At 41.8% G+C, this 288,358-nt stretch overlaps 1 protein-coding gene across 1 annotated transcript; it reads right to left on the bottom strand.

Annotated features, from left to right (window-relative positions):
- Positions 1-65,195: 65,195 nt before the first annotated feature.
- FUT9 (fucosyltransferase 9) lies at positions 65,196-253,355 on the bottom strand. The gene is made up of 3 exons (XM_088470849.1): positions 253,223-253,355; positions 121,864-122,009; positions 65,196-70,135 (listed from the first exon to the last, which is right to left on the bottom strand). The coding sequence occupies exon 3, from the start codon at positions 70,125-70,127 to the stop codon at positions 69,048-69,050; it is 1,080 nt and encodes a 359-aa protein (XP_088326975.1). The 5' UTR covers positions 70,128-70,135; positions 121,864-122,009; positions 253,223-253,355; the 3' UTR covers positions 65,196-69,047.
- Between the last annotated feature and the right edge of the window lie 35,003 nt (positions 253,356-288,358).

Genomic DNA, 288,358 nt, shown 5'->3' with positions numbered 1-288,358 from the left:
TCCCGGGGAGACTTAGGCTTAGGCACCCCCCTCGGTAGGGTTAGGTTTAGGCTAGAGAAAGGGGGGGTTAGGGTTAGGCACCCCCCAGGGGACTTAGGTTTAGGCAGCGGGGAAGGGGGGGTTAGGTTTAGGCACTTAGAGGGGGGATTAGGGTTAGGCACTTGGGGGAGGTTAGGGTTAGGCACCCCTAAGGGAGGGTTAGGGTTAGGGGGTAGAATTAGGTTAGCAATACTTACCTTAGGAACGATCGGGATCTTCACCCTTGCCGGGCTGCCGCTGTCGGCAGTAATACCTACTACACCCACTGTACGTCACAGTGTGAGCATTTTTACATTTTTCAGTGGATACATTTTTTAATAAACCTACATACAGTCAGGATAAATTGTGAATTTTAAATCTCCAAATCTATGTACATCCTGTATTTTGCCTTCATGTCATTGTAATTCCCATATTATGGAATTTATGGATAGGTTGCAGTGTGGTTGACTGCGCCGGCGGAATCCTCATGAATGTGTCCCAGTATTTTACTTTTTAAATATAGTAACCCTATGTATGTTCTATGCCCCATGAATCAGATATTTGAATCAAATATTTTGATTTTGGCACACTATGAATGACAACTCCACATAGCGAGAAACGTCTTGATCTTCCAAACTGCTCCATTCAAAGATGCAATTAGTCACATCCCAAATTACACCATATTGGCATGCAAACCACTGTGTTTCCTACATAAACAGATATATTTGTGACCATGAGGTCACAAATTGGCATATTGGTGAATACTGGTGAATTTTTGAATTTTGGAGTTTAGCCTAACTGTCTTATATTTGTAATTTCACTGTCAATATGTGGGTTCTTTATATCTTTAACTTTAAATTGAGGCTTTCATATTATATTAAAAGAAACAGATGTCTATAGTGTTAGGTCATTAAAATATTTAAATTTATTCTAATAATGCATTCCAAACATTCTAATTTATTCTGATGACCTAACTTCACATAGATCTGTGATTTATCTCTGTCTGATCAGTACAGATGTCTCAATTTGGAGGTGAGAATAGAACTGACACATTTTCTTTTTAATCAGCTTTTGATGCTATGAAGCTACAAACATGTACAGACTTAAATGTGTCTTTTGTAAGCACCATCAGAATAATAGAAGACAAAATTGATATAGAAACACTTGCAGTAGATGAAAAAAATGTAGCGTTAGAATTAGAATAAGCATTAAACAGCAACATGTATTATTTTTTAAGTCAAACAAGTCATGCATTATTATTCAAGACCACTGTAAAATAAATCCCCACGTCACTGGTTAACAATATAACCTCAATATACAATTATAGGTATTGTAATAGCTTAGGGTTAATTAGCTTGGTAGACTGGGGTCAGTGGTGCAGTGAGTAGGTGCAGAATTAGAGTCCACACGTAGCATTCCAGTTAAATAAACGTAAATGGTGCTTTACTTCCAGCATGTGAAATCAGGAAACAGAAAAAAAAAAAACAACCTAGCCCTTGTTTAGGGCACTAGCTCACTTCTTGAACCCTCACTATTAAAGTGCAGCTAGTCTGCAAATAAAAGTCCAAAGTCAGCTTAGCCCTGCTCTCTGCAGGTTAACACAGGCTCCGGCCTGGTCTTTAGCTGGCTGGCTGCCACGGCCTCACAGTCTAGCCTGCTTCCTTGCAGGTACCATAACTCAGTCCCAGAGTTTGATGGCCTTCACTGTATCTCACAGGTCTAGGCTCAGGCCTCCTGGCCCCCAATGGCTTCCTGGCACAATGAGCTCTGTTTGACTGTTCTGCCTCAGTCCTCCCTGGACTGAATCCACTGGGCAGCCCTTGCACAATCTCACAGAATCCTTTTCTTCTCTGTGTGGGCGGATCTCTCCTGCCCCACACAGAATCTGCTGCTCACCAGTTCCATCTCTGGTGATACTGCCACAGTATGTTGATCAATACTTAACCTGGAACTAGGTGTGTCTCTGCCCTCCTGAAATTAAAATTAGAAGAGAAAATAAAGACACAAAGTTGTATTAAAATTTTGTAATGTTAGTCAATCATCTGCCTGTAGTGAACTAAAACACCTATATGATAATCATTGAAAAATAAAAGGAGAGAAGAGAGCATCTATGCAAACTAGTTGTTACATAAATTTGTGTGTTAGATTCTATAAAATACTCATTGAAGATTGAACCCAATGCAGCAAAACCATCTCTAAACTTAAATATTCCTTTTTTTTTTTAACTTTATCAGCTACTATACTGTATCTCAGGGATTACGATAGAGTAAGTAATGATGTACCTGGACAAACCATGTTGCAATGAAAGGAGTGCAAATACATAAATTTTTTTGCCATGCATGTTAAATACTAGCTGTTTTTTGCCATGCATGTTAAATGTAGGCCACAAATGCTGGACAGCTTTATTTTTACACTGCAATTTAGATTTCAGTTTGTACAACTCCCTCCCAAATCTAAACTCTCTGCACATTTCAAATCTGCCCCACCTGTGTGCAGCTTGGTTTTACCAATTTCAGTTACTTGCTATATCTTACTCTATTCCCAAAGCTGAATCAGGCCTTCAATAACCCCTGTCTTATCCCAGGGCACTGGAACCCCTAGTGTTCTTAAAAGAGTTGGCGCTGTGTTATTGTGTATGTGTGTAAGTGTGTGTTTATACTGTATGTAATATTGTGTATATATGTCAATGTATGTGTTAATATTTATGTACTGTATGTGTTAGTGTGTGTTAAATATTGACCTTTTGACTGTCATCCATTTAACCCTGTCTACCACATGTCTACAGAATGATAGTCGACCTAATGACCATGTCAACTTTATTAATGTTGACATTTAGAACCAGTCAACCTTCTGACTGTCGACCTTTTATTCCACACCCAGTGGAAGTATATACCAGTCGCTCCTGGGCAGCTTGGTCATCAAAGTGCCACCTCTCTCACAAAAATACTCTACAAATATTGGGACCCCTCTTGAAGGCGGTATCCTCAACCTACACCATATAGCACATGTTTCTCTATTTTTGGTAACAATTACCATTATGGGAGCAAATGCTTATGAAGACATAGAAGATTTGGAACAGGAGAAGACCCATCGGTTTTCTGTAGAGGGTGACTGTATTTTACTCCAGGTTATTCCTTGGGCTAATATATCCACTCTATTTCCATCTCTGTTCAAGGGTGTTAAGTTTGGATTTTAGCTTTCTGCACCATAATATCCTTTTTTGGTGAGTTTCTTTTTATGACATTTGGGGTTTCCACTTTTTTCCATGGAAGGAGACCATATTCACACATTTTAAGGATTATTGAACTATGAACTGAACTTGTATGACTATTTCTATAGGTAGTCAGAAAATACTTTTTATGAACTTCCACTCTGTTTTTGCGGCATTGTCAACTCCTTGGGGTGGTATAGCTAAGATACAAATATACTTTCACATGTACTCAATTAAGGCTTTTGCTCAAAGGACCACCTTTTGCCATGCTTTACTGCCATTGCAATGTTCCCAATCAGAACTGCAGCCAGCCACCAGAACAAACTAATTCTAACAAGCACTAACTATACAAACCCAAAAGAGCTTCATCTTACCCCTCTAAACTGTTTTTCTTTAAAAAAAACTAAGCACCCCACCATTATGGTGTACTCCATCATGCATGTAAAGGTGAGAATACTGTACAAATACAAAAAAGTTGCAGCTTCACCAATCCTCCTAGGGGTGCGGTACAAATAATTAGATATTCAGAATATTGATATGCACTATGTTGAAATGGTCAAAATGTCAACATGAGCAACAGTCTGCATGTCAACATAGCACTTTTACAGTATTTACAGTATTTAAGACATAATCCTACCCTGACCCTAACTGCAGCCTAATTCTAATCTAGACAAGCTTGGGGTGGACATTTTTAATGTTGACTCATGTACCCCTCCTGGGCCTAGATACAGCAACCAACAGAAGCATTAACTTCAACAGAAGCATTAATTTAAGACCTAACTCTACCCTGACCCTAACCACAGCCTAACCCTAATTCTTATCCGAAACCTAGCATTGACATGTACAGTCACAATGTGGAATTTTTTTTACTGTCACCATATTGACCATGTCGACATTCAGTCCAATTTGTGATCTCCGATGAACAGATAACCCAGGTTCAATTCTCACACGGAGTATCTGAAACCACCAAAATGTACTGCTTATATGCATCAGACTTCCCCCAACCTAAAGCTTTAAATAGATGTTCTTGACCTAATTCAATCATATACCCCCCTCCCCCAACAATTTCTGAATGGTATTTGGAAAAAATATCAGTCAGTTAACTGGTTAATGAGTCCCTGCTTCTTATTCCATTTCTATGGTATATAAAAACATTTTCCTCTTGTTTGTGTACAATATTACTAACAATGTTTCCTCATCATGTAGTCCCATGTTTACTACTGTAGCTCACAAACATTTCAAGGAGGATACCTTTTACTTTATATATTGAAAGAGTGTTTGGGAAATAAATACTTCATGTTCCAATGTTCTCCTTCTCTATAAGGAAATGTTTTGAAAGATAAAACATAGAGAAAGAAATAATATTTCCCAGAGAACTCATAGCTGCATGTGTCGATGGGCAATGTTGAGAAAATAGCCACTCTCACCTGTTGCTGGTTGAGAGGAAGTGGTTCCCGCATGTGAGGAAGGTGTGCCAACATAGGAAGTAGGGGGCATGTATTGCAACAATAGGCAGCACGGTGCCACCCTGTATGCCCCTGAGTCACAAGACCTCTTATCCACCTTATCTAGCACTGGAGCTGGATGCAGGGGAGGTGAACCTTGGTGACAGGCCCCCTGAAAATCTGGACCCAATACCAACAGAACCCTCTGCACTATAGTAACACCCCTGCTCTTAATAATTGGAACTTTTCTTGAAATAGTTAAATGCATTGCTTGTATCACTTCAACATACTACTGTAACTCAGATTTTGTGACTTTGACAATAAGAAACATAACTGCAACTAAAAGATTGTCATCAATTCATTTATGGTCCCAAGCAAATATAAAATGCTACTTAGTTGCACAAAAGCATTCATAGCAGAATAAAACTAGCACAGCAAGATTTTTAGACACATGGCCCCCATTTACTAACGAGTTTTATCACCAAAACTAGTGATACATTTCACTGTGTATGATAAATAGTGCTCCAGCCAATCAGCTCCCAACTGTCATTTTTCTAACAGTTGACAGTTGGGAGCTGATTGGCTGGAGCACCATTTATCATACATAGTGAAATTTATCACTCAGTTTAGTAAATGAGGCCCCAATATGATGTCTTAAAAAGAAAGCAACAGCTTCTGTGTAGTTATTAAGCATTGTAAATGTTAATGAATAAATTAAGTCTAGAGAGTGTGATTAACTAGTATCTTTGCAAAAGATGACATTTAACTTATGTTTTGTAATGAAAAATCCTTAAGTTTGCTGGCTAGCTGCAGATTTCTATTGGTGGACATAATGTCTAAGATCCAAGCAGCACTGGAGATTGCAAACATCTTGGGACTTGTGCACAGACATTAATTCCAATTATTTTATTCTTGTGTAGGGTACACAGCGATCTTCCAAAGGCAGACCATGGAGCAGGGAACCGATAAAGTAGAGCATGTCCTACTTTTCCCCATCTCTGCTCCATCTTAGCTGTGTATCTTCTTTCCATGTGGATGAATGATTATGTGAGCTGTTCACCTGACAAAAGTAGAATATATGAGAGTTAGAATTAATGAATATTGAGATGCACATAGCTTTGCTCTACACATCTGGGGAGCTTTGTGTAGCAGTGATGCCATTGGTTATTCGGTTATTCCACACTATCTACAGAATGCAAAATATGCAACACCAAATGATTTATTTGCATTACATTATGTTACTATATTAGACCAAATCAGTTTTTTTTATAGCCTTGAGATAGAAGAAAAAAGAAAGTGTTAAGTGCTTCTTCAGAGACACTCTAAACATTAATTTTACTTCTGGGAGATGTCTGGAATGTTTACAATAAATGCATTGTTTTGCTTATCTCTGATGTGCAGTCCCTCTGATTGGACGGAACTACACCATTATGTTTGCATGATTAAGAAAGAGAAAACAGTTCTCAGTGCCCATCACCTGTGTATTCTCCATTTAATGCAGTCAGGGTGTCACTGCTCACAATGACAACATTCATAATGTCAACAGCAGAATTATTAGGGTTACTGTTTGGGTCAGGGTTAGCGTTAGGGTTACTGTTAAGGTTAGCGTTAGTGTTACCATTCGGATCAGGGTTAGCGTAAAGGTTACGGTTAGGTTTAGTGTTAGAGATAGGGATACAGTAGCATTAGGGTTACTGTTAGGGACAAAGTTACAAGGAAAACAGTATGTTGACATTTCAACAAGGTTGACATAACATCCCTGCCAATATGCTGAACATCTATATAATGTTTGCATTTTAATAAATATACTTTTTTAAATATACAGTTTTATCAGATGCAGCTGACTGCTGTTGGGGGTGGAGCTCAGTGCTCCTTATCATTAGCCAATGCTAGTTTGCAGCATAATACCGCAAATAGTGGCCTATGATGGTGACGTGGCCAAAATAACGTGATTTGCATATAATCTTGCCATATTGGCCCTGCCCCATCCACATAGACCTGCAAATCATGGCATTACACTGCCTGTCCCACTTATTTCACTAGAAAATGGGCAGGATGCCGGAAGGCCACCTAATCTTCGTGAGGCACTCTGATGTTCCAGGAGAGTAGGTAACTATGCCTTTGAATCTGTTATGAAATATTTGCTAATACATCTCTAGCCCGTAAGGCCTAAATATTTTTGTTCTAATAAATGTTACAGATTCTAAGATGACTCTATTGATAAGAGGTTGCTTGCAACATTTTCAATAAAATATTGCTTTGGGTTATCATTAAGAAATAAGATTCTGGATCAACAGCTACTACTAAAAACAATAATAAAAATAATTATTTTGTTTTGGTTGCTATACTAAATTCTAAGTTAACACGATGGCCAAGCGATTATGCTAGCAGCAAATAACTATGAGGAAGCACATGAGCTCAGCCACGAGTGACCATAATTAGGTAGCAGATGGCATGCTGTTATTTTGTACTCTGAAGAATTATTTAATACCTTCCTCATTTTACCCAGAAAGACAAGCCTTGCTCTAGACTGCACAGCAGCAAATCATTTGGAAATAAATGACACTTTAAAGAGGCCATTTACTTGTATACTCATTTGCAGAACTAGGTCAACATTTAGAGCACAGGCACTGAAACCAATTCATAAATAGCGATGGACTGTATATTGTATATAGAGATAAGTATATTGAGACATGTGCTCATGTGAACTTGCATTCAGAAGAAATAATTAAATGATTTAAATGTACAATAAGTGTCAACTTTTCTTAGGTAAATTAGCCCAATTTGTCCAGAGACTAAAATAATTTCAAGTTTGTAATCTTGTATAATTTATTGGTCAATCTGGGAGCTAGTGAAATGCTTATAAGCTAAAATATCATTATTTTACAGAGAGAGGCTTACTGAAATAAACTTTCATTGGAAGTTATTGAATTATACACTGGTTGGAGAAGAGCTAAATTTCTCTTTTTCATGCTTTGTCATGTGTTGGGGATTTAATTCACATAGGTACTTTGCAGTCACCAGGGCCAATATCAACATATTGGGGGAGGCCGGGTAATGAATATCAATTTACTGTAGCAGAAGCATTTGCTATGCATTGAGCACTTGCGGTGTGTGGTGCATACAGTACATACTGGCTATTCAAGAAAATGTTTCAGCAACTGATCTCTGTTACTTTTTCTTTAGATCTAAAAAACTCACATTAGTCTGCAGCTTTCCCAAAATGACAGATCTTTATGGGAACAGGCCATTAGCTGTAGTATATTTCCATTCTGTACTGTAGAAAACTCATCACGAAGCCACTCCTCCAGTCGTATTCAAGCCACATCTAACCAGGTACGTGAAGGGAAGGGAGCTGCAGCTACTGTACAAACTGCTGAATGCTTCAGCCTATGAATAGGTTGCAAAATATGATACTTTTTTCAGGTGCATTTTGTGATTCCATTTGTATCCAATTTGAAATACAGCCCTTAATAACTTTATTGTAAAGTGCACTGTTGTTGTTTTTATAAAAACAATGCCTGCTTGGAGTTGCTAATCGACAGAGTAAAGCTGGGTACACACAAGACATTTATTGGTCCATTCTGGAAATTATCGGGATATCAGCTTAATTTTTCTATATTGAGTATGTGAGATGGTTTTGCCAAAAATGCAGATACAATGGCACAGAAACACTTGGTTCAATTATCCGATCATTCATAATTTGTAAAAGATGTTGGCCAAAATGTCCTGATATTGTGTAGTGTGTTGGCCATTCATGATTATCAGACTATGGCCCTGATTCAGAGCTGCTTGCGAGGACTGTGCGCTCGCAAGCGGCCCAATGTTTGTGCCCTGCGCATGCACCGCGTCCGGTGTGGGCATAAGCGAGCCCCGCTGAGCGACTGAAGTTCAGTCGCTACGGGGCTCGCAACAAGACAGGGCGGCTGTCAATGGTGAGTTACAGCTCGCCCCGTTTTGTGGGCGGGTAGGGGTGTGGCCGGACAAATGCAGGCGTTCCCTTAGGAACGCTTGGCGTTTGTTGGGAGGCCTTACTGACATGACTACTGATGTCAGTAGGGTACTTCCTGCTCTATTAGACCGATGGTCATGATTATCGTGATGGTCTCCTGGCCGCAAGCACAAGCTGTGGGTGGTCTCCCACAGCTTTGCGCGTGGCCGGAGACCAAAAAGAAAAACGCCCACAGACCCAGTGAGCAGCCAGCGGCTGCGAGCGGTTCTGAATCAGGGCCCAAATTTCCTCCAATTTTTGTTTTGCTTATCTCATCCTACTGGTGGGCGGGCATTTGCAAATTCTGTGTGAGCAATGCTGGTTGCCTGTGTATTGAACATTGCACAGTACTGGAACTATTTAGGATGTCTGTTTAAATCCTCAATGTATGTTGTATTGTCCTTGAAATACAGATCAACAAGACACTTGTATGTGAATGGGAGCTGCTTATACAGAATGAATGTTCATTAAAAATGAAAGCAGCAATGGTCAATGGCTGGCAAAACAATTTTTAATTTCTGTGCTATATTTATAATCTAAAACTTTGCATTGTGCAAAGCACCCAGATGACACAATGGGTCTGATTCAGAGTTGTATGCTATGCCGATGTTATCATAGTTGATCGATTATCAACCATCTGTGCATGTGTCTGAGTCACTGTGCGCATGTGACATACATTATCGTAGTCGCACACACCAACTTTTTACTTGCAGTGTGATTGACCAGCAGAGAGCGTTTTGGGGGAGGTAACAGGGAGTGGCAGCAAAGAACGCTGGCATGTCGCACCCGGTCCAGGGTTGTGTCACGCCTTGTGTCTGCAATCCCATACACAAGATATATAGCTCTGGTGTCTCAGTTCCTGCAGCCATTCTGCAAGACTATAGGCTTAGGGCCTGATTCACAGCCGCTCGTAAGCGGCCTCTCTTTCGCTCCGAGCGATGTTTGCCCAACTGCGCATGCGTACGGATCGTTATACGCATGCGCGAACCAGTCAGTGTGGCCGAAATTCATGTGCTCGCAAAATAGCGAATGCCTGACAATTTGAGTGACAGAAAGAGGCGTATGTGGATGGTAACGGGGGAAGGTGCTTGAAAACGGGGAGTGGAGATCAGAACGCAGGCGTGCTTAAAGGTCAAAACGGGCGTTTTATGGGTGTGCATAATTAATACAGCAGCGTCATTCACCACGTCACTGGGTTATTTTATAGCCAGAACTGCTCGCAAGATTGTGGCAGCAAAAACCAACCACAAGAATAGCGAGCAGTTCATACGCTGGTCGATGTACTCAATGAATCTAATAAATAGCGGACATGACGTAGGATGCGAGCGGCCAGGGGGCGTATTTTTCCAAAAAACGACCGCAAGTTTTGTTTGCTCGTTCAGACCTAGATGCGTGAACAGACCGCAAAGAGCGAACGGTTCATTTGAATAGCCACCCCTATTTTCTTGACGAGCGAGCGCTAATTGCGTCCGGCTCTGAATCAGGCCCTTACTCAGGACTGCAATAATCTAATGACCTGCGACCGATGCTACATCTATGTACGCAGATGCTTGGATTTGCAAAACCTCCGGTGTGCGCAGGGTCGTACTGGCCCAGCGGGGAGTCGGGGAAATCCCCGGTGGGTCCCGGTGTTTCTAGCCAAGCCCAGTATTGCAGGAGGGCGGAGCCTATCTTAGGTAACCGACAAAGTCCTATACAAGCAAGCAGCAGGTGATTCCGTATGAAGTGGCCGGTCACAGTGGGAAGGGACTACAACTCCCAACAGCCCCTGCTGCTGGATGATGCAAAGGTTGCCGCCGGGTGTTGTCACGGCAGGAGCAGGGACCAGCAGCATACTGGGGCAGCATAGACAGGAGTACACTGCTCCTCCCATCTGGCCTCCTCCATCCCCTGCACACAGAGGGCCTAATTCAGACCCGCTTGCGAGCGCTGAGCGCTCGCAAGCGGGTCGATGGTGCCCTAACGCGCATGCGCACGACAGAGGGAGCTCCGTCGTGCGCATGCGCGAGACCCGCATAGCAACAGCAAAGCTGTCGCTATGGGTCTCGCACCAAAGGGGGCATGCTGTCGATGGTGACTGACAGCACGCCCCCTTTGGTGGGCGTGCCGGTGGTGTGACTGCCAGATGGAGGCGTTCCCATGGGAACGCCTACCGTCTGGGTCCGGCCCCACTGACATCACTAGTGATGTCAGTGGGAGTGATTTTGGCTCTGATAGAGCCAAAATCACTCCAGGGCTTGCGGTCACCGAGACCCTACCACAGGGTCTCGTCACAAGTCCAGTGGTCATCGCTTGACCATCGCGACCATCATCATGGACACTCGCATAAGCTGTGGGTGGTAACCCACAGCTATGCGAGCGTCCAAGAGGCCGCTCCAAGTTTAGGTAGGAGGGCCCTGATTCAGAGCGAGCGCTCTGGTCAGAGCGTCCGGCTCTGAATCAGGCCCAGACATCGCTGGAAGAAGAGCTGTAGCTGGACAGACTACAATAATTGCCAAGTAAGAGTGGCTTCAAACTGCTCAGGCTAAACAGCTTGCTGTTCCGTGCATGCTGCCCTCCACACAAAGATACTGGCTGGCCCATTGCTATCTTCCTTCTTTATAGTCATGTGTGTGTATGAAGGTGTTGAGGCTTTATATGTGCTTAGACTGCATGTGTGTCTCTATATACCGTATATATATATACTGTCTGTGTGCTGAGACTGCATGTGTGTATATCTATGTGTGTGCTGAGACAGCATGTGTGTATATCTATGTGTGTGCTGAGACTGCATGTGTGTGCTGAGACAGCATGTGTGTATATCTATGTGTGTGCTGAGACTGCATGTGTGTTCTATGTATGTGTGGTGAGACTGCATGTGTGTATATCTGTGTGCTGAGACTGTATGCTGTATGCATGTGTGTTCTATGCATGTGTGCTGATACTGCATGTGCATACCTCCCAACTTTTCAGAACGGGAAGGAGGGACAGGGCGCGCGTGCCCCAAAAAGGGGCACGGCTTGCGAAAAGAGGCGGAGCCAACTGAAAATGGGGCAGGGCCTCGCGGCTTCCCCCCGTTTTCGTCACTATAGGGGGCGTGCCCAGCACTCTCCGAGATGCTGGACAGCCCCCCAGGCTCTCCCTACACTAGTGAACAGATGCTGTGCAATGCGCATGGCATCTGTTCACCTTCTGCACACCCGCTGCTCTGCTAGGCAGAGCAGCGGGTGTGCTCTCCCCAACTTCCCCCCCACCGCGGGACACTGTGGCCCGCGGGCGGGACAGCAGGACAGTCCCAGAAAAACGGAAGGGGGACAGTTGGGAGGTATGCATGTGTGTTGTATGCATGTGTGCTGAGACTGCATGTGTGTTCTATGTATGTGTGGTGAGACTGCATGTGTGCTCTATGTATGTGTGGTGAGACTGCATGTGTGTTCTATGTATGTGTGGTGAGACTATGCTGTATGTATGTGTGCTGAGACTGCTTGTGTATTCTATGTATGTGTGCTGAGACTGCATGTGTGTATATCTACTGTATGTGTGCTGAGAGTGTATGCATGTGTGCTGAGACTGCATGTGTGTTGTATGCATGTGTGCTGAGACTGCATGTGTGTTCTATGTATGTGTGCTGAGGCTGCATGTGTGTTCTATGTATGTGTGCTGAGACTATGCTGTATGCATGTGTGCTGAGACTGCATATGTGTTCTATGTATGTGTGCTGAGACTGCATGTGTGTATATCTACTGTATGTGTACTGAGAGTGTATGCATGTGTGTTGTATGCATGTGTGCTGAGACTGCATGTGTGTTCTATGTATGTGTACTGAGACTGCATGTGTGTTCTATGTATGTGTGCTGAAACTACATGATGTTTGCTGAAACTCTGGGCCTGATTCAGACCCGCTCGCGAGCGCTGAGCGCTCGCAAGCGGGTCGATGGTGCCCAAGTACGCATGCACATGACAGAGGCGACTCCGTTGTGCGCATGCGTGAGACCTGAATAACGACTGCCAAGCCGTCGTTATGGGTCTCGCACCAAAGGGGGCGTGCTGTCGATGGTGACTGACAGCACGCCCCCTTTGGTGGGCGGCCCGGGGGCGTGTCTGCCCAGACGGAGGCGTTCCCATGGGAACGCCTACCGTCTGGGGCCGGCCCCACTGACATCACTAGTGATGTCAGTGGGAGTGCTTTTGGCTCTGATAGAGCCAAAAGCACTCCTGGGCTTGCGGCAGCGAGACCCTACCGCACGGTCTCATCGCAAGCCCACAGCTATACGAGCGGCCAGGAGGCCATTCCAAAAAGGAGGAGGGACGGCCCTGATTCAGAGCGTGCGCTCTGTCAGAGCGTCCGGCTCTGAATCAGGGCCTCTGTGTGCCTCTGTTTGGGACTCTGCGTATGTTCTGAGATTCTGTATGCGCATGTGTGCTGGGATTACATGGTTGTGTGTATGCCAGTGTGCTGAGGTTACATGTGTGTGTGTGTGCTGTGACAGCCCTCATTCATTAAGACTGTGCCCATTTGCTGGAGCAGTCATTCCATCCACGCCACAACCTGGTATAAAAGAAATTGGAAACACAAAATAATAATAATGACGGCCCATCTCCACGCTTTTAAAGAAATTTGTATATTGTTGTAATGCAAATTACTGGTTGCCTGTATTAGATGGAGAGAGAGCTTTCACCATTTACATCCTTTATACCTTGATTCTCAGGGGTAAATTTACTAAAGTGAGAGTTATTAGAAGTGAGTTTTAAAAGTGATGTTGCCCATAGCAACCAATCAGATTCTACTTAACTAGCACCTTCTAGAAGATAATAGCTAGAATCTGATTGGTTGCTATGGGCAACATCACTTTTAAAACTCACTTCTAAAAACTCACTTTAGTAAATTTACTCCTCAGACTAGAATGGAGAGGTGGCTCTGTCGCTCTGGGTTTATCAGCTTCCTGTACAGTAGTGCATTGTGTTTACTTGTGCAGTGTGCTCATGCAAATGTGGGCATGAGGTTACCTGTGCCTCGTCTATGGACATAGGCTTTCCTGTGCCACTATCTGTATGGGCATCGGTTTTGCTTTGCCACTATCTGTATGGGTATTGGTTTTCCAGTGCCACTATCTGTATGGGCATCGGTTTTGCTGTGCCACTATCTGTATGGGTATTGGTTTTCCAGTGCCACTATCTGTACAGGCATGGGTTTTCCTGTGCCACTATCTGTATGGGCATGGGTTTTCCTGTGCCACTATCTGTATGGGCATGAGTTTTCCTGTGCCACTATCTGTATGGGTATGGGTTTTCCAGTGCCACTATCTGTATGGGCATGGGTTTTCCAGTGCCACTATCTGTACAGGCATGGGCTTGCCTGTGCCTCTGTCTGTGCGCTGGTGAGGTTACCTGAGTGGGCATGTGGTTACTTGTGTCTGTGAGCAGTCACTGAGCCGGGTTTCATTCCGGAACACACACATGGAATCAGCAATGAAGTCATGCTCCAGTAGTGAGGTCCGGGGAGGTAGACAACAAGTAGGATCCAAGGAGCCTCAGCCGTACCCAGCAGACTGAAGGGCATAGAAAACGCCTTCAATTAAGCCAATGTTAGTAGTTGTTGTTGTTGTTGGGGGATCAGCACTCAGTATGAAATGCCTAAGTTCAATTTACGTGGTTGGTAAGAAAAAATATAGTCCGTTTCCCTTCACATGAAGATGCCTTAGATTACACTGTGGAATTCTTTCTGACACAAACTATTGGATTTAATTGCAGTTTTGGTAATACAGGTTGAGTATCCCATATCCATATATTCCGAAATACGGAATATTCTGAAATACAGAATATTTTTAGCATGACTGAGATAGTGAAAACTTTGATTTTTGATGGTTTGATGAACACAAACTTTGTTTAAGGCACAAAATTATTAAAAATAAAGTATAAATTGACCTATAGGCTGTGTATAAGGTCTATATGACACATAAATAAATTTCATGTATGTACACAAACTTTGTTTGAGCCACAAAATTATTAAAAATATTGTATAAAATTACCTTCAGGCTGTGTGTATAAGGTGTATATAAATCATAAGTGCATTCAGTGTTTAGATTTGGGCCCTATACCTAAAATATTAAAATATATGGTATGCATTTATTCCAAAATACGGAATATTCCGATATCCAAAATACCCCTGCTCCCAAGCATTTTGGATATGGGAGACTCAACCTGTACTATCTATTATATTTTGGGGACATACACTGTTGGTAGAAATATATTAGGGATGCCAGTAAGAGAACATTGCTCCCTCTACACCTTCCCTTCTCTTCCAACCTACATATTTTCCACTCACCTCTACCTTAATCCATTCCGGTACTCTATTTCTTATGATACATTCTGCCACCCTTCACCATCCTACTTATGCCATAATACACCCCATACCCATACATTTTCCACCGACACACTTGCCACGGCCTCCAAGGATTGTGGCATAGGCACTACTCTGCCGGGAAAAGGTGCTCTGATTGCTCTACAGGGACACCTCCCCTCTAGATCCACCACAACGCCTACTAATCCTTCTCCTGGTTGCCAGTAATCTGGCCACATCTCCTCCCTTCCCTCTCCCTTATTGTTGTACACATTCTGTAATGTTAGATCTGTGAAACAAACTGGCATCCATTCCTTTTTTTTCATGTTTAATTTCCTAAAGATATCAGGCCACACTACTCCAGTTGATGATCACACCTACGAAATGGCTTGCCACTCCCTTCTAGTGGGCCCCTTCCGTTGCATTTACCTGGTGGGCCCTTCATGCCCCAGTCCGACACTGGGTGTGCGTCTCACAACATCTCCCGAATATTTTCAGATAGCAGCTGCATACACAGACACAGCGGCGGCGGCGGCGGCATTAGTGTACAGCTCCAATCAGGCCCAGTGTCAGCCAGCAGGAATTGTGCAGACTGCATGTGCACTTACACTGGAAACACCTCTATCTCACTATGTTTGCATGCAGCATATTTACAGACTGCATGTGGACAGTAAATTTATATAGATCTATACACCTGTGTATCACTTTATCTACAATACTATTTATAATCTTCATACTGATAACCAAAAACAGAAAGAAGAATCAAAGATCACAGTAATCCGTGCATTGCTTTTACAAGTTTACACCAAATAAATATGATGGAGATGGTATAAGACATAGGGGTCTAGTTACTAAGCAGTGTTAGGAGACAGAGTGAAAAGTGATGTCTGTGATAAGGTGCCAGCCAATCAGCTCCCAACTGTCATCTTACAGGCTGTGTTTGAAAAATGACAGTTGGGAGCTGATTGGCTGGCACCTTATCACAGACTTATCACTTTTCACTCTGTCTCCTAACACTGCTTAGTAACTAGACCCCATAATTTTTTAGGAAAAGTGTGGAAGTAAGAAACTTATGGTCAACACAAGTATAGTAAAAGGAATAATATAACTCACAATAAACATCCTTCCTAACCTGCATTAATGATCTTAATTATTCCAACTTCGACAACAACTAGGTGCACTCAGTGTACATGTATTTAATAGCACAAAACCACATCTGCACAATCTTGTTAATAAATATTACACCCATCATACTCTTGTCTTGGTATAATGCTCTGGTGCAAAGCATTTCTGGGAAGTTTTTGTATAAGGTTGAATTTAAATTCAATTACATGTGTGATTTATAATGCTTATTGCAGACTTACATTCATTGACTAAAATGGCAATCTCTTCCGCTGTATTACCTCTGAGAATAGTATATGACCACAAAGTCCTCATTATCCTTCATCATATCTATTGGCATTTCACCTCCTGTGCTTCCATCTGATATCACAATAAATGAGCATAGGGTTGTATAAGCACAAAGCTATATAAGAGGCCTAATTTTTGGTAATTGGTTAGAGGTTCTTTTGTTTGTTTATATTGATTGGTCAAAAGATTTAGCCTATGGGTATGGTTTGGGGCGTATACCTTTTTAAAGGGGCTATTTAAGGATATATTAAAATATGGTCTAGCCTATTTTCAGTTTGGAAGTCAGGCTGAGTTGTCTCTGTGTCACATTCACATCAGTGTTACCTCTGGGTAAATTTTTTTTTCCTTTTCTGTCACACATTCTCTCATTCTTTATTCCTTTCACTTTTGGATCACCTTCCCCCTTTTCCCTGTTTATACCTTTTTTTTCCCCATGGCACCCTGGACGTCGTGGGACCTGCGGCGTGGGGGAGGGGGCGCCGCTTGCCTTGGAGGTGCAGACCGCAGTGAGTGTGGTCGCACTACACATTTACACACACATCGCCACTGGCGCTGACAGTGATGTGTGCATTTCAGCAGCCAATGAGAGTCAGACAGACTCTCATCGGCTGCTGCGCCAGCCGCCAGAGCTGAGCTGGAGTTCACTCATGAGCTCCGCCTTCCGGCTCTTGCAGTTGGTGAGGGAGACACGTCATGATGTCAACACTCCCCCTATTTCAGCCATTAGCCAAATGCCATATTGGCAGCCCCTTTTTTTCACCTGCCCAGCAGCTTCCGGCCCCATGTGGCTACCCTTGGCAACCTGGTTATTCATCGCCGGGCCCCTAGGTGCCGGTTTTCAATACTTCAGTCAGCATGCCTTATTTAGCCCCCTCCTGCAACCACTCCTTTTCCATTATATCTACCCTAGCTCTTCCTCCATTACCTCTGGTTCCCCAGCCAGAGTTGAGGCCCCCACTCTTCCCTTCACACCTACATCTGACACATTTACAACCACCTCGCTAATGTCTAATGTTTCTAACCCCGAGGTGTTAACTAGTGGTTCGACTATGCAGGCGGTTCCTGTGGAAGTAGTTTGGAAGTTTGGAAGTAGAAGCAGACTGAGCAGCAGCAAGCAGCAGTGGCAGACGACTCTTCAAGTCTGGCAGCAGCAGCTAACATTGATGCATCAGAGATTCCTGATCCATCTGGATCTGGTGAGCATGCAGTTTCCCATTTATCATCTGTTAGTTCTTCCTCTGATTCTTCTACCAGCAGTGAATCTTCAGATTCTCCCAAGTGCCTGCAAAAATTAGCCAAGTTAATCGCACAGCGTTTAGATAAGAAAGCAATGAAGTGCAAGGATTCGAGTGCAGCAGGACTTCGTGCAGAGCCCACACTTTTTCAGAAAATGGTGCATTGTGCTAATACAGCAGTGACTAGGGGACTTAGGAAAAGAATGAAGGAAAAGATTAAAAAGGGGAAGTACATAGATATGTTCACGCTCACTGATAAAATGAGACAGGGTTTTGATAAGGCTAAAAAGTTGGCAGGTATGGGTGAAAGCACTTTTCGTAGTTTTCATCACTGGTTAAAGGGTTTTTCAGTCTTTTTGGCATTATATTTGGAAACCAGGCCCAATGAACATCCCAAAAAATATGTATTCCTAGTTCACGAGATGTTCATGAAATTGAGGGGTTACGTATGGAGAGAATACAATGGAAAATGTCGTCGTAAACAGGATGGGAATGTAACCATGCTTTTAGGTTTCAAATCCGTGGAGGTTTGGTTGGAGATTACACAACAGGGGAAAAGTTTGCTTGAGGGTCAGGATAAAAGAACCACCCCTTCCCCAAAGGTAGGCCCTGGATATGTTGCGAAGGGAAAATGTTTTGTGTAAAATGATTCCAAATGTAACAGGGGCACGAGTTGTCATTTTCGACACCCATGCAGGATTTGCGGGTCAGGTCACCCAGGTAGAGTGTGCAAGTTGTCAACAGGCGGTAGCCAGTCAGATCCGGTCATAGGCAGAGGGGATAATAAGTAAGGCATCGTCCCCAGTGGTGTTGTCAGAATTGATCAAAAGTTTGGCAAGGTACCCCAAGAGGGAGGATGCTCAGTTTTTGTTGGAGGGATTTAGTTCTGGTTTTAGCTTGCCCATTCTTGATTTGGTTCAGGTTTTTGCTCACAGGAATTTAAGGTCAGCGAGGGAGTTACCTCATGTGGTTAGACAGAAAATGGATACTAAAATCAAGTTAGGACTTATGTGCTCTCCTTTTAGCTTCGAACCTTTGCCTGGCTTGTCTGCTTCCCCATTAGGGGTGGTGCCCAAGAAAGTTTCGGGTAAGTTCTGCTTAATCCAACATCTGTCTTACCCTCATGGGAGCTTTGTTAATGATGCAAATTCTGATGAGTTTTGTAGAGTTCATTACAGTTGTACGAGGAGGCCCTTGAATTAATACGATGTTTCCTCGCTGGGGCGCTTATGGCGAAATTGGACATTGAGGGCCTGATTCAGGCCCGCTCGCTAGGAAGCATTTGCTCATAGCAGCCGATGGTTGGCATTATGCGCATGCATACGCATCGCAGTGTGCGTGCACGAACCGCAGCGAGAGATCGGGAAGCGTTTGTTCGCTGCGCATAAACAGCCCACCAGAAAGGGTGACAGGAGAAGCCATTTGTGGGTGATGACAGGGGCTGGCTGCTAGAAACAGGGGAGTGGAGATGCGAACGCAGGCATGCCTGAGCGTCTCAACTCTGTTTTAGAGGCATGCATAAATTATAGGCAGCGTCATTGTACACGTCACCTGGCTTGTTTTTACACTGAAGTGCTCACAGTGCTTGCAGTAGGGTATGGTCAGCCTCAAGTGGTGCGATCGCATCCGATGGTTCCTGATGTACCGATGGTTGCATACACTTCCTGGGAATGACGTGTGCAAGTGGGCATCTTAAGACAGGCTGGGGGGCGTCTGCATACACTGAGCGATCACATGCCAAGACATAGTGGCAGTGCTAATGCCTTGCTGTGCGATTGCCTGCCTTCCCATATTTGCATACGCTAGGTGCGAGCGTACGAATCTAGCGAGCGGGTCGGAATCAGGTCCTGAGTCCGCTTTTCATCTCCTTTATCCTAATTCACTGAGGTTCATGGGTTTTAAGTTAGACAGCCTTTTTTTACTTAGATAAGTGTTTGCCCATGGGCTGTTCTGTCTCTTGTGCCTATTTCGAGAAATGCAGTACTTTTCTGCATTGGTGCATCCAAGCAGGCAGAGGCCACAGCAGAGTGGCTCATCACTTAGATGATTTTCTCTTTATAGGCCCAAGAGATGGTAATGTTTGTCAGGATATTCTGTTTTCGGCCTGTGCATTGTTTAAAGTTCTGGGGGTCCCAATTGCGCATGACAAGACAGAGGGCCCGACGTGTTGCCTTTCGTATCTTGGTATTGAAGTACACACGGAAGCGGGTTACTGTCGCATTTCGGAGGACAAGGTCCAAAAACTGTTGGCACAGATTGCAAAGTGTGTGAGCTAGGATAGGGTGAGATTTCGCCAGGACAAGTCTCTTCTTGATTCCTTCAATTTTGCATGTAGGGTGATTCCAATGGGGAGGGTTTTTTTGGCGGAATCTGGAAGGGGAAATTTGGGAGTGGCTAACCCGCATCATACTATACGCTTATCCAGGGAGATAAAGGATGATTTATGTGTGTAGTCAACCTCAAATTCATACCTTCGGCTATTTACTGATGCAGCCGTCTCTTCTGGTTTCAGGGCGTTTTTCCAAGGGGAAAGGTGTGCTGCTCCCTGGCCTTCATTTTGGTTTTCGCACGTTTTAACAGCCTTGTTGAAGCTGTTTCCATTATTTATGGCTGTTGAACTGTGGGCCAGAAAATTGTCAAATCAGAGCATTGTCTTTAGGTGCGACAATTTGGGAGTTGTTCACGCGGTTAACAACCAGCTTTCCTCTTCACCTCAGGCTCTTCAGCTTTTAAGGTACCTCGTTTTGAAGTGTTTACAGTTTAATATCAATTTTGCTGCGAAGCACATGCCGGTGGTTGATAACGGGATAGCAGATGCGTTGTCAAGGTTCAACTTTAATAAGTTTCACTTTTTGGTACCAGAAGCTGAACCCTCTGGATTAATGTGTCCTCCTTATGTCTGGCAAATTATCGATCAGGCATAGCGGAATTGGCACGGAAATCCTTGGCACCATCAACACTTTGAACATATACACCAGCTTGGCATGAGTGGGAAGCATATCGTATTAGGTACCAACAGGAAGGTAAGTCAGCTGAACAATGTTTGCTGGCACTTGTATGGGGCCACTATAGTCAGGGTAGGTCCAAGGCTTCCATGGCTTCCGCTTTAGATGGGATTTCATTGTTTGCTAGAATTAATCAAGTTAATGATCCTAAGTCATTTGTTTTGTCCAAGGCTCTTAAGGGGTGGGTTAGGGAAAAGCCATCTCTGGCTGATTCTCATAGGCCCATTGATTTGGGATTATTACAAGGCCTTTTGGTAGTCCTAAAATCGGTAGCAGATTCAGAATTCGAAGCAGTACTTTTCCAACTGCCTTTTTCCTTTCTTTGGGGCTTTTAGATTCAGTGAATTAGTGGCTTCAAATAAGCATTCAGGGGATACCGGTTTACTGTTAACAAATGTTTTGTTGAAGGGAGAGGCAGTTCTGTGTAAAACCCCCCCCTGAAATATTGATCAAATGGGAAGGGAGTGATGGTTGTCGCTAAAAAGTAATATAGTTGCTGAGATTTGCCCATTGCACTTAACTAAGCGTTATTTACATTTGCAGCCAGTAGAAGGTGGTCTATTTTTCTTGCACGTGGATTCCCTACCCCTTACGTAATTTCAGTTTGCAGTGGTGTTCAATCGTTGTCTGGTTAAGTTGGGCCTGAGGAGTGAGGACTCTTTGCATTGGAGCGGCTACTTGTGCTGCGGCCAGTGCTTTTCCAGCTTCAGCCATACAGGAGATGGGCCATTGGATGTGGCTGTGATAAGGTTCGATGTTGTGCTACTTTCGCTAACCCAAAAACTTTGTGTACCCATCAGTTTTTGAATGAATGACCAGCATTCAAAAAGTGGGGATGTGAAGGGATTTTTAATTTTCCTCCAAGGGGGCCTAATTACAATTTGCTAAATATCAAGGTCCATGGGAGGTTTTTAAGTTTTCTCCTTCGCTTGGGTTTTTTGTCACTAAAACAGTTTCTGGTTAATTTGTTCAGTTACTTGGTTTTATGTGTGAGGATACTGACATTTAGAGATCTTTCTTTTACAGCATCCCATATGTCAACAGAGCAAGTGTGATTTGTGGGTCATTCCTACATATTTTGGGCAGAGCAGCATCCATTAGCTAGGAAGGCTTCGTTGATGTTGCGGAGCAAAGGGTAGTTAGATGGTAAGGGGTTCGAGGTTTAGGGTGGGCAGCCCTTTTGGATTAGATTTTTAGGAAAGAACAGCTACTGTATGGGGGCATCCTGATTGGTTGGTGGTGCACCTTGGGGGCAATGATGTAGGGCAGGTTAAAGGAATTGACCATATTCTGAAAGTGAAGGCTGATTTGGCAGAGGTGGTCTCATGCTAGCCTGATATTCATGTGGTATGGTCGGAGATGATACCTAGGTTTGTTTGGATTGGTTTCAGGGATCTGGTGGCTGTGGAAAAATCTAGGAAAGATCAATGAGGCTATTTTAAGGTCTGTAGCTTCTTCTGGGGGCGTAGTGGTTAGACACCCATTGTTGATTTTACAGAGTCCTCAGTATTTAGGTCAGATCTGAGTCAGGTTTGGGAGTGTTCCTTAAGGGTATTTTCTCTTTCCTTGATTGAGTAGGGGCTAGGTCCAGTTGGGGATAGGTGTTAATTGAGGGTCGCAGGCTGTAGTTTTTAGAAACTAGCAGTGGCGGGATGGCGCTACTAGCCGGAGGCCACATATGGCATAAGTGGTCATTGTTGGGCATATGCCCTTTTGAAGGATGGCGAGTGTGTCCTATACCTGTAGGAGGACAGAGAGCCCTTCCCTATGGAGCGTCCGTACTGAGCTATAATAAAGGGTGGTGAGTCCTTCACAGTGTGGGTTATGCCTTTATAGAGGTAGGGGCCTTTTAGTCATCCCCCAATTTTTAAGAGAGTCAATTGGCTAGTGCTGGTTTGTGGTAGTGTCCTTCTATGCCACCCTTATTGAATTAAAATTTGGTGATTACAATTAATAAATAATGTTGATCTTTAATCCAATGCAGTGGTGTCATTGTCGTTATATTTAGTGTTAAGTTAGCTTAATGGTTTATATCCAAGAGTTAATTGCAATAAATTAATGGATGCCTTAAATGAGCTGAGGGCTATATAAGCACAAAGCTATATAAGAGGCCTAATTTTTTGTAATTGGTTAGAAGTTAGGAACCTGTTGCTAGGTAGATACTTTTGTTCATTTATATTGATTGGTCAAAAGATTTAGAAATTTAGCCTATGGGTATGATTTGGGGAGTATACCTTTAAAGGGGCTATTTAAGGAGAGATTTGAATATGGTACAGCCTCTTTTCAGTTTGGAAGTCCCACCCACCCGCCAAAAGCTTTTGATTTTATCTGTTTGTTTGTCTTACTAACCTTTTAGTAAAAGTTAAGCAGAGTCAGAAGGCAGGAAGGCGCTTCTAGCCAGCAGCCACATGTGGCATAAGTGGTCATTGTGGGGCACTTGCCCTTTTGAAGGATGGCGGGTGTGTCCTACCTCTGCGGGAGGACAGAGGGTGCGTCTGTACTGTGCCATAGTAAAGGGTGGTGAGTCCTTCACAGCGAAGGTTATGCATTTATGGAGAGGGTGTGTTTTAGTCGTCCCCAAATGTTTTAAGAGAGTCATTTGGCTAGAGCTGGTTCTTGGGAACGTCCTTCTTTGCCACCCTTATTGAATTAAAATTTGGTAATTACAATTAATAAATAACATTGATCTTAATCCAATGCAGTGGTGTCATTGTCATTATTTTTAGTGTTAAGTTAGCGTAATGGTTTGTATCCAAGGGTTAATTGCAATAACTTAATGGATGCCTTAATAGATTTTAGATAAAATCTGTTTCAATATTTTTAATAAGTCCGTTCTTTTCATTGTAAGCAATTACCCAATGAATTACAATAAATCCAACTGTACCTTTTGCAGTATTGGATATCTGTTCAATCTGATGCTAACTGTTTATATCAGTGGGTGAGACACTTGCAATGTTTGTCAGCCCTGCGCCCTCTGTCATTGTGCAAAAAATGGTATCTGTCATATTAATTACAACACAATGGTGTACAATGGGGTACACACTTTAACAACATAATGTATGTACCTGTTCATTCTTCCACCTGGACTCTGCCATTGCAGATATCCTCAGTGCCCTGGCCATCCTGTGTTAGTAGTGAGCTTCCTTTTGGCCCTGTTCCCTAGCCATTTTTTGCCCCTTTAAAAGAAAATGTGAGAACAGTAAGCAAACATAATGGTGACTCAACTTATTGTGTCGGACTACTAATATTGGACCTGATTTAGCAAGGAATGCAGTTGCTAATACGCAAGCAATCGGGCGATTGTTTTGTTCTGCACATACGTATGCACCGCAGTGCGCGTGCGTTAACTGGCCGCTGCGATCGGGACTTCGATCACAGTGACTACACAGACCCATCGCAGAGTGATTGACAGGAAGTTGCGTTTGTGGGAGGTGACGAAGGGGTGGTCTGCGAAACGCAGGTGTCCCAGTGCATTCAGACACCGTAGCAGGGGCATGCATAAATTAGTCACTGCGATGCTGTATGCAGTCTGAGGACTCATAGCGTGCAATGAAGTTATCAATTTCTGAGTAAGGTCAGAGCTTGTGCAAGTGTGTGTGTGTGTGAGGCTGCGATGGTACTCGATTGTAGCGATGGTATTGCAGTCATGCTAAACATTACGGATGTGTGCTAAGTAAAGTGGGTGTCCTTGTGTAGTGCTGCGACGGGATAGCAAATGCAAAATATTAGTATACTATCACAGTTAAACTGTGTGTGTAATCGCTATCGCATACGCAGTTGCGATCCATAGTAAATCAGGCCCATTATTAAGAGATCATGTACTCACTTGTTATATTTTGACAAATCTTTCTCTTTTCTTTAGGTTTGAAATCAGACCACCTTTTCTGAATTTGGTCCTTTCTTCAAAATGTTCTCTGGCAGCTTGTCTAGACATGTCATTCAGGTTAGCCATGATTTCTGCACCTGCGGAGGCCATTTCACACTAAATACTCATCGGAGTTATGCTAAAGGCCGAGGTTCTCTCTTAAAATGTTGTTCATGTATGTGTAATGGTGTGCTGGACTTTGGGAGTTTATTAAGGAGGAATTTTGTGAATTAATTCTGGAGGAACTTCAATATACTATTCTGGAGGAACTTTCTGAGATTATTATGGAGGAACTTTGTGATATTTCTCTGCTGACCTTCAGACTTTTCACCATTTTCACCTTGTTTAATCTAGTAAAGCACATTTGTTACATCCTATTGTGTCTCTCCATGGGGGTCTATGTAGTAATAATCGCAGTACTGCTGGGAATATTTTCACCGGGAATATTTTCATTTTTAATAAAATTATCCCGGCTATGTACTACCGGGAACTCGCAGGGACAGTGGTTGCAGTACTCGCAGGGACAGCGGTTGCGGTAATCGCTGTCCCTGCAAGTTATAGCCCTGGCATTTCGGAGAAGTCTTTCACAGAAGTAAAAGACTTCCCCGGATGAAGCTGACATTGCATATGCGCACAGCGTTAGCTTTCAGGACTGGCCATGGGCTGTGGGGGAGAGATTGAAAGATCTCTCTCCTGCCCCTGGAGACCCCATAGACAAATGGTAGTTTACACCATCTGGAGATGGCATAAACTACCCTGGCTAAACTTAAAAAAGCTTTGCTTTTTGGAGTTTAGCACATAGGGGTCAGATTATAGTCCCCATTGATAATAATGGGGACTGCAATCTGCAGCATTAATCAGCACTTTGCTGTAGTTTAATTTTTTTCCTATCACATATTTTTAGTGGTCTCCACCCCATAGCTTGCGAGCTACTGGTAGCTTGCAGTATTAATTTTGGTAGCTCGCCTATCTGCAGTGCTGCGTGTCAAGTAGGAGTCCAGTAGTTGGAAGTGACCACTGATGCCTGCTCCCATGTGGCATCGATGCCATGGGTGGAGCCACAGGAATGCGAGTCAAGTGATTGCCATAGCTGCTACGATCGCATGACATGCTTCTCCGTGGTTCCACCCACGGCTTCTACGCCACGGTGGAGTGGCACAATACATGATAACCACTACAAGTGACTCCTGCCCAGCCCTCTTGGAAAATCTCACAGCAGCCCTGCCTACATCTTTTGCTCCTCTACTACATTTACCGCCATGGACCTGGTAATGAACAGTGAATTGTGCCTGTTCTTAAACTTTATTTGTAAATTGCAATAATATCACTGTATTTATTAAATTCATTGTTGTTTTCTATGAAACATTTTTTTATTTTCATTAAATGACCTTCAATTGTTTAGATTTTTTTTTCAGCTATCCAGGAGGTATAAATTGTCTCGAGTACTGTAGCTCACACCCCAATTAAGGTTGGCGATAACTGTTGTACACTTTATACCATTTCAGCCTTTTGCTCGATGTAATTTTCAGAGTATTATGTTATGTGTTTGCGTACAATTGTTGGTGGTATATCGTGGCATTGGCATACATTAAGTGAGTGATTGTGTGTTTTTATATTCTCCTACATGACCCATTCTTCCACATTACAAATGCTTTGCTTCTGAAATTCCCAATTAAATTTTGATTGCACTCACATGTGTTTAGTTAGTTAGCTAGTTAATTGTTAAGAATGCATATTGAACCGAGGTGCATATTTTTTAAAATTAATTACAAAGTTCTGTACCAGAGCATTTTGCACCTGGTGGATGTGGTCATGTGTAAGTGTATGTGTGTGTGCCTTGCATTTATTTACCCTTAATTTTCTCAACAGAACACCAACAACAATGGCTTCAGAGAATAATAAGGAATTCCTCAGATAATTTATTGAGATATATCACTGTTTGTGGCAAACCAAGTACGTTGATTATATGAACAGGCAGAAAAGGGCTGTTGGAATTTAAGCCCATGGACAACTGCAAGCCTTATCACCTGCATGCCAAAGCAAGATTTGTGAAATGCAAAATTGCTATGCACACTATTTATAAGAAGAAACTTAATGAGGTGCAGGAGTCCAAACGGTCCGGAGCAGGTACAGACCAAGGGCCTGATTCAGAGTTGGAAAAAGAGTAAGAAATAGAAAGTAATACCCCTTTTCCATCAAAAATCTGGGCCCAAACTGGGTTTTTGAACATGATTCCAACCCAGGTCAGACCCCTTTTACACTGCACCTTCGATCTGGGTTATTCCAAGGCCAGCTCCATTCACACTGAACCCGGGTCTGCCCTGCTAAACTTGTGAGGTCATAAAAAGTGGGAGGGGACTGCTCCACAACCACTAATCAGATAATTTTAGGCATGGCCCAGGTTAGATAACCCGGGTCATGCTAGTACACTGCACCATTACCTGGGTCTGACTCTGGTAGGTACCTGGGTTGGACTCCCTGATTAATTTTCCAGGACCCTTTTCCACTGATCCACGACCCGGGTAGACCCAGCAATATGCTGGGTTATTGTAGCAGTGGAAAAGGGGTATTACTGTGTACCTGGACAAACCATGTAGCATTGCAAGGGCTGCAAATACATACATTTTTTTTGCATGCAGGGTAAATATTGGCTGTTTTTTTATGTAGCTCACAAATGCTGGACATCTTTATTTTTACGCTGCAATTTAGATTTCAGTTTGGATACACAACTCCCAAATTAAATCTCTCTGCACATTTTACATCTGCCCCACATGCAGTGCAGCATGGTTTTACCAAGATACACAGTTACTTGCTCTATCTTACTCCATTCCCAAATATGAATAAGGCCCCAGGTGTACAACCCACATCTTTAGTATTATGACATGGTGAGCTTTACTGTGGACAAGGAGCTTACCAGTACATCTATATCCAACCTGGATGACAGTGCAGATATAACAGAGGGACAGCTATTTGATGGTAAGTGTCACAACCGGTCACTAGAGACACCTCTTTTGAGGCCAAGAACCGGGGGGTTAAGGTGGTAGAGCAGTAACTGACAGAGGTGACAGTGAATTATCTTCCTGTTGTGGCCAAACCCAGGTTTGGCTAGACATGCCCAGAGGTGCGGAGTCTAACCCACTTGGTGGTCTTCACCAGTGATTTGGGATTTGGGTTTCACCTCCTATTGGGATTTGGGTTTCACCACACCAAGTGGGCAGGTCGCGGCCCTCTGGACAGGTACCTGGGAGTGGCAGAAGACAGGAATATAATACTAGAAAATAGCACTGAGAAATATTGAAAATGTTATAACACTGGGAGTTACTAAAAGCTGTTGTAACACTGCAGATTACTAGCAATGAAACAAACTGGGATGTAGTAAAAATGGGATGGTACCGGGAAACACTGGAAATGAAGTGGTACTGGAAATGCTGCAAATGAACCAGACACAGGCTTGCTCTGGGAGACACAGGAGATCCTGAGACTGATTTGCTGTATTGAAACAGAGATGTGGACACAGGCATGTACTGAGAATTGCTAGAGATCCAGAAGCTGACTTGCTCTGAGAAACACAGGAAAAGAGCTGGACATGTAACACAAGAACATCAGCAGAGATGGGAAACTCAGAATACTGGTAATCAGCTTAACAGCTGAAACATGTAACAAAGGGAGAGAGCTGGACAGCACACCTGAATTCAGCATGAGAGCAAATACATTTAATACAGGAATTCAGCAAGAAAATCTGAACTGCACACTGGAGAATCACTGGAATTCACTGGAAGTTGAAAACAGGGAGCCTGGAGTGAAGTAAAAGTACTCAGTCACTGGAACACTAAAGACTTGAAGTAAATGAGGAAATTAAGTTGATCAGGCAACTTCCTGTTCCTGGAGTAAGACCTAAATGCCCCTAGGCAGTTGGTATTGGATCAGGAGATCAGCTGATTGACCGCAGGACTACCATTGGGAGAGACTAGTCAGGTGATATGTACCAACATGGCTGTGCCCATGCCTGCCACCATGGGAACCATAATGCATGCACAGAGCCCTAGCAGACCTCAGGGAGAATACTCAGTCACCACACCCCTCTACTGCCAGTGACTGAACACCTAAGCCCAAGGACGCCGGCACAGAGGTGAGTAGCAGCTGATCCAAGGCCGCATTCTGACAGTAAATTGAAGTCAAAGTACACATCACATTTCACTTTATGTTAAATTCAGTTTATTAAACATTTGTAATTACTAATGATACATATTTAATGTAGGGGTGTGCACCGGCCACTTTTCGTGTTTTGTGTTTTGGTTTTGGATCTGGATCTTTCTTCGTGTTTTGGATCTGGATTGGTTTTGCCAAAACCACCCTTCCGTGTTTTGGGTTCTGGGTTTTGTGTTTTGGATCTGTATTTTTTTTTAAAAAAGCATAAAAACAGCTAAAATCACAGAATTTGTGTGTTTTTCTGTTCCTATGCTATTATCAACCTCAATAACGTTAATTTCCACTCATTTCCAGTCTATTCTGAACACCTCACACCTCACAATAGTGTTTTTATATCCAAAAGGTTGCATCGAGGTAGCTGGATGACTATGCTAAGAGATACGAGTGGGCGGCACAAACACGTGGTCCATCTAGGAGTGACACTGCAGTGGCAGACAGGATGGCAGTTTGAAAAACTAGGCCCCAAATAGTACATAATTCAAAGAAAAAAAGAGGTGCAAGATGGAATTGTCCTTGGGCCCTCCCACCCACCCTTATGTTGTATAAACAGGACATGCACACTTTAACAAACCAAACATTTCAGCGCCAGGGTCTGCCACACGACTGTGGCTGAAATGATTGGTTCGTTTGGGCCCCCACAAAACAAGCTGGCAATTAATCTGTCCCTGTACAAACTGGCTCTACGGAGGCGAGATGTCGTCCTCATCCTTCTCATCCACCGATTCCTCACCCTCTTCAGTGTTGTGTACATCCTCATCCTCACAGAGTATTAATTCGTCCCCGCTGGAATCCACAACCACAGGTCCCTCTGTACGTTCTGGAGGCTGGTCTCCCTGGAAGAGTTGATAATTAATTTTATGAACATCATCTTCTCCACATTTTGTGGAAGCAACCTCCTACGCCTTTCGCTGACAAGGTTCCCGGCTGCACTAAACACTCTTTCGGAGTACACACTGGAGGGGGGGCAACTCAGGTAAAATAGAGCCAGTTTGTACAGGGACCTCCAAATTGCTTCTTTTTCCTGCCAGTACAGGTACAGACTGTCTGACATGCCTACTTGGAAGCTGTCACCGATGTAATCCTTTAACAGACAGATGCATGCTTGTCGCTGCTGCTTTAAGGATGCAGGTGCGGCTACAGCCAACACATTTCACAAAGACAGAAAAAAAAAGAAGAATTTTTTTATTGTTTGTGGAGCGCACTTTGAGGGTTACACCACCCTTTAACAGACAGACGCAAGCTTGTCGCTGCTGCTTTAAGGATGCAGGTGCGGCTACAGCCAACACATTTCACAAAGACAGAAAAAAAAAGAAGAATTTTTTTATTGTTTGTGGAGCGCACTTTGAGGGTTACACCACCCTTTAACAGACAGACGCATGCTTGTCGCTGCTGCTTTAAGGATGCAGGTGCGGCTACAGCCCACACATTTCACAAAGAGAAAAAAAAGAAGAATTTTTGTATTGTTTGTGGAGCGCACTTTGAGGGTTACACCATCCTTTAACAGACAGACGCACGCTTGTCGCTGCTGCTTTAAGGATGCAGGTGCGGCTACAGCCCACACATTTCACAAAGAGAAAAAAAAAGAAGAATTTTTGTATTGTTTGTGGAGCGCACTTTGAGGGTTACACCACCCTTTAACAGACAGACGCACGCTTGTCGCTGCTGCTTTAAGGATGCAGGTGCGGCTACAGCCCACACATTTCACAAAGAGAAAAAAAAAGAAGAATTTTTTTATTGTTTGTGGAGCGCACTTTGAGGGTTACACCACCCTTTAACAGACAGATGCACGCTTGTCGCTGCTGCTTTAAGGATGCAGGTGCGGCTACAGCCCACACATTTCACAAAGAGAAAAAAAAGAAGAATTTTTTTATTGTTTGTGGAGCGCACTTTGAGGGTTACACCACCCTTTAACAGACAGACGCACGCTTGTCGCTGCTGCTTTGAGGATGCAGGTGGAATCTAGACGGGATTTGGAACCGGGGACACACTACCTCCATCAATTGTCTAAATCCCACTGCACTAATGGCGGATACCGGACGCACGTCTAACACCAACATAGCAATCAAGGCCTCAGTTATACGTTTTGCTTCAGGATGACTGCTGTCGTATTTCATCCTCATCGCTAGGGACTGTTGGAGGGTCAATTGTTTAGTAAAAGTAGTGGTGTTCCTACTTCCTCTCTGGGATGATGAACAACTCCCAGCAGCAGCAACAGCACTAGGAGGAAGTGGTTCTTCATCTTTCCCTATTTTATTTTAATCGGAGAAAGTTTGGTCCTCCATTTATGTTATATTGATATATACGTGCGGCTAAGGCGCACACAAACACAGAAAATATTTTTTTATTTTTGCTGGAGAGTAGTGCACTTTGTGGGTTACACCACCCTTTAAGAAATGAGCCAGCCGGCTCTTTACTTATGGGACACAGGAGCACGCTTGGCGCTGCTCCTTTGTTGATGCACGTGCAGCCACAGTGCACACAATTCACAAACACAGAAAATATTTTTTTATTTGGTTTGGAGTGTACTTTGGGGGTTACAGCACCCTTTAACGGTCAAGCCAGCCGGCCCTTTACTTATGACACAGGCGCACGCTTGGCACTACTTTGTTGATGCACGTGCGGCTACTGCGCACACAATTCACAAACACAGAAAATATTTTTTTATTTGGTTTGGAGTGTACTTTGGGGGTTACAGCACCCTTTAACGGTCAAGCCAGCCGGCCCTTTACTTATGACACAGGCGCACGCTAGGCACTACTTTGTTGATGCACATGCGGCTACTGCACACACAATTCACAAACACAGAAAATATTTTTTTATTTGGTTTGGAGTGTACTTTGGGGGTTACAGCACCCTTTAACGGTCAAGCCAGCCGGCCCTTTACTTATGACACAGGCGCACGCTTGGCACTACTTTGTTGATGCACGTGCGGCTACTGCGCACACAATTCACAAACACAGAAAAAAATATATATTTTTTTTAGCACTTGTGGGGGAGCACCCCTGATGGACAGAGCACCTCCTGGACAACACTACAGCACCCCTTTAGGACTGGGACACTGTACAGGACTTTGGAGTGGACACAGCCCCTATGGACAACTGACTGCACAACACAGTCCAGCCAGCCCCTATGGACTTTGAAGTAGTGGACACAGCCCCTATGGACAACAGCAGCACAGCACAACACAGCCATCCCCTATGGACTTTGAAGTAGTGGACACAGCCCCTATGGACAACAGCACCACAGCGCAGCACAACACTACTCTGCACTACACTACACTGCACTACACAGCCCAGCCAGCCCTAACTCCCACCCTCCCTCTGCACTGTCCACAGCCGAGTGAGAAAATGGCGCCGACGCAGGTACCTTATATAGGATCCAAAACCCGCGAGACCCGGAAGGCGGGATGATGACGTTTTGCCTCGATATCAGATCTGAGTCAGGCGGGAAAAGTCGAGCCTGTCTCGGATCGGCCTCGGATCGGGAGGCTCGGGGGGGTTTGGATTTCAGAAATCCGAACCCGCTCACCCCTAATTTAATGTGCCTATATAATGAACAAAATAGTGAGCAATCATACTAGGTTTATACAACAAACCCATCAGCACTGGGTCCTAATGGTGTCTATCTCTCTATTGTTGAGATATTGCAATAGACTGAGACTAAAGCTGCATACACACTTAACGATATGCTCTATGAGCGATATTGTTAAGTGTTTCCCCTGCACTGCCGGGCTCAATGTCATTAACAATATATTTCATTGATGGCACCCTCCCTCATCCCTGTACTTGCAGAACCTGATAATATTTTCAGGTTGCCCTGCAAGTACGGGCGATGAAAGACATTGTTAACGATCTGCTGGAGCACGCATCGTTAACAATGTCTTGCATACACAGTGGACGATATTGAGATGTAAAGAAATAATAATATCGTTATTGATCATATCGTCAAACTTATCGTCTACTGTGTTTGCGGCATTAAAGTGTTTTAATGATTACACTGGAGGGGCAGCAGGTGGCGCTGTATAAAAGCAATAGTCACAAGAATAACAATCCCAAAACAAAATGAGATCAGATCATTGAGACCACTTAATCACATCTGGAACATTCCTGTAAACAACAGAATACATTTCTATATACAGAGTGACAACACACTAACACATTATGTAACAGCACGACCTGCTGTACCTCCAGTATAATCAGTCAAACACTTTATGTCTCAGGGGCCTAAGGATCAAGCCGTTTTTTTACATAAAATTATAAAGAAACTGCAGTTTCTGCATAATTTTATGTAGTGTACCTATGTACTAAAAGCACAATGCTGGAGATTTCACAGAAATGTTCGGCAAAGTGCTAATTAGCGCTGCAGATCGTAGTCCCCATTATTATCAATGGGTCTACGATCTGACCCCCTATGTCCTGAAAGAGTTTAGCCACAGTAGTTAACACCATCTTTAGATGGTGTAAACTACTGTTTGCCTATGGGGTCTCCAGGGACAGGAGAGAGATCTTTTGATCTCTCCCCCAGCAATCCCAGCCAGTTCCGGAAGCTGACACTGTGCGCATGTGCAGTTACAGCTTCCCCCGGGGAAGTCTTTCACTTCTGTGTAAGACTTCCACACTTTGCTGGGGTATAACTCGCAGGACAGCGGTTACCGCATCCGCTGTCCCCTTGTTACATAGTGGGGATATTTTCACTAAAAATGAAAATATTCCTTGCGAGTTGGACCCCTAAGTCTTGATCATACAGTATCAGACTATACAACAACCATAAGTTGTGAATGCTGCATAAAAGCAAAAGCCACAGGTGTAACAATCCCCCAAAAAATGAGAACAGAGCATTGAGACCACTTGATCTCATACACGCCGATGTGTGTGGCCCAATGAAAGTTTGCACACCAGGTGGTAATAGATATATAGGGGCATATTCAATTTGGAGCAAAAAGTCAGTTGCCGGACTTTTCTCCATCATCTGAGGTTTTGGCAGCAATAAAGTATCGCGCTTGTCCTACGCGAGTCCCCGTATTCAATTTCAAATCGCCGAAAACGGGACCCGGCGAAAAGGAAATCGCTGAAAAGTCCTGTAATTTTTGGGAAAATCAGCCTGACACCCCACAAAAGATGCTCTGACAAGGGGGTTCACTATGGGTACCCCCGATTAGCCCTGCTAAAGGTATGTGGGGTCCTTAAATGGTCTCAATAGGTGGTGTTTGCATTTTTTAGAAGGTGGTGAACAATAGCATTTAGGAAGTTTTTTTAGGCAAAATAAGTAGTTCCATCAAATTTGAGGTACATGAAAATGGGTGCAAGCATATTTTATAGTTGCTAATATGAAGTTTTGAACATGAAAAATCCACCTGCCGGAATTACCTGCAATAAAAAAACATCTGGGGCATACTTGGGGACTCCCCAGAGTCTATTTCGCTAGTGTAGAAGTTTGACCCCCAACTTTGTTTTTTTTTCCCCCAAAATGAAAGTCCTTTTTTGGGGTGTCATAAGGTACTTTTATATTTTTTTTTACACAGATTACCTTTAGGGGCCTGTCCAAGGGGTGCAGGGAGGTTTTTGGAAGTCTGCACCCCAAAACCCCAATTCTGCACTTTTTCTCGCCACCTATTCATAGGTGAAACTTTTTCACCGGGTCTGATTCATTGACTTTTCGCACCTGCAACTTCTCCACTGGCACAAGTCTCCAGTCTTTTCACTGTTTCATGAATAGACCCCAAAGCCTTGGATAGAGATAACGTGAATGGAGATAAAGTACCAGCCAATCAGCTCATAACTGCCATGTTACATGCTGTGTTTGAAAAATGATAGTTAGGAGCTGATTGGCTGGGACTTTACCTCCGTTCACTTTATCTCCATCCATAGGTTAGTAAATAGACCTCACAGTCACTTACCTAATTCAAAGCAAAGATGAAGTACTGGATAAGATACAGGATTATGTAACAATACTAGAAATACATTTCAAAGAAATCCACTAGCATTCGATAGTAAAAATGGAGGTGAAGTCACAGAATACAAAGTAGAACACTTCCTAACACAACTGGGCATAGAGCACCACAAGACAGTACCCTACACTGTAGAAAAAGAAGAGTTTGGTTGTAAAGCAACCAAACAAAAGTACTCTATAATGGTGCACTCATATGTATAATCTGGGGAAGATAATAAAACGTAACTTTTAATATGTCAAAAACAATAAAAGGTAAATAACAGACATATACAGAAAAATTGGACACAAAAATACACGGCATGTAGTGTGAAGCCGTATATAGTGAATACGCTATTAATACAAAATTCTTGAGGTTATATTCACCTTAGATTAAGTCAGACAAAAGTACTTATTAAACATCACTCACAATAACAACATAAAACATGTAAAATGTACCAGGTAATATAGGTGCTATAGTATAATAAGGCATATGACATTGCAAAAAGATTTTTTCTTATCCAAGAGAAATAAGTAAATGTCGGGAGTGGTGAAAAGTTACTGACAGACTCTGCTTCTTACTCTCTTACTAATTGTAGAGGAGAGAAAGTGAGAGATCTGACATAGCATGCATCCCTAGAAACAACAGTCAACTGGGGTTCCCTTCATAAGCCCTAATCTCTACTGTTATTTGTCTTGCTCCATGGTATTGGACAAAATAATGAGAGGATAAATAGGCTGGTATGAAAACCTCAGGGAGAGTATAGAACAATAGAGAAAACAGTAATACTAAAGCTAGAATGTAGCTTCAGAAAATTTAGATATACAGTGAAAGTCGGAGGTGGTAATAGTTGCTGGCAGACTCTGCTTCTTATTCTCTTACTAGTTGTAGAGGAGAAAAAGTGAGAGATCTGGCCAAGCACTCATCCCTTGAAACAACTGACAAATGTGGTTCCCTTCATAAGCCCTAACCTCTACTGCCTTTTGTCTTGCCTATTAGCATCGGACAAAATGGAGAGAAAATTAATAGGCTGGTATGAAAACCACATGGAGAGTATAGATCAAGTAAATAAAAGAAAAATAACCTGGATGAATTATTGAATTCACAATAATAACGACAACCTAGTAGTAAAGTGTACAGCCAGAAAATCGGTGTATTTGTAATGACATAGTCCAAGGAAAAAACAAAATCGTGACACAATCTCTAAGATCAGAGACAAATGCAAATATCATAAGGTTCACCTAACGAAAGTATATAGGACTATTGTGTCCTGAGAGCAGCACCTAGTTCACATGTAATGAATATGTAATAACTAAAAGTAGCAAACTGCAGAAAAGAAAAAAACAAAGTTACAAAAAGGTTCACCTAATGAAAGTATATAGGACTATTGTGTCCTGTGAGCAGCACCTAGTTCACATGTAATGAATATATAATAACTAAAAGTAGCAAACTGCAGAAAAGAAAAAAACAAAGTTACAAAACAGTCTCCAGATCAGGGATAAATGCAACGTTAGTAGTATATTAGATCAAACATAAATGGGACTATAGTGTCCTGTAAAAAACACCTATGAAACAGGTAATACCGTGACTGCACATCATTATGCCAGATGTCAGGATCTAGTACAACCGCGCCTTAGTGCAGAGCGGCTAATCGGTAAATAGTGTCCTAGGCATGTGCCTCCGTACAGACGGCACTGGTAAGTAACTAAGTCACGGAACCTGGTGTTGGGGTGTCCCGCTATGCGCAATCGCGGGGCACCCAGGAATCCGACGCACGTTTCACCTGGCTTGCTTGTTCCAGAATTACAGAATACAAAGTAGAACACTTCCTTACACAACTGGGAATAGAGCACCACAAGACAGTACCCTACACACCAGAACAGAATGGGATTGCTGAAAGAAAGAACAGAACTTTGACTGAAATGATCAGCTGCAAACACATGCTGAAGATACACAGCAGGGCACGGCAGATGAAATAAGGCGTTCAACCATAGAAAACAAAGGTAAAGCACCTGTGCACCTCTTATATAAGCTAACATAGTTGAGATGTGTGAACCCACGTCCTGGGAGGTGGTATCTGACTTGCCAGAAGGGAAGGCCGGCAGATGGATAGAGGCAGCAAGGGAAGGAATGAGGTCTATGCATGCCAACCGGACATGAACAATGGCTGGGCTGCAAGCAGGAAGAGAAACCATAGGCTGGAGAGAGACATCAGAGACTATCTAGAAGGATGGCTTTTGTGGATTAAGGGCCTGATTCATTACCGATTGCAACTACGATTCCGCATGCAATCAGGCGATTGTTGCATTCTACGCATGTGTATGCATCGCAGTGCACAATCCAGCCGCTGTGACCGGGACTGCGATCGCAGAGGCTGCGCAGACCCATTGACAGGAAGTGCAGTTTGTGGGAGGTGACAGGGGTGGTTGGCGAAACGCAGCCATGTGAGTGCATTTGAATGCTGTTGCAAGGGTGTGCATAAATTATCCACTGCGATGCTGTACACAGCTTCAGTACTCATACTGTGTGATGAAGGTAGCAATTCCTGAGTAAGGTCAGAGCTTGTACAAGTGTGCGTGAGGCTGCGATGGTACTCGATTGTACCGATGGTTTTGCAGTCTTGCTAAATATTAAGGATGTGTGTAAGGTAAAGAGGGCGTCCTTATGTTGTGCTGCGATGGCTTAGTGATCGCAATGGATTAGTATTCTATCGCAGTGATACTGCGTGCGTAATCGCTATTGGAATCACAGTTGTGATCTGCATCAGGCCCTCAGCCCCATCTTTTGAGAAGGGGTGTTGAGATGTTGCAACAGATTTTAGGACATATTCATCAAACCAAAAGTTTCTAATTTAAGCTATGTGTTTCCATAATTATGTATCAGTAGTATTCATGAAAACACTTGAAAATTTCTATTAGTCATATCTCCTGCGTTAAGTCCGACTCCGTTAATTTCCACACTCCCCAGATATTAATATGGGGCTGTCGAAATTACTGTATTCATCAAATTTTTATGATGATGTAAATGTACTCCATCTCTAGAAGGTGTATAGCCCCCCGAAAGCATTAACAAGCTTCCACTTAAACTGCAGCTTGTGTAGTAGATCTACCTGCAGCAGCTGCTGCTGTGCGCTCCAGTCCCTTTGTATCCTGCAGCGGCCGCCCTCTCCTCCGCTCGTCACTCCCTCCACTGCCTGCTGGTATTGTGCTCTCTTGTCTGATGGCACCCGCTCCCTCCTCTTGTGTCTCCATCAGCACAGTCCGGTCCCATGGCTCCATGTCCAGACCAGTCCCGCAGCTCCATGTACAGTTCGGTCCCGCAGCTCCATGTCCGGTCCCAAGGCTTCATGTTCAGCCAGGTCCCTCCGGCTGCCTCCTCCCTTTCTAGGCTCCGGCTGCACTGTGTTCACCCTGGTGCTGCATGCTACTGCTGCCGGGAAGCTTCTCCCCTTTATTCCCTGGTGGCACTTGTAAGTAAGCTTAATAATTAACTGTTTATTTACTAAAAACAGTTAAATGAAGAAGCACTTGCAAGTGCCTATGGGGACAGACAGAGGGGAGATGCTGCCGGGCAGCAGCAGCATACAGCGCCGGTGAAAACATAGATAAGTTTCTTTATAAAAATAAAATTAAATATATATTAAATTCAATTACTGCAGCTGTAATCAATGCTGCGCATGCACCGCTTCTGTGAATGGAAGCGGCTCATACACAGAACTGATTACAGCTGCGGTAAGGTAGGAGAAGCAGGGAAAAGTATCTATTTTCCTAAAAGCTTTCATGGCAAAAATGACAGCTTTTTGGAATAGATAAGTATGAAGAGGAGCAATGATGAATTCCTCCGGTAATTAGTAGGGGTGTGCACCGGCCACTTTTCGTGTTTTGTGTTTTGGTTTTGGATCTGGATCTTTCTTCATGTTTTGGATCTGGATTGGTTTTGCCAAAACCACCCTTCGGTGTTTTGGGTTCTGGGTTTTGTGTTTTGGATCTGTATTTTTTTTAAAAAAAGCATAAAAACAGCTAAAATCACAGAATTTGTGGGTTTTTCTGCTCCTATGCTATTATTAACCTCAATAACCTTAATTTCCACTCATTTCCAGTCTATTCTGAACACCTCACACCTCACAATAGTGTTTTTATGTCCTAAAGGTTGCACCAAGGTAGCTGGATGACTATGCTAAGCGACACGAGTGGGCGGCACAAACACGTGGTCCATCTAGGAGTGACACTGCAGTGGCAGACAGGATGGCAGTTTGAAAAACTAGGCCCCAAACAGTACATAATGCAAAGAAAAAAAAGAGGTGCAAGATGGAATTGTCCTTGGGCCCTCCCACCCACCCTTATGTTGTATAAACAGGACATGCACACTTTAACAAACCAAACATTTCAGCGCCAGGGTCTGCCACACGACTGTGGCTGAAATGATTGGTTCGTTTGGGCCCCCACAAAACAAGCTGGCAATTAATCTGTCCCTGCACAAACTGGCTCTACGGAGGCAAGATGTCGTCCTCATCCTCCTCATCCACCGATTCCTCACCCTCTTCAGTGTTGTGTACATCCTCATCCTCACAGAGTATTAATTCGTCCCCGCTGGAATCCACAACCACAGGTCCCTCTGTACGTTCTGGAGGCTGGTCTCCCTGGAAGAGTTGATAATTAATTTTATGAACATCATCTTCTCCACATTTTGTGGAAGCAACCTCCTACGCCTTTCGCTGACAAGGTTCCCGGCTGCACTAAACACTCTTTCGGAGTACACACTGGAGGGGGGGCAACTCAGGTAAAATAGAGCCAGTTTGTACAGGGACCTCCAAATTGCTTCTTTTTCCTGCCAGTACAGGTATGGACTGTCTGACATGCCTACTTGGATGCTGTCGCCGATGTAATCCTTTAACAGACAGAGGCACGCTTGTCGCTGCTGCTTTGAGGATGCAAGTGCGGCTACAGCCCACACAATTCACAAAGACAGAAAAAAAAAGAAGAATTTTTTTATTGTTTGTGGAGCGCACTTTGAGGGTTACACCACCCTTTAACAGACAGACGCACACTTGTCGCTGCTGCTTTAAGGATGCAGGTGCGGCTACAGCCCACACATTTCACAAAGAGAAAAAAAAAGAAGAATTTTTTTATTGTTTGTGGAGCGCACTTTGAGGGTTACACAACCCTTTAACAGACAGACGCACGCTTGTCGCTGTTGCTTTGAGGATGCATGTGGAATCTGCATCCGGGATTTGGAACCAGGGACACACTACCTCCATCAATTGTCTAAATCCCACTGCACTAATGGCGGATACCGGACGCACATCTAACACCAACATAGCAGTCAAGGCCTCAGTTATACGTTTTGCTTCGGGATGACTGCTGTCGTACTTCATCCTCCTCGCTAGGGACTGTTGGAGGGTCAATTGTTTAGTAAAAGAAGTGGTGTTTCTACTTCCTCTCTGGGATGATGAACAACTCCCAGCAGCAGCAACAGCACTAGGAGGAAGTGGTTCTTGATCTTTCCCTATTTTATTTTTATCGGAGAAAGTTTGGTCCTCCATTTATGTTATATTGATATATACGTGCGGCTAAGGCGCACACAAACACAGAAAATATATTTTTATTTTTGCTGGAGAGTAGTGCACTTTGTGGGTTACACCACCCTTTAAGAAATGAGCCAGCCGGCTCTTTACTTATGGGACACAGGCGCACGCTTGGCGCTGCTCCTTTGTTGATGCACGTGCAGCCACAGTGCACACAATTCACAAACACAGAAAATATTTTTTTATTTGGATTGGAGTGTACTTTGGGGGTTACAGCACCCTTTAACGGTCAAGCCAGCCGGCCCTTTACTTATGACACAGGCGCACGCTTGGCACTACTTTGTTGATGCACGTGCGGCTACTGCGCACACAATTCACAAACACAGAAATTTTTTTTTTATTTTGTTTGGACTGGAGTGTACTTTGGGGGTTACAGCACCCTTTAACGGTCAAGCCAGCTGGCCCTTTACTTATGACACAGGCGCACGCTTGGCACTACTTTGTTGATGCACATGCGGCTACTGCGCACACAATTCACAAACACAGAAAATATTTTTTTATTTGGTTTGGAGTGTACTTTGGGGGTTACAGCACCCTTTAACGGTCAAGCCAGCCGGCCCTTTTACTTATGACACAGGCGCACGCTTGGCACTACTTTGTATGTGCGGCTACTGCGCACACAATTCACAAACACAGAAAATATTTTTTTATTTGGTTTGGAGTGTACTGTGGGGGTTACAGCACCCTTTAATGGTCAAGCCAGCCGGCCCTTTACTTATGACACAGGCGCACGCTTGGCACTACTTTGTTGATGCACGTGCGGCTACTGCGCACACAATTCACAAACACAGAAAATATTTTTTTATTTGGTTTGGTTTGGAGTGTACTTTGGGGGTTACAGCACCCTTTAACGGTCAAGCCAGCTGGCCCTTTACTTATGACACAGGCGCACGCTTGGCACTACTTTGTTGATGCACGTGCGGCTACTGCGCACACAATTCACAAACACAGAAAATATTTTTTTATTTGGTTTGGTTTGGAGTGTACTTTGGTGGTTACAGCACCCTGTAACGGTCAAGCCAGCCGGCCCTTTACTTATGACACAGGCGCACGCTTGGCACTACTTTGTTGATGCACGTGCGGCTACTGCGCACACAATTCACAAACACAGAAAAAAAATTATTTTTTTTTAGCACTTGGGGGGAGCACCCCTGACGGACAGAGCACCCCCTGGACAACACTACAGCACCCCTTTAGGACAGGGACACTGCACAGGACTTTGGAGTGGACTCAGCCCCTATTAACAACAGCAGCACAGCACAACACAGCCAGCCCCTATGGACTTTGATGGAGTGGACACAGCCCCTATGGACAACAGCAGCACAGCGCAGCACTGCACAGCACAACACTACTCTACACTACACTACACCAGGGTTGCCTACCTTTAATATTCTCTTCCCGGGAGAAGCCCGGGTAAGAGAAGCAGCAGGGGGCTGACGGGGGCGGGGCTTGATGATTCACGTCATTAAGCCCCACCCCCTCGCGGTAAAATTGCCACGATTGGGCACAATTTACATAGGGGGTGGGGCCAAATGCTGTGATTCATGCAGAAGCACAGCTTAAGCCCCGCCCCCTTCACGGAGACCCGCGATTGCCGTGGGTATTCTCCTAATTCTGCCCACTTCACTAGGAAATGGGCAGAATGCGGGACAAATGCCTACCCTTCTGGGGGTGCGGGGGGTTACCTGAAAAATCGGGAGCCTCCCGCGAAAACCGGGAGGGTAGGCATGTCTGCACTACACAGCCCAGCCAGCCCTAACTCCCACCCTCCCTCTTCACTGTCCACAGCCGAGTAAGAAAATGGCGCCGACGCGGGTACCTTATCTAGGATCCAAAACCCGCGAGACCCGAAAGGCGGGATGATGACGTTTTGCCTCGATTTCAGATCCGAGTCAGGCGGGAAAAGTCGAGCCTGACTCGGATCGGCCTTGGATCGGGGGGGTTCGGATTTCAGAAATCCGAACCCGCTCACCCCTAGTAATTAGGTAGAGCACCATACGAGTTCTAAACCTTATTATCTCCATTGATTTTTTTTAGTAATGATGAATAGGCCCGAGACTTAAAGTGTTTGAGTGATTACACTGGAGAGACAGCAGGTGCCTACCCTCCGACATGACCCATTCCATTAGGTACAAAACACTCTGCTCCTGGACTTCCCACCTAATGTATGATTGCAGTCACCTGTGTTGAACTGGGTAATAGATGAGACAGGTGTTCCAGCACAGGTGGCTGCAATCATAAATTAAGAGGGAAGTCCAGGAGCAGAGCATTGTGTACCTAATGGAACGGGTCATGTTGGAGGGTCTGCAGGTGGTGCTGTTACAAAATGTGTTAGCGTGTTGTCACTGTATTTTGTAAAGTCTGTTGTTACAGGAATGTTCCAGAAGATGCTGAAGTAGATGTGATGTAATGTCTGTTATTCATGATAACCTGTCATAATTGTATGCTGTTGTTAACCAAAACCAGTTTATTATATAAATAGTTTTACCACAAACAGTTGCCCAGTCTGTTTCTATGGACAATGTATAAGAAAGAAGAGATTTGGAGGTATAATTACTAAAGTGGAGGTTTTTAGAAATGGAGATGCCCATAGCAACCATTCAGATTCTAGCTATTATCTTCTAGAAGGTGCTAGATAAATGTTAAGTAAAATCTGATTGATTGTTGTGGGTAACATCTCCTGTTTCTAAAAACCCGCAGTTTAAATATACCCCTTGACCTGAGAAATACTAACACCTCTGTTAACAGTTTTCTCCTCTACTAATTCATTATGATCTGGCAGATCTGTGGTACCTAAACTTTCTTTGCTTTTCTTTGAAGATAATTATGAAGAACAGAGCAAGCCAAAACAAGTTGACTTATTCTATCCAGGCATAAATTTAAATTAAATTTACATTTATATGGAAAATTCTAAATTTGTTACTCATTATGCCAAAGGCATTTTCCACCACACAGCCAATTACTAGCGTGCACTGCAAATATAAGGCCCTTAGCCCACACTTTGTTGCAGATGGAGATGGTAACTGTAATGTGCCACATTTCAGGTGATCATGCAATTTTGTTTGGTCCAAAGCACCACCATCTGATACACATCTATTTTTGCCAATGTCCACAAAAAAAAAATTCATAGTTTGACATTTGCAGTAGCCGTGCTTACAATGCTGAAAAAGCCTGTTTGCTGGCTGCATAATGCAAACATTCTTCCCATCAATAGCTCCACCACAATTGTAAAAATCCACTTCTGCTCAAACTCAGCTGCAATTTGTTGCCATTTTGCTGAAATTGAAGGGAACTGTTGAGACATAAAGCAAAAAAACAAATAAAAGTAAAATGAATAAACTCAAAGATATACAACAATGCCAAATATGTTTCATCCTTAGCTGCCAGTTTTCAGCGATGAGCCAACAGCCACACTCCATGAACTGCACCATTCTGGAATTTGCAGAAGTTTCAAACCAATGTATGCATTTTATGCCCGTGGTGTGAGTGTTGCTGCACAAATGAGAGAATTAAATTAAAAAATATAGTCTGGATGCCGAAATATTAATATATGAAATATTATATAAAGCCAGTAAAGGGGAGATTGATGGCAACAGTACCCTGACTTCATCTGCCCTCCCATGCATCCACACATGTACCAGCCCATTGCCACCAAACAGAGGCGCCGAGAGGGGGAGGAGCGGGTACTAATTACCTGGGCCGGGCTTGCGCCACTCCCCCCCCCTCCCTTTTATCTCACAGCACATTTATTTCAGATTAAAAAGTGTATAATGTTAATAACCAATGACAACGAAAATTATGCATGATGTTTTGTTTAAAAGATTACCTTGAAATATTCTGTTTTCAGTGCAGCAAATACAGCATCACAAATTTCAGGAATTATGAGGCCCAAAGTTTGAGGAGATATAGCACTACTAAATTTAAGCTGTTACAGGGACCTCCCAGTCAATGTAGAGAATAGTCTTTGTTCAGCAGTGATGGCTGTCCTTAGATTTAGTGTCTTAATTTTGTAAGTATGGAATCACAAGTTCCAACAACTCCAGAAAATAGTTGTCATCCATCCTGAGGAAATTCCAAAAGTCATCTGGATATTGTCACGAATTTCCTGCAACAAAGGCATATGTGACAAGGAATCTTTTATTAACAACCATTCCTTGATCCAGCAGCGCCTTCTCCTAATTCTTCTGGGTTGGGTACAGGATACCGGTGGTTGGGATGCCAGTGATCAAAACACTGACAGCAGCATCCCGACAATCAGAATCCCAACGCCTACTGGTAAGTACCCCTCCCCTAACCCCTCCCCCAAATCCTAACCCTCCCCAACACAGCATAACCCTAACTCTCCCTCCCCACAGCCTTAGCCTAACCCTCTCCCTAGTGCTTAACACTAACTCCTAACCCCCATCCTAACCCTAACCCCCATCCTAATACTTACTGCCTGGATTGTGGAGCCTGGATCCCGACTGCCGGGACCCCGACTGCTGGGATTCCAACTCATCCCCTTCTTCTCATACACATACCATGCAAAATGGTCACAATAGCAACAGCATAAACAGCACTCCCTTGCATTTGCATGTAACCATTTTGTAAACAATAACACAAATGCATACAGTAGCCTACAACATAAACATAAAATGATGTATGTGAACTTTTTCAGTTTGTCTGAAATACTCATGCCTTCTTTTCCACTCCTGCCTTTTAATTAAAATTTAAGTAATCATCGTTGACAACAGATGGCAAAATCATGCAGTGTTTGGGTAGGCTTTTTTTTTATTTTATCGATCCGTGCACCAGAAAATCCACAGGTTTTTTTTGTGTATATCAGGAACTTTCACTGGCAGATAAATCTAGCTGTTTATCTGAGCGATAGGAAAATCGTTCTAGTCTGTAGCCAGCATAAGGCAGTTTGTATCATTAGAGCCTTTGAGGAACCCAGGAGACTTGGGGCCTGATTCAGAGCCGCTTGCTCGCACTGTGTGTTTGCAAGCGGCCCGATGTTCTGTGTACGCGCATGCGCACTCTTCGTTCTGCGCATGCGCGAACTACACACTGCAATCGCAACCCAGTCGCTCGCCCAGCAAAGGCAGCCCAGGGTAATGAGTGACAGGAGAGGCCATTTATGGGTGGCAACAGGGGCAGAACACTAATAACGTGGGGTTGGAGATGCGAGCGCAGGCGTGCCTGAGTGTTTCAATGCCGTTTTAGAGGCGTGCATAATTAACAGTCAGCATCATAGTACACGTCACTTGCCTTTTTTTTATACTGATTTCCTCTCAATGCTTGCGGTAGGGTAAAGCTACTCAAGCACTGCGTTCACATCCGATGGTGCTCGATGTACCAATGTTTTAATACACTTCCTGGAGATGACGTGTTGCTGGTGGGCGGCTCTGCCTGTGCGATTGGGCGTACGCATACACAAAGTGGCCGCTCGCTAAGACTGGGCGTGCTTATGCCTTGGTGAGCGATCGCTTCCCGTGGCGTCACTTTGACAAATTTGCATATGCATCCAGCGAGCGTACGCAGATAGCGAGCGGGTCTGAATCAGGCCCTTGGTTCACAGTATCTGTATGACTTTTGTTTTTTATTTGACCTCCTTTCTTATCCGCTCAAAATTAAAATGTAGTTGTAAGTGGAGTTATCCTTTATTATAATTTATTATACTTACTTATCTGAATGCTAGCTGCATATAAAATGTACAGCTGTGACACTTAAAATAAGGATTGCTTTGTCACACAGAAGTTTAGGAGAAACTAAGGAAAAGTTTAAATAAATTAACAGACAATCTAAATGTGAATATTGCAAGAGACACTTTAAGATTTGCTGAGTCTTAGGGGCTTTATATATTAATAATCCAGGTACTGCCGCGATTATTAACGTTCCAACTCGCCGGAAATATTTATATTTTAAATGAAAATATCCCGGCTATGTACTACCGGGAACTTGAAGGGACAGTGGTTGTAGTAACCGCTGTCCCCAAGAGTTATATCCCTGGCATTTTGGAAGACTTCACTGGGGCAAACTGACATTGCGCATGCGCACAGTGTCAACTTCTGGAACTGGCCGTGGGCTGCTGGGGAGAGATGGAAAGATCTCTCCCTTGCACCTGGAGCCCCCATAGGCTTACAGTAGTTTACACCATCTGAAGATGGTGTAAACTAATGGTGCTAAACTCCCAAAAGCTTTGCTTTTTGGAGTTTAGAACATAGGGGTCAGATTGTAGTTCACATTGATAATAATGGGGCCTGCAATCTGAAGTGCTAATTAGCACTTTGCAGGAGATTTCTGTGAAATCTCCTGCAATGTGCCAATAGTACATAGGTTCGATACATAAAATTATGCAGAAACTGACTTGATACATATGCACCTTAGTCTCAGACCCAAATGATACAAATAGCAGCAGAATGAGATTGTACTCCATCTGGTTTTGCAGAAAAATAGAAGTATTAGCTCAAAATAAAGTACTGTACACTCTGCCTCTATATTTTTCTGAATTGTAAATTATCCACAAAACATTTAATTTAATTTAGGATAAAGCAGGAATACTGTATTATGGTTTGAGATGTAGTTTCTCATGAAGCAGCATACAGATCTATATGATTAATCCTGGGACCTCTGAAGCCAATATGACAGATGTTGGACGTTGTTACAATTACAACAGTGCAGCTTACTTATATTATTTAATATGAGATGAAAAAGTGAATAGGGACATTAAATTTTGCCTTTCACATACTGTAAATATAAAAATTCTCCAGACTCTTGGAAGAAGTTATAAAGATAATTTCCCAGGAGCTGCAGCACTATGCGCCCTCATACTGTACCATAGAAATCTCCTGCTGTAGATATCACCACCCATAATGATTCAGGCATAGATTCCAGGGAGACTGACTAGGGCTGAGGAGTCCTGTGCCAGAGAGATATTTTGTCACAGTTCAGTTACTTATATAATATCTTGGTGGGTAATGAATATTTATCTGGCAGTTTAAGGGTGGTCTTTCCTGAAAGTATTGTTATATTGCAGGTACAGGCTTGAAGTGTGATTTACTGCTTTTGTGACTCCTTTTCAGGCCAGTACATATAAACGGGGATCACCTACTAAAGGTTAATTTGTAGAAATCCTGATATAAAAAAAAATAAAAATGTTTTTTTGTGATCTACAGGTCAATTTGCTGATACCAGGGGTATATTTACTAAAGTGAGAGTTTTTAGAAGTGGAGATGTTACCCATAGCAATCAATCAGATTCTACTTAACATTTTAACTAGCACCTTCTAGAAGATAATAGTTAGTTGGTTTCTAAGGGTTCTAATTGGTTTCTAAGGGCAATATTTCCATTTCTAAAAACTCTCACTTTAGTAAACTTACCCCTTCTGTTAAAGGCAAATTGGCCTCCAGATTAGTCCTAAATTATTATTCAATACTCCATATTGCCAGGGCCAGCTTTACCATTAGGCAGCTCTAGGCAGCTGTATATGGCACCAGGATCTGGGGGGCGCCACTGAATCTGCCCATAACATAATTAAGGATGTCTCTGAGAGAGACATACTTATTGTGCTCAATTCAGGCAGGCGGCAGGGGAACTTATAAGAATCCGTCTCCGCACTTTCACCTTACCGACTGGTAAGTGGGTATAAGTGATGGTGGGGGGCAGTAGGCTGAAGTTTTGCCTAGGGTGCCCAGAAACCTTGCACCGGCCCTGCATATGGCGCAAGACATGCGGCTCAACTAAGTCTCTCAGAGAGGTGCAGTGTACTGTCTTTTCCTTTAAGTTTTGCATCTTATTCGCATTGGAGACACAACGAAACACAACTCAAAGTGTACCAGAGATGCTGGTCTGCTACTTTAACTGAACAGGAATTAGATTTAAACATGTACAAAGCCACAGAAGAAACACAACAGAACTTGGCATAAGAAAAAGCTGCCGTTGTTGTATCGTTGCACTTTGTATACAGATTCAGACTTATTCGCACATCCAGTAGATGTACAAATATTGCACCTCAATTTGATCAGTGTAATCTAGCACTGTCATTCTTAAGCAAGAAAGATACTTGGAGCAGCCAAGTTGCCTGGGATCAGGTGCACTGAGAGGGGCTGTTTGGCTCCACTGAAGCCACAGTGTATGAGGACACATCTGTATATATCTCCCGTTTTCAAATTCCTCTGTATTGACATACAGTATTTGTTAGTAATAATTATTGAAGAGGTGTCTCAATGAAAGATGAGTTTTCATTGGTCTCAGACACTCAATAACTCAAAACCAGTAATGTGACCAAAAAAATCTAAACATTTAAGTGCAAACATTTAAATGAACAATCACATTCATTTCAATGTTGTTTACATAACTAGCCAAATTAACTAGACATAGAATAGTCTAATAGAGCCTATCCATTTAACGACATGAAAGTCTGAACGTCCAGCGTTCAGACTGTAATGTCTCTGAGGTGCGGGCACCGCATTGAAAGACGTTCACTGAACGTCTTCAGTGCAGGAGCCCAACCTCCCTATCTATTAACATGCCGAACCTGATGACCATCGTCAGGTTGAACGGCATGTTAGATAGTCGGGTTCGGCGAGGACCCAGCGTGCACACACATCGCTGGTCCTTGCTGGCTATCCACTTGCAGACTTTCTGCACGTTCCGACCAAAACCTCCAGGTTTTGGTCACATCGTGCAGAAGTCGGCAAATGGATAGGCCCCTTAACTTTAAGACACCCTTCTAGATTTGTCAAGTGAATTTCAGATGATCCACAATTTTTTGTATCCCCACAATCCCAAGCAGTTGTTTTTTTTCCTACACATCAATTTCAAAGTCTATAGTTAAATCATTTGTTCGCACTTTCTTTCTGCTCAATATTGAATGCTCACTAATATTGCATTAATGTAATTGCAGTGTGCACTTTCAGTACTTAATATAATCACAGTATAGCAAATTAATTAAACACTGAAGTAAGGACTTGTGCATCTCTAATGATGTGATAAAGGACATTGGATGTTGCTGTGGATTCCAGATCGTAAATGCCAATAAAAAGGATTTTTAAACTTTGCTGGTAAATTTATTTTCTTTTTTTTTAAAAATAGAAATGCTGAGGATCTCTGCTTGATAGGTTAGACGGGTTACTTGAGACAAATAAGTAAATTTTTTACATAAGTGATTTCCACTGATTTTGAGCTATGAAAAAGGTTGGGAAATGGATTTTAAGTAAATGTTGTCTCTTCCCTTATAGGTTCTATAATGGTGCGTACACACTGGGCGATTAAAGTGGACGACTGAACGATAACGATATCGTTATCGTTCAGTCGTCCACTTTATCGTCCATTTTTAACACAAAAAAGATGACCGATGACGACGACGCGCGTTCCCGCGGGTCGTTCGTCATCCTCGTTCATCGGGCTGACATGCAGGCCAACCTGACGACCTCGTCAGGTTGCTGCATGTCAGGGAATGGGTGAGAGAGCCCGGCGCTGAACGATATCGCTAATGATATCGTTCAGCGGCTGTGCTCAATGTCATGAACGACATTGAGCACAGCCTGCCGGGGACACACTAGACGATATCGCTCAGGGAGCATATCGTCTAGTGTGTATGCACCTTGAAGCAATAAAACAAAGCAGCTGCCCCACTCCACCCAATCTCTGGTCTTTCTGCCTGATTGGATAAATGTGCTGAAAGAACAGCAAACTGTTTATTCTTTTCTCCTCGTGCCTGGTAGTGCTGAACAGCCTGTTATTGTATGGACATCAGGTACAGAGCAATAAACAATTTCCGGCAATTTAATTCCGTAGGGAGAGAGGTCAGAGGTGCTGTGATATGGAGTAAGCTTGGTTATTTTCCTCATAGAGCCTGCTTATCTCTCATCATGTGCTGACCTTTGAGAAATCGCATAAGCTCTGAGGAGACATCCTTTGATTCTGGAACTGTAGCTGTACATTAAAATGGGGAGAAGTGGAGTTTCAAATACTGGCCAGTTACATAAAAATAAATCATTAGCTATTATATATTTATATACAGTTTTTATTTAAATATATAATCACCTTCTGATTGCTCCTCTCCTATCAGGGAGTGGGCAGTCCACCATTAGGGAAACTGGGCACTAAATGTGATTTGAAAATGTGGGAGTCACCTCACCCTACACTTACCCATTTGGGGCCTGAGTTAGATGCAAGTCTAAAAGTGAACAGATAATGCGATTATCACAAACTGTGCATTCACTGCACATAACTGCACACAGTGCATGCAATGCACCATGCATACACACCATGCACACACACCATCCACACACACCATGCACACACACCATGCACACACACCATCCACACACACCATCCACACACACCATGCATACACATCATGCACACACATCATGCACACACGCCATGCACACACACCATGCATACACACCATGCACACACATCATGCACACACATCATGCACACACACCATGCATACACACCATGCACACACACCATGCATACGCACCATGCACACGCACAGAGCCGGATTTAGACCTCATGGGGCCCTAGGCAAGATACCGATTTGGGGCACACCACCCTCAAACAATCCTGTGCATACAGTACGTTTCGCTGGAGCAAGACAAACACATCAAATTATATACTATACACACATTATCGTTTTTTACACATATATATACATACCAAATCCAAATGACTGGCACTCAGAACAAAAGAAACAGCTTGTTCCGGTGCCAGTCCCACGATGTGTATACAATTCAAATTAATGGACGGTACTCCAAGTCTGGGCAACCCCAACAATAATGTAGGTCAATAAGACTGTCTCTATTTATTATTGTTGGGGTTGCCCAGACTCGGAGTGCCGTCCATTAATGTGCATTGTATATATACATACATACATATACATATGTTTAACTTGCTCCATTGACATTACTGTACCATATGCAGTTCTTACAGTAGATGTAATCAAATACACACTGGAAACACTAATTTAAAAAACATGTGAGCAAGGCAAAACATCAAATATGACATATATTAATACTACTAATGGTGCATACACACAGGACGATCGTCAGTGATAATGATATAGCTGAACAATCTCCCTGCACCTTCCCGGTGTGCTGGATGATCGCTATCGATTATCCAGCACACCACCAACCCACCAACGACGGGCCAGCAACCCGTGGGTCCCTATAGTAACCTGGTCGATATCGTGTTCTGCGGGGCATAAACAGAGATAGACGGGAGTAAAGGAGGACAAACAGAGGTAGACGGGTGTAAAGGGGGACAAACAGGGAGAAGGGAGGAAAGAGGAAGAACATGGAGAAGGAAAGGGGTATGAACAGAGGTAGACTCAGCGAATATATATATATATATATATATATATATATATACACAGTGTGTGTATGTATGTATATATACAGTGTATATATATATATATATATATATATATATACATACATACACACATACTGTGATATCCAGTTGGGTGAGATGTTCGATCGTTTTCTTGCTAGAGGCTACAAGCGGAGCACTATTGAGGGATGCCTCACCAGAGCACATCAGAAAGTGGCCACTAAAGCTAATAAAGCTAGTGAACGCATGATTTTTGTTACCCAATACGATGGGGTTTCCTCAAAAGTAGCTCATTCAATTAAGAAACATTGGCCAATTATAGCCAGTGATCAGAGCTTGAGCCTTGGATGTAGAGATCCACCGATGATGGCTTATAGACGCGGCAGGAATTTGAAACAATTATTAATGCATCCCAGGAGATCTCCAACTCCAGGGGACCACACTTGGCTTATGACACAGAAACCAGGGTGCATTAAGTGCACGGGATGTACTACCTGTCGCTCCATGATTCCAGGGTGCAGTTTTCCACATCCACAAAATGGAAGTCCTATTCAAATATGATATAAGCTTCATTGTCAGTTGGATCATCTGGTATATTTATTGACGTGTCCTTGTGGACTGTCCTACATGGGCATGACAACCTGTACATTTCCAGAGAGAATGGCCAATCATTGGACATCAATACGGCAGGCCCTCTCGAATGGGACTACAGATAAGCCAGTGGCCCACCATTTTTTATTGCTGGGGCATCAGCTCACCTCCTTAAGATGTCGCATCATTGATTGGATACCACCTCTAAAACGGGGTGGGGATCGTGCCCTTATACTAAAAAAGCTTGAAGCAAGATGGATTTTTCGTCTTGGTACTGTATCACCAAATGGCCTCAATGAGGGTAATCCATTGAATATTTTTTTGCGCTAGTTTTCTTGCGCAGCGCTGTCGTTGGAATATATTGGTGCTATTTGGCTTAATTTTAATTATATGATTTTTGATCAATACACTCCCACTTTATTTTGAGTATGTTGTTATTATTATTTTGTTTATATAATTTTTTGTCTAGGGTAGTATATGTAATTTAATGTATGTATATTTATATATGGTAATAATTTTGTATTTGTGACCTATGGTATAGGTCTCTGGATAACCCCATTGATGAGCGCAGTATGGCTCTATGTACCTTCATTGTTTGTTATATCTATGGGCTGCTTTGCAGTGGAGTGCCCTCTAAGATATATGCAGTATATGTAAGCTTATTGTATTTATATGTGCTTACATGTTTAAGTCTACAATCACGGGTTGCCATGGCAACGAGTATGGGTGTAACTGTGATTGGACAGCATTTGGTATGCCCAGTGGGCGTGGCCACCGACGCTGGAGGTCTTGGGCAGTTGTATGCTGCTGATTTTTAATACATGCGTTGTGCCGGCGGAAGTGACGCGTGCGGTCCACGGGGTGGAAGCCGCGTCACCATATCCACGCTGGTCCTGACATGCGGCTCATACACAGGAAGTGCTGGTGTATGGATGCTGCCTTATACACGTGTGGACAGCACGGGTAAGCGTCGCTTGTTAGCGTTACTTGTGTCTGGTGTGTGAGACACGTTTGTATGCGATTTGACTGATTGATGGGGGTATTTAGGGACCTAGTAGGAGATGCACAGTTTAACTTGGGATCCATAAGGATTTGGTGGATACTGTTGTGGAAGCTGCACTGATGTGTCTCTTGATAATGGTCTGGATGGGACCGAAACGTTGAGGAGTATTATTCGCCTATGGATTATGTGAGAAAAAAATGTTGCTTTTTATATGTGCAATACTGGTGAGTGCCCCTCATTTTTTTCTCTATTTTTTTCTATATTTTGGATTCCCCATGTGGAAGCCATGGGTGACACCCCAGGACATTCTTAAGTAATACTGGTGATGTGAGTGCGGCCGTGCCTTACAAATATATATATATATAGACAGTGTGTGTATATATATATACTGTGTGTGTGATATATATATATATATATATATATATACATACATACATATACATACACACATACTATATATATATATATATAAACACTATAAAAAAATTGTTCCACTTACCCAGTGTCGTCTCTGTGTCATCATGTTGCTGCACCTGGCAGAACTCCTGTGGTAGGAGCCGGGGGATGTTGCTCTTTTGGGGGGGGGCAGATGCTTAGAGCCGGAGGAGGATGCTTGCCATACTGCAGAGGGGGGAGGGGGGGAAGGCAAATGGACGGAGCTGGAGTAGGACTGTGGGGGAGGTGGTCGAATGCAGAGGAGGAGGCTGCTTGCCATACTACGGAGGGGGGTTGGGCAAGAGGATGGAGCTGGAGTACAGTGCTTGCTTAACTGAGAGTGAAGTGGGGGAGGTGGTCTGATGCGCGGAACCGGAGGAGGCTGCTATCCATACAGTGCAGAGGGGGGGTAATGGAGGAAGATGGTTGCACTCAGCGTGTGACAGACTGTGACTGCGGAAGGGGGTGGCTGGCTTATGGGGATTGGTTGGAAGGGGCAGGGACGCTGGCTATGCTACATGGGGGGGTGCAGGGAGGAGACTGCAGAGGAGAGAGGTGTGAATACATTTCACCAGTTCACACTGACTGACTTTAGGAGCTGGGCTGGCTCTTCCTCCCCCCGCACAGTAGGGGCAGGGCCCCATTCCGTGCTGCTGCTGTGTGAGTCCCCTCTCCGGCCCGGTGCAAGAAGCAGCAGTTCACTTCAGGGCCGGATTTCGAGAGGTGGGGGCCCTGCCAAGGGCCCCTTGGAACCTGACGGGCCCTAGGCGGGCGCCTAGGTTAACCTCATGTTAAATCCGGCCCTGCACACGCACTTTGCACACGCACCATGCACACGCATCATGCACACACACCATGCACACACACCATGCATATGCACACGCATCATGCACACACACCATGCATACGCACCATGCATACACACCATGCATACACACCATGCACATACACCATGCACATACACCATGCACACACACCATTGGAGGATACTATGAGTCTCGTGAGAGTGTCATAGGAGTGTTGTGGGTGTGTACAGTCACACTTCGTGCCAGTTTTGGGAATGTGTAAGATGACAGATCATTTCCACACAGCATGGGGCTGTTGTAAGTGCCACTACTAACAATGACAGCTGTGCATGGAAAAACAGTGGGAGATGCGACTGTACGCATCAAGCCATAAGAATACTCGCAGTAGCAAAAGGTAGTAAATCTGCTGCATCGTCTGCACTTGAAGGCCCAGAATCAGGTGTTTAGTGCAGAGTGCTTGTTCTGGGTCCTTGATGTTACTATAACAAAGTAGATTATTTTTGATCTGAGAAATCATTAGTATGCAGGAGTTTGACACTGACACTATTAGATCCAGTGTTGCCTTGAATTAGGAGCAACCTACATGTAAGTGCTAGGTAACACTACAGCTAATGCTAGTAGTCTACAGGAGATTCATCAGATCCTTCCCTACACTCTAAAGAGTTTTCCAAATTCATAAACAGTGAGAAAATTTGTTAAAAAGTAAAAATAAATAAAAGTAATTTCATTCCCAGTATTTTACATATTACCCAAGGTTCATAAAAATCTAGAAAACCCTCCGGGTCGCCCGATAGTTGCTGGGACAGAGGGGATTACATCCAACTTGTCCCACTTTATTGACTATCTTTTACAACCAGAGGTTGGGAAATTGAAGTCCTATATCAAGGATACTAGTGACGTTTTAAATAAATTAAGAGACATTTATTGGGAGGATGATATCATTTTGGTCACTGCAGACATGACCAGTCTGTATACCATTATTGAACATTCCCAAGGGTTAGATGCAACAAAGCACTTTTTGAATATGGGGGACCTGGGGAATGAGAAGGTGGATTTTTTAATTGAAGGTATACATTTTATACTTAATAATTATTTTTTCTGGCATGGCGGGAAATTTTATGAACAATGTAAAGGTACTGCCATGGGCACTCAGTTTGCCCCATCTTATGTGAATCTTTTCATGGGGTACTGGGAGAACCAGAAAATTTGGAATAATAATAGTTCTGCCCCCAATATTGTGAGATGGTATCATTATATAGACGATATTTTATTTATATGGAGAGGTAGTGAGTCAGAATTGGAGGTCTTTTTTAACTATCTTAATGATAATACTTTTAATATTGTTCTCACTTTTAACAGTAGTGTCTTGAGTGTTAATTTTTTAGATTTAGTCTTATATGTAGAAGAAAAAGTCCTTAAAACGAAAACTTTTAATAAACCAACGGATATCAATTCCTATATTGACTGGAGTAGCAATCATCACCTGTTATGGTTGAAGAATATTCCGAAAGGACAAATAAGAAGGGTCCGTCGGAATTGCACAGATTTGCAAGTTTTTAAAGAACAATCGGAAACCTTAAAAAATAAATTTCTCTCTAAAGGTTACAAAAGTGCCGATATAGAAGGCCCTATCAAGGAGATGATAGAGGTTAATAGAGAAGAATTATTACCGATTAGGGGAGGAGAGAAAAAGTTGGGAAATAACAGTGATTTGCCATTTATTACCACATTCAGTAGTCAATATAAGGAAGTGGAGAAAATAATTAAGAGACATTGGCACCTTTTGGGGAAAGATGTCTTGTTAAAATACATTATGTCAGAGAAGCCAAAGTTCGTGTATAGAAGGGCACCCAATATAACAAATAAGCTGGTTAAGAGTGCGGTGCCACCCAAGAGAGAGGGCAGAATTAAAACGATAGGGTTCCACAGATGTGGACTGTGTCTGATGTGCAAAAACCATAGGGTACAATCAAGTAAAGTTGAAACCTTTATTTCTAATGTGACCAAGGTCAGGTATAAGATCAAAGATTTTATTACTTGTAACAGCAAGAACTGTATATACCTTTTGGAGTGCCAGTGCGGACTCCAATATGTTGGTTGCACTTCAAGACCATTAAGGGAATGTTGGGCAGAAAATCTAAGAAATATACAAAAAGGGTTTGAGAAGCATTCGGTCTCTAACCACTTTAAAGAATTGCATGAATGTTCCGCTAAAAGTCTTAAATTGGTTATGGGCATCAGTCAGGTCACTAATCATTGGCAAAAGAAAAATATAGGTGATAATTTGGCCAAGGTTGAAATGAAATGGATTTATGACCTATGTACCTTGTCCCCTAATGGATTGAATACTGACTTTGAGCTTAAGTGGTTCCTTTAATTTTTATGTATCGTTTATGGACTTTTTAATCTTTTAATATTTTTTAACTTTTGATTATAGGGATTGTATAAGTATATATTTATTTATGTATTTTACTATTTATTACTTATTCTGTGCTGCACATTGAGGCTACCTATTTGGTTATGTTTACGTGTCCCCTATAGGATTGAAATTTATTTTAGCCGAAGCAGCTTCTTATGGATTGTACTTTTAGCTAGGTCCAATTATACAACTATTTATTTTGCGATTTGCACGTTAATGTTGACCATAAGTATATTGATCCTGTTACCTACTCCGTATGTGGAACGCAATCTCCTGTGTTTGCGTTCCAAGGAAGTTGGTAAGAGGTCAACAGCAAGTACATCCGGGATGCTGGATGTGACGTATTTCTGTCACGTGGAGGGCGCGACTAGCGTCATGCGGAAGGCGCGACTAGCACTATCGGATGTCCATCCCCGATAGCTACAGTAGGAGGTAAGGACCATGGAGGTATGGCGGCGTCATAATGTTGATGCTGTCACTATGGTCACTTTAAATTGATAGCAGGATATGGAATTATATGCCCTCCGGACCGGATGTCAATGGATGATGGGGAATCAGGAAATAGGAAGTACTATGCATTCCGGCTGTGGAACGCAATTAAGTATATTTGTGGATTACATATTTAATGTTTGGTTATACTATATACAAATGACTATATACAGGTTAACTGATAAAGAATCTAGCAGATTAAGGATAAGGATTGACTTGACAGATTAGGATTAGGAAAGAATTGAAATGTTATTGTCCTACCCAATGAGAAGCCAGTAAGGGGGATATAAGTGAGTGGCATACAGTACACACATACCCTGAGGAAGACTCTTATTATTGGTGAGTCGAAACGCGTTGGTGTGTGACTGGTACCGTGGGGGGACATCTCCAAGACTGAAGCAAGTCCACGAGTCATTCCCGGGAGACGTAGTGGATTTTTACCATCTTATGCTTGCTTGGGTGTTAGGAGACTACACCCCTAAAATACGGTACACGGCTAATTTTTACCCTATCCTGTGGATTGTGTTTTTATATGTTGATGTGGGAATAAAGTTTGTTTGAACGTACTTCACCATACAGAAATTTTATTTTCTTCTCGTTCACATGATCTTTGGAATATTCATTAAAGTGTTATCCTGGGCCATAAGAAGATTTGAGACAGTAAAATTGTACAAAAAACATTGGTGACTGACATCATCGGATCTATTCCCTATATTTTACAGAGGAATACTTGGTGACTTTATCTAGTGGCGCAAGAATTATATCTCTATATATTTGTGTCATTTCATTCCCAGTCACTGTAACAATCATTCATTCTACAGCGTCAAGAACTCATTCAAAAATGTGTAAATGTCCCACTGAATAAAGGCAAATACACAACTTCCCAAATGGTGCCAGCCTTCTAACATCTGTCCCAAATTTACATTGTACCTATGTGCAGTGACAGTATAGCATGATGGTAAGATAATGAAAACTCAAATGTATAAATAACTCTGGGGTCCAAGTACTAAGTAATACTCCATTTACCGTGGAGAAAAAGCTGCTGCTGCGTCATGTGTTATCGATACGAGGCAGGAGGTGGCTACTGTGATGTGCACTAAAAATATCTCTGCTAAGGAGAGTGGATGTTAAGTCACCCAACAAGCGGCAATAGCAGGGACATATTCCGACTAGAGCTGAGCGGTTCAGTTTTGCTGAAAACCGAACACACCCGAACTTTGGGGTTCCGAGTCAAACCGAGTTCTGACTCGGGTCTTGTCACCAAGTTTAGATCTCAGATCTCAAAAACAGATCTTGTGTTTTTTAGATTGCATGTTAAGTCCCTCCCTTGTGATTTTAGGAGACATTTCACACAGGAAAGTGTATGAAGACAGTGTGGACTGATAATCATGCTGCAATACTACATGCAAAAGACTGCAGGCACCTTTGTTACTGTGAATGTTTGTGTGTCAGACACTAGCAAGCACCTGTAATCCAATGCAAACAGGCTCTTATGTATTGGCCTAATTCAGTATTGCTGAGCACAGATTCCCGATGTTTGGGAATCTGCACAGGTGCCAGACCCATTCTGCGCATGTGCAGAACGGATCTGAGCCCCCGCACGTAAACTGTCAGCAGACTGTCAGCGATTGACAGTCTGCTGCCGTTTGTGGGCGGGGAGGGGGCAGCAATGCCCTCCGTACCCCGAAACGGAGGCGTGTTGCCCCCATTGGGGGGAGGAAAGAAGCCAGAATCTCTGTCAGCTGACGGATATTTCCTTGCTTCTTCATCTCAACTGCGGTGGCCAGCTGTGTGACCCCGGGGGTCACCTCAGCCGGCCGATGTCCCGCTAAGTATCCGATGCTGTGTAGGACAACGCAGCTCGGATACGTAATGCAGCAGGTGGTGTGATACCTCCTGTGCATTACTATATCAGCACAGACGAAATAGCTAAGATGCTAGCGAGCAGCTTAGCTATTCCGTCTAAAGCTGACTCAGGCCCTATGTTTGTTAGAAGTTGAAAAACTTGAAGTGAGCTGCACTTACTTACAATTGTTTATACAGAAGTGCTATATTTTTTTAAACTGCCATGTGTTTGTTTCACTGCTCTGTTGCTTAATATAACTCTCTGTACCCTTTGGCTAATATTGGTGAAAACAATATTGTGAGCTGTGAGGTAGTCAAAATTTAATAGGAATGACTGGAAATTAATGTTATTGATGGTAATAATTAGGGGTGTGCACCAGCCACTTTTCGTGTTTTGTGTTTTGGTTTTGGATCTGGATCTTTCTTCGTGTTTTGGATCTGGATTGGTTTTGCCAAAACCACCCTTCCGTGTTTTGGGTTCTAGGTTTGGTGTTATGGATCTGTATTTTTTTTTTAAAAAGCATAAAAACAGGTAAAATCACAGAATTTGTGTGTTTTTCTGCTCCTATGCTATTATTAACCTCAATAACCTTAATTTCCACTCTTTTCCAGTCTATTCCGAACACCTCACACCTCACAATAGTGTTTTTATATCCAAAAGGTTGCACCGAGGTAGCTGGATGACTATGCTAAGAGATACGAGTGGGTGGCACAAACACGTGGTCCATCTAGGAGTGACACTGCAGTGGCAGACAGGATGGCAGTTTGAAAAACTAGGCCCCAAATAGTACATAATTCAAAGAAAAAAAAGAGGTGCAAGATGGAATTGTCCTTGGGCCCTCCCACCCACCCTTATGTTGTATAAACAGGACATGCACACTTTAACAAACCAAACATTTCAGCGCCAGGGTCTGCCACACGACTGTGGCTGAAATGATTGGTTTGTTTGGGCCCCCACAAAACAAGCTGGCAATTAATCTGTCCCTGCACAAACTGGCTCTACGGAGGCAAGATGTCGTCCTCATCCTCCTCATCCACCGATTCCTCACCCTCTTCAGTGTTGTGTACATCCTCATCCTCACAGAGTATTAATTCGTCCCCGCTGGAATCCACAACCACAGGTCCCTCTGTACGTTCTGGAGGCTGGTCTCCCTGGAACAGTTGATAATTCATTTTATGAACATCATCTTCTCCACATTTTGTGGAAGCAACCTCCTACGCCTTTCGCTGACAAGGTTCCCGGCTGCACTAAACTCTCTTTCGGAGTACACACTGGAGGGGGGGCAACTCAGGTAAAATAGAGCCAGTTTGTACAGGGACCTCCAAATTGCTTCTTTTTCCTGCCAGTACAGGTACGGACTGTCTGACATGCCTACTTGGATGCTGTCACCGATGTAATCCTTTAACAGACAGACACATGCTTGTCGCTGCTGCTTTAAGGATGCAGGTGTGGCTACAGCCCACACATTTCACAAACACAGAAAAAAAAAGAAGAATTTTTTATTGTTTGTGGAGTGCACTTTGAGGGTTACACCACCCTTTGACAGACAGATGCACGCTTGTCGCTGCTGCTTTAAGGATGCAGGTGCGGCTACAGCCCACACATTTCACAAAGAGAAAAAAAAAGAAGAATTTTTTTATTGTTTGTGGAGCGCACTTTGAGGGTTACACCACCCTTTAACAGACAGACGCACGCTTGTCGCTGCTGCTTTGAGGATGCAGGTGGAATCTAGACGGGATTTGGAACCGGGGACACACTACCTCCATCAATTGTCTAAATCCCACTGCACTAATGGCGGATACCGGATGCACGTCTAACACCAACATAGCAGTCAAGGCCTCAGTTATACGTTTTGCTTCAGGATGACAGCTGTCGTACTTCATCCTCCTCGCTAGGGACTGTTGGAGGGTCAATTGTTTAGTAAAAGTAGTGGTGTTCCTACTTCCTCTCTGGGATGATGAACAACTCCCAGCAGCAGCAACAGCACTAGGAGGAAGTGGTTCTTGATCTTTCCCTATTTTATTTTTATCGCAGAAAGTTTAGTCCTCCATTTATGTTATATTGATATATACGTGCAGCTAAGGCGCACACAAACACAGAAAATATTTTTTCATTTTTTCTGGAGAGTAGTGCACTTTGTGGGTTACACCACCCTTTAAGAAATGAGCCAGCCGGCTCTTTATTTATGGGACACAGGCGCACGCTTGGCGCTGCTCCTTTGTTGATGCACGTGCAGCCACAGTGCACACAATTCACAAACACAGAAAATATTTTTTTATTTGGTTTGGAGTGTACTTTGGGGGTTACAGCACCCTTTAACGGTCAAGCCAGCCGGCCCTTTACTTATGACACAGGCGCACGCTTGGCACTACTTTGTTGATGCACGTGCGGCCACTGCGCACATAATTCACAAACACAGAAAATATTTTTTTATTTGGTTTGGAGTGTACTTTGGGGGTTACAGCACCCTTTAACGGTCAAGCCAGCCGGCCCTTTACTTATGACACAGGCGCACGCTTGGCACTACTTTGTTGATGCACGTGCGGCTACTGCGCACACAATTCACAAACACAGAAAATATTTTTTTATTTGGTTTGGAGTGTACTTTGGGGGTTACAGCACCCTTTAACGGTCAAGCCAGCCAGCCCTTTACTTATGACACAGGTGCACGCTTGGCACTACTTTGTTGATACACGTGCGGCTACTGCGCACACAATTCACAAACACAGAAAATATTTTTTTATTTGGTTTGGAGTGTACTTTGGGGGTTACAGCACCCTTTAACGGTCAAGCCAGCCAGCCCTTTACTTATAGCACAGGTGCACACTTGGCACTACTTTGTTGATACACGTGCGGCTACTGCGCACACAATTCACAAACACAGAAAATATTTTTTTATTTGGTTTGGAGTGTACTTTGGGGGTTACAGCACCCTTTAATGGTCAAGCCAGCCGGCCCTTTACTTATGACACAGGCGCACGCTTGGCACTACTTTGTTGATGCACGTGCGGCTACTGCGCACACAATTCACAAACACAGAAAATATTTTTTTATTTGGTTTGGAGTGTACTTTGGGGGTTACAGCACCCTTTAATGGTCAAGCCAGCCGGCCCATTACTTATGACACAGGCGCACGCTTGGCACTACTTTGTTGATGCACGTGCGGCTACTGCGCACACAATTCACAAACACAGAAAAAATATATATTTTTTTGCATTTGGGGGGAGCACCCCTGACGGACAGAGCACCCCCTGGACAACACTACAGCACCCCTTTAGGACTGGTACACTGCACAGGACTTTGGAGCGGACATAGCCCCTATGGACATCTGACTGCACAACACAGTCTAGCCAGCCCCTATGGACTTTGAAGTAGTGGACACAGCCCCTATGGACAACAGCAGCACAGCACAACACAGCCAGCCCCTATGGACTTTTAAGTAGTCGACACAGCCCCTATGGACAACAGCAGCACAGCACAGCACAGCACAACACTACTCTGCACTACACTACACTACACTACACAGCCCAGCCAGCCCTAACTCCCACCCTCCCTCTTCACTGTCCACAGCCGAGTGAGAAAATGGCACCGACGCAGGTACCTTATATTGGATCCAAAACCCGCGAGACTCGGAAGGCGGGATGATGACGTTTTGCCTCGATTTCAGATCCGAGTCAGGCGGGAAAAGTCGAGCCTGACTCGGATCGGCCTCACATCATGGGGGCTCGGGGGGGTTCAGATTTCAGAAATCCGAACCCGCTCACCCCTAGTAATAATACTATAGGAACAAAAACAGGTTCAAATTACATGTTTATATCTGTTTTTATCACATTTTAAAGAAATTCAAATCCAAAACCAAAACACTTGAGGATGGTTTTAGCAAAACCAAAACACTACAATGATTTAGAACCAAAACACGAGGGTCTGGGCACATCTCTAATTCAGACTGCTCCTGACTGCACTGTGTGGTCTCACTCAACTCTCTCACTGGGTGCAGCTGCAGTAGTGAGCTTTTTTTGCCAAAACTTTATTGACAAGAGGTCAAAATGATAAAGAGCACTCTTCCTGCTTCTCCAGCGAGAAGAGGCTGATAACGGCAGCTAAAGGTGAAATAGCCTGTGCTGGAGAAGACAGCTAACAGCAAGTGACATTTTCTGTAGTAACAGCTGGGTCACTTAGCGCTACCATAGGCCTATTGTACTGCAATATTCTAGCCTGCTCTTAGACCTAGCAGGCTTAAGGCAGAGAAATCCCTTTAGTACATATCAAGAAGCAATATGTACAGGGATTTTCTCTGCCTTTGTCATTTAGCTCCCTTATCTGTACTTAGCACTGTATATGGCCCCCTTTGGGCCGTATTCAATTAAGCAGCGAAAAGTCAGAATCGGTGATAATTTATCGCTGATGACGCTATTTTCGCATGTTTTAATTATGCCCGTATTTCATGGCGAAAAAAAGTGCAGAATTGGGGTTTAGGGGTGCAGGCTTAAAAAAATAGCCTGCACCCCTGGGAATGTCATTTAAAAATAAACTGGGTCAAAAAAAGTTTTTAAAAAAATCAGGAACCCCCCCAAAAAAATAACTTTAATTTTGGGGGTTAAAAAATAAAAATAGGGAACACACTTCTAAAATAGTCAAATTAAATTCAGAGGGGTTCCCAAGTATGCGGCAGGTGTTTTCTTCATTGCGGGAGTAGCGGCAGGTGCATTTTTGCAGAATTTTTAGAAATCATTTTAGGGACTTAAAAAAATGCTTAACCCCATTTTCATGTACCCCAAATTTGATAGGAATAGTTATTTTTACAAAAAAAAAATCTAAGCGCTATTCTTCACCCCTTCTTCATAGCCGCAAATATGCACCTGCCGCAGCTATTAGAAACTCAGACTTCCTTCATCAGGTAAAATTGGGGGTACCCATAGTGATCCCCCATGTCTATACATCTTTAGGGGAGTCCATGGAATGTTTCCCATTTTTTGGCGATACCTTTCCGCCGGCTCCCGTTTTCGTTGATTTCTAATTGAATACGGGGTTAAAGCGGGCATGCGCGTGATACATTACCCCCAGAAAACCTGCGATGTGGAGCGAAAATTTCAGCACAGACTTTTCGCTCCTATATTGAATACCCCCCTTTGTCTTCAAGCCCTGTGACAGCATGAAACCTTCTATATTGTATATACAATAATGTACATTCAATGTTAAATATCAGCAGTCTTGGTAATATCAGAAAAGCAAAACAAAAAGATAAATATCTTTACATCTTATGTTAAAAAAGAAGCTTTTTCGGTAATTCTATTTATACTTAGAAGTAAAAAAGTTATTCATTGTTTTTGGGCACATTGTGAAAATGTGAAAAGTGGTCTGGTTACATTCAGGGAAAAAAACTATCAATCGCAAAGTCATTAAGTTACAAACAGTATACTAGATTTGTTAGAAGGCAGGGAAAATGTTTTTTGAATAAGGCCTAAGGTACATTTTAGGTACATAAAAAGTATTTGTGCAAATATATAATATTTAATTATTAATTATTTAATTCTCACTCATGTAAATGTGTGTGCTCAAATTTTTTAATGGAATTTGGTTATCTGATTACAGAAGGATAAAAAAAAACTGAAAAAACAAAAACAAACTTAAAGACACAAAGAGGCAGATTCATTTAATACTACTCAGGTTATCAAGGCAGCAAAACATTGGCTGTTTTTGTTGGCATCCCATAGAGGTGTGAGCATAAGCAAGGAAGGATTTCCTCCCGTAATAACCTGATATATGTGTAGCTGCACATTGCATGAGGTTCTGATGGTACTTTGGGATCTGCTAAAGCTTGATGAGAGATAAAATTGTGAGATAAAAAGTATTAACCAATCTGCTCCTGTCATTTTTCAAATACAGCTTGTAAAATGAAATTTACAAGCTCTCTCCAGTCTTTGATAAATACCCCCCTTTGTGCTTAATTTTATCTGCATCCCTAAAAATAATTGAATTTGCATCATATTCCATCATTCAGAGATATTGCAGTATTTGTTTACTCAGGTAAACATATTATATATTTTTTCTTTTATAGATGTAATATTGTTTTTAAAGATTTATTGGGTGTCATATTATGTAACAGATCGTAGCAAAACACTCCTTAGTCATGATACAGCATATGTAAATGAAAACAGAAACCAAGTCCATTACCAACAAATACAAATCACAGACAAAAATTATTTTCACATTATGTTTTAGCAGTATTTTTAACATGTACCTGATACATCGAAATGGGGTCATATAAATATTAACCTAATGCTTTCACATTAAAGTGCATTACAAATTAAATTACACATTTTCCATTGCTGTTCACAATATCAATCTTGCAGTCAGTAATAACACACATGAATTGTGCCATATTTTCTAAAGTTGTTAAAAGAAACAGGTTAGTGTCCTATAAGCAGCAAACACATATGTGACAAACTGACAGGTGCACAAGGGGCAAAAGTTGTGGTAGAATTGTGTTACTGAATACACATTGTGTGAACATTATCCTATATATTTGCTGCATCTATAAACCTTTCCTACTTTGTCTTAAGTATTTCTGTGTAATACCAAGACAAAAAGAAATATTTAAGAAGAAATAATCAAGGAAAATGACATATTGGACCACAGATATCCTACGTAACATGAAAGCAGTTACAGTAGTTAGGATATACAGACTATCCCAGGAACTAAGGACGTTGTAGACAAATATTATAGAGGTCTAGGATATTTAGTTTCACTATAATGTAGTTTTATAGTGTAATAATTGTGGACCCATATAAACAAATAAAACTCATTTCAATGCAAAGCAGCATATTGGAAAGTATTTTTCTAATAGCTTTTGTATTAAATTTAATGTATTGTAACCCTACTAACTACATTTTCCCATATGAAATTGGACAGTCTTCGACAGCATATTCTGAGTGCAGTGAAATACAACAAATGTGCTGAATATAAATGTAGAAAAATTGGCCCTTTAAACTGTAGACTAACAGGCTAATTTTATTTTTACTAACAAAACAGAATACAAGTTAAAGCTCCACCTAATGCTTTGTATACTTTATAGTGGGCCTGATTCAGAGTTGTACGCATTGCACACAGCATCTGTGTCATTGGATGGACCTGCTTTGTGCATATATGCTAATGCTGCAGGATGTGTCTGAGGACAAAAACGCCTCCAGCCAGCATTACAGATCTGAGTGATGCATCCGAAGGCACATCATTGGATCCAATGGTTGCAGCATAGGTTATCTATCATTGGCCGCCTCATCTGCACTGAAGACAGCTGGTAACGCAGACACTGACCTTGGCACTCCCAGAAAACAGGGGTGACACACCCCCCACTTTCTGTAATGCTGGTCAGCACCGCCCACTCCCCAACCCCAAAGGAGAGCAGTCTGTCAATCAGGATGCGACTTTGGGGCACTGCGTAAAATAATGCTGAACCAATTCTGCACATATGCTGTCAACCCACCATCGGACATGTGTGCAAACCATCGGGTTTGTGTGCAAGTCTGAATCAGGCCCTGTGTTCCTGTGGAGATAAACTTGCATAGTGTAGCTGCAACAAGGATGGTTTTACTAAGGAAATACAGTTTATTTCATGGTAAGGCCACTTGAAATAGACCTTTGGCCATGATTTCATTTTTTCTATATCAAGATTTTCTATAAAAAGACATCCTGCTTATTAAGAAAGTGGCTCGATGTAAAGGAAAATAAAGAAATATTCATCATGCACTCTGAAAGTCAAAAAATTGGACCGTTCCATTGCAAGACAGTAGACAATGCATCCAACTGCAGATTTCTCTTACTTCCAGTAAGTGTGTCTTGATAACTGTCACCATAATGTAGCCATCAGCAGCACTTATCTCCTTATAGTTTTGTCAGTTATGTGAATAAAATCTTAGCTGCCTGTCAGCTTCAGCAAATTCCAACACTAAAAGCAAAACATTAACACAGTAAGCAGTAAGGCTCAAATTATATGGGAATCTGGGAAACTTCATAAGGTTCTTTTACAGAACCCCATAAAAGGCTGACCCACACTGCTCCTTTATATGCACGTGTTGTTAAATGTCATTACAGTATGTGCATTTCAAACTGCCCTTGTAAATTGGAAATGTTAGTGTTGCAGGTGTACAGATCCACCTGAAAGTACAGTAAAAAAAAAATGTCAAAATCCCACCTACTAAAACTCTACTAACACCCTTCAAGTATTTTGTTCTTCTTCTTAAACACCGCTCAGTTTAGCTTAATGGGTGAGGAAACATTGTACCATCTTTATTACATTTGTGACATTTGTGTTTGAATATTTTAAAATAATAAATATAATAATGTGCTTTTCAATCTCTGCTCATCATATACCTGCACCCTACATAAAGTGACTCATTGGCTCTCATATTTAAGCACTTACACATAGAAATGGATACATTGTGCAAAAGAAAGTGTGTGCTTTAACAAAACAGCATTTGCACTGTGCTTTTGCATGTTCAGAAATTAGCTTAGACTAGACTAGAAAAATCCTTTAATTTTATATCAAGGTGGCTTATTCCCATCTCTATATTTTGTGACATAGTCTTTCATATAGATGCAACCTGTTGGCAATTGTCAGTTCTACTGTACAGTTTTCTCCAGTACAAAAATTAATAATTAGTTCATTTTTTATACAATCAATTACTTAAGTCTTTAAAGATGGTATGTTAGAGACAGCACCGAAGCAGGGCTCTGTGCCCATTTGGGCAGGCTCCTCCCCCTAACATCATGATGTCACGCTCAGAACTGGGAAGTTGAGCACTCTGGGCACTGTTCCAGGTATCCTACAAGCCAAATGCAATCTACGGCAACGCTTGCACAACCCTAGTTACAGCTATGATTAGAAAACACAGGATATGTGCAAGAATCTGTATTGCTTGCTTATTATAGTACATAATATTCTTTTTCAGACAACTGCAACTATTGTAGATCAGAAAATAACTCTGCTTGCAAAAATAGCAGTGTCGTCTATAAGTAGTCATTTTATTCCAGTGTACCTCTTGTCGTGTAGTCAGTCACTTGTTAGCATTTATACAAACCTGCATTTGTTCAATGACAGCCAACCACCACCTACCCAAAAGATTGAAAAATAGATTTTCTTTTTAACCCCACAAATAATATACAGACTGATGGTGGTATAATTATAGGAAAATAAACATCACTCCTTGTTTCTTTAAAAAAATATTGAAAAAAAACCATGTAAGTCAAAAATAAACAAATGTGCTGTAGCATAACTTTAGATCAATATGATCGTAAAAGTGAAACTTCTAAATATGGAACCACATTGTGAGATTGTTTATAGGGTGAGAAAATGGCTTAAAAGTGTTACTTGCAGCCTTGGTTGACGCTAGGTGAATATGACATATCACGCGTAAACTGCGCTTGATTGAAATGGAAAACCTAACAAATAAGAATGTTCTATGTTTTTTTATTTCTCACCCTTTAAATGTTCTGATCTTACTCTTTTGCAGTTGACATATATAATAAAATGTCTAACTCCTTGTGATATTTGGCATTATAAATTGCAGCTTGATTTATACTGCATAAAGATAATCACATGGAGAAGAAGATGATTCCAGATTCCAGACTGCTACATAACACGGAAACTTTGTAAGAACTCTAAAAATAAGATGCGTAAAAAAACGGATTAAAGTTCACGGTAGATAAATCTCTCTGTGTGCACAAACTGCTGCTACATGTGGAGTGTCAGGGAATGTGGATTCTAAAGCTGATAGATGTTTCCATGTTTCACAAAGTTTATGCTTAAATTATGCATTTACGAGAGCAGTAAACAATGAGACAAAGCACTAAACGTTTATCTTGGTGCAAGTAACCATTGTAATGTCTTTCTAGAAAGTGCTTAAACATGAAAGAGGCGGCTTAGTTCCAAAACCACTTCTCCAAATTATAGACAGATTTATATTCCCGGTGTCTTTTAACATGGTCACATGCAAGGCAAGCATGAGATTCCCAGAAGTGGGACAAGTTCACGGTGTAGTGCCTCTTCCAGTTAAAGTATGACAGGTATCGTTCAGTGTCCTTATCTAGTACTAACAGATAATCCGCCAGCTCTCTAGGAGAGAGAAAATCTTCCACGTGAATAAAAGAATCCGCTGGTATGTAGTTCTCATAGTTTTCTCTTGGTGGCCCCAGGACTATTGGCACAGATCCAGCCAGTAGCGCATTGTAAAGTTTTTCAGTGATATAATCTTTGTGGATAGAGTTTTCAAAGGACAAGTAAAATTTACAAGTAGAGATGGTTGGGATCAAACTTTTATCATTCAAGTATTCACCAAATGCCTGGCCGTAGGTTAGAATTTCAATGTATTTGTTGAGTTCATTATAATACTTTACTCTAACATGATCTGGATTCCAATTGCTGACAACCCAACAGACCAGTTTGTCTTTGCTTGGCACTTCAAATTCAAAAGGCTTTGTGCTTACGACCATAAAGCCATAAGGCACCTGAATGTCTGAGTCACGTCTGTAGGTCAATGTGAGATTAAATAAATGTTCAATGCCACTTTTTTGTGGTGTGTGAGTTGGAGATTCCAGGTTCATCCAAATCCATTTCTGGAATGGTGGCCTCATCTGCACTGGCAGGTTAGTTAGGTCCCAGCTGATGTCCCTGTGATGTATTAGTACGGCATGTGATTTATTGTACAGTGTGCGGTCAGTAGTTAAATGGCAACCATGGATATTAAAAAGAGACTGGCAGGATTTAAGTTCAAATGTCTGTCCAAAAGGCCACACCCAAATAAGAATGATGGTTTCGTTATAATAATCCCTTTTAGTAGAGAAAAAATTCTTCATTTTAAGCACTGAATTAGCTGATTCGATGGGGCTGGAGATCCAGTTGTTTGTTGGTTTCACATATATTAATAAACATATCATGAAGCAAATCAACACGATGCAGATTACTAGAAATGGTCGGAAGAAGCCTTTAGATGTTGATGTCATAATTTGCCCTGAAAAACAAAACACATCAAGTTTTTGTAATGCAACATATAAGTCTGTTTTACATAGGCATGGCATCTGGGGCAAACAAGGGATTTTTATAGGGGGGTGTACACACACACACACACACACACACACACACACATATACATACATAAACACACATAGATATGCAAACACATACACACATACACATACATATGTCACCCATACATTAAACACACATACATATATACATTACACACACACCCTTACTTTGCAGACCTGGCAGGCTGGCACCATCTCATTACTCCACTCCCTCTAGCATGAAACTGCCATGATTTGTGGGTCAATTGGGAGGGGACAGAGCCAAATGACGTGGTTCTAATGGAACTGCGTCATATTGGCTCCGCCTCCTCCCGATTGACTTGCGAATCATTGCATTTTGCCATGAGGGGACGGGGCTTAAGAGCATGATGCCTGCTCTGGAGTCTGTCAGGGGGTGTTTCTGGGTACTCAGAAACCGACCCCTGCATGAACTACTGGGCATGAAGGCATGTAATGCAAATAAAAATGCTTATCACATATCAGTGAACATTAACTTGTGGATTCTAATATTATTTTAAGAATACCTGCACTCCAACGTGGATGGAAACTTATTGAATTACAATGATTTTGTAAATGTAAAATTAATTTTACTAAACTGGAAATAAAAGAGGCTTGCATTCTGTAGAATATCATTCAATTGACAACAATTTTAAATGTATCTCACAGAACCTGGATGTATTGATGGCTGTCATAGGTAAGTAGAGCCCAACATGGGAGCCGTTTCTTCACTGGTGTTGGTCAGTCAATGAAGATGACTGACCTTCATTCAGGCTTGGGATCCATAAAACTATTCTTTCTTGAAAGTCCCCAGGGTTCTTTGCATAAATCTGATAAAAAAAGTTGTTTTGTCCAATGACAAACGGCAGTGTTGCTATTTCGTAGTAACTACTGGGATTGCTAGAAGTTTTGCTAGTGGCTGCCTTTAAGATCCTTTATTATTAGTCCCAAATTAGAGAGATAGAGGGAGACAGAGAGAGAGAGAGAGAGAGAGAGAGAGAGAGAGAGAGAGAGAGAAATCTGACAAACATACCTACAGCACACAAAGATTAAAACCTGCAAGGCCTAACTTCTTCCAGAAGCTGGCATCCTGAGAACGTTCCTGTGGTTATGTGAACATGATTTTATTACATGTTTGCACTACTGTACATATATACAGCGGGTTGGGTAAGAAATCCTGGGTGTCAGGATGCCGCTGGTCAGAATGCAGACAGAGGTATTCCAACAGCCAAAATCGAGACACCCATAGGAATGAACGGTAAGTGTTTTCCTAACCCCTACCCTAACCCTTACCCTAACCCTCCCTCCTTGGTGTCTAACCCTAACCTATCCCCCCAGTACCTAAGCCTAACCTCCCCCTCCCTGCACCCTAAACATAAGACTCCCTCCCCTGTGCCTAAACCTAACCTCCCCCCTAGTGCCTAAACCTAACCTCCTTCTCCACGCACCCTAATCCTAAAACTCATTCCCCAGTGCCTAACCCCCCCCCCTAGTGCCTAACCCTAACCCCACACCCTAACCTCCCCCTAACACCCTGATACCTTCGGGATGCCGACGATCGGGATACTGGTGCCGAGATCCCGATGGAATTTAGGCCGTTGGCATCCAGCACGCCAGGATGCAGACTACATCCCTATACGATACACATTAATTTGTCAGTATAATGTGGTGGTCTTGGTTGTGTGTTTGTTTCTGCATTACTGTGTGGATTATACATAATATGAACCTTGTAATAGTATGAGGTGAGCTTCATATCTAAGGGCCTATTCACTGGTATTTATGTATCCCATCATGGCAAACTTTTCCAATAAGTCAGATCACATGAGTGCATGGGGCCAGTATCACAAGTACAAATGCACAATATCAAATGAGTGTAAAATACACCAAAACAGTTTGGCTAATTAAACAAATTTTACCCTATATACAAGGAAAATGCAGCAAGCACATATTTATAAATTAAACCTGAGTGCATTTTGACTAGTATCATTCATGAACATTTATTCAATAAGTCCATTAAAACAATTGAATATGGAGAGAGAACAGTAAAACACAATACTGTTTGGATAATACATTAGATAGATTCTTTCTTTAAAAAAATGCAGGTTTAATAACAAAGCCAGGTGTAGAAGCTCTTTGTCTACATTGTGATGAGAGAAAATGCACCTTTTTTGTAAATGTAGGTAGTCATCATAAAAGCTGCAAAAAAGTACAATACTAGAAACTGAAAGCAAATGTCACAGGAAAATACATTATTAATGTTTATTCATATAGTCCAAACATATTAGCTTTACAGAAAATGTTTGCTGTTTCACATTAGTCCATGAACCAGTCCTTAAAATATCTACCACACTAAGTATGGACACAAGTACACTTGAGGCATTTTGATTGCACCTGCCATTATGACAAAAGAGGCAGAATTGCGCTGTAACAGGGCAGTCTCATGAAGGCAAAGTTTAGTGAGGGTGTGTCAACACAACTGCTGGCTATACAGGGTTGAACATTTGAGAAATACTCCTATTCAGAGGACCATTTAGTTTACTTGCAGGGTAGGTGGAAGTGCACACTGGTGATATTGATGATTAGTAGCAAACCAGGCATACACCTAGGGGTGGTCACATCTCAAGATGTGTATAATGAATATACACAGTTGTTCCATACTGTACGTGCTTCTTTGGAGCAACACATGTCCAATTTACATCCAACTCTGCATAAGGCCTTAGTCTGCAACTTTCTTTCAAATGGCCTACTCACCAGAAACGTATTCTTGTATATTTTGTTTGCTACAGGTGGTGCACTACAGGTTCTAACATTCCACAAAAGCCAGCTTCACCAAACAGTTAAGGCATGCTGGGGCTTGCTGGAACCTATAGTGCAGCAGAGCAAAATACTAATTTAACTACTTAGACTTTATTATCCCGTAGACACTGCCCCATGGATTTTGGAAAGAGCCAGAGTGTTTTCTTCTAGGGCAGGAGGATCACATTTCTTCTTTACTAACACTTATTGGAGGTTATTTACAAAGCAGAAAACAGGCACAGCATAGTACAATATTAGGTTGGGACATGCAATGCACCATGACGTGACAAGTGTGCCTATGTTTTCATAGGTTTGCAGAACAAGATGGCAGCTTTTCAATGGGACATTCCTTTCAGCAGGATTTCCACAATGTCTAGTGCAGTGATTCCCATACTGGGTAAGTTGACACACTGGGTTGCCATGGGTTGGTGGTCCAAGAACCAAATCAAATTATTTATGGTCAATGTGAAAGGTAAAAACCAATGCTGGTGGCAGCCAATAATAAATATGTGGGCAAATAGCAGCGCAATACTGTCTACCACCACATAACAGAACCTAAGGATGACAGGTCAACAAAATTAACATAATCATTTTTGCTCAATTTCTGAATAAGAAACTTTTGGCCTAGGGATGCAAAAATGCTGATACCCTACGATGCCGTGATTCAAGGAAGTTTGGGAACCACTGGTCTAGTGCTTTTAATATGGAGGTTACAAGTACAAGTTATTCCATATTCAGTAGAGATCAGGACTGGATTTAGGGCTATATGGGCCTGGGATTGAAAATGATCAAAGGCCTATAGCAAGTAGCAGTCACCAGTGCTGAGTGGGTGTGACCAGTGCTGAGTGGGTGTGGCCAGTGCCATGTGGGCATGTACACCACCTATGCTATCAGCCCCAATGTCTCCCTAAATATGTAAAAGTATTTTGTGAGGAAAATAGAAATACAATTTTAATACTTATGACTTATGGCCGACCATGTGGCCAGCTAGTGGCTGGTCACCATCATGCTGTTTTAATGATTGGCCTATTTTTATGTGGAGGCCTGGAGCTGTTGCTCCATCTCTATTGTAAGTCTAGCCTTGGGGGAGATCATGGGAAACATGTGCACCCAATATTCAAATGTAAAGAGTGTGAGACCCAGGCTGCATTCTACTACTATACTATACTTGCGCCCATAACCTGTCTTCTGACATCACAGCTCCACTGCCTCATGGCAGCAGCCCATTATAGGAGTATATTGCAGAGTATTGACTGACTATTACAATGAACCAAACACTTGCATAAATGGCACACATTTCTTGCTATGGCTCTCCTGAGTGGAAGGATCATAGAAAAGTTTTTTTTTTGTACACTTTACATTTGATAGCTACAATCAGTGTGGCAGGTTCTCTTGCTCTGTCAGTATGCAGCTCTGCAACATCTCAATGTCCTCAACAGGACCCTGCAGTTAGTGTTGTAATCTCTGTCAGCTGCAGGGGTGTACAGAACACATTAGTCATTTTATGTTGTTGTCTCTGCTCATCTCTCAGTGTCACTGTGCTGAAGTACTATGAGGAAAGAGGCACAACAAAATCACCAGTTTTATTTGGGAAGGCTGCATAATTGCTGCAATACTGTCATACCAGGATAAAGAAAGATTATAAAATAACATCTGAAATGTTAAGTTAATGTTTCAAACATTTATAGGTTCCCTGTACAGTTGCCAATGCGAAATACTCTTACTGCTGCTATATATTATCCATGATGCTAATGGAGATTAGATGTGTTAATGTCCCTTTCAGGCTCTGTAGATGAAATATTAACTTCAATCTTTAAGGTAGGTGCAGTCATCATGTTTTACTAATCATGTTCTCTTGTACTGGTCACAGATGGTCCTGGGTTTAAATGAACTTATTTTAACACTACAGATTGACGGGATGGGACCAGAGGGCTCAGATGAACTTACTTTGTATAACAGATAGCATCTCTTGATATTCATCTATTCTACTGTAAATCTGCTACAATAAGTCACAGCGAGGAGGACAAACATTCACAATAATAGTCTTATTCTTTGTTTCTCTAATTTGTAATAAGGTACATAGGCATCTTGTTTACCTAATACATTAAACGCTTCAGTTGTTTTACCAGTAATAATTTTTAAAAGAATATTGGTTGGATTTATGTGTTATATTCCGCTAGGTAAATTGAATTTTAGCTAAGCTTCGGAAAATGATATGTTTTAGTTAAACACTGGTTTTTCACATCCTGACATATTTCATGTTGAGTTCTGGCTAGTGTTATAATTACATGATCACATTTTAAGGTAGTGCTTTCACTGTCTGTTTGCACTATGTTGGTAGCATAGGAAAACGCAGGGGGTTTATTAGTGTCCAGAATTGTCACCTGCCTCCAATAGATGAGACTCTAATTGGAAATATTAATAAGCATTACACAAGCACTTGCATTGACTCATTTATGCGGGACATATAAATAATGCTGGCTACATAAACTGGGGCTGATGCTGAGTTATGTCCTTTTATGTTGTGTAAAAGCTGCAACTCTGTGCTGCACATTCCCACAAAACAAGTCGCATGCATAATATGTACATGTGCTCATATGTGACACTTGTGCCTCCCTATGACTGGAAAGGTGGTAGTGGTGAGGGAAGTGATGATATAACATAGACCAAGTCAGTAAGGGCATGTCCATGTGATTGCGAACCGATACTGACCCCCAGAGATGAAGCAATCGTTAGTACCTGATGGTATGTGCAAATACACCACGATGATGATGACGATGTAGCCAGCACTAGTTAGCCACTTGTTATTGGTTGATTTCCAATTAAACTCTGAAGGTGATAGGTGCTTTTTCACTGACCATGTGAACCTATTTTAGTTTTTACTTTTTACATTTTGTAGATAATAGCTTTAACTGCTGTATTCAAGAGGTTTTTTTCAAACAAGATTTTTTAGGATTACTGGTTTATGGGCCTTATTCAGCAGTGCACATATGTTCACAAAGGTTGGGAATCTGCGCAGGCGCCGGACTCGTACTGCACATGTGCAATACGGGTCCTGTGTGATCGTCCGCAGAGCAGCAGCAGACTGTCAGTGAATAACAGTCTGTGATTGACAGTCAGCTGCTGTTTGAGGGTGGGATGGGGTGGCGACGTGCCACCGCTATTGGGGGGGGGAGGGAAGAGGTCAGGATCTCTGTTTTCCTAGCCTTAGTCTTGCATCTGCGGCAGCCGACTTGCATGACTCCATGGGTCACTTAGTCAACCGATGTTATTCCAGATTATCTGATGCTGAGTCCTTGGATGCAGCTCGAATAAGTAATGCATGCAGAAGGGTTAGGTTAAGGTGCAGGGGGGGTTTAGGTTTAGGCACCCCCTGGGGAGGACTAATAGTTAGGCACTACCCTGGGAGTTTTAAGGTTAGGCACCCCTAAGGGAAGGTTAGGGTTAGGGGGGGGGTATGGTTAGGGTACTTAAACGCTCCATCGGGATTCTCCTCTGTCGGGCTTCCAATGTCAGCATTTCATCCCGACGGCTACTGAGCCGCCGGGATTTCATACCCAACCCGTAACTTGGACTAATCCCATATTACATATGTAAACACTAGACAAAAAGTTATGCTGTAGTAATTTTCTATCTCCCTTTCATTCAGGGCCTTATTTCCTATTCCAGATTTAGTTAGTAGCAAAAACTCAACATATATAAAACTTTAATATAACTTAAAAGTATGTCCCACAAAGTTCTCTCTCTGGGTCTGATTCAGAAGTGGATGCAATGATGATGTTTGCGGAGTTGAGCGATTATTTTTGTACTGCGCATGCGTCTACACTGCTCATGTGTCTCAATGGATTATGAATGCTGGTCAAAGTGAGGATTTGCATGCAAAGTGATCGACAGTTAGTTAGTGTTTGTTGGAGGTAACGGGGATGGTGAGTCAAACCTGGTGTATCGCAACTGTTTCGGGACATGTCTCAGCCTGTGCTTAAATCTGTGTACACAGTTACAATTGCTCCAGCTGTTGTCTTCTGGCGGCCATTCACAGCATCCACAGAGTTGCACAGAGCATTCATGATGTGAGAGGGGGTCTGACTGGGGAGGAAGAGGTGGGGGTCCTGTGCTGGTACTAGGTGTCCGTTGGGCTGGTGGTGGACTCCATTTTGTCTGGCATGGTGTGTCACGAGGCACTAGTGTAGACAAAATTGCATCCAGGATACAAGCTCATCCAATGAAATTGGGGGGACTTTGACGTTGACCTGCAAACCGCAGCTAATCAGTCACCCGCAGTGAGCTGCGTCATGTCTCCACCTCCTCGCATCATCTTACATTAGACATCACAGAGCAGGGCGAGTCAGTCAGATGGCAAAGAGCAAGCAAAGAGGTTCGGCTGGAAGAAAGAATAGCTCCAGTGGCATGTGTAGATGCCGCAATCAACAGGAGAAGTCAGCGAAGCGGCAGCTGAGCCTTGAGGATGACGGCAGTCGGAACTTCGGCTGAGGACCAGAGAGGACTGCAGTGGCGGGATGCAAAAGAGTTTAACGAAGCACCCCATTGCAGCCTCTTCCAGCGATATGGGTAGGCGGGTCTGGGCAACCACCACCTTTTTGCAATTCCCCCAAGACCACCAGGGTAGGCACTAGGGAATTAGGCAGTCTCTGTAGAGGGCACTAGGCTCTGTAAATCAATAGTGCCCCAGTTTGGTGTGGGTGACCTGTGTGCTAGTCCCAGGGCACTAAGTGTGACAATGTTAGGCGAGCACTAGGCCCGTGGCCACAGTCAGGCCTCAGGCCTGTGGACAGAGAGGTGGGCACTAGGCCCAATTGACATTACCTAGGATTAGCTCAATCTGCTGGTATACACGGGAGACAAAGAGACTGCTGGTGCAGTATACCCCGGCTCAGGTTGCCGACAAAGTGATCTCGGAGACCAGATCCATCCAGCGTGGTAATTATTTGGGATATTACAGGAGACATCTGTCCATTTGCACCTCTTGGCACACTTACCAATTGGGACAATATAGACTGTGTTTTTTTGTACAAACCATTGCACACAGATCCCGACACCCATAGGAAGTAATAGTAAGTATTTTTCTAACCCCTACCCAAGCCTCTACCCTAACCCACCCTCCCCGGTGTCTAACCATAAACTCCCCCCTTGTGCCTAAACCTAACCTCCCTCTCCCCAGACCCTAAACCTAACAACCCCTCCCCAGTGCCTAAACCTAACCTCCCCCTAGTGCCTAAACCTAACCTCTCTCTCCTCGCACCGTAATCCTAACACTCCCTACCCAATGCCTAACCCTCCCCCTAATGCCTAAACCTGCTAGCTAAACCTTACCTCCCCCTAACACCCCAATACTTACCTTTGGGATGCCAATGGTCAGGATACTGGTGCGGTCTTATCTGGTTAATTGTATTTGGTTTCATTTATTGGGTGTTCACAAACCCTACATTATGGATTTGCAGCTGGTAAATCATTTTAAAAATCAATAATTTATAAAACAATGCTATAAATACATAGATAAATTGTTTATTTGTACACATAATAGATATATCAGCACTAAGGTCATTGGTTTGTGTTTATTGTATTATTGTGCCATGCAGGGTAAAATTATTTAGCACTGGTGCCATTTGTTGAATCTAGGTTTTGTTACACCACACATACAATTTGCCTGGCTCGTGAGTTAGGGCCATTGTTAGTGTATACTTTTTTTAGTGCAATAGTGGGACACACTGTTGGATTAGGATAGTGCCCTACAAAGCATTATTGTTATCTTCCTATATTAACCTAAGTGGGATCAAGCGGGACGAAGCCCAAGAGTGCCACTGGTGAGAACCTCTGTGTCTGTCTGGTCCTTTCTGTCCATCTTCCTTCAGGGCGTACAGTGCAAGGTCGAGTCTTCACCTGTTATGTGCGAGGTCGAGTCTTCACCTATTACGTGAGTACCTATAGGTGAAACTCGGGATCTGAGACCAAAAGTGCCAGTGATGATCTTCACTTAAACCCAAATTCCTCTTCTCGTCGGGGCGGTTCTAGGCTTGGCAGGGAGTGTTGGTCAGTTTGAGGAGGATAGTTCTCACCTCCTTTCCTTCCTCCTAGACCTCCTCCTTCGTGTTTGTGACTGGACAGCATACAAGGACTGTCTGTCACCTAAAAGACTGAAAGTGAGAGGGTGCAGCATAAGTTAAGCCACTGGGTTACATCTGCACGGCAGCAGGCAACAACTCATACCACACCCCGCTTACATTGGCACGACCAATGTGTGACTGATGGTGCATCTTTGCATTTAAGTGGCAGATCAGAGATGACGCTGATGGGAGTATCTGTACAAATCCCGGTTGCTGCATCATTTTCATATTTTCGCAGAACCACTGTGTGCGTCATCACAGTCGCGACCAGATTTGCGTCCACCTCTGAATCATGTCCTCTGTGTACGCCCTACTTATACAACACTTTTATTTGGTGGAGTGTAGTAGAAATACAGAGAACTATAGGAAAATAAAATGTAGGTAAGTTATGCTTTCATTATTTTCAGTTTTTGCTACTTGCCAACCGTGGAATGGGATATAGGGACATGAATATATTGTGCTAACTGCAGTATTGTGTCATGTAGAACTTGCTCCAGAGTTGAATACAATTTTGGAGCTTTAAGCAATCCAATAAAACAAGTCATTGCACGGTAGCTCAGGTTTATTTCTGCTCTGTCACATTCGTCTGCATTGCTGGCATGCTTCTTACACACAAAAGCAAGGTCAAGCTGTTACTTTTCTAAATTATAAAGGACGCAGTTAAGAAAGCAGGAATCAATGGACTTTGGAGTTAAACATTATAGTTACTTGATTTAATGTCCTTTGCCTTCGAGAAGAAGAGCAGTGACAGCTTGATTAGAGGATTTCTACTACATAGCAAGACATCATCATGCCACTCAATGAAAAGTATTGTAGCAAAAGATCACTGTACATATGCTTGCTAGAACTGTTGCCAATTTCCCCAGTCTTTATTGAACTTTCAGCCGTGACAACCACAGCTTGCTGTCTGGCAGGGTTTATTCTCAGGATAGTCAAATTGTTCCCTCTCAATGCCCAACAAAAGAAATGAGTTCACTAAATAATGAGATATGAAATCAATGGGACCATTACATATTTGTCCCTGCTATTGTACCTGAAATTATACATCACCGGGGAGTATCTTGAATACTGAGGACATGGGATTTTTGCAACATTGTGCAAATGGTAGCAATATTCCCTCTAATTTACCTTCTTAAATATCTAATCAATAAACATAACTTGTGTTTAGAAATGCTGAGCAGCAGTAAATGACAACTGTTTAGACTATATGCCCTTATCATTACTTAGGTTTAGCCAAGTACCTTAGACTCTGCATATTTCTCAGCCAGACTAGATGGGCCAAGTTGTTCTTTTCTACCATTAAATTGTTGTTTAAAATGGTTTATGTCAGAAGTTCCCAACTCCAGCCCTCAAGTACCCCCAGCAGCTCATGTTTTGTGGATCTCTTTAATCATGAATAGGTGAGTTAATCTATTTTGCCTGATCAATATTTACCCCACATGCTTCCACATACAGAAATCCTTAAAAAAAGCCTTTTGGGGACAGTGGCATCCCTACATGTCGCCGGCTAATAAGGAGGTGTGGCCTCGTGGGTGGGGTGTGGCTTCATGAGTGGGCGTGGCCTCACGGCCCAAACACCCTTTTTTTTTTTCACACCGGCATTGCAGGAGATGCAGGCTGGCCTCGGGCACCAGCCTGTGTGAAGTGCCGGCTCCCCCACTGTGCTAGGAACCGAGTGCTGCACATAATGCAGCACCCGGCTCCTGTCACTGCGGGGGAGCCAGCACTTTGGTGTCACCCCTTGGCTGGTGACACCCGGGTGCGGCTCGCACATCCCGCACCCCCCTTGTGATGCCAGTTTTTGGAGTTTCTGGGCAGCAACCATGTGACTACCATGCGATAGCCCGTAACTGATCCATTTTGTGGGAGTGTCATGGGTGTGTAGACACAATTACGTGCTTGTTTGTGATGTGCCAATGGAGATGGGCCTGTTTCAGGTGGATTTCTTGCATCCAGCATGGGGTGAATGTATGTCCCGATACTAATGATGACAGCTGTGGAGGTAAAAACAGAGGGTGGCCCTGCCTTCCACATGAAGAGGGATGGATATTTGGCATTGGTGAGTGGATACTCACATTAGCAGAGGTAGTAAGCAGGCTGCAGTGGTCATATGGAAAGCGGCTACCGATGCGTTCGACTCCTTACATTAATTCTATTACCTCGGTGCACCACCATATCATGTCCAAAATAATTGGAACTTGAAATAAACAAAGGCACTCACAGGACTTAATATAATTATCAAAATATTGGACTAAGCAGCAGCATTTCGGAGATTACCAACTCCTTTCTCAAGCTACATTACAGTCCCAACATTCTCTTTTTATATACTGTATTTGTAAATACACCTAAAAAACGATAAGAAACCAATAGAAAGAATCTGCAACATTGGCTATCACAGTAATGAAAAAAATCAACCTCTATCAAATTTGTAGATACATACAAAAATAACAGTCAGCTCACCTTAATATGTAATCAACAATACAACAAATACTGTCTGTGATTGTAAAGATACACATGGACTTGACTATAGTAGAACACATCTGGTAACTACAGAATGTCAACACCTCGTGTGTCAGTAGGATCTGGAACTTTTGTATCTGAACAGGCACATCACGTTGCTAAGCAACAGTATTGTAAACAAAAACAGTTTTCCACCTGGTGCACTGTGATGTTCAGGGATACTTGATAAATGTTCTTTAATGGCAGGGTGGAGTGTAACATTGAGGTGATAATTAAACGTATAAGAAAAAAGTGTCCTACTGTAGTTAACTATAGCCCCATGCATCACAGTAGGACCCTGATAACAAAATTTAAAAGTCTATCCCTGTAAAAAAAAACATGTGTAGTTGTACTGTCAATGTACATTTTTTGTTATAAATTGTGATATGGTTATTGGATGATCCCTCTATATTACTTAATTATTAATGGCTGAACTCTATATATTATTTATTTTATACCATCTGTTGATTTATTTGGATTTCTCATGTAGTTCCTCTGATGCCCAGACTCTTCCTCTTTTTAGTTATAGGGCATCATTAGATTTCCAACGCATTTATAATCAGTAGTGGGGATCATTTATGTGACTGTGTTTTTACTGATAATAAATGATGGGTGGAACTGGAGAGTCATTGGGGTCTATGTATTAGGTACTGCCGTGATTATTAACGGACCAACTCGCGGGGAATATTTTCATTTTTAATGAAAATTTCCTGGCTATGTACTACCGGGAACTTGGAGGGACATCTGAAGATGGTGTAAACTACTGGTGCTGAACTCCGAAAAGCTTTGCTTTTTGGAGTTTAGTACATAGGGGTCAGATCGTAGTCCCCATTGATAATAATGGGTATGCTAATTAGCACTTTGCAGGATCTGTGTGAAATCTCCTGCAATGTGCCATTAGTACATAGGATCGATACTTAAAATGATGCAGAAACTGCAGTTTCTGCATAATTTTATGTAAAAAATTGACGCTTAGTAATAGCCTATCAAGGAATAGTTTACTATCTATACAAACACTCTACTGTTTTTATTTTATGTAGTGTAAACAAGATGTATTAGGTAAATTTACTAAAATGGGAGTTCTATTAAGAAGTGATGTTGCCCATAGCAACCAATCAGATTCTACTTCTCATTTATCTAGCACCTTCTAGAAGATAATACCTGGAATCTGATTGGTTGCTATGGGCAACATCACTTTTTAATAGTGCTCCCATCCCTTGTTTACATTATACTGGCATGTGAATGTTTGATTTTCCTTTATGTATTTCGATCTTGATGTGATGTAGTGCTTCAATAAACAAACATTTAAAAAAAAATTGATTATGAAAACTATATACTGTATATACAATTAAATCTACAGTATATTTTTTTTTACAATTTTGTTTATAGCACATTAGCTTAAAGTGTCATATATGTAATTATGCAAATATGTTAAAAAAACAATTAAATGATAATTGCTCGTTAAGGAAATTGGGGACCAATGGCCTTAATGAGCAATTATAATTTTATTAACATATTTCTGGTATGCAATGTAACCTATATTTGCATTGATTTAAGTCATTGAAGGTCCTTATACCAGGTCAGGGCCATAATTAGGGTGGTGCGACATGTGTCAACACACAGGGCACCACAGGGCAGGGGGCGCTGTTCAGGCCTGTCAGTTTCTCGCTTCTCATTCTCCCTGGCCGACTCCCCCTCCATCTGGCAACCCCCAAGCCCCTCCAGTCACATCTTCTTTTATTTAACAAACACATTTCAAAATACTGTCATACCTGGGATTCAAAACTATCACTTCTAACATGGCAGTCAGACGCCTTACACATAGAGAGGGAGATGTACGAAGAGTCGAAGCGGCATCAGCGCCTGACCGTTCTGCCCACTGCTGTTGTCGCTATCGACAAGTACAGCTCTATCCCCACAGCAGGGACAGCACTGTCCCTGCTGCGGTGGCTGCCAACTCCAGGGCTGCACGCGGGATCTCGCAATACTTGCGAGATCCCACGCATGCTCAGTGGAGGCGGCCGGGACTGAGACACAGGGCATCAGCACTGGGCTGATGCGCTGTGTACTCAGGCAGGGATCGACAGAGGGGGGAGTTAACACTCCTCCGCTTTGGCCAAGGAGATGTTCATAGTTCTCATCGCTAGTGCTAGTGCTTCCTTCCTTCTTTACCGAGGTGAAGCAGGAAGTGATATAGCGGCACTTAAAGTGCTGCTATAATACATCTCCCCCATAATTTCTGATGGCAGACCTGAACACAGCCACCGAATCCTGGCCCAAGTGTTACCAGCACACCTAGAGTACCCTTGCCAGCGGGTTCAGGTGCTGGCACAGGATACATTCACTGATCTCCCTGCCGCTGATATTTGCTGCATGTACACTAAAAACAGCACTTTTTCTATACCTTCAGTGGGTGAACTACACTGCCGTCTCCAGGTTTCTGCACGGCTGTTCTGATGGACAAATCCTGCTGCAGGAGCAGCTTCACCAGCACCCTCCTACAGAGCTGGTGAGTTATACTGCAGAATACTTTTGTGTCATCAATGCAGCCATTGGATTACCACCTGGATAACAGTAGTAAAATGGGATCGGTACCCCTTTATCATCATACAAGACAAATCAGATTTGTAATGGCCCTTCCTCATGAGATGCAACCATGCCCCTTTTTCGGGCAAATCTCATGTCTCCATTTGAAAAATTGGGGGGCGGCGGGGGGTGGGGGGGGCTAATGCTCTTTCTGGCACAGGGCACCAAAAAGTCTAGTTGCGGCTCAGTACCAGGTCATATGAAGTCTAGAACCCCTCTTACATAGCACTTTGACACTTGCCAGTTCTGACCATGGCCTATCTCTAATAAGTTTTTCTGCTTGCCTGTTTATTAATAGCAGTCTCCTGATAAGACATGTTTGTGATCTCTGGTCCTCCAACAGCAGAGTGTAGTGCTCCCTTGTAAGGTTCTTTGTTAAGAGCCAGGGAGACAATACTATTCACCAAAGACATGAAGGATCAATTTTCTTACATAGATCCTTATAGTATATACTATATATGCCACAATCATTTTGACAAAAACTTTCATACAAGCCACATTATAAATATAAAGCAAGTTTTGTAGACAGAAGATAGATTTGTGTGTTTATCAGTTGTTTCGACAATCCTGCTGTGTGCAATTAACCATTTCACCCTCCCTGCACATATAGTTTTGTATTAAAACACTGAAAATGCCCAATATTTGTCAGTATGGCCAGATTAGGAAACATCAGTGACTTTAATGAGGGGTGGATGTTGGGCATGTTTGGCAGGTGCTATCATTATAAACTTTGAAAGCATTTTATAAGGAGGGTGATGTTGGCATAGAAAGGTACAGAATATAAATATCCAGCTTAGGGCAACAGTGGATGTAGCTGCATTTTCCTTCACTGGTATGTCTATGCATTGCTTTAAAATACATTGTAAAGCATTTTTGAAACAATTGTCTGGAAATGTAAAGCTCAGGCATAAGCAGAGTACATTCTGTCATGAATAGCAATACTAAGCTAAATATTAAGATTTTGGTAGTTGTTTGGACTTTGATAAAGATTAAGTGAGGTGGGTATTTTGGAATCTTTAATAATAATTCAGTTGCTCTGTATCTGCTGTAATTCTTTATAACATGTATATAATCAAACATATTGCCTTAAATAGAAACAAAAACATTTACATTATTTGGTGTCTTTTTATATACAGAAATTATACAGTTATAAAAGAAACAAAAATAAATGTTTATCAAACTACACCTTAAAAAAGTTGTAAAATCTTAAGTATTTAGGTGATAATAAAAATAAAAAAAATGCTTGCCTATTCTTGGAGGAGTTTTTCTTTGACACAGGAAATGTTCCATTATAATTTTTAAAGAAAAGCTGCTTCTTCTAATTGCTGTAGTTATATTCAATATTTTTTTTAAATCATTTGCAATATTGACTCTGATATTGTGCAAAGTCAAAGTCATATCCCAGAGACTAAAGCATTTCTGATTTTCGAACCTCCAGTCATAAAAAAGAAGCACACATTTAGAGTTTTGAGACGCTGCACGCTCTGTCTGCATTGTATCTCTTGAGAGAATTCAGTCTATGGTACGTATGACTGCCTCTTCATGTTACTTACAGTTTAGTGAGCCAGCTCTGAAAGAAGATCACACACCTCCTGATGCTCTGATACAATCACAGTGAAACAAGCTGTTTTGTGGACCAGACCATGCAAGTACTAGTCAACCAGATGAACAGTGGCCCACAAACACAATAAACACAAATGCAGTTTTTGAAAGAACACTATTGATACACATCATTATTAGAATTGTAAATTTGCTGTATATTAACAAAATGCATGCTGATGAATTGTCTTAATGTACTGTATACATGAGATCACTGGACAGCATTAGAACAGTAATGGAGGATGTTCTAACAATTTCACCTTCTCATAGTTTTATATAGAAAAACAGGTGAAGAAAAGGCTGAGCAGAACAAAGTTATGTCAAAGTTGTGAGTGTATGGTCCTCATTATTTAGCTTTATTATTAATATATTTTATATTAGGATTGAGACAATTTATACTATTGGTAACTGAACGGGGCATCAGAAGTGAGTACAAACAGAATGCCAAATTATTGAACTTGGTACGTAGCCATTAGTGTAAATTTACTAAATGGCGGCTTTTCAAAGGATTTACAATGTAAATAATAATAAATGAAAAACACACCTGTTTTTGCATATAATTTTATAGCTGTTTAAAATCCTGTGTCCAGGTCTGCCAATAGTCATCATTTTAGATAGGCCACTTAGTATATATACCGTGTTGTGTCCATGTATTACAGATTGAGTCTCCCATATCCAAATATTCCGAAATACGGAATAATTTTGGCATGACTGAGATAATGAAACCTTTGATAGTTCAATGTACACAAACTTTGTCTAAGGCACAAATTATAAAAAATATGGTATAAAATTACATTCAGACTTTGTGTATAAAGTGTATATGAATCATAAATGAATTTCATTTCTGTACACAAACTTTTACTTGAGCCACAAAATTATTGAAAATGTTGTATAAAATTACCTGCAGGCTGTGTGTATAAGGTGTATATAACACATAAATGCTCTCTGTGTATATATTGGTGTCCCATTCCCAAGATATTTCATTATGATATGCAAATATTCCAAAATACGGAATATTCCGTTATCCAAAATACCCCTGGTCCCAAGCATTTTGGATATGGGAGACTCAACCTGTACTACCGTTTTGCAGTTTTCTCCAGTTGGTTTCCTTTTATTTAACACTTCCTATTAAAATCTCTTATATATCAAAGAGCATTTCTGTTACATTCTTGTTTTATCAATCAAAAGATGATGCCACAGAGCATAGATTCTCAAACTCGGTCCTCAGGACCACTAACAGTTCATGTTTCCAGGTCTCCTCACAGAATCACAAGTGGAATAATAAACTCCACTTGTGGACCTTTTAAATGTGTAATGATACACATGTGCACCTGCTAAGTGACCTGGAAAACGTGAACTGTTAGGGGTCCTGTGGACTGAGTTTCAGAACCTATGCCATAGAGCAGTGGTTCCCAAACGTTTTTGAATCACGGCACCCTAGTGTATCAGCATTGTTTTCACGGCACCACTAAGTTTAAGTTTGTTATTGAGAAATTCAGAAAAAATCTAATAGAATAGTAAAGTGAAGTAAATTGTGCTTACCTGTCATCCTTAGGTTCAGTTATGTGGTGGTGGACTGGTTTGCGCTACTGTTTGTTCACATATTTACATTACATTGACCATAAATAATTTTATTTGGTGCTGGACCACCAACCTGAGGCACCCCTGCAAGTGTCCCAAGGCACCCCATGGTGCCACGGCACACAGTTTGGGAACCACTGCCATAGAGTATCACTTATAAACTTTGCCATATGCTACTGCCATTTTAAACTTGATTAGCAAGAGAAGTTAGTACATGAGTAGGGATGTAATTTTTAAGAGGGTGGTATTGATATGTTCCTGCTGATAATTTTAGTTTTATCTTCTTTGTTTGTGATTAGTTTTTTCCATATGGAATTTATCAACTGCCTTTTTTTCCAGTAAAATAACTGAAGATGAGTTCTTGGACAGAGGGACATGTTTTGACAATGTTACAAAATGGCTATCATAACTACAGTAAATAATTGAATTCATTATGATATGTATACATTGCTGAAAGGCATTCTTTTCAAATTTTCAATAGCCAAAATAAGGTACCTGTGTTTCAATGCAAAAGCAAACAATTAGATTTGATTTAGTGAGGCAAAATATTCCAATGATTTATATGTGGTGTCAATGAAATGATTAAGAGGCAATCCCAGTTTAAAGGAGCATGGAACAGTTTAAAATTGGCACAATTTTGTAACACCCTGAAGGTGTTGGTAAATGGAACCTAGTACATTTAATGTAATGTCTTTTACTTAGCGGTCTATGTATTAATAATTGCGGTCCTGCCGCGATTATTAATGGTCCAACTCGCCGGGGATATTTTAATTTTTTATTAAAATATCTCGGTTATGTACTACAGGGAACTCGCAGGGACAGCGGTTGCGGTAACCACTGTCCCCGCGAGTTATATCCCCGGCATTTAGGAGAAGTCTTTCACAGAAGTGAGAGACTTTCTTGGGGAATTGCAAAGAAAAAGGTGGCGCTATTCCTTGGGGGAAGCTGAGACTACGCATGCGCACAGCGTCAGCTTCCGGGTCTAGGCGGGGGCTCTGGGGGAGAAATCGAAAGATCTCTTTCCTTCCCCTGGAGACCCCATAGGCAAACAGTAGTTTATGCCATCTGAAGATGGTGTACACTACCAGTGCTAAACTCCGAAAAGCTTAGCTTTTTGGAGTTTAGTACATTGGGGTCAGATCGTAGTCCCCATTGATAATAATGGGGACTGCGATCTGCAATGCTAATTAGCACTTTTACGGATATTTCTGTGAAATCTCCTGCATTGTGCTATTAGTACATAGGTACTTATCAATAATTAAAATTATGCAGAAACTGCAGTTTATGCATCATTTTATGTAAAAATCAGCTAGATACATACAGTATGCCCCTAAATCTTTAAACATTTTAAACATGAAACCTTTTATTAGGTGCACATAGGGGGTCATTCAGACCCGTTCGCGAGCAAAGGACGCTCGCAAACGGGTCGATGTTCCCCCACTGCGCATGCGCACGACGGAGGGAGCTCCGTCGTGCGCATGCGCGAGACCCGGACTGCGACAGCCAAGCTGTCGCTCCGGGTCTCGCAGCAAAGGGGGGCGTGCTGTCGATATTGATTGACAGCACGCCCCCTTTGGTGGGCGTGCCGGGGGCGTGCCTGCCAGATGGAGGCGTTCCCATGGGAACGCCTACCGTCTGGAGCCGGCCCCACTGACATCACTAGTGATGTCAGTGGGAGTGATTTTGGCTCTGATAGAGCCAAAATCACTCCAGGGCTTGCGGCAGCGAGACCCTACCGCAGGGTCTCGTCGCAAGCCCGATGGTCGCGATGGTCAAGACCATCGCGACCATCATCATGGACGCTCGCATATGCTGTGGGTGGTCACCCACAGCTATGCGAGCGTCCAAGAGGACGCTCCATTTTCAGGGAGGAGGGCCCTGATTCAGAGCGAGCGCTCTGGTCTGAGCGTTCAGCTCTGAATCAGGTCCATAATCCAATGTAATTAAAATAAGGAAATAAAAGCATTGTCTAGAGAAGAACACACAAAAGGTGGCGTGTCTAGATTTTTATAACAGATGAAATTTAATTAGGGGCCCATTTATTAAGGTCCGCCTAAACGCCTAGAAAGTAAACATTTGTTATTCCCACTATTCACAACATTAATAGATGTATTAACCAGACTATTTGCCACTAAAGCCATGCCAAAACAGTGCAACCAATAGGAGGTTGTTATGGTGATGACATTGGTCCATTAAAAGCTCCTTCATTGCTTGCTTATCACAACAATGATGGTGGTGACTGTGTTGTCCATGCATGATGGGGAGGGAATCGATGTACCCTCACTCAAATAAGTTCCCTCTCTGGCAGTATTGTGGCACATAGGCTATATTGGATAAATCCATCTGAAGATGACATCACCTATAATTGGTCAAATTACAAAAAGCTCTCTGTAGCTTGATAAATTGGTGCAGATTGCAGTCTCCATTGAGAATTATGCTGTATTCTGCATTACTTAGCTAAACACAGAGGATCGCTCTCACATCTCCTACTGTGTATTCAGCTTTTGTTAAATTGTCTTTATCTATATCCCTTAGTTATGTGGAATTAGCCATTAGCACATGGTTTATTACTTAATAAATAGGGCCCTATATACTTGTTATGGGAAGAACCTCCTCAAGTAGAATGCAAATGTATATGCACAGTGCGGTAAAACAGGCACAAATGCATGATACCAATTGTATTGTGGACCTTTTTGTATGTTTGTTTTGTCATGACCTTCCCATATTGCCACCTTTCATAGAACAATGCAATTGGATTTCCTTGTACCTGACACTTACACCAAAGCAAGTGTTTAGCAGATGCAATTGCTGATTTATAGTCACACTCATGTCAGTGGCAGGTACAGTCATATTGTGTACTTGGAAATAAATGCAGACCTTTACCTTAGACGTCATCAGTAACTGTGCACTTGCTCTAACCTTAGTACAGCTCTCTGCGAATGCACATCTATGCATAGAACACAACTCTGTCTACATGTCCATGACACACCCTCACTCAAATAACCCTATGTGCAAATGCCCTATTGCTATCTACTTATGCCAATTTAGCCGCAAATTAGATGTGAATGAAATGCATATAACTCATAATCCATCAGATGTATGCTGTCAGCCCCAATGCATGCACAAGTGCTAAAAATGGAGAGATATATACTTGTTTGCAACTCTGAATTAACATTACAGTCTTCATGTCTCCTTGGCGGAGCCACTAAATCGGTAATAAATAATATATATCTATGAATGAAGAAAATACATTAGATACAAACAGATTGCAATGTTACTAGGAGTGAATAAAAATAACTGCTCTGTTGTGTTTCTAGTAAATGGAGATATATGACAGATTCCTGAAGGGAAGCACCAGACTGGATAGACATTTGGTAGCTGTTCTCAACAAAACTTGTCTGTTTTGTAAGTAGTAATTTCTATGTGTAATGGTTCTAAGTGCATATAAAAATATTTTGCACATCTGGTTTCTTGACAGAAAAATATCTGTAAAAAATGTACCTGAGCTACTCTGCAATGGGATATTACTACCAAACCTTTAAAACCACTACAGTTGATGTATAGGATCCAGCCCGTTTACTATTGCGGCCCTAAAGATTAGTAAGTTCAAACTCCTGATTTTGTATAAATGCACACCAGTATGTACGGGAAGGCAAAGGATTTATGGGCAAAATGGCAGCAGCTTTGGGTGCGCACCCTGCAGTGCGTATAGCCACCAGGAGTGTCAGGGAGCCTTGCTCTGGTGCTGAAGGTAAATGTACTTTAATGGGAAAGATTGACTAACATTCAGATAGAGCTGCTGATGTTTAAGGCAAATGGTGTGAGCCTGAGCATATTGAGATGCACCACAGTGGTGTTAAGCCATCTCAGTGCATCCTTAGACGCATCATTGGTCCACCATCAAGCATTCACGCGGCATCCATTCACTGATGGGAGAGGGCTGGGGGAAGCTTTACCCCAGCCTGATGTTATTTGAAGGCGTGCCATGCGGGCACGCCTCCTAATAATATCACGTAGGGGGGCATGGCATATGGTAATGAGGCCACACCCCCAATTTTATCGCGCACGGCGACAGGAGCTCATCCTAATGGGCCGGCACAGGGTGCTCAGACCCCTGGAGCCGGCCCTGAGTATTGTTTTCAGAACTTGTGAGTGATGCTGCACGCCATCCTGAGATGATGTACAACCCTCAATGTAGCACTTTTTTAAGGAGGGGGGACAGTAGCGGTGGTGGAGGGCTGCAGATCTAAGGGGGGTTTACAGCAGCAGGTACAGTCTGTGTACATTCTCAGGTGGTGGGAGGCTGCAGCTCTGAGGAGGAGGGGGGGTACACTCTGTGTTTTCCCTGCCTGTGTATCACCACCTTTGCTCCTGTCCGTCCTCCCCTTCAGGCTCCTCAGCTGTAGGGGGGAAAGTATAACAAATCCAAAAAGCTGACTCTGCAAAAGAGCAGCTTTTTGGAAGTGATACTTTAGGCAAAGAGACATGATGAATGCCTCTGAAAGGTTGTTTAAACTAGCAGCACATTTAAAACATAATTATCACTAGTGATAATTATGTAATGATGAATAGACCCCCATGAGAGAGGAAGGGGACCGCATGGAGCACACAACAGTATTTAATTTACAGCAGGAGATTCTAGATTCTAGGTTCTGTCATTAAATGCTGTACATTTATGGCAGCCAGGAAGGTTGGTTGTGTGCTTTCGGTGCATATGGCATGCCAGGCTGTTATTTTTCAGCTCAGAACTTCAGAGAGACTACAAGGAACCATAAGTAACACTACAACAGCATATGCATCAAACATCATTTAGTTGCTGGAACCCTAGTGATCACAAGATACTGGATTGTAAAATACAGCAAATTTTGGTGGAGGAGCGGAGTCACAAATGCCGAGTATGACACATATTCTACATTTAAATAGAAATTGGAGAACACATTTAAGAATATACTGTGTTTCTGGGGGTGCCCTCAGTATGTAAAAATAATCAGGAGAATAACCATCAAAACCCTATCTTTCATTTAAAGAACAAAACATTCACTGATACCTAAACAAAAATACAAAATGTGTGATTCAGCAACCCACAAAGTGTCGTATAGCTATATATATATATATATATATATATATATATATATATATAACAAAATCAACACCACAGAATGCTATAGTTTAAATACCCAAGATCTCACATTCAACTTCAGAAACCAAATTCATACTGTAGGTTCTAACATGAATAGGCATGCTCTTACCTGAGCAACAACAACCTGTTACATTCCTTTTCGGCTTGTACCTTCTCTGTACTTGATCCCACAAAGATGACCAATGGTCTGATGCAGAATAGAACGCACACCTGTAAGCGGAGGATAACTTGCTTGATTTTGCAGTGCATGTGCTCCAGAACAAAGTGTATGCAAATACAAGCGATGCAGAGCTGTATGCAATTCAGTTGCATCTCCACTTGTGACTGAATGGATGTAACTGGGCTGTAATGTTGGGTTCTTATGTAGACAAAGTTCAGAGAGGTTATGTGGATGAAATTGCTGGCTATGCAGCAGTGGCGTAACTACCGCCCCCACAGACCCCATGGTGGCTTGGGGGCGCGGAGGCTTGTGTGGCGCAGTGGCTGCAGATTCCATGCGTACTAGCCGTCCATATGAAATCTGCTGAAAATGGCCCTCCCAAAATGGCCGCCGCCTAGGAGGAGACATATGCTAGAGTTTCTACTGGACCTCTGGCATCTGTTAGTCACCCAGGCAGGGCGGTAGCGTGGACTGCACATAAGTGCAGTCCGCACTACACTACTAGTATAACAAACACACAACCGCCGACGCCGGCAGCTGTGTGTTTGTTTTAGCAGCCAATGAGAGTCAGATAGACTCTCATCGGCTGCTTACCTTGCACCCACTACCAGAGCCGGGCTCTTCCGGCTTCCACAGTGGGTGATGGGAGAGACGTCATGATGTCTCTCCCATCAGGCAGAGCAGGCTGGCCCGGGAGGACACTGGACAGAGGAGCAGATGCCGGAGCGGGGATCAAGGTAAGTGTTTTTTTGTTTTGTGTGTCTGTCTGGCTGGGGGGGGCGTGATGACTACTACTGGGGGCACTGCTGGGTGGGACTGCTACTGGGGGCACTGCTGGGGGGGCACTACTAATGGGGGGCATTGCTGGGTGGGACTGCTACTTGGGACACTGCTGGGGGGGTATTGCTGAGGGATGATGACTACTACTGGGGGCACTGCTGGGTGTGACTGCTACTGGGGGCACTGCTGGGAGGACTACTACTGGGGGAACTGTTGGGGGGGACTACTACTGGGGGCACTGCTGGGGGGGACTACTACTGGGAGCACTGCTGGGGGGGACTATTACTGGGGGGCACTACTACTGGAGACACTGCTGGGGGGGACTACCACTGAGGGCAATGCTGGGGGGGACTACTACTGGGGGCATTGCTAGGGGGGACTACTACTGGAGGCAATGCTGGGGGGTGACTACTACAGGAGGCACTGCACTGGTGGGACCACGACTGAGGGCACTGCAGTGGTGGGACCACAACTGAGGGCACTGCATAGGTGGGGATTACTGCTGGGGGCTCTGCATAGGTGGGGATTACTTCTGGGGGCACTGCATAGGTGGGGATTACTGCTGGGAGCACTGCATAGGTGGGGGACTACAGCTGGGGCACTGCATAGGTTGGGGCATTGCTGGAGGAGGACTACTACTGGGGGCACTGCTGGGGGGCTGGTACTGGGGGCACTATATAAGGGGGCTACTACTGGGGGCATTATATAAGGGGCACTGCATAGGGGGTCCACTACCTGGGGCACTATATAAGGGGCACTGCATAGTGGGACCACTACTGGGGGCACTGTATAAGGGGCACTACTGGGGGCACTGTATAAGACCCCTGATAATGAGCAGGTAATGTAAAAGTAATTAGAAGCCTTACTGTCGGGCATAAAATGGTGTCAGGGGGCAAATATGTAAGTGGCACTTTGGTAACAAGCATTACAGTGTGTGGCATAATGTGTAATGGGCATTATGGTGAGTGTAATAATGTGTAAGGGGCATTATGGTGTGTGGAATAATGTTTAAGGGGCATTACGGTGTGTGGAATAATGTGTAAGGGGCATTACGGTGTGTGGTATAATGTGTAAGGGGCATTACTACAAGGAGTAAAAATACTGTAAACTGTCTAGGGGGAATGGGAGCACATTTAACTTTTGCACTGGGAGCCAAATTGCATATAAATGGCCCTGTAATTATTTTACTAAAATGCCGTGGGGTGGGGAGGGTCAGAATTTTTTTTGGCATGGGGGAGCCCTATGGTCCCAACAGTTATCAAAACCCCACTTATCTGAAATAATGACACAAGAGACATGAATGGTGGGGAAAAGGGACACACAATTTGAGAGTTTTTTTGTCAAAGAATATATGGGCAGAACACAGTCTGCAATCACAAACCAACAGCTGAAGGCCGACTTCCAGCCCATCACCAACAGCTCAAGTACTCTAAACTCCCTTTCCAATGACACAAAACAGCCCACCTGAAAAGGGGGTGCCATAGACCCCAACAGGATGGAATCAGCCTAAGCCATGTATTGCCAAGGAAAGCGCTTCAAAAACTAGGCAGACAGCCACTGCTGCTATTTTCTGGAGCATCCAACACATAGAACCAAAATGAAACCAGGATAGGAGGGAGGGGGAAAGAGTCGAGGAACTTATCAAAAAAGCTACAAAATACTGCAACCTCACTCATAACTCCATCCCTAAACTTACAGCCACTAACTTATCTGTCTAGCAAACCAGAACACCCTTTAACTTCCAATTACTGGGACCTATATAATAACTCATACTGGGGGTTTCTTGTGGTTTAAACCTCTCCAGTCCTGTAAAATGCCTTCTGTAATTCTTATTTCTATGCATACAATGTAGGAAACTTTACAGCCAACTTGCATTTAATTTTGGATGAGGCGCTAAGTGTCAACTCTTCTTGTCTCTTTCAATTCTACTAACTGTGCCCTTGACCCAATATACTTTTACGCATGCATTTATTTCAATTCCCTTCATACTGTTCTTCCCTTAACCAGATCTTCACCCATACAATATATTTTGAATAAAGTGGCTAGATTCTTCTACAGCTGCTCTGCTCTGTCACTTCCAACATTGGTCCCTGTATTTTACAGAAACCAATATAAAATATGTCTACTAAAATAAAGGGCTATTGGAAAAATTGTACAAGGAAGGTAGGAAGGTTGGCACAGATCTATATTGTACATATTTTAAAAAGTTTTTCATGCCTGCAAATATAGTTTTCAGATGAAAGCCACAAATATACTTCTATCAACACAGCAGCCCTAGATTGAACAGATACAGATTCAGAGGCAGGATTAAATCAGTCAAGTTACAATTAATCTCCTTGAACCTCTGCTGAAATCTCACTCTGCTGGAAAAGCTGCTGCCTATGGTGTTTAATCAAGGACTAGATATGAATCACATCCCTTCAGCAATGTGGTTGAGTTCAGAAGCTTTCTCGCAGTTCCATTAATCTGATTCAGATATAGAACGCCTGACCCCACCAGAAGCTAAATCAATACAATTATGTTTTAATTTGTATGATATAACATAATGCTCATTTATTTAGTAACCATAGCAATACTTCAAAGCAAATCCCCCAAAAATCATGTTTTTTTTTACCGTACATTTGCAACTTTTCAATAGAAGTTGCTACATCAGTTTAATGTTGGCAAGCATATTTTTGTATAATCTGCTTCATTTTAACAATAACAATACTAACAACAATGCAATTATTACAGCAATGTGAGTCCACTACAACCCTCAACTGACTAGCAGGGAAGGGGTAAGGACAGCCTGGTTGAAAAAAAGAATTGTTTTATTGTATCAAAAACCATGATACAGTGTAACTGCCCGATATCCATTTCATTGACTTCCTGGTGATTTTCCTCAAAGGACTTTATCATTCACCATCTACAGACCCTGGATCCACTGCAGTACCCCGACTGGCAAGTAACAGCAGCTGCAAGCAAAGCCCCATGACTACAAGCATATAAGTAGGTTCACTAGGTGAATGACTCATGTTAGCAGTGTATTCACATACTTTTTGACAATAACCAAATCATTCATAACTTGCAAAAACTTCATCAAGCTTCAAACATTAATATAATATACTGGGTTGACCATTGTGTGCATAGCTTGGCACATGTGTGTGGCATGGCATGTGTTTGCATATTTGTTTGACAAGCACATACTGAGACTGTGCTTGGAAAAATGGGTGTGCAGAGGATGGTAGAGGTAAGAGATAAGTGGAAGAGTTGGCAGCTTAATTATGAGAAATGTGTACAAGCCAGTACGATTTTTATAGAAGCTATTTCCCCAAATCTGTCATGCCGGGTGCATTAAGAATCTGAATCTTAGGTACATTAGAATTTCAAATGAAAGATTCCTAGCATTAACAACCAGGACAGTTCTATATGTACATAAAAAGGGTGCTACTATGTCATTTACTATCCATTAGGAATATAGTTTGTTCTCTACAATAAGCACAAAATAAATAAACTATTGAAGTAGGTAGTCATTTTGCTTTGTTTGTACAGTAATTTATTATCTTACAAAACTACATCAGTGCTGAGATTGTGCTTATTAATAACAGTATTGATTAGTGAGGTATTCATTTTATTCTACTGAGATTTCACAAAGGTCAGCAAAAGGCCAAGGCTTGGACCAGTGAAAATAGCTGTATTCTTTATTATTTTTAATATTATTTTTATTATAGGATTATAGATTACCTATAGCATTTACGGTTATTCCATTAATATAGGACTTTTCTATCTATGAAATGTAAAAATATAATGTCACCCAAAACTGGAAAAATTAGTTTTGATCTGTTTGATGATGGTCCTGGGTAAGGTTACACTGGAACCTCAGTTAATTAACAAAAAAGGTCCACAGATCCTTACAGACTGCATATACAGATAACGTGCAAACAAATATGTTCTAACGTGCATAACATTAAAATACAAGACAGCTATATAATTAACAAACAATAGTGCCTATGTAGTCCGCTCTAAAACATGTACCTTATTTGAATGGTGCAGCAGACAGGTTCAGGGCAGTGTAAGTAAAGTGGGATAAAATGGCAAAAAGTGAGGAGAGGAATAGAGAGAGGAAAAGTAATGAGGCAAGAGGGGGGCAGATAAGGGTGTCACAGAGAGGTAGCTCAGTGTGCTAGGATGGAAAGAGGTGGCTTAGAATAAATGAAATCTCATAGTCTTTGGTAAAGAAATAGGTTGTGAGAGCCCATGTAAAGCTTTGCAGAGAGGTGGAAAGTCTAATAAGGGAGATGGAGTGAACTCCACAGGTGGGGAGCAAAATCCTGAAGGTGGGAGCGTGAGGAGTATATCATTTAGGAAGAGAGGCAGTGGCAGAGAGAAGTGAATGGGCAGGAGCGTGGAGAAAATTAGGTCAGATATGTAGGGGGGAAAGGATTAGGTGATGGCTTTAAATGAGAGAGGGCGGGATGTACAGTACTAACACTAAAATGTGGTCAAACCTATCATTTTTGGAGGTTTGACCACATTTCAGCATATGCATAAAGCTCTGGAGAGCAAAACTTTCTGAAGCTTGCACCAAAGATGCAACACCATCTATAGGCAGGAGCGCCCCAGGGCGCCGGCGCCCCCCGCCTATAGATGGTGTTGCCTCTTTGTGTGCTGGGCCGCACTGGGAGACTGCTCATGGCTGCTAAGCAGCAGCTGCAGCAATCTTCTATGCCTGTGGGGGGAGCGATTACACTGATCGTGCCCCCCACTGGCTATGCTTCGGGCTGAGGATCTCACAGCTTTTTTATTTCACCTAAGGGGGCATGGCCACGTCTCCCGTGATTAGGTCACGCTCCCTTCACACCAGCGCGTCTGTTGGTGCGCCTGTCTATAGGTGGTAATGCATAATAGAAGTCTGTGGGCTTCTTTTTAGATAATTTCCCAAGAAGGAGCCAATAGGATCCCTCCCACTGTCACTGTGGCTCACACATCCACTGATCAACAGCCACGTAAGCACAGAAGGAGTCCCTGTTTATAAACCCAAGAGTCCACACACCGGTTTTAAACACAAATCTCCAACTGTCACATTGAAAAGATCCACAGCAAAGATCCACAGGTGACCTGAAAAACATCGCTAACGTGATTACAGCTGCGTTTTTGTATGAAACGCAGCTGAGAAAATATGCTTATGTATGCAAAGACCACCCGAGCATAATGACACCCACTGCTGCCTTCTTACCTGTGTGCAATGACATATATACCTGCGCAAATATCGGTAATATCGATGCACATCCAGTGGCCATCTTTCCTTTGCTGCAGGTCTGACCTGCACCAGCCTTGGCAGCTCTCCTGACACGCAGAGCTGCTTAGAAGCTCGCAAGGGTTAATTTATGCACGCCCAGTTAACGCGTTAAGACGGGCTGACATGCCTGCGTTTTTCTGACCACCCCTTTACCACCCCCAAATGCTGACAGCCTGTCACTCACTTTGTAATGGATTCCTCTGTGCGTGTATAATCGCAGTGCGATCGCTGTGCACGTACAGTGCAGCTTGTACACCTGTGCAATGGAAAACATTTGCTCGATTTGCATGCATAGTCGCCATTGGGTTCATCTCTGAATCAGGCCCAGTGTGTGGGAATCACTGTTCTGAGCGAAGTGGAGCCTATGTTATGTCTGGCAGAGAGGTGAGCTAGCGAGACTGAAGTGAAAGCTGTGCAGTAGCATTAAGATTGGATTGGAGTGGAGATACTGTAGGTAGGAGGCAGTAAGGCCAGATAAATGGAAGTTGCAATAGTGAAGTATAGATATGAGCAGTGAGTGGATGCGGGTCTCCATTGCCTCCAGTTGAAGTAAGGGTCTTATCCTAGGGGATATTACTAATGTGGAAGCCACAAGAATGGGAGAGGGCCTAAATGTGGGATTTAAAGGAGAGTGCAGTGTCAAGGACAACTCCTAGGCAGCAAATTTGTTGGACCTTCATTAAAGATCCATTTTAATGGAATGAAACAATAATATATTGGCATTATTATATTTATTATTATTGTTATTATTATTATTATTATACACTTAATAATTTAAGTGCTGGTGCTCATTTTCAAAATCAGTCATCTAAAATGTTTATTTTCTATCTTCTTGTCACAATCTATTTCCCTTTTATTCTTGCCTTACCTTCATCCCTTAACGATATTTATTTTCCTTGTGTGCTGTGTGAGTCAGTGGTCAGACTGCTGATGAAATGATATTACAGTCTCTTAATCCATTTGCATAGTTGGGGGTCTTTGTAATCAAACTGATTCTGGGAAGTTTCATATATTAAAGCTTTCAATAGCAATTCTGTGTTCTTTGTGAGAGAAAAAAAGACATTATTTCCTTGAAATGAGTGGTACTGATGTCATCATGAGAAAAAACATTTACGCACAGATGAAATAAACAAGTAATTCTTTGGAGGCTTAGAAGTATGAAACCACAGCAGTCAGCCATTGTAATTTACAGGGAAGAGCAGTGTGGATTAGTGCATTTAATTTAGCACTATTGGGCATGTGATTGTGTGCAGTGCATATTTAGCTTCATGTCACAGGCTTATGGGGGGAGATGCATGAAGGGGCGGTAGGGTGCAGTTACTGCTTCCCTGTATGTAGTAATACAGGGAAGCAAGCACAGTGACAGGGGCACTACAGCACACCAATATGCTAGGCAAAGAATACTTACAATCTGGGCCTGATTTAGAGAAGGACGGATTTACACATCTGCACACAAGCGGGTGTGCAAATCCGCCATCTCAGATGCAAATGCAGAAGGAGATGTCAGTCACCTCCTTCTCTGATTTGCGATCCCAGCACTGCGACCGACGGATGAACGTACATCTCTGAATCAGGTCCTCTGTTCATAATGTGATTTTCAGGCACACAGGTAGATGTGAGCGGAACCACAATGAATGAGCAAAAGAAACAATCTATAGTACATATCACTTTGTACTAATTTTGTGACACCTTTCCAAGTTACATTTTTAGGTTTTCAGATCTTTAAAATGATTATATAGTTATGATTATTTATACTTTACAAGATAGTCATCAATTCATTTTAGTTGTTTGCTAAAATGTTACTATCTAACTTGAATACTTTGTAACATATCAAAGCTAAAAAATTACATATACGGGTATGCTGTGTGGCTGTGTCTTTCCATATAATCTACAGGAACAGCTATTCTAATGACAGTAAAACTAATAAAAGCTTTGCTTCAAAGTCTGTTTCTTAGGACCCACACTAGAGCTATTGTCTGACTGGGAACTTGCTACCTCTAATAAGCTAAATAGTACAGATAGGTTTCAGACCTACAGCATAGGACTAGTCTGTATATTGTGGGCAATTCAATTATGTCATTCATATCACAGGCATAGTAAATGGCTATGCACTGTCAGAGATATGATGGAAACCTGGGTAGGTAAGACTGGGCAGTACAGGTGGCAGAGTTTAGTAAGTTTAGGGAGGATAAGAGAGACAGAAACATTTGTGGGGGCTTTCTCTCTCTCGGTGTGGGGGTCTCTCTCTCTCTCTGGGGGATTATGAAGGATTTGAACTACTATAAAATATTTAAAATATGAAATGACTACATTTCTCAGAAGGAGAACAGGACATGGTGAAGCACTATTAGACTAGGTGTTATCTAATAGAATGGAGGTTGTATTTAGGTATAGTTATCAAAAAATGGTAGCATGTGACTTTTAGAAAGGCTAAATGTAAACATCTAAGAGAAGCATTAAAGTTGATAGACTGGAATAGTCTTCTGTCAAACAAAAGCAATGAAGACAAATGGGAAATCTATTTTCATAATTTATTAAACAATTCTCTTGGGAAAAATGTTCCAGAAATAGAAAAAATAAACTTGTGTGGCTAAACAAATTAGTATACAGTAAGTAATAAGGGATAAAAGATGAATTAAGTAAAAACAAGGAAAATAAAATCTTATAAAAAAAAGAAACAAGGATACAAAGATAGGAACTGATAAAACACATATCTTGAAAGTAAATTTAATCTTATATAAAATTCAAGTGCATACAGTAAAAAGAAACATTAAAATTTATAGTATTTGTCCTCCAAAATACAGAAAGAGGAGATTCATTTATGGAAGTAAAGGTAATGCTGACCTCTGGAAGATATTATTATTTCCAGCAGGGGGCCTGATTCAGAGCCGGACGCTCTTTCAGAGCGCTCGCTCTGAATCAGGGCGGTATTTTTTTTTGAGCAGGCCTCCTGGCCGCTCGCTAAGCTGTGGATGACCACCCACAGCTTTTGCGAGTGGCCAGGTGATGGTTGCGACCATCATGACCATCGGGCTAGCGACGACATCCTTGTCGTAGGGTCTCATCCATCGCAAGCCCCAGTGAGCTTCCGGCTCTAATAGAGCCGGAAGATAACTACTGAGGGTGCCCCCAATTGGCCAGCCACCCCCCTGCCCGCCTCCAAAACGGGACGAGCTGTCAATCACAATCGATAGTCGCCCCGTTTTGACACGAGATCCGTAGCGACGGAGCACCCGTCGCTGGACGGGTCTCGCGCATGTGCACAGCGGAACCGGCTTCAGCGTGCACATGCGCAGTGGGGGACCATCGAGCGGGTCTAAATCAGGCCCAATGTTCACAAAGCAGTATAAATGCTGCAGAGAAATTACCCATATGGATTACTACAAATGACTTGTCTGTATCGGGAGTTAGTGGAGATAGGCAAATCAACCTGACCTAGATATAAGCCACTAACCTATTCTACAGCAGCTAAGCTCAGTAATACAGTAGATAGACCACTATTTCATGTTCATGGACTTTACCATGACATATGACTGTAGTATAGAAGATTGTCTAAAGGAATTCATATATTTCTACTGACCTTGCCTCAATACCTATCATCTCATTGTAAAGTAAATACATTTTAAATTATTATTAACAATTTACTCATGTTGCCATGGTGCACTTACTTACTGTACATATCTAAAAGGAGCTACTCCTTTGAAGGATATTTGTGTTAATATATGTCTTATATACGTTCAGAATGTTTGGAAATCTGTCCACAGGTTGCCATGGTAAAAATGAGGAAAATGTAAATAGTGCATGAAAAACATGTTATTCCTAAACCTAAAATATATTGAATGTATTATAAACTCTGGTACTTGTGTACTTTACGGACTCACTGCAGAGAGAACCCGATTAATGTTTTAAATGGTACTTGTGTACTTTACTTACACAAGTACCGAATGTTGTCCCCACCTAAAGAAGAAAGTTGTCCCCTCGTGGGCTCGATGCACTCATCATGCTTCGGGCTCGGTGGTTCGCTTTACTCGCCACAAGGTTATATTCCCCTTCTATGCCCACTTGGATGGTAGGGAATGACGCTGGACACTGGGAATGACGCTGGACATTGGCTGATGATGTCAGGGTCCTCTCCATGAAGGGGATTTAGACATTACCATGATTAATAATAATAATGAGTGTAGGACACTTGGGTTCTCTCTGCAATGAGTCTGTAAAGTACACAAGTATCTAATTTCTTAATAACCATTAATAACATATCAACCAGGTATATGCTGTTTTTATTTTACATACAGTGCCATACATAACTATTGTCTTATTGATGGTGATAAAATAGCCTGATTAGAAATGTAACCAGGAAAATAGTGCCATGGATATGTATTTCCAGGAGAACAAAGTCAGAATGCTGTTAATGTCTGTTGAAGGAAGGATGATAACAGTATTGATTTTTAGACTTACACAAAGACCTAACAGAGTTTTCCTATTAGAAATCCAGATGAGATGTTATTGGATTTCACATGAAACATGGTCAAAACCGACAGATCTTTAATTTTCAATTTAAATTGGAAAACTGAAACTCTATAACATTTATCCGATAGTCCACATCAGGCTTTTGAATTCTCAAATAGCAAATGTAACAGATTAATACAAATCAAATGCAATATGTTCCAAATAAGAATAATGCAATCTACTAGATCCCAAAAATATCAATACTAACATTATGAGGGTGGCAATGTTATAATTACTGTACTTGTTTAAAAAATATATGGTAAATTAGCTGATGTACCCAGTTTCACCTGGGTAGCCTTTAGCTGAGTGCCATACATGAGATAGGAGAGGGACTGAAACAGGAAGGCTCTGTCTCCTGTGATGGGGACAATGGTGTGAGGCACCATCTTCCCATTAACATTGAATCACTCCATTGCCATGTTTGAAATCCAAATCACAAATCAAGTAAAGTACCATATTACAAACCAAATTAAAGTATGTTTTCAATATCCAAATTAAATCAAGTGAATTTTCTAATAAGAAAAAAACCTAGTCAAAGTGTTAAGTCCTTAGTAGTGGTGGATGTAGTGTAGACCAATATTCAAATAGAAGAGCCACACCAATTATCACCCCAAATGCTGCAAAACATCACTGGTAGTTGGTGTGGCTCTCCAATTTGAATATTAGATTGTGCTGCAGCCCCACTTCTGAAGCCACCACATGTCCCAGACAATGAACCTACAGTCCCACAGCACTTGGGCCATGTTGCTTTGTCACCCAATCAACTTGGTCAAGATTAAACATTTTACTATTTACACCCCCTTAGCAGTTAAATTTTGAAAATCCCTTCTTAGAGGGTGCTTAGGTCATGGAAGGAATATACTAGGGGTGAGCGGGTTCGGATTTCTGAAATCCGAACCCCCCCGAGCCCCCCCGATCCGAGTCTGATCCGAGTCAGGCTCGACTTTTCCCGCCTGACTCGGATCTGAAATCGAGGCAAAACGTCATCATCCCGCCTTCCGAGTCTCGCGGGTTTTGGATCCTATATAAGGTACCCGCGTCGGCGCCATTTTCTCACTCGGCTGTGGACAGTGAAGAGGGAGGGTGGGAGTTAGGGCTGTGTAGTGTAGTGTAGTGTAGTGCTGATGTTGTCCACTACTTCAAAGTCCATAGGGGCTGGCTGTGTTGTGCTGTGCTGCTGTTGTTAATAGGGGCTGTGTCCACTACTTCAAAGTCCATAGGGGCTGGCTGGACTGTGTTGTGCAGTCAGTTCTCCATAGGGGCTGTGTCCACTCCAAAGTCCTGTGCAGTGTCCCAGTCCTAAAGGAGTGCTGTAGTGTTGTCCAGGGGGTGCTCTGTCCATCAGGGGTGCTCCCCCCAAGTGCTAAAAAAATAATATATTTTCTGTGTTTGTGAATTGTGTGCGCAGTAGCCGCACGTGCATCAACAAAGTAGTGCCAAGCGTGCGCCTGTGTCATAAGTAAAGGGCCGGCTGGCTTGACCGTTAAAGGGTGCTGTAACCCCCGAAAGTACACTCCAGTCCAAACCAAAAAAAAAATAATTTTCTGTGTTTGTGAATTGTGTGCGCAGTAGCCGCACGTGCATCAACAAAGTAGTGCCAAGCGTGCGCCTGTGTCATAAGTAAAGGGCCGGCTGGCTTGACCGTTAAGGGTGCTGTAACCCCCGAAAGTACACTCCAGTCCAAACCAAAAAAAAAATTATTTTCTGTGTTTGTGAATTGTGTGCGCAGTAGCCGCACGTGCATCAACAAAGTAGTGCCAAGCGTGCGCCTGTGTCATAAGTAAAGGGCCGGCTGGCTTGACCGTTAAGGGTGCTGTAACCACCGAAAGTACACTCCAGTCCAAACCAAAAAAAAATTATTTTCTGTGTTTGTGAATTGTGTGCGCAGTAGCCGCACGTGCATCAACAAAGTAGTGCCAAGCGTGCGCCTGTGTCATAAGTAAAGGGCCGGCTGGCTTGACCGTTAAGGGTGCTGTAACCCCCGAAAGTACACTCCAGTCCAAACCAAAAAAAAAATTATTTTCTGTGTTTGTGAATTGTGTGCGCAGTAGCCGCACGTGCATCAAAAAAGTAGTGCCAAGCGTGCGCCTGTGTCATAAGTAAAGGGCCGGCTGGCTTGACCGTTAAGGGTGCTGTAACCACCGAAAGTACACTCCAGTCCAAACCAAAAAAAAAATTATTTTCTGTGTTTGTGAATTGTGTGCGCAGTAGCCGCACGTGCATCAACAAAGTAGTGCCAAGCGTGCGCCTGTGTCATAAGTAAAGGGCCGGCTGGCTTGACCGTTAAGGGTGCTGTAACCCCCGAAAGTACACTCCAGTCCAAACCAAAAAAAAAAATTATTTTCTGTGTTTGTGAATTGTGTGCGCAGTAGCCGCACGTGCATCAACAAAGTAGTGCCAAGCGTGCGCCTGTGTCATAAGTAAAGGGCCGGCTGGCTTGACCGTTAAGGGTGCTGTAACCCCCGAAAGTACACTCCAGTCCAAACCAAAAAAAAAATTATTTTCTGTGTTTGTGAATTGTGTGCGCAGTAGCCGCACGTGCATTAACAAAGTAGTGCCAAGCGTGCGCCTGTGTCATAAGTAAAGGGCCGGCTGGCTTGACCGTTAAAGGGTGCTGTAACCCCCAAAGTACACTCCAGTCCAAACCAAAAAAAAAATTATTTTCTGTGTTTGTGAATTGTGTGCGCAGTAGCCGCACGTGCATCAACAAAGTAGTGCCAAGCGTGCGCCTGTGTCATAAGTAAAGGGCCGGCTGGCTTGACCGTTAAGGGTGCTGTAACCCCCGAAAGTACACTCCAGTCCAAACCAAAAAAAAAATAATTTTCTGTGTTTGTGAATTGTGTGCGCAGTAGCCGCACGTGCATCAACAAAGTAGTGCCAAGCGTGCGCCTGTGTCATAAGTAAAGGGCCGGCTGGCTTGACCGTTAAGGGTGCTGTAACCCCCGAAAGTACACTCCAGTCCAAACCAAAAAAAAAATTATTTTCTGTGTTTGTGAATTGTGTGCGCAGTAGCCGCACGTGCATCAACAAAGTAGTGCCAAGCGTGCGCCTGTGTCATAAGTAAAGGGCCGGCTGGCTTGACCGTTAAAGGGTGCTGTAACCCCCGAAAGTACACTCCAGTCCAAACCAAAAAAAAAATTATTTTCTGTGTTTGTGAATTGTGTGTGCAGTAGCCGCACGTGCATCAACAAAGTAGTGCCAAGCGTGCGCCTGTGTCATAAGTAAAGGGCCGGCTGGCTTGACCGTTAAGGGTGCTGTAACCCCCGAGAGTACACTCCAGTCCAAACCAAAAAAAAAATTATTTTCGGTGTTTGTGAATTGTGTGCGCAGTAGCCGCACGTGCATCAACAAAGTAGTGCCAAGCGTGCGCCTGTGTCATAAGTAAAGGGCCGGCTGGCTTGAACGTTAAGGGTGCTGTAACCCCCGAAAGTACACTCCAGTCCAAACCAAAAAAAAAATTATTTTCTGTGTTTGTGAATTGTGTGCGCAGTAGCCGCACGTGCATCAACAAAGTAGTGCCAAGAGTGCGCCTGTGTCATAAGTAAAGGGCCGGCTGGCTTGACCGTTAAAGGGTGCTGTAACTCCTGTCCAAACCAAAAAAAAAATTATTTTCTGTGTTTAGCCGCACGTATATATCAAATCGATATAACATAAATGGAGGACCAAACTTTCTCCGATAAAAATAAAATAGAGAAAGATCAAGAACCACTTCCTCCTAGTGCTGAAGCTGCTGCCACTAGTCATGACATAGACGATAACATGCCATCAACGTCGTCTGCCAAGGCCGATGCCCAATGTCATAGTAGAGGGCACATACAATCCCAAATGGCAAAGTTCAGGAAAATGACCTTGAAAAAGACATTTAAATCAGCTGAAGAGAAACGTAAACTTGCCAATATGCCATTTACGACACGGAGTGGCAAGGAACGGCTAAGGTCGATCCCTAGTATGTTCATGACTAGTGGTTCAGCTTCACATGACGATGGAAGCCCTCCTCCCACTAAAAAAATCAAAAGAGTTAAGCTGGCAAAAGCACAGCGAAGAACTGTGCTTTCTAAGAAGATATCACAAATCCCCAAGGAGAGTCCAAGTGTGGTGGTGGTTGCGATGCCTGACCTTCCCAGCACTGGACGGGAAGAGGTGGCTCTTTCCACCATTTGCACGCCCCCTGCAAGTGCTGAAAGGAGCACCCACAGTCCACTTGCTGATATGCAAATTGAAGATGTCACTGTTGAAGTACAACAGGATGAGGATACTGGTGTAGCTGGCGCTGAGGAGGAAGTTGGCGAGGAGGATTCTGATGGTGATGTGGTTTGTTTAAATCAGGCTCCGGGGGAGACAGTTGTTGTCCGTGGGATGAAAAAGCCCATCACGGTCATGCCTGGGCAGAAGACCAAACATTCCACCTCTTTGGTCTGGCAATATTTCTATCCAAATCCGGACAACAACTGTCTTGCCATATGTACCATATGTAAAGGTGAAATAAGTAGGGGTAGGGACGTCAACCACCTAGGAACATCCTCCCTTATACGGCACCTGCAGCGCGTTCATAAAAAGTTACTGTCAAGTTCAGAAACTTTGGCTAAGACCGTAAGCAGTCCAGGGACACCTAAATCCCGTTGTCCTGTTGTATCCAAGCGCCTGCAAACCACACCGTCAACTCCCTCCTCGTCAATTTCCTCCTTAGTCAGGATCGGAAGTAGTCCTGCAGGCCATGTCACTGGCATGACTGACTCTCCTATCCGGGATTCCTCTGGAGGATCCTGCATTGCTACGCCTACTGCTGCCGCTGCTGCTGTTGCTGCTGCTGGGAGTCGTTCATCATCCCAGAGAGGAAGTAGGAACACCACTACTTTTACTAAACAATTGACCCTCCAACAGTCCTTAGCGAGGAGGATGAAGTACGACAGCAGTCATCCTGAAGCAAAACGTATAACTGAGGCCTTGACTGCTATGTTGGTGTTAGACGTGCATCCGGTATCCGCCATTAGTGCAGTGGGATATAGACAATTGATGGAGGTAGTGTGTCCCCGGTTCCAAATCCCGTCTAGATTCCACTTCACTAGGCAGGCGATACCGAGAACGTACAGAAACGTCAGAAAAAGTGTCCTCAGTGTCCTGAAAAATGCAGTTGTACACAATGTCCACTTAACCACGGACATGTGGACAAGTGGAACAGGGCAGACTAAGGACTATATGACTGTGACAGCCCACTGGGTAGATGTATCACCTTACGCAGCAACAGCAGCAGCGTCACCAGTAGCAGCATCTCAGAAACGCCAGCTCGTTACAAGGCAGGCTACGCTGTGTATCACCGGTTTCAGTAAGAGGCACACCGCCGACAACCTCTTAGAGAAACTGAGGGAAATCATCGCCCAGTGGCTTACCCCACTTAGACTCTCCTGGGGATTTGTGATATCTGACAACGCCACCAATATTGTGCGGGCATTACATCTGGGCAAATTCCAGCACGTCCCATGTTTTGCTCACACAATAAACTTGGTGGTGCAGAATTTTCTGAAAAGCGACAGGGGCGTGCAGGAGACGCTTTGGGTGGCCCGAAAAATTTCTGGCCACTTTCGCCATTCAGCGACTGCGTGCCGAAGACTGGAGCGCCAGCAAACACTCTTGAACCTGCCCCGCCATCACCTGAAGCAAGAGGTTGTGACGCGGTGGAACTCAACCCTCTATATGCTTCAGAGGATGGAGGAGCAGCAAAAGGCCATACAAGCCTATACATCCACCTATGACATAGGCAAAGGAGGGGGTATGCACCTGACTCAAGCGCAGTGGAGAATGATTTCCGTGTTGTGCAAGGTTCTCCAGCCCTTCGAACTTGCCACACGTGAAGTCAGTTCAGACACAACCAGCTTGAGTCAGGTCATTCCCCTCATCAGGCTTTTGCAGAAGCAGCGGGAGAAAGTGAAGGAGGAGCTAAGACGGAGCGATTCCGCTCGGCATGTGGGACTTGTGGATGAAGCCCTTCATTCGCTTTGCCAGGATTCCAGGGTGGTCAATCTGTTGAAATCAGACCACTACATTTTGGCCACCGTGCTTGATCCTAGGTTTAAAGCCTATGTGGTGTCTCTCTTTCCGGCCGACACAAGCCTGCAGAGGTGCAAAGACCTGCTGGTGAACACACTGTCAGCTGAAGCGGAACGTGACACGTCAACGGCTCCTTCTTCATTTTCTCCCGCAACTGGAGCTGCCAGGAAAAAACTTAGGTATCCTAAGCAACCCGCTGGCGGTGATGCAGGGCAGGCAGGACCAAGTTTGGACATCTGGTCCGGACTGAAGGACCTGGCAACAATTTCTGACATGTCTACTGTCACTGCATATGATACTGTCACCATTGACAGAATGGTGGAGGATTACATCGGTGACAGCATCCAAGTAGGCATGTCAGACAGTCCATACCTGTACTGGCAGGAAAAAGAGGCAATTTGGAGGCCCCTGTACAAGCTGGCTCTATTTTACCTGAGTTGCCCCCCCTCCAGTGTGTACTCCGAAAGAGTGTTTAGTGCAGCCGGGAACCTTGTCAGCGAAAGGCGTAGGAGGTTGCTTCCACAGAATGTGGAGAAGATGATGTTCATCAAAATGAATTATAAGCCCTTCCAGGGAGACCAGCCTCCAGAAGGTACAGAGGGACCTGTGGTGGTGGATTCAAGTGGGGACGAGTTAATACTTTGTGAGGATGAGGATGTACACACTGAAGAGGGTGAGGAATCGGTGGATGAGGAGGATGAGGATGACATCTTGCCTCCGTAGAGCCAGTTTGTGCAGGGACACATTAATTGCCAGCTTGTTTTGTGGGGGCCCAAACGAACCAATCATTTCAGACACAGTTGTGTGGCAGACCCTGGCGCTGAAATGATTGATTTGTTAAAGTGTGCATGTCCTGTTTATACAACATAAGGGTGGGTGGGAGGGCCCAGGGACAATTCCATCTTGCACTTCTTTTTTTTCTTTGCATTATGTACAGTTTGGGGCCTAGTTTTTCTAACTGCCATCCTGTCTGCCACTGCAGTGTCACTCCTAGATGGGTCACGTGTTTGTGCCGCCCACTCGTGTCGCTTAGCATAGTCATCCAGCTACCTCGGTGCAACCTTTTGGACATGAAAACACTATTGTGAGGTGTTCAGAATAGACTGGAAATGAGTGGAAATGAAGGTTATTGAGGTTAATAATAGCATAGGAGCAGAGAAACCAACAAATTCTGTGATTTTAGCTGTTTTTATGCTTTTTTAAAAAAAAATACAGATCCAAAACACAAAACCCAGAACCCAAAACACGGAAGGGTGGTTTTGGCAAAACCAATCCAGATCCAAAACACGAAGAAAGATCCAGATCCAAAACCAAAACACAAAACACGAAAAGTGGCCGGTGCACACCCCTAGAATATACTCCCCAATTTTCATGTTTCTAAGTCCAGGGGTTTAGGCTGGGTGTTGATGAGACAGTCAGGTAGGACATTGCACAGGGGAGGAAACATTTTACCCATTTTCAACCCCTTAGGAGTAGAAATTTGAAAATATCCTGCTTAGTGGGTGCTTACATCATACAATAAAGAACAAAATTCTTAAAATACGTGCACAGTTAAAAAAGAGGGTGCTGCTAGGACTGCATTAAAAGGTGTTCACCTCATACACCTATAAATAAAACAAGGTAAATACTGTATATACAATACTTCAGCACTCCCCCTGTTTAAACAGGTTTACTGATACACCCACTATATAGTGAAGAAGGAAATGAAATGCCGACGGAGGACACGCCGGCTGTCAGTACAGTGACAGTGGCATCCCGATGGTTGGTATCCCAACAGGGGAACAGTGAGTACTGTTCCCCTGTCCTATTTACCCGCTAACCCTCCTTTTTTGTAGCCTAATACTAACCCTCCCTGCCCCGCACCCTAACCGTCCCAGTATGTGCCTAAACCTAACTGTCCCCCTTAGTGCCTAACCCTAACCCTCCCCACTTAGTGCCTAACCCTAACCTCTCCCTGGTGGTGCCTGAACTTAACCCCCTCTGTCTGGAGCCTAACCCTAACCTCTCCCTGTCACACTCTGCTCAAATTGTGTGACTTACCTTGCCATTTGCTGCAGGTCAGGACGCAGCCAAGCCCATACCCTCTTGCAAAGGTCCCTGGTGAACACTGCCAGCACATTAGACTCCGCGCCTCAGAAATAGGTCACGCCAATCCCCAAATACGGGTTGCGTCCATTTGCCCTCCAAGAGTTGTGAAACCCCCCGTCCCGCAGCCTAACCCTAAGTCCCCCTGGGGTGCCTAAACCTAACCCTCCCCCCCACAGCTGATACTTACCTTGCCCCGGTCTCTTTACGATCGGGATGCTGGCTGCCGGGATTTTTGACGTCGGCATCCCCAGTCATGTTGGGATTCCGACGCCGGTGTTCTGTCAGTGATCGGTATTCATGCGCCGGGATTTCAGCAGTCAGCATCCCACTTGTAGGGATATTATCCGCATCCCGTGAAGAATACTGAGGCACAAAGTGCAATTTCCAACACCAATATAACAGAGCAATAATCATCCTTTACAATGTCCTTATAATAAAAGGGGAAGTCCCATATGAGTGATTCTTTTATATATTGACCTCACATTGCATTCATATCAATTGGAAAAGATGATATATAATGTCGAGCTTCCTCTTCTTATTTCCTTACACAATATATGTATCCTCCCATGTGCAAGCAACATGGTTATGAAAGACACAATAATACAGACAGACTGTAGTGCAGAGACCTTTAAGCAATTGGAATATTTTAATAATGTAATGCACTTACAAATGTAGACATATATAAGCATGAAATCAATCCTCAAGGGCAAAACAGGAACATACAGGTCATCTTTCAGTGTCCCAAAAGCAGATATATTCCTGAAACATTACATGTATCCTCCTCCAATGTGTAAAAAACATATGTAAGAAGGACACAAGAATACAAACTGACAGTAGTGCAGAGACCTTTTTGGTAATAACATTTTTTTTAATAATATAATGCACTCACAAATGTAGACGTATATAAAAGCATGATATCACTCCTCAATGGCAAAGCAGGAACATACAGGGCAACATTCAGTGTCCCAGTCCAGATGGTTAATAAGGGGCAGCTAGATATCAGTTCCGGTTCCGGCATCCGCCTCACCGAATGCCCACCGATCTCCAGCAATCACCAACATGTTAGCAGCTGTGATAGCACTATTCTGGTAATGTAGAATGGTAATTTAGCATGCCTCCTGCATACATTACTGTTTTAAGCTGCATCTGCAGCATCAGATTATCTGCATGATCCTTGGCTGGCAAAGTGACCAAGGTGTCACTCTCACCGACTGCCACAGATGAGTAAAAGAGGCCAGGAAATCTCCATCAGCCGACGGAGATCTTGACCTCTTTCCTCCCCACCAATGGCAGCGTCAAGCCTCTGTTTTGTAAAACGGAGGCCGTTGCTGCCCCCTCCCCGCCCAAAAATGGCAAAAGACTGTCAATCACTGACAGTCTGCTGCCGTTCTGCATGTGGTATCGCAGACCCATACTTCCCATGCGCAGTATAGATCATGCGCTAGTGCAGAGTAGGCACAATCAGAGATGTGCGCTAACCATCAGGTTAGCGCATGTCTCTGAATCAGCCCCTATGTGCACAACTTACAAGAGAACATCACGCTTAATTCAATCACCCCTTTTCGATGCAGCACTTGCCAGCTGCCACAATAGAGGTTAGTCACACAAAATAAACAGCTGTAAATTGGTAGTGCCACAGAACAGTAGGCAACTTTTCTATCATAGCCTTTATTGCATTATAATTATTAATTCAACTATGTGATAGTGTACAATTAAAAGTGTTTTTAGAAGGCAATACTTATTGTGTTATATTTGTCCTTATCTTTGTGTTAATTATATTGGACACGGAAAGTAAATTAGGTAGGTATTTGAATTTGTTCAGCATACAAGTAATTGTACAATGTGACACACTTATGTTATTTTATGTCCCGAGAAATTGACAAAGGTAATTTACATTAACCAATGATATGAGTTTTGCTTTTGTTAATGATAAACATTACTTGCCCTTCTCAAACACCAATGAAAATTAAATTGATGTTCTGTAACTTACGGTACATATACTGTATAGTCTTATTGTTAATTGATCATTAAAGGGCATTTTATTCTGCTCTAATGATAAATTATCCATGTAAAACAAGTATGCAATTATACTGTCAAATATATGATAGTCCCAGTAACCTAATATTTTTTATCTTAGGCTTTATATAAAATATGGCTCATGTGGCTGGATTTTTCTTCAACTTATTTAGTGTTCAATTTATTATAAAAAGAATAATTTCAATACTGTAGCATAATATGGAGTTGATCAGAATTGGTAGTAGATTGTATCTTTGGTACAAGTAAATGGTTATTTATGAAGATAACTGTGATAGATACTGTATGCTAATCCCAAGAAGGTCAGCAGGAGATGTGCATCTAAGAAGAACATCAAGCTAAGATAAATTGAATACAAGAGATAGCTCCTTCTTGAAAATGTATTCAGAGCTCTTTCTTCATCTCTGCTGCAAGATTATGTAAATAGTACTGAAGCTCATAACACGGTTGGCAGCAACAAATTAGATAAAAATCATATTTTTCATATTCAACTCAACCAGCATTTAAGTACACTGAAGAAAAAGCTAGGTTTGAGACGACTGACATACTAATGCAATTACAGATACATATCTGCAATGTGCGCACACACAATGTTACACTTTCCCCATTCAGGTGGACTACACAGAGTGTAATATTTCTAACAGTTGACAGTTGGGAGCTGATTGGCTGGAGCACCATTTATCATACACAGTGAAATTTAACACTCGTTTTGGTGAAAAAACTCATTAGTAAATGAACCCCAAGCTCTGTAAAATGACAGTTAGAAGTAGATTAGTTAGTTAGTAATTTATCTCTCTCTTCTTTATATCTCTCCAAGGTTTGATAAATCTTCCTCCCACAGACATGGTAACATGTACTGCAGGTACTTACACATATATAAAATAGATAAAGCCATATTGTATTTGATTATTCAATATATCATGATTAATACACTATCTTATAGGTTCAAGTGTTTTGCTGTAGCTCATTTTTAAGTTAAACTCCCCCCCCCCCTCCCTGCCACATTAAAACATCAGGCAGACTCGTCAGAAACTAGCAGATGCCTGCAAGGCGCAGGCTATTACATTTCCCCCAAGTCTTGTCCTATACTTTGAACAGGATTCATTTTGTACATTCTAGTTACACTTTTAAGCAACTGGAAGGTATGCCAGTATAATGAATGCTGGTGCACCAATATAATAAACACTCTAACACACTAAAATTTAATCATGTGATAAACAGACCTGATTTACCCTTACTTCTAGCCCAGGCCTGTTAGATGGGCCCTGCAGAGGCCCAGAGATGGTGCAGAGAAGGACAAATATCTCCTTTGCAGCATCTGTATGAATTGTTGTCTGTAACTGACGGCTGTTGGCAGTACTGCAAGAGGCAGCCCTACACCACAACCTTCCTGCTCTTCTCTGGCTAGAGAGGAAGTGTGTTTAATTTGGGATCCTGCATGAGGCTGAGCCGCCGGACAGAGCGTGGCGCAGCAGCAGGACCCAGCTTGGGACACAGCAAAGATGTAGGAGGCAGAGGTGTGTGACAGCCCCTTCTCCTGTACCCATCATGTGTGACAGCCCCTTCTCCTGTACCCATCCTGTGTGACAGCCCCTTCTCCTGTACCCAGCCCTGTGTAACAGCTCATTTCCCATGTACCCATCCTGTGTGACAGCCCCTTCTCCTGTACCCATCCTGTGTGACAGCCCCTTCTCCTGTACCAAGCCCTGTGTAACAGCTCATTTTTCCTGTACCCATCCTGTGTGACAGCCCCTTCTCCTGTACCCATCCTGTGTGACAGCCCCTTCTCCTGTACCCATCCTGTGTAACAGCTCATTTCTCCTATACCCAGCCCTGTGTGACATCCCCTTCTCCTGTACCCATCCTGTGTGACAGCCCCTTCTCCTGTACCCAGCCCTGTGTAACAGCTCATTTCTCCTGTACCCAGCCCTGTGTGACAGCCCCTTCTCCTGTACCCATCCCTGTGTGACAGCCCCTTCTCCTGTACACATCCTGTGTGACAGCCCCTTCTCCTGTACCCAGCTCTGTGTAACAACTCATATCTACTGTACCCAGCCCTGTGTGATAGCCCCTTTCTCCTGTACCCAGCTCTGTGTGACGGCCCCTTCTCCTGTACCCATCCTGTGTGACAGCCCCTTCTCCTGTACCCAGCCCTGTGTAACAGCTCATATCTCCTGTACCCAGCCCTGTGTGACAGCCCCTTTTCCTGTACCCAGCCCTGTGTGACAGCCCCTTCTCCTGTACCCAGCCCTGTGTGACAGCCCCATCTCCTGTACCCAGCCCTGTGTAACAGCTCATATCTCCTGTACCCAGACCTGTGTGATAGCCCCTTTCTCCTGTACCCAGCCTTGTGTGATAGCCCCTTTCTCCTGTACCCAGCTCTGTGTGACAGCCCCTTCTCCTGTACCCAGCCCTGTGTGACAGCCACTTCTCCTGTACCCATCCCTGTGTTACAGCCCCTTATCCTGTACCCATCCTGTGTGACAGCCCCTTCTCCTGTACCCAGCCCTGTGTAACAGCTCATTTCTCCTGCACCCATCCTGTGTGACAGCCCCTTCTCCTGTACCCATCCTGTGTGACAGCCCCTTCTCCTGTACCAAGCCCTGTGTAACAGCTCATTTCTCCTGTACCCATCCTGTGTGACAGCCCCTTCTCCTGTACCCATCCTGTGTGACAGCCCCTTCTCCTGTACCCATCCTGTGTAACAGCTCATTTCTCCTATACCCAGCCCTGTGTGACATCCCCTTCTCCTGTACCCATCCTGTGTGACAGCCCCTTCTCCTGTACCCAGCCCTGTGTAACAGCTCATTTCTCCTGTACCCAGCCCTGTGTGACAGCCCCTTCTCCTGTACCCATCCCTGTGTGACAGCCCCTTCTCCTGTACACATCCTGTGTGACAGCCCCTTCTCCTGTACCCAGCTCTGTGTAACAACTCATATCTACTGCACCCATCCCTGTGTGATAGCCCCTTTCTCCTGTACCCAGCTCTGTGTGACAGCCCCTTCTCCTGTACCCATCCTGTGTGACAGCCCCTTCTCCTGTACCCAGCCCTGTGCAACAGCTCATATCTCCTGTACCCAGCCCTGTGTGACAGCCCCTTTCTCCTGTACCCAGCTCTGTGTGACAACCCCTTCTCCTATACCCATCCCTGTGTGACAGCCCCTTCTCCTGTACACAGCCCTGTGTAACAGCTCATTTCTCCTGTACCCAGCCCTGTGTAACAGCTCATTTCTCCTGTACCCAGCCCTGTGTGACAGCCCCTTCTCCTGTACCCATCCTGTGTGACAGCCCCTTCTCCTGTACCCATCCCTGTGTGACAGCCCCTTCTCCTGTACCCATCCTGTGTGACAGCCCCTTCTCCTGTACCCAGCCCTGTGTAACAGCTCATATCTCCTGTACCCAGCCCTGTGTGATAGCCCCTTTCTCCTGTACCCAGCCCTGTGTAATAGCCCCTTTCTCCTGTACCCAGCTCTGTGTGACAGCCCCTTTTCCTGTACCCAGCCCTGTGTGACAGCCCCTTCTCCTGTACCCATCCCTGTGTGACAGCCCCTTCTCCTGTACCCAGCCCTGTGTAACAGCTCATATCTCCTGTACCCAGCCCTGTGTGATAGCCCCTTTCTCCTGTACCCAGCCCTGTGTGATAGCCCCTTTCTCCTGTACCCAGCTCTGTGTGACAGTACATGATGTAATTACCTTCGTGAAATCTGATAAAGGGACAGGAGTGGGTGTTATCTCAGTGTGTAAAATTTACTCCATGGGGGGGTGGTGGTGGGGTGACATTTGTGATATTTGGGGAGTGAGTTTAGTCTGTCTGTGGTTATGAGTTGTGTGTCTATTTGCTGGAGGTTTTAGGGTCTGTGTTCAGTCTCGGTGGGTGTGGGGTTGTGTGTGTTATTTGGAATGTGGAGGTTTGGGGTCTATCACAGCAGCTTAAAGGTCTAGTGTTGGGGCCACTAGACTACCAAGCATATTGATACCAACAGCTTCTACACAGGTGTAGTGATGTACTAATCCTGCCTACTTTATTGTTGGTTCCGCCTACAGGTGATTTGGTGCTGCCCATGTGAGACCACTTGTAGAAATTTTTCCTGAGCACTTTTAGTTCCCAATCCGCCCCTGCTTATAGTACACTCAAATAGAAAACAGAAATTGTTTTTGAAGTGCTTTATTAGTTATGTAAACTAGTAACAAAATGTACAATGTAATATCTACCAGCATTTTCTCTAAATATTAGAAATTGCACTGAACTGTAAAATGAAGGGATGCAGTGCCCACGTTTTACAGTTGATTATGGGCAAATTATTTTTTAACATTTCAGTATTTTTATAATACAAACGCACACACGCACACACATACTACTATTATTACGACATATTTTGAAGAACAAATACACAAGTGGTGATAATATATGTATAAATATTAAAGTATTATACTCTTTATATGAGGTGCTTATATTATAATTTCTATTTGGAAGCTCTATATGTCATTTCTGTTATATAACTCACTGGAAATGTGTTCTATGAGGGAATGCATCACTGTCGGTGAAGGTCATTTACAAAGTGCAGTCATGGACTCATTAAGAGGCTAAGTAGTAGGTGAAAGTATTTGCTTTCTGAAAGTTAGAAGGAACCGATTTTTGTAAAGAAAAGTTGTGTTCAGATAAAAACTTAAACATTTACACCAGAGAGAATTAAATACAAACATCTGTTTTCCTTTTTAAAAATCAGATAGGAATTGTCTTTCCTGCAGTAGTCCAATCAGAAATTTCTAATACGTGATTCAAATTAGGTAATTGTGACTTAATATAATGTAGTTGCAACACTTGGTGGAACTAGCGAGTGATTGGCCCAGGGGCAAAAATATGCTCTACTCAATCAAAATCCATTTTATTATTTTATGTCATGCCAATGTCATTCATAGATATTAAAGTTTAAGTATCTATCCTTGACAGTGGCATTGTATGAAAAGAATAACATGGATTTTGAAATATGCTATTTATTATATCTACTAGCTGATGTACTCGGTTTCACCTTACAAATTTAATGTTTCCAAATCCATCTAACAACTCCAGTTAGATATTAATCCTTCATCTCTATAGTAATGCATACCCTCCCTCACTGCTTTAGTAAGGCATCACCCTCCCTCATCTGTGTACAAACACATTCCACTCCCTCACCTGTGTAGTAATTTCCCTCCCACTCATAAGCCACGTCAGGATCATACGGCTAGTGGTGGCTCCACATGTGGGGCTGCAAAACAGTCCAAAATTCAAATAGGAGAGCAACACCAACTGCCAGTGATATTGAAGTGTGCTACAGCCACGATGAGTCTGTCAGTCAGGACATTGCAGAGGGGGAGGAAACAATTTAGCCCTTTTCACCCCCTTAGGAGTGAAATTTCAAAAATATCCCTGCTAAGTGGGTACCTACGTCATGGAAGGCATAGATTTTCATGTATCTAGGTCCAGGGATTTGGGCTGGGCATTGATCAGTCAGTCAGTCAGTCAGTCAGTCAAGACATTTGATTTTATATATAATAGATTAATATTTTAGATTTATTAATTTTCTGAGGTTACCATCGCTCACTGTAGGCTGGCACTGGCAGGGCAGCAGCTCCTTACCTCTTCTTTGCGGGTGGGACAAATAATGTGACTATTTGTTCCCCAGCAAAAACAGAAGAAGAGGAGGTTATCCAATCCAGTAGCTGGACCCACAACCCCACTACTCACTCTTGCAAGTTGTCGGCACAGTTGTCAGCAGTAGTATACTAATGAGACTCATAGGGGTAAATTTACTAAGATGGGAGTTCTATTAAGAAGTGATGTTGCCCATAGCAACCAATCAGATTCCAGGTATTATCTTTTAGAAGGTGCTAGATAAATGAGAAGTAGAATCTAATTGGCTGCTATGGGCAACATCACTTCTTAGTAAATTTACCCCATAGTATGAATGACTTACGCTATGGGGGGAATTAAATTGTTTTGGGTGCCCCCGGTTTCTATACAATTTGGTGCTCGATGGGCAATTCAATTGTAGCTCCGTTAGGGTGCCTAAAGCTGTGGAGGGACACCTTTTTTCTCACAGCTTCCTGAGGTGTGAGAATAAATGTGTGCAAAGTCGATTGTTTTGGGCACCCTAACGGTGGTTTGGGCAGCCAAAGAGCCATTTGTACGCCCTAACCACTTCTTTAGACAGGTATAGTCACTTTGCGCAGTTAAACCTGGTGCTTTCATGGGTGATAAATACTAATGGGTGCCCGAATAGAGAACCAACTGATTTGCTTCATTGGGTGCCTATCCGTATAGACTTCCAGTGAGGGGCACCCAAAACAATCAAATCACCACCTGTGAGTCTAAGTAGTATACTACTGACAGCTGTGCTGGCAGCTTGCAGCGATTAAAGGGTTGGCAGCCGGATGGCCATGTACTCGCAGTGAGTCCATGGCCACCCAACAGTGGGTCCCTTCATCACCGCCGGCTCCAGTGGTAGTTCAAAGCCTGGCAACACTAATGCATTGAGGTTGCAAAACTCGAGCAACCAATCAGGAGCAGATAGATAGATAGTGTTGCTGATTGCCATAATTAGCATTGGGCATTATTGCACCAGCACTTCAGCACCCACAAAAATATGCCTCCTAAAAGGTGTATCTGTGGTTATGTTCTAATTAGGTGAAAATTTCCTTACTGTATTTACTGTATTAAGGGCAAATTCAGAGAAGGACTGCTGCTCCCCGTGCACCCAGTCAAGCACACAAAGTGGGCCGGTCTACTCAGGGCCACTGAGGGGGTCCGGGTGGCAGCAGTGCACTGGGGGAGGCGAGAAGCTGCTGGAGGGATATGGGGTGGTGAGTTTCTGGAGAGGGCATAATGTGTAAGGGGCACTAATATGTGGCATAATGTTATAAGGGGCATCACTGTGTGGCATAATGTTATAAAGTGCATTACTGTATGGCATAATGTATAAGGGGCACTAAAATTGTGAGGAATATTGTGTTTATATGGGGCACTACTACTATGTGGCATAATCTGTAAAGGGCATTACTGTGTGGCATAATGTATAAGGGGCACTACTACTATGTGGCAAAATGTGTATAAGGGGTACTACTGTGTGGCATAACCTGAATGGGCTCTGTGTCACATAACATTTTCAAGATCTTGCTATGTGGCCCCAAAAGTTCTAGTTACGTCCTTGAATGCAAACTAATATATATGGTCAATTTAAAAAGAATTAACTCTAGATTAAATATGAACTTGTAAGAGTCAAAAAGTTTGACACTTCCTCAGACTGTGAGGTTACATTTGTAGCTTGCTCACAGGTTTTTGGCGGACTGCCAATTTCTACTTGAGCCAGCCCCAAAACCTGTGTAATTTAAGAGAGTTCCCATTTTTAGGGATTGTGTGACAGTGTGTGGCCCTGAAGAAGTTCAAACCCAGGCAAAAACCTAATCCTGGTCAAACTACACTACCCTTCCAAATTTGGTGGAGATAGGTCCAAAACTCTGGCTGTGGCTAAAGGACAAACAGACAGACACGCTTTCTCACTTATTATATAGATTAAATTAATTGAAATTAACAATAATTATCTTTAGCAATGGCACTTTGCTCTGTCACTGGTACACACAGAAAATATTAATTAATATAATGTGGAATGGTTTTCTATTTACTGTAGCAATGAATAATATAATCTTTGATAATAATTTAATTAGTAGTAGTCTTCATCAGTTACTGTAACAGCTATTTTTTGTTCTCTGATGCATTTTCTCAGAGTATCACATATTGTTTTAGATAGTACTTTGTTTGACTAATGTTTTGCTTTTACATTGGCTAACTAAAAGAGTGAAAGACACCAGCATAATAAACAGTCACCATTGTCTGAAGTAAAGTTAGAAGTATAGAAGTATAGTTAGCTTTAGTAATGGTAAGTACCTTTATAGCATCAATTTTCATTATACAGTAGAAGCAGTTCTTTCTTCAAAACCTTCCCTGGGTGAAAGAAGGATTGAGCTCTCTAATAAATAACTTCCCGCTTCCAGTCAATAGGGATGTGATTCCCATTACATTAATTTTATTAATATTTTTACATTAATAGTATTATATTTAAGTCATTTTCAAAGCATTGTCAAACTGCTGTCCAGTCTCCAGGCTCCTGACTACCTTACACTCAACTCGATGTAAAATCAATGACATCACAAAGAGAGTTTATTTATGTAATGTATTTATGTAATGTTGCATAGTCCAAAGCTCTCGATATTACAATGTCACAGGGAAATTACATTTTGCTTCACATTCTAATCAGAGCTCAGAGGGAACTTATGAATCAATTAAAGTTCCGATACAAATTTGTAAAATTTGGAACTGCAGGATTCTTCAGAATACAAGTCTAAGATTATTTATTAGTACATAATACATAAATAACAGTGCCCTTGTTAAGATGAATTACCTTCACTTTTTTTTCCCTTATTTCTGAGTCATCTGTGTTTAATGAAGCTCAATTGCACAATGAAGATTTCAGGTTGTTTGGTCTCCAAAGCTTGCAGAGCAGGTTGACATTTCCATTGATAAGACGGAGTCAAGACTCATTTGTGACTAAAAAAACAAACAAAAAAACATTAATTGAAATACAGTACTAAAAACCTTTGTAAAAATGAGTATCATAATTCATGCTTTAAGAAATGTATTCTGTGTCCTCAGATGTCCATAAAAAATGTAGCAGCAGGGAAATATCATGCTATAAAAGGTAAAGCAATATTTCCCGTTGGTACCTATCCAATTGATATTTTTTTTTATAGCTGCAGTTTGTCACAGCAATGCTAGTCTGGCAGCAGTAAGGCTGAACTTAGCTATAGCAGTGATGAGGCAAATGCACATGCATGACCCAGCTTGTCAGTGGACTGGAAGCCTGTCTTAAACTAAATAAAACCCAAATAGAAAACTAAAAAACTAAAATAACATCAATAAATAAATAAAAGATAAAAAAATAATTGTTACAAAAAGATGCAGCAACCTGAAATTAGTTTAGAAAAAAAGTTAGAATATAAAGTTACAGCATATGGCATTGTGCAGAGCAAGTACAGTAAATAATGTTAATTCTTTGTTTCTTTCATTATATTAAAAGCTGACACTTTTGAATGAAGTGCACATTCCTTTTCGTAAAAAAAAGTTTACCATTATTTACACACTACAATACACTGCAATACAGTCAAATTATTTTCCAAAGCACAAAACATCAGAAGCACAGTACATTTATTTTACAGTGCCATTCACCCCTATGCACTTAGTGGGTGTACTGCAGGAGCATTGTTAGATGAGTTGTGGAGTGGTGCACAGTCATTTCCAAAAGGTCTGGATTTTACACCAGCTCAGGACTGGCAAAGATTCAGCAGTACTTTGACAGATAAGCTCATTTCTAGGGAACGTCGGTCCCATGTAAAACAAGTCTTCAAGCATAGAAAAGTGCCACATATAATATAGATGGTACTGATGTCCTCTCACTCTCTTTATTCATTTAGGTCATGCATTAAGATACATTCAGTGGTTAGAAGAAAAATAGAAATGTTTCATTTAATGAAAGGGTTGGTGGGATAGTGGCTGGAGGTTGGACATATGAATTGGTTTTATGACTTTTGCACAATGCACCACTTGAAATGTTTCCTTCTCTCTACAGTCCTAGGTTCATTTTTTATTTATGAAAGTGCATGGTTACAAAACTAAAGGCCCCCATACATCAGCAATCGATTGTGGCAATTCTGCAATTTGCAATTGATTGTGTATAAAAATCTGCAATGTATGGGCTTCATAGATCGCAGATTGCAACCAAAAAGTGATTGGAATTGTTAAATCAGATTGTTCAACGTGTTGAATTTCACAGATCGATTGGGCCTGTAAACTGCTAGTGTATGGACATGATCAGCAGATTTGCAGACCGTTACTAGTAAAATGATGGGCCTTTCAAGATTGGCAGATCTGTGTTTGCTGCCATCGATCTGCAAATCACTGAAAAAGATCTGTAATGTATGGGATCAGATTGCTAGATTGGGAAATCCTAAAATCGGGCAATAAATCTACAAATTGTTCAATTGTGATTTTCATATTGCTGATGTATGGGGGCCTTAAGGCTCTTTGCACAGCACACTGAGACCCGTTCCCGAGTCAGACGCAGCTGCGATGTCGGACTCAGTGGAGCGATGTTTTTCATCTGTGTATGCATCTGAGTAGCTTCGTAGATGTGTCCAGATTTTGTATACGGAGTTGTAGTACAGATTTGGATGAACAGTAGAGTAAGTGTATTGGTAATGTATGGGGCTTTCTTGAGAGGTAAAAGAGGGTGGCTAATCAGATGCACGGAGATCTTGTGTCTTATGAGACTGTTGCGGATGTGTCACTGATAGTGGTTGAGTTCAGACTGAGGGGCCTATTCATTAAACCTAAAAATTTGATGGAGATAATTAGGTTTAGAACTCGCATGGAGTTCTACCTAATTATAGGTGGAATTCATCATTCCACCTCTCCATAAGTATCTATTCCAAAAAGCTGTTATTTTTGCGATGACAGCTTTTCGGGAAATAGATACTTTTCCCTGCCTACACTACCTTATCGCATCTGGAAACAGTGCTGCGCATGCGCTGTTACATCTGTAAAACCAGCGCATGCGCAGCACTGCCTACAGATGCGGTAAGTTTGTGTACCCCCCCCCCCCTAATGTATGGGGAGTGTGGGAATTAACGCAGGGGAACTTAGCAAGGAGATATCTGTGATATCTCCTGTGCTAAGTCTGTTCATGAATACCAAAATAACGTTATTTAAGGAAAATGTCCTTAAAAACGTTATTTTAGTGTTGATGAATAGGCCCCTGAGACACAAAATCGTTCACCTAAGAGGCCATATTCAGAGGGATAATCTGCACCTGCCATAGGACTGGTGTAAGTTTTGATGGTGCGACTGATGATGGCGTCTAAAGACCTAGGACGTTGACAGTGGACATTTCAGTCCTTGCACATTTGGAGGCACGGATTAATGCCAGGGAAGGGCTTTGTAGCAGCATTGCCATAAAGTCGCAGATGTGACTGTGGCTGGGTCTGACTCAGAAACAGGCTCTGTGTGTGCTTTGCAAATGACCTCAACCACATTCTGTTAATGAGTTGTGAACAATTACACAGGTTTAGAAAAAATGATCTAGTGTTATTCAGGAATTTGGAGCTTCCTGTGTTTCCTCATCAAGGAATTCATGGTTGTGTTCCAGTGTAATGTGCTGTGTAACCTTGAAGAAGCCATTATACATTATACTGCTGGAGACTAAGGCATTAATATCATATTGTAAAATCACTGAGCTATTGATTCGTCACACACACTGTCAGCCGTACATCAAACGAATTCCAGCTCTAGAATTCCTTTCATTATAAAGATGCTACTTAATGTTTAAGAATAATAAAACAAATTTCAAACTATAGCATTGTTGGAACAAACATTTAAACATAATTATCAAAAATTTATAGTATAAATATATTCATTGTTCTAGCAATACTGACAGATATGTTATAGGGTAGCAGTGGGCATAGCTGGGTACGCACTAGTCGATATATCGTTTGATTGTCGAACAATATTACAAGTGCATTGACGGGTGTGTACACCCCGTGACGTCGTTCACAGACATATCAGGTCGGCTCTGCAGCACAGCCTATGCTGATATATCTGAAGGATATATCGGTGCATCTGCATGTGTGTAAGGCCGACCCGTACACTGGCATCACAACTGGATGGGCAAATTTCAATGCCTGCCCAGTTGTGATGTCAAGCCAGACACATCGAGCGCCAATTGGTAAGTGTGTATCAGTGACGTGCGGAGAGGTCAACGGTTGGGTAGGCAAACATGGGAGTGGATCTGAGTGCCGGGAGGATGTCTCACTCCCTACTTACTGTAACGCTCCCCTTACTACACAAAGTTTCAGTGTCTATTGATATAAATATCTTCTTTGTATTAGTCTAATCATTTTTATATCAAAACTCTGGAGCATGACAGGGAGTATGATAGGGGATGGAGTACATAAAGGGAGGCTCTGCCTTCTCTGACTACCCTGACTGCACGTCCCTGGTGTGTATAGCTTACCAATTGGTCGCACAGGTGGCGGACCAGTCTGCACACTGATCTGTCATCAAAGTGTGCACCCAGCATAACCTTCAGATGTTTCCAGTTGCCAAAGAGTTACATCTTCGATTGGGCTCAGTTTGTAAAACAGTAATGTAGAAGAACTGAAATGCTAAAGTACAGTCTTTTATTTAACATTTATTTATACAATTTGACTGTATGTTGGGCATAATATGTATATACTGAAGGATTAAAAAACTGTAAACTGTTAAAAATGACTAAACTGGGACTTAAACCAGAACCTTACATTTATGTTGGATATTGTCTACATGGTTTATTGCTTGTTTATAATTTCCTGGATTTGATGTACTTTCCAAAGCTTACCTGTAACTATTCTGAGCAACATTCTGCTAAGTTAAGCACTGTGATATTTCTACTCCCCAAAGCACAGAAATAGTAAAAAAAATATTCACTGTTTAATGGGAAAAGTAGCTTAAAATGGTTAGGGGCTCTATCACTCACTGTTTTTAGAATCATAGTAGTTTTTTTAAGGGTAAACAAGCACAGACAAAATCAGAATTTGAACACGGAACATTCCTAATTATTACTGTTGTGTTTTAAATCCAAGCACTCTTTAGTAGAGGAACAGAATAAGAGATTAGAGATTACATTTAGGCATAGTTTGGTTAGCATCAGCAATTAGAACAGTAATGTTCAATATGTTAACGTTAGCAGAGTTCTAGTATAACAAGTGAAAGAAGAGAAGAGCCTGAAGGGAACCAGGACCAGCAGCGGAGTGCAGCATCTTCATGAAGAAATGTGACAGCAAACGACATCCCTTACTTGTTACCATATTAGCATGCAAACGCTGCATATTTCTACATGTACTGCAGAGTGAGTGACGAGAGGTCAGCGTTTGGGGGTGGTGATTGGGGAGTGGTTGTAGAAACACAGGCGTGACTGTCCGCTTCAACTCAGTTACTCCGTTCATAAATTAGCTACTACGACAGCATACTCACTGCGTGCAACGAGGTTAGCAATTTCTGAGTAAGGTCAGACCTGCTGTAGTTGTGCCTGGGGGGCCGATGTTACTCGATGTTCCCAATGTATATGCAGCACTGAAAGGTATTATGGATGTGAGATAGTGGTAGTAGGCGTCTCTATGCTGACTGTGCTACAGCTTTGCAATTGCATTAATTTGCATATTTTCACAGCAGAACTGTGTGTGTAATCGCAGCTGCAATCGCAATAGTGATCCATGGTGAATCAGGCCTATTGTGCCCGTTCAAAATATGCAGTCATTTGCCAACATGATTTTAGAGATGTCTGAGCAGACCAATGCATAGCAGTTTATATTAGCTAGTTATACAAATTCCCAGTACTAATGATAAAATGTTTTAGGAGCTTGTTTTAATTGCGTATTTATGTGTTGCAGAAAACTAGAACCTCCACTTTGGTACTGACTACTGTGAACAATGTAAAGCGCTGTTTGACATCTATATAGATAAGGATACATATGTTAAATAATAATAACTACCTTTCCAACAGGAATTTAGTTTATTGGACATTGTGATCTATTATACAATAACCACCAAACAATCAACTCATTATGGTATACTAAGCCACCAGGGGATGTGTTCTATGTACCACTAACGTATATTATAGACTGTACTCTAGTAACCAACAAATAGGAAAATCTGTTTACACTATCCATTAGTTAATCTGTTTTGTATTCTAGTGATCTAAAATTGGGAAAAGTAGCCCTAAAGGAATGGGCTTTGTATTATACATACTGTAGTTATCAGGCAATAGCCTGATTAGTGTATACTAGCCAAAATACAATTGTTTCTGTGGTGTATAAAGGGCTTTGTACTATGTGTTATTTACTAGTTACCAGGCTATGTGCTCTGTATAAAACAAGTCCAAAGGGGACCCTCAAAATCTGGTGATACCAGTGGAGTTGAACGGGTTCTGTTCTAGGAATGTATCAACCTCCTGAAAATTGGTCAACATAAAAGGTATCCAGTCAGAATATCTACTCCAAAATGTCTACATGTTCATATAGAGATGTCGACATGTTCATTATGTCGACATTGTGCATGTCAACAGTAACAATGTCAACAGTACATTTTCATGCCACATTTAGGTTTAGGGTTAGGATTAGGTTTAGGGTTACCGTTAGGTTTAGGGTTAAGTTTAGGGTTAAGGCTAGGTTTAGGGTTGGGTTTAGGCTAAAATAGTTAAAAAATGCTATGTCGATATTCTGGCTTTCAACATGACCAATGTTGATATAACGAACATCTCGACATATTACGTATCGCCATAACAACTGCGTCGACTTTCTGACTGTACAAATTCTAAATATCCACACCCAAACTAAAAAGGTGGTTATCATCATTCGGATCTATACATCTAGTTTGCATAATGATAGGCATAAAAGTAACATTTTAATGTTGCACAATACATAAAACATTACATAATAGATCTAAAAATCAAACTGAGATGATAAAAGAATGCTAAAACCATGTTCATTGATAATGGTGTACGGGGTAGTTATTGGATACACTGGGGGGGGGGTTAAATTTACTAAAGTGAGAGTTTTTAGAAGTGGAGATGTTACTCATAGCAACCTTTAGATTCTAGCTATTATCTTCTAGAAGGTGCTAGTGAAATGTTAAGTACAATCTGATTGGTTGCTATGGGCAACATCTCCACTTCTAAAAACTCTCACTTTAGTAAATATACCCCTAAGAGTTAGTGTGTTGGTGGATATATCTCCAGTGGACCTGCCGCTTAATTTTCAAAGTTCTTCATGGTAGATCATGCCCACAAAGAGAAAGTTAATATTACCATCCAGTGGAATGTCCAGCTATAAACAGAAGATTGTGTCAATATACGAGGGTTGTCCAAAAAGTAATGCCTAAATGCTCATAACTCTGAAATAATATGCAACATTTATTTGAAACTTTGTCAGTTTGTAGTTTAATATGTGTGCAAACTTTATATGTATTTTTGTTTAGGTAGTCTAAGAAATACCATGGAATCCAAGATGAAACAAAGAGCCATCATTGAATTTCTGGAAAAAGAAGACTGCAGTGCTACAGAAATCCACAGAAGACTGAAAAAAGTGTATGGTGAGCGTACAATTGACTATAGCAAAGTCAGAAGGTGGATGAAGCATTTTCAATTGGGAGAATCGTCCGTGTGCGACAAACCATCAACTGCAGTGACAGCAGAGAACTGGCACAAAGTCGATGCCATGATTCAGAAAGACTGTCGTGTGACCATCAGAGATATCAGTGATGAACTTGAATGTAGCCATGGCACTGTAGAAACCCTAATCAATGATTTAGGATATCGTAAAGTGTGTGCTAAATGGGTTTCAAAGCAATTAACCAGGGATCATAAGGCCCAGAGGGTGCTAGTATGCAATGACCTTTTGACCAACTTTGAAGCCAACCCTGAGATGTTTTTGGAAAATGTTGTTACAGGAGATGAGACCTAGGTATTCCTTTATGACCCAGAAACAAAGGCCCAATCAAAGCAATGGAAACACCCAAGTTTACCTAGGCCAAAAAAGTTTAAATCACAGCAATTCCGTAAACAAAGTCATGACCACATTCTTCTGGGATTGCCGAAGTGTTATTCTCATCGATTACTTGGAACCAAACCAATCAATCAACAGTGATCGATACATTATTAAACTTAAGAAGCTGAAAGAAGCCATCCGCAAAAAAAGGTCAACAATTCCACTGTCAAATGTCATCTTACACCTCGACAATGCCAGACATCACACTTTGATGCCAACATCTGCTGCCATTGCCAAAATGGGGTGGGCAATAATTCCACATCTACCATACAGTCCTGATTTGGCCCCTTCTGACTTTCATCTGTTTGGCCCTCTCAAATACTGTCTCCGTGGTCAACATTTTGAAGACAAATAGGGAGTTAAAAATGCCATACGTTCCTGGGTCAACCACTGGAATTTTTCCAAAGTGGCTTCACAGCTTGGGTTGAGAGGTGAAGAAAATGTTTGAGGGCAGATGCTGAATTTTTTGAGTAGAATCATTCTGTTACTAAGACTTCATTGATGACAAGAAAATAGTGCTAGACATGTACCCCAGCTCAATTTCTGAGTGCACACACTAATAAAATGTGCTGCACATGGCAATAATCCCACTGCTAGTGCAATGTGTGATTAAATTGATGCGTTTTGTGCATAATAAGATAATGTGTTGACAATATTATGCTCATGACAGTACCGCTGGTATGGAAACGTGTTGAGCACTAGCTGTTCTGCTACCCTGACTGCAGATTTATTTGGATATCCAACTTGGACAGATCAGAGCACATTACAAAGGATTTTACCATCTATATTTGTGGTTCCTTATCTACGCTATGGAACAACTGGCCTCTTCTACTGCTGGATGGCCGACCTATCCATCCTGCAGCCTTGCTCTGCTTACAACTATGGCCATGGTGTGAGAGTGGACCGTCTGTGTTACAGGTCATTACAGCACGTACACCCGCTGAGAATTTCCCTGACTATCATTAGCTGAGACAAGTTTCCATACATTAGCCTGGCAGCATGTAAGTGAATTCATATGACAGGGAGCCACTGACTGGCCGCAATTCCAAGGAGTTGGCTTTTCTCCTCAGCAGGGACCCTTACCAACAGCAATGATTAGACTGTATACCAGCTTGGTACTCATGCTGAATACACCCATGACTAAAGAGCTCTCATGATCAGGATGTTATACACAGGGCCAGTGCTACCGTGCTCGGTGCCTCCCTGCAAACTATAAATTTGTACCCTCTTGACATGTCTCTTTGCAGTGTTAAAACTAGATGACTAACCCGCTCACCTCCTCCAGGGATAGGCATCTGTCAGTCTATCTCTCTGTCTCACTGTTTGGGTCCCCTTACTGGCATTGTGGTTCACAGCTTCTCCGTAGTTGTTCTTTTTGGGCATGCCACACACAGAGAGAGTATGTGCGTGCACAGTGCGATGTCACCACATACGTTGTATGTGTACACTGCCGGTTTACTTTACTATTAAATTAACTAGCTCCTCCTGCTCAGGGGCAGGCAATGCAGGCCAAGTAAATCAGTTCCTGACTGGTTGGCCCCGGACATAAATTACATTTAAATTCAGGTGGATCGACGATCTAGCTAATAGGTGGCCTGGTCCATCCCCAGACCACCTCTTAGTATCGCCTATGCCTGCCAGGCCCACTCATGGCACTGCAGTGATTGCAGGCAAACGATAAAGTCACTCAGAAAGCAAGCAGCAGGCAAGGCGTCTCTCCAGCCCGGCGCCCCCCTGCAATTCTTACCTTGCAGACTGCATCACGCCGGCCCCGATTGTACACTACGAGCTCCAACAATTCTTTTGGAATACCCAGCACATATAAGGCTTTAGTTGGGATACCTTACATCAAGTGAGTTTTTACCCATTAAGGTACTGTATTATAGCCATATATACCAATAATTAAAGGGGCCCTATTATTTACTTTCTATCATTATTCTCACTGACATATATTTAACTGCAGTTACCTAATCTTTCAATAAATAGATTGTGTACATAGACTCATTGGTTATTGTATCCTTGTGGTTTCTTTTCCTTTAACTTGTAAATTGTAAGCGATTTTATGACTTTTTAAAAATGTATATAATAAATGTTATGAACAATTTAGACATATAAATTGATTTCTCAGGGAGAAACTTGCACAATCAAAACTTTTTCTGTTCAATAACAATAGGGGTAATGGTAAATTAGGATTATTTGCTAATGGGAATGGGAGGTTGAGTGTATTTTCTCTTGAGTGCCAGAAAGCGTGTACAACAAATTCAAGGATTGTGATGTATAATAGGATCACTACATTGTAAGGATTATTTATTAACTACAGAATATGCAGGCATGTAGGTTACACAATAATGGGCATATATTGTAAGTATATTTCTTTACTTGTGACTACCTTTCACAAAAGTCATTAGCACTATTAGCGCGACTGGACGAGTCGCACTTTGATGACGCGTCTACCAGATCGAAACCCAGGGCGGAAGTGCGTACCTATACAGCACTGTAAGCACGACGCAATGAGTCGCGTGTTTGGTGATGACGGGATCACGAGACTGAGCATCAGGGTGGAAGTGGCCGGACTTCCAAGACAAAACTGGCCGGACTTTTGGGCGGAAGTGATGACAGCCCGCAGTTTGTTATTCAATTTATATTTTAAAAAACTACTAAATTACATGCTTTTAGGACTGATGGACATAACGTGACTACAGAATATATAGATTCACTGTAATATATCAGTAATAAGGAAGATTTAAAAAAAAAAAAATAATTACTGACAGGAAGTGATGTCATAATGAGTGTCAATTGTCCCTATTAGTGGGGTTTATAAGCCGGAGGGCATTAACAGCTAGGTATCCCCTTGATGTAGTCATAGATTGACGAAACGCGTTGGGAGGCTGATCATACATCCATGAACTCTTCAATTTCTTTTTTATCTAAAAGATAAGCTTTTTTCAGTTTATTCCTCCTTTTTATACTATGTATATAATTTATTGCTATGTTTTTATGTACTTTTCATGATTGTAGGTGTCATATTTATGAATTAAATAATTTTTTTAATATTTAGATATATTCCTATTATTTTAAACACGTATTTATTCACTTGCATATATTATTTATTGAGGTTAAATTATTCACTTGGCACTTTATGTGTTTATTTCTGCACTTTGTTTTAAAACACTACATATGAATTACTAAACGTTTTTCACAGATTTACTGAATTATTTAAATAGTTAGAGTGTACTAAGCACTTTTGTCGCTCACATTTCAACCTTTGTGTACTATATATATATATATATATATATATATATACCGATAGATATCGCAGAGCCTCTGATTAGGGATGGCAACTGACCATCGTTGATTTGCAAACCATCGATGGTCTGACTGAAAACAAGTGGTTTGCCATTGCTGGTGGCCATCAATGTTGCACCATCGATGGCAACCCTCAATCAATGTTTAGGAAACATCGGCAGTTGTGGTCCACTCAGATCTCGACCAATCGCTAAACATTTGATAGCTTCTAACGATGGTTGAACCATCAATGGTACAGCTGTCAATGGCTATCACTACAGTATAACATAAAAATTGCTATTTTTATGGTATAGTGTGCTTTAAAAAAAAAAAAATTTCAAATACAATAGTGATAGATAAGTTTTAAAATTTCAATCATAAAAGCAATTGACAATTTTGGAGCTGTTTTTGGAAAAATAATTTGTCAGTTAAGTGGTTAAAATACATTATCCATACTGGCCATTGGTGATGAAGTTGCTGTGAAGGGAAGTCTCTGGTACGTTCAGTTTTGATAACATCATTTAAGACTAATTATAGATTTTCTGGATATCTATTGATGTGCAGACATAACAATCAATGCTGTTGGGAGCAGGTTCTCAATTAATTTCAATTTAAATTAGTACTCTAAATTCACAATATATTTTCTAAATAGACCAAAAATATGTATAATTAAATAGAATTACACCACTACAGTAAGAATATATGCATTTATATGCATAATTAAATTATACAGAAACCAAATGAGAAGGCAAATATGAGTAAAATATATTTACTTTGAATTGCAGTACAGTTTGAGTCTCCCATATCCAAAATGCTTGGGACCAGGGGTATTTTGGATAAAGGAATATTCCGTATTTTGGAATAATTGCATACCATAATGAAATATCTTGGGAATAGGACCCAAATATACACACAGAATGCATTCATGTGTTATATATACCTTATACACACAGCCTACAGGTAATTTTATACAATAATTTTGTGGCTCAAACAAAGTTTGTGTACAGAAATTAAATTAATTCATGTTTCATATACACCTTATACACACAGCCTGAAGTTAATTTATACAAGATTTTTAATAACTTGTGCCTTAGACAAAGTTTGTGTACATTGTGCAATCAAAAATCAAAGGTTTCACTATCTCAGTCATGCCAAAATAATTCCGTATTTCGGAATATTCCGTGTTTTGGAATATTTGGATATGGGAGACCTGTATCACTATGTTACCCATAACTGGGTGTCAGAAGGAGCAATACTGAAGAATGTATTATTTTCATTATTAATTATTGCTACAAATTCCCTTGTATTTTATAATACCAGAACAACTACTAACGTTACTAACTTTAAGCAAATGTATAAAATGCACTATTACATATCATATTGATGCTCTAACTAATTATTTAACTCTGTACTTTAAGGTGCCTTGTCATTGTAGAATACTGTAGGCATCATTTAAAGTTCAGTTATACATATCTAGCAACCTTACATCTAGCTTCTAGGTGTGCACAGAGCAAATATATTGAGAGCTGCATCTTTCTTGTGTAGGTGCAGTATTTACATTTGGTAACGTGTGTACTTCAATAATATTTGTAATCCAAAATAAGATGCATCTCAAATGGACATGCAATGTCTTGCTAGTAAAAGCACTAGCCATGTCTTGCTAATAAAAGCACTGCCCTTTTAAATATCGGACATAAACACGAACAGAAATGTCGAGTTTTACAACCCAACACTTCATAAATAAACCCCTTAAAATACTCCTCCCACATCAACCTCTCTGACCACCATCACTGAACAAGATTTTAATTCTTGCTACAAGAACAAAGTGGACAAGATCTGACATTAAACGGTATCTTCTTCCAAGAGCAATACATTGCTTAGTTCCTGCTTAATTACATTTTATTAATTTGATCCCACAAATGAAGTGGAAAAATCTACTCTCCTTTTCTCCACAAACTCTACTATCTCTCTACTTGATCCTACCCCCTGCCAAATCAGTTAATTGCTCTGTGTTATCCTCGCCTCAACCAATCTGTAATCTATCTCTCTCCACTGGTAACTTTCAATCATTATTGAAGCAGATTATATTCTCCTATATGTCTTCAATCTTTTTGGCTCACTTCCTTTCCCATCTACATATATTGGAACCTCTTCACACAGGCTTTCTTTCAGACTTCACCAAAACTGTGCCGAATAAGGTGGTTAAAGATCTTCTTAATCTAAAGCACACTAATCACTTAATATTGTCCTATCCTGGTTCGCATCATACTAATCAAATAACTTTATATGTATTTATTTCTCTGCATCCACCTCCACCTCCTGCATCCACTTCCTCTAGTGTTCCACTATCAGTTGGAGCATCACAATACTCAGTTCTAGGCTCCCTCCTCTTCTCTACCTATTCCAATTTCCTAATAAACTTAGCTCATATTTTGATGAAAACATTTAAGCTTGCAATCCAGCATCAACATCCTCATTCTGCAAGTACTGTATACATTAGCAAATATGCCTCAAACATTACTAAAATGCAATTCACATTAAATGCTCTCACCTTTCAAATATTTAGGATGACATGTAACAATGGGATGGCTTTTAAACTACACCTACACCCAAATAGTATTAAAGTTAACACATTAGGAGATGTAGTCGGCATCCCGATGGTCAGGATGCCGGGGGTCAGATTCCCAATGCCTGAATCCCGAAAGCAGTCCGAATCCTGGCTCTAGAATACCGACCACTGACATACTAAAGGTATTAGGGTTAGGTTTAGAGTGAGGGTTAGGCACTAGGGGGAGAGTTATAGTTAGGCTGCAGAGGGGAGGGATAGAGTTAGACTGCAGGAGGGGAGGGTTAGGGTTAGGCTGCGGGGGGGGGCTAGAGTTAGACTGCAGGAGGGGAGGGTTAGGGTTAGGCTGCAGGAAAGGTGAGTTAGGGTGAGGGAAAGGGTTGCTTACCAAATTCTGTCAGGATTCTGACTGTTGGGATGCTGTTGTCAGTATTCTGACTGTCAGCATCCTGAACACCGGGATCCCATACCCAACCCCATATTAGACAGTGTTTGGAAACAAAATACGTAAAAAATAAGCCTACACTAGGTTTCATCCTTTTGCCCTGACGTCTTAGATGTCCCCTTGCCATCTCAATTTTTCAAAAATAACAAAAATAATAATATTGTTCTCACAAGTCATTTGAAGCTACAAATTTGACATCTACATTTCTATTGACAACACAACAATAAATCTTCAAGCGTGTCTATGAGTTGTTATAGAAAAGAATGTTTTTCACACAAAATACTGCAAACACTAATTTAATTTATGCACTCATTAATTCTGTTCCCTTCTTTTTTTCCTCAAACCATTATTTATTTTTCTCACAAAGTATTTTGATTGCAGCAGCTAGACTAATTTTTCTCGCTAAATATTCTTGTACTGCTCATTCTCTATGTCATTCACTATATTGGTTGCCTGTATTTTACTGATTACATTATAAAATAATATATACTTCTTTTGGAGATCTGTATTTTATAGTGGCCTCCATAACAGGATTGGCATTGGAAGTGGTTACAGGAAGTCTCTGTGTTGTATAGAGGTCACTAGAGTATTCTGCCAATTGATCTTTAACCTCCTCGCTGCACTGCAGGGGATCAAATGGGGAGAACCAGACCTGAAACTCTCCCCTCTCTTATAGTTACCAAACCTGGGAGATGGTGGGCTTGATAATGTCATAAAGCAGGGAACTCAATTAATGACATCATTAATCCCTGCCCCTTCTAGGTACAACATAAGCCAGGAAATAAGGGAAGAGAAGATTGAAAGTATCTCTTCTATCCTGGTATTCACAGATTCATGGATACATCAGAAATCATTAAGAAATCACATCCTGGCTTCAATAAACTCAAGGGTTCACTTAATTGATAGAGGCCCTCTTTCAAATGATGTGGCCCTTTAGTAGTTATTGTCTGGTGATCACCTGTGGTCACCAGACAATATCAACTGCACTATAGAAATGCTAGTAGAGTCTGAAGATGGGTAGGGCACTTAACATGCATGATCTCTCACACCATGATACCTACACACTTGAGGGTACCCTCATTTGAAAGGGGCAACTCCAATCTTTCAAACAATATACACCTTTAGCAGTTACTGTCTGGTGATGACCAGACAATAACAACCTGTGCTACAAAAAATCATTATGAAGTAAACAGATGGGTGGTTCTAATGCCCAGATCTCTCTTCCTGGCATCAATAAACACAGGGTGCCCTTATTTGATGTAGTATACCTTGTTAGATTATTATGTGTTTCATTAAAAAAAAAGAAAAAATACATTATCATAAGTGCAGATTTTATTATGAAAACCTATTTTTAGAATATGGCTCTTTTCTTTTATGGAAAGGTGGATTACGCTGAAGCATCAAGTATTTCTTATGGTGCATACACACGGTCAGATTTGTCAGATGAACGATGGAACGATTGAACAATTTGAACGATTTTACCAACGATTTGAACGATTTTAAACTGTATTCAAATTAATGGAATCGTCCAAATCTGACTGCAATCACATCAGATGTCAGATATCGTTATCTGACAAGTGGGAACGCGCATCGTTCATTGTTGCAGGCTCACATGTCAGATTTTCTTTCAGATATGAACGATTTTTAAAATCGTTATCGTTCAGATCTGACAGAAAATCTGACCGTGTGTATGCACCATAAGTGGTAGTTAGAAAAAAATAGACATATTTGCTTTTAGTTCACTTTCACTTTCTTGCAATTTCAATAGAAAAAACAACAACACTTTTTTAGTCATATCCAGAAAATTGTATTTGCTATGTGAGGAAAAATAACTAAACTAAAGGCCATTTATAAAAAAAAAAACAACAACAACAATGTACAATTTGTGTGGGTACAGCATAAATAATTATTGATATTGATGTTGGAATGTGACCAAGCCAAAAAAACGCAAAGGGGTTAAGACGCCCTGTGTATTGCAGAAATGCCCCCAGAAAGCTCTTTGTATTACATAGAGGTCACTTGCACACTCTAGGCCTGATTCAGCAGAGGATGCAGTTGAATGAATCACACAGATACCAGATGTTCAGGAATCTGTGCATGCGTCATACCCATACTGCACATATGCAGTCCGGGTCTGCAGTCTCGTACGCAGTTTGGCAGCAGACTGTCAATTATTGACAGTCTGCTGCCGTTTCTGGGTGGGGAGGGGGTGGCAAAGGCCTCAGTTTCTCAAAACAGAGACGTGTTGCCACTGTTGGGGGGGGGGAATGACGAGGCCAGATTCTCTGTCGGCTGATGGAGATTTCCTGGCCGTCTGCATCTGCGGTGACCGGCTTGCATGACCCCATCGCATATGATCCGATGTTGCATTCTAGAACGCATCTCAGATCAGTAATGCATGCAGTAGGCCTCCTGTGCATTACCAAGTTAGTGTTATCGCAGCTACTACCATATTAATAGCTGCAATAGTAATGTGTCCTCTGCTGTATCAGGCCCTCTGACCGTATTTTACAACTGTTAATAGAATGCTCTCTGTATTGTGATGGTGTCACTAAAATGATTTTTGGATTGTTCATAGCAAGGTATTGACCATGTTATAGAATATTGCTAAAGCTAACCCATGTTTCCAACACTGCCAGATTTGTTCTTCTTTTACTGTCTGTCTGTATCTCTCCCTCTCCCCATCCCTCCCCCCCCACAGTCTCTCATCAATGATGAATTGTACTGATGGCTCGCACCATCCTCTTCCTCCATTCTCACTAAAACATCCTTAGGAGGAAGAACTGTGTGTGAGTGGTGGAGATGGGGTGATGAGTCTACTGTGTATATCGAGAGCAACCACAGTAAAACTATGATCTTCTTGTTAGCTGCAGTTTTTATTGCTGACTCTATTGAGTGCTTTTAACTTTGAACAGAGATGTTTCTTGCACTTTAAGGGATAGATGTACTAAGCCTTGGATAGAGATAAAGCGGAGAGAGATAAAGTACCAACCAATCAGCTACTGTCATTTTTCAAACACAGCCTGCAAAATGACAGCTAGGAGCTGATTGGTTGGTACTTTATCTATCTCTACTTTATCTCTCTCCAAGGCTTAGTACATCTCCCCCCTATGACATATGTGCATGTGCACACTCAAGTGATGACATATTTTATTACAATTTTGTATTGTCACTAGAATGATCTCTGTGCTACATAAATGTGACGAGAAGTCAGATGGTGCTGGTCAGTATTGTATTTGACAGAAACTCTTTGGCATGACAATTATTGATACTTTTACTGACTAAATAAAACCATATACGTACATACGTATTAGACAAACCATGACCACATGATTTTGTTACACCCATTTTTGCATTGCAGTGTGTTGGTAGACATGCTTGGACTATTTGGTTGTGTTATGTGCCTCGGTCAAAAGTTGAAAGTCCTCCCCTATGGCTGGGTTTTTCTGGCCCCTGGCCAACGTTGGTCACTGCATTATAGGGCCATCTCAATGTGGTCAAATACATGACTGATTTTCCTTTTTTATGTAATAGGCAGTAACATCATATCAACTAAGTGTTCTCTATTTACTGCAATTAAACTAAATAGATCTGTATTCCAGTGTATTACCAAAACAATTATTTCAGACTTTATTATATTAAACAGTAAAAAAACAATATTGTGGACTATGAGATTAAATATTTAAGCCCTATGAAACCAAGACTATGTAAATGTAAAACTTGGCCTGACCATGTGATCTTGAAAAAGGTTAATATACTTTTTCAAAAACAGTGTCATTTGTGCAAAATTCTTACAAGATGTAACCCTTCTACTCTGTTCTGTAAGCATTATTGATTTTCTTTTCATGCTTCGGAAGAATGCTCCCTGCAGCCAAAAGACCTGACATATGTAGTGAAAGCACAATTGCACTTCTACCAAATCTAAATGATTATTGTGTATTTCTCCCATAGAGCTACCAGTTGAATGCTAAAACCATCTGCTTACAGCATTGCCTCATCCTAATTGGATAAATCTTCTAATGCTACAGAGGAAATCTCAGGATTTGGACAGGGCTCTAAGCTTCTCTTAAAATGTGCTCAACAGCCATGCAATTTCATGACAGACCTTCCAGATTATTTAACCCTTCCTTTCACTACTGCCTTGACGAACTAGGTCTACAGTAAATAGTTTTTCTTTATAGAGGAGATTAAAGGAATGTAGTTTTTGTTTAAGAACGTGTACACATGGAAGTTAATATTATGAATTCAATGTAAATAATGCAAGGGGCATTTACACATACACTTTCCAACATATGTCCATTTTGTTTGATTCACATAAATTTAAATGTTACCTGTAGTGTTCACAAATGTGAATACTTAGTACCATATGATGAAGTTCTAAGTGGAGAACACTTTAACTCAGGAATATTAAAAAGCATCAAATAGTTTTCTTAAAGTAGAAACAAAGATCAAGGTCTTGTATATGCTTGTTTATTCAATACTTACATGGTAGTGCTTCATTAATACTTCAATCCAGAGCTGAAACAGAGCTTTATGCCGCCCTGTGCCAGCCCCTAAAACGTGACGTCATGATGGTGGGGCTGTCAGGTCTGCCACCTACTCTTGTAAGTACACCATTGCCTGGAGCATCCTAATAATGCTGTGGGCAGCTCCACAGGCTGCAGGGTGCCTGCCCAGAATGTCCCTCAGATGCTCCGGGTGGCTCTGCAGTAGCACAAGTAGCTGCAGTGTGCCGTTTCAGATACCCTGTAAGTCACATGCAGGTGCCGTGGGGTAATGCTGCCCACAGAGCCCTGTGCTCTGTGTGTGGTAGCACTGCCGGCACACCCCTATTTCGGCCCTACCGTACTTGAATCAAAATACTATTTTCCAAAAGAGAGACTGTGAGGTAACATGGGTATTTAATCACTTGAACTGATAACTGGGAGGTGGTTCTATAAGGTTTCTTTGTTTACATACAGATGGTTTGTGCTCACACAGCAAGTCCCAGCTTCTCAACTGAAAAAAATAAAAATAACCATGAACTGAACAACCCAGACATTAGAACGCTGACCCAGGTGGAACTTTGGGAAAGCAACTCCCTCTGGGCACTCTGATGTCTATAATGCAGAACACTCATTTACAAACTAGTAGCAACACCTGGCTTATTTAAACAAGCAATACCATATTAATCTATGTACTAATGTTATTCTATTATTACTAGATAACTGTACTATACAACAAGTTTCCTCTGAATATTTTACAGGGGCCTAATGCTGACCTAAGTAAACAAATTCTGTAACCTGTGCTCCAAAACAAGGGTCTGCAGCTCAATCTAGAAAAGAACTCCAAACCTCTGTGCAATACAAATGTGCCCAGAGTGCCGTTGCTGCTGCACTGCTATACAGTGGTCAGTAATAGTAACTGACCACTATTACATGTGGGGGCCATCGCACTGATTGCCTGGTTCTGCGCCTGCTTCAGCAGTGTTGCAAAGGCAGATAAAGTCCCCCTTAGTAGCTCACTCAGGCCCCAGCCAGGCCGCTCTAATTGGCCTCTCCCGGGTTGGAGGCCTGGGCCTGAGTACCAGTTTCCCCCTCCCCCCAAAGTTCCACATACTGTACTCTGATCATGCTATGTCCCTGTTCAACAGAATTAAGATGGAGTGCATTTCATATGCAAGGAGTTAAACTAAACACCCAAGCCAGTATGTCTGACTACGGGCTATAGTGGATTACGTTTTTGTTACTAGGCAGTTATAGGGGATAGGGTGAGTTGGGTCAGCATATAGGAAGGATGCTGGGGGTGGGGTAGCCGGGACATTTCAGGGAGATTGTTCTAGCAGTCATTTTATGTCATCTTCCTTTGGTTTGTTCCTCGCCCACCCTCCCTGCTTTTGTTTTCGATTTCTTAGCGGGGTCAGCTTTGGCATTTGGTGGGAAAGAACGGTTGCAGTCGGCATCTGTCTATGGAGCTTCAGGTGCTCTCCCTCCCCAAAACATGACTTAGGCTAATTCTTGCCTACCAGGGTCAGCGGTACCATCGCTCCATGTGAGCTCATGTTGTGTCATTGGGGCGGGACGTGGATACCTTGGGCGCGGTAATGGACTGGCTGGCCGCCTCCCATTTTGGCATGGGTCAAGTATGAAGTGACAGTTGGTGGATCTTGCATTGTGGAGCCGTTCTTTCGGTGCCAACATTTTTTATCTGTCCTTTCCTCTTCTTGGTCTCTTCTTGGTCATTTAGCATTGTTTAGCATTTTTTAGTATCTGCTAGTTTAAATAGCCATTTATAGTTTTAAATAGGAAAATAAATAAAAGCTGACCTTCCTTTCCGCTTAAGCAAGTCTCAGTGTCATTATTGCAATTTTGTTATGGTTACTGGTGTGCACTACACTGGGAGTGGGAAGACATACATCTGGTGATGGGGAGTTTAATGGTTATGGTTTTGTGAGTGCCACTCCTACAAATATTACAAAGAGTATAACTATCAATTTATATCGGAAAATAGGTGTAAATTTAGGGGATCATTTAGGACAATTAGCCATTTTATCTATTTCCTGTTTTAGGTGGTCATTTATTTGACTGTCATTAAACTGAACATAAGGGCCATTTTTCTGTACAAATACTGTATGTTTTTTGTACTGGAAATGCTTCCTGATAAATGTGTACTCCCTACTTCCATATCAATCTATATGCCATCATTGATTTCTGATTTTTTTATATGTTAAAAGTGGGAATGGGGTAAGAAAAAGGCATAGGCAAAGTACAGTATGCTAACACATTATCTGTATTTTTGGGGTAGGAATAGCCACAAATACACCTGTAAAAATGCATATCTGTTGTGGGTGACGCACCCTTGAGCACCCAGAAAACATAATCATTAGCACAGATCTCTAAAAAAGTTATTATATAAATATTTTTTTTCTATTTAAGCTGTATACCCCTTTTTGAAAAATCTGTGGGTTTCAGTTATGCCTGCAAATGATGATATGCTATGCCTGCAAATGATGATATGCTTACGTATTCTCATGCAGACATTTATGTGTTTATATTAAGTTGCTCATATTTTAAGATATTTGCAAACTTTGTGTTGGAAATGCATTTCTCTTTTGCGCAGTGTATTTTTGAAGCAAATGTGCCCAACTCTAAATGAGACTCTTTGGGCTCGATTCAATTCAACGCAAATTGAATAGCGCGGGGAAGGAGCTTCCGGAGCTATTCAATTAAGCACGCTGTTAACCCGACTTTCTTCTCGCATCCCTCCTGGGTTGAGAGCAGAAATCCGACAAAAGTACTGGTGCGATGCTGTTTTCTGCCCTTAGCGCGACGGAAACAGCATCGCGCCGGGCAGTTTAGTCGGAGAACGCCCGTTATCACGACTAAACACCCTGTTTAAGGCACGAGGGGTGTGAGAACGGGCATTCCTGACCTAACAGCGCATAGAATTGAACAGCTCCGGGGGCCCCTTCCCGGTGCTATTCAATTTGCGCTGAATTGAATCGAGCCCTTTGTGAGTACAATTAGGAGCTCTGGAATCTGAGTGCAGTGCAAACTAGGGATTCCACATTATTGCAAAATCTATTAAAAATAGAAAACTAGCTAGATCCTCCACAATATTTTTCTTTTTGTTAGTTATGCTCTCTATAGAAACACCTTGAAGAAATGTTTTGATCTATACTGAAAAACTGCAATAATAGCTACTCTAAATGTACTTGTTATTACTTTCTAAATTACAAGGTAATTAGATTAACTGTGTTTAACAGAAGAAGATGAATGAATATGCTTAAACACCAGAAGCAAGTCTAGAAGAAGGAGTTAACAATGACTTTTAAAATAAGAGTAATTATATAACATGTATTTTTAGTAATTAAGTAAAAAGTTTTTTTAGTTACATCTATATTCTCAAAGTGCTTCTTGCCAGTGAAAAGCCCTTGCTTAATTAATTATCATTTTATCTGGCAGTGCCATCTTTTTTATTCCAAGGGAGTAGCAAATTGTAGCATTATGGGTCTGAGTTGGGGCAAAACAATAAGAGCAAATCATGTTGCAACGAATGGGGTGCAAATACATTTATTGATTTAGCATGCAAGGTAAATACTGGCTGCTATTGCACGTAGCACACAAATACTGGACAGCTTTATTTTTACACTGCAATTTAGATTTCAGCTTGGATACACCTCTGAAATCTGTCTGTACATGTTAGATCTCCCCACCTGCAGTGCAATATGCTTTTCCCAAGGTGCAAAGTTACTTGCTCTTTTTTGATTTGCTCTCAACTCAGAATCAGCCCCTATGTCTTGTAAATATGAATACTACATTTAATTTTATGTGTTCTACAACACCTAATACATTTACTGTAGCTTGGACAGTTAAAAAAATAATTAATGTACGTGAATAGACCTGTGCACACTTTCTGATTCTCTTTGCTTTATACATTTTTTAACACTGACTGCAGCCTTCACGAGGTAACACTAACTACAATTTGATGAAGTTCTATGGTACACTCATTGAGCAGGGAAGCTCTCAAAACAAACTTTAATGTTCTGTTCAAATGCTTTCAATTAGTGTTGTTTTCCAACATACATGTGTACGAGTCTTTATTTTCTGCCAAAAGCAACAAGGATCTGTAATAATAATCTTACATTATTGGTGGATCATTTTTATAATTGCTTTCCTTAGACATTTAAGCAACCTCTCTAGTAGCATCCTGGGGTAATGACTCTATGAGTAGTGCGTGGTCTATCTAGCATAGTGATATTATAGTAGGAATTTGGCTTGGGGTTACAACTCACATCACTCAATGGAACCTTATGAATTCAATATTGATGGCCAAAATCATGGCATTACAATTGATCTGCTAGCCAGAGATAAATAGTTAAAAATATAAATGGTGGGATTTGACTTTTAATCTATTGTAAATTGAATGATTATTTTTTACGTGTGTTTGAAGTAATAATGTGAAACTGTCTCTTTTAGGGGTACATAACCACTACCCATGATATTCTTATTATCATTACAGTCTGAAATGGTTTCAAACTTGTAGCTTTAGTCACAAATGATTTCTCCAGACTACTGTACTGTACTTTAATATATTTTCAATCATCCCAATGGCTTCCTGGTAATCATTTCATTTTGATTGCTTCGCAAATCACACCTCAAAAGTGCTGGAGACAAAGATGACAGATCATTAATCTCACAGAGCTGCAGGTTTAGAGAAGCTATGCCAGAAAATCTTGAAGGAAAGTATCTCTGAAGATTTCTAAACACATAGAGAGCAAGTCACCTATGTGAATCATCAATAAGACAAAATGTTTCTACAAATGTCTCCCCAGTCCCCAAGTTGAGCCTGTTAACAATATACACCGACCAACATTTCATTGAAAACCGCTGACTGGTGAAGTGAATAACATTGATTATCTCATTACAATGGTACCTATCAAGGGGCAGGATATCTTAGGCAGTAAGTGAACAGTCAGTTGTTGATGTATTGAAAGCAGGAAAAATTGGCAAGTGTAAGGATCTTATCAACAGTGGCTAAATTGTGATGACCAACGTCAGAGTATCTCCAAAACGGCAGGTGGGGTGTTCTCAGAATGCAGTGGTTAGTGCCTACCAAAAGTGTTCCAAAGAAGGACAACCAGTAAACTGGCAACAGGATCATGGTGCCCAAGGCTCATTGAAGCAAGTGAAATGGGGAGATATTGCGCTCTTCCTTGAATGTGGGGGTGTGGTGTATCTAGAGGGTGGAGGTGTTGTGGGTTTCTAGGGTGGGCGAATGTAGGTAATGAAGAAACAGAGAATGTGAAGGAGGCCTAATATTTTATTATAGTAGTCATAGTGCTGCTCCAATGAGGTCTCGGGGACGGGGTGGGGGGGGGGTGCGTGGAAGAAGATGTTGAGGAGGGATGGTATAGGTGGAGACTCTGGGTGGGGAGATGGGTGGACCATTTAAGGGGGCTCCTTGCCATGCGGTTCAGTGACCAGCACGTCTCCCCTGCTGGACCTATGGTCTACAGTCTTCAGAGTCTCTGGTGGTGTGTTTGTGGGAAGAATAGTCTGTGGTGAGCACCCAGGCGGCGTCCCGCAAGGTGGTAACTTAGGACCTAATTCAGACCTGCTCGCAAGCAAGCGATCGCTCGTTGCTGGCGATGTTTGCCAATGTACGCATGCGTATACTTTGCAGTGCGCATGCGCAAACTAGTATGAGCAATCAGGATGCACTCGCTTGCCCTGCAGACAAGCCAGTGGAATGAGTGACAGGAGAGGCTGTTTGTGGGTGGTAACAGGGGCAGGGCAGTAGTAACAGGGGAGTGGAGTTGTGGACACAGGCGTGCCAGAGTGTTTCAAAATCGTTTCAGAGGCATGCATAATTAACAGGCAGCATCATAGTACACTTCACCTGGTTCAATTTTACACTGAAGTGCTCACAGTGCTTGCGATAGGGTATAGTCAACCACAAGCGCTGCAGTCAGATCGAATGGAACTCGATGTACCGATGGTTGTATATACTTCCTGGAGATGATGTTCGCTAGTGGGCGGCTAAAGACAGGCTGGTGGGCGTCTGTAAACACAAAGTGATTGCTCACCAAGACATAGTGGGCATGCTTATGCCTTGACGTGCGAGCACCTGCCTTGACGTCACTTAGATGAATTTCCATACGCTGGGAGCAAGCGGCCGCATCTAGCAAGCGGGTCTGGTGGGTGTGCGGTGCCCGCGGTGTGTGCTGGGTTCTTTGTCCCCTGGGCCTGCTGCTGGCTGCTGTGCAGTCCAATGGACCGGCAGTGGGGATGAGTTCCCTCTGTGTAATTCACAGTTCTGGGTATGACCTCGTTGCCACCCCACACCTGCAGATGCAGGATAATGCGCCCTGCTACACTGCAAAAATTGTTCAGGAATGGTGTGAGGAACATGACAAAGAGTTCAAGCAGGAGCATATTAAGAGAGGAGGAGGCCATGTGCAATCTCTGTCCGGGGCCCCTTCCTCTCTCCCTGGCGGCCAGCAGCACACTTTGTGCAGCAGTAGACTCTGGGCACTAGTAGAATCTAGTGCTGTGCCAGAGTCTACTGCGCATGCGTAGGTCACCGGAAAATGGTGCGGCAGCTATTTTTACAGCGATTTTCCTACTACGCATGTTCAGAACTCTAGGAAAATGCTACTGACAATGCAGGACTCCGGAAAGGAAAGTATTGAATAAATTGGTGCAGGGTGTGCGGATGGGAGCCCCCCTGGACCCAGGGGCCTGTGGGCATCACACACCCTGCACCCTTTATAGATACGACTTTGAGTTCAAGGTGTTGGATTGGCCTCCAAATACCCCAGATCTCAATCTGATGTAGCATCTGTGGGATGTGCTGGAAAAACAAGACTGAGTCGTGGGGGCTCCACCTTGCAACTTACAGGACTTAAAGGATCTGTGGCTAACATCTTGGTGCCAGATACCACAGGACACCTTCAAAATGATTGTGGAAACTATGCATCGACGGGTCAGACCTGTTTCGGCAGCACGGGGTGGACCTACAGAATATTAGGTAGGTTGTTTATTGTTATGGCTGATGGGTGTACAGTACAAAGACAGAGTCCTCAATTTCATTTTAAGTGTACAATTTGTTGTGTATTCATCTGTAAAAAGAATAACAAGGTTATATTATACAAAGAATCTACTGGTAATTTTGCTCCTGCGGATGTTGCAAATCAGAAGGCCCCACCATACAGTACAGTGAATTAGTGTGTCTATTATAGATATATAATGCTGAACACACTGGTCTATATAGGCTGTATCATTTGGATAATTACCTGAATGCATTTGACACTGGGATAAAATGGCTATATAGGAAGAACAGGAGGCTATGTAGCAGGGGCTGGCTGGCAACTTTCAGACTGGGGGGAAAACCCAAGTGAGTGGCCCCATGTTTACTAAAAAACACTCTTCTGTGATTGGATGGGGACTGACATATAGATCTTATTGGCTGCAGCACATCATTTAAATATATGCACCCAAACACATATGAATATCTATAAAAATATGCTTACATATACAGGGGCGTCTTAAGAGAGGAGGGGGCCCATGTGGATCTCCGTGCACGGCCCCCCTTCTCTCCACGGCAGCCGACTGACACGGCTGGCCGGCCACCGCAGAAGCAGAAGACTCTGGGCACTAGAGTGTGCCTGAAGTCTACTGAGGATATGCAGAATGCTGGAAAAAAGGCAGTGGCGGTCATTTTCCACTGTTCTGTGCAGTACTGACACTCGACACAGGACCACGGACAGGTGAGTTTTACATTGTATGGGTGCAGGGTGTGTGATGCGGGGCCCCCCTGGACCCAGGGGCCCACATGCCCCGCACACTCTGCACCCATTATAGATATGCTCCTGTACATATATATATTTATACATACATACACATCATGTCTCCTCAGTGTGCAACTCCCAATGGATCCCACTGTGAGGGAGATAGGACAGTCTAAGGAGAGGAAGACTGGCGCCGGAGTTAGTATGGGAGCGGTGGGGGGTGTTGGGACGGAACATTCATGGGGTTGGGGGTCGGGCCATGACTGTGATGGGGAAGGAGTTGGGGGTGGAGGAGGACAGCAGAGAGGGATTGGGACCATAGAGACAAAAGGTGGAGCAGAGCAAGGCAGGTGAGTGGGGTGTCAGATACTGAAGTGACCAGATGGTTAAACCATATAGACAGATAAAGATATATATTATTATATCTATACAGATTTATATATATATATACACACACACACACCACAGTCCACAAATATATGTAACTGCTTCAATAATACAATTTGTGTAAGTGCTTGCATACCGAGTTGTAGCAGCAGCCACCCGGAAACGACACCCCAATCACAGGGCCGGCTCCAGGTCTACTAGCACCCTGTGCGAGAAATGTTGTAGCGCCCCCCCTCCAATTCTTTTGTTAACTGAACAGAATTAATATGTTTCCTATCTTTTAATTAAATAAATGAATCCACAGGAAACAAAAACACAAAGGAGTCAAAAGTAGGTGAACAAACCATGTATTGAGAAGACACAATGCTGCTGCGGATGGCGGTATAATATACTGTATAGGGATCTATTTACTAAGCAATGTTAGGAGCCAAAGTGAAAGGAGATAAGGTGCCAGCCAATCAGCTTCCAACTGTCATTTTTTGAACGGTGATAAGGTACCAGCCAATCAGCTCCTAATTGCCATTTTTCAAACACAGCCTGTGACATGGCAGTTAGGAGCTGATTGGCTGGTACCTTATCACGTTCACTTTAACTCCCAACAAAGCTTAGTAAATAGACCCCTATATATTATACCGCCGTCTGGAGCAGTATTGTGTTTTCTTAATAATAAACGATTTGGCCCATTTTGTTTTATTCCTACTTTGTTCCTCACAACACCACACTACATCCACCCACCCCTTCTCCGCGTCCTTGTCTCTCCATCCCCCCATTCCTGTAACCACTCTCCTTAGAGAGCGCACCCGTCTCCTATTTATTAGCCTTAATACAGCACGACTAGGTATTCCTGCATACAGTGCAGCACTCATATATACCCATACCCACCCCTTGTACCCATATAACCCACCTCCTATAAATTTTTCCCCCTTCACCTCTGAGCACCACACCTAGTATCGACACATCCCCTTCATTCCCACCCCTCCTGACTGAAGAGCGCGAGTTTTACTTTTCTTATTTCAATCAGAGCACTGGCAGGCAGAGGCTCTGAGTCAGCACTCACCGAATCTCTGAGTCACCACTCACCGGGCCGGCGGTCGCAGTCTGTCTCCTCCATCCTGGGGTCACACATCACGACTACAGCGTCCACCTGGCTGACCTCAGTGTGCTCCGAGTCCGCTCGCTGGTCCCGTGGCCGCGGATGGCTGCTGCTTGCCCGCGAACAGCAGCCCAGCCATTAGAAACATCCACTGTCGCATGGGGTCAGAGACTGCGCGGGCAGGGATGGCGCGTGACGTCACTCCCAGCCTGCCCAGCAATGCCCAATCCTGGGACTGGTGGCTTAGTATAGGGCGGCACAGTGAGGGCAGGGCTAGCAAAGCCTTCCTTCCACCCCACGCCGTTATGTCATGTCTGAACTGCGGTTGGATGGACAGTTGAGAGGGGGAGTGCTGCCAGTGTTTCAGTGGGCGGGGCCTTGGACGGACGCCAGTGAGGCATCTCCAGCCACCAAGCATGCATGCAGCGTTCAGCTGCATAGCAGCTAGCGGCCCCCCAGAGCTTAAATAGTACCGGCCCGGGGGGCAGATGGCACCCTGCCCCCCGGCCCAGCCCGCCACTGCTATGTAGTATAATCTAACTGCATTAATTGTAGCTAGCTTGTCCCCAGTGATATATAGAGATTAACTTCAAAGTGCACACTAACAGTAAGTAGCCAGCACCGCTTGCCTCACTAAACACAGAGCCTGCAAACAACCACAGAAGGACGGGGAAGGGGGAGTGAGCCACCAGTCAGTGTCACTTAGCAGCGCTGTGGGAGTCGGTGTCCCTGTAGCGCTGCTAAGAAATTCAGCACACAGTGCAAACCATTACAGTGCTGTTTGCCGGTACAAACCGTAAAAAAAACGGTATTGTACCAGCCAAAATGGTATAGTTGGGGACTATAATGTCAGCGGCAGTGGCTGTGCTTGCCCGAACGGAGCAACAATTCAACTGCTCCTTTGGGCACCATCTAGTGGCCACCGGCATGCAACACACATGAATTCCCCTCATAGAGGTAAGGAGCAGCGTTTTATATATATATACGAGGTATGTCTATAAAATAACGAGACTGTGATTCCACCTAGTAAACAAAGCAGTCAGAACCGCATATGTAGTAAGATTGAACTGGTCTGAACCTGCATGACAAGCAGCAACACTCTACGACATTTCAGTTGATTGTGAGTCGCCATTTAATTTGGTTGTATTTTCTGTAGAGTGCCGAAAAAATGCTAAGTTTAAAAGTTGAACAACGTGTCAATTTGAAATTTTTTGTAAAATTGCACAAAACACCAACAGAATGTTTTCAAATGCTTACTACGGCCTATGGGAATGACTGCCTGTCTTGTAATCACTTGTGATGAGACCTGGATCTTCCAGTATGATCCTGGAACCAAAAGACAGTCAATGCACTGGAAATCACCGTCATCACCAAGAATGAAAAAAGCTTGTCAAAGCAAGTCAAAATTCAAGGCAATGCTCATTGTTTTTTTTTCGATAGCAAGGGTGTAATTTTGCAAGAATGGGTTCCAGAAGGCACAACAGTTAACCAGCATTATTATAAGGAAGTTTTGAAAAAGCTGAGAGAAAAAGTCAGAAAGAAACATCTGTGACTGTGGAAAAATGGTTTCTTTCTTCACCAGGGCAATGCGCCTGCTGACACAGCACTTTCTGTGAAGCGGTTTTGACCGACAATCACATTACTACACTTGAACATCCTCCATATTCGCCCGATTTAGCACCATGCAACTTTTATCTTTTCCCAAAAGTTAAATCAGTGCTTAAAGGGACACATTTTGAATCAGTTGATGCTGTAAAGAAGAAAACGGCAGATTTGTTGAAACAACTAACAGAAATTGATTTGCACCATGCCTTCCACCAGTGGAAAACAAGACTACAGCGATGTATTAGTGCAAATGGGGAGTATATTGAAGGGGACAAACATTACATTTGTAATAGAAAAAAAGTGGAGCGCTAATATATTGCAACAGAGATTAACAGTGAATTACTGGCAGCTGACACAAGGGGATAACTGCCTGAAGTTCCCCAAAACAGACCAAACGAGAAAACACTTGTGTCTGCGCCTGGAATCACTTTACCATTAAAACAAACCAAAAATACATCATAAAACATATATTTATTACAATAACAATAAACCTGATAGAACTGCAGTTCCACAAGACATAAAAATGAATATAACAATAATGCAATAACGGGATAAAAAACTTTCACACATTAATGAGGATGTGAAACAGGGTGTAGTCCCAAAAATCTGGAGAATATAAACAATGGGTTCCCTTAATTAGTAACAGAGTTCCATAAGAGAATTGTGGCTTAATAGGATGATTCAATAAATGTAGCAAGTAACTCTTTCTCTTAGCGGAAATATCCGTGTCTCCTCTAATGTAAGCGGCCACTCACCACTGATGTAATTAAATCCTGAGCAAGCCAGGAATGAAAGAGAACAATAAGGATCATAAATTGGAGCCCAGCCAGCAATACATTCCACAGGAACACAATTGGCAGCGATGATCAGCCTGACCAATGTCAGAGTCTCCGGACTCAGGGCTAGATGCCACAATGCTGGATAGTACAATCCCGTGGATGGTTAGCCCCGTCACCTGAGATCAGCTGGAAGAGGTGAGCGGTGATGTTAGCCCCCCGTCACCTGAGATCAACTGGAAGCAGTGAACGGTGATGTCAGCGGTGGAAACCGCGGGGTCTGCAGTAGCCTGTAGATTGGATGCACACTTCAGTGTGTTAGATCTCCCACAAGCGGCAGTCAGCGGTCCGTCTTAGCATAGAACAGCAGTTCAATAGAAAGAATCAGCACCTTGACGCGTTTCTACTCATTAACTGAGGTTTTTTCAAAAGGCAGAATGAATCCCTCCTTCTCAGGAGGGGATTATAAATCCACAGCCACCAATAGCAGACTTTCATGTCTAGCTGGACATGATTAATCAATTAGCAACTTTTCAAATGTTCTGACCAAAATATAACAATCACATTTCCTATGAAGTATACAAATCAATACTTTCTGGTTTGTTTATTCAATTACTTAGTAAGGGTACTCAGAATTAAAAATATTAAAATGTATATAAAAATATATTACCAAATAACTAGAAAATAATAATAATAAAACAAAAAAATATAAAAAAAAAATATATATAAAAAATATAAATACATATTCATTCCTGATAACAAGTATCCAGAATGAACATTAAAAAACAACTATAAAAATACAAATAAGTACAATAATGATCAATATAAATAATAAATAATAATCATATTACCAGATATGTAGTAAGTAAATCAGAAAGACCCAGATTCAATGATGAATCCAAAGAAACACGTTACTATGAAGGTATAAATAAATAAATAACTTAGCTCACATAAAAAAAACACATAATAACCTTTGCAGACATGAGGTAAATCTAATATATGTTGCTCAAAAAAGTGGGGAACCAATGACATGGATGGGGTACCCCTCCATCCATTAGGGGATAGGTCCATCAGTATAACATACCCTATAAGCACCAAACTTATGCCTCAACTCACAGATCAGAGTCTGATACAGGAAAGGGTTTTAATAACTCAAAGAAAGAATGACCCATATATAACACCCTAAAAATCTAAATCAACCGTTTCATTCAATCCATCCAGGACTAATGTCCACAGAGTATGTATCCAATAGGCCTCATGTACACACAGCCTACAGAACCTGTCTCATCCTCTGTCTGTGGGAGGGATGTGTTCAATACCTACTACTGTCAAGGCCCTAGGGTCCCTAGAGTGTTGCAATGCAAAGTGTCTGGAGACACTATGATTACTAAAACCATTCAGAACATTTCTGCGATGTTCCAGGAACCTGATCTGAAGAGACCTAGTGGTTCTCCCTACATAGCTAAGGTGACAAGGACATTGAAGTACATATATCACATAGATGCTTTTGCAATTAATAAATGACCTAATCGGGTATTCAATGGTAGATGATGACGAAGAGAATTAAGTACTTCTATGACTAATGTGTCCACATGTAAGACAACGTGTACTCCCACATTTAAAACACCCAATGATTTTGGATAGCCACCTGGAGGATTCAGACCATAAACTGGAGACCCTGCTCTTATTTTGAAAAAAATTGGGGGCCAAAAATCTCTTAAAGTTATCAGCCTTCTTAAACACTACAGTAGGTTTTGTTTCCAATTCGTTCCTCAATAATGGGTCAAAAATCAACATATTATAATTTTTAGTGAAAATCTTACAAATCTGAAATGAACAACTGTTGTGTTTTGAAATAAAAAGACTAGATTTATCTACAGGAAAAGCAGCTTTCTTTTTTGTAGAAGGTTTCAACAATATATCCCGATCTATTTCTTTCGTAGATCTCAAAGCATCCTTTAATAAAGGTTCAGGATAATTTTTATTTTTGAAAACCTCCATCAATTTAGAGGCCTGCATAGTGAATACATCCCTAGATGAACAATTGCAACGTAATCTTCAGAACTGGCCCGATGGAATATTCTCAAGCCAGTTCCGGCGGTGATTGCTAGTGTAATCAATATAATTGTTTGTATCAACCTCTTTATGAAAGGTGCTGGTTTGAATGATATCCTCAACAACATTAAGTCTAATATCCAAAAATGTGATCGTAGAAGAATGAAAAGTGCTCGTGAAAGTTAAATTATAATCGTTCTGATTCAAGTAATCAAAAAAACTTAAAACAGAGTGCTCATCACCATCCCATATAAAAATAAATCATCAATAAATCACTTATAGAGGACCAGGTTCACGCCGAATTGGCCACCCCAGATGAGCCACTCCTCCAAGTGGCCCATATAGAGGTTCGTGAAACTCGGCGCGAACCGGGTCCCCATTGCTGTGCCAGTGCGCTGTAAATAGTGAACCCGATCAAAAACAAAATTATTGTGAGTATAAAGTGAATACAGTCTAAAATAAACTTACAATGTGACCTCTCAATCTTATCATCCAAAAGTAAAAATGATTACACCACTTCAATACCTCTCACATGGATATGTTGGTATACAATGCACTGACGTCACACGTCAAAAATGTATAATGTGGCAACCTTTTAATATTGGAATTAGAGTTCAAGAAATCTGTGGTGTCGTTCAAATGTGATTTGAGAAATGCAACTTGTGGCTGTAAAAAGTGATCAACATAAAAAGAAAGATTAGCAGTTAAAGAACCCACACCAGAAATAATAGGACGACCCGGTGGATTGTGTAGAGTTTTGTGAATTTTAGGTAAATAATACGTGGGAGTGACGGGGTGTGCAGAAAACAAAAAATCAAATTCCCTTTAAGAGATAATCCCATTTTCAAGGGCATCATCCAAAAGCACCCTTAATTCCTCTTGAAAAAGATGAGTCGGATCAGATTCAAGAGTGGTATAAAAAAATGTATCGGAGAGTTGCCGCATAGCTTCTCTCAAATAATCATCTGTATTTTGAACTACCACTCCACCACCATTATCCACCATCTTAATAATGACTTCAGAATCCGCAGTCAGTTCCTTTATTGCCTTCCTTTCATTGATAGAAAGATTATTTTTATATCGGAAGTTGTACTGCTCTCTTTCACTCTAAATTCATCAAGAGTCTGTTTATAAAATGTGTCAATACACAAAGTTTTGTACTGAACTAGATAAAATTGAGACTTTTTAGTGAATTTAGAGAAGGAACCTGATTGCTTTACGTCATAGATTTTACCGGGGATATCCATAGATGGCTCTTCATCACACAGAGACTCCAAAATAGATAAAGCTGATTCATCCCCACTATCCAATATAATTGGAGAAGCTGCTAACTTGGATCTCTTTAACTTTTGCATGGCAAAATACCTTTTGCGACAAATATTACGGATAAACCGATGTAACTCAACAAAAACATCAAAGAAATTGGGTTTAAATGAAGGTGCAAAAGTTAAACCTCTCATAAGTAACCTCATTTGGTCATTGGTCAATTTCTTAGATGATAAATTAAAGAGACCCTTAGCACCTATTACACTGGTTTGTTTCTGGGATTTTTTCCTTTTGAAACCACTAATCCTCCTTGGACACCTCTAGTTCTGAACTTCTTCTTTTTGGAGTGTCTATTCTCAATGGATTGAATCGGTTCTGTATCGATGTTTTGTGTGCTAGCGGGTGATTTATATATATATATTTTTCTATATTTTTTTGTTTTATTATTATTATTTTCTAGTTATTTGGTAATATATTTTTATATATATTATATATATTTAATTCTGAGTACCCTTACTAATTGAATAAACAAACCAGAAAGTATTGATTTGTATACTTCATAGGAAATGTGATTGTTATATTTTGGTCAGAACATTTGAAAAGTTGCTAATTGATTAATCATGTCCAGCTAGACATGAAAGTCTGCTATTGGTGGCTGAGGATTTATAATCCCCTCCTGAGAAGGAGGGATTCATTCTGCCTTTTGAAAAAACCTCAGTTAATGAGGAGAAGTGTGCATCCAAGCTACAGGCTACTGCGGACCCCGCGGCTTCCACCGCTGACATCACCGTTCACTGCTTCCAGTTGATCTCAGGTGACGGGGGGCTAACATCACCGCTCACCTCTTCCAGCTGATCTCAGGTGACGGGGCTAACCAACCACGGGATTGTACTATCCAGCATTGTGGCAGCTAGCCCTGAGTCCGGAGACTCTGACATTGGTCAGGCTGATCATCGCTGCCAATTGTGTTCCTGTGGAATGTATTGCTGGCTGGGCTCCAATTGATGATCCTTATTGTTCTCTTTCATTCCTGGCTTGCTCAGGATTTAATTACATCAGTGGTGAGTGGCCGCTTACATTAGAGGAGACACGGATATTTCTGCTAAGAGAAAGAGTTACTTGTTACATTTATTGGATCATCCTATTAAGCCACAATTCTCTTATGGAACTCTGTTACTAATTAAGGGAAACCAATGTTTCCATTAGTGATTATATTCTCCAGATTTTTGGGACTACACCCTGTTTCACATCCTCATTAACGTGTGAAAGTTTTTTATCCCATTATTGCATTATTGTTATATTCATTTTTATGTCTTGTGGAACTGCAGTTCTATCAGGTTTATTGTTATTGTAATAAATATATGTTTTATGATGTATTTTTGGTTTGTTTTAATGGTAAAGTGATTCTAGGTGCAGACACAAGTGATTTAATCAGTCTCGTTATTTAATAGACATACAGTACATCGTATACATTTTTTTGCTTTTTTAACAGCTAACATATTGTTGTGAATATAGTAAGAAAGTTATTGGATTATTATTTTAGCTGGTTAATACAATTAATTATTTATTAGTATTTAACATGTTATTGCTATCTTTTTCTTTTGGAGTTTCAGTTTATATTATGGTGGGGTTAGCATATACCTATTTTGGGTTACTGGCTTTTCTTACAGAATCATAGCACCAGTATACAGTAGTAGAATAGTTTTTTCTAGTGTCAACTGAAACAATATACTGCAGGAATTGTAAGGTAGTTCAAGAATGAAGTTCAAACACCAGTAAAATTGTATGTAAATACTGTAGCAAAGATATTTAACATGCAGATTTACTCATGTTCAGAAAGTCAACATATTAAATGGAGCAAGTAACATTGCAAGTGGGTGTAAGATCATTGGGCCTAATTAACACTTGGGGCGGAATTCAATTGTTTTCATGGCCCGCATCTCCCGTCTAAAGTGCCAGGAGATCGCGGGCCGCTATGCAATTGTTCCAGATTTTCGTGCTGATCGCACCCAAAGTGGTTGGGTTTAGCCACATAAAGCAGCTAAACCCGACCAAAGTGCTGGGCATGATCATGAAAAGTGATGTTTGGGCGCCCAAACATGTAACTTTTCGCACATTTCAGCTCTCACCCCCCTGGGGCTGCGAGCTGACATGTAGCGCTGGCAGCTGATCGCGCCTGACAGGAGCAAGAATTGAATAGCTCCGTCGGGCGCGATGGGGGCAGGAATCAATTGAATTCCGTCCTTGTACAGAAACCCGATGGTTTGTGTACAAGTCCACTTGTTAGAGATCTGTGCATATACAGGTCTCTATTATTATTATTATTATTATTATTATAATTATTATTATTATTATCCTTTATTTATATGGCACCACAAGGGTTCTGCAGCGCCTTACAAAGTACAAAAACAAATTAGCACACAAGAAAAACAGTTATTAACAGTACAAAGAATGCAGGGCAAATACATGATTTATAAACATTGCCGCATAACACCTAAATAAGCAGCAGGGTGTCAGCAACCAAGTGATAGGTGCTGTTGTGGGGAGTTAGCAGTAAATGAAAGTATAAGACAAGGAGAAGCACGTGAGGGAAGATAGCCCTCTATGTGGGAGCTTACATTCTAAAGGGGAGCTTACATTCTATCTGCGAATGCTACTGCAGTCCCCTAAGCCACAGTATGATTAACATGCTGCAGCTGTTTAGAGGTGGTGAGTGAGCAGGGCTAGTGGGGGCATGTTGCCACTGTTTACTGGGAGTGGCGAGTCCAGGTTCTGAGTATTTCCTGGCCCTCTCTGAGCAGTTTCAGCAGCCAGTCTGAGTAAGCTTCAGATGCAGCACTCGGATCAGCAATGCCGTCTTTTGTCCTCTAAAATGCCGACGCCTGCAGATACAGATATACCCAGCTACATCCTTGGCGCTGGCACTGCAAATCATGCCACGCATAGTGCAATAACTACGCCCGTGAGCGGATACATGCACTGCTATTGCGCCCGTGCCTCCATAGGAATGCATGGTGCGATCGCAGTGCGTGCCATAACGTACCATAGCGTATGCAGGCACAGGGAATCACATGGCCTGATGCATGCACACATTTGTGGTGCGATCAGCCACAAGTAACTGGGCGCATCTCTAAGTAAACTATCCCTAACCCTAACTCACCTTTTCGCAGCTTAACCATAACCCTCCACTCTTGCAGCCTAACCCATACTTGCCTACCCTCCCGATTTGGTCGGGAGCCTCCCGAAAATCGGGTGCTGCTCCCGACCTCCCAGGAAGGCAAGTAATCCTCCCGGCCCCCGGCAATGTGCCCGCACCCCCCCGCACCTTTAGGTACAAACCCCGGCAGCAGGGGGGCCGGTGATGCGAATCGCGCTGAATCGCGTAATCGTGGCTCCGCCCCCGCTGCACAATGCCATTAGTCACATAAGCATTGTGAAGAGGGGGCGGAGCCACGATGACGCGATCGCGCTGTCACGCCCCCATGCTCCACCCCCAATGCTGCATCATGTGCTGGGCCCCGCCCCCTTTGGCTGCGTCACGCCCCCAGCCCTGTAAGCCCGACAGCTCCCTCCCAGAAGGAGGGAGCCAAATGTTGGCAAGTATGGCCTAACCCTAACCTTCCCTTTCCCGCAGCCTAACCCTAAACCTCCCCCTAGTGTCTAACCCCTAACCCTAAACCTAACCCTAAAACTTATCTTCAGAATCACGGTCGCAAGGAAGGTCGAGCCGGGCTTCTGACCCTTGTCGGGATTCCAGCGTTGGTGCTGCTACTGTCGGCATTGTGTGCACCGGGATTTGAACTACATTCCTTTGTTATCTACACTTTCCTGCCATTTGCTATTATGTATCAGATTGGTGACTGTGTTTTTAAGCATCTTTTGTGCTCATAGTGAAGTCGCACATCCTGTTGTATTCCTGGGCGTTGTATTCCTCCTGTTTCCTGCATTGGAAATAGTTGCATTTGCTACTTATGCAGAATGGTTGCATGTCTTATTTGCACCGAACTGCACATTTTTTGTGTGTGCCTAGATACAATTGCGTTCCACGCTGAATAAGGTCCATGTGTTTAACCATATGTAAAAATATTAACTGTGACAATACTATGAATATGAACACATTTAACCTATATAGGACTACATAGAACTAGAATATGATTTACATCCAAATAACAAGAGAGAGAGAGAATAGCAAAAAGTCAATGGGCCTGATTCAGCAAGGATCGCTATTCTGCTTATATGCATGCTACAAAGTTGCTATTATCAGCGGTGAAATGCAAATGTTTGCATTTGCCTTGCGATCGCAGCCTAACATAAGGACGCCCACTTCCCCTTACTCACACCCGTATACTTGGGCAACATAGCAAATTAATCAGTAACATTGAGTACCATCGGACCCATACGCACAGGTAGGGAAGGTCAGACCTCACTCAGGAATTGCTTACTTCAGTGCACGCTATGAGGCTTCAGGCTGCATCTGGTTTTGCAGTGGCTAATTTATGCACGCCCCTACAACGGCATTGAGAGCGCACTGCCACACCTGCGTTCGCCCGACCACCCCCTCTCGTCACCACCACAAATGGCACTTCATTTCAATCACTGCGATACATACACATACACAGTGTGAATTAATCAACCGATTGCGTGCGTACTAGCAACTGCATTCCTTGCTGATTCAGGCCCTAAGTGCGAGAGAAGTGGAAAATACAATAGTTTGTAATGCGGTCATTTGTGTCTTTATATTTTAAATCGCACAGTAACAGCATTTGCTGAATGTACTACATTAAGCTGTAACTTAAAATTTATTAAAATAGACATTTACCTGGATTCTGATAAGTTTATCGTTTTTTTTATTTATTTATTTTATTACACATTGATTTCACTCATCTATAATTCGATACTCTACAATGCAAATATATTTCAATTAACTTCCCCCACCAGTAGCATAATTTCTGTCCCTGTTGTGTATGTTCTGCGGCAAACCAAAAAAAAACATCTGAGTTTTAGTAGTGAAGTATAATAATAATAATAATAATAATAATAATAATAATAAAAATAATGTATTTCTGTGGGTAATGACCTGATCAAGAAGAAAAATACCTCAAACACATTGTCTTATGGTAATGAATGAGTCTATCTGTGTAATGGCAAAATTATGTTCCCTAAGGGTGCTTTCAAGAGATGTGAAGGTCACAAAGTCAGTTTACACATCATAATATATTTTCTTAATGTTTGATCAAATAACGATGCTATGCAATTCTCCGAAATATACCACATTTGATGTCTTCACATAATATTATGCTAATTACTATTCGAAAGTATATGACAATCTTTGGTTTTGTTTGTGTGGGTTTATGCAGCTGCCACATATTGATTTGGTTGTATTTTATTTTTGTGCTGTTTATGCAGTCCTGGTAATGACTCACAAAATCTAGCTGCAAAGATGGACATCTGTATGCTGAAATAAAAGAACTAGTGATGCTTGCTTTGAGTCACTGAACCACAACTGGTAATTTTCTTTAATTTGGTGCTTTACATGCAAATTATTCTCTGGATTTGCAGATTTTAACTGCAAATGCAAAACTGAAGGCATTTAAACCCAAATAGCCCAGAACTATGCAAACCCAACAAAAAAGGTGTGCCAGCTCAGTGTTTGATGCGGGACCCATCTGCATGACAATTTAACGCTGAAAAGCACAAGCAATATCGAAAATATACTATGCCATTTGTTGCATAAATCCAATAACACTAATTCAGTACAACAATAATCTGAACTGAAACTTAAAAGCACTGATAGCATGAAAAAGCCTCACATGTCCTTCAAACTAAGCTGACTACAGTATTTTATATAATAATCAGAAAATCTGCCATCACTTGATGCAACAGTGTTTTTTAGAGGTTATTATTACACAGTCCCAATGTGCCATTATCCCCACAAACCAGTCAGATTTGTTTCCTTGTCTAAAGATGGGTGCCACTGATTTGGTAAATGCTCCGATCTGATGGAGTGAATATTGGATTGGTGTGCACCCATATACAGTGAGCAATTTTTTGCTTGGCATGTACTTTACATTCATCTCTTGAAAGGGATGGGGACGATATAGAGTGTACAGCACACGCTATCTCATTCCCCCGATCTGAGTGATGCAGGAATGTTTGAAGCCGTTTATCGGTTTCAAGCATTCCAATGCTCTTGCACACATTACCCAATTATCGGGCATTATCGGCTGATCGGCCCGTTAATGCCTAGTAATTATATAGTGTGTACCTAACTTAACTGTTGATTGGTTGCTGTGGATTACAGTCATATTTGCACTTATAAATGTATATATGTCATGCTTTGTGTTTAGTATTATATACATTATTTAATATATTCACAGTATATTTACATTGGAACAATAATATCTTGTCACTATGTTGTTGCAAGCAATATGATAGCCTGTTAAGCAGATTCCAGTTCTGTGAATTGTAGTTAACTGGAGAAAACAATATAATTTACTTATATCAATTGTTATTTTAAATAAAACATTTTTTAAAAATAAAACATTTGACAGGTAATAATAAAATCTTGATGTTTTTTTCTATCACTTGTGTTTATAATATTATTTTGTGAATTTTCAGCAAATTTTCAGTCTACCTAGATACTTTCTAATGCTGGGTATACACTAGACCAGTGGTTCCCAAACTCTTTTGAACCACGACGCCCTAGAGTACCGGCATTGTTTTCAAGGCACCCCTAATTTTAAGTTTGTTATTAAGTGAAATAGTAAATTGTGCTTAATTGTCATCCTTAGGCTCAGTTATGTGGTGGTAGACATGTTTGCACTTCTGTTTGCCAACATATTTACATATTTACATTACATTGACCATAAATTTGATTTGGTGCTGAACCACCAACCTGAGGCACCCCTGCAAGTGTCCCGAGGCACCCCAGGGTGCCACGGCGCACAGTTTGGGAACCACTGCACTAGACGATTTATTGTTTGTGCAGCCGACAAACGATACAGATGTGTCTTCATGATTGGTTGCTCTGGGCAACATCTCCACTTCTAAATACCCACACTTTAGTAAATATAGCCCTTAGTCTCAATATACCAGGCTGGACTATGACTTTAACCTCACAGCAATTAGATTTAAGTATATACAAAGTGAGGTAAAGCACAACTTGGCATTAATAAAAGCCATGGTCACTGCATCATAGCACTTCGTATACAGATTAAGTCTCGGTCGCAAATGGATATAAGTGGTTTTGTTGTATCGCATTCCAACTAAGGCCTGTATTCAATTTGAGGCGAAAAGTCCGGACATTTCGGCTGCTGGACTTTTCGCCAACTTCACCTGTTTTGCAGGCAGAAAAGTATTGCGCGCGTCCCCGCTTATCCCCGTATTCAATTTGTAATGATGTGAAAACAGGACCCGGAGAAACTGGAACAGGCGTAAAGTCCTGTCAATTTTCAGGAAATCATCCTGGCACCCCCCTAAAGATGTCCTTGCATGGGGGATCACTATTGGAGCCCCCGTTTTTGCCTGCTGAAGTGAAGTCGGGTCTTTAAATAGCCGCGGCAGGTGCATAAATGCTGCTTTGAAGAACAGATGAAGCATAGCATTTAGCTATTTTTTGGGAGGAAAATAACTATGCCTATCAAATTTGGGGTACATGAAAATGGATGCAAGCATATTATTAAGTCCCTAAGATGTTTTTTCAAAATTCTTCAAAAATGCACCTGCCACTACCACCCGTAATGAAGAAAAGACCTGCCGCATACTTGGGAACCCCTCTGGAATCAATTTTGCTACTTTAGAAGTTTGTCTCCCATTTTTTTTAAATCACCCCCAAATTCAAGTACATTTTTTGGGGTGTCCTGAGGACTTTTTTTAAAAAAAATTGACACTGAAAACTTTTAGGGGACACTCTCAGGGGTGCAGGCTATTTTTTTAAGCCTGAACCCAAAACCCCAATTCTGCAATTTTTCTCGCAATGCATTACATGGAGAAAACTTATCCACCTGCAAAAAGTCTTTGAAATTGAATGCGGGGATAATTGAAGCATGCGAAAATGATGTAATTGGCGATAAATTATTGCCGATAACGGGTTTTCGCTCCAAATTGAATACAGGCCTAAGATGCATACTCGAGTGAGAAGGGTGAAAAAATGTCTCAGCATAAGCCCAGTTGTACAGGACATGGCATGCTGAGAAGGGATTTTTGGTGTAAGTGTTCCAATAGTGTATGAGGACACATCTGTATATCATCATCCCGACCATCAGCCGATATGTACACATGATATATTTGTGAACCATGTCATTCACAGATATATTGTGTACAACTGCCTGTGTGCATGGATGACCAACCAACTGACCCATATGCTAGCCGCAGGAACCAATGACAGTGACATCACAACTGGTGTCTGTGATTAATTGGTAAGTTGCATACACTGCTGCACACTTACCAAATCAGTCGGTCGGTCGGTCAGCCAGCCTGCCGGTCAATCCGTCGGCCAAGTGTACCCCACCTTATGATCTTATACTAATTAGTTCCAGGGTGCTACCAATTTGTTCAGTAAATATTCTCTGTAATATCCTTCTGGTGTGTGTTGAATGGACACACTGAATATCTGATAAGTGTGGGATAATACAATATTATGCTTAAGCAGTAATTGTGATAGCATTTATAATCAATTATGGACTGAATTTGATTGACTGTAGTCATAGTAATTTTCCAAGTATTTTATATTTTTCAGGGCATGAATTATTTTAAAAAGTAAAAGAGACATGATTTGATAATATATTTTTGTGGACTACACTATGCCATAAATGTATCATTAAGTCTTCCAATATTAGATTGTGGCATCTTTCTTCACATATCATATTGTGTGTAAATGAAAAAAAAACCCGCTATTCTCAATACAATTTTTTAAATATTTTAATGGTTCAGTTATTTCACTTTTATTGAGTGGCCTTTGTATTAAGTCCTTTTTTGCTTAAATCATGCAGGCATGCTTTTAAGTATCAGGGCTATGTAGCAATAGTCTAATGCAGGAGATATCATAAATATAGTGCAAAAGGTTAATTACTCTCAAGGACGGCACCATCAACACTCTAATTTCTAGAGATGTGCGCAGACCCCCTTGTTTGGGTTTTGGTTCTAAATCATAGTTGTGTTTTGGTGTTGGGAAAGCCACCCTCAAGATTTTTCAATAGCTGCCTAATACTTGTGTGTTTCTTCCCCCCATATGTCAAAATCACCATGGAACCATAATTATTGTACCAAGCACCAATGCCAACCACTGGGAAAAAGAAATCTAGAGAAAAATATATTTAATTCCAAGTCATGGCAGATTCAGTATGCTGTTAATATACTGAATATTAAATTAAAACAGTTTTTTTTAATAAAACATCAAGTATTACTGTTCATTTGATATCTTTTGTTGAAAGTCTTCATTTCTTTGCAGAGATTCTGTTGTACAATAGATATTTAATTGCTATTGAAATGGAATACAGATACAAAGTTGTTAAATGGAACAGTAATTACACAATCTGAAAGGCAAGGTTTAAGTGGACAAATGATTAGACAAAATGGAAAGAATGTACATGTGATGTTGATTAAATTACCTGGAAATATACAATTACCTGTAATTTAAGTGGAAAACTAAAAATCTACTGCAAAATATACATTCTAAGATATTGTGAATAACTAGGGTTTTAAAATCGTGAGAAATCATGCACAACGTGACAATGCCATTATTTATTTTCAATACCATTATCAATATTGGTACCAATATACATCAAGTTGGATGAATGAAAGTTGTTTATAGGGGCCTATTTTCAAGTAATATTTGGGAATATTCCCTCCAAACACTTGTTTTCAGGGAATATCCACAAATATGTACCATGGAGGGACTGCAGCAGGTATCTCCTTCAATTTCTGATAACAGCCGTACATCCACGGATTAAACCTATGGGAGGTGTGAAGCTGTTAGATTTACTAATAGTTCTCCAGGATTCACAAAAATTACCAGGAGAATGGGTGCCTCACATGCGTGGTCAGCAGACTCCACTTGCACAGAGTGCGAAAAGTTAATGTAAAAAAACAAGGATAATTATTCGCTTGCCTTTAGCAGGCGAAAAAAAGTGCAGAATTAGGGTTTAGGGGTGCAGGCTTAAAAAAAATAGCCTGCACCCCTGGGAATAGCCCCTAAAAATGAACTGCATAAAAAAAAGTTTTTTAAAAAAAATAGGGACACTCCAAAAAAATTATTTTAATGTTGAGGTTAAAAAAAAAAATTATAGGGAACAAGTTTTTAACTAACAAAATTAATTCAGGGGGGTTCCCAAGTATGCGGCAGGTGTTTAAAAGAATGCGGGTGGTAGCGGCAGGTGCATTTTTGAAGAATTTTCAAAATGCACTTTAAGGACTTAAAAATATGTTTTCACCCATTTTGATGTACCCCAAATTTAATGGTAATAGTTATTTCCCCCCCACAAAAAAGCAAAGTGCTATTCTTCAACACTTCTTCATAGCTGCTTTTATGCACCTGCCGCTGCTATTTAAAATTCCCGACAATATGCAGAAGGCCAAATCGGGGGTACCTATAGTGATTCCCCATGTCAGGACATATTTTGGGGTGTGCCAGGATCAATTACCAAAAATTCAGAGGACTTTTCACCAGTGAGTTTTTCTCCGGGTTCGATACTTTATCCCCACTCAAACCTCCGATGTGGAGCGAAAAGTCCAGCACGGACTTTTCGCTCCCATATTGAATATGCCCCATAGAAGTGAAATGATTGCTTTTGTGATCATTTCACTTCTTTACACATCACAGTGAAGGCTCCTTTTGTAGCCCCTCTCCTTGCATGTGATTTTTAGTAAATTGTGGTGATAATTAGTAAATATGCCCCATAAAGAGGTACATTTAACTTCACAATCTTCTTTTATCAGCTGGTTTACAGAAACCTCACATACAAATGTGACCACATAGGTCTTACCTCTATGGGCTACAAGTTGCGTTAAACATATCACATGAGCGCTGTGCAACTCGGTAGCGTTGAGCGTCTTTTTGTGCAACTTTTTACTTTCAAATGCATCTTATTCGCAAAGTGATGCAAATAGAAACTAGATAGCACAAACAGTATCTGCTTATTAAAATGATATACGGCATGCCTATATTCTGTGTCCAACTGCGATTTTCCCTACATGGAAAATGCTACATTACAGTGTCAGCAGCTGTGACTGACCCACACTGCTCCAAATATAGGCTGAACCTGGCCACTCTGGACTCTCCCTGGCCGGCTCCTGGCATCACTCACACAGCACAGAACACACTCACTGATGGACCCGACCGTAGCTGCTGACTATAGAAGCCCCGCCCACTCGCTGACATAATGTCATGATTCGCAGGTGTATGGGTAGGGGGAGGGTTCTAATGCTGGAAGTACCCACCCCCATCAGAAAGCTGATGCTATAGCTGTAACAGGTACTGTGTGTACGCACTCTCAGTCCCTTCAACCCTCTCTTTTTCTCCCCTCCCCCTTCCTCTCCATCCTTCTCTTTCCCTCCCCTTCTCTCTCTTCCCCTCTGCCCCCTCTCTCTCCTTTCCTTTTGTTTCTTCCCCCTCCCTCTCTCTCATTCTCTCTCACTCTCTCCGACATCTCTGAAGTCCAGCTTTGGTCAACACTGCAGTACAGCAATAATCACTGGGAAAATGGTGTGGCAACCATTTTTCCAGTGTTTTTCGCTTGGTCAATAGAGAAATCTCCTGGAACATGGCATGGGTGCCATGTTCCCAGAGCCCTACACATGCACAAAGCCCGTCTACTGCCCTCCAGAGACAAGGGGACCTGCATGGAGCCTGCACACGGTTCCTCTCCTCTCTTAAATCACATCTGCAAGGAAGCTAACATTTATAATGGTAAAGACATTTGAGGGGATGGTTTGAAGACCACATACTGTACAAACACAAATTCTATTAAATAATATTATCAACATGCAACAGAATTTATTTAAAAATCGATCTGCTCAAATAAATCTACTTGTTTTTTTGAGGAAGTGAGTGAAAAATATTTGACGCTATACATCACAGAATCTTATTTTATATGTTAAATCTGTGGGTCTAGAAAATACTACGGTAAAAGTACCTGGGAAAAACAAACAGACTGAAAAACTGTTTCCATGGATTAGCTATCTGGTTCCATTTTAAAAATACACATGATGATATGGGAGTAATTTGTCTAATGTCTAGTGAGGGATCAGAATAATATTTTCTATTCTTCCTACTTTTGAGGATAAATATTCAAACTTGATGGACATATGCATTTTTCAACCAAAACAGCTATATAACAATATACTGTAATACATTAGTGTCTCCAAGTTATATCTTAAATTTACTGTAAAATATGAAGCATCGCTCGCATACAATATTTGTAGATCAACACATAACTGGATAAAGATAAATTGGTGTCTTTTTAAAATCCCGACTAAAGAAAAGAGATATACAAAACCGCATACATGCGCAAATTCCTATTCAGAAGGGAATTTGCAAATCACATGCAAATTCATGATTTGTGATTTCTACCAACACATTGACTGTATATTTTGATTCATCAGCCCAAATTGGTAAATTGTAATTTACTTTATTCAGTTTTCAAAATTAAGTGATCTGTGCCCTTTACTAAAGGCTTAAAACATGTACAATGTCCCCTCTTTTATCCTATTATAATAATCTTGCACTACAAAATTATATCTTATTTTTTGCGGAATCTGTAAGATTTACCCCGACAGCGGAAGCACTGCAAGGGTGAAGATCCCGTACGTCCAAAGGCAAGTATAAACTAATCTAATTCTACCCACTAACCCTAACCCTCCTATAGGGGTGCCCAACCCTAACCTCCCCCCCAAGTGCCTAACCTTAACCCCCTCTAAGTGCCTAAACCTAACCCCGCCTTCCCCGCAGCCTGACCCTAAGTATCCTGGGGGGGGCCTAACCCTAACCTACCCCCAGGGGTGCCTAACCCTAACCCCCTCTTCCCCCACCTAACCCTAACCTCCCAGGGGGGAGCCTAACCCTAAGTCCCCCCCGGGAGCCCCTAACCTAACCCTCCCCCCAGCGGCTGTCCGCACCCGGTGCCCGGCAGCGGCTGTCCACTCCCCCGTCGCCCGGCTTATCTTCGATCGGTAAGCCGGGTGTCGGGCTCCCGGTGTAGGTCTAATGACAGGTGTCGGGATATCGACGCATGTCATTAGACACTTGCCAGGATTAGACAGTCGGGAAGACGGCGGTCAGGATTATGTCCATCGGCTTCCCAACTTCTTCCCATTTTTTGCATAGGTCTGCAAGATTAGATGCAGTCCTCACTTAACAAAGAATGCTTTTACTCCACTCATCCCTTTGCACCTTTTTGAGCACATTTCTCCCTATTGCCCCAATAATCCATGCACTTTGTCAATAAAATTACTGAGGTGTGTGACAACACAGAGAGGATTTTGCATTGCACCATGACAGTTTTGTGCATCGTAGAATGCTTCCTGTTCTAGGCCCGTTTTCACTCATTTGCATTTTTAAAACTATTCACATATTAATAAATCTATTAATCTCATCCTAAATATAGGTCAAACAAAATTCAATCATGCCACTTCCCCCATTGCATTCTAAAATTGTAAAATTGCATTTATAATGCGGCACAACCTATTTGTCATGCAGCAGTACATTAGATTGTATTTGTAAAAGAGTGATCATTTAAAAGTGCATGGACAATTAAAAAAACACATCCAAAATAACTATTTGTTTTCTATGCATTTTACCCAATTTTCCCACCAAATATGTCTGAACGAGCCATCAAGCCAACATATCTCAAGAGTGTTCTGCTGAAAATTAAATGGTTATATAAAAAATGTTTTTGTAGTTTAGTTTATACTTGTCACTATATATATTTTTCCCAAATAAATGTAATGTTACACATAGTATAGTACAGTACATTTTTTTACATGCACCCTTAGGGGTATATTTATCAATATGTGGTAAAAGAATAGATTCTCTATCACCACTTATCACAGTGATAGAAAATCTATTGACACAATTTAATAAGAAAACTTTCCTGGAGCAGCTGAGCAATGTTTAGCTTCCAAGCAATCCTGGACGGCAGGGGTAGGAAAAGCCTTACACAGCTTTACTGGCCAGTCCAGATCCTTATGTGCTGGGTCACAAAAGTGCACAGTACTGGAAGCCCATACTGTATTTCGGCTTTCAGTAGCAGATTCAATATTAATTAAGACATATAAAAAAGCAATAATATAGTAAAAAAAAAACAGTAAATAAATATTTTAACATAACTTTCAATGGAAAAAATTATTTATTTAATTTTACTGCTCCTTACTTTAGCCATCCTGTGAAGGCGATAGTACCACCACAAACCTTCTTAAATAGGCTCCCCAATGGTTAATATGTACAGTATACACCATCGCTGAGGGGAGCTGGTAGCTGGTGAGCGGGGCTTATTAAATATGGAGAAGCACCTATTTTTGCTGTATATAAAGATTTTCTCCTGTTCATAAACATTGGATTCATGAACTACTGTGATTAATTTCTATATATTGGGTGTGGATAGATTGATAGACTAACTGACTGCAGTTTTCAGTTACATTTCATCAGGCAGCACCAATAAATCTTAGATAGATAGATAGATAGATAGATAGATAGATAGATAGATAGATAGATAGACAGATAGATTATAGATAGATAGATAGATAGACAGACCTGGTACTAAGTGATGGGGAGGCACTTCAAAATTCTCACACAGGGTGCTAGTAGCCCTTGGCCGGCCCTGGTTACAAGTGTGATGTCTATATTTCTAATAATTCAAATATGCTTTTATAAGTTAATTTTCAATATTTCTATTTTTTGTCATTAAAGTACCAAGGTTTAAAAATATTCTAGAATTTATCTTCAGAAAATTGCTGTGTCAAGAAAAAAAGCATTGCATTATGTTTAATAACTTCTGCAATAAATAGACTATGATAGGGATTATCATTGGCTTTTAAATACATATCTCTGAGACGTACAGTAGCAGGGGCGTGATCAAAATGACACAATTTTCATAGAATCGTGAGGATGTGGAGCTGGAAACAAACCTGTCTCCAACTCAGAGAAAAAACTGTCCACCTTAGGGGGATGGGGCGGGGTTACTTGGTTACTTAGAAATCCCCTGTGCCACAGGGTATATCTGGACTGTTAATTTCATTACCATTTATTACCATTTATTATTATTAATAATAATTATTATTATTATTAGCAGTGGCGTCACAAAGGGGGTGTGGGCCGCAACCGGGTGTCACGAACGTGCAGGCTCCCACTCAATGACAGGAGCTGCACTGTAGTATTAAGTGCAGCACTCAGTTCCTGACACTGTGAGGAAGCCGGCACTGCACACAGTGCAGTCCGCACCTCCTGCACCCCCCTGGGCCCCGCCAGTAAGAGCACGGGAATTGAGACTATGTGGTTCGGGTTGGGATGCCACACCCCCTTTCTGTGTTACCATAAGGCCACACCCCCTTTTCAGCTATGCTGCGAGCACAGCATCCCTCCCCGCACCAGGTGACACTGCGGGGAGGGACGCCACTGATTATTATTATTATTATTATTATTATTATTAGTAGTAGTAGTAGTAGTAAAGTAGTAGCAATGCATTTATTATAGAAGATGTATCTGTGGAGCTGTTGTCATGGTATAGGCCATTCATGATCTATCTCTGACAAAGGGTTTGTCCAGAGTTCTAGCATGCAATATAAAAGATATTTGCATTTGGAACCCTTGCATGGCAACTTGGATAGTCCAGATGCTAAGTAACACCCTTGATAACTGTAAAATGCACCTATTATGTGTAACACCATTTAGGGTTACCAGTAATAAAGTATTTTTTTTTAATTCAGAAGCAGTTAGCTATGTAAATGTATGCTTTGGCATACATTAAGAGAATTATTAATTTAGGTCTTTGTATCTATTTATGTGTGCAAAAAGAACAGAGTGTAATGCTGGGTACACACTTGTCGAATATATAGCATTCATTCGACTAATGAATGATATATTGATAGTGCAGCAGCGCATGTGTACACCCGATATGTCTGTGAATGGCATATCAGATCGACCATGCGGCACAGCCAATGTCACTGACATATCAACTGTGCAGGCAAATTTAAATGCCTGCCCAGTTGTGATGTTAGGGCACATATATCGAGCAGGCAATTGGCAAGTGATCCCCCCACATACCTCCCAGATGTATGCCCATTGTTATGCCCTCCACCTAATCTGTATTGTGCCCCCTCACCTGTTTCAACTGTATTATGTTCTATATTCCCACCCCACAAAAAAACAACTGAATGTCCTCTATTGTGCCCTTCCCTTCCCCTCATCTGTATGTCCTGTAGTGTGCATCCCCATTTCTGTTTTTATATTGTGACCCCCATACCCTCAGCTCTATGTCCTGTACTGAGTTTCCCCCACCCATCTGTATGTTTTGCATTGTGAATCCCCCCTACCTCAATCTCTATGTTTTGTATGGTGCTGTCAACACCCCTACACACACGCACTTTACCTTACTTCATGCGTGCAATCCTCTAGTCTTGTATGCCTCCACTACAGTCCTCTGCATTGCTGATGTTGGTGTGTCTATAAATCTCTGACATGTCAGGAACACAGGACACAGCTAACAAAGCCATAATTATACATGTACAGGAAAGCACATTAGTACCACCCCTCTTCATCGCTTGGTTGGTCAATATGCATGCACCAATGTGTTAGAATGGTTATGGGAAGGAGGCTTGCAATGGTTAGCAAACTTTGCAAACCCAGCATTGAATGGAGAAATTATATCCTTTGAGCCGGGAACTTCGATGGTTGCTAACCATCAGGTTCCAATTTACATCCCTAATATGCATATACATTGAATGATGTAAATGAAAGCTTCCATGGCTTGGACTTTCCAGCACATCCCACAGATGCTTCATCGGATTGAGACCTAGGGATGTTGGAGGCCAAGGCAACATCTTGAACACTTTGTCATGTTCCTCAAACCATTCTTGAACAATTTTTGCAGTGTGACAGGGCATATTATCCTGCTGAAATAGGCCACTACCATCAGAGAATACTGTTTCCATGAAGAGATGTACTTGACCTGCAACAATGTTTAGGTAGGTGGTATGTTTCAAAGTAGCATCCACAAAAATGCCAGGACCCAAGGTTTTTTCAGCAGAACATTGCTCAGGGCATCACACTACCTCTGCTGTCTTGCCTTTTTCCCATAGTACATCCTGGTGCCATCTTTCCAAGGTAAATAATGCACATGCTCCTGGCCATCCAAATGATGTAAAATAAAATATGATTAATCCGACTAGGTCACCTTCTTACATTGCTCCATGGTCTGGTTCTGATGCTCACATGCACATTAGGTGCTTGTGGTGGTGAACAAGTAGAGGTAATCAGAGAGAAGATGGGATGGAGGGGAGGTGACCAGGGTGAGATGGGTTGGAATGGTATGCAACCAGAGAGGTGCTTGTGGTGGTGAACAAGTAGAGGTGATCAGAGAGAAGATGGGATGGAGGGGAGGTGACCAGGGTGAGATGGGTTGGAATGGTATGCAACCAGAGAGGAGATGTGATGGAGGGAGAGGCGACCAGACAGGAGATAGGACAGAGGGAAACAGAAATTAGATTCCTGGGAGAACGTCAGAAACAGATCTGTTATCTAGCATGCAATGTTAGGTTGCTGGTTCCAGCACGGAAGCCAGCCAACAGAAGCACTGCAATTGGTATTAAAAACGAAATCCACAGAAGGCTGTTGGTCACCGCCCCCTGCATTGCAAGTGGCTGCTGGGACTGGCACAGGCACCTATTAGGAGCATGTTTGCAGCTAGGGAACTACTGGCCTGGAGCGGTGGAACAGAACGGGTGTGGGCAGGAAAGCATAGGACAAGTACAGTAACGGTACAATTACTTGTGGATGCATATACAGACACTCCCATTAGGCGATGTATCCACTAGAAGATATTAATGAACGATTGCACGATTACGACATCGTAATCATGCAATCGTTCATTAATTGTGCATGAATCGGACATGAAAGTGTTGAAAACTACCAGCGATGCGTGCTCCCGCTGGTCGTTTTCAATATCAATCATCGCCTGAACATGCTCGTCAATCTGCCGACAACAACAGATTTACCATGTTCAGGGATGAGGGAGGGTGCCTACACTGAACGACATATCATTCAGTGTAGGCACTGCAGGGGAAGAGGAATGACTGTATGATTACAATCGATAAGCACCTTTAGAAGGTAACCATTGGTAGGGAATGTGTTTGTATTTACTGCAGAGCAGAAGCATTATCAGCCATCAATATTAAAGCAATCAATGGTGACTGACAGAGCATGCATATATATGAGTCATGTAGTTGTAATTCATAAATATGCATTATTATATTGTGACAGATAAAATAGCAACTGATTAAACAAATCAAACAAAATGATTAAATGTTTGAATACTGAAACTACACAGAAGGGGGAAACAAATTCTCCTTGTGGGGGCACTCTTAGACACTTGAATTGAAATAATACTTCTAATACATGTCAGTTCAAGGGTTTATAAATTTGTTGACATAGTAGTATGCTACTGTGCAGACTCCAGTCTTCCTTTTTCTCCAGAGAGGCTTCATTACATGTTCCAAGATGGTCACTGTGATCACTCCTGAGCATATACAGGGGCCATCTCATTCTTTGCTGTGTAAGAGTTACATAGTGGGAGACAGAAGTCTCCTACTTAGGTGCTATGAGAGACCAGGTTAATTATCTACTATAAAACTGTTCCAGCATCCTGCACAGCTACCCGCAAACAGCATACACTCACCAGCTGGTTAGCTGTATAGAACTCTGTGTTTCACTCAAGTTCTGCTCCATCACCAGTGTGCATTTAACAGGGAGTATGGCCTTATCTGCTATCTATCAGTAAACCAACACTACTGGTTAAGTAACTGAGCGGTTCATAGTTGAATCATCCTGGTGTGTGCCTACATAACTTTGCAATATCAACACCTGCACATACATCATTTCAAACAAAATTCATACTAATTTATAATAGAAATAGTATTACTTTACATAATCTAAAAGAAAAATCTGATTTTGTGTTATAATTCGTTTTCTTTGTATTTTTTTTATAGCTAATTTAGATTTCCATCATAGATTATTAAGGATTGTTGCTGTCTTTTGTGTAATCTTTTAATTCTTTTATGAGATTAAATGATTAGCATATGAGAAAAAGATGTGGATCAAATTCCAAAGCAACAGGAAAGAATTATGAGACAAGCTGCTTCTTTAAACTACTCACAACCTTTCATTCTATTGACAATTTTGTAATCCCAAAACATACATAATCATCAACAGCATACAATATAATGGATCTCTCTAATGTTTCATTCAAACTGTGCAGGCAATTTCTTTCTTTAAAGAACTATTTATTTGTTATTTACATATGTATTGTCACGGTTGGAGTCTGAGAATTACCTGACTCGGGTGTTGAAGTGGATTCAGCGGAGACCGGCTTGACTGGAACCATGGTTGAGGTAAATAGCTCTATTTGCGAAAGAATTGTATAGCAGTGAGAACTGCCTTTGGTGATAAATGACAGGAACAGGAAACTTGTAATGTTGGAGTGGAACCAGTAGAAGACTTGGAGGAACCGGACCGGGACCAGCGGGAAGACTTGCTGAAGTGGACAGGATATCAGTAGGTGATTTGGAAGAACCGGACTTGGACCGGGCAGAAGATTAGCTGAATAGACTGAAGGAAAGAGTCTTCCAATAATCGCTGAACCTGGAAAATAAACTGTAGACTTGAAACTTAAGTAAACTGGTACTGGATCTCTGGACAGGAGTAACGAGGTTTGAACTTGAAGGATTTGGAACTTGACTCTGGACTGGAATAATGTGGATCAGACTGAAGAACTTGGACTTGGACTCCGGACCGGAGTAACGTGGACTGAGCTGGTGAACTTGGAACTTGACTCCGGTCTGGAGTAATGAGAATTGAACTGGTGAACTTGGAACTTGTCTCCAGACAGGAGTAATGTGAATTGACTTGGAATATCACTCCGGACTGGAGTATCGTGGAATGGACTTGGAATATCACTCCAGACTGGAGTATCATTCGCTGTGCTGAGAAGCACTGGTAACACACAGGGAACTCATGATCATAAGTCATGCAACAGCAATGGACATTATACACTGGTCTGGGAACTAGTAGGATTTCAGGATGCTCCAGGTATATTCGTGTAGCAGGGTTACTGATAGAACTAGTCTGGGAACCAGCAGGATTTGCGGACGCACCAGGTATAGCTACCGGCCGGATTGCCGAATTAAATGATCAGGAACCAGCAGGATTTCCGGACGTGCCAGGTATACCAATCAGCAGGAACCTGGAATACACTTGTACATGGACAAAGCACAAACAATACACCATGAGAAATAACGAGCTGTTCAGGCACTGAGTGCTATCAGAGGAGGATCTTTATACTCTGGGTCTAGCAGGAATTGGTGGATAGAGTCAGGTGGTCTGGCAGTAGCATTCAGAGTAGTTGAGGGCAAACATATCTGCAGCACTGAGAGTCAGAAGTACACCTGCAATTCCAATCAAGCCTAGCAGTGTTCACAGACAGAGGAGAGCCCAGGTGAATAATCAATGTGGAAAGGAGCTCAGTCCAAATGCAATCACAGAAGTGTTACAGCCAGTATGACTTAGAGCAGATCTCCCAGGTGAATTGCACACACAGATCCACGGGACAGCTGACAGGGGTAAGTCTCAAGGCACAAGGTGAAAAACTAGCCAGGGTTGTGACATGTATACTGTTCAATATAAATACATTAATTACAGTTATTAGTTTTATTGAGTTCATTCCAGTAACAAACTTAATAAAACATATTTACTATTTTATATCATATTTGAAACAAAAACAAAAACAAAACAATTTAAGACACTTGATGGCAGTTTTTGGTAATTCTAGTACTCAGTGGAAAAAAACTGTGACAACACATTTATCCCTTAACTACAGTATTAATACTACAATTTGGTATTGGCATTTTGGATTACTTAAGAACCTAAACTAGCAATAGTGAGAAAATTTACTAATAATTGTTTTTTCCGTCCACTGCAACATGATAGACACAGCCATTGGATTGGTGTCTAAAAAAACAGCATTTACTAACCATCGGATTTGAGCATAACTTTAAGAAGTCTGATGGCAATTCCCGTCATATACTGTATTTTCTGCATAAAACTTGTTGGATTATCCATTTTCAGTAACATCCGGAAACCAACAAACACTTACTATCTCTTTTCTATTGGTTTAAACAAGCACATGCTATTTTGACACCACAAATGCCTTATAATAATGCCCCAAACCAAAATGTTGAGAGTATATTGAGGTAGCTGGTGGTTGGTTTTGAAAAGAGGATTTAGGAGTCTTGAGTTTTGCTGTAGTCGATTACTGTAAATTGTCTTGTCTCTTTTTTTATAGTCTTGTCTATTAGATTGTATGGGAGACTGGCAGCAAGATCCACCAAAGCAAATCTGGCAGGCAGTGGTGCAGGCTGTTAAGGTAGTAGGCCACATTAAGTGTGATAGGCAGCAAGGCAAAAAGGTGGTGGTTCCCACCTTAAAATGAACTATTTAGAATTTGAAGAATGTGGTTTAATTACATGGTCTGGTGAGTGTAAATAATATAATCTATGTTCACTTTGTAATTGTTTGCATACAGTTGTCCTCATACACTGTTGCTGCAGTCACACAAAACAGCTCTTTTCGATGTGACCAATCTCATGTGAGACGCCAAGCATCTTTTTTGGCTAAAAATGCATCTTAGACATAATGCGATGTTACTAAGATGCCCCAGATGATTACACTGATTAATTTGATATGCGACACTTGTTTATCTAAGCAGTACTATGATGTATCGTCACAATGCAATGTTCTTCAATTGAAGACTCAGTAGCACACAGATATAAAAGTGTTGCATATTAAATTAATCATTGCAGTCTCCTCGCAGGGGCATATTCACTTATAGGTACACTGGGCAGCTGCCCAGGGCCCCATGAATCTAGGGACCTTTGAGCAGGGTCAGGCTAGGTCATGGCATCTACTTAAGTGTGCGGACACTTGCTCCATGCATAGGGCATCCAACTGAGAGGCAGACAGAGAAAGATGCTCCCTGGCCACTCTGATTGGGAATTACATAGAATCAGAGTGACCAGACAGAATTCTCTTACTGCCTTCCAGCCTGTAGCCAAAGAGCCAGGTTTAGGGTTTGAGGGCATGATCCCCTGGGCCCTCCTATCCCAAGGGCCCCATGCTTTAATCACAGCTGCAGTGAAGAGCAGGAACAGCACTGCAAGCTACAGAAGAGAAGGGAGGTAGAATCCTTAATACTTGCTTTACATCATGTTTCATTATGTTTAAACATTGATTTTGTTGAAAGTACCAATAAATCTAAAGGTTTTATTTTATTGACTGTTTACATTTGCATTCCCATGAATGGGTGGATAGAGACTCCAGTGCATTGCTTTGGCCAGGGTCTACAATGCTGTTAAGATGGCCCTGTCTCCTGGTGCATCTTAGTTGCATTGCATTGTGACTAAGAAGCATGTTCGGCCATAAAAGTTGCTCAGTACAAGCAGAGCTGCACATGACATGTTTACTCACTTACACCAGATGTCTCGCATCACATGGTGTATAGAGACTAAAGCTGGGTACACACTGACAGATATATTGGCCGATCAATTGATCGGCCAATATATTTGATGCCCATCGGCCAGTGGGTCAGGACTTTGACTATTTCAGTACATAAAGATAAACTACACTTGCCGAAGTTCCATTGTGGTCGTTGGAGGATCTATCCTGGTTACTGGCGTTCATCACATGCAGTGTGCAGAGAGTTAAAGTGATCATCTGTTTCTTAGATGTAATCAGGTTGTTGGATTCCTTGATTGCTTATTATTCCAAACCTGATTCTATTTAGGTCACATGTTCTGAACTTCCTATGGATCACAGACCTCTAGTATAAAGCCTGTTACTAACTATGCCTCATTGTCTGTGCAACGTTACTTTCAGGTCTTCTTTGGACTCCTGACAGATCCCCGCTGTGCCTGGTGTATGCTGTGGACCTCGCTACATTCCTGCTCGTATTCCGGTTCAAGTTCTGATACAGGTTATCAGCTGCACTACAGAGCTCAGCATTGCCATTGTCTTTCTGTTGTTATCCTGCTCTATTACTACTATTCCATTCTACGCTACACTATTTGGTTTACTTATTATTATTGACTCATATGGGGTTACTTCTTCTACAGTTATCAACTGCACCGTTACAGTCTATCCTCATTGGAACCCCATCACATTGCAGGGCTCAACCCTGCTCCAGACCTTCATCCTGCCGCAGGGCTCAACCCTGCTCTGGACCTTCATTACGCCGCAGGGCTCAACCCTGCTCCGGACCTTCATCACCTCGCAGGGCTCAACCTTGTTCCAGAACCTCATCACATCTCAGGGTTCAACCCAGTTCCGGACCCTCATCACGTCTCAGGGCTCAACCCTGTTCCAATCCCGCATCACATCTCAGGGCTCAACCCTGTTCCAGATCATTATGTCTCATGGCTTAACATCATTCCGGATCTTGTTACATCTCAGAGCTCAACCCAGTTCCGGACCTCCGTCACGATACAGGGTTATTGACCTCCATTCTATCGTGAGGCCCTAGCCTCGTGTCGGACTCGGGGTTTCACCCCACACCAGTTCAGTGTGTACTTTGAACTTTGTTTCTCACAGGGGCATACCCCTGCACCTGTTAGTGCATGTCATGAACTTTGTGTTATTGATATTTAATGTGGAACTTTGCCATACAGTTTTTGTTCTTGAATAAATTCTATTTACTTTTATTTTGTGCTAGTGATATTTCATGAAAAGGTCATTCCTAAAACCACCTCAGTTCATACTACCTAGTAAGCCTGACTCTTCCCAGGAGTCTCAAGTGTCTGTAGCCGTGACACAGTGTGTACCAACGATATGTCTGTGAACAACGTCGTTCACAAACATATTGCGTCAGCTGTGCTGCACAGCTGATGGACAGATATATTTGCAGACATATCTGTCCATCTGCAAGTGTGTATGGGCAATCAGCCGATCGACCGAACACATGCAGTGGGAGCCGCAGGGAGGGGGGTGGACCTGCTTTTGCCCCACCCCCTGGCCAGCGGGACCCGCGGCTGCCTGGAAGATGACGGTTGTTCAGTGTATATGAATGACCATTATCTAAATATATATATGCAGATCACTCGGTCTGCAGATATATCTGCTTTATGTACCCACCTACAGTGTATCAGGACACATCTGTACATATATAACATATTCATGTGTTCATCATCTGTACACACATGATAAGATGTGCATTTATGTTCCTCATATAGTGCACACTCTGCCAGCCCCGCCACCTAAACTTGTGACATCAGGATGTCACACCTAGGGGTGGGGCTACCAGCTCTGAGAATTAGAGCACTGCCCGGATCATCCTAAGGATGCTCTGGCCAGCTCTAGTGGCTGCAAGATGCCTGCTGGAACATCCCTTTGATACTTGGCGGCTCTGCTGTAGCGCAACTGGCTGCAGGATGCCATTCCAGGCACTATGCAAGCCACGTGCAGGTGCGGTGGGGCAGTAATGTTGCTGCTCCAGGGCCCTGTGCCTAGTGTGATGGCACAGGTTACACTCCCCTAATTTTGGCCCTGCCCTCGTATCAATAATCAGTAATGGACCCTATATTACACTTAATGATGTTAATTATACAAAAATAACTAAATATTTCCATGAGGGTAAGCTCATAACAGCTGCAGCACCTGCATCTATGTAAGTTATGTTGTGTGGTCACAAAGATACATTCTTTACACAATAATAATTGTGCAACTGACTGAAAGCAACAATTAATTTTAATTAATATTTTACTCAAATCTAAAGAGCAAGCCAATCATAGATGATGATGATGATAAGGTGGTAGGTAAATTATATTTAACAATGTAGTATGCATTGTTCTAATATTATATATCTACACAATATTAATGATAAATACAATTTATTGTGAAGGTCCATTAAGGGCTGTGGTCCCACCTCCAGCAATGCCACATCATTATCAGGAAAACAATACAGTTCCTCCAGTCACTGACAAGATGATGGACACAAAAACATGTGCATAAATCCAAATTACTGATAATATATAAATGCAATAAAATTTTGCAATCAATAGCGGTTTTTAGCATAATCATGGCCAAGGTTATAGGCCTCCCCACCATATCCAGGTAACCTCTTTAGGGTAGGTCCCTAACATACTAGAGTTCAAATCCAGAGTGCAGTACACCCCCAAACTAGCCCAGCTAAGCCACCCCAGGGCACTGCCATAGTAAGAAAAGTGCAGTGTAAAAGAGATAGTTAAGAGCAGCCACAGCTGATGTATAAAGAATGAAAATAAAAAAAGTGAAGTACATGTATAATAAACAAACAGTGAAGGGTTAAAATGTGTTATATGCGGTGCCCTGAAACAGATCAACCAAAGCAATCCAGGGGGACCCACGCCCCAAAAATGAACCAAAGTTGCACTACAGTATATAATTTGTAGGACTTACCTAGAATAGGCACAATTCTAGGTAAGTCCTACAAGTTATATACTGTAGTGCAACTTTGGTTGGTCTCGATGGGAAGGCGCATAAGCACATAATAGTACCCCAATTCAAATTATGCCACACATTATTATTATCCTCTATTTCTATGGCGCCATAAGTGTTTAGCAGCACCTTACAAAGCACAGTACATAAACAAATAAGTGAACAAGAACCCAGTTACTTACAGTACAATAGAATACAGAATAAGTATATGCTACATTAGCGATCATAGCGCTCAAAATAAGAAGCAGGGAGTCAGCAATCATGTGGCATCACACAGTAGTGCCCCATAGTCATGTTATGTCATACAGTAGTGTCCCTTAGTCACATTACACCACACAGTAGTGTCCCTTCGTCACACTGCACAGTAGTATCCCTTATTCACATTACGTCACGCAGTAGTGCCCCATAGTCACGTTATGTCACACAGTAGTGTCTCTTAGTCACATTACACCACACCAGGGCCGGCGCTAGGCTGAGCTGCACCCAGCGCCGTCCTGTGTTGCCGCCTCTTCCCTCCTCCGTTCCCTCCCAGCTGAGCTTAAATATAGCCCATAGTGCTGGGAGGGAGGTGGGCGGTTCCTGCACCCTCCGAAAACAGTAGCGCTCCAGGCGACGGACCGGCTTGCCCGTGCCTGGAGCCGCTACTGCACCACATGGTAGTGTTCCTTTGTCACACCACACTGCACAGTAGTGTCCCTTATTCATGTTACATCACACAGTAGTGTCCCTTTTTCATGTTATGTCACACAGTAGTGTCCCTTTTTCATGTTACGTCACACAGTAGTGTCCCTTTTTCATGTTACGTCACACAGTAGTGTCCCTTTTTCATGTTACGTCACACAGTAGTGTGTCTTTTTCATGTTACATCACACAGTAGTGTCCCTTTATCACGTTATGTTAGTTTCCCTTTTTCACGTTACGTCACACAGTAGTGTCCCTTTTTCATGTTAAGTCACACAGTAGTGTGTCTTTTTCATGTTACATCACACAGTAGTGTCCCTTTTTCACATTACGTGACACAGTTGTGTCCCTTATTCACATTACACCACACAGTAGAGCCCGTTCAGTTATGCCACCCAGAGCCCATTCATGTTATGCCACCCAGTAGTAGTGCCCCTTATACATTATGCCATGCAGTAGTAGTGCCCCTTATACATTATACTACACAGTAATGCCCCTTATTCATTATGACACACACAATAATGCACCTTAAAACACATTATGCCACTCACAGTAATACCCTGGCATCTGCAGATAGCATCTGTCAGCAGATCATGAGGTGTCCAAAGATGGCATCCAGTCCATCCAGTCAGCTTCTCGCCCGCCCTAGCCGCGTTTTTCATCCATCAGCTGGCCGAGTCATGACATCACCGTGGCCGCACGGGACACTCCAGTTACTCCACCATGTCCTCAGCATGGTGCCACCGGGCAATCCTGCTGGCAGCTCAAAGGGGCTGTCAAAATGCCATCCAGCCAGTCCTCCCAGATTATTCCCAGGCCCAGCCCCCGCCGTGCATCACATACCAGGCCGCATCAGTAAGTAATGACGTGGCCCAGGGCCGTATTAAGACTTGTGTGTCATGGCCAGGGTTTCACGGCATGGTGGTCACCGGGTATTACCTGTGAGGTTGTTATGGCGGGGGGTCTCTGGCAGCAGTGCTGGTGTTTGGCGAATGGCATTAGCTGTGCGTGGTTCTGTGCGGGCACATTGTCACTAGGTCTGGTGAGGTCTGGTGGTGTTCCTGTTCCTTTGGCATGGGCGCCGCCATCTTGCCTGCCGCCATGTGATTCCAGCTGTCCAATCCTGGTAGGTCATGTGCTCATTCCAGCTAGTCACAGTGCGGCGCTGAGTATTTAGGAAGGTCCAGAGCCTTCCTTCCTTGGCCAGTACAACGTGTTTCTCAGCTGCGGCTGAGAGAGAGTACCTTTGCCTTACCTGTCTCCTAGGAAGCGCTCTAGCCTGAACCTTGCCTGCTCCAACCTGCTGGACTTACCCTGCACCCTCCACCTACCTTTTCACCTGCCTGGGTACCTGAACCTGTTGTTTCCCTGCACCTTGCCTCCCTTCACTCCCAGCTGGACTTCATTATCTCTGCCTGCATTTGTTACAGCTCACCATACCTGTTTACTGGACTGTTCCTGTCTGTCATTATCTGGACATTCTCCCACTACAGTTATCAAGTGCACTTAGTGCTTTACCTGGACTCTTTTTATTTGCCATTTCCCATGTCTACTAAGCCACTTATTAAAAACTCCACTTTTTCATTTAAGTCTGCTTCTGTGTCTGCTCCTATCACCACCCCGGGTCCACAACAAAATCAGAACTTCACATTGTGAGGGCCCTGGGTCAACTAAGTTGTGGGGGCCCCATCAATAAAATTGCCAGGGGGAAGGGAGAGAGAGAGAGACAGAGAGAGGGAGGGAGGGGAGAGCGTAATAGAGCATGAGAGGGAGAGAGAAAGAGGAAGGGACAGGGAGTGAGATATATAGCTCTTATTCATCGTCACTTAATTTTTACAAAAGCAGAGGAAAATTAAAATTTTTACCTGCAATTGTAGAAATTAGGTTTTTGGGCCATTCATCAAGAAGGTAAAGCAGGAGATATAACAGATATCTCCTGCTAACCTTCCTCTTGCAGAATGGCCCATGTCCCCATACACTCTTGTGCGCATGCGCGACCCGTAGGTCACACATGCGCCCTTATCTCCTCTGAAAGAAACAGTGAAACACTTTTGGGAGACAGCTGATTTTTGGATCAGCTGTCTCCACGCTGGAGCAATGATGTATTGCTCCAGCGTTCGCATAGCATTAGAATGTTAATGATCAGGGTCAGTTCGGACCCTGATATTTAACATCAAATAGACCCCTAAGAGAGGCAAGGGGGGGGGAGAGAGAGAGAGAGAGAGGGAGAAAGGGACAGCGAGGGAGATAGGGTAAGAGAGGGGGGAGAAAGTGAGAGAGATGGAGAGAGACAGAGTGAGATAAAGGAAGAGAGAGGGAGGGGGGGACAGGAGTAGGGGACAGAGAGAGAGAGAAGTGGAGTGAGGAAGAGAGATTGTGAGGTAGGAAAGGAGTGTGTGTGTGCACTGCACACTCTCTCAATAGTACTTAGGTACCAGCTTTCTTAAAGGGGCGGGCACTTTGCGGCATAAGGTCACGCCCCCTACTCACAGCATTATTTTATAATAGGGTGATGCTGCCAGGACTGCCGGGATGTGGGAGCCAGCAAGGGGGACCCAGGATGACCACCCTGCCTATAATCCTGCCCTGACGTGGCCGCACATAGTAGCTGCCGAAGCTGCTAGGCACTGTAGGCAGCTCTGCACATTGACAGGATGTCTGACTACTATGATTCACCTGCCCGGGGGTGGATGCTGCCTTGGTGGAGCTTGACCGCCGGCCACGTCATAACGTCATGACGCGCCTGCGTCATAACGTCATTATGCAATGACGTGGCTGCGGTTTCAGAGCATGGCGCCACCCGGGAGGTAGTTCTGCCGGGCACGCATGCGCTCTGTCAAACCCTCCCTTGTGGTCATTGGCCCTTCTGGCGTTTGCCAGAAGTGCCTGATGGTCATTCCGGCCCTGCCAACGCCTATCTTAATCCCGACGACGGAACGCCGAAGGACGCCAGCCCGACCTAGGTAAATCCAGGGTGCCCTTCGTGTTAGCTGCGGGGGGGAGGGTTAGGTTTAGGAACTGTAGCAGGGTTAGGGTTATGATTTGGGGGGGAGGTTAGGGAAGGGCACCCTTAGGGAGGAGGGTTAGGCAACCCCAGGGGGAGGTTAGGGTTATGCAACCCCCCAGGAGGGTTAGGTGAAGTAAGGGGGGGTTAGGGTTAGGCACCCCTGGGGGGAGGCTAGGGTTAGGCACTAAGGGGGGTGGTTAGGTTAGGCATCACTAAGGGAGGGTTAGGGTTAGGGGAGAGAGGGTTAGGGATGGGGTTCTTACCTGCCCAGTCAGGATCTTCTCCCTTCAGGCTGCCGGCATAGGGATATGAACTGGCGGCTATTCAGCCGCAGAGACTTCATAAAAGGTATTATTGCTTAAAAAATATTGCCAAATATATTTTACTTCAAAATCCATCATGGTGTGAATTATACTTACAGGTGAAAAAATTGTTGACTGCCTTACCTGCTTTCCACTTTCTGTCATCTGGGAATTGCTTGTTGATAACAAGATCCCTACCTGCGTCACTGTGTATTTCATAATCTGGGGAGGTTGATTTAATGCCAGATGATGCAATAGACAGCAGCAGAACATAATATTGGACACTTTAGCCAGACTATTTAACAATACACTGCCAGATTTGTCAATACAGCTGAACTTACAGTAGGGCCAGGTTCGGACCCGCTCGCAAGCGCATAGTGCTCGCAAGCGGATCGATGGTGTGCCAGTACGCACGTGCGAGTCGATGTTGATCGACAGCTCGCCCCGTTTGGAAGGCGGGGTGGGGGGGTGGCTGGTCAAATGGAGGTGTTCCTGCAGGAGAGCCTGCTGTTTGTGGGCGGCCCTACTGACATCACTCGTGATGTCAGCAGGTGGACTTCCTGCTCTATTAGATCAGGAAGTCCACTGGGGCTTGGGGCAACGAGACCCTACCGCAAGGGTCTTGTCGCAAGCCCGATGGTGGCGATGGTCACGACCATCACCTGGCCGCTCGCATAAGGTGTGCGTGATAACCCACAGCTATGCAGGCGGCCAAGAGGCCGCAACTAAAAACACCAGCACCCGCCCTGATTCAGAGCGAGTGCTCGCTTTTTGTGAGCGCCTCTGAATCAGGGCCTTAGTTTTTAATAGCCCTAAAGTGTGTTCTATTACTGATCTAGTGGATTTCTGTGCCTCATTATAATTATGCTCAGCAGGAGTCAGCAGAAGTAACAACAGAGTCAGAAGCCATATCCAGAATCTCCTTTTATGAAAGAGAATTGGTAAATAAAATGAACATACATATGTGTTTAGAATGTGAATGAAGGTTAAGTAAAATGTATACATACCCAGTAGCCATCAATCTGGCATTTGTTCTGCCTCAAACTTATCATGGATGGATGATAATTTTGGATCGTGAGGTTAAAAGCATCATGACATGAGCCAGGATAGCCAGCAACAAAATGTTTTTGTTTTGCATCACACACTGCCTGAACATTAATAGAATATCTGTGGTGCCTATTGATGTAAATATCTACCCTATTCTTAGGTGGTCTCAGTCTAATGTGTTTGCAGTCCATAGCTTCTAGGCATCCCAGTAAGACTATAGAAAGCTGCTCTTGCCACTGTGACTCCTAGCTGGGGCAGCAGATACAAGTGTAGAAGATAGTTTTCAGGGCTACCATGACCTTGGTGAGATTGCAGGTGAATGTTGCCTGGGATGTGCACACCAGTCTAGAGGACAATGACTACAAGGATCCAGTAGCAAGGAATGCAGAACAGCCAGCAACTTGTGCAGGCCTGATATGGCACATCACTGCTCAGTGTCTTGCTCAAGATGATCCTTGACAAGGTTATACAGATTCATTAAGTTGGTAGGGTTAAGGCAGAACATCTGTATGACCTCACCATCAGACACTGCATTGAGCTACAGCCACCCATGGAAGAACCTAGGCCTGTGTAGGCTCTGCAGTACCTGAGAAAGCTGATGTTCTTCTGCTGATTGTCTTCTGAGTCCTTTCAGTTAGCTCTAGTAGTGCTGTGCATCTCAGATGAGCACTGAAAATCCTGATGCTGCAATCTTTCCTACAGCCATATTGCTGCAGGTGCTTCTGTTCCTTTTTATAGGTATCATGATGAAGCTTGGATGAATAAAATTTGTTTTTACATACAAACTCACTGCTCATTTGGTAGTCTTTTTTTACATACAGTAGGTTATGTGGCTTTTTAGCAGGTTCTATCGATAGTTAGTCCAATGGTCTTTTGCCATCTAAAGTCAGATTTGGCTTTAGTAAACCGTCGATTTGCAAATCCAATGAAAAATCACAGGAAAACACAAACTTGATGCTTGGCAAATTTACTCTTAACAGTGAACTAGTATATAGTTCAGCCTTCATAGATATTACCAGTGCATCATATTTGGGTAATGAGTCATTCTAAAATGTTAGTAGCTTTGACAACTATTATAATAACTAGTGTCAGTATGTCTTAACACAGCAAACAAAACATCTAAGAAACAATATCAGAATAAAGAGCAGAATAACTTCAGAAGATGTAAGTAGATTTACGTGTCAGGGTCCGTAAGGGGCAAATATGTGTACAGTCAAGCATTATGGCGATGTTCAGTGGTACATTAAGCACAATTTAGTCAGCCCCATAGAATCTTTAGTGTTGACATTTAAACCATATACATCTCTTCTTACTGCTCACTTATTGTAACTACAGTGAATTGTACAGTAGTTATTTATTGCTAAGCCCATTGATGATAAAACATCCTTTGCATGGCATATTTAATTATTTGTATGGAAGCTGGTCCTGTCATAGAAGAACTTTTATGACTACAAAGTCAAACAGCACAAAAAATCACTGAAACCAGAGAGACATATTTCTACAGTATGTATATTATACAGTATTAGTAGTATCCATGCAGTTGAGACTAAGGTATTTTAGAAAGGAAATAGCAATTAGTGACATCCCAGGCTGTCTGTATTTTGGACAAGTGCTTCACAAGATAGATGTCCATCATTGGTGTATCTATAATGGGTGCAGGGCGTGTGGCGAACATGGACCCCTGGATCCAGGGGGCCAATACCACACACCCTGCACCCATGTTTAATATGTACAGATGTGTCCACATACATCTATTTTCCATGCGCTACAAGTCGTGTTACACATAATACATGTGAGCCATATGACTCGGTAGTGCCAAGCTCCTTTTCGTGTGAATTAGTACCTTCAAATGCATTTTATTCACCCAGTGACAGACACACAAGCAGCTTCTACTGATTAGAATGCTATGTGGCATGCCTATATTCTGTTTGAGAATGCGGGTGCTTCTGTATGCGAAATGCTATGTTACAGTGTCAGTGGCTGTGACACTGTAACATAGCGTTTTGCATGCAGATACAGTTGCAGTTGCCCACAGAATATAGGCATGCTGCATATCATTTTAATCAGTTGAAGCTGCTTGTGCTAAGTATTTGCATCGCTGTACGGGTAAGATGCATTTCAAAGTAAAAAGTAGCATGAAAAGACACTCTGCGTTACAGAGTCACACCAGGGAATGGTGCGACTAGAAGGGCTGTTTAACACCCAAGGAGGCTAGATGTATGAGGACACTTCTGTACCTCTCTGGTGTCACACGTCAATGTTGAAGCAGCAGTACCAATTACCAGACTAGAGATTTGTGCTTGCGCAGTAGAGAAATAGCGCTGATGCCAGGGACTTCTGCATGTGCAGTAGACCCCGGCACAGTTTCACAGAGTCTACTGCACTGCAGAGAGAATAAAGTCCACACAGAGTCTGCACACCATGTAATATACAATACTGCAGATGGAGCGCAGTAACACTACAAAAGTCACAAATGTATATTAATTAAAAATTTTATGGATTACCAGACAAACTAAAAAATAAATAAATAAATGGCTCTTCAAGAAACGGCTCATTGCCAAGAAACGCGTCAGCAACACATTCATTGTGACATCAGAGGAACTTCTGCTATACTGATACCCTCACTGCTGCTAGTACAAGCCCGCCTGTGCTTGCAAACTTCCAGCGCCAGACTCTTTATTACCGCTACACTGGCCGCAGCCATATAGCTGAACCTGATCCTTGGTGCACTTCCACTTTCCGGTGACATCATGTTGGATGACTAGACAGCCACAGCTGTCCACCAACACGCTGGTTGATCTGACCCGTACAATACAACAAACCACGGTGGGCGAACACTTGCAGGTGCAGTGAGTATCACAGTTGTAGATGGTAAAAGCCGTTTTTACAACAATGGGTCTGTTAAATTGACTTTATACTGTACTGACGGAGGTCTGCCCATTACAATTTCAACAAATGTTTGTATTGCCTTTCGGATATGAATAAGGTCTAATACCTGTTGCTGTGATTTTACCAGTGGAAAGGTATATTTACAATCTCTACAAGCAATTCTTTCCGATGGTCCGCAGGGCCTCTTTTAACTAACAGTTTCTAAAGACATACAATGACCGAGAACACCTTATCCTTGTTGTTTGGATACTCTAATTAACAATCCTCTGGAATGACTATTTGCTGATACAAATAACAAGCTACAAAGTTTGGCCAAACTTAGCTATATACTTTTGCTTATATTCCCTATCAGCAATAGGTGACTTTCAATGAGGGTGTGCCACTAACATTGGTGATATTATTGCATCAAGTTTATTTTGAACAGTTTTTGTTTTCAATTTATACTGTGTCTTACTAATGGTTGTGATAATTGTATACTCAGATATTTCCCCACTGACTCTACTAAGATTATGTTTTACTTATTTATCACTACATACCAATGTGTTTGCAACTTTGTATGTTGTTTTTCATTTATTTTTATCTATTTATTTTGTATTTTTTAGTTTGTCTGGTAATCCATTACATTTTCAATTAATATACATTTGTGACTTTTGTAGTGTTACTGCACTCCAACTGCAGTATTGTACATTTCTTTGGTTGTATTGAGGGTCAGCTCCTCATTGGTAGCAGCAGCCCTGCTAGTCACCTTTAATTATATTTGTATATTTGACATATTTATATTTATTTATTTATTTTTCCAAACCAATTCATATTAATTATATGACCTTTTTGTGCAGCGCCTCATTTTGTGTGTTTTTTAGGTCATCCAATGTAGACTGTGCCCCCTCCACCAACACGTTTCGATTCCAACAAATCTTTGTCAAGGTATAAAGGTATCTGGATACATACTATAGCATCATGAAATTCACAATTATTGATGCAAAATTATATATTTGGTTTTCAAGCAATGCCCATTACCCCATTAAAAGGCCCTCTATATCTTGTTCCATAATATCATGGTGGCATATTATGCTAAGTACACATGTACTTTCTCCTTTTTTCTCATGTAGTTGTCCTGATTGGCATACTTTTAGTTTTGTCCTTTTTATGACATAGTAATATGAGAAATTGTTTGACCAATAACACATATAATGATTGGAGACTTTTCATTGTAGTACTACTGTATTGCAAAATGTAAAATGTTCAGCTTTATTACCAATGTTTCATACCTACAGTAGTAATGACTGATGTTACTTAGCTGTCTTGATCTTAACCAAAAGACATGTAAATTAATTTGCCTTTCTTTTCTTTCTTCAGAGTAGCTTCTGGCCCTGATTCAGAGCCGGACGCTCTGACAGAGCGCTCGCTCTGAATCAGGGCCGTCCCTCCTTCATTTTGGAGCGGCCTCCCGGCTGCTCGCATAGCTGTGGGTGACCACCCACAGCTCTAGTGAGCGGCCAAAATGATGGCTGCGATGGTCAAGACCATCGCGACCATCGGGCTTTCGACGAGACCGTGGTAGGGTCTCGCTGCCGTAAGCCCAGGAGTGCTTTTGGCTCTATCAGAGCCAAAAGCACTCCCACTGACATCACTAGTGATGTCAGTGGGGCCGGCCCCAGACAGTAGGTGTTCCCATGGGAACGCCTCCGTCTGGGCAGCCACGCCCCCGGCAGGCCCACCAAAGGGGGCGTGCTGTCAATCACCATCGACAGCATGTCCCCTTTGGTACGAGACCCATAACGACGGCTTGGCTGTCGTTATTCGGGTCTCGTGCATGCGCACGGCGGAGCCACCTCCGTCGTGCTTATGCGCACATGGGCACCATCGACCCGCTTGCGAGCTCTAAGCGGGTCTGAATCAGGTCCTCTGTGCACTATTCCATATATTCTAATGTAGTCTGCTATGATATTGGATGGATATAACATCATTCTTGTACAAGATATTCTGTCAGTTTATGATAAGGAAAATACTACATCAAATCCAACATTAGAATCTTTAGTTAGTACATGGCCATTTGTGGAACAAGTAAATGCTTATGGCTTTATCACCATCACTGCAGCAAACAAACTAACATTGCTGTGAAAATAAACTTCTCAACCCCTGTTTTCTACAGAAGCCAGGTACTAGTATCATAGACCTACAGGAGCTCACGATGATTGCTGCACCATGTTCCTAGTGATTTCTCTACTACACATACAGAAATCTCTGGTAAAATGGTGGCAGTGCCATTTCCTTGTAATTATGCATTTATAGTGTAGAGGGTCTACATGCTCATATATCATTGGCCACACCCACTGGTCACACATTTCCAACCGCCCACAATAGGTCCTTGATCATTTTCAGCCCCAGGCCCATATGGCCCTTAATCTGGCCCAGTATTCTTAGGGCCCTAATTTACAAGTGTATTTTTTTATTTGTTGGTTACTTGTGTATAGCACTAGCCCCACTATGGAGCGCTGGTTTATTTGGTTAAAAACATATCTTTTTTGTTGCTACTTTTGCTATGCTACAATTCAATCTTCACTGCCTCTTTAAGATTTACTGCTAATATTGATGGTTTTAATCTCACTATTTACCAACACTGTATCTTTATTGCCATAAGTAAAGCACAGGATATGTTTTTCCCTCAGCACAGATTTGTGTTAGCAACAAACACCTTTTGTTAGTAATATAGGGCCTCATTTCCTAACGAGTTTTATCACCAAAACGTGTATGATAAACGGTGCTCCAGCCAATCAGCTCCCAACTGTCAACTGTTAGAAAAATGACAGTTGGGAGCTGATTGGCTGGAGCACCATTTATCATACACAATGAAATTTACGACTCATTTTGGTGATAAACCTCGTTAGTAAATGGGGGCCAAAATGCCTGGTTTTCAAATGCAATTAAATATGCAATTAACCGATTCAACTGACTCTAAAATATTTCTGACATTCAAGTAAGTAGTTTAGTACATTACTGCAACATGAAGATACATGTTAAAACAAAACATTGAGTATCGTGTAACATCAGTCCTGTTGGAAGATATGAAGTCTGCATTTGTTTTGTACATACTTGTGCAGAACCCATCCTAATAAAATGCCATTAACTGTTCAAGTTTTCTCATCCCCATAGATTAAACAGGATGCAGTTAAGATGCTGGCAGTCGAAATCCTGGTGCCAGAATCCCGATCTGCAGCCAGAAGACACGTGCCAGAATCCCGACATCACTTGAGATACCGAAGCTGGAATCCCAACAGCTGGCATCCCAAACGCAAGTAGACACCACCAGGGGGGGTAGGGTTAGGCTTTGGGGGTGAGGGTTAGGCTGCAGGCAGGGGGGGTTAGGTTTAGGAAAAAGTGCTGCATATACAAAAGGAAACACACAATAGCTACAAATATAAATAAATATTTAATAAGTACAATAAAATAATCACCAACTTGGAAATAAAACAGTGTATAAGTAGCAACAACATAATCTGCACATAATCACCTGACACACTAGCAATAATAAGTGAACATAGTAGGAAATACCCACAAAATGTCTGCGATCATGCAATATGTAGCAGGCAGAATAGATGACCATGAATGATACTAAAGTGCAACAATATATCTCCTAATAACCATAATACAGATGTATAATATCTAAAACATTAAGGTGACTATTTTATTGTACTAATTAAATATTTATATATATTTTTCTAGCTATTGTGCGTGTCCTCTTGTGTACGCACCGCTTTTTCCACCTATTCCTATAATTTGAGAGTGGTGGCGATACTCTCAGGTGGTGAGCAGCAGCTTTCACATTTAGACACTTGTTAACCTATTAGTGCTTCTGTGGTGCTTGGTTTGTTTTCCTTTGCTGGGGTTAGGTTTAGGCACCACTGCGGGGGGGTTAGGATTAGGCACTATGGGAGGGTTAGGTCTAAGCACCAAGGGGGGAGGGTTAGGTTTAAGCATTAAGGGGGAGAGTTAGGGTTAGGCTGCGGGCGGGGGGTGGGTTAAGATGCAGGAAGGGAGGGATAGGGGGTGAAAGGAGGTGGGTTAGGATACTTGTCGGGATTCTGAGCATCGGGATGCCGCTGTTGGTCTTTTGACAGTTGGAATCCAGTCTCACATATGTATTCCAGATTATACATTTCTATTGTAATATAGAGGTGCTGCAGAAGATTTTTACTGTGAGTTCATAGTCAGATTGGCAGTGTCTTATCTTAGTAAAGCTGGTAATAATATCAGTCATATCTATTGATGATTAATATCTCATTAGTAATTCTGCAGTACTTTGCAAGACTTACACTATTAGTTGTAAAAATTCTAAGCCATAGATTCATGTCAGATTCCATCACTTTTCTCTGCCTTGTCCTTTCTTCACAATTTCATGTAATAGTCATAAAAATAATCTGTCTACCATGAGTGATTGAACACTCAGAGTACAGTTTTGAAGAAAAAAAGTAGTAGCAAAAAAATAAAATAAAAGTTTCAGACTGAGAATTTTAATGTGTCAACCAATATCTATCATTTGCCATACAACATTCCTTCTATTGCACTAGGGTTCTAATTATTTTGCAGTCATAAAACATGTTTTTATAACTTGTGTTTAAGATGGTAGATATGACTCTCATCAAAAGTAAGGACATGCTTCATCCCTCAATACCCTAAAGATTATATGAACAGTGAGATCTGAAGTGAAGAAATATATGAGCATACGTTCACTGTAGACATTAACAGATCTCTACGGAACAGATGAAATGACTCCAAGTTTAAAAACTTGAATAATGCATATATCAATTTGTCAGCTACAAAAAATATAATTGTCTACTTTCAAAAACATTATTTTATCCACCATGGCATGAAAGATTTCTTCCATTTATGAAGGGAAAGGCTGGTGAACCAAGATGGATTAGGTGTGAGGAGACCTGGAAACATGCACTGCTAGGATGCCCTAAGGACTGGATTTTGAAAACACTTTGTTTGTCATTAGAAAATGAGTGGTTAGTGAAATCGGTTAGTAATAAAAAAAAAATCCCAAAGTATTATAAAGGTGGTGAGGGATAAACAGAAAAAAGTATCACTTTTACAAGTGATAAATAAAAATTAGTATTAAGGTGCCTACACATTTGGCGATTTTTTACACAATTTGCCCGATTTCGAGGAAGTGTGACAACAAATCGTGTAAAATATGGCCAAATTATGAGTTTCCACTCATGATCATGATGCCGATGCGCGTACATGCTCGTCGTACATCGCATTCTCAGATCTACCGTGCTGTAGGGCAGATTTTCCAATCTGGGACACAATGCGGTGCCGATTGTGAATACTTTTTACTTGTGATCTATCGCACGATTCATAGTATGTTGCGTATTTTGACTGACAGGACCCTGTACACGCCCAATAGCCATCTTGTGCAGCATTGTGATTTCTATGAGAAGGAAGGATGCGATTGAGCCTGCACACCCAAGTCTGGACATTATTTGTTTGGTAAGTATATTGCTGCTGCATTGATGCACCACCACTGCTCACAAATGTGAGCCACCCACCTACCCACCAATGTCAGCCACCCACCTATAAATGCATGACCCAGCCACCACCTGCATATATGAGGCGGGTGGTAGCTGGGTCATGCAGTATACTCCCATGCCCACCAATGTGCACCACCCACCTACCCACTGTCAGCCACCCACCTATAAATGCATGACCCAGCCACCGCCCGCATATATGAGGCGGGCGGTGACTGGGTCATACATTATACTCCCATGCCCACCAATGTTCACCACCCACCTACCCACCAATGTCAGCCACCTACCGATAAATGCATGACCCAGCCACCGCCCACCTACATGAGGTGGGCGGTGACTGGGTCATGCATTTTACTGCCATGCTCACTAATGTGCACCACCCACCTACCCACCAATGTCAGCCACTCACCTATAAATGCATGACCCAGCCACCGCCCGCCTATATGAGGTGGGTGGTGGCTGGGTCATGCATTATACTCCTATGCACACCAATGTGTGCCACTCTCCTACCCACCAATGTCATGGCCCACCTAATAAATACCAAGAAAATATGAAAACACCACAAACTTATTAAAACACTATAAACAAATATGTTACATCAACATAAACATATATATTACAACAACATAAACAAATATATTACAGCAACATAAACATATATATGACAACACCATCCATAAACAAACATATTAAAATCTAGAAAAAACATTAAAATACCATAACTAACATATTCAAATCATGTAATAAAAAAAAAATTAAATACCATAACAAACATATTAAAATCCTGTAAGAAAAAAAAACATTAAAACAACATAACATGAATAAATACTTAAAAATGTACCTAAAAATTAAAAAAATCAACATTAATAATCACAAAACTATTTACAATTATTGCTAAAACTTTATATGTCCATATTTTTCTCCTTCCTAAAAATATATATGGATAGCGAGCGAGAATTTGTCACAGGATTCATTGAGATCCTGCAGTCCAAAGAATGTCTATGGCGGATAAGCTGTTGACAATACCATAATAAGTCCCAAAAATTGGCAGTGTTGGAGGTGTTGTTGGAGTACATCAGAAAGTTTGTTTTGGATGCTACCCTGAAAACAGTCCGTCAGAAAATCCAGAACTTGCATACGGTGTCCTGATGGCCGAGCGAGAGGGAGAAGAGGCGGCAGAAGCGAGTGGACCATCTGAGTTTTGGTAAGTAGAGACACAGTTCATAAACCAAAAGCTTTTTTTTAAACAATACATTTTAGATCAATCCCAAATGTCCACTATAGTCAGTTATCTCACAGACAGTCCTCCTGCCATGGCACCGTACCTGTTCCGTTGAAATAGGCCATATACTCCTCCCTCACTTCTTTGGCACGTGCGGTTGATGTTGTTGGGATTGTAGGTGCAGACAGTAATGTAAACTGGGCAATCTCCTCCAGATGTCCTGCATCTTCTGGTCTAGCTGTGACCGGTAGTTGTAGATCCTCTTCTCTCTGATCAGGCCCCTTTGTGCAAACGAAAACGTAATTTAGGCCGTGCTTTGTCTCGTCCAGTGTCGGCAAGTTGAGAGTTTTGTTGGTGAGTCTCTGGTAGAATGCCGTCTGTTTGAAGGACCCACCATCTGAAGCAAGGCCATTCTTGCCAACATCCACAAACAAAAATTCATAGTTGGCATTCGCCACTGCCATGAGAATGATCCTGAAGAAGCCTTTATAGTGGTAGTAATATGATCTGGTGTTGGCAGGTGGGTTGATGCGTATATGTTTTCCATCTATGGCTCCTCCACAGTTAGGGAAACTCCAACATTGTTTAAAGTCTTCAGCAACGCTCTTCCACTCATCCACAGTGTTTGGAAACTATAAAAATAGTAAAAAAATGACATATAATATTTTTTTCTACATTTTTTTCCTATATAGACTCCCACCCAAGAGCCTGATATGTCCTCAACTGCGGACATCAGCCTGATCAGGTAGACAGCCGACCAACCATTCAACCCCCCCCCCCATCATCTTCCGCACCTCCCCAAAGGAAAAAGAAAAGGCAGGGTAAAATGCAGCAGCAGCAATACACAGAGCAGGAGGACATATTCCTTCAACAAGCGGAACGAATCCTGAAAAAACAGCCAGATGACATAGATGACTTCACGGCACATATAAATAGCAATATGCGTACAATGAATGACCAAACAAAGAAGGATCTCCAGAGGGAAACTCCAACATTGTTTAAAGTCTTCAGCAACGCTCTTCCACTCATCCACAGTGTTTGGAAACTATAAAAATAGTAAAAAAATGACATATAATATTTTTTTCTACATTTTTTTCCTATATAGACTCCCACCCAAGAGCCTGATATGTCCTCAACTGCGGACATCAGCCTGATCAGGTAGACAGCCGACCAACCATTCAACCCCCCCCATCATCTTCCGCACCTCCCCAAAGGAAAAAGGCAGGGTAAAATGCAGCAGCAGCAATACACAGAGCAGGAGGACATATTCCTTCAACAAGCGGAACGAATCCTGAAAAAACAGCCAGATGACATAGATGACTTCACGGCACATATAAATAGCAACATGCGTACAATGAATGACCAAACAAAGAAGGATCTCCAGAGGCTGGTGTATGAGCTCTTAATAAGGTCTCTAAATTCAAATTTGCATGGGTCAACATACATAGTAGACCCACTTCTGTACTCACCTGACAAATGGTCTCTGTGAGGCCCCCCCAGCCCAGTTGGAGGCTACTCCTCCACCCAGTACCCCATCAACAATTCATACTGCTCTGCTGGAGGCAGAGGATGATTTGCCCCATTATTAGAAAACGTAAAGTATTTTTTTTTTTTATTATTGTTGCCTGTATGATCACCAAATTGTATCACTCCCAATAGGTACTGTATGCTATACGGTGGTGATGATGCTGATTGTACAAGGTCACTACACATATGGCGCAAGTATAGATTGATGGAAGCCAGGGCCACAATGTGTACTTGTGTCATGTGTGTATTGGCCTGTTCAATCTGGCATCTGACCCACCATATAGCATACAGCAGCCTAGCTTTTGGGAGTGATACAATTTGGTGATAATGTTGTTATCTACATTTCATATGCAAAATTTTAAATTTATATATTAAAAAAAACACAATAAAATGTATTTACTACTGTGCAGTGTTGTTGGCACTGTGTTGTTAATGCAGCCATATTGGCTGACAATACAGTTATATAAAGAGTTTAAAAAAAAAAAACATTTTTCCTTCACAAGAAACAAATGTGTAGTGTTTTTTTCTTACCTTGCAATACTGGTACTGCAGCACCTTAACTATAGCCTTGCAGGTCTCCGGGATGATGACTCCCAAGGACTGAGGGGAGATGACCGTCTTCAGGTCTTCCAGTGACCGTCCTGTAGCCAGGTACCTCAGGTTAGCCACCAGCCTCTCTTCAGCAGGGGCTGCCCTCCACAGCCTTGTGTCCTGCCTCCGGATGTGAAGGGTCACCATACTCAGCAACTCCTGGAAAGTGTCATCATCCATGCGCAGGTAGTTGCGGTAGTCCTCCGGGTTGTTCTCCTTGATCTCCATCAGCAGGTACATGTGAGAGCGACTATCCCTTTGCAGCAGCCACTCCTTGGTCCAGCACGCTCTCCTCCTTCGCTGGGCCATCTCCTGCATCACCTTGAGCCCAGCATAGGCGACCATCACAATGTACAGGGTTCTACAGGTATACACCTAGCCTCACTAGTAGCAGAGCAGAATGTGCACAGTGTCAAAATGGCGCCTGCTTTTTATACCCCCTAGCTAGCCCCTCCCATTATTAAAATTTTCAACCAATCGTGAGGATCCTTGTGTGTTGTTTGGTAAACTCATGATCTATCAGGCACGATTTGGACTTCCGACACGTTGCACGATAGATCGTGAATCAAATTGGCAGCTTTTTAGAACTAATCATGACCACGACTGCTGGGGAGCTCCCGGGGAGAGTTCAGGGGAAATCATACATGATGTCGGATCGTGAGCACATCGCCAAGTGTGTAGGCACCTTGAGTGTTTCATATTGGTCAGCTGTTGGTGATTGGTATTTTTATCAAATATTTTTAAAACAATATTTAAATAATGTTTTAAGCTGGATTTAATTATTTTTTTATATATTACAACACATGCACTTTTTTGTTGTTACATAAAATGCTGTGACTCCACTGTTAGTCAAAGCACCAACAAATGTGGTGAGCTTGGTTGAGGACATACTATACCAAAGATCCTGGGCCTGGCAGTGAGTCAGATGGATATCTGGACATAGACACAAGCTGTGAGTTCTTACTAAAATGCATGCACAGATGTGAATCTACACATTTTGCGTATTTCCTTCCTACTCTGAGCCATATAGGAACTTGACCGCACCTGTCTTTCTGTTAAATTGATTGTTTAGGGGCAGCAACTGTCGGCAACAATGGAACCGCCCTGTCTTGTAGCAGTGTGGTGGGCATGTATGGGGCATGTAACAAAAGTTATATGTGAGTCATGCATACAGGGAAGGGAAGTCTGATCCTGATGGATCTCTTGCACTTAGAACTGGGGTGGTGAGGTGCAGAGACTAATGATGACAGTTATTTCGGCTGGCATAAAATCAACTCTCCCTAGCATATTTGGTGATATTATGGTTGTTAGATCAAGCTACAGATGGCTCTGAATAGGAGAAGAATGATTATGGCCACTCTGTAGATCTATATATCTATCACTCTATCACTCTACAGTATCTATCTATCTATCTATCTATCTATCTATCTATCTATCTATCTATCTATCTATCTATCGTCTATCTATAGTATATTGCAAAAGCGGTATTACTGTTTTTCATGGCAGCATATTGGGATATGTAATCAGAGCCGTAACTAGACTTTTTGGTGCCCTGTACCAAAAAGAGCATTGGCGCCCCCTCATTTTTCAAAGGGACATAATGCACCCAAAAAAGGGTTATGGCTTCATGGGGATGGGCCAGGGAAGAGATAGGGGAGGCCAGGAGATGCTGGGGATGAAATAAGAGGAAGCTACAAGCAAGAATGATAATATACAGAAATTTGACAGGCCCAAACAGTGCCCCCTGCCCTGTGGTGCCCTATGCGATGGCACCAGCCACACTACCCTAGCTATGGTCCTGTATATAATATTAGGTTATATGTACTGAGCAGGGCCGTAGCTAAGGTGGTGCGGTCGGTGCCTCCGCAACATTGCAGAGGGCAGAACACCAATCCCCCACCATCTCATATATAATAGTGTTCTCCCCCTCTGCGTGTTCGCAGGCGCCCAGCACAGAGGAGGCAGGCAGTTGCAGCCTCCCCACCTCCTTCTGGCTTCTGGCGTCCCGTCTCCCGGCAACCTATTGTGATAGGTGAGATGGAGGGCGGATTGGGCCACCGGGACAGTGGGCCATTTCCCACTGGGCAGGTCCATTCTCCCCTCTGCTGGGACACCCTGACTTCCGGCTCTAATATCCGCTACCGTGATCGGAGCGGCCATGACCCGCTCATCTGTAATACTGGACATGTAAAATGGCCGTGGGGGCGCAGACACAGCAGCTCCTCCCATCGGCCATTGTGGAGCTCATGAGTGATGGACTGCTCACGGCTCCGCCTCCAGCAGTCACGAGCGCAGGAGCCGGGGACTCAAGTCGGGAGGGAGCGGGCAACTGCAGACTCTGCAGAATCCGGGAGTGGCCACGACTGGCTGCCTATAGGTGTGTGACGTCGCAAGTTTGATAGGTACAAAGAGATATGTCTTAAGTCTATTATATCATATATTGCAGGAGTCGGGGGAGAGGCTAGGGGGTAGGTTGGGATGGTCCCATAGTGTGAGCAGATATGTTCAGTGTGTGTACATCACTTATATTAAAAAGATCCATGTGACATGGGACTACTTTATTTATTAATATAACATACATTCATTTATATATATATATATATATATATATATAAATGAATGTATGTGTGTCTAGTATATACATATATTACATACTATATATATATATATATATATATATATGTGAGTGTGTGTATTTTGCAAGTGATTTCTGTTATATAGGCAGTCGGAGGGGGGGGGCACCAATGAACTTTCTCTTGCAGGGCACGAAAATGACTAGCTACGGCTCTGGTACTGAGAAAAGCAGGCAAACACACTGACACATTTAGCATCACTTTTTAGAATAGCAATATAAAATCTATGTTTTATCCAATATCTCAGTCTGCAAACCAATCACATTATTTGCATGTTTGCATCATTGATCGCCACCCCCTCTGTGTGATGCAGCGTTTGCACTACTTTGCAGTGGTAGGTTTGCCTGTTATGGCATGATTCACATCAAACTGCCCCCACACCCACATTCTGAACCCCTCTAGAACAGCAGCAAAGTAGGTAAGTATTTATCAGTGCTTGATGATCATCTATTAGGAAGCCTAGACTCCTGCACAGAGGAGCTTGGATTACTGTAAGATATATTTCCCTCTGCTGGAAAATATCTTTCTGATATCAAGACAATGATATCATAGGAAATTATCTTCAAATGAAGAGGTAGATCATAGATCTCACCAGGCCTTTGTCCTATATGCAGCTCCTCTAGATGTTATTTACAGCAAGGGCTAGCATACTAACAATAAACAGGGTAATTTGATAAGTAGCATTCTGGGCACATGTCAGTATTATGATTGGAGTGCAGGGTAAATAAAGGGGATGTAGTTATGATACTGGAGGCTGCAATGCTGCCGGTCTCAATACCAACAAGGAAATCCAGACAAGGGACTTAAGATAAGCATCAAAATACCGAGGGTGCCAGGTAAGTCCGGGGCACCATTAGCATTACCCGTGTATTAGGTTTAAGGAGCGTAACAGGGTATGTTTTTGGGGGGAGGTGAGGGTTAGGCACCCCTAGGGGGGAGAGTTAGGGTTAGGCACCCCCAGGGGGAGGTGAGGGTTAGACATCCCTAGGAGGGAGAGTTAGGGTTAGGCACCCCCAGGGGGAGGTTAGGGTTTGGCAACCCCCCAAGAGGGTTAGATTGAGGGTGCTGTAAGGGGGGTTAGGGTTAGGCACTAGGGAGGGAGGTTAGGGTTAGGCACCACTAATGGAGAATTAGGGTTACGGGGGCAGATGGGTAGAGATAGGGTACTTACATGCTCTGTTGGGATCTTATCCCTTCGGCCTTCCGCCGGGACTTCGTGCCCATTCCAAATAAAGATATGTGATAGTAGTGCTAGCACTCTAACATAATAAACTCTAGTGCTACTACTGAGAAAATTGTTTTACCCTTTTAATAAAAGTCAGCTTCAAGTGTTTTTCCACTACAACTCTGACAAAATAAAGATCTGAATCAATGGCAAGCAGAAATACATACTTTAGCTGCCTTCTCACATTTGATTTCACAGTGAATTTACACATGTACGCCCACAAGGATGATGAGATAATCAGGAAAAATCATAGGAAATATAGTCAGATTATTGGGAATGAACACATACTGCACGATATCGGGACCTATTGTCCATTATCTTCTGCCAAAGCTGAATGATTTGATAATCGAAAGAATGCATTTGTGGACGTTTTTTAACCATTTTATTGGCAAAATGCTGAAACACTAATGCCTACATAATATACAATAAATCACTCGGATCACCCAATTATTGGCAAATCGGCCTAATGATTGTATAGTGTGTACCTAGCTTTAAAGGTAACATCAGATTGATCTGACAGAAAGCAAAGTAAATCTGTCAGAGGATTCCATTTTTGTCAATTAAATCTCAAAATACACAGCACTAAATGTATATTTACTATTTATTAAAATTGTATTTGTAGCTAATATGTGCCCCTTACTAAGGAAAATATGTGGACTGATATATAATCTGATATATAATTAACAGCATGTAAGTTTCTTCTTAAATTGATCTGCTAGTGACATGTCCATTGATATAGAGCAGACATGCATTAAAGCACACAGTAAGCATTTAGCAAAATATTATACAGTATTTCTATTATCTCATATTTGTTTGGGTGCATTTAAAACAAAAATTATTTTGGACTACACATAATGTAGGCAGTACAACAAGAGCACTGTGTAAAACATAACACAGTAAACCTTAAATTAAAGTAGACAAAGGAGACTTTGGAGTACATGACTCCAGTATATTTGCAATACTTATTTGCATATGCATACATCATATAATGGTGAAACAGTGCTTTTACTTGGCGCTAACTAACATGAAAAGCATGTATTGTTTGCCCCGTGGTAGTTTCATTAAGAATCCTAAAGTTTATCCTATAGATTATTCAGCTGATGGCTATGCATTGTAAATAGAAGAGGTCTCAAAAATAGCAATTTTACCTACATTACAAAACTGGGCAATACAGTATATTAAATTAGGTTAAATAAGGTTAAAATCTACTTAAAATTCTGTCAGTACTGTAGTTCCACATGCTGTGTTTTTTTGTTCACATTAATAGCGACTTATGATTAAGTAAAATAAATTAAGTATAAGAGTTATTATTATTATCCTTTATTTATATGGCGCCACAAGGGTTCCACAGCGCTTTACATAGTACATAAATAATGTACAGAAACAGTTGAACAGAACAAGAAAACAGTGACATACAGTACAAGACAAGTACATGGCATATAAACATTGCTGCAACAGTAGCAGGATGTCAAGAGTTAGGTGCTGTTGTAAGGAGTATCGAGTAGATAACAATATAAGTAAAGGAAGAAAAATCACATGAGGGAAGAGAGCCCTGCTTGTGAGAACTTACATTCTAAAGGGGAGGGGCAGACAGACAGGGGTGACACAGATGGGGTGGACAGAGGGTTAGGAAGACATATGGGAGAATTCCTATTTTACGGTATGTGAGGAAGTAATTTGGATTAAGATTACACCACTGACATTCTACTTTACGTGACAGTATTTGTAGGCGTCTGTGGAAAGCCATGGTTGTTATTTCAGTTTACATGAAGTTTGATGGGTAGCTGGAGCCACTTCATCAAGGGATATTTAAAGAGTTTGGTTAAGCTGTGAACCAGCAGTCTCAGGTAAATGTACAAATTTGCAAAAGTAGTTGTTGTAAAGAGATATTCATATGTAAAATAATGATAAGTTGTGATCGAGTGTGGATTCCATAAGGCACATTTATTGATTTGGAGGGTGAGGTTTGCAGGATATTTATATTTATTTTTTAGTTATGATGCAGTGTTGGAGCATGTTACATGAGAATACATATTTACCAGTTTTCATTTTTGCAGTAGGCTAACATTTTTACTGTTAAGCAGACTGATTACCAAGCAGGCCAGAGATATGCAACATAGGGCTCAATTCAATTCAACACAAATTGAATAGCGCCGGGAAGGAGCTCCCGGAGCTATTCAATTTAGCGCGCTGTTAAGCCCGACTGAAGGATTTCTTCTTGCACCCAGAAATCCGACAAAACTCCTAGCGCGATGCTGTTTTCTGCCCTTAGCATCGTGGAAATAGCATTGAGGCAGGCACTTAAGTTGGAGAATGCCGGTTCTCTCGACTAAACACCATGTTTAATGTGTGAGAACGGCATTCTCCGACAAAACAGCGTGCTGAATTGAATAGCTTCGGGAGTTACTTCCCGATGCTATTCAATTTGTGTTGAATTGAACTAAGCCCATAGAATGCAAACATACTGTAATTCTTTTGTGGTAGCTCTTAATTGTCAAAGGTCAAATGAGATATGTCAGTGGGTTCCATCAAGATGCTACAATGCAGGAACGTGTAATTTACAGTATATGCTCACCCCATTGGGTTATTTTTGCATATTAAAAGCCAATAAAAAGTCCACTGAAATAACCTATTGCATTATAGAGTTGATAAAGTGCATGTAATTTATTTGTTATTGTGCCATTGTAGCTTTGAATGCATAGACAGTACAAGAAGGAAATAAAAGATGGAAATAAAACAAAAAATGTAAACATCATAAAGTAATAAAGTAAGGGATCAATTCATTGAGATGTGAGAACTCACATCATAACACTTGCATACGTCACAACAATGTGGTCACCATGAGAAATGTTAGATACAATCAGAAATGCACTTTGCGGGACTTGTGGTAGTGTCACAGGTTTTTTCAACAAAACGTAAAGTGGCAGAAATGCATGAAAAAAGTGGCAAAATCCTCTTGGATTCAAAAGTGATGTCAACTAAAATAGAGGGACCATGTAGACGGCTGTTAGTGGCCATAAGGAAAGTACTGGAGGTTCTTACTAGGTGTCAATGGCTGCTATTTCCATTTTTTTAGTATTGTTGGAAAATTGATAGCCAGCAAGTGTATTTCAGCAAATGAAAGTCTTTACAGTATTTTGGGGTACAGTAAAATGTGATTTATCAGTGTTTTTAAATAAGTTTGTAAAGCATTGGGAAACCACATTTGTAACTCCCATCTGCAAGTTCAAAAGGCACTTTTCCATCAATATAACACCACATACATGTTCCATATCATTTAACATCATGCCCCACATTATTTAACCCATTTTTAGTTTTCTAAAGAAATTCACATGAAAAATGATAGATCTTTATCGGCCAAATTCTACTATATAACTCCCTCCAAGTGCATGATGGCACAAAGCATAAAGCAGGTCACTGTTTCTGACTTTGGCAACTGATCAGGATTGAGCTGCCAGTGTTGCATCAATATTCCATATCTTATTTTAAATTGCAAATACAACTTTATTATGTGGTACATTAATGGTATTTCGATATAGGGGTTCCTGTGTGAACATAGGAACTTTGGAGTTTCAGTGAAGGCATTTATGCTGAATAAGTTCTTGAGTTATTTTTATGATGTGCAGTTAGTCAACATTCATAATGTCAACGTTGACAGGGTTAGAAACAGAAACATAGAATTTTTTTTGGCAGAAAAGAACCATTTAGCCCATCTAGGCTCCCCCATTTTTACCTTTTTTTTATAACCTCAACCCTTTCTGATCCTTAGTTCTTTTCAAGGACATTCTTATGCCTATCCCAAGCATGTGTAAATTGCTCTATTGGCCTCTACCACCTCTGATGGGAGGCTAGTGCATTTATCCACTACCTTTTCTGTGAAGTCATCTTTCCTCAAATGTCCTTTGTAACTGCCTCCCACCAGTTTCAGTGCATGTCCTTGTGTTGTATTACTTCTTTACCTTTGAAGAATGTCTCCCTCCTGTACCTTGTTAAAACCCTTGATATAGCTGAAAGGTTCTATCATGTTCCCCCTTTCCCTTCTCTGCTCCAAACTATACATATTAAGATAGTTTAGTCTTTCCTTGTAAGTTTTTATGTTGTAGGTCATTCACCATTTTAGTTGTCCTTCTTTGTATAGTGTACAATGTATTTATATTTTTCTGAAGATATGGCCTCCAGAACTGAACACAGTATTCAAGATGAGGCCGTACCAGTGACCTATACAGGGGCATTATTACTTCTTTCTTCCTGTAACTGATTCCTCTCCTTATGTAACCAAGCATCTGACTTGCCTTTCTCATTGCTTTCTTACATTGCTTCAATGCTTTCAAGTCATCTGAAATAGTGACTTGTAGATCCCTTTCATCCTCTGTAGTTTCTACTGTAGTACCCTTGTTACTACTGTATATTAGCATTAAACTGTAGCATTCCTTTAGTCAACCTAAGCCCTCAATTATTTGTTTCACCCCTACTGTTGTGTCCACCCTGTTGTCTATCTTTGTGTCATCTGCAAAAAGGCATTAATGCCATTTGCAATGTCAACAATAAGATATTAAAAAGCACTGGGCCAAGTGCAGACCCCTAGGTTACTCCACTTCTAACCTTTCTCTCCTTTGAATACACTCCATTTTCTACAACTCTCTGTTTCCTTCCCTGCAACCAAGTTCTTATCCATGAATCCAATACAACACTTTTGAGTTTATATAGCAGTCTGCAATGTGGGACTGTGTCAAAAGCCTTACTAAAGACTAGAAAAGCTTACTTTAGTCACTCAGTCAAAAAAGTCAATAAGATTTGGCATTATCTCCCTGCTGTAAATCCATGCTGATTGGGATCCTGTAAAGTTGTTGGACTTAAGATATTCCACAACTCTTTCTTTTAATCGTGTTTCCATTATTTTCCCTACTGATGTAAGACTCACTGATCGGTAGTTACTTGCCTCCTCCTTGCTTCCAATTTTATGCATTGGGGCTACATTAGCTCTTTTCCAGTTCTCTGGAATTACTCTGTAGCTAGTGACTTTAAGCTCTTTTAATATCCTTGGACGTATCCCATCTGGCTCCATTGATTTCTCCACTTTCAGTTTTGAGAGTTGTTAGGACCTTCTCCTCTGTAATCTACATCATTTTTATGTATGTCCTTGCAACTCTATTGTGGTTGTTTCCATCTCCTTCTTTAATGAATACTGAGCAATAATATTTATTTACATGATCTGCTATTGCATTTTCTCCCTCAACCAGAATTTCACTCTCTGTCTTAAGTCTTATTATTCATCCATTAGATTTTCTCTTTTCACTTGTATACTTAAAAAAATGTTTTGTCACCTTTACCTACAGACTGGGCTATTTTCTCTTCAGCCTGTGCCTTTGCACATCTGATCACCTTCTTAGCCTCCTTCTGTCTGATAATATACACCTCTTTGTCTTCAGTATTTTGAGTCTGCTTACACTTTTTTTAATTGCTTTTACACTAGTTGATACTTCTTTTGTGAACCACAAAAGAAGTATTAACTAGTATCAAGCATAAGGGTTAGGCTGCGGTTAAAGCTAGAGTTATGGTTAGTCTTAGAGTAAATGTGAATGGAAAAACCCATTGTTGACATGCTGCCTGTCGACATTCAATGAATGTCAACATTATGTCAGTGTCGACTATGTGAATGTCAACATTTGACATGTTCACATTCTGAATTATGCTGTTGACATTCCAAATATACCACACCCATATTTATGTGGCCTGATATTACTTTGGAGGCCAGTTTACAATCTTCCTGCTTTAAATAATTATTCATTGGGGCGATTCAAGAATTGTAGTTTGAAGCCCCTTTAAAAGAACTGCAATAATTTTTTTTATCTCAATAATAGATCAATGAATGATCTTTGTCTAAGATTCCTTCTCTCTTCCATTCATCTAAAACATGGAATGAAAGCAAACATAATTTATGCTTGGCATGAAAGCGAAACATAATTTATGCTTGCTGCATAAGACCTTAGTTGATATATAAAAATATGATGCTAAGTTTGTAACTCTAATAATGATGAAGTGTGGAGATCCATTAAAAAATGTACTTACTGGCTCTAGAAGTTGTAGCTCAGCCTGTCAAGGTAGAACTATAGCAGTGCTTAGTGGCAATCTCCCGATATGATTACATTATCAAGACTGAGTGGTCTATTTACTAAACCTTGAATGGAGATAAAGTGGATGGAGATAAAGTACCAGCCAACCAGCTCCTAACTGCCATTTTTCAAACACAGCCTCTGACATGACAAAAGCTGATTGGCTGCTACTTTATCTCCGTTCACTTTATCTCCAACCAAGGCTTAGTAAATAGACCCCTGAGAGCTACATGGCCACTCCTCTGCATTGACAGATGCATGGCTGCTAATTTGATTAGCTACCAGGTTGCCTATCACAGGCATGTCTCTATCAAGTCCCACCCCAATTAGTAATTTCTATCCCAATCCACTGTGTCAGGTGCAGAAAAAAATTTGTAAAGAAAAGTCTTTATAAGGGAGAGAAGAACATAAACACCACCAGGGTGGTGGCCCTGTATAGGGCTCCTTCCAGGGGGCCACATATAATGAGGACAAAGGTTACATGTGTCCCTTATGCTGCAGGTTCGTGACTACAGCAATGATGTATGAGGACATATCTGTAAAATAATATTGCATTTATAAATATTATAGTAGTTTCCTCTTCTTAACCACTTAATTTTTTTTTTTAAATTGATGATTTTTTAAATTTAATTAAGTTAAGACTAATTTTTTCAAAATAATTAAAATATTTTATCGAAAATAAATGCCATGGGGGTGTCCAGCACCACCCCATGTCCACAGACCCTCCTTGTAAAACTGACTCCCAACTCCATTGGCAATAGACCCCACCAGTGGCAATAGTTCTCCATTAGCATTACTTTTCTACCTCTCTAAGGGTAATAGATCCCCAGTTGTGTAACCCCCTCTCCTCCAGTGTAACAGGCTCATATTTTTGCACATTGTCATTTTTAAAACTAATTTACAATCCATCTATCCCCCAAAATTTATTTAATTGGGACATTACACCTTCTTCCAATATTCCCAGTGCAAACAGAGTTCCCCCTTTGGAATTACCTCCCAACCCCATGAGGCATTACCCCACCCCCACATGCAGAGCACAGTGGAGTGTTTGTCAGAAGGGACTGATGAGCAGCAGAGGGGACTGATGATCAGTCCCCCATGCTGATCTCTCCACATGCAAAAATCAGTCAAATAGTGTTGGGGGAGGAACTAAGTTCTCCTCCTCGCAATTTTGTCCATGGAGCATGCACTCAAGAATACCATTTGCATGACATTCTGTGGCACATTTCAGGACAGCAGTCACAGATCGCTACCTGGGGTCCAAAGAGTCAGAGGAAATCCATTATGCAAAAGTGCAGGATGGATCTCCTTTTTAAAATTGGGGACACCGCAGGACGGCATGGTCGCATGGGATGTGACCATGTCAGCTAATGCCCAGCTGGCTGCAGTCAAATCCCAATGTGACCATGCCAGTTAAGTGGATAAGAGCCACAAAAAATCTCTGCTGTCTCATATAATGGGTTTATCAGTTTGTCTCATAAATCTCACATATCCTCTCCAACGTATTCTAGATCACAGAAATTATTGTCTGTTTGAATGAACTGAAGTAGTTCCCAACAACATATTTTGCTATTATACACAGTAAATATCAAAGTATCAAACTTGACCTTTCCTACCTGAATAAAGCTTGTGTGTTTTTTAAATAAGCAGAAAAAAGATTTCAGCAGTTGATTGTTGAATTTTAGATGCAATTTGTTTCATACAGAAGTGTGTTTAATACAATCCTCCTACATCAGTTTGACATCCTACCACTAATCATGTGCTGTTCACCTGTCACCCCTTTGTAACTATCAGTGTTAAAACAATGCCAGCAACAGTACAAACTGCAATAATATATGTAGATACTTGCTATGAATAATATTTGGGGATACCTGTTTGGGGACATACATGGGTGGGACAAATTTGGTTGGTTCGTATTCTGGGCACTTAGTTGGATCATGTGGTGTCTTCTGCTTTCAGTTCCATATCATGCATGGCATTCAACTAGGATTGGAACTACACATATGGCAAGCTGATAAGATGTTAATGTACATATATATATGCAGAGAGAGAGAGAGAGAGAGAGAGAGAGAGGGGGGAGGGGAGGAGGCACACAGAGAGTACTCGCTAAAGGGTTAGGTAATAACCACAAAAATATAATGCACGTACATGTATTCAATAAAGTGTAGGATTATCAGAAATACTTATTAGCAGATGGCAGATGTCTTCATGTCAGATATATGATGTTTGGCAAACCCAAAAAGCAGTATTCTACAATAAATCAGGTTGACATAGTGTAAAACTGTTAGTTTTGATGTATAACATAGAAAGTTCCAAGATTGACTGCTTACAAGTAAAAATAACAAAAGTCTTATCTGACGCACAACTGCATTGATCAGGGACTCCAATTCACCAAGAATTTCCAACAACCAGACAGCATAGAACAAATGTAGGAGGCCACCCAATGCGTTTCAGCACTGGGACTTTGTCAGGGGTCTTAAACTATATCTATGATATAAAATGCACTGGTGATGGAAATTACATTGCCACTGCTGTCACATCACACACTTAGCGTGTACAGCATGCAAAGGAATCAGTTAAAATCCCGACAGTACAAGCCTGGCAGGGTTGAAGATCCCGAACGTAAAAAGGTAAGTATTAACTAACCCTATTCTACCCCCTAAACCTAACCCTCCTTTAGGGGTACCTCACCCTAACCTCCCCCCAAGTGCCTAACCATAACCCCCTCTAAGTGCCTAAACCTAAGCCCCCCTTCCCCGCAGCCTAACCCTAAGTCTCCCGGGGGGAGTGCCTAACCCTAACTTCCCGGAGGTGCCAAACCCAAAGTCCCCCCCGGGAGCCCCTAACCTAACCCTCCCCGGCAGCGGCTGTCCGTGCCCGGCTTACCTTTGATCGTTAAGCTGGGTGTCGGGCTCCCGGCAAGAGGCATCAGGATTTTTACGCCTGTCATTAGTGTCTTGCCGGGATTAGACAGTCAGGAAGCAGGTGGTCGGGATTACGTCCATCGGCTTCCCGACTGCTTCCCTATGCACCCTGTCTCCCACAGTATGCCTGCTTGTTACCTGTGATGAGCATGCATGCGCAACAGCTACAATAGTGGGAGAGAATAGGCTCAGGAACATGGGAAAGTATAATGGAACAGGGAGGCGGTGGTGTGGGGGTGGCAAAATGTATTCACAGAAGCTTTAACTCATGTAAACACATGCTCCTGCTGGGGTGTATGTTTTATTAAACTGTATATACTGTTTACATTTAATCTGCACTTGGACCTTTGTGAAGACCCTACAGAATGAAATCCCTATATATTGTATAGTTTACATGTATGTGGTTTTGTATCTACTGTAGGTCTCAGGACAAGGGCTTGGCATTTTTTGCAAGCTCTCGCACTAGGAATAGAATGTGGATTTGTAACAAATAGTGTAAAACACATAGTATAATAAGGTACTCTTAATAGTGAATTGTTACATCTTCAAATTTAAAGGCTTTCCGGTACAGATGAAAATGATAAGAGCTCCCAGTGGAAGAATGTTTTGCTTGTGGTGTCCATTATCATGGAGAGCCCCTTTCAGGTTGCATTTCAAACACGCTGCAAGTTAAAATATGATTTGCAAATGAAAACAATGCAAAGTGATACTACAATGGAAGATGTTTAAAAATAGAGCTTTGTTTGTAGAATTTCAGTGAACATGTTGTGGCTTATTGTCCACATAGAGTTGTATGCATTTTCCTTACATATATCCATGTTTACACATTCTCTGTGATGTTGCTAGAACAGGTATAGTTCCAATTGAAAGTTAGGTGGTGTTATACTTTAAATTCTTTGTATATTTGTTATACAGAGCAAATGGATATCATTTTGTAGAACTTTATGAAGGCTCTCAAATTACATAATTTGTCAAAGGATTTAAGTTTCTAGCTCCATCAAAGGTTTTAAATGGTTTTCCAGAAGATCTTGCACTATGCACTTTAAATACATAGGCAAAATGAGTGAATAAATGTAAACAGTGGTAAATGTCATCCAATGTTGATTTATGTTTTGGGCATATATGAGTATTATTATTATTATTATTATTATTATTATTATTATTACTACCAGTTATTTATATAGCGGACACATAGTACGCAGCGCTTTACAGAGTATAATTAGCCATTCACATCAGTCTCTTCCCTAATGGATCTTACAATCTATTTTCCCTACCACACACACACAAACACATGGGTTAAATTTTGTAGGGAACCAATCAACCTATCAGTATATTTTTGGAGTAAAACTGGAGTACCCGGAGGAAACCCACGGAAGTACAGGGTGTATATACAAACTCCTCACAGGGCCAAGATGGAAATCGAACCCAATACCTCAGTGCTGTGAGGCAGTACTGCTAACCCTTATGCATCATTTGCTTTCCAAAATGATAGTTTTACTTTTCTGAAACAATCTTGTATGCACAATAGTGATTTATATTATGCAATTACAATAACAACTTGTTTGGATGCACTATTTGATAATGTATTCTGTGACATATTTACTAACTCTGTATGTGTAGCACCAAGTTTTATTTTCATGCCTCAAATCTTTTTATTTGATTACTTGAAATGCATGAAACAATTTCAGATGTTTATTCCAAAACTTTCAGCTAATCTGGGAATATAACAGGTATAAATTCTTCTCTAACTCACATGAAATGGAAAATATTTTCACTGTCTAAGAGCAAAACAGTCTTATATTCAATAAATTATATGTACACAACTCTAGGGGCAGTTATATATTAAATTCAGAGGTGCAGAGAAAAATCTGCAAGATCTTGGCCCTCATTCAGAGCCGTACGCTCTGAGCAGAGCGCACGCTCTGAATGAGGGCCGCCCTCCATAAAAATGGAGCGTCCTCCTGGACGCTCGTATAGCTGTGGGTCACCACCCACAGCCTATACGAGCGTGCAGTTTGATGGCCGCGATGGTCGTGACCATCGCGACCATCGAAACTGCGAGCCGGAGCCTGCGGTTGAGGTTTTCAACCGCAAGCCCCGGAGTGATTTTGGCTCTATCAGAGCCAAAATCACTCCCACTGACATCACTAGTGATGTCAGTGGGCCGGCTTCTGACGGGAGGCGTTCCCGTGGGAACGCCCCCATCAGGGAGGCATGCCCCCGGCACGCCCACCAAAGGGGGCGTGCTGTCAATCAACATCGACAGCACGACCCCTATGATCAGACACAACGAGCGAAGGACTTTCCTTCGCTCGTCGCGTCTGGCGCATGCGCACGACGGAGCTCCCTCCGCCGTGCGCATGCTCAGTGCAGAACATCGACCCACTTGCGAGCGGACAGCCGCTCGCGAGTGGGTCTGAATCAGGGCCCTTGTTTTGTGATATCAGGCGGTGCTGTCATTGATACTGGCCCGATTGTTATGGCATGTATACAAATCAGTGCAGCAAAATGGAGAAGTTTTCAGAAAGTGCTAAGTCTTGCATAGTATGATAGGCAGATGTGCACTGAATACAGCACAGATGAAATATGTAGTGCTACTTTTGGAAAGCTCAAGACACAATGGTGGTAGTGCTATATGGGGCTTCAAAATTATGGCAAAAATCTACAAAGGTTTGGAAAGAATTAACACCACTGTTGGGTTCTAAAAAACTATTTGGTGTGCAGCACATACAATACAATGCTGTGACAGTTCATACAATGTACAGTACTGCTTACTGACAGCTAAAGAAGCTAATTTATGTTGCCCCTGTCCTTTTTGACTTATAGGTTCATAAATACTTGGAAAAAAAATAGGCAAATAATATTTCAATAATTATGTAGTTAGTACAGTGCCATAATTTGTAGAAAGAAAAACTTTTCCAGTTGAATGCCAATATCAACAACCATGGTAAAGCCATGTTACAGAATAATGCAATTTATTAATTTGCTGAGTTTTCCATCACTCAGATATAGGACTTTTCACTAGTGATGTAAATGAATGTTGCTAATTACATAATTTGCATTAAAACTGTCAACATGATTGTTCAAAAATTATGTAAATGAACAAGAACTGGTTTATTATACATGCAACATCAAAATATATAAATATATGCAAATAAATAGGACAAGATGAACATAAATAAGCAATGTATTTATATTTTTGCCTATGAATGTAATCCTGTAGGCTTACAGTGGAATAAAAGCAATATTTCTGATTAGTTCATAGAGAACTCTACATTTCCATAGTGTCAAGTATCATTTGATTTAAAATAAAACTGCAGACAGACTTTTATATTTCATCCTCCACCAACCTTGACCTACAGCAAGCAAATTACCCACTTCCAGTATAACTCCACTTAATCTATTAATAACAGAGCCTGCAGGATGTTCAGACACTGCTGATTGGACAAAATTAGCAATAAATTAACCAGTTTATAAAGAGCTCTCTAGAAGCTGTTTCAAAAAAGTTTAGAATGTAGTTATCAGAATTGTATATATTAGCTTTAGAGGTTTAAACTTGTGTATAGACCATGTTTACTGAAGCAATTCAGGTTCAGTCAAGGAGATGTATCAAGAAGTGTAATGAGTGGAGAAGTTGCAAAATTACCTATAGCAACCAATCAGTTTCTACCTATCATTTTATAGACTGTATTTGATAAATGTTACCTCAAAATTGATTGGTTGCTATGGGCAAATTCCACTTCTCCTCTCTTTACACTGCATGATACATCTCCCCCACCTGGAAGATAATCTCATAATTACATATGGTGAAAAATACTCAATGAATAAAATGAATTTTAAACATACTACTCAATACTCAACTTTATCAAGATAATAGGCAACCAAAGCACTATAAAAGCCCAAATGCACCTCAGGGGTCTATTTATTAAACTGAAAAAAAAGCCTAGTATTTTAGAAAATGTTGTATCTCCATATTTAGTATGCTGAAAAGTGTGGATAAATTATTTATTACTCCACCTTTTTACTTCTCTCAACAGTTCTGCAGCCCCTGTCTGTTTCAATGGGAGCTTCGCAGAATCAATATTTGTAAAGATGAGAGCTTAGTTTTTCTCATCTTTTGTAGAAAACATAATGCCATCTCAGGATGGCATTATGTGCATATTTAGTAGGCAGGAGAAAAGCAACAAGAGACTGTTCTCTTCCTGCTCTCTTGCAGTGCAATGCTCCCTCGGCTCCTTCACACAGTCATTCTGGCACCCCAATACACATCTGTCTACTCATTATGAGAACTTCGGGCAGCTGCAACCTTCTTCTTCTCCCTGTTGGTACCTTGCTCTCAGCCGGGTGTGTTATGGCTGTGAGCGCCCTCCCCCTACAGCACATGGCAGAGGGTGGCCACCCTTCCCCTCCACGGCATCAGCTCAGCACATCACTGGCTACCACTCCTGGGTCCCTGCCCAGGAGCAGCCTCCCTCCCAACACCAGCACACAGCATTTTTATCAAGCACTGATCACACACATTTATCAGATGGTATAATCCACCCTCTTAACTGCAATCAGTATGAAAAGTATATTTGACCTGCACAGCACTAAGGTAATAGTATGCGATTTTATAAAATTGGGGCTATTATGGTGATTTGCTGGCAAATTGCAAATTGCCATATGTAAAAAAAAATGTGAATGATCTCAAAATCACCAGATTCTAACAGAATAAGACACTTTGTTGCAAGCTACTGTCTCAATATTTCTAATTCTAAAGCCCCGTACACACTGGACGATTTTTATGAACGATATGAATGATAACAATATCGTTGAACGATATATCGTTCAAATCATCCAGTGTGTATGAGCTTAACGACAAATCGATGCCCGCGGGTCTTTAACGATATCCCTAGTCGTCTGTACATGCAGCTCAGTCTAGGGATATCATTAACAATGTCTTGCTGCCAAATGCAGCATGGCTACCCCCCCATTGTCATTCGTCAAGGCTGGCACCCCTGTTGGTCCCGCCGCTGCCGATGTCGCTCACTGGACACATCGTCCAGTGTGTATGTGCCTTAAGTCGGCAAATGTAATAGAGAATTTTTAACTCACTGGAAACGCAGCAGAAAAAGTCGCCAAATAATAGAGGTGCCTATGGCTAGCGAGATAGCTGTAGTGTGTTTTCACTCTATGGGTGGGATTCACTATTATCAATTATGCAGTAAAACTATCGTGCATGGCGTCCTGCGCATACGCAGAGGGACTTCTGGGTCATAAACTTTGAAGTTCTTCTCTCGCAATGGACAGGTCTTATGGGGTGAGCTGTCATTTGCAATGTTCATTGTGCATACCGGCGTTATTAGCGCTGGCATGCATGCGATGAGCGGAGGGATGCATCGCATGCAAAATGCAATGCTTGATGCATCTCACCCAAAGTGAGTTATTGACAGTTAAAATATACAAGACACCGCTAATGGTATCCATTTATAAATCATGCACTGGAGAATTTTACTGGCTGCTTGTGAAGAACAATGATAAGTATGTGGGGGCACTAGGTGATATATCGGTATAGTGTACTGATTGTCAAAGAAGAAGTATACGGTGCTAGAATACTATGTAAAAACTGGTATATATTGTATAGGGGATGATGCTGATTTATTGATACAGGCGCATATCCCCTACACGATTCGCTCCAAGAGCGATATCGTGTAGTGTGTCCCAGGCTTTGGTGTGCTCAATGTCCTTACTAACATTGAGCACACATACTGAACAATATCATTTACGATATCGTTCAGGGCCGGCACGCTCCCTCATTCCCGACCCTGCACACCCTGACAATATTGTCAGGTTGGATAGCAGTTCGGGCAATGAGCGATGTCATCAACAACCAGCGGGAAAACACATCGCTGGTCATTGACAGCATATCCACTGGACGATATAATGAATGATGAATGATGATTGAACGATAATGATATCGTTATTGTTTGATAGTTAACTATATCATCTAGCTCAGTGGTCAGGGAACAGGGGTAAATTACCCCACTTGGGGTAAAACTGAAATTCCTTGGGGTAATGGACGGACAGCTGGGCATGCATATGAATCATTGCATGCCCGGCTGTTCGTCCATTATCCCCAGGAATGGTGGTCACTGGCACCGGGTGCAGCGGCGTCAGTGACCTCCAGCCTGGCACCGCAAGGAGGCTCTAAGGAGGATGCCCGCTGAGATGTTATTACCAGCGGGCGCCCGGCTCCTTCCCTGCAGCGCCGCATTAGCCGGAGGCTGGAGTTCTCTTCTGAACTCCAGCTTCCGGCTCTCTCCATGCGCTCTATGGGAGAGACGTCATGATGTCTCTTCCATAGCTCTGAGGATCAGCCGGGCGGACAGGATGGCGGCGGATGCAGGAGCGGGGATTAAGGTAAGTGTTTTCTTTTTTTTTGTACAAGCGGCACTACAGGGGCATAACTATGGGGGCACTGCTACAGGGACATAACTATGGGGGCACTGCTACAGGGGCATAACTATGAGGGCACTGCTACAGGGGCATAACTATGAGGGCACTGCTACAGGGCATAACTATGGAACTGCTACAGGGGCATAACTATGGGGGCACTGCTACAGGGCATAACTATGGCATTGCTACAGGGGCATAACTATGGGGGCACTGCTACAGAGGCATAACTATGGCACTGCTACAGGGGCATAACTATGGCACTACTACAGGGGCATAACTATGGGGCACTGCTACAGGGGCACAACTATGCGGGCACTGCTAAAGGGGCATAACTATGGGGGCACCGCTACATGGGCATAACTATGGGGGCACTACTACAGGGGCATTATATGGGGGCACTACTATAGGATTTCCTTCCTTTCAAATCAAGGGGGTAACGTCGGCATATCTAAATATATTTTGGGGTAAAAGGTAAAAAAGTTCCCTGACCCCTGATCTAGCGGATACGCGACTTTATTCTTTTTTTGTTGGCATACTGTGCACAACATAAATATATACTTCCAAAATTGCTGGCTTCTGACAGTTGTCAACGGATCCTAGCTGTCTGGGAAATGTGTTCAGGCCTGCTGTAATGTATATACCACCACTTCCTGCACACAGTTGTTAGACACTCATTTCACAATGCAATGGGCTGATCTTCCCTCTTCAGCAGGATGACCACTTTCCCTTTGTCAGTGTATGGCTGCTTGGTGTGACACATGCTATATTGTGGGCCCCTAGCATTCGGACCACAGTGGACACTTCATGCCCCTTTCTGGCATGAAGTCTCCAGTTGATGATCACATATTCCCAATGACTGGTCATAACCCATCACTGGGTCCCTGTCAATGCATTCCCTTGGTGGGCACTACATGACCCAGTCAGACAGTGCTATGGAAAGACTAGTAGATTCCTTTATGGCCTGGCTTTCCCCATAGATGAAAGTGGGTTATTCAGAATGCATTAGATTACAGAGAGACAGCAAGCTTAGAAAAGCCAAGCATTTCAGAGCTTATTAAATAGAACACCATGGGGATGGCTGCTGTGATTGCTGTTGTTCCGATATGCCTTGTGTTATAATCCACTTAAAAGTGATACTTAATTTTTTCCAAATACATATGGAAAAAGCAATTTACACATGTTTTAAGGACAGAATTACGTTGATAAATAGGTCCCATTATGAGAAATGAACAGCCGTTTTAATTAATATATGTAAATAATATAAATATATATCTGTCACAAAGATACTATTTCTAACTCATTTTACTAAACAAAAAATAAAATTACTGTCAATCTAATACAGAACATTGTTAAAACCAGATTATGAAGTGATTAAGGCCACTTAAATTGCTTTAAAAACTTTAAAAAAATTTATCTTTTTGAGAACTGGTTTAGAAAAAACAATGCAAGAAACTAATAAGTGTTGTACATAAAACAAAAAACAAATAAGATTTTTTGATAATACCCTGTGTGGAGAACTAACACCCCTCTCACACATACACTTATTAGAAGCAAATGGTGAGTGGATGAAGGTGTTATGTTACATTTGGAAGAAACTGAGATATTTACAGTTAAATATAAATTTGACATCTGACATGAATTGGACATAGCACTTTTATCCAAAAAATATATTAATAAATAGACTACCAGCATTTAAAATAACATTGTTACTATGAACCCTACAGTAGGTCATCCTTCATCCATAAAAAAAGCCATTTTACAGAAAATAGTTACATAACACCATCATCTATTTGCCTCTTCAAATATCTTTTAAAATATATTCACAAAGGTACGTCACATATACATTGTATGGGAAGGGCTCTTTAGAAAGAATGTATTTTCTTTCTTTTAAGATTATCTAACATCCTCCAGACTCCATTCATTATTTGGTATATGTAGTAAAATTGAGTTATTAGGTTGAAAATTATTGGCATTTTCCATATTGTGAATTCTGCTGTATTTATATAAAAATACCCGCAGGGACAGACAAAGCGAAAAGGACCTGATCCAGTGAGGAAAAAAACTATCCTGTGTTTTTGCCAACAGCAGCAAATACCTGTAGCCTAGTGCAGTGACGTGCGGTGAGATCGATGGCTGAGGCAGCACACATGGAGATGGGAATAAGTGCTTGGAGCCTGTCTCACTCCCTACTCACTGTATCTCTCCCCTCACTACACTAAGCTTCATTGTCCATTGATTCTCCTACCTGCATCACAGTGTCTTCTCTTGCTGCTGCTGACTGAATTATAATCTCTATACACTGCAGTCATTTCCTGGTCACATGAGACATCCAAGGTGTCCATCAATGCTCGAGGCATGCCCCCCATACTCAGAGGAATGCCTCTATTAGCTCTCTTTCTGTGCAGCTTACTGCCTGCGGTGTGGCTATACAGAAGCGAGGCTGAGCTGTTGCTGCCTCATCTCTCCACAAAGCTGGGCAGTATTAACTTTAAAAATTATTACAATAAACAAAGAAGATGTTTATAAGTTATAAATATCTTCCTTGTATTATTCTAATCATTTTTATATCAAGTCCCAGGAGTATGACAGCCTCCCCTGCCTACCCTGACGGCACGTCCCTGGCCTAGGGAACACGTACTTGCTTGCGCATGTGCAGAATTGGTCCATGGGACCCACGAAAGCGTAGCTCTGTGGGAGAAAGCAGAGATCTGTCTCGTCCCTGTTTTTTTCCAGTGCAAGTAGACAGTCATCTTTATAAATATCATTATGTGAAGTCTACATTGCTATCTATGGGGGATACAGGAATAATAAAATAAATACTAACAAAAGAAAAATAGCACCTGATGAGAAACTACGCTTTTAAAAATCAAAACGCCACATCTGATTAAATATATGAAGACACACTATATTTTAAAAAATAAACATAATTTTTTTTTTATACTTTTAGAATTAAATTCAATATACAAATAATAACAACAAAAATGAAAAGCACATACTGTATGTATCATGCAAATACATGCAAACTTCAGGAATAGAATATATCTATATCATAAGTAAAATACCCCTGCTGCAGACAATCAAAATGTTCTTATAATCAGAGCTGCAACTGTAACAAATTCACATAAACTAGAATCAAAAAGTGGAGCTGCACAAAACAAATATATAGGTTCTTTGTATAAGGTACATCTCATAGTATATAGATACAGGGGTGGCCAATAAGTTGCCCTCCAGATACGGTTGAACTACACATCCCAGCATGCCCACAGTTTTAACATGTCCTGATAGCAAAACTGTGGCAGGGAAAGCTGGGATGTGTAGTCCCACAGCAGCGGGTGGGCCGCTTATTGCCCACCTCAGTCCCAATAGAAACTGTAGCCAGTAGTAATAATACAGTCTATTCCCAGACACAATTAGAGTGGATGTTTAGTTACCAGAATGTCTGGTTAACTCTCTTAATATGATGATCCAGTAGCATGTTATCTGGCCATAAATGACTGAAACATAAGAACCCTTACTTTATTTCCATGGGAACACAAAATGTTCAGCTTAAAGTGTTAATAAAGTTAATTTCAGGTATCATGTGCTCTTTTGGACCAATAGGGACTACTAAATCAAGATCATTTATACTGCCATAGGAAGATTACTGCACTCCCACAGGGATGAGATATGGAACTAAATGTTCTGTGATGAAATGAATTAACTCAATTGGGACAAATGCTGACTACGTTACAGTGGATAATTAAAGCAGTGGTCTGCTAGATAAATGAGCAATTCATTTACAGGTAAAAGGAGTTAACACAATCCAAAACACTTAAATAATAGCACACAAAGATGTAAGTTGGATAGAGAAGAGTTGATTCAGAATTGCAAGTAAAACAAAATAAAAAAAGCCATGGGGCAAAACAAGTGGTGTATATACATTCATACACCTCCCAACTGTCCCGCTTTTTACGGGACAGTCTGCTATTCAGGGACTGTCCTGCTGTCCCACCAGCGGGCCGCAGTGTCCCATAGTGGGGAGAAGTTGGGGGAGATCACTCTGACCACTGCTCTGCTTAGCATAGCAGAGCAGTGGGTGAATAGGAGCCGTGCGCAAGCTAGTGGCATTATTTCACTGTGAGGGGAGTGCCTGGGGGCAACACAACATGCTGGGCTCACCCCGAGTGATGTAAACAGGGGCGTACTGCGAGGTTATGTACATTTACCGATAGGGATTTCATCTTTTGGGGCATGCGCGCCTCTGCCACGTGATGTCGTTCATCTAATATTGCAAATCTTGGGAGGTATTTACATTAATTTGTATGCAGGGTAAATACTGGCTGTCTATGCACATAGGGCCTGATTCAGCAGCGATCGCAGCTGCGATTTCACACAGAACGCAGCAGCAAAAATATGCTAATGACTGCAAAGCACAGCCGGCATAAAGACACCCACTGCTGCTTTCTCATATTTGTTCAACCTCGCTCTTCTGAGTAAACATCGGTACCATCAACGCACATTGGCCAGTCATGCAGCATTTACAGCAGGTCTGACCAGCCACAGACAATGCAAGACTCGTCACACGCAGAGATCTCTCATGCTGCATATGCAATCACGGTGGCTAATTTATGCACACCCCTGAAACGGTGTTCAAATGGATAGGCACATCTGCGTTTTTCTGACCACTCCCCCGTCACTATACCTAAACACTGACAGCCTGTCACTCACTTTGTGATGGATTCCTTTGTGCGTCCGTAATCGCAATGCTATCGCCACATATGTGCAGTACAGCTTGTACTCATACGCAATGGCAAACAACCGCTCAACTGCATCCGTAATCGCTATTGTGTACGCTGCTGAATCAAGCCCATAGCCCACAAATGCCACCTTTCAAATCTACATCTCTCTGCACATTCTAAATCTGCCTCATCTACAGTGTAACATGGTTTTGCCAAGGTGTAAAGTTACTCCTTTTTTTTGTTTGCTCCAACTTCAAATTAGAGTTAATAATATTAATATGGAGAAAGAAGCTTACAGGTCAATGATCAACATAATGGTATTAAACATATTTTTAAATGACAATGGAAGGTACTGTTGAAAGACCATATTTCAAATACTATGATACACAGTAAACTCAAGCTTTTGTATAATAAAACACCAAGTGTAAATGCTAAATTAGCAAAGGGTGTATATACAGGTCATGTGATGATAAAGAAAAATATATATAGCAAAATGATGGGTATCCACATGTGCTGAATCTTTGGCATGTAGAACCTGTACGACAGTACGAGCAATAAAAATTAATTTGTTGAACTTTCATCTAGCCAACAGTATTATTCAACAAGGGATAATTTATAATGTGTCACACTAAGAATGTGATTTACTTGTTACAGTAGAATGTAGTTGCAGTTTATTGTTGGCCTTCTCTTTCACTAATAACTTGCTTGGGAGAGCATTTGCTAATAAAGATTGGCTAGTCACAGTCTGTTCCCATGTAAAAACTGTTATTTAAAATTGTTAAAAAATGTTTTGGGCATAACTGACGTTGGAGACATTTGGAGTAGAGACACTGATAATAGATGCCAAATCTATACTTATAATAAAGTTGTAATGGTTATGTCTGTACATAGAACATTTTTGGGAGAAATGTACTCCTTGGAACTGTGCATGAACTATGGAGACAAAAAGACAAAAAAAAAATTCAAAATTTTTGTCTGTCTGTTCATTCCGGCATCTTGCAAAAACTACGGGATGAATTTTGATGAATTTTGATTGCATTTTCTTAGTCACATAGAAAGAAGGTATATATTATCTCAATGTGACATCATGGAGAGGAGCAATAGAGGAAAAACTAGACGCTTGACTCAACGTGTGCAGTGTGCAGGCTTCTCAAGCCAAAAATTACTAGATGTATATAAATATATATTTTTTGCAGACAATTATACTTTTATGGACTATTTATAAACTATGGAAACAAAAACAAAAAAATGTGGAATTTGCACACATAAACAGTTATATATGTATGCATATATATATATATATATATATATATATATATATATAAATGTTCCATTATGGTGGTATTGTTAGAACTTACAACAGTGGGTCTCTGATGATTGATATGTTTTGTTAGTAATTATATATGTTGTATGTCCAGTGTATTACATGCTATGTTTTAACTTCTATGCTGCGTGTTGCCCGGGTAACGTGGGAAGCAATCTGGAGGCGTCTCCCCCTTCCTGGTGCTGGCGCGTCATTGGTATGCGCCAACTGTGGGGATTGGTGGTATGACGTCATCAGAGGACGCCCCGTCCCGGGCGGTGGGCAGCGCAGAGTGCACATGGTGACATGTAAGTGTATTTATATGCTTATTGTTTGTAACTGTTTTGTACCTTGAGGACGGAGCATTAAAGAGCTCCGAAATGTTGGAACTTCATTCCTGTGTCTTGTTGACTTTTTACCAGAGCGCCGCCGTGCTGGATTTGTTTTTGTGTCGACGGAGATCGGACCTTTGGAGGGCACCTATTTGTGTGTACATGATTGTTGGGAGTGCCATCCTTGGAACATTTCTATTTTGTATGAGCAGAAGGATGGGAGCTGTTGATACTGGAGTTGGACACCCATTGAAGGTGCTGCACGATTTTACATATTACCTCAATTATATATTCCTACTGGAGTAGGATATTTGGGCTGTGGCATCATGGCAGAAGGATTTGATGAGGAAGGTGATGGCACTTATCAGGCCATTAATATGGCACTATTGACACAAGAGAATACAGTCATGTTTTCTGATTCAGAGGCAGAAGCAATCCTTTTTAAGGAGCAATTTTGTGAGGACAAGGCTACGAAATCTTTACAGCATTTATATCATGATTGGCTTAAACTTAAGCAAAAGGAATTGGATTTCCATTATCATGGACTGACATTAAGTGACTACTTCAAACAGAAGCGTATCCCTTGGGGATTCCGAGTTAGAAATTGTCCCACCATTGGTCGGCATAACACCAACTTCTGTAAAAGATGGATAGCGATATTGAACAAATGTAGCTATGATCTCATATTGCTGGTGATTGAAGAGGCTACACGTGAGCTTGCAGTTGTGAGAGAGAAGCTATCCATTTTTGAGAGGGAACATAAACCAGCATTTTAATTGGATACTAGTGTGGCATGGCTTGAGAAATTAAATACCCAAGTAACAGCCTATAAACATGAGCTGATCCAATTTAAAAAAACTAAATTGGCTAAAGTAGCATTGGATTACAATCAGAATCGTGTCTACAATTGGGTCAACAATGTTCGGAGTGAACAACGGTGTCTGGAGATATATGCAGGGGAACTCTGACTCATCTCAGCAAAACACTAGTGATTCAGATGCTGGTATGGACAATGTACCAAATTATTCAGGCCCTATAGGGAGAGGTACTTTGCATCAGTTGCCCCCAAGGGGTGGCGCAAGTTTACCAGGAGGGGCAGACAATGGGTGCGGACGCGAGCGAAGGAAAGTAGGGAGACCTCCTCTACAGCGGAATCATTGATACTTAACATTTCATCATGGATACTCACTGAGTCAGAGAGTAGGGTTCTTAGTCGTGGTCTTACTTATGTTCCAACTACATAATTTGATCCCATGCAATGGGAGATTGAAAGATATTGTTTAAATAGACAACTGAAGTTGCATGAATTCTATAATGGAGCTAAAGCAATACCAAGACCCCCACAAGAATCCACCAGTGACATTCCTAAATCATTATATAAATTTCAATCTAGATCTCAATTTGAGCCATTATCAAGCAATGCTGCTAGAAAAACTTATACACGGTTACTTGATCAGGATGTTAAAAAATCTGTGCTTGTTAAGAATGATAATTATGGATATAGTAATCTATCCAAAGAGGGAGAGCTTTGCGTAATCTATCTGAGTACAGAGATGTGGTATTTCGCCCCGCTGATAAAGGCGTGGCAATAGTTGTTCAGGACATCATTGAATATATGTGTGAAATTGAGAGGCAGTTGTCTAATATGCTGGTATACAAACCATTAACGTGTGATCCTACTGCTGTTTTTTCCAAACAATTGTTTGATAGATTAGATCAGGCGGTAGTGGATGGTCAAATTTCGTGCCAATTGAGGGATGTACTTGTCCCAAAATTTCCTGTTAAGGTACTTCTGTATATGCTGCCTAAAATACACAAATACCTGGACAATCCCCCTGGTCGATTGATTATATCGGCCAGGGGGTCATTGTTCCAGGCAGTATCAGTGGTTCTGGACAGTATTTTGCAGCCATGTATTAAAGAACATCCAAGATATTTATTAGATAATACTTCCTTTTTGAATAAAATTTGCAGTTTAACACCGATCCCAGAGGGCAGTTACCTGTGTAGTATTGATATCAGTGCCTTTATACGGTGATACCCAATTGAGAAGGTTTGTTGGCAGTTAAGAAATTGTTAATGGAGAGCCCTTTGTTTGTTGGTCCTGACATTGGTCTGATACTTGATTTACTTGAAATGATTTTGACCAGGAATTTTTTTCTGTATAATAATAAACTATTTCTCCAGCTCATTGGCGTAGCGATGGGGTCGAATGTGGCCCCATCCTACGCTAATGCATATATGTTTTTTGCTGAGCAAGAATTCTTTTTTCAGGATGTCTATGTGTCTGTCAAGATTTTCTTCTATGCCAGATACATAGACGACATCTTCCTGATTTGGACGGGATCAGAGTCGGAGTTTGTAGGCTTTATGGAGCAACATAATCAGTCTATGAGTCCAATCAAGTTCACATTTAATATAGATCAAGCTAATGTGAACTATTTGGATGTGCATTTAAAACTAGAAGGTGGTAAATTGACTACACAGCTTTTCTGTAAAAGCACTGATAGGAATACCATTCTACACCACGGTAGCTGTCATCCAAGACCGCTTAAATACGGATTACCCTACTCGCAATTCTTGCGGGCCCGCAGGATATGTAGCGAGGAGGATACCGCCTTGGAACATATTGAACTAATGTTTAGTAAGTTACGCAAATGTGGGTATCCTTATGACATCCTACTTCAGGCCAAAATCAAGGCTTTAGCCTTACCCCAAGTGGAGCTGTTAAAGACTAGGGATCTCAACACTGATTTTAAACATAGAATTTCATGGGTCAATCATTTTCATCCTTTCAGTAATGTAATTAGTGGTATAGCTAAAAAATGATGGCCTATTGTAGGGACTGACCCCGATTTAAAATTACAGAACTCACGCATTATGTCCTTATATACCAGAGACCGTAACCTACGTAATTGGGTTGTTAAAACTGATGTCAGCAATTTTGGATTGGAGAGGCCGGAAGGTTTCTTATGCCCCAAAGTGGGATGTTTTAAATGTGTAAACTGTTTGACTTGTCGGTCTCTTATTGCAGGACAGAGTTTTTGTCATCCATATAGTGGAAAGAGATTTCAAATATGTCATCGAGTGACATGTACTACAAGATTCATAGTGTAGCCTGCCATTTTGCCATTAAGGGTCACAATCTGTTGACACTACGTATATAATTATCGATCATATCCCTACTCTTTCTAGGGGAGGGGATAGATCACGTATACTACTACAATGCGAGTCTAAATGGATCTTTAGATTAGATGCTTTGGCACCCAGGGGACTTAATGAGAACCTGGGTTTGCACTGTTTTTTGTAATTTTTTCTGCCTAGGTGTACATAAGTTGTTAAAATCTCTATGCTAAAATCTCTATGCTAATTTCCCTATTATAATAAGGGTGTGGTATGTGTGTGGAGTTTACATGGGCTCTCTTGAGTATGTTTATCGTTTATTTGCTGTAAGCAATATTCTATATATAAGATATGATGTTTATCACCTAATAATGGAGTATAATACCTTAAGGACCGTGATTTCAGGGAATAATATGAGATGTGTTTGAGAAATGTGTTTGCTGTGATAGGTATTTATATGTGTAGGTGTGCTACACTTTATGACTATGGTGGTATTGTTAGAAATTATAACAGTGGGTCTCTGATGATTGATATATTTTGTTAGTAATTATTCATGTTGTATGTCCGGTGTATTACATGTTATGTTTTAACTTCTATGCTGCGTGTTGCACGGGTAACGTGGGATGTGATATGGAGGCGTCTCCCCCTTCCTGGTGCAGGTGCGTCATTGGTATGCGCTGACTGTGGGGATTGGTGGTGTGACATCATCAGAGGATGCCCCGGTCCCGGGTGGCAGGCAGCAGCGCAGAGTGCATGTAGTGACATGTAAGTGTATTTATATGCTTATTGTTTGAAACTGTTTTGTACCTTGAGGACAGAGCATTAAAGAGCTCCGAAATGTTGGAACTTCATTCCTGTGTCTTGTTGACTTTTTACCAGAGTGCCGCCGTATATATATAATATGTATATATATATATATATATATATATATATACTGTATATATCTCTAGATCTATTTAGCAGGAAGATCCAAAAATATATTAAACAGTTAATAAGACAGCTTATCTTGACTCATGAAGTTGCAGTATACATGTCAATCGAGTACAAGACAAATACTACATATTATAGAGTTGCTGCTCAGATTACTTGCAACCTTTTAGTGTTACTGTAGGTTAAGTGGCTTGCTCACGAATTAATAGCCCGAAGCATCTTTTTGTATTAATTCCTGAAGGAAAAACTGCAAATATTGTTTACAAAGAAATTTTGTGATAAATGTCTACAATATAAAATATACATCACAATATTAGATGCCACTACTGTCTTTGTAAAATTATTACTGCTGAGCAATAACAGACATCCACACGGATGAAGCTGTGGGCAAATGCTAGTATAAAATAAAATAAATCCAACAACTAAAAACACTGAACCCAAAATGGTATGAGCCACAATTCTGATTTAATATGGTTTATTCAATTGGTTTTATATTTAAATGTTCTCTTCATTGTATGAGACATCTAGCTCAATTTGCATATATGACACAGTTATGAGTATTGTAGGTCATCGTTATAATCTATTACTTCTTTTGATGGTGAATGGTACCAGTATAGTGGTACAGTATTAGAAATTGTGTTTTAATGTTTTAAAATGATTGCTTATATTATTGATTATCTTAAATATATTTTATGCATGTTTATCTTGCTAATTGTGTCTATTTGATCTATATTGATGTTTCCAATATTTACATTTAGGATTCTATTTCCCCTGTTTTCCTGTTTGCTCTGTTTTCTAGCAGTTCACTGCTTTAATTACCCACTATAATGCAGTCAGCATTTGTCATGATTGAGTGAGTTCATTTTATCACTTTTTTACATCTTCACAGAACATTTAGTTCTGTGTCGGGTCCCTATTGAAACAAGGCAATCTTCATATGGCAGTAGAAGGTATTTCGATTTAGTAACCTCTACTTGTGCATAAGAGCACATGATCCTTAAAATTAACTTTATTAACAATTTATACTGAACACTGTGCTCAAAGCATGTTTCCATGGGAACGGCGTAAGTGCTCTCATGTTACTGTGATTTATGGCTAGATAAGATGCAATTGAAATATTGTATTAAGAGAGTGAACCCACATAGGAATGTTTTTTATTAACATGTTAAGAAACACAGATTAATATTATACAATATTGTAGATATTTGATTGGTTGACTGTGATATAGAAACCAAAACTTTGTCATACTGTACTCCTCATTGTCAAGTACTCAGGTTTTCAAGTGACTTTCCTTTGTTTCCTTTATGTTTTCGGTCATCTGGAATCTAGTAAGAGGCCGACCTTACCCCGGTTAGGAACTTTATTATTTATGCTGTAAAGATGTAATCTATATCATTTTGTAAGTTCTTTCAGATGTAATTTTATAAATAAAAAGGAAATGCACCATTAGTCTATTTTTTCCTCTCTCCAATTTGGATATTTAAATTGCGGACTAATAAACTGAGTTTGGAAGATGTTGGATGATCTTGAAAATAAAGAGAATGCATTCCTTCTGAAGTACCCTTCCCACTCATTGCAGAGTTGAAGCACCTGTGTGAAGATATTTTAAATGGATCTGGATAAGAATCTCACATAAGGCATTTCCAGCATCTGCCTCTTGTAAGTGCAGGCATTGCTAAGCCACACAGTGCGCTGTCATATGGGATCTATTTACTAAGCATTGAAGAGACAATCAGCTCCTAACTGTCACTTTACAGGCTGTGTTTGAAAAATGTCAGTTAGGAGCTGATTGGTTGGTACTTCTTTATCCCTCTTCTCTCTCCAAGGTTTAGTACATAGGGCTTAGTGCATAGAACCTATAGTACCAAGATGGATGTACAATACCAGTAGATGGTACTTATGGTATATCACAATCGTCTTGTTACAGACAAGGAGTATTTTATATCATCAGATATAAAACACATTTGTATTTGGACACTGAAACACTTTGAAAAATGCAGAGAGACATCTGTCTATGGCTCACATTAGAGCTCTATTGAAGCTCTTCAGTAGTGCTCTATTATAGACCTAGGAATGGCCTGCAATGTACATAATTTTGCTATTCATCATTTAGGAATTTCTTTTCTGTGTACATTTAATCTTTCCAAAAATCACCTTATAACTATCCTTGGGTACATAAGGAAACATAAACTTGGTATACTTTGAGTCAGGAATCCCTATCCCTTAGTCTTCTTCTATGTAACATACTTTAGATTGAGTCATGCTCAAATTAAATTCTAAAATTGGAATATCTTAGCTGGTATATATTATAAAGTTGTGGTGATATTAAGCCATTAAAACTTCAGTAACAATATTGGATTTTCAGAGGTAGCGGATGAGATGTGTCATTATTTAGGATATCTTCAATTACTGAATGATACTTTCCAAGCAGTTAAACATGATATAATTGTGGCTTCATCTGTACATTATGTTTTACACATGGAAATTTGTCCTTCAACAATTGCTGGATTGCAGATAATTTGGTTAATGATAGTGGTGCTTTGTCATTGCTTCTCTTTGTGTTCAATGATTCCCAGCAACTTTACTTACTGTAACTGTAGGTGGGAAGTCATACACATGCATGTATGTGATTGAAGCAATGTATGTGTTGCTTCATAGAGAAACTAACATATGTTAATCTCTGAGGTAACAGAAATGCATTATACAGGCTGTACATTTATACACTGTAAAGGAAAATTTCAGTTCTGTGATTTTTTATTTTACTTTGGAGATAAACTGTTCATAACAGCTATCGTATATTTTGGTTAAACTTTTTTATATTTCATAGCAGTACAGGTTGAGTCTCCCATATCCAAAATGCTTGGGACCAGGGGTATTTTGGTTAACGGAATATTCCGTATTTTGGAATATTTGCATTTCATAATTAAATATCTTGGGAATAGGACCCCAATATACACACAGAATGCATGTATGTGTTATATATACCTTATACACACAGCCTGAAGGTTATTTTATACTGTATTTTTAATAATTTGTCCCTTAGACAAAGTTTGTGTACATTAAACCATTAAAAATCAAAGGTTTCATTATCTCAGTCATGCCAAAATTATTCCGTATTTCGGAATATTCCGTATTTCGGAATATTTGGATATGGGAGACTCAACCTGTATGTAGCTGCAATAACTTTATAAGTGTTGTGAATACTTTTTATGGTCAAAATCTGAAATTATGTATTTTTAGGTTAATTAAAATTATACAGTATGTGAAAAACTTTGCGACATTTTCCAATTATATTTTTATAGTTTATAAATCACATTTATACCAGAATCTTAGTCTATACACATTTTCCTTTCATCTTTAATGTATTAAGTGCTTGAATTAACGAAACCTAAAATAAGTGAAAAATGTTGTATGCAGTCAACTAAGGACATATACTACAAACCAGAAAATGTATAGCCATGCAATTTTCAAATGCCACATACATAACAAAGAGCAAGCGCACACATATTTCTATATTCTGACTTTTGTAATTGTCCTGTAGATACCTGGGATAAACTTGCAGATCTGACTGGAAATATGTACGATATAAGGAGTAAAATATCACGCTACATCTCAGCCTGCTAAAACTTTGAATTTTAGACTACCCTTTCCTTAATTTAAAATCTCTTTTTTTTTTCTCATAAAATACTTCTTGGATTACCCTCATTCTATGCTATTTTTCTGACAGTATGCTATGGTATGCAGATCTGGAACATGTTTCTTTTGGTGTTGGTTTTAATGCTTCTAACCACTTCCGGAAACAGAAAGAAATCAGGGTTAGGCTGTGGGAAGGAAGGTTTAGGGTTAGGCTGTGGGATTCTAGGTTTAGGCTGCGGGAGAGCAGATTAGAGGGGATGCAGTCTAAATCCTGACCGTTGGCATCCCAACTGTCTAATCCCGGCAAGTGTCTAATGACAGGCGTTGAAATCCCGACGCCTATCATTAGACCTACGCCGGGAGCCTGACACCCGGCTTACCGATCGAAGGTAAGCTGGGCGCAGACAGCCATGGGGGGGGGGAAGGGTTAGGTTAGGAGCTCCCGGGGGGGACTTAGGGTTTGGCACCCCCCTGGGAGGTTAGGGTAAGGCACCCCCCCGGGAGACTTAGCATTAGGCAGCGGGAGAGGGAGAGTTAGGTTTAGGCACTTAAAAGGTGGTTACGGTTAGGCACTTGGGGGGGAGGTTAGGGTTAGGCACCCCTAAGGGAGGGTTAGGGTTGGGGGGGAGGTTAGGTTAGTAAATAGGAAAAATACTTACCTGACATGATCTCATTGCCGGGCTTCCGCTGTCGGCATTTGAACCGCCATGCGGCCAGCGGTAAATCATACTGTTCCCGATTAGAGGGAGAGTTAGGGTAAGAGTTATAATACTTACAAAAATCTGCAGGGATTCTGATTGTCGGGATGCTGCTGTCGGTATTCTGGCCATCGGCACTCTGAGCAAAGGGATCCCGTACCCAATCCGTTAAAAAGATGTATTGTGCAAAAGGCATTGTACAGATGTTAAATAGGAAATTCACCTCTAAAAGAAAATTCTCCACCTATTAAATCTCATTGAAAGAATCATGCCTCCCGAAACGAAATCATGTTCACATTTTAATACGCACATCTGTTCCCAGATTTGGCCACTTTCTTAATCAGCATATGCATGTGCTTTCCATTATAAGGGGGTGACCTTGAGTATAGATAGATGTATAGCATCATAAAACAATATTTTCTCTACAGAAAGTCAGTTTGGCCCTTTTGTAAGTGACCCTCAATGTTAAACCTTTTGTAGCTATGATTGTTGTTACATTTGGATAACAAATGGCATACAGTTACCACAGTTTTCTTTACCAATAGTTAGCCTTGCATGGTACATGATTGAACAACTTGCCTAAAGGGTTCTGCGATGAAGAAGGTTAGTCACATTTAACACAATAAAAATAGAATATACAATATACAGTAATGTACAGTGACAAGCTAGTATATAAAACTAATATAACATTGAAATAAAAAAAAATTCAACTGATGCTTTATGAAAGTCTCCGGGCTAGACTAAACCAAAGAATATCTTTCAATCTTTCACTGACCTTCTGATTTAGTTATGTTGCAGTTTTTAGTGCAATATAGTTATATATGGTTACCTTGTAAGTAAGATTAAAAAAGAAACAGGAACATCAAGTTAAATTCTAATTATGCCATACAATGTATAATGTACAACATTTATGTCTGATTATTTTTTCAGATTATTATATCTATTAGGATTTGGCAGCAACACAGAATTGTGCATTTTTGATCAAGACTGTATAGTGGATGAGGAAGTAAGGTACCTGTAATAACAACTATATATTATTTCAAGATTTATTTTTGCTTAATTATTCAAGATTCTTGAACTAAGTTCACAAACTACATAAATGCTTTCATGTACACATATTTTGTTGATGGCTTTTAAAATATAAAAACAAATCTACTAGTATGTATAGTGTTTGAAGTGCACTGATTTATTTTTTACATTCATTTTATAATATCAGTCAATCTTCAGCAATAAGATGGGTGTTTTTACACCCTTTTCTCATTACTTTAGTATCACAAACATTTACTAAAGGGCAATTGGAGTAGTTTTCATGAAAAATTACTACAATCCCTTCAATTCACATAATTTTAGTAAGCAGATTGCATTTCCCATACTTGTAATGGGAAATGTGATCTGCCCAGATTTACTAAAAATATATTGTGAAAAATACCAGGGAAAGCCCTGTGATAATAATTCCACCCAGAGATGGCGTTATTGGGGATTTCCCCCGGTTCTCTGACTCCTGCTCTGCTCTGACAGGCTGAGCAGAGCATGGAGCCGGCCCCCTGTGATCAGTTTTGTGGTCTAAATAGACCACAAGCTGATTACTGTAAAAAAAAAAAAAATTAAAAAAAAAATCCACTTACCTCCGAGGGCCGGTGATCGGTGCTCTGGTTAGATCCTCTGGGGCTCTGGTCAGCTGGTCTTTGGCATATAGCAGCTGACTAGGGTCACAGTGCAGGAGGACCTCACCGGAGAACCGATCACAGAGAAGTGCAAGCTGAGCAGGGGGGTCGCAGTGGGGTACTCGGGGTGGGGGGGTCACGAAGGGTTTGGGGGGATGGTTGGCATATGTGGTGGCAGTGCATGTGCAGACACACTCTCCCTGTATTGTGGCTGAAAAATACGGTGAGAAGTGCACATATGGGATTCACAGGAACAGATCTTCATTGCAAGCTCTGTCCCTGCATGCGAATCTATGTAATATTTTCTAACTTCACAATGCACATTTGGCCAAAAAAATATCACACTACAACCACAATTTAAATGCGGATTGTATTAAATAGGGGCCTAAATGCGAGCAGGTGTATGAATGATAAATTTACTCTGCTTTATGATTATTGTATGGCCTGCACAGTAAGGAGACCAGTGCAGTTACAGGGCCAGTTTAGACAAATGTGGGATGAATGCAAGTAATACAGCCATATAGTTGTTCATTGTATTTCTTATTATAAGTGCTTTTATGTCTGAAAATATTATAGGCATTTAATTTGCAATAAATGCAAATTAAGTAGTAGTCTGAATTATATAGTTTATTTTTGAATCTTGTTATGTATTAGATAAATTAGCTGTGGCTTGTCAATTAAGGCAAAATATAAAAATTTCTAAATAATGGGAATTTGCAGCTCTATGTTGCTTTCCCTTATTATTTTGCACTACATGTGTGGCTTTATTGTAGTGTAATATGTTATCTGTCTGTTTTTTTGTCATTTATGCACGGCCAGAATTTTGGAACTAGCTCCACCAAATTTGGCATGGTGGTGTAGTTTGACCAGCATTAGTTATTTGCCTAGGTTTGAACTTCTCAGGGCCAGACTGTCTCACAATCCCTAAAAATGGGGACACTCTTAAATAACACAGGTTCCGGGGCTTGTTCCAGTGGAAATTGGCAGTCTGTCATAAACCTGTGTGAAAGTTACAAAAGTGTCCTTTTTTTTCGCAGTCTGAGCAAGTGTCAAACTTTATGACTCATGCAAGTTCATATTAAATCCAGAGTTAGTCCTTTTTAAAATGACCATATATATTAGTCAGCCCTCTGTATTTGCATGCAAGGGCGTACCTAGAACTTTGTGGGCCACATAGCAAGGTCTTAAAAGGGCCCCCTGAGGTAAAAAAAACACATACATTTGCCCCCACACAGAGAACATTCATGTTATGGCACAGAGCCCATTCAGTTTATGCCACACAGTAGTACCTCTTATACACATTATACCACACAGTAATAGTAATGCCCCTTATAACATTATGCTTACACATTATGCCCCCCCAGCAACTCACCTCCCCATGTCCCTCCAGCAGCCTCTCGTCTCCCCCCCATGTGCCATCAGCAGCCAGCAGGTGTGGATTTGGTGCTGGGCTGTCAGCTAATCACTGCTGGAGCACCGACAGGCACCAGTAGACATGGACAGACAGTGCCGCCACAATTTCAATTTGGTGCCAGTCATGAGCCAATCGGAGCTCGTGGACTGGCGGCCAATTAGGAGCCGCCACTGCTGATTGGCTGCCAGTCTACTAGCTCTGATTGCTTCATGACCGGCGGCGCTGTCTATCCATGTCTGCCTGCCGGTGTGCCAGCTGTAATCAGCTGGTAAGCTGGCACCAAATCAACACCACTGACACCTGGACCCGCCTTGGTGGCCTTGACTGGACAGGCCCACGTTGACTAGGTGCAGGAAGAGCGGTGGGGTACAGAGGCAGCTCAGGCACCACAGCAGCCTTATCCCTTGCACCCACAGTAGTTACGCCACTGTTTACATACATGTTAGCAAACAGTGGAGTCCTTCTCAGGATCAATGGAAAGGGGTTATAGACAAGGACAATGTAAACAAATAAAGGCTGGAGGTGTATTTCAGGGTCCAGACTTCAACCCGGGCAATGCCGGGTATCCCAGCTAGTGTTTAATATAATAGCAATATATGTGACTATTGTGTTATTTATGATAATTATGTCAATAATGGCTGTAGGACTGTATATGTCTCTGTTGCCTTAAATTTTAACATTTTCTTTTGTAAATGTATTAAATAATTCTAATTTATTTTTCATAATTTTATCTAATTAATGTATTAACCAGCTATGATTACTTCTATTAATTAACTGTTGAGAAAGAGGTGTGAGGGATATAAACAGTGCGGAATTAGCACTCTGTTCTCATGGTGCTGACCCCGCCCCTTTGCACATGACATAATGACGTCGTGCATAGGGAGTGGAGCCCCGTCGGCATACAGAACTCTAGCAGCAGTGCACAGAGAGCCTTCAGGGACGGGTGCCTGCCTGTTGCCTCCAACGGACACTACGGGCGGCACTGCTACATTGATTCTGGCTGCAGGGTGCCCTTCCAGGCACCCTGCAAGCCAGTAGCAAGGGACAAGCCTCATGCTATTGGCAGTGCCAGTCACCTATAGCTATTTATGGCCCTGGATATAAACATGGAAAATCTCTACCAGTTCAGTATCTTTTAGAAAGTCACTCTGAGGTGAAGAAATGCATTAGTGTTGGGAAATACAAGAAGAGATCTGGTAATCCTCTACACCTTGAGAAGGAATCGCTGACAGAGCAGCATTTGTATCTGACAGTACTATTTCAGATTTACAATCAGATTAAGAAAAATGAAGATAGACACTGAAATACCATTAAGTATTTTTATACAATCATATTCAAGAACAACTTCTTTGGACCTTAATGTCTAAGTATAGATTTTGCATTATATTTATCTTGAAGTGGAATCATGTCTACTCCTTAGTGCTGCAATTCAATGTTTTCATATTTATATTTTTATTGGTACTTGTGTGTTCCTAGTTAATACTTTTTTTGGACTGAATTGTGTGTTATATCCTAAAGTGGCCTTAGTCTTTTATTATGATGAATAATAATAATATTAATAATAATAATAATAATAATAATAATAATAAAATGTAAGCTCTCACGAGCAGGGCCCTCTTCCCTCATGTGCTTCTCCTTCCTTTACTTTTACTATTGTTTACTCCAAACTCCCCACAACTGCACCTAACACTTGTATGCTGATGCCCTGCTGCTTAGTAAGTGTATGATATCTAATGTAGCAATGTCCTTCTCCTGCATTGTTTTGTACTGTTAATAAATGTTTTCTTGTGTGCTCATTGGTTTATGTACTTTGGAGGGCTCTGCGGAACCCTTGTTGAGTTATATAAATAAAGGCTAATGATGATGATGCAGCCAGTCATATAGACATTCATCAGTCATATATTCTTTGTATTTGCCTTTAGTGAATAAGCATTTCGGGTCACTTTAAAAAATCAACGGAAAAGCAACCCAAAACAGAAAACCGACTTTTAGTAAATTTACCCCTTAAAATAAAGGACCTGGAAGTATGTTTATACACATTTTAGGATGTATTTGTACAAAATAAAAAGCAAAATAGAAAAATAATTTGTTATCACACCTTGACTATGAATTCTGCGAACAAACATACAGAAAAGTATATTTGCACACAGGTAATGCACCACAGGTGGTGATAGGGTCACTACAGATAAGGTCACTATCTATCCTTTCTATGCAGCAGTTTAGCTTATTTTACTGTCATATATTACTTGTGTGCAGATACAAAAGGTGCATGATGAATTGGTTGCCACCCTGAACATTTAAGGCATTGATCATGGAAGTTTTATATTTGAGGTGTTAGCCAATTATCCCTGCACTATAATGGAATGCTTAATGCTGTTTTGTTAGTAATATTGTTCATTGCCTAAACTGTACTATTACCTAATTGCCTCACTTTATTAACTTATAAGATTGCCTCATTTATTTCTGTAAACAATAGGTACCATAAATGATATGGTTAAAAAAGAAATGAAAGAAAAATATAAACTAAAAATGTATTAACATTTTTTAATAAATGTTTCTCAATTTGTTGTTATCCCAGAAATATCCTAAAGCAATTCCTGTACTATACCACATTCTGGTGCATTGTGATATTTTGCCTAGCATACATATTAAAAAGCAATCAGTATTATTCTTTAGGATTAGACATTTTAGTACTATTTGTAAATATTATGGTTAAGAGTAAATTTTAAGTCAATTTGATAATTGTGACCAGGAGCTGGATTTAATTAGCAACGAAAGCCATCAGAATAGGTTTACGGCAACTTTGCGTAATTAAGCGCTCTCTCTTTGGTGGTACAAGCAGAATCAGCCCACCGCTACCGGATGGAAAATGCCATCAGCAGCTCACATTAAAAACAGAGGGGTCTATTCATCATCACTTAATTTATACAAAAGCAGGTGAAAATGAACATTTTCATATACTTTTGTATAAATCAAGTGTCAGGGCCATTCATCAAGTTCTGAAAAAGCATTTTTTTTCAGAACTTGGTGGTGTTACTGTAGCCATCCTGAGATGGCGTACAGCCCCGATAATCTTCACAGGCTGCCATTTACATGGCATTCGGTGAAGATGTACATGGCAGTCATTGCCACCAGCAGAGGGATCTAATCAAATCCCTCCCTGCTGTATCTACAGAGCTCCTGGGCACCACAGTTCTGTGAGTCTTCAGACTCCATACTGCCTTCTGCTTCAACTCCCCTGCTCAGGTTCCTCATACCATCCAGGATCCACAGTGCCGCACTGGGTAGGGAGAGGAGACAAGTGAGTGGAAGCAAGGTGGGCAGGGCAGGGGGAGGGGACATCGGGGAAAGGATGTGGGGGATGGGACTCAGCAGCAGGGGAAGGAGAGATGACACAAAGGACACCGGGAGAGGATGGTGGGAGGGGAGGGGGTGGGCAGAGCAGCACTGATGAGATGATGTGGGGGGTTTACACAGCAGTGGGGTTAGCTGGGGCCACAGATGTTGGTGGCTAGGGGGTGGGGGCTGGAAATGTGGGTGGGGTAGGGAGAGACACCAGTGGTCGGGAAATCCATAGGGACAGAGCAAGTGTAGAGGTAAAAGTATCACTTTTTCAAAAAGCTAACGCCACAAAAAGAGCAGCTTTTTGGAAGTGATAATAGTTAATGTGGCATGATCAATGCATCCGAATAGTTTTTTAAACTTGCTGCAAGTTTAAAACATAATTATCACAAGTGATAATTATGTAATGATGAATAGACCCTTAAGTGTCAACATTATGACCATGTCAACATCTCATCAGTGACAACATACTGAATATTGACATGGTCAATGTCGACATTATGGATATGTCGACATATTCAATGCCAAGTAGTTTTCAACTCCAGTCCCCAAGAGCCCCCAACAGTTTTCAGAATGTCTTGTTTTCAGGATTTCTATATGTGGAAACATGTGGGATAATTACCCAGCAAAATAGATTAAATCTTCCATGCATGAATAAAAAAATCCTGAAAACATGAACTATAGGGCGTGCTTGAGGACTGGAGTTGCTACAAGATAAAGCGATGATACAATTTGTAGGTTCATTATGAGTGCGTTCTGGTATTACAGATTAAATAAAATTGGGGATTCAGTTATGAAGTTGACACTGACAATGTCGAGTTCCATAATGTGGACATCAGAAAATCAGTAGTTATAATGACAACATCATAAATGTCGATACCAGGAAATATTGACATTTTTATTAGTCTTAGGGTTAGGACTAGGGTTACCATTAGGGTTACCATTAGGGCTAGGGTTAACATTAGGACTAGGGTTATCATTAGGGTTAGGGTTACCATTAGAGTTAGGGTTACTGTTAGGGTTACCGTTAAGCTTAGAGTTAGTGTTAGCGTTAAGGTTAAGGATAGACACATTAAAAACCCAGTGTGAACGTTCTGACCATGTCGACATTTCAGCAGTGTCAACATGCTGAATGTCATCAAGGTCATTGATGAGATTATGAACATGTCGATATAACTATCATTATGAATGTATGTATGTTGACATGAGGAATTCTAACATAATATACTGAACCCTTAAATTGTTAGTGTTCAGGATAAACTGGATGTGCTTTTAGGAGAATCCTATATAGACACCTGTTGTCTTTTATAGATAGCTGTGGATAACAAATCCTCCCCATGCATTATATCCAGTAATAAGACTTTACTGAAAAATAAATAGACATTAATACATTTTATACATCATTGATATATATATATATATATATATATTTATATATATATATTACTGTACAACTTGTATGAACTGATTGTGCAATGTAGGGAGTCACATTTCTATTCTGTAAAAATTACATTTAAATTTGAAAGTTTTTCTGTCAAAGGCTTTGAGACTGATTTTTAGTTGCATCCAATTAGTTTATTATATGTGCTATAATGTGCTGTGTGCATTGTTCACATAATTTAAATTTATAGTAAAACAATAAGAATGGCTCACTGATGTATAATAGAAGAAAGCACTGATAGGCTCAGCTGACACAGGAGGGCACTTTCATATGTATGGGACGGCACCACTATCAAAGACAAATGTAATAGCTGACTGCCTACTGGTTTTGGTGCCCGCAAGAGCTATTATCAAAAGGCAATTTTTATAATGACGTGTGCAGGCACCAAAACCGGTAAAGCAATGACACTGTTTTTAAGCTTCATTCGGTGAATGTTATGCACTTTGAGCCAACGCAGCTTCAGGTCCTTTTTACAATACTTGCACAAAGCTGTCAGCTGTTACATCTGTCTCTGATCATGGTGCACTCAAGGATATAGGAAAATCTGCTCCTCTTGTCTACAAAGCCTGATCAGTGTTTTCTACTGCCATATAAATAATTTTACACATACACAAAGTACATCTAAAATGTAAATGAAACATAGTAAATGTAACAGACTCTGTAAAGTGAACAGATGCTTTGGACGCTGGTGTTGCCAAGACAAACACTTGAAAATTCAGTCAACTAGTATAGTAGATATAAAACAATATTCAAATCAAGAAATCTTACAGAATGTTATCCAGAAAACAACAGCATACAAGTAGGATGTAGCTAGTGAAACCATAGAGCAATGCATTATCGCTTAATTTCTACAAAAGCAGGTGATATATTAACATCTTCACCTACTTTTGTATAAATTAAGTGTCCGGGTCATTTATTATAAACGTAATGCAGGAGATACTGCTTATCTTTCAGTCTGGCCAGCTGTTCCATTACACTAGTATGGAGACCTAAATTCATCAAGCTCCGAAAATACAATATTTTCGGAGCTTGACTGTGGGAGCATTTGCCATCTTCAGATAACGTTTGCTCCCGCACCCACGCTCCTTCCCTATGAGATGAAGCCCCAGGTTGCAAAGAGGGATCCTTTCAGATCCCTCTGCCCCTATCCGGCTCCATCCACCGGATGCCGGTGCTTTGTGCCCCTGCATGAAGGTCAGCTCGGCAGTGCTACGTTTCACTGCTACGTAAGTAGCAGTGGAGGGATTGCGGAGACAGCTGATTTTTGGACTCACAGTTAGTTGGATACTTAATTATAACCCCCCCTTCCGATAATTAACTTAATGATTAGACCCCTAAGACAGATAAAGACTTAATTGTGTCCTTTCCTTTAATATAGGAATTTAGCATAGGATTTAAATGTATTTTGCCTAATGTGTACATGTGGATTTATAGTATTCTGCATTTGCACAAAACCAAAATAATGTGGGATTATAGAATAAAATCTGATACTAGATTGATAGTTATGACAGTATATAAGATTGACACATGATATGATGTTAGTAAATATACATAATATAAAATAAAAACATCAGCATTTTCTATTCTGCCAAAAAAGCAGCTAAAAAATCTTGAATTGTTTAGTAATATGCATATGAATAAAATGAATAACTGCTCAGATAAAGAAGGTAAACTTAGTGATTTATATAGCCTCATGGTGGTATTTGCCATGCCATGGATGGCTAGCCACTGCCAGTCCACGTAGTGTAACAAATATTTGTTTCAGAATGAGGCCAGGTTTTTATGGTCATTTCATGAAATGCAAACCTAGCTTTGCACATTGTGTTCCAGACAGAAATGACAGCATCTGTCCAGTTGTTTTAGATACTTGATGAAACGTCTAGCTCTAGCAGCAGTTTAGCACATGGTGTCACAGAAAACATGGAATACAAATGACACAATCTGTCTAAAATGTTTGGTCATGATGAAAATAGTGTGATTGCTGAAATAAATAAGGAAGTACAAATATAAAAGTAATACAGCTAAAATATATGTTTCTTTCAGTTAAATATTTTTTTCTGTTTGGAAAATTATGACATTTTAATACAATGATTTTTTTAACAAGACTTCTTCATTGTAATTGTATTAAGTATAATTATTAGATAAAATAACTTCAAATTAAATTCCTTTTGTTTGTACAGTATATATGAGAAATGTACAATTGAAGAGGCGAGTGGATAAGGATGTTATGTAACAATTTTCTAAAAATGACATTTTAAATGGATAAAGGTGTTATGACCTAGACAATGTTATTTTAAATGTTGGTAGTCTACTTACTAATATAATTTGTGAATAAAAGTGTATAATTAATGTCAAATGTATCTTTAACTGTAAATATCTCCATTTCTTCTAAATGTAACATAACACTTAACGCCTCTTCAATTGATTTTTAAAAAATTAAAAAATAGCACCGATTTCATGAACTGACCACAGTTTTAGATAGATACTGAGTGGGATGCATCACCCACCACATTTTGAATGCAATGAAACCCGCCACTAATTGCATGCATAGCGGCATTTATTAATGCTGTATGCATGAAGATTTGCAATTAAAACAGCAAAGGCCAGCTCTTCCAATAAGATCTCACAATGTTGTAATCTCCAAATTTTAAAACAATATCCTAAGAACCTCCCTGTACAATTCAAATGGAACTCAGATATCCATTTGATTTAGAGGAGCACTATTGGTGTAAGATTTCACTTACTGGTTTTAAGCTATAACTATTTTGGGTTCTGTACAAGATACAATGATAATGCTAAGCTGGAGTAAATAGAAGTAAATATCTAGATAACCTTAGGTAAATCTTGATCTATCCATCATGACAGTATATATATATATATATATATATATATATATATATATATAAAGTCCAGAGCCAGCACATCCATAAGAAAGAAACGTTTTATAAAGTCAAAAAAGTATATCCATGAATATACTGACATTTTTGTGATGTCCTTTTTGACTTTATAAAATGTTTCTTTATTATGGATGTGCTGGCTCTGGACTTTCTATTTACATTAATTTATATGTGCCATTGCACTCCTACAATCGTTCACAGTTGTGATACAAGTCTGCTGATGTGCAATATATATATGTGCCGGCGGTTTTCACCCGGGACCCTCGCAAGGAAATATGGACTTGGCTGCGTCCAACACACAGGTCGTGGCCCCCAGGATAGGTTCCCCTATACAGGTGCTCGGAAACTCTGGATGGAGCGTAGAGAATATTCAGCGTAGTCGACAGGCCAGGTCAGAACCAAACAGACAGTATGGTACCAGGGAGCAGACGAAAAGCGGGTCACAGGGAATAGCCGAGGTCGGAACCAGATATAAACGCAGTACCAAGGGTCAGGCAAAACGGAGTCACAGGTAAGCCAAATGTTGGGAACATTTAGAGGATATACACTGGAATGCTGGAGTAAAGAAATGGAGCCTATACTCTGGCACTGGAGCAATCCCAGGAACTTCCTTAAATAGGTCAGGGTCCAACCAGCCTCAATCAGCACCACCTACTTCCTATGCCTATCCCTTTAAATCTAAAGCAGAGCATCATGCGTCCCTATGGGAGCCGCGTCTGCCTGCACACAGAGCCACCGGGGGAGAGAGAGCAGCGAGCTGCCAGAGGAGAGACAGCAGCGAGCCGCAGGGGAAAGACAACAGCAGACAGCGGGCACTGGGGACACACCACCCGCTGCCCGAACTCCAGCGCCGCCAGACCCGGTAAGTGACAGCCGGTGTCCGGTGCGCTGTGACACAATCAGGGAGAGTCGCAAAGTATATGATATGTGGTACATCTGGCAGTGCTCCCCCAGTGTTTAAGGGTTACAAGTTCACACAAGAAAAGAAAGAAACTCTTTTTTGTGGAGACACAACTTCAGTATATCAAAAAGGTTTGACCACACATAGCCTGTCCGATCATTTTAGGGTTCAACACCAATGCTCCCCATCTTGTATCAAACTATTTATGGGACTCTCAAACATGAAACCCACATGGAGAGATAGAAATATTGAAAACAAATTAGCTCGCACCGAAATGCAAACCATCTTCAAACTCCAAACCCTAGCACCAACCAGGTTTTGAGATCAAATGGTTCTTGTAAATCCATTTTTTTCATCCTTCTTTTTCATTATTTCTTTCTTTAATCCTCTCTATAACCACCATTTTTCTATAGCATCCTTGTATTCCATATCATTACTCTTTGTAATTTTTTATACTTTTTTACTTCCTCCACATATCCTGGAGGACCCATTATCTTCAAAAAGCGTTGCTTAAAAGGAACCCAGATTTATCACTCCACAATCAAATTTTATCGTTTCAAAATGACATAAGGGCAAAAAACCAAGAAAATGACCGTCACCATCTATGCGGACCATGAAGCAACTACTATCCTCTAGTAACCGCTACTCCCCAGTCACATCACTTCCGTCATTCGCAACCCGGAAGTGCGGGATGAATGGAAGCTACAACTGACAGCACGGACATTTGGGACCCATATAAAAAGACATACATTAGCACAGGTGAGTATATACAGTCAGGTGCATTAATATTGGGACATTGACAGAATTTTCATATTTTGGCCTCTATTCACCACCACAATTGCTTTGAAATGAAACAAACAAGATGTGTTTTAACTGCAGACTTTCAGATTTAATTTGAGGGTAATTACATCCAAATCAGGTGAACGGTGTAGGAATTACAACGGTTTCTATATGTGCTTCCCACTTTTTAAGGGGTTAAAAGTAATGGGACAAACTAAACAATCCTAAATCTAACTTTCACTTTTTAATACTTTGTTGCAAATCCTTTGCAGGCAATTACAGCCTGAAGTCTGAAACGCATAGATATCACAAGACACTGGGTTTCATCCCTGCTGATGCTCTGCCAGGCCTCTACTGCAAATGTCTTCAGTTCCTGCTTGTTCTTGGGGCATTTTCCCTTCAGTTTTGTCTTCATCAAGTGAAATGCATGCTCAATCGGATTCAGGTCAGGGGATTGACTTGGCCATTGCATAACATTTCTTTTTTTAGCCTTAAAAAACTCTTTGGTTGCTTTTGCAGTATGCTTCGGGTCATTGTCCATCTGCACTGTGAAGCACCGTCCAATGAGTTCTGAAGCATTTTACTGAATATGAGCATATAATATTGCCTGAAACAATTCAGAATTCATTCTGCTGCTTTTGTCAGCAGTCACATCATCAATAAATACAAGGGAACCAGTTCCACTGGCAGCCATACATGCCCTTGCCATGACACTACCACCACCATGCTTCACTGATGAGGTGGTATGTTTTGGATCATGAGCAGTTCCTTTCCTTCTCCATACTATTCTCTTCCCATCACTCACCTGGTACAAGTTGATCTTTGTCTCATCTGTCCATAGGATGTTGTTCCAGAAATGTAATGGCTTTTTTAGATGTTGTTTGGCAAACTCTTATCTGGTCTTCCTGTTTTTGTGGCTCACCAATGGTTTACATCTTGTGGTCAACCCTCTATATTCACTCTTGTGAAGTCTTCTCTTGATTGTTGACTTTGACACATATACACCTACCTCCTGGAGAGTGTTCTTGATTTGGCCAACTGTTGTGAAGGGGTTTTTCTTCACCAGGGAAATAATTCTTCGGTCATCCACCACAGTTGTTTTCCGTGGTGTTCCAGGTCTTTTGGTGTTGCTGAGTTCTCCGGAGCATTCTTTCTTTTTAAGAATGTTCCAAACAGTTGATTTGGCCACACCTAATGTTTTTACTATCTCTCTGATGGGTTTGTTTTGATTTGTCAGCCTAATGATGGCTTGCTTCACTGATAGTGACAGCTCTTTGGATCTCATATTGAGAGTCGACAGTAACTGATTCCAAATGCAAATGTCACACCTAGAATCAACTTCAGACCTTTCACATGCTTAATTGATAATGAAATGACGAGGGAATAGCCCACACCTGTCCATGAAATAGCTTTTGAGTTGATAGTCCCATTACTTTTGGCCCCTTAAAAAGTGGGAGGCACATTATAGAAACCGTTGTAATTCCTACATCGTTCACCTGATTTGGATGTAATTACCCTCAAATTAAATCTGAAAGTCTGCAGTTAAAGCACACCTTGTTTGTTTCATTTCAAAGCCATTGTGGTGGTGAATAGAGGCCAAAATATGAAAATTCTGTCAATGTCCCAATATTTATGCACCTGACTGTACCTTGACAAAGAGACCAGTAGTATCTCAAAACACGTCGGCGGACTACCTGTGCAATTCGGAAATGCTGGCTAGCCACCTCCTCCACCACGACTGGTAAAAGCCTCCTGGAGCCTCATGCAGGGTAAACCGGTTACTCTGCATGCTGTTTATGTCATCACCTGCGGCTCCCTCTCAGCCAGGCGGTAGGACTCTTTATTTGTATATGTGGACATTTTCATTGCCTGATTTATGAAGTTTTTCCACCTATAATTTTGTCTGGGAAACCAGTTCATTTTATTGCCTACTGATGTACTTGCCTTTATATTAATTTGTCATCTCTCTCACCAGTGTGAGCATACATGAGTTTTCTCATGTGACTATATGTGTTTTATGTCTGTTGTTACATTTACAGTACTCTGCAACATTCCAGTGAATTATTTCTTTTTCTAGCTGTTTTATTATTACTGTCACACCACACTTGTGATTTCTTTATTATGTTTTATATGTCTGTTGCTGCATTTTCTCTAAGCAGTAATAATATCCTTTTTTACTTATTTAGCTGCTACATTTAACTGTCCTATCACATCTGTGATCTCCATGCACTGACATATCACGTGACAGTTCAGTATTAATTTTATTGATCTAAATCTACTTGTGAATAGCGTGTATTAAATCTTTATAATTTTTCATTCACCAGTGTTTAGTAATTTGGTTTACTGGGTAGTGCCAAACATCGTGACATCCACTTGTTTTTCTACATAACTTCAGTATAAACTGTTAAAACAGTAAATTTTAAAGTTCATTAAAATATTCAACACACAACACAAGACAAAACAAACAAGCTGAATCAAATCCTGAAGGGCAGAATGGTACTATGTCCATGAATCCCAGGGCTCAATTAATACAATTCCAGTGACACAGTCTTCTTGTTTTCTAAATGTGTAACATAAACAGTGGTATATTGTATGGAAGACTGACAACCTTAAATTGAACAAACATCACTTATGACAAAGGCTCCTGGGTTCGATATCCCAAATGTTAAAATATATAATTGTAGATGGTGAAAAATATTAAGGACAAAGGGGGTCATTCAGACCCGGTCGTTAGCGCCGATGCGCTCGGACCGGGTCGATGGTCACCCACAGAGCATGCGCACGACGGCGCCATCGTGCGCATGCGTGAGACCCGCTACGACCGGCGCTGTCGGTCGTAGCGGGTCTCGATCCAAAGGGGGCGAGCTGTCGATGTTGATTGACAGCTCGCCCCGTTTGGAAGGCGGGCCGGGGGGGTGGCAGCCCAAACGGAGGCGTTCCCATGGGAACGCCTACCGTTTGGGGGCGGCCCCACTTACATCACTAGTGATGTCAGTGGAGAGCTTCTGGCTCAGACAGAGCCAGAAGCTCTGCGGGGCTTACGACAAGGGAGACCCTACCCTAGGGTCTCGTCGTAAGCCCCGATGGTCGCGATGGTCTCTGACCATCGCGACCATCACCGGAGCGGTCGTTAGAGCTGTGGGTGTTAACCCACAGCCTAAGGAACGCAACAGAGGCGGCCGGTCAGGATGCAAGTGGCCGCCCAGTTTCTGAGCGACCGCTTGCATCCTCCGACCGCCTCTGAATGAGGCCCAAAGTGTCTGTTATGAAATAAGTAGTCAGTATCTGTGAAAAACATATTTTTTATAGATTGATAAGCCAATGCTTATGCAGACCCAAATGTAAACCTCCACAAAGAGATCTCTCATGCATCAAAAATAAAACATATAATTCCTCATAGAAATGTATCAGTGTAAGGTAAAGTAAGGTAACAGTACAGTTTAGTAATAAAAGAACTGTAGGTTGAAGGATGGACAACTACTGCTCACCATTTGCCTAGAAGGCATAGAAAGATGAATAAGTGCTTCCAAAACTCCAGCTGCAGTTATACCAGTAGGAAATACAAAATGGTGGAGTAAAGTCAATAAAAGACTCAGCATATCAGAAAATCTAACATGTGCTTTTCTTCCTCTTGCTTCCAATGCTCCTGCAGAGGAGGAAGAATGAGAGAGCCGGGTAAGACTTCTGACTGAGTATATAGAAGCTAAATCGTCTGTCGGCTATGATGGTCTGGCTCCTGCACACACTCACCAAAGAGAGTAGAGAAAAGTAAAAGAAGTCACCTTAGGATAAGCACCTTGTCTGTGGGGGCTGCAATCTGTCGTTCCCGCTGTGCGTGGAACCCAGGTCTGGTTTTAAGATATCCAGGGGCATCAATCATGTAGATATGCTTATCAAACTTTCCCACAGGATGTACCTCTTGAAAAACCTAACAACTCTAACCCACTTCTATTGCCACAACCATTCCAAGATACATAAGAGTTGTTAGATGGAGATGGCTGATTGCCACTCCCTACTCCTGTTCTACCACCTCCCCACTAATAAAATGATTCCGACTGAATTATTATGTCACGGATGGCTCTGGTAAATGCTAAATATGATTGTTTCTGTATTTCTGAAAATTCTATTTACTGTGGCACCCCTATTCAAGCACAGTGCTCACTTAACGAGAGTGCACTGATTAATTTGATATGTGACACTTCTACATCTGTATGTGAATAAGGGGCCTATTCATCATAACTAAACTTTCTCTGGAGGTAATTAGGTTTAGAACTCGCATGGAGTTCTACCTAATTACCGGAGGAATTCATTATTCCTCCTCCCTATAACTATCTATTCCGAAAAGCTGTAATTTTTGCGATGACAGATTTTCAGGAAATAGATAGTTATCCCTCTCTACACTAACTTATCGCAGCTGAAAACAGTGCTGCGCATGCGCTGTTACATCTGTAAAACCAGCACATGCGCAGCACTGCCTACAGATGCAGTAAGTTTGTGTGCCCCCCTCCGCTCACCTGCCCCCCCCGCTCACCTCCCCCATGTCCAGCACTTACCTGCCCGCGCAACAGCCTCTGGCTCCATCTGCTATGCTGTCATGTGGTCTCCCAACAGCGCACAGTACTGTTTAGCAAAAAAAAAAAAAAACGTCCTTTTTTTTTTTTCTAAACTTTATTGGGTTCTGCTGGGAGAACACATGACAGCATAGCAGACGGAGGAGAGACCAGAGCGCTGGAGGGAGACACCGGGGGACCTGCCCATGCTGACACAGGTAAGTGTTACCTGCTATTCGCCACCTCACAGTGGCGAATAGTAACTCCATCAAATTCTGAAAATACATAATTTTCGGAATTTGATGAATACCATAATTTCCATATCCCCATACTAATGTATGGGGAGTGTGCCAATTAACGCAGGGGGACTTAGCAAGGAGATATCAGTGATATCTCCTGTGCTAAGTGTCATCATGAATACTAAAATAACGTTACTTAAGGAAAATGTCCTTAAAAACGTTATTTTAGTTTTGATGAATAGGCCCCTAAGCCTGAATCTGTATATGAAGTGCAATGATGCAGCATCTGTGACTTTTTTCACGCCAAGTTCCATTGTGTGTCCTTTCCGACTTTGTACATATTTAAAATTAATTCTATGCAGTTAAAGTCGCAGCCTGGCGCCTCTGGTACAGATTGAGTGGTGTTTTGCTGTGAATTTGGTGCGAATAAGATGCAAATTTAAAGAAAAAGTAATTAGGCTACACCACTCTGCACACGGGCTATTGAGGCTAGGTGTATGAGGTCACATCTATATTTCATGATGTTTTAGTCCACTTTTGCATTTCTGGTCTATGTTATATGGTCTGTGTTATAATTTGTACAGTAGTGTACTATTTGGTGCCTTTCTCTTTGTCTCTTTATCCCCTTTTTATCTGTGTTTTTCCTTTTTTCTGATTAAAAAACTATAAAAAAAAAGTAAAAAAAAAAACAGTAAAGTGTAAACGGTTAACAAAATTTATTCATGAATCAAACCAGAATCCTATTTGTTTGGAAATATTTCACTCAAAATTTAACATCACAAACCTACAGCAAGTTTGTCATAGGATACAAAAAAAGTTAAATAAGCCGCAACTCTTCACATTAAAAGTTATTTTTCTTTACAAAAGTAAGGGCCCCAGAGACTAATCTAAGATTACCGCTGTTTGTCACTGCATTGCTCTCGCCTTCTTTAGATGGAGAGAGTGATGCAGTAACAAACAGTTGTAATCTTATATTACCGCTGTTTGTTAAATATTGAAAGGCTGACAGTTTTGAAAAACCCTCAAATCGCTCCTTAAATTCATTTATGGGCATATTTATTCTAAAATGAGAAAAGCTACTGAATATTTAGAATCCTTATTGCCACAGATTGCTGCAATTAGATTTCTTTATTTACCTAAATGCATCAATGAAAATTGCCAGAGAACGGGCTGCGATATGAGCCCTGAGATCAGGAAGATGTAAAGTGATTGCTTCCGTGGTCACTTTACTTCTAGCCTACGGACACACTTGTGGCTACTGTGAATGTGTGGTTTCCAGCTTCGCATTACACACACTTAATTCTGCCCTTAAACATGTGGAAAAAGCAGTTTCCGCATATTTTAAAGACAGAATTGACTAATAAATATGCTCCTTAGCAACATAGTGACTTGCCAGTGTATTTTCCGTTAGATTTACAACAAATGATACACCCCGCTCCCATATTTGGGAAATTTTTAAAATCACCTCATCTTAATTGCAGTCCACAGTGACAACAGTACTGGCGACTTTACAGATTGACCTTGACCACACGAAACTGCAATGGCCATCTGGAGTCTACATCTAACGCAGTGTGCATGCATGAGTTCCTTCTCAATGAGCATTTGCACTTTCTTCCTCTATGGGCATATGCAATTTCTTTGACTTTTTCCACTTACTGCAGGGGTCTTCAACCTTGGCCCTCCAGCAATGTAGGCAACAGTGATATATTTAGTTTCAGGGTTACAGTTGTTGTCAGGATAGGGTCACAGGAGACTACGGTTCTGCGGTTGTTGTCTTGGATACCCCTGTTTTAGATTACTATACACCTGATGTACCCTACTGCCACTCAAATATTAAAGGGAGTGAATGTATAAATATATGCAGTATATGTTTTTTTTGTGTATGAACTGATACAAATCTGCATTAAGATGTTTTGTCTGCAATGAATTGATCAATTCACATGTAGTAGCAAATAGCAATCAGCACCAATGAGGACAATAACTGTGACAGCAATCAACTAAACAAAGGTCCAACATATCTTGGCTGCAAGGAAAAGATAAAAATGTGCTGTAGTGTCAAAGTGACAGTAATATATTCCCAATCTTATTTTGTAATTCTGAGCTGCAGACTATGTGTTTTACAACAGCTGTGGACAACAAATGTGGAATACTACAAGGGCATTTATAATGGCTTCCAGATAGATGCATATACATAGCTTTTGAACCTTGCTGAGTTTAATAGTCCAGAACCAGTGAACCATTTGTCTACACTGACTGCTCATCCCTCTCACACACATGTACCAACGTAAGCTGTGAATTTCTAATAGTGCCATGCCTATGATAAAAGTCATTTTTCATTGCAATTACTATACTTATCTATTTCTCTGAAATTGTAAAGTAATACATGCATTCTAGATGCTATAAAAATTAAATGCCCACAAGAAGTATAAAAATTGATGTTTTGTGCTTACACCTAACAAATTACGTTATCATTACTTAATAACAATTTGCATAGAAGTTAGATTGAAGATGTCTCCTGGAAAGGCTGGATTCAAAACTGAATCAAGATACAATCCAAGGATCAAGCATGTCCTGCTGTCTTCATGCAAAAATCAACCATGGATTTAAAAGGAAGTGTCAAATAAACATAAAAACAAACATGAATCTAGAATATAAGTAAAACACGGGAGGATCTTTATGCATTATGCCTTTTAAGTAGGAAGAGGAACATATTAAGAAGTGACTAACACAAGAATCAGTGTCATTTTATTTTCCTTAATAAAACACACAGCACTTATTAAAAATATGACTATTCCCATTCTGCAAGGTTTGATGCATAACTATTCTATATCTTTATGGGTTGAGTAGAATGTATGCCGGTTTGCAAAACATAAAATATGAAAATTGGCTATGCGCATGCTCAGAAGAAAAGAACGCCTATGTCTGTATGCTGAGCTGGTCACATTATATACTGTACTTGTGCATCCTTAGGATGAATGGGGGAGGTAAGAGATTTGCACAATCAGACCGAGTACAGTAAGAGCATACTTGTGTAATTGCGAGCCGAGATAGACCTGCACGGATACACATATGCGCCTATCAGTAGCTTTATCAATTGTGAGTGCTTGAGGCTGTAGCAAACACATGCTGATGATGACAGTCACCAACACTAGTTACCAGCTCCTGATTGGTTGATTGTAGATTCACTAAATCTGAATCTGATAGGTGGTTTTGTCATTGCTCGTGTATATATTATATGACAATTTTTTTTTACGTGTTTTTGCTGGTTTTTTCCCCTTTTATTTGTATAGTCATACCTGCTGTATTAAAGTGTTTTTTTTATGTCATTCAAATCTAATAGGGATTGCGTACTTTGTTATCATAACAAATGTGAAAAAGTGGGAAAAAGTAATATCTGATGTATGCCTGATGTAATCACGCCACATAAATTACTGGTGCTGAACTTTACAATTTGTCCATCCTTGCATATTCACACTACTGCTTATTTTTTTATTGAATACATTTTACACCTATGTTTCAGTGGTAAATGCTTTCACCTTCAGCATCAGCCCCTTAGGAGAAATGTAATTACCTGTAATTCAGGGGAGATGCTGGCACTGCATTGGGACAGCATGTGAATGCCCGCAATGGCATGGGAAGACTGGCAATGGAAGACCTTCCATCGCCCCTGCTTCAAACCTGCATCCTGTATTTTACTTTGCACCCACGTAGGGGGTTAGGCTACCATATGTATGGGAGATCTGCGCACAGCACATCCCTCATAGCTCAAGCCGAAACATGTGATAAAAGATAGCATTTAATTGAATTGACTCCTTACTGTACTACAAGATAGCACTGTGATGCAATTTTAAAACAAGTTGGTCAAATGCACCTGATGAAGGGTATACACACACACACACACACACACACACACACACACACACACACACACACACACACACTTTTACTTGTCCATCAGAATAAAGCATAAAAACTAATCTTGCCTTTCAGATGTACAATACATAGTACTCAGTGAAAGAGCCCTTACACATATTGTAGAAGATCACAGAATGACCAGCAACCACCAAGACTGTACAGGAAAAGGTCTTGGGGGCCAACACCACAGCCTTCATACAGGTAGAGTTCCTCTTGGAAAGTCACTACTATTTGCCTCTGCAGAGGTGGTTTGATCAGTCGCTATGACAGTCGCTATGGACATGGCTGGTTACATTGTACCTGATACATTTCCTCAATGCTCCTATTTAAACGCCAAAACAGGTATTGGTTGAATAGTTACATTACTACTCAGAAATTCGTAAATATGAATATAACATAATAGAAAAAATATAAATGGTAATTATTTTTAACCCTCATAGTTCTAACAAAAGAAAGACGATTTTTACAGATGGTGTATGCAAGACGTGTGCATTGCAGACGACCCGGTTAGGCAGACGGTATTTCCAAGTAAAAAAAAAAAAAAAAAGCCCCAGTGCACATACAGATGAAGTGCACATCATGCACCTGACATTGGGAACCACATAATAGCAGCATAAGGAAGACACTAATCCAGGCTTACCACTGGACGAGGGATGCTGGCATAGGAATCTTTCTACATGCTCGGCGTGGTGGATCGGGGCTCCCAGCTCCCAGAGGTCGGCGCTGCCTCCATCTCTCCCTGATCCAGAAACGAAGGGCTGCAGCTCACAGAGGATCGGACGGGGGACCTGGAGGAGGGATGAGGGACGCGAGGGCGAGCAATGCAAGGGCGCAGGCGATGTGTGCGCGCATCATCCCCCCAACAGGAGCGCACGGATGGGCACGGTGCTGGGGACTAGCACTCCATGCCAGGCTGCTGCCACTCGGGTACTACCCCGTCATCCCAAAACCATGTGTGATAACTACTGTATGTGACCATTATCATTGTAGTAAGGGAGCGCTTATATCGCATAAGGTGCCTGCGTAGCCTGGCATCAGTAGGAATTAGAAATATTTAGTAGATTCTTTTAACCATTGCATGTACCAACCCCTTCTGGCTGACATTCTTGGCAGAAAACGTTCCGCATCTGGCAGAAATATATTCATATGTTATTATGAGCGGGGTCATTGGTAGACACATTATGATGCTTTTGTGTCCTCAAATTCGGAGTCTGAAAATGGATAACGTTGTGCACAGCTCCAGAAATCTCAGGCTGCCCAGTACCAGCAGCAGTGTTGTGACCGGCATGCTATATACTGTACATTGCAATTGTTCCATATTTGTATTGCTCAGCTTGTATTTTTTTGACAATGACAGAATTTGATATTCCTACACAGATAATTTACTGATCTCTGTAATAATAGCTTGGTAAATGTATGTTAATAAAACCCATCAGTGTAACATTGATAGACCACCTCCAGTATCACTTTTTCATCAGTTTGCACTTATTTGGCATATACTGTAAATGTAAGGTATGTAACTAAAAGACATAATTCCAAATATAAAGTATATGCCCAGTCACATATACCTATAGGTTTTACTCACCAGCCCTTTACTCCAACTGTGTGTACTCCATGCCATGAACCCACACTCTTGGACACCGCTGTCCCAGATCCCGTCTCTGCTTGGCTTCTACTAGTGTGAGAGCCACTGGTGAGTACACATTCATTTGTATCTAGACATATCCATTAAGTGCCTGGGCTAATAAATTGTAAAGCCTCCTGCAGAAAAAAGGAAATATTACTTATAGATTAAGCATAGAATAATAATTCACATCCAACAACTGTAAAAGAAAATGTTGTTAGGATTGTGGTATCCTCATACATTAACAGCTGCATAATTGAGATGTTAATTAGTTTATTTGGTAAGCAACCTAGGGTAGAATATACCATATCAAAATGTGGTTTGGGATATAGCCCAATGTTAAATGGCTTCAATAAGATTTAGGTTTGCCAAAGCTTACATATGCATTCAAAATAACTGTGTATCTAGGGCACCCAAGTAATAACCCTAGATACAAAACATAAAATAATGTTTTCTTATTAATATCATTTGTAAACTGGAGTAAACTGTAACATTTCTGTATACTTTTGGAATGATTTATCTTTTTCAACTGCATAAATGATTCTTTTTTAAATTAACCTCCATTGTTTCCTTGATGGTTTATTTGCTATTGTCTCTCATGATAGCGGCATCATTCCATTGTTTACTATATTATAAACAACCTTGGGGAGAAGAGCCTTTGTAGATGTCGAGCATGGGTTAGTTACACAGCAAGTGAGTGACCCTTGTAACATAGTCTGCAGTACTCAGTTGACTAAATGGACTGAGTGGCTGCTAGCTACATCAGTTGTATTAGGGACTTCTAACACCACACTTCACTCAAGGTATATAGCATATGGTTGGGATGATCATGGGATTATTACACCATCAGCATAGGTTCTATGGGATACATAACTTCACTGCATTACTAGCAGTGGATCCCATATAGAACCCCAAGCACCAGCTACAAAGCACCTTTTGGGAGAGAGTCTGCAACACTGTGCTAGTAGAGCCCTGAATGCCCAAAATATCTGGCAAATATCTACATACCACCCAACCATCCCTATTTCAGTGGGACAGTTCCGCTTTTCAGGCACTGTCTCGCTGTCCCACCCAAGGGCTGTAGTGTCATGTGGGCAGTGAAGAGGTTGGGGGGGCACTTGATCACCACTGCTCTGCATAACAGAGCAGTAGGTGAATATTGAATAGATACCATGGAACTGCATGGGTTGTGCTGGGCCTATCCCAAGAGTGACAGAAATTGGAGGGAGGGGTACAAGGCCACACCCCCTTCCAATGAGACCATGCCCCCTTTTCAGGAGCACAATCTGCAACTGATAAATGTTGGGAGGGATGTATCTAGATAACAACAAGTCATCAGTTCCAGGTAAGAGTGTCCATGATGGCAGCAGCCAGTAATATATTTAGGGGGAAACCTTACAAATCCAAGAGAATACTACCGTACCTCCTACAATTACAAAGAGGGCGCAATTCATGCAGAGGAAGGGTGGAGCTTGTGATCTGGGAACCATGACTATTTGGGAGCAACGTCTGGGGTGCTTATTTTGACCCTCCTTAGTTATTAATAGACTTCCAGGGAAGGGAACTAGCATAGTATTTCCTGCTCAGAAGACTTTCTGCTCATAGGATTGTCATGTGACTGCTGCAGTCACATTGCACAGAGGGCTGCTGGTTGCTGGTGTTCCAGCCAGGTTCAACTTCTGACAGCTCTACAGGAAATCAGGTAAGTAAAAATGTTAATGTGGGGACTAATCTGGTGTGTCGGAAGGATGCATGTTGGTGTGTAGGTGCGGGGCATGTTGGTGTGCAGAGGGGATATGTTGGTGTGCAGAAGAGAGCATCTGTGGTGTTAAGGAGATCGGCATGTCGTACAGGTGGTGGGCATGTAGTTGTGCAGGTGGGGGCATGTAGTTGTGCAGGTGGGGGCATGGAGTTGTTCAGGAGGGAGACAGCTGCAGGAGGTGGGCATGTTGTGCAGGAGGGGGGCATGTGTCACGTGCAGGAGGTGGGCATGTGTAGGAGGGGAGAATGTGTGGTGTGCAGTGGAGTCAAGCAATTGGGGTCATATTGATGTGCAATGGAGTGGTCAGACTCTTGTGGTAGTGCAGGGGGCAGACAAACTCATTTTGTTGTGCAGGGAGAGCATGTTTTTGTGTAAGGGAGAATATGTTGGTGTGCATGGAGGTGCTTATTGGTGTGCAGGGGGCATGCTGAAATATATTTGTGAAAAGTTGGTACCACTAAAAGTCACTTTTATCATCTGCTCCAATAATGGAAGGGGAGGGGGCACTGTAGCATACACTAGCTCCAGGTGCCATGGTTCCACACTAATCTCAGTGTCCATGTCACAGCAGAAATATGTCATGGTTCTGCCTGTCACCTTGTATAGATTAATGCAAGGTTGTTAAACATCCCTGTTATACCACTGCTTAAATCTCTCATATGGGAATTAGATTTTTTTTTTTATAGGGGTATGCTCTACAGACCATTAGGTATTAGTTATACTTTAATAGTATAATGGGATGGCTTATTATGGACCTATTATTATAATTTTCTGATCCCCGATGGTGGCAAAATGTCCTCACCAGGAGTATTGGTATTAATCATTAACCCCGTATTCATAGCCCAGTCATGTCAAGTACAGTCGCAGTGCTTTACAGCATATGGCTGATAGTCTTTGGAAGGAAGGAATATTTTTTATTGCACACTCACCCCGATAAATTCCCCGGTCCTATGCTGAACAACTTGTAGCTAGTTGAGCTATGACAGGTGGGCCCCATACTATGAATTTTCCTGAAAATAGCGGTAAGTTCCCAGGATGAATGGATTCACAAGTAGCAGATGGACCCTGCAATCATTGTCTCCCTGCTTTTGAGAACAAGCCTGGGCTGTACTTGGAATTTTGTAAGTGAGTCCACACTGCCTGATTTTATTCATTTATTTATTTTTTAATTCATGGATATTCTCCCATTTATGTCAGTAGCTTAAACACTTGGGGAGAATTCAGACGCGAAAACACCAGAAAACAAATCCCCGTTAAAGAATGTGTTATCAGGTGCCGTCATCCTGTTAATGCATGGGTCCATGAACTTATCATGGATTCTATGTGTTAACCCCTTTTAAAATGTTAAATTAATTGGTGTTAAAAAGGGGCTTGGGTGAAAAAAGGGCTTGAAATGAATAGCCCCAGGCGTTAAAGCCTGAGGCTACCACCCTTTTTCACTCCTGTTAAATTAATTGGACTATTTGAATTCGGCCCTGAAGTGCTGGAAACACCTTTGCAATCCATGGAAAATTGAAATAAATGGGAAATGCTCCACGATGCTTGCATTCACAAATAACTTGACAAGCTTAGCACATATCAACTGTGGGTATATCACATATGAAGGACATATCAAATTTATGTGCAAATGCATGACATGTATATGTGAGTTCATATGCTCTTTGTACTAGTATCATGCAAACGAAATGCCAGTGGGTAATTAGCATTAGTAGAAGGATGGTGCATTAATATTGCAACTCAATTATACCTTTTGTTGCCTGAAGCAATCCGCATTTTTTCAATAAGTGCGGCTGCAATGTTTTTACCATTAAAATTCTTTCTTCTTGTACTTCAGTCATACAGTATGATTGTCATTTTGGATTCACTTTCATTCAAACACATTGCACCCACTAGTATTTCAGAAGTTCTAATTACAGTATTTGGTGCTAGACACACTGTGTGAGCTTTTCACATTAAATTCATACTTCAAACTTTTATAGATAACAAGGTACACAAACATACATCATTGTGACCATTTTATTATGCTCTGAGGCTTTTAAAATAATGAACTTCAAGCTTATTTTCTTTAGAATTTAAAAATATTATTGTACTAATGCTATATCACTAGTCTTTGAAGTGTGTTATCTACAAAACCATGTAACTGTTCCTTTAAAAGCAGGTTTTATTCTTGCACAATTAGTATAATATTAGATAAAAGGGACACTCTCTGGATGATCAGTTTCGCAGCATGTAGAACAGTTTACAAACAGTTTAAAATATTGACTGAATGCTCCAGCATTTGGTTGCCATGGTAACAATGAAAGTTGGAGTTATGTAGTAGCACTTGTGTTTGCCTTTTTAAATAAAATTATTTTGGTTTAAAAAACATATTTTTTTAAATTTGTTACTATTTGTACACCCACACATTCCCCAAGTATCTGTTTTTACTAGAAGTAACCATAATATAGTAAATTATGCTCATTCTTAACTGTCAGGAGTGTGGGAATGGGTATGTAATGCCGGTTGTCGGGATGCCTCCTGTCACAATACAGACAGCGGAATCCCGATGGTTGGTATCCCGACAGGGGTCAGGTAAGATATACTTAGCCTCCCCCCTTCTCCACCTAACCCTCCTTTCTTCTAGTCTAACCCTAACCCTCCCCACCCCGCACCCTAACCCTCCCAGTCAGTGCATAAACCTAAGTTTCCCCCCTTCGTGCCTGAACATAACCCTCTCCCCTTAATGCCTAACACTAACCCCCCTCAAGTGGTGCCTGACCCTAACCCCCCCCCGCAAAACCTAATGCTAACCCTGTTAACTTACCTACACTTAACCCTCCCCCCCGCGGCTAAGACCCGCGGCGGCCCGGATTACCTTCATTCAGGCACGCGTCCTCCTGGATTCCGGCATCGGGATTAGGATAGGCATCGGTATTTAAACTCCTATTTTAAGTTCCTTGTCGGGATTCCAGTGTCGGGATTGAGATCAGTGGCCTTGCTGTGTGGAATGGGGTGGCATTGGTCAGTGGTGTACTTTAGTATAGATGCCCACAGCATATACACAGGCACAATATTATACATATATAGCCTGATAATTGCAGATAATGTAAATTTCGAAATAAAAGGTAAGCAACACATTTTCTGACAATCATTCATATTCTTTAATTTCAATATTACTTGAAGCATTCACAAGTGTTAACTTTTGGTACAAAAAATTTGAGCTCAACAGGGGCACTCAGTCAGTGCAGAGAACATTATGTTGTAGGGAGGCTCCATGAACATGCTTTTAACACTTTGTTGAAAGCAAGGACAAAGTAATGGGTTATGGGTTTTATTTACTAAGCCTTGGGTGGAGATAAAGCGGACAGAGATAAAGTACCAACCAACCAGCTCCTAACTTTCATTTTTCAAACACCGTCTGTGACATGTTAGTTAGGAGCTGATTGGCTGATACTTTATCTCCATCCAAGGCCTAGTAAATAGACCCCTATGTCTCTTCTTTAACATGCATTGTTTTTCAATGACCATGTTCTGAGCATGGGCTTTCTTCACTGTGTTCCTGTTAAGCAGTGTCACAATTTGAATACTCTTAGGGCTTGTATAGATGTGTTGTAAAACAATGACAAAGCACATACTAAGGGGAGAAGTATCAAGCCTTGGAGAAAGATAAAATGAAGAGAGATAAATAATCAACTAATCAGTTTCTAGCTGTCATGTTACAGGCTGTGCTAGAAAAATGTTAGAAGATGATTTGTTGGGACTTTGGGTTCCACTTATTAATGATTGCATGTGCAATGTGATCTGGGTGCGGTATTAGGAAGGAGCCCGTCCCTGCGATATGCTGGGAGTGAACTGACTGCATCCCTCTGCGCAAGCGCAGAATGTCGCAGCTGCCATAGGGGACACTTTGAGGGATCTGATGGGATCCCTCCCAAAAGAATTGCCGAAAGAAGCCCATAGGCTTCTATTTGGCAACACTAAAGATGACGGTACTCACCGGGTCACTCACTGGGTCCATATGCGATACATTCTGGAGCTTGGTACATACAGTATGAGAAATGCGGTCAGACCCCCAAAAACAGCATTTTTGGGGGTTTGACTGCATATTTGACTACAGTACATCCCACCCAAAGTATTTATACATCTTCCCCTTAGCCTTTTACTTTTACTCGTTTTAAGAGCAGAGCAGCATCATATGTAATATTGAATTATTAGATATGTTATCTCGGTATACGTTCAGGAAGTTGGCGGACGCAATGCCGACCGGCGGCTTCCAGTCTACTTAATCCCAGAGAGGGTTAAATGACAGGCGTCTAAATCTAGATGCCTGTCATTTTACCGACGCCGGGATACCGGCGCCCGGCATCCCGATTGAAGGGATGCCGGGCGCTGGGTGCAGACAGCCGCGGGGGGGGTGTTAGATTTAGGGCCCCCGGGGGTGATTTAGGTTCAGGCACCCCCCCGAGAGGTTAGGTCAGGATAGGGGAAGGGGGGGTTAGGGTTAGGACCCCTGGGGGGAGGTTAGGGTTAGGCACCCCCCTTAGGTTTAGGCGGCATGGAAGGGGGGGTTAGGTTTAGGCACTTAGATGGGGGATTAGGGTTAGGCACAGGGGGGGGCAGGTTAGGGTTATGCACCCTAAAGGAGGGTTAGGGGGTAAAATTAGGTTATTTTATACTTACCTTTAGGACAATCGGGATTTCCTCCTCTGTCGGGCTGCCGCTGCCAGGATTTGAACTGCTGGCCATTCGGACGGCGGTAAATCATACCGAATGCGTTATCTCTGGACCCAGAGCTCACCTGTTCTGAGAGACTTGCTCCCAAAAATGTAGAAATAAGGGAGGATGAGCTGGTGGCTTTTGAAACCACAGAACCCAGCCTGTCTGAGGAGAAGAAATTCAGAAAATTACTTAAGAGCCGGCAACTTTTGAAGAGTTTTGAGCTCTAATGAGTTCTAACTTTGTGAAAGGAGATTGGAAGTACCCACAGAAACTGCTGGAAGAGCAAGTACTGTGGAGGGAGAAGGTGGGGGGAGAGAGAAAGAGAGAACTAGAGAGGACAATGACAGCATACAGAGGCTAAATGCAATAAGAGAGACTTTCATTTCCTAACAGAGAGAGCTGCCAGTCTTTCAGAGAGCTGACAATCTAACAAGGAGAGCTGCCAGTTTACTAGAGAAAGCTGCAGGAATCACAAGGAATTGTCAGTGTCAAAGTGAGAGAAAGCAAATTTCCAAAGGTCGAAATGGAATCTAGATATAGAGGGAGTCCAGATCCAATCCAGATGGAGTCCACATTCAGTGTGTCATGACCAGAGCTGTTTTACCTGGTGAGTCGTCTCTGCTTGTGTGGGTGCTTTGCAGTGGTCCTACCGGTAGGGGTGCTGGTGTCTGGAGGTTGGCGCGAGGTGTGCGTGGATGTCCTAAAGGTACAGGCCATATGGAGACAGGTGAGACTGGCAGTGCTGTCGCGCTCGGGACTGCTGGGCGCCGCCATCTTGGTTTTGGGCATGTGACCTGAATGGGCCAATTAGGTTGATTGGTGTGAACTCTCAGCAACCAATCATGCACCTTCTCATGGTACTTAAGGGTGTTCAGCACATCCTCTAGTTGCCAGTGCAATGTATACACAGCATAGCTGTGTGAGAGTTCTCTGTGCTCCTTAGCTCATTTGTTTTTGCAGTTCCAGCTGTGACTCGTTACCTGCTCTGTTTCCACCTCAGGCTGTTCCCGGATACCCGCATCTACCCTGCCATACCCTGATACTTACCTCACTGTTGAGACTTCGGCAGTTCTCCGGATTCAGAGCTCACTCTAGTATGCAGACTTCTGTTCCTCAGTTAACCCTCCATTGGACTTTCTGCTTATCTGCCTGTCATTGATTCTCAGGCTCACTATTTGGATTTTGTTTTTTCTGCCAAGACATTTGTTCCAGCCTCACTATTTGGACTTTGCTTTTCTGCCAGGACATTTTGTTTATACCTCACATCATTCAGACTTATTTACTGCCAGTTACTTGTTTACTACCATTTCATGAATATTAATAATCCAATTAAACCTGCTGCATTTCAATACTGCATACCCGTTCCTGTATTTACTCCTGCATCTACCTCGGGTTCAAAAAATAGTCCAGACCTGACACAGTGTAGACAATGAGATGAGTCTACAGTAGGTCTGGTCCAGTGAAAGCAAATCTAGCCAAGATGTCCAGAGGGAGTTGTGAATTATTCCAGTTGTTTGCAGGACATTCTGCATTGTTAGTTGTTCCAGGTACCTGCACTTGATTCTACTTCTATTCTTTGGCCTATTCAGGACAGCTGTCGGCATTTTATCCCTTCTTAAGGGACCACGTGGGAAATAGACTGCACATTTCTGGCGCATTAAAATTCACAATAAGCTTCTTGAAACTTTGATCTAAAAATCACCACATAGTAGAGGTTTAATTAGAAGGTACTTATGTAACTTAACTCCCATCTATTGGAGATGAAACCCTTGAAACATTTCCCAATCCAATGGTGAATTTCATTGTATTGTGTGTTTTCTATGTGAAACCATTGTAATCATTGGGCGTTTGTAGGCACAGGAGTTTGACCTCATATGCCCTATATAAGCCTTGTCTGTGCTGATTATTCTGTGAGGGTTTTGGAAGGAGATAGGCGTATAGGAAAGAGGAGATTTTTTTAGAATGATTGCAATTTATCTCTTTAGTTTATTATATTATTTTCTACTATTTTGGACCTTTTCTGTCTATTTGTCTGGCATGTGTTATCTATGTGTGAGTGGTGTGTGCTAGTATGTGTACTGTCTTTTTTTTCTGTACTGGGTGTTGTCTGTTTTTTTGTGTGGTGGAGATTGAAGAGTGGTAGATGATTGCAGGTATAGGATATTAAGGAGGATGGGGTACCACCAGAGTTAGTGGAGGTGCATGGAGAGAGGACAGGGCCTTGAGGCTTGGGAAGAGGCAGCTAGTAAATGTACAACTGGAAAAACTAAAATGAAGGGGTGTCTATTTTAAATATGAGGAAAATTGTGCCCTGGAGCAAAGTATAGTGCTAAAGTGTATTAGCATATCCTGGGTTATCTGGCACACATGCCATCATTTCCCAGAAAGAAAAAGATGTGGCAGTACTGTATGTGTGGAACACCGTCATCTCTGTGCTTCATGTGAAGAGCAAAGTTTTAAATAGCAGAAGGTGCTTCTCAGACATTAAGAAGTACATGAAGGAGAAGCTGTCTGAGGAGCACAGCAGGATGTACTGGTGGTGGATCACCACAGCTGATTAAGCTCAGTGCTTATGAGAAGGAGCTCCACCAATTTATCCCTTCAGAAATCCTCCCAGGCCTGCATGTGGTGGACACTGATAGACCACCCTCCCAGTCCCATACTGGTGAGTCAAAAACACTTTTTCACAGCATAAGCTATTGTTTTTAATTTTTTATGCAGCAAATCACAAACAGTCTTGCATATATTTTATTATACTTTAAATAAATGAAAAAAATAAAATAAGTTTCCCCTATGAATAGTGAAAATGTAGAATATATAATTTTTTAGTCTAAAACCCCAAAAATGATCTGCCTGGTTGTGGCTCTTCATGGGAAACAGAAATTTTATAGCGTGAATATGATAGCAAAACACTCAAAATACTTATGAGTTTTGTGTTCATATAATTATTTGTGTTGTTAGGTTTGCTCTTGAAAAGCCAAACTATTATAATGATGGCTTGCAACTTTCCCCAGCTGCACTACCAACAAAAAAGGCTCCATGTACAGTAGATGTCCACAATCTTCACAGGATGATGCCAATTAGCTTGTGAGTTGTTCTAAAATGTAAAAAAAAGCTCATGCCATACACTAGACTAGATATATAAATTAAAACTAAAAATGTAGATAAGTAACAAATAAGCCATATTGAAAGTATTCTGTCAATATACAGTCAGGTGCATAAATATTGGGACATTGACAGAATTTTCATATTTTGGCCTCTATTCACCACCACAATGGCTTTGAAATGAAACAAACAAGATGTGCTTTAACTGCAGACTTTCAGATTTAATTTGAGGGTAATTACATCCAAATCAGGTGAACGGTGTAGGAATTACAACGGTTTCTATATGTGCCTCCCACTTTTTAAGGGGCCAAAAGTAATGGGACTATCAACTCAAAAGCTATTTCATGGACAGGTGTGGGCTATTCCCTCATTATTTCATTATCAATTAAGCAGGTAAAAGGTCTGGAGTTGATTCTAGGTCTGACATTTGCATTTGGAATCAGTTGCTGTCGACTCTCAATATGAGATCCAAAGAGCTGTCACTATCAGTGAAGCAAGCCATCAATCGGCTGAAAAATCAAAACAAACCCCTCAGAGAGATAGCAAAAACATTAGGTGTGGCCAAATCAACTGTTTGGAACATTCTTAGAAAGAATGCACTGGAGAGCTCAGCAACACCAAAAGACCCGGAAGACCACGGAAAACAACTGTGGTGGATGACAGAAGAATTATTTCCCTGGTGAAGAAAAACCCCTTCACAACAGTTGGCCAAATCAAGAACACTCTCCAAGAGGTAGGTGTATATGTGTCAAAGTCAACAATCTAGAGAAGACTTCACAAGAGTGAATATAGAGGGTTCACCACAAGATGTAAACTATTGGTGAGCCTCAAAAACAGGCAGACCAGATTAGAGTTTGCCAAACAACATCTAAAAAAGCCATTACATTTCTGGAACAACATCCTATGGACAGATGAAACAAAGATCAACTTGTACCTGAGTGATGGGGAGAGAAGAGTATGGAGAAGGAAAGGAAATGCTCCTGATCCAAAACATACCACCTCATCAGTGAAGTATGGTGGTGGTAGTGTCATGGCGTCGGCATGTATGGCTGCCAATGGAACTGGTTCCCTTGTATTTATTGATGATGTGACTGCTGACAAAAGCAGCAGAATGAATTCTGAAGTGCTTCGGGCAATATTATATGCTCATATTCAGTCAAATGCATCAGAACTAATTGGACGGTGCTTCACAGTGCAGATGGACAATGACTCGAAGCATACTGCAAAAGCAATCAAACAGTTTTTTAAGTCTAAAAAGTGGAATGTTATGCAATGGCCAAGTTACTCCCCTGACCTGAATCCGATTGAGCATGCATTTCACTTGATGAAGACAAAACTGAAGTGAAAATGCCACAAGAATAAGCAGGAACTGAAGACATTTGCAGTAGAGGCCTGGCAGAGCATCACCAGGGATGAAACCCAGCATCTGGTGATGTCTATGCATTCCAGACTTCAGGCTGTAATTGCCTACAAAGGATTTGCAACAAAGTATTAAAAAGTGAAAGTTAGATTTAGGATTGTTTAGTTTGTCCCATTACTTTTGGCCCCTTAAAAAGTGGGAAGCACATACAAAAACCGTTGTAATTTCTACACCGTTCACCTGATTTGGATGTAATTACCCTCAAATTAAATCTGAAAGTCTGCAGTTAAAGCACATCTTGTTAGTTTCATTTCAAAGCCATTGTGGTGGTGAATAGAGGCATAATATGAATATTCTGTCAATGTCCCAATATTTATGCAAATGACTGTATCAGTATACGTGGATGTAAGTGTATAAAAACATATGTAACACAATGGAATACCACCTTCATATATATGTATTATTGTAATACAGTATAGTAATAATGTATCTAATGTAGTACATTATTTATGCCTTCTACAATAATTTGGCCAAGTAATGGGGCCACCTAATTTTCATTTATCATATTGTCAGATATTAATTCACTTTGTCAGCGTGTTTGAAAATATTGTTGGAAATATCTTAAAGAAAACAACAAATTTCTGTTTCCTTTAAGTCAATAATTGAAGAAAATTAAAACTCTAGAGATATGTATATATATATTTCTAAAGTACTTGTGAAGGGAACAAAAAAAATGTGAAGGCCATAAAAAAGTAATAGTATGCAGCAAAAGTGTATTCTCATGTAGATATTTTACTTTCCATAGTTGAATACTGACATATTGTTACGAGTCCCAAGGAATGCTCTGTGCAAACCCCCTAGAACCCAGGCTAGCGAGGTCTTCTACCACTACCAGCCACCCGCTGTTCCCATAAAACTAGACCTGTTCACCAGTACTTAGATGGCCGCCTGGTGTTAATACTCAGAGTAGTAGCGGTTTGCACAAATAATCAATGGAGCCAGTGGTGTTGTGAGGATCAGGAATCAAACAGTCAATAGAATGGCAAAGTAAACGATGGTGTGGCTTGAGTACTGATGTTGCGGCTGGTTGGTGTACTGGAGATGTGGCTTTGAGAGCCGATGGTGTGACTGGCACTGGTAGCAGAAGATGGTGGATCTGTTTTAGTGGCTTTGAGAGCTGTGGGTGCGGCTTAGGAGCTGATGATGCAGCTTGAGAGCCAGTACACAAGTTGGTGGACTTGAGTTGCGGTTTTGAAAGCCAATGGTGTGATATGAGAGCCAGTACAGATGGTGGAGTATTTGAGTTGCAGCTTTGAGAGCCAGTGGTGCGACTTAAGAGCCGGTACACAAGTTGGTGTACTTGAGTTGCGGCTTTGAGAGCTGATGGTGCGGCTTGAGAGCAGGTACACAAGTTGGTGTACGTGAGTTGTGGCTTTGAGAGCTGATGGTGCGGCTTGAGAGCTGGTACACAAGTTGGTGTACTTGAGTTGCGTCTTTGAGAGCTGATGGTGTGGCTTGAGAGCCAGTACACAAGTTGGTGTACTTGAGTTGCGGTTTTGGGAGATGATGGTGTGGCTTGAGAGCTGGTACACAAGTTGGTGGACTTTAGTTGCGGCTTTGAGAGCCAGTACACAAAGTGGTGTATTTGAAATGCGGCTTTGAGAGCCGTAGGCAGCAGGGAAGCTGCTGGTGCAGCTGGGAAGCTGATGGGGTGGCTTGAGAGCTGGTGGCAGCACAGAAGCTGCTTGTGTGGCTGGGAAGCCAATGGAGTGACTTGGAAGCCAGTGGCAGCACGAAAGCTGCTGGTGTGGCTGGGAAGCCGATAACCAGTGGCTAGGCAATACCGCTGGAGAACAGAACACAATGTAGCGAGAAGGTACAAAATGCTGACCATGCAGCAGAGCTGAAAGAACCAAAAAAATGCTGTAGTCTGTGAGGTGGTAAAAGGCCAGTGTGCACAAATAGGAGAAGGAACCAATCACACCATGCTGTGGATAATACGTGACCTCCTGTGGTGTATAGATCGACTAGCAACTGAGGGAACCAGAGCAAAAGCATCAGGAGAAGATAAACTGGTAGAGGGAGACGAGTCATGACAGCGACTTGTAACAGTACCCCCCCTTGACACGGGGTTGAAGAACCCCCAGAATGCGGTTTGTCAGGAAAACCCTGGAAGAAAAGTCTCTTCAGCCTGGGAGCATGTAGAGCACTTTCAGGAACCCAGGAGCACTCCTCTGGACCATAGCCCTTCCAGTGAACCAAGAAATGTAAGCGGCCCCTGGAAATTTTAGAGTCCAAGATTTTCTCAACCACAAATTTGCATTGACCGCAGACCACAATTGGAACAGGGCTGGATGGAAACTTGGGCTTAAACTTGACTGAACTGACGACTGGTTTGATTAAAGAACAGTGGAAGGTGTCGTTGATATGAGGAGACTTGGGTAATTGAAGCTTGAAAGCTACCTGATTCACCTGAGAAATGATGCATAATGGGCCAATGAACCTCAGACCCTACTTCTGACTAGTTGGTGAATCTTAATGTTCTTAGTGGAGAGCCAAACTAAGTCACCCTTCTTAAGCATGCATGACCTCCGATGTTTATCAGCAGACTTCTTGGAATGGAGAACTTCTGAAGGCTTTGATGGACCTTGTTCCAAATGCAAAGGAGCCGAGAGACAGAAGGTGAAACTGGTAAACTGAGGTCTGGGATGTTGACCCTTGACACAGAAAAAGGAGACACAGAAGAAGCTGAATGACACGAGTTGTTAAAAGCAAATTCAGACAGCGGCAGATGGGAAACCCAGTCATTATAACATTTGGTGACATAACAGCATAAATACTGCTCCAGGGACTGATTAAGACACTCAGTTTGCCCATTTGATTGTGGATGATAACCTAAAGAAAGGCTGACGCAAATGCCCAAGGAGAAACAGAAGGCTCTCCAAAATTGTGTCATGAATTAGGTTCCTCAGTCTGACACTATAGCCTCTGGAAGACCATGTAGGCGAAAGATGTGCTGAAGGAATAAATCAGAAAGCTCATTAGCAGAAGGTAACTTAGACAACGGGATGAAATGCGCCATCTTGCTAAAATGACAACCACAGTCCAGATGACAGAACAAAGGGCAGAAACAGGAAGATTAACAACAAAGTCCATGGCAATATATGTCCAAGGTTTTTTTGGGTATGGAGAGAGGGAGCAACAAACCAGAAGGACCTGTCCAAGGTGTTTTGTTTTGAGCACCGATCTCACATGCCAGGACAAATTCACAAGAACAGGACACAATCTTTGAACAAAGAAGGCCACCAGACTGCACAAGAGAGTAACTCAACTGTCTTACTAATACCAGGATGACCGAAAGCCCGTTGAGAGTGGAAATCCAGTAAGACCAACTTCCTGAACCTTTCCATATAGGAAAAAGAGCAACCACAGATTCTGTCAGTATGTATAAATATCACTCAAACCAGTAGAAACGATACATAAATAAAAAACTACACTGCCGGATGATTCATCCACCATTACCAGCTCCATTATCAATATATATTTAGGAAGGAGCTTTTCAGAGGGCTCATATCCATCTACTAGTCTGGGACTTTTTTCATTTATATATTAATTTTTATTCATATCAATTCCTCTTATTTTATGTATTTATGTGCTGTTTTGATTGATCTGAGATTCTTTTAGATACTTGTCACAATAAATATATTATTGTTTTTTATTTATGTATCGTTTCTACTGGTTTGAGTGATATTTATACATACTGACAGAATCTGTGGTTGCTCTTTTTCCTACATGCCTTTTCTCTTACCTCAGTGGGATTGACTACCCCACACAACCACATTGAATCTGTCTAGTATTTATCAACTGTACAGCGCCTGGGTTATATCTTGTGTTTCCTGAACCTTTCCGGAACAAACAAAAGACCGGGAGGTTTTTCTGGAGGAGATTCTGGAGGAGATTCCATCTGACAGGCCTGAATGAGCTTAGCTAAGTTCCAGGTGATAGCACAGTGAATGCGGGTCTCTGGGATAATTGGTTCATCAGAGCAAGTGGTCTGCTGCACTGGAACAAAGCTCCTGGAGAGAGCGTCAGCCTTGACGTTTGTAGAACCGGGAAGGAAGGAGATAAGAAAATTAAAGAAGGTGAAGGATAGTGCCCAGCGTGCTTGTCAAGAGTTCAGTCGCTTGGCTGATTGAATAAATGATAGGTTCTTATGGTTGTTAAGAACCATGACTTGATGTTTGGCCCCCTCAAGCCAGTGTCTCCAGTCCTCAAAGGCCCATTTAACCGCGAGCAACTCCCGATTCCCCACATCATAATTACATTCTGCCAAGGTAAATTTGCTGGAAAAATAAGCACAAGGATGCAATTTGTTGTCAACTGAATCCCTCTGGGACAGGATGGCTCCAGCTCCAATCTCGAAGGTGTCCACTTTAAGAATGAACGGAAAGTCCGGTTTAGAATGACGGAGTACTGGAGCCTGTATGAAGGCAGTCTTAAGAGCCTCAAAATCCTGATCAGCCTTAGACGTCCATTTGAAGGCGTCCACTCCTTTCTTAGTCAATTCTACTATGGGTGCCACTATAGTAGAAAAAGACTCAATAAATCTCCTATAGCAGTTAGCAAAGCCGAGGAAGCGCTGAATAGCTTTAAGGGTGGTTGCTTGGACCCACTCCAACACGGCTTTGACTGGATCCATGGAAAAGCTCTGGGAGGAAATAATGTAACCTAGGAATGAGACTTAGGTTACATGAAAATCACATTTCTCCAGTTTTGTGTAGAGGTGATTCTCTCGCAATTTTTGCAAGATCTGACGGACATGCTGGTGGCGTTAGTCATCAGACTGAGAGAAGATAAGGATGTCATTGAGGTAAATGACCACAAAACTTCAGAGGAAATCTCGAAGGACATCGTTGATGAGATCTTGGAAGACCGCTGGATTGTTAGCTAGGCCAAAGGGCATAACTAGGTACTCATAATGCCCCATATGTGTACTAAAGACCATCTTCCATTCGTCCCCACTCCTAATTTGGATCAGATTATATTCTCCTTGGAGGTCAATTTTAGAGATGTTGGCTTGGCGCAGCTGATCAAAGAGTACTGAGATGAGAGATAGCGGGTAGGAGTTTTTGACGGTGATGTTGTTAAGACCCCAGGGGGTAAAGTTACTAAGAATCGAGTTTGGTCGAGTTTTTTTTTTTAAACTGTCTTTGCTTCCCCGAAACTCGGGTGAGTTTACCCTTTAACAACTCGCAAATTTACGAAGAAGTGAGTTTAGCTGAAAGTGAGTTTTCCAATGGTGAAGTAGATCGAGATTTCTCCCCCTATTTGCTAGTTTAGATGAGATTACTCACTCGAGATTACAGTGTTTTCTATCTGCCAAACTCACCCGAACAAGCAGCCTGCACTTATCAGTGAGAAATATGAAGGATGCTTGGGTGTTATACCTGTAAAAATTGGTTAAAATATATAAAAAAATGATGTAGGGTCCCCCCCCAAAGCCCTAACCACTTGGCAGCCAGTCCTGGTACCTAAAATTACGGGGAACAAAATGACTAGGGTTCCACCATAATTTATGTACCAGCACCAGGCTGCAGGGCCAGTCCTGGTTTAAAATATAGGGGAAAAAATGCATAGGGGTCCCCCTATAATTAAAACCAGCACCAGATCCAAAACTACTGGGGTGTAATGCCACATCCTGGAGACCTTATTACCCCAAGTCGCTCAGGCAAAGCCGGGGATCTCAGGGGAGGTGGGGACTCCCTAAAATAGGGGTTTCCCCTCTCCCAAGACCCCTGGTTTGGTCTGAAGCCAGGGACTCTTCCCCACACCCCTGGGCTGTGGGTACGGGGGTAATAAATTGGAAAATCAAAGTAAACTATTGTATTTCACAGTGGAACTACTGGTAGCAGCATGCCTGCCCTTTGACACTTGTGGATCTATAAGTGCCAGCAGGCGGCCAGCACATGTACCTCCACTGTAAAATAAATAGTAAAATAAAGACAATACACACACCTTATACAGTAAAAGTTTAATACACAAATACCTCACTTACACATACTCACCTGCTGCCAGATGTTCCCATGAAGAAATCCCTCACAGACCTGCAAGAAAGATTGTATACTCACTTCCATCTTCGCACTGGTCTGTGTAGCATCCAGGGGGTATTTGCAAAAAAATAAATCCATATGCTTACCATTAGCAGTGTATGTGTGTGACCACATACACCCCTAACCAGCTCCCAACTGTTCAGTGAGAACTGTCAGGGAAGTGAGTATAGGATCTTTTTTGCAGGTCATTCCACATGGATTTCTACATGGGAACATCTGGCAAAAAGAAAGTATCTGTGAATGAGGTATGTGTGTATTAAACTTTTACTGTATACAGTGTGTGTGTACTGTCTTTGCTTAAATATTTATTTTACAGTGGAGGTATGGGTGCTGGCCACTTGGTGGCACTTGTAGTCACACAAGTGCAAAAGGGCAGGCATGCTGGCATCTGTAGTTCCACTGTAAAATACAACAGTTTACTTTGATTTTCCACTTTATTACCCCCGTAGCCACAGCCCAGGGGTGCGGGGAAGAGCCCCGGGCTTCAGACCAAGCCTGGGGTTTTGGGAGAGGGGGGACCCATTTTTTGGGGGTCCCACCTCCCCTGAGATCCCCAGGCTTGACCTGAGCAACTTGGGGTGAGAATGCTTTGGCCCTGGAGACCCAGTAATAGGGTCTTTTTTCCCCCCTATAATTAAAACCAGGACTGGTCCTGCAGCCTGGTGCTGGTACTTAAATTATGGTGGAACCCTACTCATTTTGTTCCCTGTAATTTTAGGAACATGGACTGGTTGGAAAGCCTGGGGCTGGTTAGGCTTTTGGGGGTGGGCCCTTTGTCATTTTTTTTTTAATAAAAACACTTTATATTAGGTATACAGGCAGAAATATGCACAAATCACACTGATCTGTGTATGTTTGTGCCAAACTCGCAGCTGAGGAGGTGGTTTATTTGAAACTTCAAATTCACAGTGAGTTTGCTAAAATCTCACATGAGATTGGAAACTCGATTCTTAGTAAATCTGTGAGTTGCATCTTTTTCATGTAAAGTACTTCTAATTTGGCTGATGGTGAGTTTTTCCGGGTTTGCAATCTCACATGAGTTTTAACAGTGAAAAGAGAGAACTCACTTCCAAACTCACTCGAATTTGTTTTTAGTAAATTTGCGAGATGAAAAACATGCCTAAACTCACGTGAGATTGCAAACTCACCCAATCTCGATTATTAGTAAATTTACCCCCTATAATCAATGCAGGGATGGAGAGACACATCCTTTTTCTCAATGAAGAAAAATCCAGCCCCAAACTGAGACTTAGAGGGGTGGATAAATTCCTTTGCCAACGCATCCTTGATGTAATATTTCATTGCCCTGTCCTCTGGAATGGATAGCGAATACAACTGGCCTTTAGGTAGTTTGACTCCTTGAACTAAATTAATGGCACAGTCGTGTGGCTGCTGTGGAGGAAGGACATCTGCCAGCTGTTTGGAGAAAACACTAGCATAATCTTGGTACTGTGCTGGGATGGCTGGAGGAACTACGGCAACCACAGGTTGAACTGACCGAATAGGAATGGCAAGACAACAAGTGTGACAGTCATGGCTCCATCTGATTGTTTCCCTGGAGGACCAATCAATAATGGGGTTATGATCCCTGAGCCACGGGAGACCAAGAACAATTGGAGCTAATGGACACCGGAGAAGATAAAAATAAATAGTTTCCGAATGATGAACTCCGACTGACACACAAAGAGGAGGTATTTTAAATCCAATGTGACCACTGGAAACCAATCCTCCATCCAGTCCGCAGATAGGAATTTCCTGATCCAATGGAATGGCGAGTATCCCAAGTGACTGGAAGATAAGAAAATTCATAAAATTGCCAGCCACCCTGCTATCCAGGAAAGCTGAAGTAGTCAGACTAGAGTTACAGAGTTGGATGGCTACAGGCATTGGCTCCTCCGGATCAGAAGTTGGAACCCAAGCAGGAGAGCAAGGCAATCTTGTGGGGAGATGTGTTTCCTGTCTTCACTCCTAGAGACGTCAGTCTATCCTGATAGCCTTGTTCATGAGGTCATCTAGGGACTCAGAAGGAGCATACTGGACGAGGATATCCTTAATGACAAAAAGTGGAGGGTATATCAGTTATGTGAGATCTTCAACCCAAAGACTCTATAGGAGTGCAATCTCATAGCTAAATGTCTTAAAACATAACCTTTATTAATTTTTGCAAGGAAAAAAGATTAAAATGGACTTACAGAGATCGTTATCTCGGTAGTGGTTACCCAGATGAACTAAAGGCGAGATATAAAAATATAACAATAAACAATACAACATTAAACATGTATGATAATCATAAAAACAGCCGGTCAGAATGTTGCTGAGTATATTCAATAGATATGTGGAGTGACAACCTAGACTATCAACACCCAGCAAGATAATGTTAAGACAGTGAATAATGAAGAGAGGAGTAAGGGGATGTAAGATACTGCAGCTAGGCTCTGCTGCTCCCTATCACACAAAGGAGTGGAGGAGAGGGAGTGAGAGATCTGCTAGTGCTGTAACCCCTGGAAGTAGCAGTCAACAGTGGTCAATGTCATCAACCCTAACGTCTACTATCGGTTGTCTTGCTAAATTGCATCAGACAACCAATAAGAAAATCAATAGGTTGGTATGAAAAACAACTGGGAATGTAAAGAAAGGATGCTGCTACAAGTACCTAAATCACTGTGAATATGGTATGAGATCACCTTAAAAGAGGATGATTATACATTGGGTATACATATCAATGATATCATTCTAAAATCTTCACAAAGTTAAAGGTAATCAATGTTCAAACATAGTCATGTGATGATAATTAGGATTTAGAGAAAGATATAGATAAGTGGGGATAACCAGTTCTCACAGAACTGATATACCCTCCCCTTTTTGTCTACTTGCATTTACTCTGAGTAGCACCACCACCACCGGCCACAGCGGTATTTCATTACCACACAATACAGTTTAGGTGGATATAGCTTATTATATATACCTCTTATACATTCCAACAGACATATGTGGATCTGTGCGGTGATTCTCAAATCTCTCTTCCCCCATCCCACATCTTGTATCCTTAATGGCCTCAGAAAGCCCAAGATGGAACTGGCTGTGTAGGGTCAAGTCAATCCAACCATAATCAGTTGCCCATTTGCAGAATTCTGTAGAGTAATCTTCTGCTGCATTCTGACCCTGCCTAAAGAGGGCAACTTGGACTCGGCCACAGAAGCTCTGTCTGGGTTGTCATACAATAAGCCAATGGCAGTATAGAAGGCATTGACAGACTGCAGTGCAGGCAATCCATAGGCGCAAGTCTGATGATCCCCCTGGAGAAGGGAAATGGCCAGACCCACTCATTGCAGTTCTGTCCCTGAAGTACAGCTTACAACTTTCCCAGAAGTTAGTGAACTGTCAGTGATCCCCAGAAAATCATTCCGGCAGGTTAATTTTAAGCTCTTTGAGAGGAACTGGAGCAACAGGACCTCCTTGACATGCAAGGAGAGCACTTGAGTTTGTGCAGGAAGCACCTGGGCAGGATTCTGTGACTGTTCCATGTTAACACTACTGACATATTTTGGGCCGACTATAATGTTACGAGTCCCAAGGACTGCTCTGTGCAAACTGCCTTGAACCCAGGCTAATGAGGTCTTATGCCACTAACAGCCATCCGCTGTTCCCATAGAACTAGACACGTTCACCGGTACGTAGATGGCCGCCTGGTCTTCATACTCAGGGTAGTAGCGATTTGCATGAATAATTAATGGGATCCAGTGGTGTTGTGAGGATCAGGAAGCTAACAGTCAATAGCACAACAAAAGAGCAGATGGTGTGGCTTGAGAGCTGACGTACGGCTTAGGAGCCAATGGTGCGGCTTGCAAGCCGTTACACAAGTTGGATTACTGGAGATGCGACTTTGAGAGCCGATGGTGTGGCTGGCGCAGGTAGCAGAAGTTGATGGATTTGTTATAGTGGCTTTGAGAGCCGATGGTGTGGCTTAGGAGCTGATGATGCAGCTTGAGACTCGGTACACAAGTTGGTGGACTTGAGTTGCAGCTTTGAGAGCCAATGGTGTGGCTTGAGAGCCAGTACACAAATTGGTGTACTTGAGTTGCGGCTTGAGAGCCGGTACACAAGTTGGTGTACTTGAGTTGTGGCTTAGAGACCCGATGGTGTGGCTTGAGAGACTGTACACAAGTTTGTGTACTTGAGTTGCAATTTTGAGAGCTTATTGTGCGGCTTGAGAGCTGGTACACAAGTTTGTGTACTTGAGTTGTGGCTTTGGGAGCCGATGTTGCGGCTTGAGAGCCAGTACACAAGTTGGTGTACTTGAGTTGTGGCTTTGAGGCCTGAAGGCAGCAGGGAAGCTGCTGGGGTGGCTGGGAAGCTAATGGGATGGCTTGAGAGCTGGTGGCAGCATTGAAGCTGCTGGTACGGTTGGAAAGCCAATAACCGGTGGCTAGGCGAGAAGTCACAGAATGCTGACCATGCAGTAGAGCAGAGAGAACCAAAAGGAATGCTATAGTTGGCAATGTGGCTAAAGGCTAGGGTGCACAAATAGGAGAAGGAACCAATTACACCATGCTGTGGAGAACACATGACCTCTTGTGGCGTGCAGATTGTCTAGCAACTGAGAGAACCATAACAACAGCATCATGAGAAGGTAAACTGCTAGAGGGAGACAAGTCGTGACCGTGACTTGTAACACATATTTGCTTGTGTTGGTTGGACCATAGCATGCCATACCACCATGTAAACCAGAAGTAATGGCAGAGGTCCAACCGGAAGAGGAGCACATCATCCTCACTTTGGTTAATGAAATGGAGGAGACAACTGAAAGACTACTGAATCCACAGAAGAGCAACAATAGGACTTCTCCTACCAACCAACAAAACAAGCCAAGTATGACTGTAATGATTGGCTCACTGGATAAGTTTAGGCAGTTGCAATTGCAGTTCTTGCATGACCAAATAAGCCAACTGCTGTGCAAACACAGCTACACAGTTCACCCTCACCCGAGTAACCAATACATTTGAAAGATTAGATAGGCTGAAGGGGCCTATCCATTACACAACTTTTTGAATGATCCGACCAAAACCAGGAGGTTTTGGTCAGAACGTTCAGAAAGTCGTCTAATGGATAGCTGGCAAGGACCAGTGATGCGCATACACGCTGGGTCCTTGCCGACCCAGACTATCTGTGGAACATGCTTGTCAACCTGACGACGAGCATCAGGCTCCACATGTTCACAGATAGGAGGTTGGTCTCATGCACTGAATGATGTTCATTGAACACCGTTCAGTGCGGGCACTACACCCGGCCACCAGAAGGACTGAACGCTAGACGTTCAATTTTTCAGGTCGCCTAATGGATAGGCCCCTTTAGGCTTACAAGCTATTCCAAAAAGCTGCTTGTGTTATCCATAACACTCTAGAGCTCACAGACTGGAAGGAACCTGTGGCCATAAAGTGCAGGGCACACAATAATATATGCAACCCATGCACTGCCCAGTTAATATGAGACAATGGTTCCAATATATTAGTCACCTTCTCATAGAGATCAGCGGGGTTGTGCGATTCAACTTAGATATCTGTGCCACCACCTGATGTGTGACTCCAGGCCATTCTAGGTCTGTAGGCATGTCTTGTATGTATCCTAAGTGAGCCCTGGTTCTGATGTTGTTCTGCCTTCCTGCAACACTGCTACTCACTGATGAGCTGATTCAGAGTTGCATGCTGCTGTGACCATGGGGGACAGCTGATGAAAGAACAGCAAACGTACAAAGAAAAATTACCTAAGAGAAGTCTTCCCAACTGGCCAGAGCTTCGTTGTGGTGGTGGGAGGGGTTCCTCCATGTGCATGAAGGTGACACCTACTGAGGACACATGATGCATGTTTTTCTGGGGCTTTGTCAAGAAATCTGCTGACAGTAGAAACAGCTCTTTTCTGATTCACTGTGCCATTACCTTAACGCCCCCATAGATCAGCAATTGGAAAACTACAATTGAACAATTTGACAATTTGTTGCTGATTTAATAATTTCCCAATCTAACAATCTGCACCCATACATTACAGATCTTTTTCAGTGATTTGCAGATCATTTTCAGGTAAGACAGATCTGCCAATCTTGAAAGGCACATAATTTTACTAGTAACAGTCATCAAATTGGCTTATTGTTACCATACACTAGCAATCTACAGCCCCGATTGTTCAGTAAAATGCAACCAGCAATGGTCCCCCCACCAGGGCTGTAGCTAGGGTAGTGCGGCCGGTGCCATCGCACAGGGCACCGCAGGGCAGGGGGCGCTGTTTGGGCATGTAAAATTTCTGTTTATTATCATTCTCACTTGTAGCTTCCTCATATTTCATCCCCAGCATCTCCTGGCCTCTCCTATCTCTTCCCTGCCCCTTCCCCATGAGGCCATTCCACTTTTTTGGCTATATTATGTCCCTTTGAAAATGAGGGGGGTGCCAATGCCCTTTCTGGCACAGGGCACCAAAAAGTGTAGTTACGGCTCTGACCCCCCCATACACTAGCGAGAGATTGTCGCGATGCTGCGATCCACAGATGCCGGGTTAGAGGATCGGTGGAATCCAATATGTTGGATTGCACTGATTTGCCAGTCACGATCAAAATGGTTCAGTTGTGTTTTTTTTAATGCTGATGTTTGGGGGACTTTAAAATAATATAGGAGTCTAAGGGCCTGATTTAGCTTGAAACGGAATTGCAAAGTTGCATGCAAGCAGCTTTGCAATTCCATCCTTGCAATTATGGTAATGCAGCACAGCAGGAGGCATTACGCCTCCTGCATGCATTACTTATCCGAACCACCAGGAATCTGCGTTCAGCAGTGCACTAGTGTGCACTGCTGGATCAGGCCCTAATTGTGGAACTCCTATCTTTTCTTTACTAATTCTGAGTGATGCCTCAGCTATTTACAAACAATTATGGTTATATATTTATGGACAATTCTAGTTTTGTGGTGTTGTATTTTAACCTCTTTGTATCACACTCAGTGGTGGTTTTAGGGACGGGCAAGTAGGGCTATTGCCCAGGGCGCTGCAGCCGAGGTGTCCCCGCTGGTGTCATCTAATTAGATGGCGTCTGCCCACACTTGCCCACCGCCTGAGCCCACCGTGGCGCCACCACTTTCCTCCCAGTTTCCTCCCCTACTGCAGCACCCCCTGTGGCATTCTGTGAGTCCAAGAATGCCAGGCGCGGCCGGCAGCCATGATGTCACAGCGCGCAGGAGAGAGACATCCCACTGCACTAGTCGGGCACTACCTACCATGTCAGCCTGGTTCAGTCACTCAGTGTAGGCTTCCACTAGACTGTGGTGGCCAGCTGTGCGGAGGCTCTACCACACGGAGGGCGGGGTGTGCGGACACCAACCCAGAAAAAATGGGACCACTGACAGCCACCTGTTGGGACAGACCTGCGAGACAGCCGGTGGCAGTGCAGGTACGAGAAGGGCCTGTCACCTACTGTCAGTGCTCTCTGTATGCTCCTATGCATGTGCTGTCCCATTGCTGGCACTGCTTATCTCTTCCATGGCTCATGCTGGGGTTGGGTTACTGTACGCTGAGAAGGTAATGGATTCCTAATTCTTCCTTCTGCTGAGGCTGCCATGCTCATTGACTTCTCTTAGGTCCTTCTACTGTAAGAGGTGGCTCACAAAGCCACACCCCCTTTTCAGGAGCACGCACGCCTGCAGTGCACGCATAAAAACACCCTCTTTTATTTCTGCATTATTTCCTTTTTTTTAGGACTAAACAGATCAATGTGATCTGTGCAGTGCTTCTGTGTGTTTTAAATGAAGGAAAGTGTTCAAATTAAGAAAAAAAACAATATGGGGTCAGACAGATCAAGCAATTTTATCCCAATATGACTGAACTAGCACACGATCAAACACAATTCCATAGACCATAGGTTTTTTCCCAGTGCAATGCGATTGGAGCCGGAGCAGAAGCGGGGCAGGGGGGCATCAGTGAAACGCTGTTACCGGGGAGCCACAGCCAGAGGGAAGCTGCTGTAATTTTTTTATTTTCTTAGTGCATCATGATTAGAGCCCAAGCCAGAGCGGGGCAGGGCGGAGCGAACGGTTAGATTTGATCACACGTGAGAATGCAGTGGGCTTGACAGGGCTGCCTGTGTTGACGCTGCAGCTGGAGGATTTGTGGAGCTGAGGGAATGGCCGTGACACTGGAGCTCTGTAGTAAAGGCAAGTAAAGTTGGTTCCTGTGGAAACTATAGGAGAGGGGACGGATAGCTTTGAGTGGCACTGGTATAAGTACTGTCTCTATAATGTATAGAGGGGGCACGCATAGGGAACTATAGGGGGCTGCAATGCTGCAATGAAAGGCATGGAGGAGGGGGCTGCACAGGGAAACACATGAAGGAGGCTGCAAAGAAGACACATGGAGGGTGCTACAAAGGAGACACATGGAGGGGGCTGCAAAGGAGACACATGATGGGGGCTGCAAAGAAGGCACATAGAGGGGGCTGCAAAGAAGACACATGGCGGGGGCTGCACAGGGAGACACATAGAGGGGGCTGCACAGGGAGACACATTAACGATACTGGATCAGAACCTCTATACACTCCTTCCTATACCATCTAATATCCCGCCTATACCTTCTAATATCCTGCCTATACCTTCCAAAGATGACGCTAATTTGTGTACGCAGTCATACAGTAAATAAAGACTTAAGACCTGGAATCTGTGGTTCCAAAGCACAAGTATTATTCAAGTAAAAGTACAGTCAGTTACATGCTATTGATCCAGACACAATTCGGCGCAAAGGATACAGACCCAAGTACAGTATACATACACAGCGCTTCCGGCCCAGATGTTAGGCATCAGCAAGAAACCCCCCATCTATCAGCATTCAGCACGAAGACTAAAATCCCAGTGTTTGAGCACACATATTTATACCCCCCCAGAATAGACCGGACAATAGAGAAGTTTGTTGCTGATGTCATTGGTTCCCAGGGAGGAAGCATCTGTTACAGAGAGTTTAACAGGCTGGTTCAAATAGACTCACCCAGCCTCTAACAACTGTGGGTCTCTGCCCTCCCGCCCCCATGCAAAAACCTAACAGTTATACATTTTGTTGCTTGAAGTCTCTACGGTCCATAAGTTGAGAATGCATGATGCGATCTCCACACCAATAGTACCGGAATTCTGTTGAAAGAGTACGCATCAGTGTGAAACCAAACACGGCTTTCTTAGCGTGTATAAAACCCTAGTTATCAAATATCTTTATTTCACAGCATTTATACTAACTGAACTAACTTAAATCTTATACTTTAAAGCTTATTAAACCTTATGTGTGAATATGTAATGTGTGAGTATGCGGGGTTTGACATAAAGACGCTAGTTAACTTGGTGCGGGTGCGTGTGCATTTAGCTACTAAACAGTGTTTTCATATAGGAATTTATGCATCCGCTAATATGCGACTAGTTAACAGTGCAATAGTGCATATTACTGTGTATATAGAAATGATAAAAGATGCAAACGCATGGTGCTAATAGTAATATCGCCATATGTACTTAAATTTGAGTTTATCCAAAATGGCGCTTGGGCGGCCATTCGCAAAATGGCGTCTTGCGATCTCATTTCCAAGATGGCATCTTGCGGCCAGTCGCAAGATGGCGTTGCCGCGATTCAATTTTAAGCTGATATTGTCTCAATTTTCCAGCTTTGACAGTCCACCCTTTGATAGCAAACAACATGCTATCACAATCTATTCTTTGAGTTTTAATTTAGGCTTACATTTACATATTATTTCGTGTTATTATGGGATGGCACAAGGTGGTTCTTAATCCATCAATAATGTGTCTCTGGGTTAGGACATAAAACTACTATTATACGCACACCGCGGATCTTGGAAGATCATGTGAAAGGTGTGGGAATGCACCAGTCTTATAAAAGCAGTCTTGATGGGGAATTGAGACTTTACATTATCTGAGGTGTTCTAAAAATAACATTCCAATAATACATTCTATGCACGTCTAAATATAATACATCAAATTATGGTATTTCCTTGTTCAGGGTTGTAATGCAGTTCTATATTTACCTCGGTATTCATATTGTCATTACTGACCACCATCATAGTTTCGTTCTTGCGTTTTACTCTATTTTTACATTTTCCACACTTCAACACAATAGGAACACACCGGGCGCATATGCCAATTATTATGATGACAATTAGTATAAGGATCAAGAATTTGCCTATGCTGGCGATCACTTCCTGGACCCATTCCCCTAGACTTGAGATCCATTTTACTGGGTTCAGCCATGACACCCATCATTCTATCTCTTCTCCTACTTCAGCCACTGAAGCGTTATGGTTCTTACGAAACTCCCATTTTAGCTGCAGAATTTCATCCATCTTTCAGTCTATCACCTCCTTGGGGTCGCTGGTATCATTGGTGACATAGGTGCAACATTTTACTCCGAACTGGGTGGCTAACGTTACGCAATAACCTCCAGTAACAGCAGTTAAATAATTCAACACTAGCCTGTGTTGCACCAGTTCTTTCTTGTACGTTTGCAATTCTCTCCCTGTATACCTGAATGTGTCATCGTACATCTCGGTTATATTATCTATCAATTTAGCAAGTTCCTGAATATACCTAAAATTTAATGTACCCCGAGCAATCCTGGTGGGATCCAGTGCAACTAAAACTTGAAAGCCAGTTGTCTCACTGATTAACTGAGTGGCTTTATGCACATCACCAGGTATCATATTTCTTTTGCCTCTGTGTTCATATTGTGTGTGAAGATATGGTGACGGTGTATTTTTATGTATACCGAGCATTTCAACATGTGTGAGGGTCATAACTTCTGGGACTACTCTTCCCAGGGAACACAAACCTTCGGAACTCGGGGAGAGCCATGTATACGCTTTTCTTCCACATATGAAATATACATTATCAGGGAGAACATAAGGAATGGTATGCATCATTATCATTAAGCACATTTCCCTTGCAAACAATACTATTTCTGGGTCTTCCATCTGGTACATGCAAGTTTCTGGCTGTATTATTTTAGCACAATAACCATTTGGCACCTTACCAATAATTTCTTTGATGGAACTCAATGTATACCTATATCTAAAATGTTTCCCACCAGATTTAATTGAGCATAACAGATCATGCTTTATGGACTCATTATCAGCTCTTTGTGAGAAGGCAATCGTCTGATTATTCCCCGCCACCTCCCACCTCCCGGGTTTATTGGGGTTGGTTATGTTTAAACATAAAAGTGATCTATCTACTTGGAATTGATAGAGTTTGAAATGAGGTGGTTTGGATGAGAGGAATTTTCCATCCAATGTTTTCCCTTTCTGTAATTCTAAAATTTCCGTGATATTCAGTGGAAATGGCACCAACCCTACATTATGCTGTCCCTGTGGCACATGTGAACACACCCATCATTCAGTTTGATTTAACACTTTGCCTACCAGGCTATGATAATCCTCTAAAGGATACCCACCCCAGTACGGGTTATACTTAGGTTGGCACCGTTGGATACAGTTCTCATCAACTAGGGACCCACATAGCTCACAAATACAGGAATCTTCAGACGATAAACCTCCACACCGTCTCCGAGTATCTGGAATGACAGCCCTTTTAACAATAACAGTATTAAGATTGGTCAGACACTCCCCTGATTGGCATTGCACTCCTCCTGACTCCACTCCATCAGCATTGCAATCAGCTCCCATTTCATCGATCGGTCTCCCATCACAGAAACTGGATATCCCCGAACCGACCAAGATGGTGAACACTCTAAAAGAGAATATGAAAATGAACACAGCAGACCTGTCCATTGTCACAACAAAACCTGCAAGTTTCTTTTAGTTCAGGTATCTCACTACAACCTTTTCAATCCTCCCGTAACAAGCTCGCGAGCGACAGGTCCACACTATCAGCCTTGTCTCCGACTTGTTTCTCCACCGGTTGATTGACCTTTTTGCAGTGAGTGGAATGGACCCAGGTATCTCTCTCGGCCACCTTCAAAGATGTAGTACTCATCAGCAGCACCTGGCACGGACCTTCCCACCGATCAGTCAAACAACCTGAATGCAAGAAATTTCTGATGATTACATATTCTCCTGGTTCAACATCATGACAGTTAGTTTCAGGCATATCATGGGACAACAATTTCAGTTTCTGCTGCTGTTGCTTTAACTGCTTACTCATTGATATAAGATACTTTACAGTTACCTCATTGTAACCCTTCAGGTCTTCCTGTGGACTTATAATCAAATGAGGTTGTCTATCGAACAATATTTCAAATGGGGACAGATTCAGAGGAGGTCTAGGAGTGGTCCTTATGCTATGTAGGACCAAAGGTAATGCTTCTGGCCATCCTAGTCCAGTCTCTGCCATGATTTTACTTAACTTATTTTTAATAGTCCCATTCATCCTCTCTACCTTGGCACTGGCTTGCGGTCGGTAGGGGGTATGAAGTCGGCTATTAATACCCATCAGCTTACACATATTTTGAAAAACATCACCTGTGAAATGAGTACCCCTATCACTCTCGATGATTTTAGGGATACCGTACCTGCATACAAATTCCTGAACTATTTTCTTGGCAGTAAACGCAGCAGTATTAGTCGCCGCTGCGTAGGCCTCAACCCAGTTAGAAAATACATCGGTGCTCACTAATACATACTTAAGGTTCCTGCAGGGTAGTAATTGGATGAAATCAATTTGTATCACCTGGAAAGGTTCATAAGTCGGTGGAATGTGGGACAGTTCGGTAGGGATCGCTTTCCCTATGTTCTTCCTCAAGCAGGTCAGACAGGACATTGCTATCTTTTCTGCTTGAGAAGAAAACCCTGGTGAGCACCAGTATGCCCTCAGCAACTTGCACATACCTTGTTTACCCAGATGAGTCAGACCGTGTGCTGCCTCAGCCAGGCTGGGATAATATGCCTTGGGGGCTACTGGCTTACCTTGTCCGTCCCTCCAGAGCCCGGAGGACTCTTGCCCACATCCCATGGACTTCCAAATGGATTTTTCCTGAATTGAACACAAATTTTGCATCTCAATTAATTTCAGCATATCAATTGTTTGGAAAGACAAATTTTTTTCAGTTGGAGAAAACATTTTTAACCCTGCTGCCCATTTTGCAGCTTCATCAGCTCTGTTGTTGCCCAGTGACACTGGGTCATCCTCACATGTATGGGCTTTGCATTTAATTACTGCCACCACTTTGGGCAGTTGGATTGCTTCTAAAAGATGTTTTATGTGTCGGCAATGTGCAACTGGTGTGCCTGCTGCTGTCATAAAATTTCTCAGACGCCATAGAGCCCCAAAATCGTGCACCACCCCGAACGCATACCTTGAGTCAGTGTAAATGTTAGCAGATTTGCCTGCTGCCAGTTCACACGCTCTAGTTAGTGCTACTAACTCTGCCACCTGGGCTGAGTGAGGAGGGCCAAGAGGCTTAGCTTCTATGATGTCTGTGTCATTTACAACAGCATAACCTGTACATAATTCACCAGTGTCTGTTTGTCTATGACAACTCCCATCCGTATAAAAAGTCACATCCACATTCTCTAAAGGTGTGTCATTTATGTCAGGTCTAGCAGTAAAGGTCTGATTCAGATATGTCATACAATCATGCGTATCATTATGTCCGCTGAACTCACCTCCCGCCAGCAACTCATCTCCCTCCACCCTTTGTACATCATGTTGTACATATGGTAAATACATTGCTGGATTCAGCATGCTGCAACGTTTAACAGTGATGTTTGTGGGTGCGATTAGAGCTAGTTCCCATTTGGTAAACCTAGCTGAAGAGACGTGTCTGGTTTGAGCTGAGTTCAACAGAGCAGATACAGCATGGGGAGTGTAGACAATCATATCATGACCCAATACTACATCCTCACTTTTACTCACCAATAGAGTGGTAGCTGCTACACTTCTCAAACAGGTGGGGAGTGATCTTGCCACAGTGTCCAATTGGGCACTGTAGTATGCTACGGGCCTACTGGCATCACCATGTTTTTGTGTAAGGACACCTGCAGCACAACCATCGGCTTCCGTACAATACAAATCAAAAGGTTTTTCATAATCAGGTATTCCCAATGCTGGAGCTTTTGTCAGACTATCCTTAAGATTAAGGAAAGCCTGCTCTGATTCCTCTGTGTGTACGACACGATCGGGCTTTGAGGAAGAGACTAATTCCTGTAAAGGTAAGGCCAAAATAGAAAAACCTGAGATCCACATTCTACAGTATCCACACAGTCCCAAGAAGGTATGAATTTGCTGTTGATTCTGCGGCAGTGTCATGTTTTGTATGGCCTGGTTTCTATACGTTGTAAGATGTCGTAAACCCTGGGTTAGGCAGTGTCCCAAATATTTTACTCTGGATTGGCATGGCTGTAGTTTGTCCTTAGCCACCTTGTGTCCTGTATGCGATAGATGAAGTAACAAAAGTTTAGTATTATTTAAACATGACATAAACGAGTCAGAACATAGCAATAAATCATCCACATATTGAATTAGAACAGATCCATTGGCAGGTTGGAAAGATTGTAAACAGTCGTGCAATGCCTGGGAGAAGATACTGGGGCTGTCTATGAAACCTTGGGGTAACCGTGTCCACGTGTATTGTAAACCTCTGTATGTAACTGCGAATAGATACTGACAGTCAAGGTGGAGAGGCACAGAGAAGAAAGCAGAACAGAGGTCAATGACAGTGAAATGGGTTGTGTTTGGTGGTATCTGCATCAGAATGACAGCTGGATTTGGCACTACAGGGAATTGGCTCTCTACCACCTTATTAAGGTCTTGTACCAGCCTATAACCCCCTCCCACCACTTTTTTTCACTGGAAAAATGGGACTGTTGGCTATACTAGCTGTACGAACTAAAATTCCCTGTTGCAATAATCGCTCAATTATTGGAAATACCCCTAATTCTTCCTCCTGTTTTAGTGGGTACTGGGGAATTTTTGGAGCTTGCCTACCGCCTTTTAAATTTATCATTACAGGGCTTACATTTGCCATTAATCCAGTGTCCTGTCCATCCTTAGTCCAAAGGGAATCTGGGACAACATTTCATCTACCTGGGATGGATTTTCATTTAAACTTGTAGTGGGGAGTGTCCAACATATCCCGCACCTCATGTGCAACTCTCTCTGGGATATCTAAAAATACACCATCAGGGGTGCAGTATATAACACATCCCATCTTACATAACAAGTCTCTTCCCAGCAAATTAGTAGGAGCCGCAGCAGCCAGGAGGAAAGAATGCCTGGTATGCAACGGCCCAATAGCAACCTCTGCGAACTTTGTTAAAGTATAATGTTCCACTTTACCTGTTACACCCATTGTTGGTACTGTCTCGTTTGTCACCTGTAAATTAACGGGAGATTTTATCACTGACCTGGTCGTCCCTGTGTCTACAAGAAAAGGATATTCAGTACCAGTTACATCAACCATCATGACCGGTTCTTCCCTAGTACTTCCCGTTAACCTGACTATCTGTAGACTACAGGTATGACCTGACCCCTAGCATTGGCTACGATTCTCCAATAAAGCATTTACGGCCACAATTTGAGCTGGTGCCTGTTGGACATTTGCTGGCCTCTGTGCATATCCCTTATGGGGATATCCAGGTCTTCCCTGATGTGGGATCCCTACTCCTTTTACTGTACAGTTTCTACTTAAGTGTCTTGTTTGTTTACAGTTAAAACATATTCGTGGATCGGGTGAAGACATGTGTTGTTGTGAGGTATGAGCAGAGGGTAAAGGTGGTGGATATGGGTAAGGATAGGGAGGGTAAGGGTATTGTGGGGGATAAGAAGTTTGTGAGTAGTATGGGACCTGTGGTTGTATCGGGTTAGTGGGATAGAGTTGTGTTTGTTGTGAGGGCACATACTTGTTCAGATGTAAGTGTGTGTGCAAGTGTGTCTGTTGGCTGTGATGTTACCGTCATTCCCTCCAGAGCTTGGATACTGACAGCCATTAGTTTTTCGCTCTGGGCTTCTCCCTTCTTTGAGATGTTTTTATCATGTTCGATGGCGGTTTCTATGAGGGTATCTATTGTGAGTCCCCGCCAGCCAGGCTGTGAGGTCTGAACCCGGGTTTTTAAACTCTCTTTCAGACTGTCCACGAGTACCGTGACTATCATTCCCCTGTCGCAATAATCTTCTGCAGATTCACTCTCCTTTTGCTTAATGGTGAAAATTTTGTTCCAGTTAACTACTACTGGAAAATATATACCCAATTGAGTTACAATGTGGGAAATGTTACCTTGGTTTACTTGGTCGGTTAAGGGAACGTCACCATCCAATACACAATCCGTGATAAATTTTGTCACGTCGGTATTGCGTGGTAGGCAGGCCCTTAACACCACATGCCAATCTTTATTAGTGGGCTCATGTGAACTACCCAAATTTCTCAAAAATCTTTGACATTTGGCTAGTTCCTTTTTGGGATCGGGGAAATCATTTATGATGGAATTTAGTTCTGCTCTTGTCCAAGGACAATGCATTACTACTTCCCTCGTGGGCACTATACCGTTCGCATCTGCATTTCCATTTGGAACAGTTATTGTCCGAATGGGATGCAGACCGGTAGCGCTGCTACCTTTTGACCTGGTTACCTGGCTGGGTGTTTAGTCTGCTGCTGCTAAGTATGGTATGAACAACTTCCTCTACGGGTGCAAAGGGTGTTAACACTTCCCTTGCTGTTACCGATGGAGATGGCGGCACCACTCGTGATTGTGGTGATGCAGCATCTATCATCTGTACAGCATGGGAAATGGCAGACATTACAATAGGCTCATCATCCACATCATAAACATTTTCTTTATGGTTGCTTAAGAGAGGGTACAAATTGCTTGTTACATTTTTTGAGAATTTTTGGTAACTGTACTTGCACCTCCATCCACATAAGGTGGGGGAGGTGAGCGTGAACTGCTGGCAATACTCTCCACAATGCTACCTTGCCGCACATGCATGCCATTTTGTGGCTCGCCCGCAATTTAGCGTCGCGGATGTATTCTCTGGCAATGTGCTCGCGACGCTAGTTTGCGTTGTTTGCACATTTTTAAGCCACGCATCCCCTTCATGCTGCCACAGTTTTAAACATTCATAATATTTAACCTTTTTCTCTCAGGA

Source organism: Taudactylus pleione, unplaced genomic scaffold, assembly GCF_031769625.1.
Source record: "Taudactylus pleione unplaced genomic scaffold, aTauple2 ptg000015l, whole genome shotgun sequence".
NCBI lineage: Eukaryota > Metazoa > Chordata > Amphibia > Anura > Myobatrachidae > Taudactylus > Taudactylus pleione.
This window is presented reverse-complemented; position numbering and strand designations above follow the sequence as displayed.

Coding starts and splice junctions, on each gene's coding strand:
- FUT9 (XM_088470849.1), bottom strand. CDS start 70,127: ATGACATCAACATCTAAAGGCTTCTTCCGACCATTTCTAGTAATCTGC.